The 264,105-nt window shown below is 42.2% G+C and overlaps 18 protein-coding genes, 1 non-coding gene and 2 pseudogenes across 30 annotated transcripts in view; 8 read left to right on the forward strand and 13 right to left on the reverse strand.

Annotated features, from left to right (window-relative positions):
* The window catches only part of LOC139419590 (aristaless-related homeobox protein-like), a 4,831-nt gene extending 1,437 nt beyond the window's left edge, over nt 1-3,394 (reverse strand). The window contains exons 1-4 of the mRNA XM_071169563.1: nt 3,097-3,394; nt 2,256-2,793; nt 1,268-1,313; nt 53-357 (exon numbers count right to left, since the gene is read on the reverse strand). Of these exons, the coding sequence (XP_071025664.1) occupies nt 53-357; nt 1,268-1,313; nt 2,256-2,793; nt 3,097-3,283 (1,076 nt within the window). The 5' untranslated portion in view covers nt 3,284-3,394. The remainder of the gene's footprint in view (nt 1-52; nt 358-1,267; nt 1,314-2,255; nt 2,794-3,096) is intronic.
* An 8,307-nt stretch (nt 3,395-11,701) lies between these two features.
* Nucleotides 11,702-13,423, forward strand: LOC139419250 (sperm-associated antigen 16 protein pseudogene; annotated as a pseudogene).
* Nucleotides 13,424-13,777: 354 nt separating this feature from the next.
* LOC139418599 (coiled-coil domain-containing protein 82-like) lies at nt 13,778-17,039 on the forward strand. The gene is made up of 7 exons (XM_071168195.1): nt 13,778-14,598; nt 14,775-14,985; nt 15,081-15,173; nt 15,270-15,394; nt 15,581-15,751; nt 15,997-16,185; nt 16,358-17,039. Exons 1-7 carry the CDS (start codon nt 14,074-14,076, stop codon nt 16,421-16,423), a joined length of 1,380 nt encoding a protein of 459 aa, XP_071024296.1. The 5' UTR covers nt 13,778-14,073; the 3' UTR covers nt 16,424-17,039.
* An 8,383-nt stretch (nt 17,040-25,422) lies between these two features.
* Nucleotides 25,423-25,494, forward strand: trnac-gca (transfer RNA cysteine (anticodon GCA)). The gene has a single exon. It is a non-coding gene; the product is annotated as a tRNA-Cys (tRNA).
* A 47-nt stretch (nt 25,495-25,541) lies between these two features.
* LOC139419251 (protein O-glucosyltransferase 3-like) lies at nt 25,542-28,458 on the reverse strand (annotated as a pseudogene).
* Nucleotides 28,459-37,062: 8,604 nt separating this feature from the next.
* LOC139419252 (transmembrane serine protease 15) lies at nt 37,063-54,231 on the reverse strand (the record flags this gene model as incomplete). Its single annotated transcript, XM_071169212.1, has 25 exons — nt 54,111-54,231; nt 53,766-53,905; nt 53,605-53,672; nt 53,351-53,487; nt 50,818-50,937; nt 50,369-50,477; nt 49,585-49,694; nt 49,339-49,476; nt 48,898-49,047; nt 48,672-48,777; nt 48,403-48,571; nt 48,150-48,291; nt 47,835-47,924; nt 47,628-47,753; nt 47,349-47,492; nt 47,103-47,213; nt 46,852-46,984; nt 46,624-46,719; nt 46,298-46,347; nt 45,928-46,165; nt 45,483-45,664; nt 44,814-44,909; nt 43,805-43,944; nt 43,381-43,532; nt 37,063-37,087 (listed from the first exon to the last, which is right to left on the reverse strand). Coding segments are annotated over exons 1-25 (3,093 nt in total), but the record flags the coding sequence as incomplete, so codon positions are not given.
* A 3,492-nt stretch (nt 54,232-57,723) lies between these two features.
* Nucleotides 57,724-60,009, reverse strand: LOC139419591 (RNA binding motif protein 11). The gene is made up of 5 exons (XM_071169564.1): nt 59,835-60,009; nt 59,054-59,216; nt 58,729-58,807; nt 58,532-58,628; nt 57,724-58,387 (listed from the first exon to the last, which is right to left on the reverse strand). The coding sequence occupies exons 1-5, from the start codon at nt 59,925-59,927 to the stop codon at nt 58,037-58,039; spliced, it is 783 nt and encodes a 260-aa protein (XP_071025665.1). The 5' UTR covers nt 59,928-60,009; the 3' UTR covers nt 57,724-58,036.
* Nucleotides 60,010-60,506: 497 nt separating this feature from the next.
* LOC139418602 (lipase, member Ia) lies at nt 60,507-72,218 on the forward strand. The gene is made up of 11 exons (XM_071168197.1): nt 60,507-60,624; nt 67,830-67,893; nt 68,181-68,551; nt 68,677-68,785; nt 68,898-68,999; nt 69,104-69,193; nt 69,369-69,536; nt 69,809-69,898; nt 70,116-70,224; nt 70,324-70,497; nt 71,948-72,218. The coding sequence occupies exons 2-11, from the start codon at nt 67,839-67,841 to the stop codon at nt 72,030-72,032; spliced, it is 1,353 nt and encodes a 450-aa protein (XP_071024298.1). The 5' UTR covers nt 60,507-60,624; nt 67,830-67,838; the 3' UTR covers nt 72,033-72,218.
* Nucleotides 72,043-76,904, reverse strand: LOC139418603 (SH3 domain-containing kinase-binding protein 1-like). 3 transcript variants are annotated; one of them, XM_071168200.1, is made up of 7 exons: nt 76,645-76,904; nt 76,168-76,281; nt 75,858-75,958; nt 75,343-75,465; nt 74,951-75,213; nt 74,793-74,856; nt 72,043-72,713 (listed from the first exon to the last, which is right to left on the reverse strand). In XM_071168200.1, exons 2-7 carry the CDS (start codon nt 76,196-76,198, stop codon nt 72,675-72,677), a joined length of 621 nt encoding a protein of 206 aa, XP_071024301.1. In that variant the 5' UTR covers nt 76,199-76,281; nt 76,645-76,904; the 3' UTR covers nt 72,043-72,674. The 3 variants fall into 3 exon arrangements, with proteins under 3 accessions (XP_071024301.1, XP_071024299.1, XP_071024300.1); XM_071168198.1 differs by having other exon boundaries at nt 75,343-75,492; nt 76,645-76,839; XM_071168199.1 differs by lacking the exon at nt 76,645-76,904 and having other exon boundaries at nt 75,343-75,492; nt 76,168-76,316.
* A 259-nt stretch (nt 76,905-77,163) lies between these two features.
* On the reverse strand, nt 77,164-87,889 carry LOC139418600 (serine/arginine repetitive matrix protein 1-like). Its single transcript, XM_071168196.1, has 9 exons — nt 87,333-87,889; nt 86,343-86,404; nt 82,977-83,660; nt 82,033-82,644; nt 79,884-80,014; nt 79,637-79,742; nt 79,331-79,397; nt 79,004-79,105; nt 77,164-78,796 (listed from the first exon to the last, which is right to left on the reverse strand). Exons 2-9 carry the CDS (start codon nt 86,390-86,392, stop codon nt 78,659-78,661), a joined length of 1,890 nt encoding a protein of 629 aa, XP_071024297.1. The 5' UTR covers nt 86,393-86,404; nt 87,333-87,889; the 3' UTR covers nt 77,164-78,658.
* A 3,897-nt stretch (nt 87,890-91,786) lies between these two features.
* Nucleotides 91,787-115,586, reverse strand: LOC139418604 (MAP7 domain-containing protein 2-like). The gene is made up of 19 exons (XM_071168201.1): nt 115,217-115,586; nt 110,811-110,912; nt 110,053-110,163; nt 109,618-109,695; nt 109,222-109,385; nt 107,341-107,440; nt 106,395-106,475; nt 102,351-102,476; nt 101,267-101,388; nt 101,017-101,132; nt 100,496-100,932; nt 100,230-100,380; nt 99,943-100,102; nt 99,693-99,797; nt 99,525-99,584; nt 99,141-99,183; nt 97,884-98,433; nt 94,832-95,084; nt 91,787-93,198 (listed from the first exon to the last, which is right to left on the reverse strand). The coding sequence occupies exons 1-19, from the start codon at nt 115,260-115,262 to the stop codon at nt 93,154-93,156; spliced, it is 2,850 nt and encodes a 949-aa protein (XP_071024302.1). The 5' UTR covers nt 115,263-115,586; the 3' UTR covers nt 91,787-93,153.
* Nucleotides 115,587-118,407: 2,821 nt separating this feature from the next.
* Nucleotides 118,408-124,367, reverse strand: LOC139418605 (eukaryotic translation initiation factor 1A, X-chromosomal-like). The gene is made up of 7 exons (XM_071168202.1): nt 123,854-124,367; nt 123,235-123,318; nt 119,708-119,811; nt 119,376-119,426; nt 119,181-119,262; nt 118,903-118,994; nt 118,408-118,711 (listed from the first exon to the last, which is right to left on the reverse strand). The coding sequence occupies exons 1-7, from the start codon at nt 123,867-123,869 to the stop codon at nt 118,706-118,708; spliced, it is 435 nt and encodes a 144-aa protein (XP_071024303.1). The 5' UTR covers nt 123,870-124,367; the 3' UTR covers nt 118,408-118,705.
* Nucleotides 124,368-124,612: 245 nt separating this feature from the next.
* On the reverse strand, nt 124,613-136,825 carry LOC139418606 (ribosomal protein S6 kinase alpha-3-like). Of its 2 annotated transcripts, XM_071168204.1 has the most exons (22): nt 136,468-136,825; nt 135,222-135,266; nt 134,237-134,353; nt 132,406-132,487; nt 132,140-132,220; nt 131,936-132,015; nt 131,073-131,179; nt 130,800-130,837; nt 130,445-130,587; nt 130,233-130,303; nt 130,029-130,117; nt 129,771-129,835; nt 129,531-129,633; nt 128,746-128,870; nt 128,514-128,639; nt 128,320-128,409; nt 127,862-128,020; nt 126,661-126,822; nt 126,414-126,490; nt 126,168-126,285; nt 125,861-126,001; nt 124,613-125,739 (listed from the first exon to the last, which is right to left on the reverse strand). In XM_071168204.1, the coding sequence occupies exons 1-22, from the start codon at nt 136,531-136,533 to the stop codon at nt 125,617-125,619; spliced, it is 2,208 nt and encodes a 735-aa protein (XP_071024305.1). In that variant the 5' UTR covers nt 136,534-136,825; the 3' UTR covers nt 124,613-125,616. The 2 variants fall into 2 exon arrangements, with proteins under 2 accessions (XP_071024305.1, XP_071024304.1); XM_071168203.1 differs by lacking the exons at nt 135,222-135,266; nt 136,468-136,825 and adding an exon at nt 134,715-134,999.
* A 6,538-nt stretch (nt 136,826-143,363) lies between these two features.
* On the reverse strand, nt 143,364-155,836 carry LOC139418608 (pyruvate dehydrogenase E1 component subunit alpha, mitochondrial-like). 3 transcript variants are annotated; one of them, XM_071168205.1, is made up of 13 exons: nt 155,357-155,836; nt 154,642-154,662; nt 152,966-153,856; nt 152,306-152,374; nt 152,048-152,221; nt 151,803-151,929; nt 148,913-149,004; nt 148,661-148,753; nt 148,400-148,555; nt 148,245-148,316; nt 148,076-148,143; nt 144,781-144,889; nt 143,364-144,600 (listed from the first exon to the last, which is right to left on the reverse strand). In XM_071168205.1, the coding sequence occupies exons 1-13, from the start codon at nt 155,411-155,413 to the stop codon at nt 144,436-144,438; spliced, it is 2,094 nt and encodes a 697-aa protein (XP_071024306.1). In that variant the 5' UTR covers nt 155,414-155,836; the 3' UTR covers nt 143,364-144,435. The 3 variants fall into 3 exon arrangements, with proteins under 3 accessions (XP_071024306.1, XP_071024307.1, XP_071024308.1); XM_071168206.1 differs by lacking the exon at nt 152,966-153,856 and having other exon boundaries at nt 155,357-155,499; XM_071168207.1 differs by lacking the exons at nt 152,966-153,856; nt 154,642-154,662 and having other exon boundaries at nt 143,368-144,600; nt 155,357-155,641.
* Nucleotides 155,837-170,688: 14,852 nt separating this feature from the next.
* On the forward strand, nt 170,689-178,530 carry LOC139418609 (peroxiredoxin 4). 2 transcript variants are annotated; one of them, XM_071168208.1, is made up of 7 exons: nt 170,689-171,010; nt 175,329-175,446; nt 176,938-177,054; nt 177,148-177,270; nt 177,459-177,589; nt 177,743-177,777; nt 178,427-178,530. In XM_071168208.1, the coding sequence occupies exons 1-7, from the start codon at nt 170,797-170,799 to the stop codon at nt 178,475-178,477; spliced, it is 789 nt and encodes a 262-aa protein (XP_071024309.1). In that variant the 5' UTR covers nt 170,689-170,796; the 3' UTR covers nt 178,478-178,530. The 2 variants fall into 2 exon arrangements, with proteins under 2 accessions (XP_071024309.1, XP_071024310.1); XM_071168209.1 differs by having other exon boundaries at nt 170,715-171,032.
* A 10,970-nt stretch (nt 178,531-189,500) lies between these two features.
* On the forward strand, nt 189,501-191,805 carry LOC139418613 (spermidine/spermine N1-acetyltransferase 1a, duplicate 2). The gene is made up of 6 exons (XM_071168213.1): nt 189,501-189,844; nt 190,044-190,095; nt 190,196-190,279; nt 190,707-190,808; nt 191,355-191,395; nt 191,532-191,805. The coding sequence occupies exons 1-6, from the start codon at nt 189,779-189,781 to the stop codon at nt 191,703-191,705; spliced, it is 519 nt and encodes a 172-aa protein (XP_071024314.1). The 5' UTR covers nt 189,501-189,778; the 3' UTR covers nt 191,706-191,805.
* Nucleotides 191,806-192,191: 386 nt separating this feature from the next.
* Nucleotides 192,192-201,560, reverse strand: LOC139418611 (apolipoprotein O, a). 2 transcript variants are annotated; one of them, XM_071168211.1, is made up of 10 exons: nt 201,505-201,560; nt 200,228-200,329; nt 200,000-200,119; nt 199,347-199,379; nt 193,818-193,872; nt 193,594-193,689; nt 193,226-193,317; nt 192,952-193,032; nt 192,725-192,810; nt 192,192-192,446 (listed from the first exon to the last, which is right to left on the reverse strand). In XM_071168211.1, exons 1-9 carry the CDS (start codon nt 201,511-201,513, stop codon nt 192,760-192,762), a joined length of 639 nt encoding a protein of 212 aa, XP_071024312.1. In that variant the 5' UTR covers nt 201,514-201,560; the 3' UTR covers nt 192,192-192,446; nt 192,725-192,759. The 2 variants fall into 2 exon arrangements, with proteins under 2 accessions (XP_071024312.1, XP_071024313.1); XM_071168212.1 differs by lacking the exon at nt 199,347-199,379.
* On the forward strand, nt 201,064-218,976 carry c10hxorf58 (chromosome 10 CXorf58 homolog). The gene is made up of 9 exons (XM_071168210.1): nt 201,064-201,105; nt 201,765-201,837; nt 202,217-202,325; nt 203,941-204,035; nt 204,226-204,331; nt 213,777-213,908; nt 214,061-214,284; nt 215,024-215,183; nt 216,177-218,976. The coding sequence occupies exons 3-9, from the start codon at nt 202,302-202,304 to the stop codon at nt 216,414-216,416; spliced, it is 981 nt and encodes a 326-aa protein (XP_071024311.1). The 5' UTR covers nt 201,064-201,105; nt 201,765-201,837; nt 202,217-202,301; the 3' UTR covers nt 216,417-218,976.
* Nucleotides 218,977-229,556: 10,580 nt separating this feature from the next.
* LOC139418614 (zinc finger Y-chromosomal protein 1-like) lies at nt 229,557-242,037 on the forward strand. Of its 3 annotated transcripts, XM_071168215.1 has the most exons (9): nt 229,605-230,009; nt 231,440-231,536; nt 232,746-232,886; nt 233,465-233,800; nt 233,948-234,094; nt 234,203-234,286; nt 234,367-234,501; nt 236,235-236,381; nt 238,236-242,037. In XM_071168215.1, the coding sequence occupies exons 3-9, from the start codon at nt 232,844-232,846 to the stop codon at nt 239,501-239,503; spliced, it is 2,160 nt and encodes a 719-aa protein (XP_071024316.1). In that variant the 5' UTR covers nt 229,605-230,009; nt 231,440-231,536; nt 232,746-232,843; the 3' UTR covers nt 239,504-242,037. The 3 variants fall into 3 exon arrangements, with proteins under 3 accessions (XP_071024315.1, XP_071024316.1, XP_071024317.1); XM_071168214.1 differs by lacking the exon at nt 232,746-232,886 and having other exon boundaries at nt 229,557-230,009; XM_071168216.1 differs by having other exon boundaries at nt 231,440-232,886.
* Nucleotides 242,038-242,258: 221 nt separating this feature from the next.
* On the reverse strand, nt 242,259-244,443 carry LOC139418616 (lipocalin-like). The gene is made up of 6 exons (XM_071168218.1): nt 244,295-244,443; nt 243,212-243,351; nt 243,069-243,148; nt 242,867-242,974; nt 242,609-242,710; nt 242,259-242,512 (listed from the first exon to the last, which is right to left on the reverse strand). The coding sequence occupies exons 1-6, from the start codon at nt 244,388-244,390 to the stop codon at nt 242,493-242,495; spliced, it is 546 nt and encodes a 181-aa protein (XP_071024319.1). The 5' UTR covers nt 244,391-244,443; the 3' UTR covers nt 242,259-242,492.
* Nucleotides 244,444-258,550: 14,107 nt separating this feature from the next.
* On the reverse strand, nt 258,551-260,104 carry LOC139418617 (lipocalin-like). 3 transcript variants are annotated; one of them, XM_071168220.1, is made up of 5 exons: nt 259,968-260,104; nt 259,343-259,422; nt 259,143-259,250; nt 258,920-259,027; nt 258,551-258,803 (listed from the first exon to the last, which is right to left on the reverse strand). In XM_071168220.1, exons 2-5 carry the CDS (start codon nt 259,398-259,400, stop codon nt 258,685-258,687), a joined length of 393 nt encoding a protein of 130 aa, XP_071024321.1. In that variant the 5' UTR covers nt 259,401-259,422; nt 259,968-260,104; the 3' UTR covers nt 258,551-258,684. The 3 variants fall into 3 exon arrangements, with proteins under 3 accessions (XP_071024321.1, XP_071024320.1, XP_071024322.1); XM_071168219.1 differs by having other exon boundaries at nt 259,343-259,613; XM_071168221.1 differs by having other exon boundaries at nt 258,889-259,027; nt 259,343-259,613.
* Between the last annotated feature and the right edge of the window lie 4,001 nt (nt 260,105-264,105).

Here is a 264,105-nt window from a genome sequence, read left to right on the forward strand (position 1 = left end):
CCGATCCAATCAGATGCAGCCTTACTAATGTAGAGCTGTGGGCAGTGCTCACCTTCCAAAGGAGGGGCTAATAAAGGTGGGGTGTCTAAACATGGCTGCTCCCAGGAAGGGGCCAAATCCCAGGGGGGAGGCAGAGCTGGCAAGGGGCTGGGTCAGACCCTGGAACGAGGTGGCTGCAGCAGTCCAGGCAGACTCCAGGGAGGGGTGAGAGTGGGGCGAGAAAGGACTTCCCTCCAGGTAGTGGCTCAAGTGGTGTGCTGCACCCAGGGGTCCAGAGAAGGGGTGTCCTGGGGGGTGAGTCTGAACCCCGGCTTTCTCCCGCTTCCGCCACTTAGCTCGCCGGTTTTGGAACCACACCTTAGAGAGAAGGAGGAAGTGAAAGACCATTAGGCCTAGGATTGAGGTTAGGTTTCATTGATTTCAAAATGTTGGGGAACAGTTGTCTATTTATTAATTGTTTTACATATTACAATTTGGGCTTATCAATAAAGCACATTATGTGCAAATTGAAAGTAAATCAACTTATGTGGAGACAGTGAAGAGAACAGTGAGGGAGAGAATGTGCAACCAGGTTCCCCTCCCATTCAGACTTGACACTGGCTATAAAATGAAACATATGGAATTTACAAGGTTTTATCACCTCTCCAAAGAGTGATTTGCTCATCTACAGCTCTGAAGCGAGTGACATGTGGGAGGGGTAAATGCGTAGTCTGGTATCTAAGGTTGAGACTCAAGTTTCAAAATGTAAGCAATGTTCTAAATGAGGATGGCAGGGTAGCTAACCTACAATGGCGTTTATCTCACTTAAGGTGTGAGAAATCCGATCAATGCGCGGCTATTATAATAAGAAGATGGGAAATCAAATAGCATTACCCCGCCACCGCTATGCAAGGAGGTCACTTTCGTCAATACTGGCTCTGTTTGCGCTGTTAAGTGCATGATACCGTCATCAACGCCCTGAAGCAAATTCATTTTTCTGGTGTGTTTGAATAATTTCTCCTCTCGCTGCATGTCTAAAGTGAACTGTATTACAAATGTATTACACATGTATTACAAATGTAGTAATAATAATACTCCTAATGTATAATTAGGTCTACAATATACAATGTTATTATAATTAACGTTATCATAGGCTACCCTATAATGTTGTTGCATGTAATTGTTGTTGCACGAAATTAAATACGATAGTGGAATGACTATCACTAATAGGCTATTATAGCCTGGTCACAATAATGTAAAATATGAACTAACAATAATTGACACTCACTTGCACACGAGCCTCAGTGAGATCCAACCGCATCGCTAACTCCTCCCTAAATCGAAAGAAGAAAACAATTGCACATGATATTCAGTTATCATCACAGATTTCGTCGTACAATTCCAAATCAAATGATGACAATAATACAAGCCTAAATGATAACGATACAAATGACATTATATTAAATCATTATCGTCGTTGGATTAGGCTGTGTGCGTAGGCTTCTTTGAAAAATAAATCATATCAATTGTGCCTACATGATCTCTACTAACAGCCACGAATCTTCTTCCAAACGTTCCTTTGTGAATCAAGCAATAAATATCTTATCTCACAAATATGTTTTTGTAAAGATGCAATTATGCCAACAACATTTTTTATCTGTAGCAGCCAACTTTAATTGACATCATGAATTTAAGCGTTTCGTAAAAATCTTTTTGGGTAATCTTTTTTTGGCAACCACAATTAGGCTATCAATAACAAAAATCCACAATAACAATTCATCATAATTCAAATGAGAACGACTATGTGCAGATCAACATTACAATTGGTCTAAACTGTTATTCTATTCCTTGATAGGGATTGTTGCGCGCGCACACATCTTTTAATATTTCGTTTTGTTGTGTGTGATTTATATTATTAGTGTATTACATGTATTATTATTATTATTGCGTGCTTATCATAATTAATGTAATTAATAATATTACTCTTCTGATAATGCTCAAATGTAATAATAAAATATGTTTCATATTCTTACATTTCTAAGCCAAACAATGTCCATGTCATAATATTTTTTTTAATCACCTCAATGCAAGAATTTACTATTAAGAAAGGCTCACTTTCGAATCATATCTCTATACTTCCTATTTGGATTATCAATTATTATTTTGTATTTAAGAGCACAATGTTTATTTTTATGACCATAAGCCTCTAGGCATATATGCAACAGATTTTCAGAGTGTTCTAATAACTGATAAGCGTTGGCAAATGAGAACGCTACCTCGTGAACACATCCGGATAGTGCGTCTTCTGGAAAGCTCTCTCCAACTCCTCAAGCTGATAGCTGGTAAACGTAGTCCTGTATCTCCTCTGTTTTCGCTTTAGCATCCCCTCCTCTGAGTCACTGCCAGCTGAGAGGCACACGCTGTCCTCTCCGTCTTTTACATCTCCATTGATGTACAAACTCTCTCCGTTCTTTGGGGATATTTCTGTGTCTTCGCAGATAAGCTCCTTGCCAGTGTCCTCCTCGAACTTTAGGGCGCCAAGCTCCGCGTGCTCCTCTGTCCGTCGCCCGAGGTTCCTATCTTCATCGCTCTGACTGTGGGACGCGTTTTCCCTGTATGATTTACTGCGGCTGATGCTAACTTGTGGCGCCTGGGTGATTTTCAGATTTTCGTAGACTTTGTCTAGAGGACGCTCCTTCTCTTCTTGCTCCTCATTCTCGTGAATTCCCCGTCTGGAATCCATGAGCTTTCCCCCTGGGCCATACAGACGCTGCAACTTGGGGGGCAGGTGCATGTCCGCATCTTTCTGAGAGGCTGCAAAGAGATATAGTTTATTTTAAGGAATGTATAAATAATAAACAGCGCAACATGCAATATGGTACGTTTCATCACATTATAATAGCCCTTTTTATAAGACAATGTTGTTTATAGGACATGGGCTTCTTTAAAACCCCTTAGGCCTAATGAAATGTACTTTAAATGCAAAGGACACTCGCCTCATTAAATAAAATGCAAGTGTGTTTAGCTGCAAATGCAGTATACATGTGGAGATGTTTTCTATAATTGCATATGGGTTACAGAGAAAGTTAGCAGTCAACCTACAACATATTGTCTTACCTTCCAAAGGCGCATTATGCTCCGCACTCCCAGTCAGTAGCATTGGTAAACTTTGCATTCCTGTGAGTCTGACTTTGAGGGGACTTCGTCGGCCGAGAATGCTTTCGATGCAGTATGATGAAAGCATGGGCGATTTAGGTTTACTTTCGATTGTGCCCGAGGCATCTTTCTCATTTGGATGGCTCATGTCTTGCGCCTAACAGGTGAGCCTCTAGTCTGTACAGAGCTTGAATTCATAAACGCCTATTCTTCGACCGCCCTGCCTCCCCTCTCTCCTCCTCTGTCTACACTGACATCTGAATGCTACTTTACTTACCACAGTTTCCAAATCTGTCGCATCCACGTATCCTTGGCTTCCTATTGGTTGCCAGATGAGAAGAGAAACATCTTAGCCCCGGATTGATTGTCAGTCAAGATCAATTTCAAGAACCAGCCAGATCATAGCCTATCTTTTTTCAAGAGCTGTTTCCATACCTTTCCATGTTTAGATCAGATGGCACTTTGACATATGGATACAATTGTGTTATAGAGCAAGGTGAGGAGGTGCTATCTAGAACCTACAAGGGTTCTAAGGCTGTCCCCATAGGAGAAACATATGAAAAAACAGTTTTGGTTCCAGACAGAACCTTTTTGGGTTCCATGTAGAACCCTCTGTAGTAAGGGCTCTACATGGAACCCAAATGGGTTCTGCCTGGAACCAAAAATGGTTCTCCTATGAGGACAGCCAAATAACCCCATTTTATAAGAGTGTATAGGCTATAGGTTATAGGACAGGTGAAATGGGGGACTGACATTTGAATATGCAGAGATCAGTGCAAAAGTGTGTGTATATGTATGTGTGTGAGGGAGAGAGAGAGGGAGAGAGAGGGAGAAAGAGAGAAGAAGCTGTTAGGCTGTGTGTGTGTCATTGAGCGGTCCTTTACATGTAGCATCAACTACGAATTGAATATGCCACCTGCTGCAATTGTTTTGCCATTGCAGGTTAGGAAATGAACGGTTCTCGTTGTCTCTCTCTCTCTCTCTCTCTTTAATTTATCTCTCTCCATTCAATGTGCTATATTTGCTGTGAAATACACAGACAAATAATTACATTAAAAAATCCCATCAAATACATTCACATAAGTGCCAATGACATTAGATATGGTTTGTTTATATGTCATTTTTTATTCGCCGGCCTCATGTGCGTAATTGTTGTAGTTGAGAAGAAGAGGAGAGTCTACTAGAGTCATCTACATTGATCTCAAAATTGACATTTGAAAATAAAAGAAACCTTAACTTGACAACACATGAGATATTGGCAAAACAAACTAACAGTTAAAACTAAGTAAATATAAATAAACATATCTAGTAATGGCACAATGAGGCCAGGTGTCAAACTCACTTCTCAGAGGTCCCGTGCCTGCGGGTTTTCGATCCATGCTTGTACTTGATGGATTAATTAAGGTCACTCATTAGTAAGGAACTCTCATCACCTGGTGAATGAATGAATGAATGACATTTTATTTTCGCGTCCAATCGCCAATTGGCAACTCATCCCTTATGGGATTAATTGACACATAAACAAACATTACAATAATTCAATGGTAATTCTTCTCCCGGTGTCCTCTGCACTGCGCATCACATAAAGACTGAAAAACACAAGGTAAAAATCAATACATAATAGTAAATAAGGTTATCCAAACAATAATTATATCCATAGAGCAGTAAAATTATATACATACATACATACATACATACATACATACATTTCTTTGTTTTTATTTTCTACATTGTATAATAATAGACATCAAAACTATGAAATAACACATATGGAATCATGTAATAACCAAAAAAATGTTACACAAATCAAGATAAATGTTATATTTGAGATTATTCAAAACAGCCACCCTTTGCCTTGATGACAGCTTTGCACACTCTTGGCATTCTCTAAACCAGCTTCACCTGGAATGCTTTTCCAACAGTCTTGTTAAAAGTTAATTTCTTTCCTTCTTAATGCAATTAAGCCAATCAGTTCTGATGTGACCAGGTAGGGGTGGTATACAGAAGATTGGTAAAATACCAAGTCCCTATTATGGCAAGAACTGTCACGTTCTGACCTTTATTTCCTTTGTTTAGTCTTTATTTAGTATGGTCAGGGTGTGAGTAGGGGTGGGCAGTCTATGTTTGTGTTTATATGTTTTTTCTATTTCTGTGTTTAACCTGATATGGTTCTCAATCAGAGGCAGCTGTTTATCGTTGTCCCTGATTGAGAACCATATTTAGGTAGCCTGGGTTTCACTGTTGGTTTGTGGGTGTTTGTTTCCGTATGTATGTTTGTCGCCACACGGTACTGTTTCGGTTTGGTTATTTCACGAATTCGTTTATTGTTTTTGTATTTCATAGTGTTCTTTTCTTATTAAAATCGTCATGAACACTTACCACGCCACATCTTGATCCGATCCTTACTCCTCTTCGGACGAAGGAAACCTGTGGAAACCTGTCCCTTGGTCTGATGAGTCCAAATTTGAGATTTTTGGTTCCAACCGCCATGTCTTTGTGAGACACAGAACAGGTGAACTGATGAAATCCGCATGTGTGGTTCCCACTGTGAAGCATGAAGGAGGAGGTGTGATGGTGCTTTGCTGGTGGTTTATTTAGAATTCAAGGTACACTGAACCAGCATGGCTACCACAACATTCTGCAGCGATACGCCATCCCATCTGGTTTGCGCTTAGAGGGACTATCATTTGTTTTTCAACAGGACAATGACCCAACACACCTCCAGGATGTGTAAGGGCTATTTGACCAAGAAGGAGAGGGATGGAGTGCTGCATCAGATGACCTGGCCTCCACAATCACCCGACCTCAACCCAATTGAGGTGGTTTGAGATGAGTTGGAGCGCAGCGTGAAGGGAAAGCAGCCAACAAGTGCCCAGCATATGTGGGAACTCCTTCAAGACTGTTGGGAAAGCATTCCTCATGAAGCTGGTTGAGAGAATTCCAAGCATGTGCAAAGCTATCATCAAGGCAAATGGTGGCTATTTGAAGATTCTCAAATATAAAATATATTTTGAATTGCTTAACACTTTTTTGGTTACTACATGATTCTATATGTGTTATGTTAAAGTTTTGATGTGTTCACTATTATTCTACAATGTAGAAAATAGTGAAAAATAAAGAAAATCCCTTGAATAAGTAGGTGTATCCAAACTATTGACTGGTACTATACATACATACATACACTGATAAATAAATACAAAAAAGAAACAGAAAGCATTTGAACCCAGTCGGGCACAAAGAGAAGATTCATATGGGAGACAAGCCTATATACACAATCTATATACCGTTGAGGTCGGAAGTTTACATACACCTTAGCCAAATATATTTAAATTCAGTTTTTCACAATTCCTGACATTTACTCCTAGTAAATATTCCCTGTCTTAGGTCAGTTAGGATCACCACTTTATTTTAAGAATGTGAAATGTCAGAATAATAGTAGAGAGAATGATTTACTTCAGCTTTTATTTCTTTCATCACATTCCCAATGGGTCAGAAGTTTACATACACTCAATTAGTATTTGGTGGCATTGCCTTTAAATTGTTTAACTTATTGTGGGAAGCTTCCAAAAGCTTCCCACAATAAGTTGGGTGAATTTTGTCCCATTCCTCCTGACAGAGCTGGTGTAAGTGAGTCAGGTTTGTAGGCCTCCTTGCTCGCACACACTTTTTCAGTTCTGCCCACACATTTTCTATGGGACTGAGGTCAGGGCTTTGTGATGACCACTCCAATACTTCGACTTTGTAGTTCTTAAGCCATTTTGCCACAACTTTGGAAGTTTGCTTGGGGTCATTGTCCATTTGGAAGACCCATTTGCGACCAAACTTTAACATCCTGACTGATGTCTTGAGTTGTTGCTTCAATATATCAACATAATTTTCCTCCCTCATGATGTAATCTATTTTGTGAAGTGCACCAGTCCCTCCTGCAGCAATGCACCCCCACAACATGATGCTGCCACCTCCGTGCTTCACGGTTGGGATGGTGTTCTTCGGCTTGCACTCCCCCTTTTTCCTCCAAACATAAAAATGGTCATTGTGGCCAAAAAGTTAAATTTTGTTTCATCAGACCAGAGGATATTTCTCCAAAAAGTGTGATCTTTGTCCCCATGTGCAGTTGCCAACCGTAGTCTGGCTTTTTTTAAGACAGTTTTGGAGCAGTGGCTTCTTCCTTGCTGAGCGGCCTTTCAGGTTATGTCGATATAGGACTTGTTTTACTGTGGATATAGATACTTTTGCCCGTTTCCTCCAGCATCTTCACAAGGTGCTTTGCTATTGTTCTGGGATCGATTTGCACTTTTCGCACAGAATTACGTTAATCTCCAGGAGACAGAACACATCTCCTTCCTGGGCGGTATGACGGCTGCCTGATCCCATGGTATTTAAACCTGCGTACTATTGTTTGTACAGATGAACGTGGTACCTTCAGGCGTTTGGAAATTGCTCCCAAGGATGAACCAGACTTGTGGAGGTCTACACATCTTTTCTGAGGTCTTGGCTGATTTCTTTTGATTTTCTCATGATGTCAAGCAACAAGGCACTGAGTTTGAAGGTTGGCCTTGAAATACATTTATTCATTTATTAGGTAGATAGATGGGCTGTTTACAGATAGGTTAAGTACAGGTGCAGTGATCTGGAATCTGCTCTGACAGCTGGTGCTTAAAGTTAGTGAGGGAGATGTGAGTCTCCAGCTTCAGAGATTTTTGCAATTCGTTCTAGTCATGGGCAGCAGAGAACTGGAAGGAAAGACGACCAAAGGAGGAACTGGCTTTGGGGTGACCAGTGAGATATACCTGCTGGAGCGCGTGTTACGAGTGGGTGCTGCTATGGTGACCAGTGAGCTGAGATAAGGCGGGGCTTTACCTAGCAGAGACTTGTAGATAACCTGTAGCCAGTGGGTTTGGCGACGAGTATGAAGCGAGGGCCAGCCAACGAGAGCGTACAGGTCGCAATGGTAGGTAGTGTATGGGGCTTTGGTGATAAAACGGATGGCACTGTGATAGACTGCATCTAGTTGAGTAGAGTGTTGGAGGCTATTTTATAGATGACATCACCGAAGTCGAGGATCGGTAGGATGGTCAGTTTTACGAGGGTATGTTTGGCAGCATGAGTGAAGGATGCTTTGTTGCGATATAGGAAGTCGATTCTAGATTTAATTTTGGATTGGAGATGCTTAATGTGAGTTTGGAAGGAGAGTTTACAGTCTAACCAGACACCCAGGTATTTGTAGTTGTCCACGTATTCTAAGTCAGAGCCGTCCAGAGTAGTGATGCTGGACTGGCGAGCAGGTGCGGGCAGCGATCGATTGAAAAGCATGCATTTAGTTTTACTTGCTTTTAAGAGCAGTTGGAGGCCACGGAAGGAGAGTTGTATGGCATTGAAGCTCGTCTGGAGGGTTGTTAACACAGTGTCCAAGGAGGGGCCAGGAGTATACAGAATGGTGTCGTCTGCGTAGAGGTGGATCAGAGAATCACCAGCAGCAAGAGCAACATCATTGATGTATACAGAAAAGAGAGTCGGCCCGAGAATTGAACCCTGTGGCACACCCATAGAGACTGTCAGAGGTCCAGACAACAGGCCCTCCGATTTGACACACTGAACTCTATCAGAGAAGTAGTTGGTAAACCATGCGAGGCAATCATTTGAGAAACCAAGGCTGTCGAGTCTGCCAATAAGAATGTTGTTATTGACAGAGTCGAAAACCTTGGCCAGGTCGATGAATACGGCTGCACAGTAATGTCTCTTATCGATGGCGGTTATGATGTCTGAGGTGCACCCATGACCAGCTCTGAAACCAGATTGCATAGCGGAGAAGGTATAGTGGGATTTCAAAATGATCCGTAATCTGTTTGTTAACTTGGCTTTTGAAGACCTTAGAAAGACAAGGTAGGATAGATATAGGTCTGTAGCAGTTTGGGTCTAGAGTGTCACCAACTTTGAAGAGGGGGATGACCGCGGCAGCCTTCCAATCTTTGGGAATCTCAGACGATACGAAAGAGATGTTGAACAGGCTAGTAATAGGGGTTGCAACAATTTCTGCAGATAATTTTAGAAAGAGAGGGTCCAGATTGTCTAGCCCGGCTGATTTGTAGGGGTCCAGATTTTGCAGCTCTTTCAGAACATCGGCTATCTGGATTTGGGTAAAGGAGAAATGGTGGGGGCTTTGGCGGGTTGCTGTGAAGGGTGCCGGGCAGTTGACCGGGGTAGGGGTAGCCATGTGGAAAGCATGGCCAGCTGTAGAGAAATGCTTATTGAAATTCTCAATTATAGTGTATTTATTTCCTAGCCTCAGAGCAGTGGGCAGCTGGGAGGAGGTGCTCTTATTCTCCATGGACTTTACAGTGTCCCAGAACTTTTTTGAGTTAGTACTACAGGATGCAAATTTCTGTTTGAAAAAGCTTGCCTTAGCTTTTCTAACTGCCTGTGTATATTTGTTCCTAAATTCCCTGAAAAGTTGCATATCACGGGGGCTATTCGATGCTAATGCAGAACGCCACAGGATGTTTTTGTGCTGGTCAAGGGCAGACAGGTCTGGCGTGAACCAAGGACTATATCTATTCCTAGTTCTACATTTTTTGAGGGTGGCATGCTTATTTAAGATGGTGAGCAAGGCACTTTTAAAGAATAGCCAGGCACCATCTACTGACGGGATGAGATCAATGTCATTCCAGGATACCCCGGCCAGGTCGATTAGAAAGGCCTGCTCGCAGAAGTGTTTCAGGGAGCGTTTGACAGTGATGAGGGGTGGTAGTTTGGTCGCAGACCCATTACGGATGCAGGCAATGAGGCAGTGATTGCTGAGATATTGATTGAAAACAGCAGAGGTGTATTTGGAGGGCGAATTAGTTAGGATGACATCTATGAGGGTGCCCGTGTTTACTGATTTGGGGTTGTACCTGGTAGGTTCATTGATCATTTGTGTGAGATTGAGAGCATCAAGCTTAGTTTGTAGGATGGCCGGGGTGTTAAGCATGTCCCAGTTTAGGTCACCTAGTAGCACGAGCTCAGAAGATAGATGGGGAGCAATCAGTTCACATATAGTATCGAGGGCACAGCTGGGGGCAGAGGGAGGTCTATAGCAAGCGGCAACAGTGAGAGACTTGTTTCTGGAAAGGTACATTTTTAGAAGTAGAAGCTCAAATTGTTTGGGTACAGACTTAGCCTGCAGAGTTCTGTATTACTTTCTATCTTTGCAGTAGATTGCAACACCGCCCCCTTTGGCAGTTCTATCTTGGCGGAAAACGTTATAGGAAAAGTACATTTTTAGAAGTAGAAGCTCAAATTGTTTGGGTACAGACTTAGCCTGCAGAGTTCTGTATTACTTTCTATCTGTGCAGTAGATTGCAACACCGCCCCCTTTGGCAGTTCTATCTTGGCGGAAAACGTTATAGTTAGCAATGGAGATTTCAGGGTTTTTGGTGGTTTTCCTAAGCCAGGATTCAGACACGGCTAAGACATCTGGGTTGGCAGAGTGTGCTAAAGCAGTGAGTAAAACAAACTTAGGGAGTAGGCTTCTAATGTTAACATGAAACCAAGGCTTTTACGTTCACAGAAGTCAACAAATGAGAGTACCTGGGGGGTGGGAGTGGAGCTAGGCACTGCAGGACCTGGATTAACCTCCACATCACCAGAGGAACAGAGGAGAAGTAGGATAAGGGTACGGCTAAAGACTTTACGAACTGGGCGTCTAGCACATTCAGAACAGAGAGTAAAAGCAGGTTTCTGGGCACGATATAATAGATTCAAGGCATAGTGTACAGACAAAGGTAAGGTAGGATGTGAGTACATTGGAGGTAAACCTAGGCATTGAGTAATGAAGAGAGAGATATAGTCTCTAGAGATGTTTAAACCAGGTGATGTCATCGCATATGTAGGAGGTGGTACACAGGTACACCTCCAATTTACTCAAATGATGTCAATTAGCCTATCAGAAGCTTCTAAATCCATGACATCATTTTCTGGAATATTCCAAGCTGTTTAAAGGCACAGTCAACTTAGTGTATGTACACTTCTGACCCACTGGAATTGTGATACAGTGAAATAATTTGTCTGTAAACAATTGTTGGAAAAATTACTTGTGTCATGCACAAAGTAGATGTCCTAACCGACTTGCCAAAACTATAGTTTGTTAACAAGAAATTTGTGGAGTGGTTGAAAAACGAGTTTTAATGACTCCAACCTAAGTGTATGTAAACTTCAACTGTACACACATACCATTTACCACATATAAGATTAATATTTTTACAATTTAACTGGTTGTCTAGGTCTTAATTGAAAGGGAAAAACAAAAACCTGCAGACACTCTGCCCACGGTGAAATGAGTTTGACACCCATGCTGTAGGCCTATCACATTCCATGTACACTGTGCAGACTTAGAGTGTGTTCGTAAATTCAATCTGGAGTGCCAGAGTGGGTGTTCGTAAATTCTGAGTGTTGTCAGATTGTCCGTTCGTAAATTCATCAGTTATTCTGCGTGTCTGGCACACTTAGACGAGAGTCCTCTGAAACCGTAGAAGATAGCCAAAGGGAATTTACAAACGCACCCTTAATGTTGCGTAAATTCGTGACCATGGAGGAGGGTAAACAAACGCAGAAAGGGGTTGTTGGAAGAATGGCTGCGACAAATGAAAGCGCAAGAATCTGTCAATGGGCCATATTACCTCGAAAAGGTGTTGATACCAGATGACTCAAAAGACAATTATCAATGTGAGGAAGTTCTGGCCTATGAAGAAAGGAGCATGGTAGAGGGGGATGAGGATTTGGAGGCCGCGATAAGAGCATTGCACGATGCCTCAGAGGAAACGGGGTCCGTGTTACAGATCAGAGGCTCAGCTAAGCAACCCATCTCCCACATTCCAGAAGTGGTGGATAATTTATCCGCAACTTCCTTGTCAAAATGGGCATGAGCAGAACTTTGGATTGCTTCCAAGCAGAGTGGTACGAAATGGAGCAAAGGGGGTTGTTGAATACCGTGGCGTTTGTGCCTGGCGCATATACGCACAACAAATTTATAGACAATGAGCTGAAGAATATGCAAAGTGAGCGGGACAGCTTAAGTCTGGCAGCTTTCAAAGCTGGTGAAACACTGGTCAAGCTTCAGAAAGAGAGGGATTTCCATCACCTGCAGCATTAGTGTCTTGTCCAAGAGAAGAACAGGCTTGTTTAATACATCAAACAACTGAAGAAGCACTGTGGTTCATATGAGCCTGCACTGAAGCAGCTGAGTGAAAGGTACCAAGTGGCGTTGAAACAGAAAATGCTCATCAGTTTAGAGGGACAGAACATGTGGTCAGCCTGGAAGCCACCCTGCGTAATACACACTGGTCTTCCCCCAGAACAGGAGAAATACCAGAGTCTGGGGAAAGAGTCCGACTACAGAATGATGGATTTGCCCTCTATGACCATGACAAAGACCCAACCAAAAACACAGCTCAGTTTCCTGTCAGCAACTGTGTGAACCCCTACTTAGGCCAAATAAAAGCTCTGCCATCACAGGGCACCAAAGCGTCTGAATTCCGCCTCACCAACTCACTGAAGGTCCATACTCTGCCAATAAGCTGCCTCGCCCTGCACCCCCGCAAGTTTATTGTAGCCTCCTCCAGTGACAACCAGCTCTGGAGGTTGTGGGTTATGTCTGTCGGGGAGATGAACATGACTGGAGAGGGTCATAGTGATTAGCTCTTTGGCTGCAGCTTTCACCCAAATGGTGGAACCCTGGGCCACCACCAGTGGAGACACAACAGTAAGGATCTGGGATTTCTCCCAAGGCCACAGCATCCTGACTCTGGATGGCCACACCCATGCCACGTGATGCTGCTCCTTCCACTCATGTGGTGACTTTGTTGCCTACTGCTCAAAGGACAACACTACAAAGGTGTGGGACCTGCAAAGCTGCTGATAAAACCCTGTCTTTGTGGGAAGCCAGGATTGGACTGTGTGCACAGACCTTTTATCGCCACCAGCATTCCTGCAACCATGCCACCTTTAATGCACTGGGCGACACTGTTGCCTCCTAATAATCATACGGTGTGGTCAAACTATGGGATATGAGGAAAGTAGCAGTCATGATAACCATGGAAACTGTGCCACATCCTAGCAACCAAGTGGCCTTCCACCCATCGGGCCGGACACTGGCTATCACAAGGAATGATTGTTCAGTTAAGCTGATGGAGCTGGCATCAACTCAGGTGTCCAGTTTATTGTCCATAGTGTAATCTTTGATCACAAGGGGGAGTACTAATTATCAGCAGGGTCAGATTCTCACCTGGTCATGAAATTAATAAATGCTTAAAATTCTTTCTTGCTGATTATAAATGTCAAAAAGCCCTCTTATTGCTGACATGTGTTTTTTACATGTGCTATATTGTTTGATTATCTTATTTGTGAAGAACATTTACCACTTTTCCAGAATAAAATAGTTTTAAAAACAGATTACTAATTTATTTCTGAATTGAGGCATGCATAAATAAATAAGCTTTTAACAACATATTTTATATTAATAAACCTTATTTGTCTACATGATGCACATTAGCAAAACATATATATCACTAATGGACTTCAAACAAGTAGCCTAGCAGTGGGCAAAAAAAAAACAACTAGTAATTTATCTAGAATGACCGGGAGAGGCGCTATGATTTTAGAGGCCACTTTGAGTTGAGGGCGGGAGTCGAGAGCGGAAGTGGGAAGAAGCACACGACAACATCAACAAAACAAAACAAAAGGTGCACACGAGATACAATTAGATTTTTTTTAAAGGTTCACCGTGGTTAAAGCTTGGTATAAACCCAGATTAACGTTGTTTACATATAATTGCGCGCATTTTTTTTTAAATGAGCATGTTCATCATCGCACATTAGCTAATTGCTAGCTAGCCTGCCAGTATTGCTAACGTTATTTAACGTTTATTTGGACTGTTAACTTGGCAACACTGCGTAAACAACCATGGAAAGCCTGTACAAGCGTAAAGTGTTCGCAACGTTGCGAAAAAATAAAGCTGAAGCGTCGAAGAAAAGGGCTCAAATCGGTTTGCCGTCGTCTATCCTTGATGACAGTGACGAGGAGTCCTGCGCGAGCACGACCAGCATCAGCGCTTCAGAGAGTGACTATCAGAATTCGGACAGTGGGAGCGAAAGTACACCTGCCAGTGGGGAACAGAGCCCTGCCAGCGATGGTAGCAGCTCCAGCGAAGGTAGGTCCCGTCCTCGTCGGAAGCGCGTCCTCGCAGACAGCTCCAGCGACTCTGACAGCGACGTAGGAACCAAGCCTAAAAGGAAAGTCGTTCCCAAAAAACGCGTAAAACAACAAAGCCACGATTCCGATTCGGAGGACGAGAGTGCTGCAGAAAAGGACAAAAAAGTTGCCGAAGCTAAACAGACCGCAGCTAAACGAAAGCAACGCCAGTCTAAACTCCTGGCATTATCCAAGAAGATGAAGTCCCGCGTTCCCAAACGCAGGGGCACGTTGGAGGTATCTTACCACCATATCATGTAAACGAGCATGACATAAGTGTTGATCCTTTGGGCAGAATCATTGTTGCATATACCCACAATAATCTGTCCATATATGGACTGAGGAAACATTCTTTGTTGTTGAACATTGTTTTACAACCAATGTATTGCTGTGGTTCTCTTGTAAATATCCAGGATTCAAGTGATGAAGACAAGGGTAAAGTAGCTGAAGATGTTAGTGGCGATAATGATGAAGAAGAGGATACCCCCGAACTATTGCTGGGCAGCAGTGAAGAAGAGGCAGCGGATCGCAGCGACAGTCTGAAGGACTTCATAGTTGAGGATAAGACAGGGGACAAGAATGAGGAGGTGTCAGATGAAATAGCTGTTTCTCTTCCACGCCAGTGTGAGTCAGCTGACACACTTTATCATGGGTCAATATTCGCAGGTAAAAGCACACTGTGTTGTATGATTCCTTTGCTTCTTTCCTCCTTTTGCTAGTCATCACTGGGTCTCAGCTCAATCACTTTCAAGTGGTCCTCAAAGCCCTTATGATCAACGTCCTGGATGAAACCTTTCTCAAGTCTCTTTATGGTAAGTGTTTTTAAACAATAGCGGTCTCAAAAACCATCACCAATCAACTGCATGATCCAAGTGTAGGGAATCTATTTGGTTGATAACTGTGAGCAGGCGGTGATCGGACAAAGCGATATGCTCAGGAGATGAAGGCGTCGCTGTTCCACTTTGATGAGCGGACAATCCTCCCTCGCCTGGAGAACCTGAAACAGCGGAGCCGCTGGACCGACCGGTACAAGGTGAAGAACCATTTCACAGAGAACTTAGACAGAAGTTTGTGTGTAGTCAATTCAACGTTGGCTGCATATTCACTGATCTCATTTGTATACAGCTATTCTTGTACTTTGGCTAAGTCGTCCATTCTTATATTATGTTCAAAAACAGTATATGCAAACTGGTATGTGTTTTTGTGTGTCCACGTGCAGGAGCGTGTGGAGTGTTACCCCAAGGTCCGGCTTTTGAAGTTAGGATTGCATCAGAGTGTTTGTGAGGCATGCAAGCTCCAGAGACCATGCAGTTTCAGTGTGCGTCTCTCAGGGCAACTGTACAACCTCAACAGCCTCGAAGAGGACCAATTCATGCCCGATGACACACAGGTACTACATCTGAGAAGAAATCAACACTGTCTTTGTTTTATCCATCTCGGTCCCTAGAAGAAAGCATACAGTACATGTGACATTGGCTTCCCATAAAATCCCACTAACAAAAAGTACATCATCAAATCAAATAATTCTGTATGGGACCATGCACCAATTTATCCTTTTGTGAAATGTCAGGTTTGCTGTTTGTCTGGGTGTTTTCAATGACAGGACACCTTGCATGTGTCTTTCCTAAATGGCAGGCTTTCAGTGTGGGCTCCGTTTGTGCCAGCCGAACAGAGGTGTATCATGCTCTGAAACACTTCAAGTACCACTTGTTTCAACACTGCCGGACAGTGATGGAGGAGGAGGAGAAGAATGGAGAGGAGCCAGTGAAGGAAACAGTGAAAAGGGTTTTCACCAAACTGGAGGAGAGGGGCTGGATCTCAGAGGTATGTACCCCACTTGCCCTCCATAAAATAACAGTACCATCCACATCTGTTTGTTTCAGAAAACCCTCTGATTTGTTCCCCCACGCTGTCATTTTGTGGAATAGAAATCAATACTCTCTGATTTTCCTCACTGACACTCCCTCACCACTTCACTCCCACATCTCTCTTTCAGCAATATGAGAAATTCCAGGACCATCTCAATGATGCAGACTACTTCCAGGAGGAGAAGCTAGACTGAAGGATTACGACAGACAGGATAAAGGATCCATATCTACATCCTATTATAGGCATCCATTTAACAGTTTTATGGTTTATTCTGCACATTGTTAGGGAAGAAGTATTTGATTAATATATATATATATATACTGTTTATTTGACTTCAATTCAATGTTAACGTTTAAGATTAGTGAGAAGCTTTTAAAAACCATTTCCTCCTTTTGTTACCATTTAAGACATCTATTACTTCTGTATTATATCAACCATTTTATATCATGCTCATAACTCTTACAGTATATAACATACGTCTGCACTAAATGTATCTGCAAAGTTTGAGCGATGATGCAGAATACTCTGGTACTGCTGTAAATCAAAGAAATGTTACTCCTGAGTTCTTTAAACTATCCTGGTTACGTTCCCTACTTAGTTGAAGCAGTGTTGTCCATCCAATAGTTAAGATAATGCCAAATGGAGTTTGCAACGACAGATGACCTCAAATGACATGAGTAATGTTCTATATTGCGGATTACACTATCTAGTGTAGAAAGATGGTACGACTCTTCTGAGTTTTGCTTCATTTCTATTAAAAAGCTTGTGTGATGCTTCATAAAATAAATAATAAAAACTCCATTAAACAATATCTTGTCCATCAGCATATAATTGCAGTATGAAATATGATTGTCTTTAAAGACATGCAAGAAGCCAACCAAAAGTATAAAAAAAATACAAATGAAACCACATACATGACAAATGTAACATAGTTAGGAGACATCCTTTTTCAATTCTACCGCATCTGCTGTCTTGACCTCTGAATGCTCGGCTATGAAAAGCCAACTGACATTGACTCCTGAGGTACTGACCGTTTGCCCCCTCTACAACCACTGATTATTATTTGATCCAGTTGGTCATTTATGAAGAACAATCTGGCCTTAATGGCCATGTACTCATAATCTCCACCCGGCACAGCCAGAAGAGGACTGGCCACCCCTCAGAGCCTGGTTCTTCTAGGTTTCTTCCTAGATTCCTGCCTTTCTAAGGAGTTTTTCCTAGCCACCGTGCTTCTGCATTGCTTGCTGTTTGGGGCTTTAGACTGGCCTACACACAATACCCCATAATGTCAAAGTGCAATTATGTACAATTTGTACAAATTAATTAAAAGTGAAAAGCTGAAATGTCTTGAGTCAATAAGTATTCAAACCCTTTGTTATGGCAAGCCTAAATAAGTTCAGGAGTAAAAATGGGCTTAACAAGTCACAATAATTTGCATGGACTCACTATGTGTGCAATAATAATGTTTAACATGATTTTTGAATGACTACCTCATCTCTGTACCCCACAAACACAATTATCTGTAAGGTCCCTCAGTCGAGCAGTGAATTTCAAACAGATTCAACCACAAAGACCCAGGTTTTCCAATGCCTCGCAAAGAAGGGCACCTATTGGTAGGATGGGTACAATTTTTCAAAAGCAGACATTGAAAACAGTGGTGGTCAGTGCCATTTAAGATGAGGGAGAACAATTCATTTTTTCATGAGCATGGCCTTGTTTCTATTACAGCATATTGGATGACTGTCATTCATATTTAATTCACCCAGTTTAATGTAACAGCGATAGGTTTAGGCATGATACTCTAATTTTCCCTATACCCATCATGAGGTTGCTAAAACCTAGCCTAGGAATGACAGTTTACAACGTAGGTGCTCACAGGTTGAGAGAACAATTTGAGGTGACAATCCCACCCTGCACACTCTTGCCTGCATCTGGCAGATTTAGTGTGTAATCATTAGTCCAACAGTTGCAAACAAGAGTTTCTATTGGACTCATTCAGGTATGTTTTATCCTCGTTGTGTTCCGTTTGCTTGCGTTTAAGAAACGTTTTTCAACATAATCGGCGGAATGAATACACCCCTGATCACTCGCAAACGCAGTTCACTTTCATAGCAGCCCGTTGTATTCCTTCTCTCATCTATGTGCTCTCCTCCTCTCACATTGTCTCTTCGTATGTGGACTTCAATGCACAACACATCAGCTGTATGTGACCAACAGCTGTATTTGACCAAAAACCTTTCCAAGCTAAACTGCTACACACAGCCTACATCATTGTCACCCTATATAAGTAACGTCATAGTCAGCATAGCTAATAGAACTAAGCTGTTAGTAAACCCGCTACAATCATGCAGTAACTTTACAGTGTACAGTCAGTAAGCAGTTACACCGCTGGCAGAACATTTGTAAAACCAAAAGCTTACCTTGACTTGGAAGAGTTCCAGTGTTGTGATGGAAAGTCATAGCCAGCATGCTGACGTAACATCCCTCTGTTTGAGCAGCGTGTTTCAGTAGGCTAAACTAGCTAAGTAAAGTGAAACTGAAAGTTAAAAAAATAATGAAATCTCTCTATTTCTCTCTTGCTTCGCCTTCATTTTGGAATAAATTTGTTAAACTGTTCAACTACTGTGTTTCTCTCTCTTTGAGTCAACTACTCACCACATTTCCTGCACTGCAGTGCTAGCTGTAGCTTATGCTCTCAGTACTAAATACATTTTCTGATTGTTTGATTGGGTGGACAACATGACAGTACATTCTGCAAGAGCTCTGGTAGGTTGGAGGGCGTCCTCCGGAAGTTGTCATAATTACTGTGTAAGTCTATGGAAGGGGGTGAGAACCATGAGCCTCTTAGGTTTTGATTTGAAGTCAATGTACCCAGAGGAAAGCTAGCATTCCTCCAGCTACACCATGGTGCTACCCTACAGTGCTGTTGAGGCTACTGTAGACCTTTTCAAAATAGAGTGTTTAATCAATTAGTTGGTGACGTGATTATATTTAGTATAGGTTAATCTAAAAATGATAACTTTAATGTTTTACCATTTTTATGAAATTCCCTGAGGATGATCCTCCCCTTCCTCCTCCGAGGAGCCTCCACTGATTGAATATCCTTTTGAGCAAATTACACTTTGGATGGGTATCAATACATCCAGTCAATACAAAGATACAAGCGTCCTTCCTATCTCAGTTGCCAGAGAGGAAGGAAACCGCTCAGGGATTTCACCATGAAGCCAATGTTGACTTTAAAACGGTTACAGAGTTTAATGGCTGTGACAGGAGAAAACTGAGAATGGATCAACAACATTGTAGTTACTCCACAATACTAACCTAATTGACAGATACAACACATTACGTAGTACCACTGCATATTTTCATACATAGTGGTTGCTGCATCATGTTATGGGTATACTTGCAATAATTAAGGACGGGGGAGTTTTTCTGAAAAAATTAAACGGATTGGAGCTAAGCACGGGCAAACCCCTAGACAAAAACCTGGTTCACTCTGCTTTTCACCAGACACTGGGAGATGAATGAACCTTTCAGCAGGACAATAATCTAAAACACAAGGCCAAATGTACACTGGATTTGGTTACCAAGAAGACAGTGAATGTTCCTGAGTGGCAGAGTTACAGTTTTGACTTATATCTGCATACAAATCTATGGCAAGACCTGAAAATGGTTGTAAAGCAATTTGACAGAGCTTGAAGAATTTTGAAAAGAATAACGGCAAATGTTGCACAATCCAGGTGTGGAAAGCTCTTAGAGATTTACCCAGAAAGACTATAATTCCTGCCAAAGGTGATTCTAACATGTATTGAGTCAGGGGGTTAAATACATATCTAATCAAATCAAAATCAAATCAAACTTTATTTGTCACATGCACCGAGTACAAGTGTAGACTTTACCGTGAAATGCTTACTTTACAAGCCCTTAACCAACAGTGCAGTTCAAGAAGAAGAAAATATTTACCCAGTAGACTAAAATAAAAAGTAATAATAAAAAGTAACACAACAATACATAACAATAACGAAGCTACAGTGGGGCAAAAAAGTATTTAGTCAGCCACCAATTGTGCAAGTTCTCCCACTTAAAAAGATGAGAGAGGCCTGTACTTTTCATCATAGGTACACTTCAACTATGACAGACAAAATGCAAAAAAGAAATCCAGAAAATCACATTGTAGGAATATTAATGAATTTATTTGCAAATTATGGTGGAAAATAAGTATTTGGTCATATACAAACCAGCAAGATTTCTGGCTCTCACAGACCTGTAACTTCTTCTTTAAGAGGCTCCTCTGTCCTCCACTCGTTACCTGTATTAATGGCACCTGTTTGAACTTGTTATCAGTATAAAAGACACCTGTCCACAACCTCAAACAGTCACACTACAAACTCCACTATGGCCAAGACCAAAGAGCTGTCAAAGGACACCAGAAACAAAATTGTAGACCTGCACCAGGCTGGGAAGACTGAATCTGCAATAGGTAAGCAGCTTGGTTTGAAGAAATCAACTGTGGGAGCAATTATTAGGAAATGGATGACATACACTGATAATCTCCCTCGATCTGGGGCTCCACGCAAGATCTCACCCCGTGGGGTCAAAATGATCACAAGAACGGTGAGCAAAAATCCCAGAACCACACGGGGGGACCTAGTGAATGACCTGCAGAGAGCTGGGACCAAAGTAACAAAGCCTACCATCAGTAGGCACTACGCCGCCAGGGACTCAAATCCTGCAGTGCCAGACATGTCCCCCTGCTTAAGCCAGTACATGTCCAGGCCCGTCTGAAGTTTGCTAGAGAGCAATTGGATGATCCAGAAGAAGATTGGGAGAATGTCTTATGGTCAGATGAAACCAAAATATAACTTTTTGGTAAAACCTCAAGTCGTGTTTGGAGGACAAAGAATGCAGAGTTGCATCCAAAGAACACCATACCTACTGTGAAGCATGGGGGTGGAAACATCATGCTTTGGGGATGTTTTTCTGCAAAGGGACCAGGACGACTGATCCGTGTAAAGGAAATAATGAATGGGGCCATGTATCGTGAGATTTTGAGTGAAAACCTCCTTCCATCAGCAAGGGCATTGAAGATGAAACGCGGCTGGGTCTTTCAGCATGACAATGATCCCAAACACACCGCCCGGGCAATGAAGGAGTGGCTTCGTAAGAAGCATTTCAAGGTCCTGGAGTGGCCTAGCCAGTCTTCTGATCTCAACCCCATAGAAAATCTTTGGAGGGAGTTGAAAGTCCGTGTTGCCCAACAGCCCCAAAACATCACTGCTCTAGAGGAGATCTGCATGGAGGAATGGGCCAAATACCAGCAAGTGTGTGAAAAACTTGTGAAGACTTACAGAAAACGTTTGACCTCTGTCATTGCCAACAAAGGGTATATAACAAAGTATTGAGATAAACTTTTGTTATTGACCAAATACTTATTTTCCACCATAATTTGCAAATAAATTCATTAAAAATCCTACAATGTGATTTTCTGGATTTTCTTTTCTCATTTTGTCTGTCATAGTTGAAGTGTACCTATGATGACAATTACAGGCCTCTCTCATCTTTTTAAGTGGGAGAACTTGCACAATTGGTGGCTGACTAAATACTTTTTTACCCCACTGTATATACAGGGGGCACCGGTACCGAGTCCGTGTGCGGGGGTACAGGCGATTTGAGGTCATCTGTACATGTAGGTGGGGGAGAAGTGACTATGCATAGGTAACAAACAAACAGCGAGTAGCAGTAGAGTACAAAGGGGGGGTCAATGTAAATTGTCCAGTGGCGATTTTATGAATTGTTCAGCAGTCTTATGGCTTGGGGGTAGAAGCTGTTGAGGGGCCTTTTGGTCCTAGACTTGGCGCTCTGGTACCGCTTGCCGTGCGTTAGCAGAGAAAACAGTCTATAACTTGGGTGACTGGAGTCTCTGACAATTTTATGGGCTTTCCTCTGACACGCCTATTATATAGGTCCTTGATAGCAGGAAGCTTGGCCCCAGTGATGTACTGGGCCATTCGCACTACCCTCTGTAGCGCCTTACGGTCAGACGCCAAGCAGTTGCCATACCTAGCGGTGATGCAACAGGTCAGGAAGCTCTCAATGGTGCAGCTGTAGAACCTTTTGAGAATCTGGGGACCCATGCCAATGATCCACATCTAATCTAGATATATAAGCATTTAAAAATGTATATTTTTAGTTTCTTCCACTTTTACATTACAGAGTATGTTGTGTGGGTCCTTGACAAAAAAATGACAATTAAATCAATTTTAATCCCACTTTGTAACAACTAAATGTGAAAAAATGCAAGGGGTGTGAATACTTTCTGAAGGCACTGTATGTGTGTTTGTGAGTAGGTAGGGCCAGTGTGGGTAGGGCACCGGCCCATTTTAAACCAGCAAGTCTAATTTTTTTCTCTAAGAGCTCCAGTGGATAACTGGGGAGCTGCTCATTCCTCACGCTGGAAAACCTGTGGGTACAGTAACACAAGACATATCGTGTTTATCACTGGGTGTCAGTAAATGGGCTTTTGGCCAATACTTTTTTAATTGGCATCAGTAAAAAGGTGTCCCCTGAATATGTGTTTTGGCTGACACTCACCTGCTTCGGAGCGTGTCCTGGACACCATAAGGTCCCGCTTGGGGACATAGACCTGTGACTGGAACAATGTCCTTTAGTTGTGCATATAGTTCACGACAATTCTGCAATACAGAGAAGACACCAGGCTGTAGAAAATGTACTTCAATGTAGTTGCCTCTGAGTGCTGATTAGGTTACCTTGCTAGTTAATTAGTTATGGTATAGAAAAATAACCCAAGATCTGTGTTGTGTTTAGAGGCAACCTGCACCTCTCTACTGTACAGGCTCCATTCCTTTCATATGTAGAGAAGGAGCTCAATGAATTTCTCAATTTCTCCATCTTTGGGGAGCAGATAAGGAAAGTCCCGTTACAATCAAATACACTGATAACTAAACTCAGCAAAAAAAGAAATGTCCTCTCACAGTCAACTGCATTTATTTTCAGCAAATTTAACATGTGTAAATATTTGTATGACATAAGATTCAAAAACTGAGACATAAACTGAACAAATTCCACAGACATGTGACTAACAGAAATTGAATAATGTGTCCCTGAACAAAGGGGGGGGGGTCAAAATCAAAAGTAACAGTCAGTATCTGTTATGTACTGCAGTGCATCTTCTCCTCATGGACTGCACCATATTTGCCAATTCTTGCTGTGAGATGTTACCCAACTCTTCCACCAAGACACCTGCAAGTTCCAAGACATTTCTGGGGGGAATGGCCCTAGCCCTCACCCTCCGATCCAACAGGTCCCAGACGTGAGGTCCGGGCTCTTCGCAGGCCATGGCAGAACACTGACATTCCTGTCATACAGGAAATCACACACAGAACGAGCAGTATGGCTGGTGGCATTGTCATGCTGGAGGGTCATGTCAGGATGAGCCTGCAGGAAGGGTACCACATGAGGGAGGAGGATGTCTTCCCTGTAACGCACAACGTTGAGATTGCCTGCAATGACAACAAGCTCAGTCCGATGATGCTGTGACACACCGCCCCAGACCATGACGGACCCTCCACCTCCAAATTGATCCCGCTCCAGAGTACAGGCCTCGGTGGAACGCTCATTCCTTCGACGATTAACGCGAATCCGACCATCACCCCTGGTGAGACAAAACCGTGTCTCGTCAGTGAAGAGCACTTTTTTTTCCTGTCTGGTCCAGCGACGGTGGGTTTGTGCCCATAGGCGACATTGTTGCCGGTGATGTCTGGTGAGGACCTACCTTACAACAGGTCTACAAGCCCTCAGTCCAGCCTCTCTCAGCCTATTGCGGACAGTCTGAGCACTGATGGAGGGATTGTGCATTCCTGGTGTAACTCGAGCCGTTGTTGTTGCCATCCTGTACCTGTCCCGCAGGTGTGATGTTCGGATGTACCGATCCTGTGCAGGTGTTGTTACACGTGGTCTGCCACTGTGAGGACGATCAGCTGTCCATCCTGTCTCCCTGTCTTAGGCATCTCACAGTATGGACATTGCAATTTATTGCCCTGGCCACATCTGCAGTCCTCATGCCTCCTTGCAGCATGCCTAAGGCATGTTCACGCATGATGAGCAGGGACTATGGGCATCTTTCTTTTGGTGTTTTTCAGTCAGTAGAAAGGCCTGTTTAATGTCCTACGTTTTCATAACTGTGACCTTAATTGCCTACCGTCTGTAAGCTGTTTGTGTCTTAACGACCGTTCCATATGTGCATGTTCATGGTTCATTGAACAAGCATGGAAAACAGTGTTTAAACCTTTTACAATGAAGATCTATGAAGTTATTTGGATTTTTACGAATTATCTATGAAAGACAGGGTCCTGAAAAAGGGACGTTTATGTATGTATGTATGGACCTATCCCATTTAAATAGATGGTAACATATAGCTAGCTGGCTGTAAGCCCCCTTGTGTTCTCGAGAGATAGTACGGACCAAACAAAGCGCGCTTGTGTTAGCTGCTAACGTTAGTTGTGGAACATTTAATTAACCTTTATTTAACTAGGCTAGTCAGTTAACAACAAAATCTTATTTACAATGACGGCCTACCCCGGCCAACGCTAGGCCAATTGTGCGACGCCATGGGACTCGCAATCACGGCCGGATGTTATTAACAGTTAACTTACCTAGATAGCTAACTGCAACATTGTCGTTGACCTCTCAAAATGGGGTAAATATGTTACGTTTTTTGTATAGTAATATGCTATATGGCACTGGGTTCGAATAATTGTAAATAACAACGCTAGCAAACTACTTGAAATTACGCACCATGATTACCACTAATTATCACAGTTGCAAAATTGGCCATATTGTAAAAAGGCTGCTGCTATTAATTTAATAGCGCTGGCTGGCTAACGTTACAGTACTTCCGGTCATGGTGCCAAGGCTCTGAGTCGCTAGCTTCAACCAAAATGTCTCTACTATCTGTGCTACTACTAGCTTCCTGCTAGATAGCTACTTGGTTTATGGTTTGTCTCTTAACTGTAGCTATTGACTACAGCTAAAACCAAAGTACGTTGTCTAGGAAATCTAATCACAAGCAGTCGAAAGTGAAGTCAATATTAATATTACAATCAAAAGATTTTCATTGCTGAACTGTGACGCAGATAGCTATATATTCTAAAACTTTCCCTTTAATGAACAGAAGGGGGTATAGCTCAGTGGTAGAGCATTTGACTGCAGATCAAGAGGTCCCCGGTTCAAATCCGGGTGCCCCCTCTTTTTTGTTTTATGGCATGTAATAGACATTTCTGGTCGTCAATCAATGTTTCAATAACATTTTATTTTTTTCACAACAGTACCGTCGAAGAAAATAGGTCGTTTAATTGCACAATCAGAGTGGATTTAGAAGAGTCCAAAAAGAAACCAATCTATATGGCAACAACACATTTATAATATTGTAACCATCCAATATATATTTTTAAAGTTATGGTAGTGAATAACAAACAAAGGACATGATCATCTTGGTCAATAAAAGGTTAACACAACATCAACAGCAATAATTTATACAAATGTAATAATGGTGACCATCAATGATCATACAATTACACAAAATGCAGTATGAAATATCACTCAGGTCAGTGAAAACAGATGCTTCTGCATAATGGTCTTGTCAATAAAACAGTCATATTCCAGGCCCAGTAAAGTGAGCTGTGACAAGGTCTGTCTGGCTCAAACCACATTTTATATTTGATCGCCTATATGAGTGTTGGTACATCCACTAAGCAGTCCTGGTCACACAGTACTTCTTCATTGCATAGAATCTCCATCAACAAGCAAGCAGAAGTCCAAGGCACTTTCTGTATTGAAATAGCTAGTGTCTCTTCCTTTTCTTTTCAGTGTTGATCAGACTTCATCCTTCTGGTTGGTTGGTCTGACGCTCAGAGTACATCTGTTATGGAAAGAGACAACTTTCCTAGCTGGGTTTCTTTTTCTCACACACAGTACAGTATCAGAGTTGACAATGCAGTAAAAGTATCAAGGAGAATGACAGTACCTTAATTTATCTGAACTGCTTTAGCATTGGCATGCATAGCAAATAAAGACAATTACCTGTAGCACACTGTAATAGTAACAGTAGGATCTGTTAGTTGTGCGAGCTGTCGTACAATCGTCTGGCCTGCTTTGCTAACGCTTGTGCTTCATCATCATTCCCCTGTAGGGAAAATAAAGAAATCCATATCTTAATCAAATATCCACAAAAACCTGGCTAGATCCTATTCATTACAACATGCATTTGCATTTCAAGTATCCCAAAATGTACATGGTAGCAAATATATATTGACACAAACATTGGCACTCTTTCTCTTTCATACTATTGCCCACTCAATCTTTTGGATGAGGTCAGAGACTCCTCTTCACAGGGATGTAGTGGGTGCCTGGCTTCTTCAGGTGGGTGTAGAAGTGATTTGGTGAATTCTGCTTCAGCACCAGGCTGTTTCCCAGCATCAGCTAAGGGAACCTGTAAGGAGCCACTGTGCCCTTAACATTCACCTGATACTTATACTGTAAATGGGAAAGGGCCGTCCGTATATTACGCCACGGTGTGAAAGTTTAGAATTCCCTTTTATTTTATATTATTGTGGCTACCAATTTTTTATTTTGGGAACCTGCTGGCTTTGGTTGGAATGTTCAGAATGTTCCCCCACCTTGAATAAGTCAAAGAATCCAGCAAGATTTGTTTTGCCCAGATCCCTCCCCCTTTTCTTGGACAGAGTGACCAGGTGTAGGCACTCTTCACGACTGTCCCGGCAACAGAATAAGGCCTGTTCTGTTTTGTTGGACCAAGAGGCCAAGGAAACAGAGTAATGTGCATATGAGTAATGAGGTGTAAGTAAGCAGAATTAGCTCAAGGGAGAATGTAAGAAGTAATGTGTCTTACCTGTGTTGCCCTGGACTGACAGCAGGTCACTGGAAATGTCACTGGGTCTCCAGGGTGGAGTGAGTGTTGCCATAGGTGGGGAGGATGGTGTCTGTGGAACCGCACCAGGAGATGATTGGAACAGCCCCAGGAATGTAATCTGCTTCCTTGTTTCCATTGGCCAGTCTCCCACATTGATGTAAAATTCCACATCAGGAAGCCTCACCTCATATTGAAAATATATTATTATGTGAATTTCTGGTGAGGGGCAAATAAGTACCATCGGACAGTTAAGAAAGGACCATGATCATACTTATTGATGAAAGGACAGAGACCAGCACACACAAACTCACCTATAAATAATAGTGAACACATACAATGACACAAAAAAGACAAAGCAACGTTTTACCTTCCTACATAGTGAGAGGAACATTTCATCAGAGAACTAATAAAATTAAGGTTACTTTTATTTATTTTTTGAAAACATTATCTTGAAGTCAATGCATTTTCCCAGGAAACAGCGATTACAGCATAGTGAATGAGACCTCCTCTGTTGGAGAACCGACAGGGGACCTCCTGTAGGAGGCGCTGCAGGTCAATGGAGGGGAAGGCACTGAAGTCTGAACAAATATTTATATTGACTATGTCCGTCCTAGCTCGCTCATTAATGTCAATCGAAATTACTGATGGCCTCTTATCTACTCACCCCCCCCACCTATTGCCATAGTTTGTACATCTCAATTGTCAGTAAAAAACACATTTGTTTAAGCAAATCAGCCATATCAGCTATGTTTTTTTTAAAGGCAGTAAATGAGCCTGAATTAGGGTTGCCAACTTTCTCACTACCAAATAAGGGACAAAAGGTGGCGTGCCAGTGCACGGTCACACGGCAGTGTGGGTATGGTGCTATGGGAATGAATGAACAGTGTATATTCATAGTCTTATTCAATTGGAATGGCAAAAGGCATTATGAGTTATGCGAGTTGGGCAATTAGCTTTCAGAATGTGATTGTTGTCACTGCTCAATAACTGGTAAACGGAGTGGTGTATTCCACAGTTGACATTGGCATTATCTGCTGCATAGGCTGTGAAGTGTCTAATATCAAGTTCATGATTTTACAGACAGTTCATCAGAGCTTGATGTATGCCATTTGCAGTTTCATCACTGTCTTCATAAAAGTCAAGTAACTTGAACTGCACTCCATCAGACACAGAGAAATATCTCACGCACGCTGGAAACATTTTTCTATTTCCCTTGTTTGAGGCATCACTGGCAACTGAAAAATACACAGGCTCACCTTCCGTAGGAGGCAGAACATCATTTTCCGCAGTAGACGATATTGCTAGCACCTTTAGCTAGCGTGGCCTTCTTGTGCATTTCTGTGGATGCATGCTGAGTTTGGTCACTCTCCCCGCCATGGCCAATTGAGAATTCCTGACAACATAAAGTACAGAAAGCTTTCGTCGGAGTCACCACTGACAGCCTTAACCCCCACATCTTGTTTGCTTCCCATTGTTTGTTGTAGCTGCAGTCTTTTCTTTTTTGCATGTTTATCCATATTTCCATGATATGCCAAACCGACCGAACTACAACAGAAATTACTTTGCAGGAATTGGCGCGTTTACGCTATACTGTGATTGGATGAATATACAGGACAAGGGAGATCACGTATGGGACAAACCAATTCAGCCCAATTTAAGGGACATCCCGGCTAATACAGGACAGTTGGCAACCCTATTGCTGAATGAACTGTTTCGCTGCCAGACAAGGCTCCGCTGATTGCCAGGTGTAGCAGTGGTAAGATGTTAGGACTGCTGTTGGGACAGCTTTATATAGGCGCTGTATGTCACTGTTATAGTGCAATTAATGTATTGTTTAGTGTCGTGTAGTGGCTTTGCTGGCATACATATAAAACAAATGCGGGGGCACCGAGATTTACATGCTAAAATCACGACTGCGCCCTGAGCAGTCACAGTACTCATGATAGGCTGGGCCTGAGGACATAAAACCAACAGGATGCAGCATCACGTGGAATCAGTGCGAATAAATAACAGATCAACATACTGCCATCTATATTATTCAAACAGGCAGACTTAGATGATGAGTTAACTGATATTTTCTCTCAAGCGATCACACAGATCTGCCAATGCAGACGGTACCTCTTTAGAAAGGAACCATCGCCTCTGTCCAGGGGAAGGTGGGTGTGGATGCGGACATGCTGCTTCTGAACGAGTCTACCTGTATGTAAAAGAGGAGATCAAAAGTAGTTAAATCACCTCGATTATAGGAACAAGAACATAACTGTAGGGACAATTGGAGTAATGTTCAGCCCACAAATATTAGGCTCTATAGGGGAATAAAGGGCTGCCCAATCATGGACATTGTTTAAGACGTTAAGAGTTCGATTTTGTGCATCAATAAAGCATAGGCTACAGTAACAAAAACAAGTAGTTTATCTGATGACAAACTCCCCATTGTATGAGATCTCAATTGATCTTGGGGTGAAATGCCTTCAAAGGGATGGGTTACTAAACAGTTTCCCCAAAGATAACTTTAGTAAGGGACTGACCAGCGGATGAAGAAATGAAATTCATGAAATAATTGACATAGACAAAGAGCCTCATCCTCTCTGCGTTAGACAAATATTAATATTATCACAGACACTTACCTGGAGAGAAGTTTTCCCCAGCTGAGTTGACAGCCTGGATCGAACGGGCAAAACGACTTTAGGGTCTAGCCCTGGACCCCAAACAAGACATTTTCAGGTCTGACTTCACTAGCTTGACAAAACTGAAAGTTACAAGTAAATAATATTACAACTATACAAACTAACGGAAATACGCTCAGTATAGGGTTGAGTAGATTATATTTAAGAGTCATAGTTAGCTCCTTTCTAAAAGTAGAGAGACGAGGTAGCTACCTAACTAATATTTATTCTTAGGGTACCAATTTAGCATGCAGCATCTCATCTTCAGAAGGGGGTGAATTTGTGATTTGGCCCAATGCGATTGCACGATGTATGGACTTGTGTGTATTGAGGAAGTTTGATGAAATACACACAGGAAAAACTGTTTACAGAGACCAAATATTGATGGTATAATACAGGAGAATGCCGGATATTACTCCCTTTTAATTTTACCAGACGTCACTTCTTTTCCTTCTTTCAGGGTCCGTGTTAATCGGAATCCTAGGGATGTCCCCACCCCCATTGAAGTTGAAAGTTAACATTTGTATAAGGGTTACGCAATGACAAACCAAGTTAGACCGCTACATGTCGTTTCCAATGGGAACAAATTAGTCATAGTGGGCAGAGCCAAGCACGAGCTAGCGAGATCCTATTGGAAACGTTCTAGCATTAGCTTGGTAAAGTTACCTAGCTAACACCAATACAACCAGCCTGAAAACAAAGACCAGTAGAAACTGCAGTCATTTTCATCATTCTTAGCAATTATTTAGGAATCCTTGTGAGTAAGTATTAGCTAGCATGTTCTTCGCTTATTTAAATTGAACTTCAGTTAGCTAGCCAACTACTTAACCCTCTAGCGGCTAGAGTCTAGCCCAAAGCTAACGTTATAAGCAGTCAGCTAGCTTCATCTGGCTAGTGAGGCTCGACCTGACCGGTTAATGTGTTGTGAAGCTAGCCACAATAAGGATTAGGCACAATCGTGGAATTTGCTGTTAGTCTTCAAAATAAAAGTACCTATTTGAAAGTGATGCAGAAGGTTACAGTTGGTGGAATCATGCCATATTTAGACTAGATAATGTTAAACAAGGTTGGAATGTGAAATGGGGTATCAGTCTACTCGGTGACACCCACAGAACACAACTGTGAAGAGTTTACGCAAACATTAGGGTTGTAGCTCTTATCGCGGCACTGTGACTGTGTGAAATCACCTCCCCAGTCAGCCTATTGTGTGTATTGACATTCATATTGCACTGTACAGCTTTACCTAAGGATTGGGGATCAATGAAATGGGGTATCAGTCTACTCAATACCCAATATATTTTTCCCAACGCCCTCCTCCGAGTTATCAGACTCCAAAACATCCACTCAGTATTGTTTTCCCTCGGGAATAATGTTCAATACACATAGTAGGTTGACAATAAATGTGGCTCAATTCAGTTGTTTCAGAGTCTCGTGATAAGAGCTACGATGCTACTATTCTCTGGGTGTTACTGAGTAGACTGATACCCCATGTCATTGATCCACAATGCATAGGTAAGGCTGTGCAGTGAAATAAGTAGGCCCCAAATGCAATTCTAAGGTCTAATACATCCAGTGTGATTTCAACATATTTTTGTCAAATTAACTAATTGTTGTATTTTGTTGATTTTATATAACAACATTCCAACCTCGTTTATTATGATCTATTCAATTATGGCATAATTCTATTATTTGTGGTCATTTGCATCACTGTCAATGACATACTTTTATTAACCGCAAAGTCCACTATTGTGACTAATCCTTATTGTGGCTAGCTTCACATAGATGGGTCCGACCACCATTAATCAAATTAGAACTGTTTTATAAATTAAGGTTATTTTAGATGACACCTAACTATTAGCTACTGAAAGAGATTATGTCGTTTTGCACCGTTTTTGGGGAAGAACATTGTTTGCATCCATGAGCTAGCTAGCTTTTTTTTAATGAACAGCACTGTAGATGCGCGAGACAACTTCACCAGCATCATAGCATACGTATCGATGAATCGTTGTGACATATAAAATACTAGTGATAGTGTAATCCATGTGTAATAACTATGTAAAAAATTAATGAACGCGTTAAATTACTATGTGAGGTGCAGCCATATTCAGCTCCTGATTGGTCAACAAGCTTATTTGACGCGTCAAATAGTGTTAGTGTTGTCTTTTTTTGACACGCAAAGACCCAAACGGCGTTCCATATTCGTCTGCATATTTTTGTTAGGGAACGCCTACTCTGTGAAGTGCGAGTGTGCAATAACTCAATTCGCATTTGCACTAAACAACGCGATTTGTTTTACAACTTTGGCAAAGGGTAAAGTCTACAAAACTTAGTCCACTCTGTTCATAAAATAAATGTTTTATCGATTATAACATTTGCAGAATGTCGGCCAAAATCCATCTCCTTCCATCTTCTCCCACTGCCAACCACTGAGCTTCCTCTCACTACCATATATCACCATATCATCAACATGGATTCAATAAATGTACAGATTAATTATTTGTTTTATTAACGTTTTTCAACTATAAATACATAGGCCAATAAGAAATTATTTTCACAAAAACGTTAAATATCTGCACAATGTTACTCAAAACGGTCGCCCTTTGCTAGAGTATTGACTCTTTCTCCCAATCATCACTGCTCAAGTAGTATTCTCCATCTGTAGTTGTATCTGAGTCATACTCCTCAAAGTCTGACAAACTGGAGCTAGTGATGGGCAGTAGTTCCATGGGGCCTTGAATGACTTGCAACTTCTGATCAATGATAAGTGAGTTTAAAATCTCTGTGTGCCAAGTCGATGACTCATTGAACCGTAGAGGCATAGGCAATGTCAGGCTCTTAGGGCTTAAGATGCTGTCTGTTTTTATTAGACTGATATAGGTTTTCTGAGTGCTAGAGAAAGCTCTGGAAAGGGTCCTGGGTGGGCGATCAAGGTCCCCTGGCCCTCTGATATCCTCCAGACTCCTTAGGTACCTTGTGGGGGCCATGTCAGTTCCTGTGGAGATGCGCCTGTTTCTTGATGTTCGGTTTGAGTAAATGTTGGTGACAGAGATGGAGCGGCCATGTTTCAGGCCAAAATCAGTAGTGGTTGGAGAGTTGTTGGAGTATGAGAGCTGTGTGGGTTTAAAACAGGCAGTTCTACTCCTATCTGATCTACTGCCCTTACCCATTGGGCTAGAGAAGGCATCTTCATTCTTTGTGTTGAGGCTAAAATGACTGGTTCTAGAACTTCCAGAGTCCTTATGGGATTGACTACTAAAATAGGGTGAATGTGGATGATTTGTTCTACTTAATTCTTTTTTTGACAGTGATGGGTTTCCATTTTTCTCAGTTGATATTGTGTTCCTCTCTTTGTCATGAATATCTAACTGTGCATTCTTGGATGCTAATTTAACTGTGGAAATTGTCAGCCCATTGCAGCCTCTGTTTTGTTGTCTCAGTTGACCTGCCACATTACGTTGAAGGTCAATGGGTTTCAGCACTTCTTTGACCTCTGGAGACCTCTTCCCTGTCCGTCTATTCTCACTGATGACACTAGCTCCCTCAAGTGTTGATGGCACCGTTTTCCCCTTTCTACCAAACAACACACTCCTTTCCTCAATACGTTTGCTACTGAATATCATTCTGAGGCGATTCAGTACCTGATCTACTTTCCGGTTGCTTCTGTAACCAGTGGGCTCTTTTTCAGTCCTATCAGAGACAAGAGTTGCATCCTGAGCAGGCAGACCCAAGCTATTATTTCTAATCTGAGATGCAAACAGATCCTTATTTGAAGTCTGACATTTAAATTCACTGATATTATGTGTTTCACTATCAATAATCTCTGAACCAGTCACTTTTATTTTTTCCCCTATCATCAACTGTTTTGTGTCTGCTGGGGCACTGTGTGTACCACCATAGGCTCTGGTGAGATCAGTCATATGATCTGGTGAAACTGGGGGGCTGTGAAGATGTGACTGAAGGCCGTGAGAGGCCCTGGAGCTGAGGCTGGAGAGAGAATGAGTCTTAACTGCCAGACTGGGACCTGTGTCATATACACCTGAATAATATGCATGGTGCTTGAACATTCTTTGGTTATTAGATTGAACGGAGGCATTCGTCTGCAGAATCCTCTGTTGGCTGATGGCTTTTGATAAACCAACCTGGGCTGCTAAGTTATGCTGCTTCGCCAACATGTTGATTCTCTCAGAAGATGACATCCATCTTGTGTTGCTGGGTGGTGAGTAGGGGGAGTGATTGTCACCAGCAGTATCCATAGACACAGCCTTGGTTAAATGTCTGTCAAGTGACTTGGACCTGTTAAGGTATTTTGGACTCTCAGTTGCTGTATCTAAAGTGTTCTTAGACATGGGGAGAGAGTTAAATATCAAAGATGAGCTTAATCTGGTCCTATTTTCAAGAGGGTAATGAGACAGTGTAGTATGAGGCAGGATTCTGTTGAGGCTCTGGGGTGGGAAACATTGTAGGTCAGAGGCAGGGAACAAGGTGAGATGACTTCTTGAAATGTGCTGTCTCAAGGTGACTGGACTCTCTCGGTGGTCAGAGGAGGAGGGGAGGCCAGAGGGGAGGTTGGAGGGGAGGTCGGAGGAGAGGTTGGAAGGGAGGACGGAGGTGAAGTTGGAGGAGAGGCCGGAGGCTTCAGCCTGGGTCTCTACATAGTGGGAGGTGGGCAGTGTGGTGGAGCTGCTTGGTCTTAGCAAGGAGAACGTTCCTGGTGACTCCACACTCCATGGCCTGATCAAGGACAAATGGCGAGCTGGTGTTACGGCCCGACCAGAGGCCTTCTGAAGCTGGCTCCTCTTCAAGTTAGAAGACTGAAGTTTTGGTGGTTGATGTGGGCTGTGAAAGGGAATGTTCGTAACCTCAGGGGAAAGACTCTCCACAGTGGCAGTCCTGGGCAGGGACTGCTCTTGAGGTGCAAGGAAGGGGGAGGAAATGTCAGAGTAGTGGAGGCGGATGGGGCAGCTACATATGTTTCGATTTGGGCTAAAGGGAATAGACGTTTTCAATTCAGCTGATGGTTGGATGTGTTCTCCTTTCCGAGGTTTAGATGTAGGATCCTCATGCTTCACTGGTGGGTGGCTGATTGACTGTGGTGCTAACGCTGGTCCAGTCACTCCAGAACTTTCTTGGTCCTCTCTCTGATTCTGACCTATGGCTGGCCAATGAAGAGAACAAGATTGGTACATTGACCTTTGACACAGTTGTTCATATTTTTATTAGCCATTTATTTGCTAGGAAACCAGCCTCTTTGAGAGACAATCTAATTTCTTTACTAAGTATGTGTAAACATTGAGTGTACAAAATATCAAGAACACCCCCCTCAATTTGTCAGGCATGGACTCTACAAGGTGTCGAAAGCGTTCCACAGGGATGTTGGCCTATGTTGACTCCAATGCTTCCCACAGTTGTGTCAAGTTGTCTGGATGTCCTTTGGGTGGTGGACCATTATTGATACACACAGGAAACTGTTGAGCATGAAAAACCCAGCAGCATTGCAGTTCTTGACACAAACTGGTGCGCCTGGCATTTACTACCATACCCCGTTCAAAGGCACTAAAATGTTTTTTTTTTACCCTCTGAATGGCACACATACACAATCCATGTCTCAATTGCCTCAAGGCTTACAAATATTTTAACCTGTCGCCTCCCCTTCATCTACACTGATTGAAGTGGATTTAACAAGTGACATCAATAAGGGATCATAGCTTTCACCTGGTTTCACCTGGTCAGTCAATGTCATGGAAAGAGCAGGTGTTCTTAATGTTTTGTACACTCAGTGCACATCAAATCAAGGATAACAGAAGTAACCACATTTAAACATACAGTGCCTTGCGAAAGTATTCGGCCCCCTTGAACTTTGCGACCTTTTGCCACATTTCAGGCTTCAAACATAAAGATATAAAACTGTATTTTTTTGTGAAGAATCAACAACAAGTGGGACACAATCATGAAGTGGAACGACATTTATTGGATATTTCAAACTTTTTTAACAAATCAAAAACTGAAAAATTGAGCGTGCAAAATTATTCAGCCCCCTTAAGTTAATACTTTGTAGCGCCACCTTTTGCTGCGATTACAGCTGTAAGTCGCTTGGGGTATGTCTCTATCAGTTTTGCACATCGAGAGACTGACATTTTTTCCCATTCTTCCCTGCAAAACAGCTCGAGCTCAGTGAGGTTGGATGGAGAGCATTTGTGAACAGCAGTTTTCAGTTCTTTCCACAGATTCTCGATTGGATTCAGGTCTGGACTTTGACTTGGCCATTCTAACACCTGGATATGTTTATTTTTGAACCATTCCATTGTAGATTTTGCTTTATGTTTTGGATCATTGTCTTGTTGGAAGACAAATCTCCATCCCAGTCTCAGGTCTTTTGCAGACTCCATCAGGTTTTCTTCCAGAATGGTCCTCTATTTGGCTCCATCCATCTTCCCATCAATTTTAACCATCTTCCCTGTCCCTGCTGAAGAAAAGCAGGCCCAAACCATGATGCTGCCACCACCATGTTTGACAGTGGGGATGGTGTGTTCAGGGTTATGAGCTGTGTTGCTTTTACGCCAAACATAACGTTTTGCATTGTTGCCAAAAAGTTCAATTTTGGTTTCATCTGACCAGAGCACCTTCTTCCACATGTTTGGTGTGTCTCCCAGGTGGCTTGTGGCAAACTTTAAATTACACTTTTTATGGATATCTTTAAGAAATGGCTTTCTTCTTGCCACTCTTCCATAAAGGCCAGATTTGTGCAATATACGACTGATTGTTGTCCTATGGACAGAGTCTCCCACCTCAGCTGTAGATCTCTGCAGTTCATCCAGAGTGATCATGGGCCTCTTGGCTGCATCTCTGATCAGTCTTCTCCTTGTATGAGCTGAAATTTTAGAGGGACGGCCAGGTCTTGGTAGATTTGCAGTGGTCTGATACTCCTTTCATTTCAATATTATCGCTTGCACAGTGCTCCTTGGGATGTTTAAAGCTTGGGAAATCCTTTTGTATCCAAATCCGGCTTTAAACTTCTTCACAACAGTATCTCGGACCTGCCTGGTGTGTTCCTTGTTCTTCATGATGCTCTCTGCGCTTTTAACGGACCTCTGAGACTATCACAGTGCAGGTGCATTTATACGGAGACTTGATTACACACAGGTGGATTGTATTTATCATCATTAGTCATTTAGGTCAACATTGGATCATTCAGAGATCCTCACTGAACTTCTGGAGAGAGTTTGCTGCACTGAAAGTAAAGGGGCTGAATAATTTTGCACGCCCAATTTTTCAGTTTTTGATTTGTTAAAAAAGTTTGAAATATCCAATAAATGTCGTTCCACTTCATGATTGTGTCCCACTTGTTGTTGATTCTTCACAAAAAAATACAGTTTTATATCTTTATGTTTGAAGCCTGAAATGTGGCAAAAGGTCGCAAAGTTCAAGGGAGACGAATACTTTCGCAAGGCACTGTATATGGCTCCATTTGTGTGTACATGGGTTACAGAATGCTCAAGTGAACTGTTTAAGTGTCTGTTTCACTCCCCGTCCAAACTAGGAGCCATCATAGCTGCAATCATAACACACAGTTTACTATCTGTCCTTTAGTAAATAACCAGAGGAGGACTGGAGCCATTACACACCTGTGGAGCTCTCCTGCTTTCCCCCTGTTTCCAGTAGATCTGTTCTCCTCTTCCCTGTTTCACCCACAGGGAATGCAGCAGGTCCAATCACCTGCAAATGAGAGAGAGAGAGAAAGAGTTTAAGTATGCAAATCATGTCTATTTTTAGACATCACCTGCTGTGCTTGGCACCAACATACAATAGAGGGATTTGAATCAATATTTGCATTTAACCTTTGATCCATGAGTTCATCAAAAGCTATGGGCCAATCTCATAATAACTCAACAATACGTGCAACTCCCAATTAATCAAAATGTTGGTTAATCAAATAAATGTGGTTGTGAAAGCAAACAAGCTATCAAGCTAAATTACATGACAGAGAGATATAGGAGAATAGGTTAGAATATGTTCTCAAGAACTGCCACAAGCCGCTGAGTTTACCCAAGCATGTGTCATAGGCATGCAAACCTGCTGAGGGTACACCCAAGCTGTTGAAAAGGCTCCCTGAAGGGGGTGTGTGAAATACGACAACTTTGATGCAGTGCGGAAAGCAATACTTTACAAGGAGATTATAGGCCCAAAGGTGAGGGGAACACCCAGGCACTGGTTACACACCTACTGAGGGCCATTATGCACTAGTCTGTACCTTATTAGACTCCACTGAGTGATCCTCAGTGGGCTCCTCCTTTGCAGGACTCTCTGTGAGCTCCTTCTCTCTGTGTGCCGCCTCTGTGTGTGCCTCCTCTGTGTGCACCTCTTTAGTAAGCTTCTCCTCTGTGTGCACCTCCTTGGTGAGCTCCTTCTCTGTATGCACCTCCTTGGTGAGCTGCTCCTCTGTGTGCACCTCCTCGGTGAGCTCCTCCTCTGTGTGCACCTCCTTGTTAGGCTCCTCTGCAAACTCACCTATTTGCTCCTCCACATGCTTTGCCTCAGTACTCTTGCCTTCACAGCTTTGTCCTCCAGAAGAGGAGACGTTGCTAACCCTAGGGGATGGGGATAAGCCTGCATTAGAATATCCCTGTACCCTAATTTCATCCTCTGAAGGCTATTGTAACAGTAATCTGCATGTCTCCACCATGTTTGTAAGTGTACCAGCTACTTATTTGTTACAAAGGCTCACCCATTGTTATGGCTGTTGTTTTTCCCTCCCGGGTCTCTGCTGCCCCTCAGAGGGACCCTGAGGCTGAACATGGAGCTGAGACGGGCTCGCAGAGTTGTATGTCTTCCGCTACCGTCATCCTTCCCTTTTATTGGTTTACTTCTCACAGTTTGCTGCTCTGTAGAATGACAACGTGTTGAAATATCACTCAGGACAAGCAGCAGTGAGTTACTAACTATTATAGCCAAATATAAAGAGTACGACTGTATGGGCTTGACTGACTAACCTCACCCTGCAAACCTCATGAGTAGCAGCAATATCTACAGTTAGGTCACCAGTAGTGACCTAGTCATGCTCTCATTGGAGGAGTAGCAGATCAGATTCCATCTCTTACATCTTATTAGTCATCACTTGTCCTAAGGGCAATTTCAGGCCATTTCTGGGTTAATGGCTAACCTTACATTTGGCATTTTAGTCCTTTAGGAGATGCTCTTATCCAGAGCGACTTACAGTTGGCGCATTCATCTAAAGATAGCTAGGTGAGACAACCACATATCACAGTCGTAGTTTGTCCATTTTAACTCATTAAAGTAGTTATTAGCAAAGTCAGCGCTAGTAATACAAGTGCAGATGAGTTTTTTAATTTTTTTGTGGGATTTATTTAGGATATATTTATTTGAAGAGTTACAGTTCATGCTAACAGTTACATGTAATACACTACCGGTCAAACGTTTTAGAACACCTACTCATTCAAGGGTTTTTCTTTATTTGTACAATTTTCTACATTGTAGAATAATAGTGAAGACATCAAAACTATGAAATAACACATATGGAATCATGTAGTAACCAAAAAAGTTTTAAAAAAAATCAAAATACATTTTATACTTGAGATTCTTCAAATGGCCACCCTTTGCCTTGATGAAAGCTTTACACACTCTTGGCATTCTCTCAGCCAGCTTCACCTGGAATGCTTTTCCAACAGTCTTGAAGGAGTTCCCACATATGCTGAGCACTTGTTGGCTGCTTTTCCTTTACTCTGTGATCCGATTCATCCCAAACCAGGTCGGGGGTTTGCGGAGGCCAGGTCATCTGAAGCAGCACTCCCTTACTTTCCTTCTTGGTAAAATAGCCCTTACACAGTCTGGAGGTGTGTTGGGTCATTGTCCTGTTGAAAAACAAATGACTAAGCCCAAAACCAGATGGGATGGCGTATCGCTGCAGAATGCTGTGGTAGCCATGCTGGTTAAGTGCGCCTTGAATTCTAAATAAATCACAGACAGTGTCACCAGCAAAGCACCCCCACACCATAACACCTCCTCCTCCATGTTTCAAGTGGGAGATACACATGAGGAGATCATCCTTTCACCCACACCACGTCTCACAAAGACACAACGATTAGAACCAAAAATCTCAAATTTGGACTCCAGACCAAAGGACAAATTTCCACCGGTCTAATGTCCATTGCTCGTGTTTCTTGGCCCAAGCAAGTCTTTTCTTATTATTGGTGTCCTTTAGTAGTGGTTTCTTTGCAGCAATTTGACCATGAAGGCCTGGTTCACACAGTCTCCTCTGAACAGTTGATGTATGGTCGTTTACCAAATAGGGCTATCTTCTGAATACCACCCTTACCTTGTCACAACACAACTGATTGGCTCAAACCCATCAAGAAGGAAAGAAATTCCACAAATTAAGTTTTAAGAACCTGTTAATTGAAATGTATTCCAGGTGACTACCTCATGAAGCTGGTTGAGAGAATGCCAAGAGTGTGCAAAGCTATCATCAAGGCAAAGGGTGGCTATTTGAAGAATCTCAAATATAAAATATATTTTGATATGTTTAATACTTTTTTGGGTTAGTACATGATTCTATGGGTGTTATTTCATAGTTTTGATATCTTCACTTTTATTCTACAATGTAGAAAATAGTAAAAATAAAGAAAAACCCGTGAATGAGTAGGTGTTCTAAAACGTTTGACCGGTAGTGTACATAATAGTGATTATTCTCCCTAACACACATCTAGCCAGTCATAGACAGAGCAAGTTAACAATTAACCATAAGTACATATTTACAGATAATTACAGTATATGGAAAGTCATGTTATGAGACATCTGTTAAGTTATGAGGACACTTTTAACCCTGTAGAACCAGAGCAGTTCCTGGCATAAGGGCCAGGAGCTTCATAGTTAGTAATGCAACATATGAAACACAGTGAGCACATTAACATGCACACAAATCATTTATTATGAAACTGATTATGGCAGTAGGCCAGTTAAAGCATTAGTCATGTAAACAATGTTTATTTTGATTGCAATTTTCTGCATTTATCAAAGTCCCATCAGGTAGCCTGATTTCAGATTTGTCCATGTAAACAGGATTATTAAGGATTTGTTCACCTTGCAAAGCATGTAAACGTTGAAATCAAACTATTATACTAATCTGACTATTCCCAATAATAGTGATACTGTACAGGTTTCTGTGCCTCTGGGAATGGAAGTTTTCTCCATCTCAGGTAGGAATATTAGCCTTCTCATTTACTGTGGGGTGTGAGGAAAAACTCTGTGTCCATTCCAACAGGCAAAGCTGAAACTCTATAGCACTGTGTTCTGCTACCCATGTGCATACACAGGGGTGCAATTTTGGTTTTAGAAGTGGGGGGGACATAATTATACATATTTTTTTTTTAAATATCCAGCCGAATAAACACTACAAACAGCCTACCCGACTACTTGGATGCGTCCGCGTGGTCCTAAAGCAAACCGTCGCCCTGTTTTGTATCACATTCTAATGATAAAATTGGGGGGGCAGAAATGCAATTTCAGAATGTGGGGGGGATATACCCATATATTAAATAATCAAACACATGGTTTCCATTGAATTTGCACCATTCCAGTATTATTATGAACCGTTTTCCCTTCAGCAGCCTCCACTGGTGTAGACAGTGTATCTGGTGGTCTGCCCTCACCTATGTTAGTGCTGTGTGGTGCCTGGGATGGGTGGACACTGCTCTTGTTAGTCTGCTGGTTTCTCAGGTTCTCCGGCCATCCTAACACAGACTTTCTGTCCCCCCGCTGCTCAAGCAGACGTCTGGTTACCACACAAGTATAAATGATTAGTCAGACATAAAGTATGTAGCTACACACACACAGAGAGAGAAAAGCAGACAGAAACCCACGATTCAATCAGCTTGCCTTTTCACCTCAAATCCAACTTTAAAAAATCAAATGCTGTCATTGTACACTAAAGTTTAAGATCTCTCACTTACCCAATCCTCTCCTTTTCAATCTCCTTTAGACGCTTGTCTCTCTCTAGAACTTCAACAACAGCATGTGCCTCTTCATTGCTTAGGAAACCTAGATCCAAGTTCAAATTATACACTGTCATAGTTCCTAACTTGGCAGCAATCACTAACTGATTCCACTACAGGTGAGGTGATAAAGGAAATGGAAAGTAAGTTGAAAGGAAACTGAAAATCAGACATTTAGATAACCAAACCACTGATGTTCTACAGTCTGCGTCTTCCCATTGCAGAGTACTGAGTGTTTTAGTCTGTCCCTCCCTTCATGCTCGAAGAACAAACATAACTCTATGCAGGTGGATCCACTTCGCTGGTCAGCTGAGAACAGAGCAGGTTACACCCTCTCACTGCCAGCACTCTATTTGTCTCCTGGGCAGTTTGCTGATGTTATCTACAATCTGCTAGATCCTTGGGCGTGTCGTCTAGCCGTGGTGAGAAGCATAGGACACATAATCCCTGTATTTTGCACCTGGCGTGCAACGCACTCCTCTATCAGAAGAGTCACAACATACACTGAGAATACAAAACATTCAGAACGGCTCTTCCCATGACATAGACTGAACAGGTGAATTCAGCTGAAAGCTATGATCCCTTATTGATGTCTCTTGTTAAATCCACTTCAGTCGGTGTAGATGAAAGGGAGGAGACAGGTTAAAGAAGGATTTTTAAGCCTTGAGACATGGATTGTGTATGTGTGCCATTCAGAGGGTGAATGGGAAAGACAAAAGATTTAAGTGGCTATGAACGGGGTATGGTAGTAGGTGCCAGGCAGATTTGTGTCAAGAACTGCAATGCTGCTGGGTGTTTCATGCTCAACAGTTTCCCGTGTGTATCAAGAATGGTCCACCGCACAAAGGACATCCAGATAACTTGACACAACTGTGGGAAGCATTGGAGTCAACATGGCCCAGCATCCCTGTGGAACACTTTCGACACCTTGTAGAGTCCAAGCCCCAACGAACTGAGGCTGTTCTGAGGGCAAAAGTGTGGGTGCAACTCAATATTAGGTGTTCATAATGTTTGATACACTCAGTGTATATGGTACATGAGCATTCTAACTATTCAGCCCCAACTTTTACCATTCAATGACTTGAAAAGGAATAGGAAATATGTAAACATTTATTGACAGTAAGAAGGTTTGTCTCTAGTGTTAAGATCAAATGCATACAATATCACTGTAATTCACAAGGCATTGTGGTGTGAAAAAAAAACATATCATCTCCAAAGCATAATACGCAAGATACTGCCATCTTGTGTCATAATTTCACAACATTTAATTTCTTCTTCAGGACCAGCCAACGGGAAGTCTCATTTGTGTTGTAGGTACAACAACTGATTTTTATAAGTATAAGATAGCATAGAAATGCAAACAATTATTTGTACATATTTTGAATATCCCTGTAAAGCTGTGTTACACCATTGTACTTATTCAAACGCATTGATTGATTTAGTAACCAAGACTGCATATGATCCTAATTCAGGACTGAATATTCTGTTTCCCTGGAGCCTGTAATCCCAGTGTCCCCAGTGTCAGGAGAGCCGTCTGGTCTGGACGACCCAGTCAGTGAACTGGGAGACCAGGGCGTACACACCAGGGCGCTGGGGGCGGCCACACCCCACACCAAAAGAAATCACGCCAACCTGCACCCAGTGGCCATCCTCCTCACACATGAGAGGACCTCCAGAGTCCCCCTAAAACAACAGGAAGACACAGTCAGTGGACATAATTCTCGCACACTGTACATGGATACTACTAACTGTGGATGGCATTGTGTACAGCTGGCATTGTACTGTACAATACACAAATACCCAAACTTTACTATCCAGTGCTGCCTTGGGGGCAGTATACCATCTTTTGCTGCACTGGGACAGTATACTATCTGAAAGTTTTCCTGGTGCAGTTCTTTCACAGACATGTAGCGTGTTCTGCCCACAGAGGGTTATGACCATTGAAATCCATGTACCTGGCAGGAGTCCACTCCCCCCTCAGAGTAGCCGGCACACACCATCCTTGCTGTAATGTTGTACTCAGGTAGCAGCTTCTGACACTCAGAGCGGCTCACCAGGGGCAGCACTGCCTGCTGCAGCACATTAGCTGATGTGCCTGGAGGGAATATCAACATTTACAGGCACATACATCAATTATAATGATCAATTTCAAGTGTATAGCGCTTTTCATCAACCACATCCTCAGATTAACCTGTTAATGACATTGTGAACTAACTCAGGAGGCTGAAGAAATTTGGCTTGACACCTAAAACCCTCACAAACTTTTACATTTGAGATCATCCTGTTGGGCTGTATCACCGCCTGGTACGGCAACTGCACCACCCGCAACCGCAGGGCTCTCCAGAGGGTGGTTCGGTCTGCCCAACGCATCATCAGGGGCAAACTACCTGCCCCCCAGGACACCTACAGCACCCGATGTCACAGGAAGGCCAAAAAGATCATCAAGGACAACAACCACCCGAGCCACTGCCTGTTCATCCCGCTATCATCCAGAAGGCGAGGTCAGTACAGGTGCATCAAAGCTGGGACCAAGAGACTGAAAAACAGCTTCTATCTCAAGGCCATCATACTGTTAAATAGCCATCCCTAGCATATTAGAGGCTGCTGCCCTATACATAGACTTGAAATCACTGGCCACTTTAATAATTGGAACACTAGTCACTTTAATAATAATGTTCACATATTTTCCATTACATCTCATATGTATATACTGTATTCTGTCCTATTCTACTGTATCTTACTCTATGCCGCTCTGACATTGCTCGTCCAAATATTTATATATTCTTAATTCCATTCCTTTACTTTAGATTGAGTGTATTTTTACACATTACTTGTTAGATATTACTGCACTGTTGGAGCTAGAAACACAAGCATTTCGCTACACCCGCAATAACATCTGCTAAATACGTGTATGTGACAAATACAATTTGATTTGATTTGATTGAGTGACACCAGAGTCCTAACCTTGCTCTACTTCTGCTCCCCAGCCTGTTATGAAACACTTCATCCCAGCCTCAAACTGCTGGCCACTTCCTGGCAGACAGATGGGTTGAATGTTATCTGTAAAAGAAGGACCTGTGTCAATATGATATCCTGTTTGTGTGGATCTGTGTGAAGATTAAATCGTGTGTGTGTGGATCTATGTGAATATTAAATCCTGTGTGTGTGGATCTATGTGAATATTAAATCCTGTGTGTGTGGATCTGTCTGAAGATTAAATCGTGTGTGTGTGGATCTATGTGAATATTAAATCCTGTGTGTGTGGATCTGTGTGTATATTAAATCCTGTGTGTGTGGATCTATGTGAATATTAAATCCTGTGTGTGTGGATCTTTGTGAAGATTAAATCGTGTGTGTGTGGATCTATGTGAATATTAAATCCTGTGTGTGTGGATCTATGTGAATATTAAATCCTGTGTGTGTGGATCTGTGTGTATATTAAATCCTGTGTGTGTGGATCTGTGTGTATATTAAATCCTGTGTGTGTGGATCTGTGTGAATATGTGAGGTACATCTACTTAATAATCCACTTTATATGAACACAACATGACATGGCCCCTTGTGCTCAGTGCCAATCTGACATAAGGTCAAACTCTCAGGCTATGTAGAGCAGAGGGGTGTTTGATTGCACACCTGTGAAGTTGACGTTTGTTTGAAGGTGCATCATTGCGATGTCAGCATCCTTGGTCCTTCTGTTGTAGTGTTTGTTCATGATGATGTGGTCAACCTTTCGGGTCTGTGATGGGAGAACATCTACACTGTCCTGGGAGTGAAGGCCCAAAACTGCCTCCCAGTTGGAAAGGTGAATATTTTTCCTGCAGGATAAAAAGACAGCCGTCAACATAGACATGGGCTGTGAAACTCCAAATGTATGGACCAGAAAAACAATGGTAGAGCTACTCTGTACTCAAATAGGTCAAACTCAGTTGAGGGTAAATGCACAGAAACATGTGACATGTTGTGTGCAGAGAAAGGTGAGGCTCAGGTGTATACACAGTGTATATTTACAGTGTACACAAAGTAAAGGTGAATACGAGAGCATAAACAAACAGTATAAATGCAGAGGAGGATTCCTCACCCATAAACGCAGTGTGCAGCGGTGACCAACCACTCGTTGTCAATCAGAGTAGCTCCACACACATGGCGGCCCCTAAAGTACAGCGACACCATCCATGGCCACGCCCCCTTACGAGAGTCTGTCCCTCCCACCACTCTGACAGTTCCACTCTCCTCCGACTCCTCTCCTTTCTCCTCCCTCCTTAGTTCAGTGGACCCACTTCGATCCATCTTCTGGGAGACCATACGGACGCCACACGCTAAAATGCACAGTATAGTGTTTTTGAGTGTATTTTGTTCAGTTGTCAAAACGTGTCAATGTCTATATGTGAATGAGTACTTACAGTATGTATCATGTTACTATGTTGATGCTTTATGCTTTTCATACTCACGTTGGTTGTCACATTCCAAAGATATAACCTTTTCACCCGTACATTTTTCACTATGGGAAATAGAAACAAACAAGTTGGATGCTGGTATGACTGTTGAATCAAAGTTGAATTATTAGAGGCAGGTAGCCTAGCGGTTAAGAGGGTTGGGTCAGTAACCGAAAGGTTGAATTTCCTCAATTCCCGAGCCGACTACGTGAAAAATCGGTCGATGTGCCCTTGAGCAAGGCACTTAATTGCTCCTGTAAGTAGCTCTGGATAAGAGCGCCTGCTAAATTACTTATTTTTAAAAAAACGTTAATTAAAGCCGTTTGTTGAATGTAGTGTACCTGGGGGTCAGGTCCAGGTTACCGTTGGCTGCCACACTCACGGTGGTGAAGGGAGAGTCTTTCTCTGTGGACGGTATGAGGAGGGCACTTCCTGATCTAGAGTACATGTTAACACAGTGACTTCACTCTGTCAAACATACAAAGAATGACTGTTTCTCACACACACACACACACACACACACACACACACACACTCACACTCACACTCACACACAGCAGAGGTCTCACCTGTAGCCCAGGTAACGACACATGAAGTGGGAGAGCTGAGAGTTCCAGTGTTGACCACAGGTTGTGTACCTAGTGGTCTGGACCTGGAGCTGCAGATGTCTGACACTCGTACTGTCCACTGATACCTGATGCACTAAAACGCATAGAATCACGGAGAACCACTTTACCAGTCTTTTGGCCCACGTGACTTTTACTGGCATGAATTGCTGTATGAGTGTGAACAGGGTCACAGCTTCATTTGTTTTACTCACCACAGTCAGCTTCGTCTGAGGAGTCAGCGCAGTCTGGTTGGCCGTTACACACACTGACATTGGAGATACATTCTCCAGACTGACACCGATATTGCCCAGTGACACAAGGCTCTGGAATTTGAAATGACAAAGGCAGTTTGGTTACTTGGCTATTGAAGAACAAAGAGTACATCAGGTAAGGTTCATTCAGAACTACTCATTTTGGACTTCAGAATGTTGAATTGGTTACTTAATATAAAATCTTACTTGGCATGCCCAGTGCTAATCCAGATGTGAAGTTGGCACGGAACCCTCTGCCGTACCCTGTACTGTCCGTAAAGAATATCACTGTGATCTGATTGGCTGTGGAGATCACATCTGGAAAGGTAGCATCAGTACCAGTGAAGACACCTGACAAAAAAACACTCATCAATTCACCACAGTAAACCTCATCTGCATATTCAATAACAACTAACAGTGTCATGGTAACATGACAGAGGCTCGTGTAGGAAGGACGTCACAGTAAGAGGAGGGTCAGAGACTCACCCAGCAGTTCAGACTGTGGCCCCGCCCCATCCCGCACCTCCACCATGTCATAGGTCGACTCAACGTCAAAATCCAGGAAGTGAAGCAGGATGTTCCATCCTTCCCTGGCATGAAGAGTCCACAAACCTTTCCCAGGATAAACAGATGTATGAACACCACATTTCAACCAATTAGAATTTTTTTTTAAACAAAAAACAAAGTTCGTACAAGAAGCCTTGTTTCCATAGGAGTGTGGGTAGTTTGGGGAGCTGAATGTAGAGTTGGGTTCCCAGAGGTCAAAAGGTCCTCCACAGTCAGCTGAGAAAGAGGAAGGAATACACGCTTTAGATGATACCATGGAAAACAAGGACACATGACATTAACGGACACAGAACAGTGATTGTCAGGTGAGAGAGGGCGAGTTGGTGACTCAGTGGTAGTGGATGAGTGTGCTGGTTAACGATGATGGGGTGTTTCTGTTCAGAATGGACGGCCTGTGTCAAAGTGTTTCATGTGAAGACCATGTGGTTAACAGTAACATACGAGGTATTGGAGGTGGTGTTGTAGGGGTGGGAACCACTGTTGGGTCTGGTGGGTCCGCCCCACAGGGACCATTTGTCAGACTAATGTCATCCAGGGCGATGTCATTCTTCATACCCCCCTTCTTCTGAGCCTCAAAAACCACCTGGAGAAGAACATCGCAGCGAAGAGACAGATCCTTATAGAAAGACGTAACATGCACAGCCAAGTATAACAACGTGGCAATTACACAGTGTGGGATTCAGAGCGCTCTGACCGTTGCATCAGCTGTGCTGTTCAGGGTGACCTGGCCAAAGTTCCAGTTATCTCCATAGTTCCCCTCCTTCTGGAAGACCACAATGACTGAAGCTTCTCTGACCAAAGAAGTTGATCGTCTCTCTACCAACACCCTCAGCCGATGCACATTCTCTCCATACATGTGGTACCTGGAGCAACAAGCAGCATAAATACACATCTGAGAGGCTATGTGTTTAGAGATGGATATCCACAGACAGTACATGAATAGAGGGAGAGAGGGTCACTTACCAGAACTTCAGACACATTGGTTCTTTTGAATGAGCTAATCGGAGGCTGCGGATCTTGAAGTTCTTCTCCCACTGGCCAGGGCTTCCCGGTGTGACAATGTAGTAGCCTGTTTCGTCGGAACACAACAACAGTCACAGAACAGAAACAGACTGCAGCATTGCGACTTCGACATGAAATCATAACGTCTCAGCTAAGTAAAGTAATGTCTTGTCACATAATGACACACCTGATTGGTTACCAAATGTATGGTCAAAGTTTGGGCCTGTGAAAGGGGGGAATGTGGGGGTATTGGTGCGTATCCAGTCCCCTTCATCCTCAGGCTCCTGCCTCCAGAAACACAGGCCCTCCTCAAAGGAGCAGCTCAGCCTCTCCTCATCTGAGAGGACAGAGAGGAACATTGTCACGGCCATTTCACAGAGACCCAAAACCAAATCATATTGCAATCTTCCTTCTAGTTTATTCTGATAACTTCAAAGGAAATCTTTTAGGCAGGGTTTCCCAAACTCGGTCCTCGGGACCCCAAGGGACTACACAGCTGATTCAAATAATAAACTAATTATCAAGCTTTGATCATTTGAATCAGCTGTGTAGTGTTAGTGCAAGAACCAAAACGTGCACCCCTTAGGGTCCCGAGGACCGAGTTTGGGATACGCTGCTTTAAGTTTACTAGAGAGGTTGCTGATGTCTTCTGCTGAGTAGGTGGCATTAAATCCTTGGAAATTGTTGTAATCGTCAGAAGAGAACTCAACAGTGGCCTTGTCAGACAGCAGCCACACAATGCCTGGGGAACGGCCTGACAGCAGGTCTGAAACACAGCCATAGTGGGTGGTAGGTGGGCTATTACTGTAGTTTATATAGATATTTTGCTGAATAGAAATTAGTACATATTTGCTCAGGAGTGTTATATACTTACATGTCAGATTTTTCCCCTGTCCTGTGCCCTCATATAGACTGAGAGTATCAATCTCTTCTTCTGTGTCGAATGAGTGGAAATTCATCTTTATGGCCAGTCCTTTCTGAACTCTAAAAATAACAAATGTACAGTACCAGTCAAAAGTTTGGACACACTTACTCATTCAAGGGATTTTTCTTTATTTTTACTATTGGCTACATTGTAGAATAATAGTGAAGACATCAAAACTATGAAATAACATGTAGTAACCCCACACCATCACACGTCCTCCTCCTCCGTGCATCTCCACACATGCAGAGATCATCCGTTCAGCTACTCTGCGTCTAGGACGTCCTAGGAACAGTGGGTTAACTGCCTGTTCAGGGGCAGAACGACAGATTTGTACCTTGTCAGCTCGGGATTTGAACCTTTCGGTTACTAGTCCAACGCTCTTACCACTAGGCTACCCTGCCACCCATGAAAAAATCAAGAAGGCAAAAGGGTGGCTACTTTGAAGAATCTCAAATATAAAATATATATGTAACACTTTTTGGGTTACGACATGATTCCATATGTGTTATTTCATAGTTTTGATGTCTTCACTATTATTCTACAATGTAGAAAATAGTACAAATAAAGAAAAACCCTTGAATGAGTAGGTGTGTCCAAACTTTTGACTAGTACTGTGTACTAGTACTAGTATTTTAAATTAAGGTAGCACAAAAAGTAGAGAGGTAGCACTGGTATGTCAGGTAAAAGTATATGAAAGTGAGTAGTGTGTAGTTAGTGTGAGAAGCAGGACTACCGTATGACCCAGCGGCAAATCATGCCATTGTTGTAGGGGAGAGGGAAGTTTTCAGAATGGAAGGAGCCCGTAGGACCAAGAAGAAGGAATTGGCCATCGCACTTTGTTGCTATGAAAATATGAGAGATATCCACACAGTTCAAGTCTGTTATGCTACCAATGCACTCATGACCACATTACCAGACCCCACATTATGAGTTGACATGACATTCTTGTTACTCTGTACCATCTATACAGTCAAGAACAATGTTTATCCACTTCGTTATTAATCGTCCACCAGCCGGATCTCACCTAGAGGGTTCAAAATGGAACCCCAAAAAGGGTTCTACCTGGAACCAAAAAGGGTTATCCTAATGGGGACAGCCGAAGAACCCTTTTGGAATTATTTTTCTCTAAGAGTGTAGGGACGAGGTTACATAATCAGCAAACACTGAGTCTCAAACACTCACCACAGAGAGTATGGTTTTCATCTGAGCCATCAGGACAATTGTCTACTCCATCACAAAACTGCATGGTGGCCACACATGTAGTGCCGTCTCCACAGGCCATATGATAAGGTGGGCATTTCCCTGTGGACATTAATCATCATTCGCCATCATCAATGAAATGTACAAAAAAAATAAATAAATGGTACTGGTACAGTACTACAGTACGACTCATCTACTGTAAGTGTTTCCTATCGATTCCGTTCTCACCCGAAGAAGATGTAGTGGAAAGATGAGGTGTAGTGGTCCATTTGGTTGAAGAGGTCGGCTGGTATGTAGTTAGGTCCTCTTTCACTTAACAGAAACATCATATAGGTTCAAATTCTCAATGCTGCATTTCAGACAAGTCTTCTGGATGAGTAACGTGGTAATAGATCTAGATCCCATTTTCTTCCCAATACTATGATCATGCATCGGTATGTATAAGGTGTGTTTTACACCTACAGTGCATACGGAAAGTATTCTGACAATAGCATCCAGGTCACAGGTATACAGTAAATCTGGAAAGTATTTAGACCCCTTTATTTTTTCCCACATTTTGTTACTTTACAGCCTTATTCTAAAATGGATGAAATAAAACATTTCCCTCATCATTCTACACACAATACCCCATAATGACAAAGTGAAAACAGGTTTTTAGAAATGTTCGCAAATGTATTAAAACTAGACGACAGAAATACCTACATTTACATAAGTATTCAGACCCTTTGCTATGAGACTTGAAAAATTGAGCTCAGATGCATCCTGTTTCCATTGATCATCTTTGAGATTATTTGAGGCCACCTGTGGTTAATTCAATTGATTGGGCATGATTTAGATAGTCTATATAAGGTCCCACTGTTGACAGTGCATGTCAGAGCAAAAGCCAAGCCATGAGGTCGAAGGACTTGTCCATAGAGCTCCGAGACAGGATTGTGTCGAGACACAGATCTGGGGAAAGGGACCAAATGAATTCTGCAGCATTGAAGGTCCCCGAGAACACGGTGGCCTCCATAACTCTTAAATGGAAGAAGTTTGGAACCACCAAGACTCTTCATAGATCTGGCCTCCCGGCCAAACTGAGCAATCGAGGGAGAAGGGCCTTGGTCAGGGAGGTGACCAAGAACCCAATGGTCACTTTGACAGAGCTCCAGAGTTCCTCTGTGGAGATGGGAGAACCTTCCAGAAGGACAACCTTCTTCGCAGCACTCCACCAATCAGGCCTTTATGGTAGAGTGGCCATACGGAAGCCACTCCTCAGTAAAAGGTATATGACAGCCCACTTGATGTTTGCCAAAAGGCACCTAAAGACTCTCAGACCATTAGAAACAATATTCTCTGGTCTGATGAAACCAAGTGTTACGCCCTGGCCATAGAGAGGCTTTTATTCTCTATTTTGGGTGTGACTAGGGTGGGCATTCTATGTTCATTTTCTATGTTTTGTATTTCTTTGTTGTTTGGCCTGTGTGGTTCTCAATCAGAGGCAGCTATCTGTCATTGTCTCTGATTGAGAACCATAGCTTTTTCCCACTGGGTTTTTGTGGGTAGTTGTTTTCTGTTTTTGTGTCTGCACCAGACAGAACTGTTTTGGTTATTCTCTTTGTTATTTTTGAATTTAGTGTTCAGTGTCAATAAAATAACATGAACACGTACCACGCTGCGCTTTGGTCCTCACCTTCTTCCACCAACAGCCGTTACACCAAGATTGAACTCTTTGGCCAGAATGCCAAGCGTCACGTCTGGAGGAAATCTGGCACCATCCCTACGGTGAAGCATGGTGGTGGAAGAATCATGCTGTGGGGATGTTAATCAGTGGCAGGCACTGGAAGACTAGCCAGGATCAAGGGAAAGATCAACGGTGCAAAGTACAGAGAGATCCTTCATGAATAACTGCTCCAGAGCGCTGAGGACCTCAAAGTTGGGTGAAAGTTTACCTTCCAACAGGACAACAACCCTAAGCACACAACCAAGACAATGCAGGAGTGGCTTCGGGACAAGTCTCTGAATGTCCTTGAGTGGCCCAGCCAGAGCTCGGACTTGAAACCAATCGAAAATCTCTGGCGAGGACTGAAAATAGCTGTGCAGTGAAACTCCCCATCCAACCTGACAAAGCTTCAGAGGATCTGCAGACAATGGAAGAAACTCCCCAAGTACAAATGTGCCAAGCTTGTAGCGTCATACCCAAGATGACTCGAGGCTGTAATCGCTGCCCAAGGTGCTTCAACAGAGTACTGAGTAAAGTGTGTGAATACTTATGTAAATGGGATATTTCAGTTGTTTTCAATACAGTTGCAATAAACTATAAAAAATAAAGAGTTGCACACTTCATAAACTTCCAGTAATTTATTACATTTGCAAAAAAATCTAAAAACCTATTTTGGCTTTGTCATTATGGGGTATTGTGTGTAGATTGATGTGGGGAAAAAACGATTTAATCCATTTTAGAATAAGGCTGTAACGTAACAAAATGTGGAAAAAAAATAAAGGGGTATAAATACTTTCCATATTTACTGTATACCTCTGACCTGGATGCTATTTTGGTTAACCACCAGGCCCCCAGTGCTCTGAAGCCCAGCCACCAGCTGCTGCTCTGCCTCCTTCACCTCCACACTCTGACGAAACTGCAGGTCAAAGTTCACCACCACACTGCCATTGCTGTCACATGGGGTGATTCATGGTCAGAAAGGGTATAACGACATTGTCACTTTCAGTATATATAACTATGCTATGAGGTTGTCATTTGTAAACATCATTATACACCTGAATTCTCACCTGAATTCTAAAACTTCACAGGCCTTGAAGTCATTATTGAGGGAGCCACGGCCGTAAGCGTCAGATATCTGTGAGAAAATACAGTATTTATAATACAAGGCTAAAGTGTGTAGGAGAGTGGACAGGAGAATGATACATGTGTGTATGGTATCCCGGCATACCAGATGCTCTGTGTCGAAGGCCAGGGACTTGAACTGCAGACTGCTCCTGTTTCTCAGCTTCTCAGTAAACACAGCCCCCCCCGTAATGACCAGCCTCCCACTGAACACAGACTCAGTCCCACCAAGACCACACTGGTCCACTGGGACAAACACACATACTGTCAGTGACTGACACTCCATACAAGACCAACAGATCAAAAACAAAACTATGGCAAATGGATATGTTTTACCCATAAGTTATGCACAGCATAGAGTATTACATTTGATTTCTATACAAACATACTGACCGTTTTAGTGACAGAAATGGGAGGAAAGAAAACAAAAGTCTGGAGTGTTTTTTCTTACGGTCAGTCTGCATGGCGAGCCAGGTGATGATGATGAGACTGACACACACCGCCAGCAGGGTCAGACACAGGACACTCAGCAGCACCTCCGTGGACGACCAACGTCGCTTCCCACGCCACATGGCTCCCTGACGTCCTCACACACTCACACGGTCTTCTTGTCCTTCAGCTGACACCTCACACAGACACCTCACACAGAATTCCCTGGGATTCAATCACTTTCTCTGTCATGAACTACCATAGGATTCTGCACTGCGGAGTGAGTCTCCAACTACGCCCTACGTTTTCTGTTGTATCTACAGCCTGCTTCTTTGACTCTCCGCCGAGGAGAATTGCTCTGAAGGGCTACTTATTCATGAGAGCTTGGCCCTTTATCTCTGTGAGGGGCAGCTGTAAACCTTTTATTGTGCAGTCACTGGAACAACAAAGTGTTAGCCAATCTATGCTGCATCACTGGTGATATCACTAATGAGTGTCCTTAATAACAAGAGCACTGAGAATGACAGAAGAAGTACGTTGGTCTAAAGGATGGAGGTTGGCACAGTCCCTTCACTCTGAACCCATCTCAATCGGACCATTTGGTCAGCATGTGATACAATGAAAGAACAGAATACAACTTCCAAACGGACGATACTCCACACACATGTAGGGTGCACTGCGTATACCAAACATTATGAACCCTTTCCTAATATTGAGTTGCACCCACCCCCCTTTGCCCTCGGAACAGCCTCAATTCGTCGGGGCATGGATTCTACATGGTGTCGGATGCGTTCCACAGGGATGCTGGCCCATGTTGACTCCAATGCAGCCTTGCAGTTCTTGACACAAACCGGTGCGCCTGGCACCTACTACCATACCCCTGTTCAAAGGCACATAAATATTTTGTCTTGCCTGTTCACCCTCTGAATGGCACACATACACAATCCATGTCTCAATTGTCTCAAGGTTTAAAAATCCTTCTTTAACCTGTCTCCTCCCCGTCATCTATACTGACTGAAGTGGATTTAACAAGTGACATCAATAAGGGATCATACTGTAGATGGATTCACCTGGTCAGTCTGTCGTGGACAGAGCAGGTTTTCATAATATTTTGTACACTCAACGTTCACGCACAAACTATCAAACACATACACACTACAAGAAAGGTATAGTTTATATTCTACATAATATCCATCGCTGAAACATAAATCCACTCCTGTCTTTTAAGTAGACTTTGAACACTGATATGTGAGTGAGCTATTAATATTAATGCCACCTTATCACTGAAGGTACCCTCTGATAGTAACCTCACTCTGTCGCCCTCTCTGACATGGAATTCCTTCTGGAACATCAGACAACATGCATCCTCATAGTAAATGACTAAGGCTCAGATATTGCCTAAGTCAGAGTTCGCTACTTATTTAATCTATGCGCTAAATTCAGCTTTCACTAAAGCTGTCAGAGTTCATACAGCATTGTTTATTACCAAAGCAATAAAATGAAGGAGAACTATACCAGAAGTCCTCCGTCATAAACATTACATCAGACCTAAGGTAATTATATCTAAGTAGATCAAAGGTGATTCTAGCTAAATATAATATTTAGATAGAATTAAAGTATAATCGTGTGCAAGTATCAACACCAGATTTGTTTAAGCCCTATTCTAAATTAGCTACATGATGCAGAGTCAGCAAAAGGAATAGTTTCTGCTACTAGAAGTGACCATCATCCTTGAATCTACAGTGGGGCAAAAAAAGTATTTAGTCAGCCACCAATTGTGCAAGTTCTCCCACTTAAAAAGATGAGAGAGGCCTGTCATTTTCATCATAGGTACACTTCAACTATGACAGACAAAATGAGAAAAAAAATCCAGAAAATCACATTGTAGGATTTTTTATGAATTTATTTGCAAAATATGGTGGAAAATAAGTATTTGGTCACCTACAAACAAGCAAGATTTCTGGCTCTCACAGACCTGTAACTTATTATTTAAGAGGCTCCTCTGTCCTCCACTCGTTACCTGTATTAATGGCACCTGTTTGAACTTGTTAAGAAGACTGAATCTGCAATAGGTAAGCAGCTTGGTTTGAAGAAATCAACTGTGGGAGCAATTATTAGGAAATGGAAGACATGCAAGACCACTGATAATCTCCCTCGATCTGGGGCTCCACGCAAGATCTCACCCCGTGGGATCAAAATGATCACAATAACGGTGAGCAAAAATCCCAGAACCACACGGCAGGACCTAGTGAATGACCTGCAGAGAGCTGGGACCAAAGTAACAAAGCCTACCATCAGTAACACACTACAACGCCAGGGACTCAAATCCTGCAGTGCCAGGCGTGTCCCCCTGCTTAAGCCAGTACATGTCCAGGCCCGTCTGAAGTTTGCTAGAGAGCATTTGGATGATCCAGAAGAAGATTGGGAGAATGTCATATGGTCAGATGAAACCAAAATATAACTTTTTGGTAAAAAACTCAACTCGTCGTGTTTGGAGGACAAAGAATGCTGAGTTGCATCCAAAGAACACCATACCTACTGTGAAGCATGGGGGTGGAAACATCATGCTTTGGGGCTGTTTTTCTGCAAAGGGACCAGGACGACTGATCCGTGTAAAGGAAAGAATGAATGGGGCCATGTATCGTGAGATTTTGAGTGAAAACCTTCTTCCATCAGCAAGGGCATTGAAGATGAAACGTGGCTGGGTCTTAGCATGACAATGATCCCAAACACACCGCCCGGGCAACGAAGGAGTGGCTTCGTAAGAAGCATTTCAAGGTCCTGGAGTGGCCTAGCCAGTCTCCAGATCTCAAGCCCATAGACAATCTTTGGAGGGAGTTGAAAGTCTGTGTTGCCCAGCAACAGCCCCAAAACATCACTGCTCTAGAGGAGATCTGCATGGAGGAATGGGCCAAAATACCAGCAACAGTGTGTGAACCTTGTGAAGACTTACAGAAAACGTTTGACCTCTGTCATTGCCAACAAAGGGTATATAACAAAGTATTGAGATAAACTTTTGTTATTGGCCAAATACTTATTTTCCACCCAAATTTGCAAATAAATTCATAAAAAATCCTACAATGTGATTTTCTGGATTTTTTTTCTCATTTTGTCTGTCATAGTTGATGTGTACCTATGATGAAAATTACAGGCCTCTCATCTTTTTATGTGGGAGAACTTGCACAATTGGTGGCTGACTAAATACTTTTTTGCCCCACTGTACCTACACATCCAACTAAAAACAAAGCAACAGTAAACATCGCCCCCACGAATGCAGCCCCCCTTGGCCCAGTTGAGATCACATGTGACTATCACATTTCAGTTAATTACTATAGCTCCTGCCTTGGGCCAATCAGTGTAATTTTGTAAATGCCAGATCTCTATGGCAAGACACATCATTCACCCAAGTTTAGTCACAATCGGGCAAGTGCTGTCTGAGATATTGCGTGTAACCAACGTACTAACGGACGGAGACAGATCCACAGTCCCCTCCCCGATTTCATGGTGGCGACAATGAGAATGATGACAGTTATGCCTAATTCTGTCACACAGTTAGAAGTGCTGCTCACGTTCCAATAATCTGTGGTAAAAATCACTTGAACTCGTGAATCAAAATTGCCAAACATTTAAGTTCCTTTAGGAAATGTGCAATTTATTTGGTGTAAACACACCAGCAGACGATGAAACAGAAAAACAGTCAGAGGCATATGAAACAAAACTGCGTAAACAGATATGTACATATATTTGTACAGGAATATTCAAAGGAATACTGTGGGCTATATTTAAGAGCAGCCGGTCTTTAATGGTTGTACAGTGTTTGTGCATTTGTAAAGCTGAGAAAATGACCATCCACACAACCGCACAGCTTGTGGGCATCTTAGTATATTAGCATATGCTACACGTTTAAACTTGATGACCAATGCTAATAGTTTATTTGAGTGTATGTGTTCACTTTTTGCATCTGTTCCTGTGCCTCTGCAGTCTGCTCTCCCTGCTTCGTCTGTGTTTGCGTAGCTTCGCAGTCTCCACTTCTCCTTGCTGAGCTGTCTGCCTCTTAGGCCCTTCACTTTGGTGAGCTGTCTGCTTGCTGGGCTGGGTAGAGCTGGGAGGCAGGGGGAGCAGGAGGGCCTGACCCTGGCTGGGACAGGGGGGTCGTGTAAGGGCCCATTGGGGATATCCTGGCATTGGCCAGGGCAGCAGGGGGGCAATAGGGGGACACAAGGGTGACGGGGGGACATAGTAGTGAGGCTGGGGAGGGGTGATACTCAGAGGGTACTGCTCAGAAGGGTAGCCACGCACCTACAACACACAACAAAAAACTGCTAGTCAAGCACCTAATTTGTTTTACAAGGAAAGGGGGATATCTAGTCAGTTGCACAACTGAATGCATTCAAAGTACTGAATGTTGAAAATATCGCCCTCTAATTCCCAGGGAGTCCTCACCATGTTGCTCCAGTGTAACTTGTCCTGGCAGGAGACGCTGCCATCAGCACGCCCTGTGAAGTGGAACACAGATGACTCTGGGAGGCCTACGTTCATACTAAGAAGAATAAACAGACGGTCAAGCATTAGATACAATCTGTTCATAACATTAGCCAAAATGAAGATGTTCGGATATGACATGGTCTGGCCCGATTCACCTGGGTGTGTCATGTGAAGGGTCATCACGGTCATCCTCTGTGCCTTGAGGTCCAGATCCCCCATCCTGGTGGGAGCTACCTACAGGGGGGCAAGGGGGAGGGCCTAAAAACCTCCACCCTACCTATCTACAAGGCACTAATATCCCTAAGTAGCTGAAACAACAGTTACTTTAAGAACACAACCTGCTTCATGTACAGAGCAAATTATGAATGAATAGGTTTTGGAAATGTCCTGATGCTAAATTGCTGCTCTGCAAACTTCATAAGTCCAAATGTGTGAGTTGAAAGCTACAATTCTTAATGATGATACAAAACACTGGCCTACCGGTGCCGTACTGCAGCCTGATTTGACGGCCAAAGAGCCAAGTGCCATTCAGCAAGGCAATGGCATAGGGTACAGCTTCAGCATGCTTGTAATACACAAACCCATATGACCTTTGGCGACCCTCGCGGTCTCGGGCGATGGTGACCTTCTTCAGTGGTCCAGCCTGGTGGTATGAAACAAGGCACGATGTAAAAGTGAAACACCAGACACAGATAATGAATTATTTTTTACAGATAAGACATTATATTGCTGTGCAACTTCCTTTTTGTTGCATGTCACCTGTGGCCACCAACATTACTGGATGTGGCCTTATCCTGATTCTCAATCTTATCATCTCTGCATGTTTTTCACATTTAGTGTAAAAAGTGCTTTGGCTTGATAGAAATCAAACCAATGACACTACCGCATGAAACATACGAGAAACGAATTTGGCCAACATGTATTTTAAATTGAAAACACAATTTAACTTCCACCGACAGAGAGAGCCAACTGCAAGACCTGCTTAGTTGGGTTGCAACCACTGTCACCAGGGGGTGTATTCATTATGCCAATTATGTTGCAATCGTTTCTTAAACGGAAGAAAACTGAATGAAACGGTGAATGACTAACCTCAATTTGTCGAATAGAAACTCTCGTTTTAGTTGCAACTGCTTGGACTAATGATTACACCCAGACAGGCAGACAGCTCAGCTGGAGTAAACGCTAGTGGTTTTATTTCACCCACACATCCATTGCCATTTATTTCGTCAAGTTTTTGAGCCTGTGGAAAATAGGAGCCTACCTGCAAAAATAGCTCGAAAATAATTTCCTCATTAGCTGAACTGCCTAAATTAGCCACAAAGACAGTTTTGTCTGCCTCTTTTTGGATCTGCATAATGGTCCTCGGAACCTGTTGAGTTAAATTTCACCAGCTCTGAAGACCCCTAACCTGCTGCTAGATCAAAATTACATTGATCGGCGTTTGCCGTAAAAAGGATGCCAATAACAGTACATTGCGACATCTGAGGTATACAATTTGTAACACTAGGGGACGCTGTTGCTTATCCGAAGGTCCAGGTGACAATCTGCTCATTAGTAGCGAACGTTTTCAGAGCGCAAAAGGTTTATCCTGTGCTAAACATTTAATGATCAAAAGTTAAAGTTGATTGCAAACCAAAATTATAACAGAAAAAACACAGAATTACTCCAGAATAACTCTGTGTTCCTTATGCTCAATGTTCAACTTTTGACAAGAGTTTCAGGATGTGGAAAATAGAACTCAACAACAGCAGTAGAAAGGTAAGTCAAAATGTCAAGAACAGTTCTGATTGTTCTACTACCTGCTTGGAGAATAACTGGCTATCAGCCCAGCCAAAGTAGGAATTTGTCATTTATATTCAAGATGTCCTGGGGCAGGGGGGTGTGGTCAGGCCTGTGGGAGTAGAGAGAGGCAGGGAACAGTGGGAGTTTACTCTGATTTCTCACCTTGTCCACTTCCTGGAATGAGCACCGGCACACAGCTATGCAAACATGAAGAGTCTGGACCTCTTGACACACTGAGTCCGGGGAACTAGCGCTCTCAAGGTAACAAGGTAAGACTTCCACAATGTCAGTTCTTCTCTGCTTGTCTCTCTCCCACTCCCTATATTTCTCCCTTTATAGCTTCTTCTGAAGTATTCTTGTGTAATAGAGAGGATTGTTGGCAGGCTACAGCCTGTAGAGTATGGAGAATTGCATTTTCTCAGTGTTTTTATTCCTTTGTAAACACTTGCAGTCTAATAATAGAAATAAATATGTGTCTGTGAGCAACATGTGACAGGGATTCGTCTTCTGCTTGTGTGAATTATTAACTTTTTGTTTTGGTGATAACTCAGATATAGCTCAGTGCCAGTGGAGGCTGCTGTGGGGGCGGACGGCTCATAATAATGGCTAGAATGGGAGTCAATGGAATGATATTGAACGTGGTTTCCATGTTTGCCGCATATGACAAATACATTTGATTTGATACCATTCCATTGAATCCATTCTAGCCATTACTATGAGCCGTCCTCCCCTCAGCAGCCTCCATGCACATTTCCATGCGAGTTTTGAACACACCCACAAGGATTCACACTGATAACCATGCAATCATTGTCACAGGGTCAATGGTGTCATTGTCGGAAACCTGTTTTTCCTCTCTCGCTCTCTCGCTCTCTCTCTCTCTCTGTACAAAAACATAAATTCTATGGCATTCTCATGCACACACAAAGTGAAACTGTACAGGGAGGGCGAGGCAACTTGGAAGAAACTGAGTTCCAAAGAATGCAATGATAATGCGCATGCATCCATGCTGCTAATTGGGAAGGTGTCTGTGCTGATGTGTATGCCAATTAGTGGTGGGCACCAATATCAATAATTGGATATGATATCGATATCGTTTGAGCATGGCATATCATGATATCGGTTTATCCTTGCTGTTCTCACTCTAGATGTAACGTCACTTCATGCACAGCACACACGCAAGCACCTTCCGACATCCATAGTTATAGATCAGTGGTACAATTTGTAGCCTTCCTAGCGATCAAGCCATATCCCTGTATATACTGTACCTTTATCAGTGGGCCAGCTTAGCAAATCAATCATGCACTTTGTGATAAAAGCACTGAATTTGGCACAAATGTAGATTTATATACCCTGAAAATATTTAGATATTGGAGCTACCCCAGATTTGGCCCCTGGGGGGCGTGGCAACTATCTTTCAAAATAGCTGCCGCAATACCATTATGAGATGATGGCGCCACATTTGGAACAGAGGTAGATTTATGGATTCTTAGAAGATGTAGGTATCGAGAAACACAGATTTGGCCCCTGGGGGTCAGTGGTGGCCATTTTTCAAAATTACAACTCTGTAATGCAATGTTACATTTCTTAAGGCCTTTTTTAGATACATCTACCTCTGTGCCATCTTTGGTGTATTTATGTAGCTTGAAATTTCTGCAATTGGAACAAATTTAAAGGCACAGTTTAGTATGTCTGGGACTTTTGGTGGTGACTGATCTGAGGCAGCATTGAGTAAAGGTGTACTATACACCCTTTCAAAAGAGATGAGTACAACATCAAAAGCCCTGGAATTAACCAGCTAATTTACTAGGGGCTATAAAGCAAAGGTAACTCATGGCTTTGGATCGCATCTGATATCCTGTATTCATGTACATAAACCAATGCTGTACATCAAACAATGGCAGGCGTGTTATAAAATTGTTAGGATATGTACACAAGGGTCTCTAAACTATAACATACATTATAACATCTAGCCTAATTGGGTGTCAATGGCATTTTGTAAGATGGCTGCCATGGTCTCCAGGGGCCAAAGCTAAAAAGTGTCAGGGTACATACTGTACATACACTGAGTGTACAAAACATTAAGGACACCTGCTCTTTCCATGACAGACTGACCAGCTGAATCCAGGTGAAAGCTATGATCCCTTATTGATGTCACTTGTTAAATCCACTTCAATCAATGTAGATGAAGGGGAGGAAACAGAATAAAGAGGGATTGGTACTAGGTGCCAGCGTAGGGCTGTTGCGGTGACCGTATTACCGCCACACTGGTGGTCATGAGTCATGAAGGCAATTCGTGGTGACCATTAAGTCACTGTAATTGCGCTTTTCCAAGCTCTGATGCTGCTGATGGTCATTCGTAGCATACCGAACTTGCTAACTGCCTGGTTCTCAGCACTCTATTGTCCCTCTAATCACTCTGACATCAATGCAAATGTAATCGATGAGCTCATGTTGCACAGCATTTCTATAGGCTATGGAATTGTGTGAGAAAACAAAGTGATGGCCTCTACTAAAAATAGGAGGATCCCATCAGCTTTCTATAGAATAGGCTTACTATATTTATTTCTCAACTTTGCTAATATTAAACACATTGTTTGTCTTTATAACAGGAGTATAGCCTACCTGTCTGGCATGAAAATTAACCACAGGAAAAGCATATTTTTCTAATCATAGTCGCACACCTCATGTAGCCTAGCCCAAAGTGGCCAAATAACTTCTTAAAATGAAGCACATTAACCGCTTACAAGGGGTTTAGAGCCTAACTGGCATACATAAGCAGTATGTGAGTTTCAGGATTGGGAAATATAATTTTCACCCAAAAAATTCCCCTTTATAATAAAAGCATTACATGCATGATCACATTTGCAGTCACTTTTGATGATGGTGTTTTGGGATAATGGAACATTGGCGCTTATAGCCTACTGCCATGTTTGCATTGTTGCGCTTATAATATCAAGAAATAGCTTAATGGTTTATCAACATTTGAAGCTAAATGTTTGTTTCTGTTGCGTCGGCCACCTTGCGTAAAAATGTTTTTTTTATGCTAGTGGTTGTATTAATTTGGGATTTATTGCACCCCACAACTGTCTCAGACTATGTTTGGAATATTTATTTATTGCACAGAATAGAATAGGTCAACTTTTGTACTATGGGGGATAGTAGATTGACATAAACTAGTGCTTTTGCTGTTCGTTAGGCATACTCATCTTGTTGGCTAAGGAAATCTTCAATATGCACCTTGGATTTGGATAAGGACGTGCGCAGTTGCGTCTCCAATGTGTCTGTCTTCACTTGTAGCCTGTGAAAAAGACCCGATCATGTGACAGAACCATGTGCGTGAGAGGCGCTTCGAATTGTGCAGCACTGAGGGAGAAAAGTACAATGCAGCACTCCGGGACGCAAAAGGCATGGATTTTTTTAGGGTGCATTATGGCCACAAAGGGGATGCCGCCGTGAAATTCAAGGCATTATCAAGTGCTTGTCAAATTGTGAATGAGACTATTAGTGTTTACATCCTGCACAAAAAACAAAGCAGAGTTCATGCCTTTCAAGCAACTTTAGAGTCTCACCATGCAGCCTTACAATGTATTAAAAATCAAAACATATAGCCCAACCTTTGTAGAACAACTAAAGTTGCATTAATAATTCTAAATTATGTCACTCCCTGACCTGAGAGAGCCTTTTTATGTCTCTATTTTGGTTTGGTCAAGGTGTGATTTGGGTGGGCATTATATGTTCTATTTTCTATGTTTTTGTATTTCTTTGTTTTGGCCGGGTATGGTTCTCAATCAGGGACAGCTGTCTATCGTTGTCTCTGATTGGGAATCATACTTAGGCTGCCTTTTTTCCCTGTTGTAGTTGTGGGTAGTTATCTTTGTTAGGGGCACTATAGCCCCTGTAAGCTTCACGGTCGTTTCCCTGTTTTGTTGGCGAAATTTTACATAAATTAAAAGAATATGTACGCTCACCATGCTGCACTTTGGTCCACTTCTTACGACACCCGTGACAAATTAAGTATATAGGAGTATCTATTTATTTGTTAACCGCTCAACACAGAATAGCCACATGTGCACACTCCCTCAAATCGTTTGGAGAAAATACACAATTTTATTCAGCTTCGTTCAATTGTGTTCTTCATACTATAATATAAAATAATGCCACGGAATTATAAGCAAATCTTGTCTGCTAAACTAACAAGTGTACCCCACAGCCATAAGGCATAGCCACATAAGGACCTAACATAAGGACAACTCAGAGTATGCTATTCTTTTTCTGGCGTACCAATTTGTGTCAAGAACTGCAACGCTGCTGGGTTTTCACGCTCAACAGTTTCCTGTGTGTATCAAAAATTGTCCACCACCCAAAGGATATCCAGCCAACTTAACACAACTGTAGGAAGCATTTGAGTGAACAGGAGCCAGCAACCCTGTGGAACACGTTTGACGCCTTGTAGAGTACATGAGCTGGCGAATTGAGGATATTCTGAGGGAAAAGGGGGGGAATTCTTAATGTTTTGTACACTCAGTGTATCTGTCTGTGCTAAATTTGGTGTGTTTATCTGAAAATAGGCCTTCTGAACTGAACTGTGGCCATTCTGTAAGATGGCTGCCACGGCCCCTTGGGCCAAATCTGTGGTTGGTCGGGGTACATCAATCTACCTCTGTGCCACATTTAGTGTGTTTATCTCAAACAAGGCCTTCAGAATTGTAACATTGTATTACCAACAGTGGCCATTGTGTAAGGTGCCACAGCCCCCCGGGGCAGAATACGTGGTGGAAACAAATTTAGAGCCTTTATCTTAAAATAATTATAAAATAATGGTACTATTGGCAGCCATTTTCATAGATAGCTGCCACGGCCCCCAGTGGCCATAAATGTGGTATCTACATATTTAAATATTTTCAGGGTACATACATCTATCTACCTCTGTGCCAAATTTGGTTTATATAAAAAAAAAGGTATTCAAAACGGTACCATTATATTACTGACAGTAGCCATTTTGTAAGATGGCTGCCACGGCCTCCGGGGTCCAAATCCGTGGTGGCTCCATATCTAAATATATTTTATTTATTCAGTGGAGCCCAATTGAAACCATGGTCTCATTCACAATGGTGCCCTGTGAACAAACAACTCACAACATGATGAATCAATAAAGCATCAAAAAAGTAACTAAGATAGAGCAGATACAGACACACCACATCTCAACAACACTAATAAACCACCACAATCAACCAAGACACTTGCAGGTCTCAGTGAATTCATCCCTCATCAGCATTCTAAACTGCTCTATTTGCACCAGGGATTCAAGATTTAATGAGGTTTCTAAATTATTCCAAACATGGGGGCGTTAAAACTAAAGGGTACCTAGGTTGGTAGAAATTTAACCTAGGCAAGTCATTTAAGAACAAATTATTATTTACTAGGATGGCCTGCCGGGGAACACTGTCTTGTTCAGGGGCAGAATGACATTTTTATCATGGCAGCTCAGGGATTTGATCCAGCAACCTTTCGGTTACTGGCCCAACACTCTAACCACTAGGCTACCTGCCTCCCCTGTGAATGGGTTTGGTGCCCCGTATTTTTATACTTTGACAGGGAAGTGAGATATGTTGGAAGCTTGTGCAAAAGGGCTTTGTAAACAAAAAGGAAGAAATTGGGTGCTCTACGGGAATTAAGAGAGGTCTAGCTAGCTCTGTGACAAATTTGGTGCCTTCTTCTCAAAACAGCCCTCCTGAATTGTAAAATAATATTATTGCCTGCGGTCTTTTTGAAAAATGTCTTCCATACCCCCAGGGGCCAAATCTTGGGTGGCTCCATATCTAAATCTTTTCAGGGAGCATACATCTGTGCCAAATGTAGTATTTTTATCACAAAATGCACGATTGTTTCAGATTTTTCCGCTTAGCCCCCCCATGATAGGCCACTGTTATCCTTCAAGTGTCTTGCCATCATTGCGTTCTGACCAACTCCAGAGGCAAACACCCAAACCACAGCCACATAGAAGTTGATTGACACTCAAAGCTGTCAATCAAGACATTAACCCATAAGTGCCTACTAAACCCATGTTACATCCTACACTGCGCTGTGCTGTGCTCTGTCCTATGCCGTGTGAATCCTTGTCTTAATTAAACCCAACTCAACGGTAATCCACCTGTCTTTCATCTGTGCCCTGATCAGCACCTGGGAGCAAACCCATTAAGCAATCCCAAACCTAAGAATATACAGTCCACCAAGTCAATTTACATTTACATTTGAGTAATTTAGCAGAAACTCTTATCCAGAGCAACTTACAGTTAGTGCATTCATCTTAAAACAGCTAGGTGGTAACAACCACAAATCTCAGTCATAGTAAGTACATTTTTCAGTCCTCCATTACAGTTGACCTACACTTTTATGTAAAAGAGCATACATGACTGTTCCAGCAGGCACAAATCCTCTCAAAGGCTCTTAATTTAGTATTTTTAACTGCCTGCTGATGGGCCATCAACAGGTTTCCCATTGTATCCAAACTGATTAGGAAGGTTAGGCCTCCAGAACATTTGATACCTGGCCCAAAGGGCAATTAGTAAACAGTTGTCTGAACTTCACAAGCTGTGGATGTGAAGTCTATACAGTTGTAATGTTATTCATTCAAACCGATATGATCAAGAAAATTCAACGGATATATAGATTTTCCTTATCATTGCCCATCACTAACACCTATCACTATTTATAAAAAGGGTTAAATGTGGGATGAGTCTGAAAGAATGCCTTTCTTCTCTTCAGTCATTTTGTTGTAACAACGAGGAAAGCCACACACTGATGGTGATCACACACTACAGAAGACAACCTAGTAAATGACCTAGTGCTAATCTGTAGTCAATTTACATAACCAGAGTACTGATTTGCTAATATCCATTACCTTTTCTGATGACAGGGTGACTTTCCAAATAGAGGATACTTCTCATTTCTCCAGTTCCAATGAAAAACAGCTCACTTGTATTAGAGAATTCCCCCATCTTGAAATCTGATATCCTTTGTATACACTGTTAGGAAAAAAAAATGCTATCTAGAACCTAAAAAGGTTATTCTGCTGTCCCCAGAGGAGAACCCTTTGAATAGCCCTTCTCCCTGGAACCAAAAATAATTAACTTATGGGGACAGCTGAAAAAACATTTTGGAACCATATTTTCTAAGAGCTTACTCTATGAGTTCAGACATGCCCTTATGCACTTAGTACTGCATTGACGCAGTGAAAGGAATGCACCATATCGTGTCCAGTAGTACACAAACACACCATAGTCACCCAATGGGAACACAGAGAGGGACAGAGATATTCAGCTCAGTCAACTGGTCGCCGAGCATAACCCTCATGTCAATGTACAATCAAGTAGTGTTGCTTTAAAATAGTTGGAGAAAGAGATTCACCCTGTTTTTGTAACATTTTGCAACCACTAACCATTGTAACAATAGTCTTATAACTGGCTCGTTGCAGGTCTGAAGGATGTCCTTTTGGTGGTGCCTGGCACTGCTGCTGGGATCTGTTGCAATATACAGCGGTATGGTGAACTTACACACACACACACACTTTAACTGCGTAAAACCTAGGGTGGGGACATCAAATAATACTCCCCCAGCTGTTGGAAGATCTTATGGAAACTTTAAGACATCATTAAAATAGGTTGTTTAGCCAGTGTGGTTTTTGGTGGTGGTCATACGCACAGTGAAAGCAGTCACTGACAGGAAATATTACTTCTGGAACTTCCCATTCAACAATGACCGTGATTTTCCTTTCGGTCTCTTTTTCTCTCTCTCTCTCTTTCCCTTCGACTTACTCCGTCTTCAGCCCATGAATGTGATGTGTTCACTGATCTGGACCTCCATCACTCTATCATCGGGACCAGCCTGTATGTGAAGCTGTTGCTGTACACCAGAGCTAATCTTATCTGTGGTCAGGAGCTGTCCCACCACAACCTGTCAGCCCAGCCCCTGTTCAACGTCACCAAACCCACCACCTTTATCGTTCATGGCTACCGTCCTACGGGCTCTCCGCCCGTCTGGATCCATGACATCACACAGCAGCTGCTGGCTCGCGGAGACATGAACGTCCTGTTGGTGGACTGGAACCGCGGAGCTACCAATGTCAACTACCTGAAAGTTGTGACCTACACACACGATACAGCAGACAACCTCACTGCCTTCATCAAAAAGATGCAGGTAAGAGTGGGTGCCTAGTCTGAATACTGTATCTCACATACTTATTTAGGGCCATACTTAGGGCCACATGTATTACTATGTAATAACAGCTTCATATTTATTTAGCCTATTTTTGTCTGTTTCAGGAGAATGGTGCCTCTCTTAGTTCCATCCATATGATTGGAATCAGTCTTGGAGCTCACATCTCAGGCTTTGTTGGAGCCAAATTCAATGGAACAATTGGGAGGATCACAGGTTAGAATCAGTGGAATAGATTTTCTGCTCATTCCTCCCCGCGTTTATTCTAAATAGTGCAAGCTAACACATTTATCCTACAAATGTACTGATCTGATGTGGACCTGATCAGCTCTAGATCCAGCGGGGCCTATGTTCACTGGGAACCCCCCAGAGGACCGTCTGGACCCCACAGATGCACAGTTTGTGGACGTGGTGCACACAGACATGGACGGTATGGTCTCTGCTTGCATGTTTGGCGTTCACTGAATACCAAGGGAATCGGGTATTATTGGGTTTTCTGTTGTGTATCTTCATGTGTTCATTTTGTATTACCAGCATTTGGGTTCAGGAAGCCTTTGGGCCACATTGATTTCTATCCTAACGGTGGAGCCGACCAGCCTGGCTGTCCAAAGACCATCTTCTCAGGTAAGTCTCTTGGTAAGACAGACGTAACAATCAAACTGGTTAGAGAGATCATTCAAAAATCCCATTTGCACAAGGTGTCGTCCTTCAAAGGAGACGTAGGACATGTGTATCACATAATTAATATGTTTACCGTCACAGGAATGAACTATGTCCTTTCCCCTTCCAACTCTCCAAGGGTCCAGCTATTTTAAGTGTGACCACCAGAGATCAGTGTTCCTCTATCTGGGCTCCATTAACCGGACCTGTAACATCAGGGCCTTCCCATGCTCTTCCTACACCGAATTCCTGGACGGACGCTGCATGGACTGTGATCAATTCAAACCTGCCGGATGCCCAGTCTTTGGTTGTTACTCTCTAACTCCCATTAGATTCATGAGTTTCTCCATTAGATTCATGAGTTTCTCCATTAGATTCATGAGTTTCTCCATTCGATTCAAGCTTTTCTAATCACACGCAATCACAAAAAGTTTGCCACCTCGCCAACATCAGTGCCTTGATTAAGCTAACGTACATTCCTGAATCACACACGGTTCTTTCAGGTGAAGGCCAATCCATCTTTGGAAGACAGTGTCCCTTCACATTGACATAACATGGCTGTTTTATCTGTTGTTCCAGGGTATGATAGCATTGAGTGGAAGGATACTCTTGTGCCTCTGAATCAAACCAGGGTTTTCTTCACCACCAATAAACAGACTCCATTCTGCAGTAAGTGGACAATCATTGGCTTACATACCCATTTGACCTCATTTGACCTCTATAAAGAGAGACTTTCTGGGAATATTGCTTTGGTCTGTCTTTTTTTATCTTCAAACCACTTATTTTCAATGATCAGGCGAAATGTACAAGATTAACTAGATTGGAAACGTAATGAGATCTCTAGTAGGCCATTGGTCGGAGGAAATTACGCTTCTCTTTCTCTAAGGGACGAACTACAGGGTGGACGTTGTAACATGGAACCACGATACTCGCTGGGGCTACATCACCATCAAACTACACAATGGTGCTGAGGTGACAGAGGCAACAATAAACCAGTAAGTTACAATTTTCTCACCGTATCATTCTCAAAACTACACATTTACACACTCTGGAGGGGGGGAGTGATTAACATTTCATTCTCTCTCCATCTTCAGTAAAGTATCCAAGTTTGAGAAGTACTCAGAGACCAGATTATTGGCCCAGTTTGATAAGGACATACAGAAGGTCTACAAGATCTCAATCACATTCTCTACAGGGAATGCATTACAGCCTAAGCTCAAACTACGAGTGCTCCGCATCCGTCTCACACACCTGGAGCGTAAAGACAGGTCAGTGTTAGTTTGTACCCTGTTTCATCTAGGGGTTCTCTCACGTGTCACTTATTTACTGTAAGTACTATACCCCTTGATTTATTCCACATTTTGTGTTACAGCCTGAATTCAAACTGGATTAAATTGTTTTTTTCTCTCTCTCAGTGAAAACATGTTTTTAGAAATGTTTGCAAATGTAATGAAAATGAAGGAATGTCAATTATGTACATAACGATTTAACACTTCTGAGTCATTACTTTGTAGAAGCATCCATTCTGTTGCTTTTTTATCCTGAAAAACTCCTGCGTTCTTAATGCTTACAAGCATGCCCATTGGGTTCCCGAGTGGTGCAGCGGTCTAAGGCACTGCATCTCAGTGCAAGAGGCGTCACTACAGTCCCTGGTTTGAATCCAGGCTGTATCACATCCGGCCATGATTGGGAGTCCCATAGGGCGGCACACAATTGGCCCAGTGTCATCCGGTTTTGGCCAGGGTAGGTCGTCATTGTAAATAAGAATTTGTTCTTAAATGACTTGCCTAGTTAAATAAAGGATATATATACATAATGCAGCCAGCACTATACTTGAAAATATGGAGAGTGGTACTCAGTAATATGTTATATTGGATTTGCCCCAAACATAACACCTTGTATTCCAAAACAAGTGAATTGCTTTGCCACATTTTTTGCAGCATTACTTTAGTGCCTTGTTGCAAACAGGATGCATGTTTTGGGATATTTTTAATTCTGTACAGGCTTCCTTTTCACTTTGTCATTTAGGTTAGTGTTGTAACTACAATGTTGTTGATACATCCTCAATTTTCTCCTATCACAGCCATTAAACTTTAGTCACCATTGGCCCTGAGCTATTTCTTTCCTCTCTGGCTGTCTTTGTAGTGACTGGGTGTATTGATACATTTTGGATGGTGTAATTAACTTCATTCTCAAATGGATATTCAATATCTGCTTTATTTTTACCCATCTAGCAATAGGTTCCCATTCTTTGGAAGGCATTGGAAAACCTCCCTAGTCTTGTGGTTGAATCGGTTTTTAAATGCACTGCTCGACTGAGGGACCTTACAGATAATTGGATGTGTGGGGTATAGAGATGAAGCAGTCCTTCAAAAATCATGTTAAACACCATTATTGCACACAGTGAGTCCAAACTTTTTCCTAAACGTTAGGTTTGCAATAAAAGGGGTTGAATACTTGACATTTCAGCTAAAAAAAGGTTTTAAAAAAAACATTCTACTTTGACATTATGGGGGTACTGTGTGTAGGCCAGTTACAACAAATCAATGTAATCCATTTTAAATTCAGGCTGTAACACGTGGGAAAAGTCAAGGAGTGTATACTTTGAAGGTACTGTACATATGCTATCTCCACTTAGACTTTGTCCTTGTTTCCTTGTGTAATTTTGCATGAATGTCTCACCTCAAACTTCTTACACTTTTACTGTCACACACACAGGCCTCTCTGCCGCTATGACGTCATTCTGGAGGAGAACAAAGAGTTGACCTTCAGACCCATGCCCTGTGAGGAGTCCAACTTCTGAGACAATAGCAGATCTACGATGTACAGAATCAGCAGCGGCCATATGATGGCTCTCTGGATAAATCGTGTGAGGCGGTTGACCCAGATAGCTACTCACTGTCAACTCCTTGTATTCGGTGGCTTAAGTCTAGTAAGAGTCCAGAGCATTTTAAATAAGTGCGAGTGTGATGATTTGTATTTATTACAAGAATATTGAAATGATTGTGTCTGTATCACTGTGTGGAATGATATGTAGAGGAACCATACTCTAAATCACAATATTTTAATGGCAATCAATTCAAAGAAAGGAAAGAGCCACATCAATAGAAATTAAAATGTACCTCTTTTACCACTGTAGACTTACAACATGATTGGTTTTAATTTTATTTAAAAAAGTAAAATAAGCAAATATAAAATGTCTCTGTACAAGATGCTCATGAGCTAACTTCTCAACATTCACTATAGTTTGTTGAGTTTCATAAATCATTGATAATTCATTTTGTGGGCCTTGGGAGGGTGGTGAGGCTTCTTTCCAATCACCTGTCCAACGGATCACAACAAACTGGTCAAACAATTGATAGTCTTTAAACCAAAACAGAGGCTGAGACAGATTACCGCTTGTTCAAACTTTGTTGGGGATGTCATGCTGTTTGAGCCCGACAGCTCACTTGGACTTGTGCTTCTTCATCTGTGCCACCTCCATCTGAAACAAGAACACACACATGAGACCTTGAGGTAACAGCAATTGGACAACAGCAAGCAAGCACAGCACAATGATAAGAAATCATTACAACCATTTACATCAATCTGGACTGTAATAAACAGAGCTCGTCTTAAGTCAGGAAAGGTTGGTCATCAAATGTATCTAGAATACAATGCCTACACATTGTATTAGGTGCTATCTAGAACCTAAAATGGTTATTTGGCTGTCTCCATAGGAGACCCCTTTGAAAAACTAATTTTGGTTCCAGGTAGAATCCTTTTGGGTTCTACAGTGCCTTGCGAAAATATTCAGCCCCCTTGAACTTTGCGACCTTTTGCCACATTTCAGGCTTCAAACATAAAGATATAAAACTGTATTTCTTTGAAGAATCAACAACAAGTGGGACACAATCATGAAGTGGAACGACATTTACTGGATATTTCAAACTTTTTTAACAAATCAAAAACTGAAAAATTGGGCGTGCAAAATTATTCAGCCCCCTTAAGTTAACTTTGTAGCGCCACCTTTTTCTGCGATTACAGCTGTAAGTTGCTTGGGGTATGTCTATCAGTTTTGCACATCGAGAGACTGACATTTTTTCCCATTCCTCCTTGCAAAACAGCTCGAGCTCAGTGAGGTTGGATGGAGAGCATTTGTGAACAGCAGTTTTCAGTTCTTTCCACAGATTCGATTGGATTCAGGTCTGGACTTTGACTTGGCCATTCTAACACCTGGATATGTTTATTTTTGAACCATTCCATTGTAGATTTTGCTTTATGTTTTGGATCATTGTCTTGTTGGAAGACAAATCTCCGTCCCAGTCTCAGGTCTTTTGCAGACTCCATCAGCTTTTCTTCCAGAATGGTCCTGTATTTGGCTCCATCCATCTTCCCATCAATTTTAACCATCTTCCCTGTCCCTGCTGAAGAAAAGCAGGCCCAAACCATGATGCTGCCACCACCATGTTTGACAGTGGGGATGGTGTGTTCAGCTGTGTTGCTTTTACGCCAAACATAACGTTTTGCATTGTTGCCAAAAAGTTCAATTTTGGTTTCATCTGACCAGAGCACCTTCTTCCACATGTTTGGTGTGTCTCCCAGGTGGCTTGTGGCAAACTTTAAACGACACTTTTTATGGATATCTTTAAGAAATGGCTTTCTTGCCACTCTTCCATAAAGGCCAGATTTGTGCAATATACGACTGATTGTTGTCCTATGGACAGAGTCTCCCACCTCAGCTGTAGATCTCTGCAGTTCATCCAGAGTGATCATGGGCCTCTTGGCTACATCTCTGATCAGTCTTCTCCTTGTATGAGCTGAAAGTTTAGAGGGACGGCCAGGTCTTGGTAGATTTGCAGTGGTCTGATACTCCTTCCATTTCAATATTATCGCTTGCACAGTGCTCCTTGGGATGTTTAAAGCTTGGGAAATCTTTTTGTATCCAAATCCGGCTTTAAACTTCTTCACAACAGTATATCGGACCTGCCTGGTGTGTTCCTTGTTCTTCATGATGCTCTCTGCGCTTTTAACGGACCTCAGACTATCACAGTGCAGGTGCATTTATACGGAGACTTGATTACACACAGGTGGATTGTATTTATCATCATTAGTCATTTAGGTCAACATTGGATCATTCAGAGATCCTCACTGAACATCTGGAGAGAGTTTGCTGCACTGAAAGTAAAGGGGCTGAATAATTTTGCACACCCAATTTTTCAGTTTTTGATTTGTTAAAAAAGTTTGAAATATCCAGTAAATGTCGTTCCACTTCATGATTGTGTCCCACTTGTTGTTGATTCTTCACAAAGAAATACAGTTTTATATCTTTATGTTTGAAGCCTGAAATGTGGCAAAAGGTTGCAAAGTTCAAGGGGGCCGAATACTTTCGCAAGGCACTGTTTATAGAACTCTTTCCACAGATTTCTACATGGAACCCAGAAAGAGTTATGGCAACGGACGAAGAACCCTATTTTCCCCTAATAGTGTCGGTAAACATTTAATCTCTGTTAGGTATATCTCCAATAGAGTGATATATTCAGTACTTGGATCATATGTAGATGTCTGCTGACAGACACAGTACCTGTACTGACAAACGAATCCTTTTCTCCTCATCCAACTCATTCATCAGCAGTTGAATCTCTTTGCTATCAGAGAAGAGAAATCCTAAATCAGAGGCACACTTGGAAAACACAATACAAGACATACTGTAGTTACACGCAAAGATAAACAAAGACTTACTTGTGCTGGCTCTTCATCATTTCTACCTCGTCCCTCAGGTCCCGGAGCTCTGTCTGCAGCTGTTCTAGGGTCAGTGGGCCCTGGGCACTTGGCTCCCTCCTGGGCTTGAGGTTAGAGGTGAGGTGAGGGGGCAGGGTCACACGCAGGATAGCAGAGAGAGCCCCAGGGAGGAGGGTGGAGAAGGGGTGGGGAACACTGGCAACAGTAGATGAAGAGGAGAGCCTTGTGTGCCTTGGAGGGCGGTGAGGCTTATTTTCAATCACCTGTCCACCAACGCATCATAACAGCACAAACAATTGATAGTCTTTAAACCAACGCAGAGGCTGAATAAGCAACTCTATATTCCACATCGTCATTGGGCAGCAAGCATAGTAAGGTGAAAATGGACTTACAGGTAAAACAGGGGTGTTTATAGGTGCTGTCTGGGTGCTGATTTGTGATATGACAGAGGAGAGGTCCAGCTCCTCTTTCTCTTGCGCCTCTCCCTCCTGTGTAGGGGCCACCTGTACGTCTTCCTGTAAGTCAGGGTTAGACTGAGCAGCCTGAGAGGACAACAGCAAACAGAGAAAGAAACAAGTACTGAAAGGAGATGAGGACTTCATCATTTTTAAAATGACATATCCTGTTATGCGTACAGGTGGTTATTGTAATTGTGTCCCTACAGAATATTGAACACTTCAGTCCCTTTATGAATAATTACTAGCACATGTCAAATGTACATGTGTGCATGCATACTTGCTTGGGTGGTCTGCCAGCTTAAAATGTTAAATTTAACTCAAGGACAAAACGGGACACAAACAGATGTGAGTAGTTGACAAGTTCCTCGGAGACTCAACAACCCTATCACATGCTGCACTACTCTACAATAATAACCAGATCAGATATCGGTGTTCAGAAATATACTGACCAATGACAGAATCTGTGACTGAAACCTTTCGTCTTCCACGTGTGCTGCCAATTGATTCAGCGTCTCAGTGACCGAAACGACAGCATCAAAATCTTCAATGTCTTAGGGAGAAAAAAACAAACCAAGACGGCATTAGACACAGTTTATTTGATTTAAAGGCTCAATTGGAGGTGGGGGTCATTGAAGTAAAACACGTATCATAAAAACACGTTGTCAGGCATTCTTCAATTCTTGAGCCACTAAATCATTAAAACGAGTTTAAAAAAAAAGGGAACGTAAGAGAAGATTGGAGAATGGTTGATTGGCTTACCCGCGGTGAGGGCAGAGCTATAGTTGCCCATGGTGACACAGAAGAACGCCAAGGTGATATGTAGAGTAACAGAATGAAAGAGAGAAAAGAGCTCCAGAAGCTAAGAATTTCTATCTAAAAATGACAGAGGAGTGAATGAAGTCAGTGGAGTCTGGTATTTCTCTAAGCACATGTGTCAATCAGAACATGCACGCGTTCAAGCCTATTTTGGAAAGCATCACAATGTACACTTGTCAGATACCAAGAGGATAAGTAAATGCATGAATCGTTCTTGCTCAAGAAAATAAACGAGGTAAGGGACAACTGTTGTTTCAAATGTAACAATCGTAGATACTGTGCACACTGAAAAATCTAAATGAAGAATCAGTGCAAAACATTAGCAGTAACCGTTTGCTACAGAAAAGAGACACCAATCCATTGACAATATCATATATCTTAGTAGGTGTTCAAGATAGGATTTATATTGTACATGCTCACCTTGTTCGGCCAGTGTTCCTATCGCAATCCAGCTCCATTGGTGGTAACTCTACACCATTCACCGGTTCCATTGTAACCCAAAAGCACGTTAGTGTGATGAGAGGAGGTATTGCCAGGGCTAAGTTTAGCACAGAATAGTGGAGCACCCAGACATGCTCACTACCAGTAACATTGAGGATGACAGAACTACTGATTGCCGAGCTAAAGATTTGGGAGCATTTAAAGGGACAGACTACAGGGCATTTGACACTCACGCAATTATCCAGTATCTTCAGAGTCAGTTCCACAATTTGAGTTTGAATGGGAAAAGTCAAGAGGAATCGTCATTGTAGTTTGAATCAGGAATAGGAAGCGCTACTAGTTTATCATTACATTTTTTGGGGGAAATTATATTATTCAGAGATTAGAAGATATAAATGGAATTCCTGTCTGCCAAAATGTGTGAAACGTTGATTCAAATAATCAAAGCTTGATGAGTTTGAATCAGATGTGTAGTGCTTTTGACCCTGATCTGTATTATTTTTTAAAAACTTGAACAGTCTCTTTCTATGAGAAGTTGTATTAGTATAAAATACATATACAATATAGCTCAGTATCTGTCTCATTTATTTTATAGTCTTTTTTTTGCTCTTTTATCAAGAATGGCAATAATTATGGACCTGACTGTATAAGCTCATTGTGCACTTTTGTCTCCTTTATATATGGTTCTTTCTCACTGTCTTAATCTTACTTTTCTATAGTTCTACACCGGTTATTCCCCCAAGGGCTTCCTTTAGCTGTCAAGCCTTTGTGACAGTTCTGGAATGCAGCTGGACCCCTGCAATCCCCTCCTTTTAAGGTGACAGCTGTAACCAATCACAGGAAAGGACATGGCTAGCCTACACTGAAGTGGCAACAGCTCGTCTGACTGGTGATCTCCAAGGAATGCAAATGGCACACCCAACAGAACAGTTCTCTCCACCTCTCAAACTAGAGCAAACTTTCGTTCTGACTCCCCCCCCTTCTTTCATTGTGGATTTTTTTTGTCTTTCACATCAATGTTTTAAATGGTGCTTTATTGTCTTCAGATTGTTCCCCTAACTATTTTCTATTCAGTGTTACAGGAGTAGGGTGAAGCTAATTTGGCAGAGATGAAATTATCTACTCAGCCATAACACAAGCTAAAGTATCATCTCATACAAAACTAAATCATACAAGCCCCATATAATTTTCAGCAAGACTCAATTTACATACAAACCAGCTACACTATTACATCCATAAATTAGAATCAGTCTAGACTTTCCCAGCTATAGTCTGTCCACCGCTTATTCATTTGTTTTAAACTCCTTTTGCAGTAAAGGGACCGTGTTGATCAAGCCTCTGTAGTTCACATGAACCTCAATACTATGAATTGGGTCACTTCAGTTCAAAAGGAATTTTAGTCAATGCGAAATGCTAACTAGATCTCCCCAGTCCCATGGAAGGTACATCCCAAAAAGGTCCTTCGGCACAAGAGAAACCTCCACACAAGGCATGTCCAGCCAATTATTTGAAATACCTTAAAACAAAATGTTCAAATGAGCAGGACATGCAAGGGGTATCAGTAGTTTTTAACAGGTTGAGAATTATAAAAACATGACCACACACTTTTGACAGATCATCATATTCAACAGCCCCTGTGGAATAGTCTTTAAGGCCACTTTACAGCAAAAACACAAACAAATCTAAGCATCTGGGAAAAAAGTGATACTGGAAAATATAAAAAGAATCTCCATTACCTCATTTACATGTTATGAGAGCTGTAACACAGTTGTGAAATCACAAAACCATGTCCATAATAACTAGTCAGGAAGAATAGAAACAGATGGGCCTATTCTCTATATTTAAAACACATCTTATGTTATAAAAATATACGTTTTTCTGATGGGCACAGGGACAGTTCCATCTGGGAGCCATCTCCAAGACAACGAGGCAGCCCAAAGCACAAGGCCAGGGCGTGTAACCCCAATCTGTGCAGTCAGTCCCTCTAGTTTGATCACCAGCGGCGGTAATTCGACCCTCTGTTGGGAGGTACACGTTGACGCATCGTCGGCATGTTGCGGTATTTTGACAGGATGCTCTGGCTCTTCCTGAACACTGGCCTCTGAGAGAAGGGACGTGGCACAAAGCCTCCCTATAAAAAAGGAGGAAGAAATTATTTCAGCCAGACTAGTCAGAAATGCAGTCTTTCAGTGACATACAGCTTAATCCACCTGACACCACCACCTATATTTTCAATAAGGTCAGGGAGGCCAACAACAAGGTCAGTGGGCTAAGAGAAGTCACTGACCAAAAGTTATAAGAGCTGTTAAAAAAAAGAAGCAAAAAAGAAGCTTCATACCATGAGTGGCTTCCTAAAGGGACCGGGCAGTTCAGGGCCTGGCTTTCTCTGGGGAGGAGGACCTGGTTTATGATTTGGGCTGCTGGGACGGAAGCTGGGTCTCTGTGGGACATAAGAGTAAAGCATGAGCATATATGGTGGAATGGAGTTGATCAAGAAATGGAATTGCTCGCTGAGGTTTCCAAAACTATGGGAGGCAACATTCAAGGTATTGGCATCCCTTGACAGCTTACGCTCATTACAGTAAGCATGTTAGCACTCCCAACACTAAAGCTATGAACATTCAGTTTTCCAAGAGCCCAGTCAAAACCAGGAAGTGCTCCTCACCTGCGGTGATCTTGGATTCCTGAAGGGTCTTTCAGGTGTGTGGTTCTCCTGTGGCATGTCCGTTTGCCTAAAATGTGAAACAAGACAAAGTGAATTATCTGGCTAAATAATCCTGACTGAAACTAGTTACTGCTGTGTGAAGCCACATCCATTGTTATGCATCATACCATGTAACCCATAACCACAAATACTTTGCACCAACAAAATGGTTCCAGTTATATTCCATTCGTAACAATATATTCACTTTACATCAACTCTTTTACAATAATCCTCACCAAGTTTCTTATATTTAAATTGGCAGATTACCTTTCTGCATATCTCCAGTCTCTTGGAGAAGGGGAAGGACTGGAGTCATGAATTTTAGAGAAGCGTTCATTCAGCGTAAGTTGTTCATCTGAATTGTAATAGGGCTCTGAAAAGTCAGGTGAGAGTGAGTAAGAAGTCGCATTCTCACAATGATTCATGAATTATCTTAAATTCGCCAAGTGACGTCACATTCCTGTTGAGGGGCATCAAACAAACATGACTAAACAAAATGTCACAGTTCCCTTACCGGTTTTGTTCTTTGGTGGTCTACTTCTATCCCTTGGGGGGCTGTCCTTTGAGCTGGAGTTTGTCCCTGGCGCTTGCCACTGGGACACGACGACTAGGTCACGAGCCAACCGTCGGTCTATAGAGGAAGAGCTGGAGAGAGACCAGCCGAGGTAGAGGATGACAAGAGATGAGCATCCTATTCAGTGAAGCCTGAGAGGCAAAGGTTTGGTAGGCAGTCAAGCAGAACATTATTACTAGAAGCCTGCACCGTAAGGGAAAATTCCGCCAGTCTAAGTAATGCCCTGAAAAGTTGAAATGGTGTCGTTCTGTAGAACAAAAAATGTAATACGCTAAAACAGACTAGAACAGATATTGGGGGACATGGAATGACAGGAAGTTACATGGCGGATGAAGGGAGTTAAAGGGCAGGCGGCTAAAGATTCATATATAAAATCACTGAGTGGAATAATGGTCATAATAAAAGCTGATCGTCACTCGGGTACTTACAAAGAGCATGTAATGTCCATGGTTTCCTAACGCTGTTTTTCCAATGAACCCTTCACTGTGTGAAAACTGACGTGTATGAAATGGACAAGTGATGCTGGTGGTTTTGATGACCCGGTCTCTTGGGGTCCACATTTTTAACTTGAAGTGAAGCTCAAAGGCTGTCAATCCTCTCCAGTTCAAACGAGCCATTCGTCTATGATCGGTGATCTTCAGTTGATCCTTACTTCTCTTCGTTAAGTTCAGTCTCACTTCCCAAATCGCAACTCTCCTGCAATCATTGGACATTCAATTTCAAAAGGGTATGTTATTGTGATCTTGCGCTCCTGTCTGGTACAAGCAGTGTGATCAATTCAAATCGAGATTGTCCGTCTTCGGTCAAAATTCACCAGTACGCTTCAATAAACAAGCAATCTACAGAGCACGGTGTGAAGGAGCTTGCACTTTGTAGGAATGGATTCCATTGTTTACACGTAGACATCCAATTGTACTTGTAATCCCACCATTGCTGTGATTCAGTGTACTGTACAAAACAGTGCACATGTTCTGCATAGATGCAGATTTGATGTATTCTTTCATGCAGAGAAAGTCCACTGTTCACCTGCTTAGCCAGATAAGGTTCCGTGTGATGTTAATGTACAGAGGTGTGGTCCATTATCGCTTCATTTGTTTCTTGTAGGTCTATTGGACATTTAATGAGTAATGATTCTAAAATCACTTTTTAAGTAGTGAGTCAACTGCATGGCTGCATTCTGTCTAAGAAATACAAGTAGTATTGTATGCATCCATGTATTACCAGAGCATAAAAGGGGCCAGCAGTTCAGGAACAGCAGCACACGTTGACCTCATCCTTGGACCATTGAGTAAATATTGATATGAAGATTCCTCAGCGGTAGTGTCCTCTCCTCTTGATGCTGTACAGCCTCAGAGCTTCTGCCGCATGTTGTCAGTGGCAGTGTACTATCCCCAAAAGTCCTCTGGATGGCATCTTCAAGGAAGCTGCTGCATATTCCAATGCCATTTGAACGTTATTGCTCAAACTGACTTCCTGCGAGCTAAATATCCCTTTGTCAACTGGCAGATCGTGTTACCCAAATTAGTATGACAGCTGTCCGTTTCAGAGTCTCCTCCTACATAGGTCACTGCTCATCCAGGATAAGAAAAGCATCTCCTTTCCTACGAGTCATGTTGGTGTGCAACTACTGTGGCATTTCAGCGGATTTAAGGGTAATGGTTTTGTCCGCAGTCCTCTTCACAGATGGACTCTTCTGAACTTCTGTTCTGTCTGGGAGGGAGGGGGCTTGCTGCGTGCGTGAGTAAGTTTCTTCAACTCTTCCACTTGGTCAGAGAGGGACAGCACCACTAGCTTCAGACCCCAATAGCATCACAGAGGAACAGGCCTCCCATCAACACGTATGGATATGGCTTTTCTAGCATCTTTCAATCTGACATTAATGAACAGGCTGATATTAATTCAACTTTGAATGTCTGGCACCCAGAAGAAAAAAAAGGGGGAAAAAACACTTGTGAATTATTCTGTTCACTGCCAGAGGACTTTGGACATTTGATTTCAAAGCGTAACGGATTCAGGACATCACCGTAACTCCATTTCCTCCAAACATCATCACGCCCCAGCTCCCAGAGTGAGAAGGAAGATACCGTACCTGTGTGTGCTCAAGGCGCGCTGAGAGTCCACATGTTCCTTGTGTGACTCAGAGTTCCTGGAAGACTTGGCAGGTGACTGATGAGTTATGGGCCTCTTCCTCAGCGGCCCAGCCTTTGCTTGGAAACGCTCCTGCCGAAGAGCGAACTTGGATCGTGCATTTGCTCTGGACGCATGCGGACCTTCCTCTTCCTGGTTCTCGATATCTGCTCCTCTGGGTCGAAGTGGAGGTGCTTTAAGCCGCATCACCGACTCCGCTCTAATTTGACGCCCCTTCATCAAGCGACTCTTGTCCATGAGAGACAAGGGACGGCCACCAAATCCCCTAGAGAAGGTTTGTGAGATCTCTCTCCGAGGGCACTTTGGATGACCATGCTCCAGACCAAGGCCTGGTCCGCACTCCTGGAAATTCCGCTTGTGAGGTTGTCCACTTGGTCTTCCCTGCGGGCTGTTCTGGTAGAAAGAAGATGAAACGCCTTTCCATGCGGGGGATCTGTGGGGAGGGTGGTGAGAGCTGCCTTCCTGTGCCCACTCAGCGCTGCGGCGTCCGCTGCCCTCCCTCTCCCTTCCCACCACTCCATGCTGTTGCCTGGGATCTCGCTCAGCAGACCACCTGCACATCCATCACAAACAATACAACAAATTATTACATTGGAAGATCCATTATCGGAGGACGCAGGAAAAGGAGGTTTAGCGTTTCTTTATGGTGCCCCTTCACTTTAATGCCATGATACAGGTAGGCGTAAAACCTTCAGTGAGCATATACAAAAACTCTTTCCAGTGGCAGGCGACCAGCGCATTAACACCAGATCACCGCATTTTACAGTTTATTAGTATTGTAACACTGAACGATCATTTTGACCTCTGTGGTGTAGAGGACTATGTGAGCTTACACTTTCTCTCCATTTATTTTACCCAGCCCATACTGCCTCTTCACTCCTGTACCTCTCTGGATATGGGCCTCTGCCATGAAACTCCCGTGGCTTTTTCTGGGTGGTGCCAGAAGGTCCACGTTCACTATTGTGTGGGTGGGGAAAGGGCCCTGGCCCATTCCAGCGCTTCCCCCCGCGACCTGGACGCTCAAACAACCTTTTCCCGGGGCTATGGTGTGGCCGGGCACCCCAGCTCCTATCCTCTTCATGGGAAGGACCTGGGTGCTTGTGGGGGCCCATGAAGGAACTGTGGGTGGATGGTGAGGGTGGCAGCCTCCTGTCAGGGTGTTGGCTATGGTAATGGTGTGGTGAGGGGGATCTGTGACCTGGGTGTTGTCCATGGATAGGTGCTCCCCTCTGGCCCTGGTGCCATTGTGCAGGACTGTGTGGGGAGGACCTATGCTGGGCTTGGGGAGGGCAGTTTGGCCTGGATGGGGGTGCCCTCCTGTGGCCATGATGGGGGTCCGATTGAGAGGGGCATGTGTTGAAGGAATCCTGGTTTTGGGACCTCCGCTGATTGAATTGTCGCTCCCGTCGTTCTCCCATCAGTGTGGGACTTTTGGCAAAGTGAGCGTGTCCTCTGCCTCTCCAGCTTGGAGGGGCCTTTCCTGGGTGGCCCCGGAATCCTCTCTGACTCCCGAGATGAGGGCTGTAATGCTCTTCGTGTGGCGTGTTGTTGTAGCCACCCGAGTAGGACCTGATGAATAACAAAACAGTCTTAAGAATCCATCCACACAATTCATATTCTTGTCTACACTTAAAATAGTGCTACTTAACCTTCTCATACATGACTTCCAAATATCTCTAACGGTCACCCCAGCGTGAGTTGTTTTATGCATGTGATGTCAGAATGCACTCACTGTTCCAAAATGTGATTATTACGCAACAGGACAGTTAACACGCGCTGCCTGCAAGTTATCTATAGGCTATTATTTTCAAACAAGTTGTATTTTTTAAGTTTGAATTGAGGCGTGTTCCCGCCTCATTGATTCACATAGAAGTAGCCTATTTCAGCGCTGCGGACAATTTACGTTTGAGGATTGATCGCGCTGGACAAACTTCTCTCTTCGAGGAGAGCCCACGCACTTCAATATGTTTGCGCCGATCAAGTAACGTGAACTCGTACATCGCCTTGGTCCGTATAATTGCCCTTATTTTAGCGCCCCAAAAACGGAATACTTACAGATCAACTGTAATGTCAATACTATTGTAAAGCACAATTTCTCCCCTTTCCAACAGAATCAATTACATGACCTAAACACTGCCCGTTTTTGCATAATTCAAGCAGGCAATGAGCCCCGTCGGGTCTTTTTAAAAATGGCGGGTGGGGAAGTGAAATGCGTGATAGTGAGACGGAGAGATTTTGTGTGGGAAAATTGCTTTTTTCCCCACTCGATCTGTCCAACTTATCACCTCTAAAATGTAAATAAAACACTATAAAAAGTTTATATAATGTGACATTACATACCTATTTGAAGGTTTGTGTCGAATTTGAGTCGGGTTTTTAGGGCGGTGCTAAAGTGATCTTAGAAGTAAACAGCGGCTTTGAAAATGATGATCGCTTGCAGTGACGCAAAAAATGACTAGGTATCCCCCCCTTACCCCCGTCACTGTCCATTTCTTGTTTTTAAAGTATGAGGGAAATGCTACACCTGGTGGAGAGAGATTGTAAGACAGAATTAGTTGCTTTATGTGTGCTGTACGTTACGACATGACACGTCCCGATGTAACGGAGGGTCCATTTTTTCAACTTTTCTCCAATACTATAGAGCCATTAGCATGTCGATCAACGCTTGAATAGAAAATGAGTTCACACCCCCGATTTTGAAGTCAACACAGTCGCTACAGTCCCATTCGTTTTCTTTGTAGCCTCGTTTGAATGTTGTGGTTGCACACATTGGTACGGAATGGGGTGAGTTTACGTTATGGAGATACTTGCACAAAATGGAACATTTTCTGGCTGATGCTCACATTGCCTTGTTTTCCATACAAAGAAAAGTTCCTTATTTTCTGTATATTGTGTTGTCGTTTCTACTGTAAGCGCATACATTGTGCACCAAACATGCATAGTGTATTTACAGTTTTATTCACGTTTTCAAGTACTGGTGAAAACCTGAGAAAAACCCATCCAGGAAGTGGCATTTTTTTATGTTTGTAGTTTTCTATTGAATGCCATTGCAGTATGCATTGACTTAGGACTCAAATTGCACTTCCTATGGCTTCCACTAGATGTCAACAGTCTTTAGAATTTGTGTCAGGCTTGTATTCTGAAAAATGAGGGAGTATGACCTCTCTGAATGGGTGGACACTATAGTGTCCCAGAGCTTTTTCATGCGCCCGACCGAGAGCGCGCCTTTCTTGTTTACCTTTTATATTGACGACGATATTGGCCGGCTGAAATATTGATTATTATGACTAAAAACAACCTAAGGCTTGATTATAAACATCGTTTGACATGTTTCTACAAACTTTACGGGTACTATTTGGATTCTTCGTCTGCATTTGAGCCTGTGGATTACTGAACAAAACGGAGGTTTTTGGATATAAACATGGACTTTATCGAACAAAACTAACATTTATTGAGTAAATGGGAGTCTTGTGAGTGCAACCATATGAAGATCAAAGGTAAGTGATTCATTTTATCACTATTTCTGACTTGTGTAACTCCCCACTTGGCCGGTTACTGTTTGAAATTATTTGTCTGCTGGGCACTGTTCTCAAATAATTGCATGGTATGCTTTCGCTGTAAAGCCTTTTTGAAATCTGACACCGTGGTTGGATTAACAAGAAGTTAATCTTTAAACCCATGTATAACACTTGTAGGTTTTATTAATTTTTATCATGAGTATTTCTGTTTTTGAATTTGGCGCTCTGCAATTTCAGTGGATGTTGGCCAGGTGGGACACTAGCATCCCACGTACCCTAGTGAGGTTAACTGACTTGCCTAGTTAAATACAGATACAATAAAAAAAATATTAAAAAAGTTTGTCAGCCGATAGTTATAAAAATTTGACCGCTTGTGTTATGTCAATCTTTCCTCAGTTAGCACTAGGACAAATGCAGCCTACATTTTCTGGTTTGGATGATTGTGTTATGCTGCAGCTACTTCTGTGAATGTCTGAACATTGCAACCAAAAATAAACTGGTCACATTCTGGACATAACTTTGTAGGGACTGTGGTTGTGAAAAATGTCTATGAAAAAACAGTGTGGCCAGCTCAAATGCCGATTGATGCGTCAATCGAAACTGGACGTTCTAAATAAGTGTTCTAGCCCTAACGGTTTGAGCGTAAGCTGCAGGGACCAATGTAGAATGATCACACCCGTTTGTTGTTGTTACGTAACCTTGTTTGTTGCAATAACTAATATTCTGCAAATACCTGGGCTTGAACCGAGGAGGTCCGGAGTGATGTCTGACCATCTTTGGCATATACGGAATAATCTGTAGAAAAGAAACATACTTGCATTGACAGAAGTGACAGCGAGTTTTAAACAATAAAGCCTAGCTAGCGGACCTGGTGAAACTACAGGTAGCTAACGTTAACCAATGTACAGATTTAGTTACTACCAACACAGTTTTTAACCCCAGAGACGTAACATGGCAAGACTTCCAGGAACCCTTGCGAAGAAGACCAGGGTTTGATTTTGACGGCCTGCACATGCGCAGTTCGGCGTGAGACGACCTTTAGACCAAATACTTTTATTGGAGAAGCAGTTTCTGCCCATCTTCATACTCTACTGTCTTTGCTACGAACTACACCATCGAAGAAATAAGTAGCTCGCTAAATTAACAAGCTAAAGCACATCGACATATGCAGCCATTTTAAAAAGGCAAACATGTTAGGAAGTAGTTGCTTGTTAGGTACATGGGTTTGTCAGAAAAATGCGACTAACTTAGTTGTAACAGTTACTATAAAAAGTAATTAGTTACTAGCAGTGCAGCCTAACTGTGGGGAAATGTGGGATAACGTTGACTAAACGCAGCGTGCCAAACAACCTCGACTAGCTAGCTAAAAAGTTGTTCGCTTGTTAGCATTGGCAAGATATCACTAACGGGTTACCTATAAATATTTTAAACGATATAACTAGACAAGTCTCGCCAACCGGAAGTCGATCGCGCTTGTTAGCATTTAGCTAAATAACCATCATGGTGCAGTTGAAATGATTTGGTTATTTGTACAATAAACTGGCTAGTCTAACGTAACGGTGTAGCTATTGTTGGCTAGCTAACGCGTTAAGCTCCCCAAATCTGTGCTGATGTTAGCTATGCCGCTTAGAAAGGTGAACTATACTTAGATACATCCACATACGACGAGTTGTTTTTAAATGGGACATTACAAATTACCAAATTAATAATAGCAATAACTTACCTTTCAGTTTGTGTTGAAATAGCGTTACTTTCAATCGCCTTCGTTCTGCAGTCCGGTACAGAGAGGGCTAAGATTTTCTAAACCAAAGATAGACTAACTAAAGTAAATATAGACCACAGCCTTTCGTTTCAAAGGGAACAAATGACCCAAAGTGGGCAGAACAAGCATCTAGCGTCATTGGCATATTTCCGTTAAGGAACGCCTACTTTGTGAAGTACGCGTGTGCAAAACCTCCAAACAAAGCGATTTTTAAACAACTTTTGCAAAGGGTAAAATCTACAAACCGTAGTCCACTCTGTTCATAATATACTCGTTTTGGGAACAGAAAACTGTATTGAGATCAAATGTTTCAGCAATGAGAGCATTTACAGAATCTCTATCTTCTCGTACTGCCCGCCCGTGGGGCTTCCTCTCACTACCATATTTGGTAGTGAGTGGAAACGCCTAGCGGATGCTTCACATTTTAACATCAGTGAAATATCTGTCTCATTGTTCTATCTATGGGGAGGGTGTGCTGCTGCAAACACTTGAGCTGTCGCTCGGAGCCGTCTTCTTCTATGGTATTATGGCGGTCCCGTGCCACCACCCACTTCTTTTTGGGATTTAGTTGGGGGATCGCGTCCAACTTTTAGGTGCATACACCACCACCTACTGTACTGGTGTGTGAGACCATTCAAATTATATTATTAGATACAACAATACAAAATTGGAGTTAAGGAAAATTACCCTACCACCTATTAGCCCTCTCTAAAAACTCACCACCCATTCCACTACCACTCAACACCCCCTGCAGCTGTTCTACTTCTCTGGCGATGCCACCACAACCTCTATTTTCTGTGACTTTCAATTAATTTCTGCAATACAATTAACAACCATGGCTATACACGCTAAAAAGCACACCTTTTTATTTTTTATTATTTCACCTTTATTTAACCAGGTAGGCAAGTTGAGAACAAGTTCTCATTTACAATTGCGACCTGGCCAAGATAAAGCAAAGCAGTTCGACACATACAACGACACAGAGTTACACATGGAGTAAAACAAACATACAGTCAATAATACAGTATAAACAAGTCTATATACGATGTGAGCAAATGAGGTGAGATAAGGGAGGTAAAGGCAAAAAAAGGCCATAGTGGCAAAGTAAATACAATATAGCAAGTAAAACACTGGAATGGATTTGCACCTTACTGAAGCACATATTCTTCCCATCACTCTCTTGCTGGTTACAGGGATCCCTCACCTTGTACTCATCTTCCTCTACCACTCTCATTGTAGGAAACTGGGCTAAACCGACATCATACAAAAGAGAAAAATACACACACACACACAAAAATAAACATCCCATTCCTTCAGTCACATTCCAATTCAAGTCACATCCCTACAAGGCTCAGGAGCCTGTGTGTGCTTGTATTTCCTTTGACAGGATTTTTTGCAATCCTTCAGCTGTAGCCCAAGATGTACTCTTAAGGAGCCTGCCAATACTCATTAAGGTCCAAGGATCCAATATACAGTGCATTCGGAAAGTATTCAGACCCCTTGACTTTTTCCACTTTGTTACGTTACAGCCTTATTCTAAAATTGATACAATTATTTATTTAAATTGTAATTATTATATTTTTTTTTTACAGACTAGTTAAACAAATGTGTGAAAATTGACAAATTATCCAATATATTATGAGAATTTTCTGGTAAGAAAAGTGGATGTGGCTTCCTGAGTGGCGCAGCAGTCTAAGGCACCGCATTACCGTGCTTGAGAAATCACTACAGATCTGGGTTCGATCCCAGGCTGTGTCACAGTTGACCCATAAGGTGGCGCACAATTGGTTCAGCGTTGTCCGGGTTAGGGGAGGGTTTGACCAGCCGAGATTTCCTTGTCCCATCTCACTCTAGCGACTACTTGTGGTTGACTTAAATCGTTATGCAAGATTATGGGTAAGCTCTGACCATCGTCTTTCAGCTCGAAAGAGTGTATTTTTACTGGTGTGGACGTTTAAGATCCAGGACTGTGTCTTTAAGACATTGGCATTTAGTATTATTTTGGACATTTCATCTTCAGATTTCTATCAGATGTTTTTAAACCTCGCTGGACACACCAGTGCGTCAATCTAAGTTACATAACAACACATCTGCATCAAAAAACTCAAATTTTCCGATTTTTTGCATTGGATGCTTCTCAATCCACCACACTTCCGCATCTGCGACATCCCAAAAATCTGTCCTCCCACAAAAATGTCTGAACAGTTTGACCTAGAAACTATTACCAGTGTTACCAACTCCTCAGTAAGGAAAGTAGCTATTGGCTGTCCTAAAAGTCGCTAAATGACGTCATCACCTAATTTGCATAATTGGCCATGTGCATGTAATTGTGATGGACGCTGTAGGAGAGAGGAATAACGTTGTGGGGGAACAGTGGCTTCTTCTTTGCTGAGCGTCTTCACAAGGTCCTTTGCTGTGGTTCTGGGATTGATTTGCACTTTTCGCACCAAAGTACGTTCATCTCTAGTAGACAGAATGAGTCTCCTTCCTGAGCGGTATGACGGCTGCGTGTTCCGATGGTGTTTATGCTTGTGTACTATTGTTTGTACAGATGAACATGGTACCTTCAGGCGTTTGGAAATTGCTCCCAAGGATGAACCAGACTTGTCGAGGTCTACAATTTATTTTTCTGAGTCTTGGCTTATTTCTTTTGAATTTTCCCATGATGTCAACCAAAGAGGCAATGAGTATGACGGTAGGCCTTGAAAAACATCCACAGGTACAAATCCAATTGACTTAAATGATGTAAATTAGCTTATCAGAAGCTTCTAAAGCCATGACATTTTCTGGAATTTTCCAAGCTGTTGAAAGGCACAGTCAACTTAGTGTATGTATATACATTTCTGACCCACTGGAATTGTGATACAGTGAATTATAAGTGAAATAATCTGTCTAAACTATTGTTGGAAAATGATGACAGCTTTGCACACTCTTGGCATTCTCTCAACCAGCTTTACCTGGAATGCTTTTCCAACAGTCTTGAAGGACTTCCCACATATGCTGAGCACTTGTTGCCTGCTTTTCCTTCACTCTGCGGTCCAACTCATCCCAAACCATCTGAATTGGGTTGAGATCGGGTGATTGTGGAGGCCAGCTCATCTGATGTAGCCCTCCATCACTCTCCATCTTGGTCAAATAGCCCTTACACAGCCTGGAAGTGTGTTGGGTCATTGTCCTGTTGAAAAACAAATTATAGTCCCACTAAGCGCAAAGCAGATGGTTTGCAGAATGTTGTGGTAGACATGCTGATCAAGTGTGCCTTGAATTCTAAATTAATCACAGACAGTGTCACCAGAAAGGCAACCCCACACCATCACACATCCTCCTCCATGCTTTATGGTGGGAACCACATGCAGAGATCATCCATTCACCTACTCTGCATCTCACAGACACGGCAGCTGGAACCAAAAATCAAACATTGGTACTCATCAGACCAAAGGACACATTTCCCCCTGTCTAATGTCCATTGGCCGTATTTCTTGGCCCAAGCAAGGCTCATCTTCTTATTGGTGTCCTTTAGTAGTGGTTTCTTTGCAGCAATTCGACCCTGAAGGCCTGATTCACAGTCTCCTCTGAACAGTTGATGTTGAGATGTGTCTGTTTACTTGAACTCTGTGAAGCATTTTATTGGGCTGCAATCTAAGGTTGGTAACTCTAATGAACTTATCCTCTGCAGCAAAGGTAACTCTGGGTCTTCCTTTCCTGTGGCGGTCCTCATGAGAGCCAGTTTCATCATAGCTCTTGATGGTTTTTGTTACAGCACTTGGAGAAACTTTAAAAGTTCTTGACATTTTCCGGATTCACTGACCTTCATGTCTTAACGTAACAATGGACTGTCGTTTCTCTTTGCTAATTTGACCTGTTCTTGCCATAATGTGGACTTGGTCTTTTACCAAATATCTGTATACCACCCCCTACCTTGTCACAACACAACTGATGGGCTCAAACTCATTAAGAAATTCAACAACCTGTTAATTGCACACCTGTTAATTGAAATTAATTCCAGGTGACTACCTCATGAAGCTGGTTGAGAGAATGCCAAGTGTGTACAAAGCTGTCATCAAGGAAAAGGGTGGCTTACTTTGAAGAAGCTCAAATATAAAACATATTTAGATTTCTTTAACACGTGTTTGGTTACTACATGATTCTATGTGTGTTATTTCACAGTGCTGACGTCTTCACTATTGTTCTACAATGTAGAAAATAGTAAAAATAAAGAAAAACCCTTGAATGAGTTGGTGTGTCCAAACTTTTGACAGGTACTAGGACCCCCTACAGGGGTCCTAAAATTCAAAATCAAATAGCTAAATGATCCATAGTATGACCATCTTAAAACAATTCCATATGTCAGTTTTGCACCCCCCCCCCCCCCATAGTGGCCTTCAGATGCAACAACATACAAATCACACCATACATTATTGTTTGAAGGTTTATTAAATGGTACATCTTATGCTAATGACCCATGCACAATGTTTACAATAGTTCAATTCTTTTAATTAACTGCTATGCTGCTTTAGTTAGAAATAAGACACACTACAGTAGGTTTGAACTGTTCAAATGTGTTCTCTTTTAACCTGATTTTCTAAATCCCTGGTTGCTTAGTCTTCCAAGTAAAAATCTTGCCTTCTTTTGGTGCATTATTTATCAAAACACAATACAGTCCAAGTGGAACCAATGACTGACCACTCACATCTGTGCATATACACACCGAAATAAACTTAATTTGGACAACACAGCATCCTGCAAGTCACGATAGGTTTTGTCCTTGACTTGTAGCAATCAAAGTCACCAATCTAAGACACAAATGATACCAGCTCAGAGGTTTCAGACTTTTGAGGGATCATGCATAGCTCATTACTTTGTAGATCAAGGAAGAAAATATACCACAAAACTTGCAATGCATGGGTTGATAGCAATCTGGATTATAATGAGGAACGTTATTGTACAGATTCCTTATGTTGACTTTTGAGTTGCAGTACTATTTGACCTGGGTTCAAGTATTATGGCACACATGCCACAAACCCAATCACACAGCATGTTGGAAACATACACTATGACAACAAGCTCGAGACTCTTGGGAGTTAATCATGTCCAGGGAGATACGAGCTAGCCTGAGACATCCACAGCCAGAATTGAAAACTGTGGACTTTTCAGTGGAACAATCTAATTGAATTATCAGTGCATACTAAACTACATTAGGTGGATTCAGAGCAATATGAAACTTTCAATCCTAAGAGGAACAATACTGCAATAGCAAAGGCAACTTACTGATATGATATTCTACATCTGTATATGTGGGGTCTTTCACTATAAAACAAATGTTTAAGGAGAGGACATCACCAGTCTGTGCTTCTATCCAACTACAGAATAAAAGCTTTTGTTTTCAAATAGCTAGCTTAGCTAACTGCTTCAGATCATAACAGGCAGTCAAGAGTCAATTACTTCATGCGCACTTCCTTTCATTGAAGACACACACACATCCACGTTTCAGACACCACACTAACAACTGCTCTAAGCAATACATGGCATGACACAGATATCTATGACTATCATTACGATATTATTTGACAAGTATAGTAAATCTATTAATATTACTGTCACTTAAGTTCCATTGTCCAAGGCTATGAGGACAGATGTATTATAGGAGAAGGTTGAAGGTTAATGGACATTCAAGGTTGGAGACCAACAAAGGAGGGTCAAAACTACATTCAGAGTGCCTTCTCTCTCTCTCATCTCAAGAGGTGCAGAGACTTCCATCATCAATAACATCAGATAACGCAGATCATTTCCCTCTGCTCCTTCCATCATGGCTTGCCAGTCCAGGGTTCTGAAATTTAAAAAGTCATCATAAGATTCTGTGTGTTTGAGAGAAGCTACCCACTGGGCACAAACTGGTTGAATAAACATTGTTTGAACAAAATTTGTCAATGTATTGTGACTCGGACCACATGGAAAATACATTGGATTGGAAAAAAGTCCTCAACTTGTTGTTTTGAGGGTGAAATTTCAACCACATGATATCACCATGGTAACCAAATTTCAATGTAGACAAACCATGTATAAAATATGATGAATTTGTACCGTTAAAACAATGTCAGATCTCCAACGTTATATCCACTATCAGAATATAAACTATAGGCTGGGCAGCACCTCCTACTGGAGAATTGATCTACCTACAGCTACCCTTTAGTCTAGCCACCCAGGGCCTATATAGCATTTGCAAAGTCATCAAAAGTTATGGTCTCAATTCAACCCAGAATTCAACTAAAAATCGACAATATAATAGGCCCAGGATTTCAAGCTCTGGTTGATTTCAAATGTCATGATTTTGAATTGTGTTTGGTTGACAACACAACAAAATATCAACTTTTAAGGAGAAGTACAGTATATTCTGCTTGAATAATTCCATCTGCCACTGACTTAGTCTGGCTTCAGTTCAATTTTGTCTCCATCACAACCAAAAATAAAAGTTAAAGAATATGTTTTTTTCTATAATTTGTAGACAAATTGGAATTAAAGCAAGACTAAGTGAGTGGCAGATGGAAGTATCCAAGCAGAAGAAAAATCTCCTTCAAATGTCGATATTTGGTTGCATTGACAACCAAACACAATATAACTTTTGAAATACAATAAATAGCCTATTAGCTTGTCTACAAGTTAGCAAATGATATGTTGGATTCACACCTCTAAAGTTAGAGAATGGGATTAAGCCAGCAGCTCAGATGTACCTATGGCTAGTCCTATATCCTTTAAAATGTTCATATTTGGTTGCATTGTCAAGCAAACACAATTCACTATTACTTTTATAATACAGTAAGTAGTTTAGAGTAAATGCTCTTTTACAAACTAATGTAAAATTCAACCATTAAACAAGTAACAGATCCATGGCCACATTGAGTTTACTGTAACTATAGATATCTTCGTATGTATTCATATAAAGTGTGCTAGTTCAATATAGCAAGTATAGGTCATAGCAGGTCTGTGGATATGTTCACAATTGCTGTAACAATCTGCGCAGAATCTCAAACGCCATTGATCACTTGCACGATGTACTTCTGATGTATTCTCAACTGCAATCCAGGTAATTTGGTTCTGCTATTAGATGAAGCACAGTGATAACACAATCTGTTGCATAAATAAACAAAATATCTGACATTTTATTCCCAGTAGAACTTTGCTGTGCTTTTAGATGGTTGAAAGCTTAGTGGTGACACATTGGAAATTCAACTAACTTTTGGCAGTCTTTTTGAGCGGGTGAAAATAGGTTGTAATCTCATTTGAGCAACGTCTCAACCAAATATTACCCAATTATCCACCTTGAAATGACGTGATGTGCCCAGCGTGCAGTGCAAGCACTTGAGATGCCAGCGTGAGAGAGGTATTGTGGCAACCTGAGCGGTGTGTATTTTAACATGTGAGCGTAAGATATTATTCTCATTCTCACATGCATTTTTATGTACCTGGCAACTGGATGTTGTGCTTGTATGAGGGTGGAGGATGAGCTTGGAATCGGCGCCGGGACTACAGAGCCTGTCGATCAGGTTCTTGTTGCAGTCTCCTAGGCTGTCCACGTGGGAGAGTTTGGGGTAGGCCACATGACCCGTCAGGTCCAGCAAATCTTCCAGGGCTCGGGTATTACTCATGGCGTTTTCCTGGACCTCATTGACTGGGGAGAACTCTGGGATGGAGATAAGCTCCTCCTTGGAAACTGGGCTGAGAGGGGAAGAGGGAGCAACATTTGTGAATATCATAATGGTTATTCCACCGATCGAATACTACTATGACCATATCTGTACATCTATGGGGCATGCGGTCCTTGGGTAATCAAGGGCGGATATGAGGAGAGTCATTTATTATGCAAATTGTTAAATGCGAAGCCATTTTTACTATCAATATTCCTCAGGGTATGAGAAAAGGCTGTGGTAAAGCTAAGGGTCCAAATAGGACTCTCAAATAGGACTCTGATGAGACAATATCACTAATACTCTAAGAATAACAAACATAGATGCGGTAAAGAGGTCATTGGAACTCGACCAAAGCAATGGAAATGCCATGGAAACACGTGGGGGAAAGATCCCGAATGTCCTCATTGCCCCCCAGCTATTGTTTATGTGTATTTCACACTAAGTTGAGGTAAAAATATGAGTATAATTATTGTATGGATGTCAACCCCAATACATGTTCATGTCACCATCACCATTACGCATAAAAAAAACAGTGATCTGGGTCAACAGCATCAATGCAACAGTATAACTTTACGTCCGTCCCCTCGCCCATACCCGGGCTTGAACCAGGGACCCTCTGCACACAGACAACAGTCACCCACGAAGCATCGTTACCCATCGCTCCACAAAAGCCGCAGCCCTTGCAGAGCAAGGGGAACCACTACTCCAAGGTCTCAGAGCAAGTGACGTCACCGATTGAAATGCTATTAGCGCGCACCACCGCTAACTAGCTAGCCATTTCACATCCGTTACACTAGCACTCCTGGCAGCTGGTACGAACAGGTGTTTGCATTTATCAATCACTTCTTCTAAACCTGAAAAGGGACAACTTACAAATGTTATGCAGCAAAAACAAACGTGTATCCAAATCTGACTTTAGTAACCCCATCGTGGGCCTGTTACAATACATCAATCATGCCGGATTTGTACAAATATCCACTTTGTTAGATCAGTTTTGTTGACTGTGTGCCAATCCGGCATCCTTCTATCACCCACGGTGTGCTTCCCATATACAGTGCCTTGCGAAAGTATTCGGCCCCCTTGAACTTTGCGACCTTTTGCCACATTTCAGGCTTCAAACATAAAGATATAAAACTGTATTTTTTTGTGAAGAATCAACAACAAGTGGGACACAATCATGAAGTGGAACGACATTTATTGGATATTTCAAACTTTTTTAACAAATCAAAAACTGAAAAATTGGGCGTGCAAAATTATTCAGCCCCCTTAAGTTAATACTTTGTAGCACCACCTTTTGCTGCGATTACAGCTGTAAGTCGCTTGGGGTATGTCTCTATCAGTTTTGCACATCGAGAGACTGAAATTTTTTCCCATTCCTCCTTGCAAAACAGCTCAAGCTCAGTGAGGTTGGATGGAGAGCATTTGTGAACAGCAGTTTTCAGTTCTTTCCACAGATTCTCGATTGGATTCAGGTCTGGACTTTGACTTGGCCATTCTAACACCTGGATATGTTTATTTTTGAACCATTCCACTGTAGATTTTGCTTTATGTTTTGGATCATTGTCTTGTTGGAAGACAAATCTCCGTCCCAGTCTCAGGTCTTTTGCAGACTCCATCAGGTTTTTTTCCAGAATGGTCCTGTATTTATCTCCATCCATCTTCCCATCAATTTTAACCATCTTCCCTGTCCCTGCTGAAGAAAAGCAGGCCCAAACCAAGATGCTGCCACCACCATGTTTGACAGTGGGGATGGTGTGTTCAGGGTGATGAGCTGTGTTGCTTTTACGCCAAACATAACGTCTTGCATTGTTGCCAAAAAGTTCAATTTTGGTTTCATCTGACCAGAGCACCTTCTTCCACATGTTTGGTGTGTCTCCCAGGTGGCTTGTGGCAAACTTTAAACAACACTTTTTATGGATATCTTTAAGAAATGGCTTTCTTCTTGCCACTCTTCCATAAAGGCCAGATTTGTGCAATATACGACTGATTGTTGTCCTATGGACAGAGTCTCCCACCTCAGCTGTAGATCTCTGCAGTTCATCCAGAGTGATCATGGGCCTCTTGGCTACATCTCTGATCAGTCTTCTCCTTGTATGAGCTGAAAGTTTAGAGGGACGGCCAGGTCTTGGTAGATTTGCAGTGGTCTGATACTCCTTCCATTTCAATATTATCGCTTGCACAGTGCTCCTTGGGATGTTTAAAGCTTGGGAAATCTTTTTGTATCCAACTCCGGCTTTAAACTTCTTCACAACAGTATCTCGGACCTGCCTGGTGTGTTCCTTGTTCTTCATGATGCTCTCTGCGCTTTTAACGGACCTCTGAGACTATCACAGTGCAGGTGCATTTATACGGAGACTTGATTACACACAGGTGGATTGTATTTATCATCATTAGTCATTTAGGTCAACATTGGATCATTCAGAGATCCTCACTGATCTTCTGGAGAGAGTTTGCTGCACTGAAAGTAAAGGGGCTGAATAATTTTGCACGCCCAATTTTTCAGTTTTTGATTTGTTAAAAACGTTTGAAATATCCAATAAATGTCGTTCCACTTCATGATTGTGTCCCACTTGTTGTTGATTCTTCACAAAAAAATACAGTTTTATATCTTTATGTTTGAAGCCTGAAATGTGGCAAAAGGTCGCAAAGTTCAAGGGGGCCGAATACTTTCGCAAGGCACTGTACCTCTCTCTCACATTTATAGCTAGGTTCCTGGCATGGTGGGCAATGTGTTTGTAACTGTTCATACTAACCAGTACCCCTAGAATGTATTGGTTCCACATCACGCATTCCTGTAGATAGAAATGGCCTTGCTCTGATGGCTTACCTGACCTCCATGGACTGCACCTCATCATACGCCCCACGGCTCTTCACATCCAGAAGCTCCAGGTTGATGAGTGGAGGTGGGGGTAGGCCCACTGGTAGGAGTGCCAGGGACAGTTTGTTGGTCTGCACCCCTTGTCCGATAGTCTGTGTGGTCAACGTCACGTTTACTTGAGTACTCTCCTCGGTTTTGAGCTGAGCAGTGGCTTGGCTGCTCACCTTGGTACCTTCCTGTCTCTTCACCTGTACATTCGCTTGTGCATTCTCCTGCTTGATCACGTGGGAAGGGACCTTTCTCTTCACTAAGACACTCTCTTGCTTGAGAGCCTGGGCTGCACCCTGTCCATTTACTTGTTGAGCGTTCTGTCCCTTTTCCAGAATATTCTTCAGTGGGGTCACCTGATCAGTGGCTTGCCCCTTCACCAGGGCACTGTCCTGCTTGTTGACGCAGGCAGCGGCCTGCCCATTAACCTGAGACTCAACTTTTGGGTTTTCATGCACATTCACCTGAGCATTCGTTTCAACGTTCATCTTTGAGTTCATCTGCATATCCCCTGTAGAGAACAGAAATATCACATTGCACAGGACTATTCCCCGAGAAAGAGCACCACATGACCTGGCCAAGGATGGCTGAAATTAAAGAGATGCTAATTACACACAAATCCCATGCCTCCTCTAAAATCATGTCAGGCTATTTAAGCGCCCTACTGTATCTTACTGCGACAAAAGCATTGTCACATTAGTTAAGTCCATGGCCCTAACCCTAACCTATATGCACCACTTTGGGAAACATTTCATGAGCTACCTTTGCGAGCCAGAGTGGCTTCCAATTTCAAGTAGACAGGCATATTTGCTAATGTCCTCTGTTCTACATGAGCAAACAAAATAAAGAAATACATATGGGTCCTTCTCTTTAATTGCATTACATTTTCTAAATATATAAAGTTACATGCTGAGGGCTGCATTGTGGCAGGGACAGAGGAGTTATAAAATAGTCAAAGACCTTGAATGGATGGCCTTGAATACAATCTAGGATGCTGAGTGAATCTGATCCTCTCCTGAGGACAGGTATTGGAAAAACACTGCTACATCACAGCCATGCAGGAGACCCCTATATTGGTGGAAAAGTACTGGGATCGCTCACCCCCTAGACTACCCACTGCTGCCACTGGGTGGGACTCCTACATTTATACATTCATAGTGTCTTTCCTGCTGGGGTGAGCAGGCAGGCAGAGTATCAGTGGGTGAATGGGTCACCTACCTGGTGGTGAGACCGGTTGAGTCTCCACCTGCCCCTCCTCCTGCTTCAATATGGAACACAGATGGAGTCAACATCTATTATTCCACAGCAAATAAGAGGACAATTATGTATAGTATTGTGCGATTAAGACCTGCGGTAATCAGGACGCATAAACCAATGTATCAACAATGATACAATTTAATCATGATAATGATCACAACATAGATATGAAAACAAAAGCTCTTCGGGGAGGGGGGAGGGGGGGTACAAGCCGCAAAGTGTATCCTGTATTGGTATGCAATACCTGACAAGATCACACAACATCACGTGGGTAATATAGGAGTCAGCAGGTCTCTTTGCTTGAGGCGTGCAGAGCTATGAGAACGGCAGGCATCTCTACAGTACCTTCATCTCTTCCTGGTTCTCATCGCTCTTCCTGGTTCTCTTCATTATCTCCTCAATTCTCTGTGGAGACGTAGCAACATACAGACTTTGATATATACTGAGAGCTGCAGGCTGGGTATCAGATATACTGATTCATTCAATAATAATTGAATTTGGAGTCATAAAAACCTTCTTCCTCAGCTGTCTCTCCTCCTCCTCCTGCAGCTTCAGCATCTCTCTCTCCTGACGCTGACTCTCTGCATCCTTCTGAGCCTGAAACTCGCCCTCTTCCTTCTGTATTGATAAAGACGCAGGATTTATGCTTGGAATAATGTAAGACATGTACTGTGCATATACACAATGTTACACACAAACATGCACATGCACCAGAGAAACATATCACCATACATAAAGTGACCCCCCCACTGTGACCCCTGACCTCTCTGTCCATCTGGACCTGTAGCTCCTTCTCCCGGACCTCCCTCTGTCGCTTCTCCTCTTCCGCTCTCCTCCTGCGGAGGTCCTCCTGTCTCCTCTTCTCCTCCTCCTGCCGTGCCCGCTCCTCTGCCTTTCTCCTCCTCAGCTGCTCCGCCTTCAGACTGAGTGACACAGACAGACATGATGACTTACAGTATACCCTCTTAGTCACAGACACGGACAAGCAGACATCATTGATGCATCATGTACAGGCACACAGAGAGACACGGTGACACACAGTTTCCTTACCGTTCCTTCTCCTCCCGCTCACCATGTTGTTTCTCCTCCAACTCCTTCTGCACCCTGGCCAGACGCCTACGCTCCGCTAGCAGTCTGGATGCTTCCTCTGCGTTTGTCGTCCCGGCAACTCCTTTCCCTGTTGTTGTCACTGGCGATGGCTCTGTCACAAGGACAACGGCAGACATCAGTGTGCATTGAAACAGGTGCCCAATGCACTGATAAGTGTACTTAATGATTGACATACACAAAAAGATTGGTAAACAGTAGAGTTTCACCTGTGCTCTTATCTGCATTCAGTTCACTGCTGGTGGACTTTGGCATCTTCTTATCTGGGGTGTCTATTTTGGAGGCTTTTTTATCAGATGTGTCAGTCATAGAGTTCTTTCTTTCAGAAATCTCACCTTTTAAGTTCATACCGGGGGTCTCAGTTTTGGGGAATCTCTTTTCTGGGGTCTCAGTTTTGGCCAGTTTTTTTTCAGGGTTGTCTGCTTGGGAAGACTTCTCAGGGCTCTGGATATCAGACATACTTTTCACAGTGGTTTCTGGCTTGGAGACATTTCTGTCATTGATGTTGTTGTGACTTTTGGCTTCTTCAACATGTCCATCCTCCTTGTTGCCGTCGGGAACTGGGGTGGTGGGTCTGTGCCTGATGGGAGAGGGGTGGTACTGGCGCACAGTGCAGGGAGACTGAGTACGGCTCTTAGGCAGCAACCTACAACCAGAAGGACATTATTATCCTCTGTCATAGTAACTAGGACATACCACACGGATACAGCAGCAGGACAGCGAGTCTTACTTGGGGGTGGCGGGGGAGGCTGAGCGTCTGGTGTACATGGCTGGGGATTCTGCTCTTCTCACAGAGGAGCCTGTCGCTGGGGAGCCAGTCCTTCTCTCTCTGCGTAACCTCTCTTTCTGAAAGCACACACAAGATAATGTGTGTGTTTCCGGATGTAATCATGCCAACATGGCCCTACCAACTGCTAGCAGGGTTCTGCACTGGTTTCGCTCTATTCTTTAACCAAGTGTGTACGTAAGACAAGTCTGACCTTGGGGGTTTGAGGGGTTGAGCGAGATCCTGCTGGTGACTCCTCTGGAGAGCCCTGGAGCCTCCGTCGATCAACCCGGCTTGGCGAGCCCCGATAGGGTGACCTGTGGGGGCTGCAGGGAGCTGCACAACGACAGGCATCAGAGGTCAGAGGTCAAAATAATAATAATCAAGTGAAGTAGTATTGTAGTCAAAGGAGATACAAAGTAGTAATTCTATGTTTTTAGATCAATACCCACAGTATAGGTATGGAGGACATTAACAATACTATAAATTGTTTAAATCAAATCATACAAACTATTTTGTCTTTCACATGTTTATTCGTGGCAAGTTGGAGTGATGTGCGGCATGCACACACATTTTAATTAACTAGGCAAGTCAGTGAAGAACAAATTCTTATTTTACAATGACGGCCTACCCCGGCCAAACCCTCCCCTAACCCGGACCACGCTGGGCATTGTGCGCCGCCCTATGGGACTCCCGATCACAACCGGTTGTGATACAGCCCGGGATCAAACCAGGGTCTGTAGTGATGCCTCTAGCACTGAGACGCAGTGCCTTAGACCGCTGCGCCACTCGGGAGCCTAAAATAAATCACAAATAGTAAATAAAATTGCATGTAGACGTTGTTGCTTTACCTTTTATTTTACTCAGGCATTTACCCACCGGAAAAAGGGATTGAAAGTATAGGGAGCGTTACTTTACTTCTTGCGGACGGCAATCTGTGTTTATCCACCTATTTTTGTTTTACCACTACATATAAGGCATGCCCAACTAAGCAACACTTTTGCAAGTATCTTAGCATGTAGGCATTTCTTCTCCTTGGCACACCAAAACATTATAGACAGCAGTCCCGCCAGGAAACACCTCACATCTACACCCTCAGACACACGTTCACAAAAGCCAGACCTTGACATAAAGTGGATAGACAAGTGTCTATCTGCAGAACTACAAACGCTGCCATGCATTCCCTAGTCTCTGCATCACCAATGATAAAAGTTTCTAGGGGCTATTACCTGTCTGGAAATATTTACTGCCAATGTGCAAAAAAAATTGTCAGTCCAGATGTATTCTCTAGGTGTTACCTGTGCATCGGTGGCAGGGCAGATGGAGGTCTGCTGCACTGTGGCACCTGGCCATAGAGGAGTGAGTGTGGGTAAGGAGGCGGTGGACCATCAGGTTCTCCACAGAGTTCAGGTGACAGCGCTGGGCTGATGGAGGGGTCAGGGGTCAATGGAGGTGTTGGGAAGAGGGGACGGAGATGAGGATGACAAACAAAACAATGTATGACCATGAGGGACATGAGACAGATAAATGAAGGTGCAAGAATCACACGGGAAGGAGGAGCGGGCTAAGAATACTAGTTCTAGACTAGTGAGTACAACCGGAGAATGGAAAGGATGTAGGGTGGGTCTGCCTCAAAAAATATTTTGACACTGACAATGATAGCTATTAGCAGTGGTGGTGGTGAGTAGCAGATGCAGAAGTCGTAGTGTATAGGGTAGTAGTAGTAGTACTAGTGGTGATACAACGAGGAGTAGTAGTACTAGTGGTGAAACTACCGAGGAGTAGTAGTAGTACTAGTGGTGATACTAACGAGGAGTAGTAGTACTAGTGGTGATACTACCGAGGAGTAGTAGTAGTACTAGTGGTGATACAACGAGGAGGAGTAGAACTACTGGTGATACAACCGAGGAGTAGTAATAGTACTAGTGGCGATACTAACGAGGAGTAGTTGTATTAGTACTAGTGGTGATACTACATGGAGTAGGAGTAGTACTAGTGGTGATACTACCGAGGAGGAGTAGTAGTAGTGCTAGTGGTGATACTACATGGAGTAGGAGTAGTACTAGTGGTGATACTACCGAGGAGGAGTAGTAGTAGTGCTAGTGGTGATACTACATGTAGTAGTAGTACTAGTGGTGATACTAACGAGAAGTAGTAGTACTAGTGGTGATACTATGAGGAGTAGTAGTAGTAGTACTAGTGGTGATACTACGATGAGTAGTAGTAGTACTAGTGGTGATACAACCGAGGAGGAGTAGTAGTAGTGCTAGTGGTGATACTACATGTAGTAGTAGTACTAGTGGTGGTACTAACAAGGAGTAGTAGTAGTAGTAGTACTAGTGGTGATACTAACGGGGAGGAGTAGTAGTACTAGTGGGGATACTAACAAGGAGGAGTAGTAGTAGTACTAGTGGTGATACTAATGGGGAGGAGTAGGAGTAGTACTAGTGGTGATACTAATGGGGAGGAGTAGTAGTAGTACTAGTGGTGTTACTAACGAGGAGTAGCAGTACCAGTGGTGATACTAGCGAGGAGTAGTAGTAGTAGTACTAGTGGTGATACTAACGAGGACGAGTAGCAGTAGTACTAGTGGTGATACTAACGAGGAGTAGTAGTAGTACTAGTGGTGATACTAACGGGGAGTAGTAGTAGTAGTGGTGATACTAACGAGGAGTAGTAGTAGTACTAGTGGTGTTACTAACGAGGAGTATTAGTACTAGTGGTGATACTAGCGAGGAGTAGTAGTAGTAGTACAAGTGGTGATACTAACGAGGAGGAGTAGTAGTAGTACTAGTGGTGATACTAACGGGGAGTAGTAGTAGTAGTAGTAGTAGTGGTGATACTAACGAGGAGTAGTAGTAATACTAGTGATACTAACGAAAAGTAGTAGTAGTACTAGTGGTGATACTAACAAGTAGTAGTAGTAGTAGTACTAGTGGTGATACTAATGGGGAGGAGTAGTAGTAGTACTAGTGCTGATACTAATGGGGAGGAGTAGTAGTAGTACTAGTGGTGATATTAACAAGGGGGGTAGTAGTAGTAGTGGTGATACTAACAAGTAGTAGTAGTACTAGTGGTGATACTAACGGGGAGGAGTAGTAGTAGTACTAGTGGTGATACTAACGGGAAGGAGTAGTAGTAGTAGTACTAGTGGTGATACTAACGGGGAGTAGTAGTAGTAGTAGTACTAGTGGTGATACTAACAAGGAGTAGTAGTAGTAGTACTAGTGGTGATACTAACGGGGAGGAGTAGTAGTAGTACTAGTGGTGTTACTAACGAGGAGTAGTAGTACTAGTGGTGATACTAGCGAGGAGTAGTAGTAGTACTAGTGGTGATACTAATGAGGAGGAGTATTAATAGTGGTGATACTAACGGGGAGGAGTAGTAGTAGTACTAGTGGTAATACTAACGAGGAGTAGTAGTAGTAGTAGTAGTAGTAGTGGTGATACTAACGAGGAGTAGTAGTAATACTAGTGATACTAACGAGGAGTAGTAGTAGTACTAGTGGTGATACTAACAAGTAGTAGTAGTAGTAGTAGTACTAGTGGTGATACTAAAGGGGAGTAGTAGTAGTAGCACTAGTGGTGATACTAACAGGGAAGAGTAGTAGTAGTAGTACTAGTGGTGATACTAACAAGGAGTAGTAGTACTAGTGGTGATACTAACGGGGAGGAGTAGTACTAGTGGTGATACTAACGAGGAGGAGTAATAGTACTAGTGGTGATACTAACGAGGAGTAGTTGTAGTAGTACTAGTGGTGATACTACAGAGGAGTAGTAGTACTAGTGGTGATACTAACGGGGAGTAGTAGTAGTACTAGTGGTGATACTACAGCGGAGTAGTAGTAGTAGTAGTGGTGATACTAACGAGGAGTAGTAGTAGTAGTACTAGTGGTAATACTATGAGGAGGAGTAGTAGTACTAGTGGTGACACTAACGAGGAGTAGTAGTAGTAGTATTGGTGGTGATACTACGAGGACTAGTAGTAGTACTAGCGGTGATACTAACGAGTAGTAGTAGTACTAGGGGTGATACTAACGAGGAGGAGTAGTAGTACTAGTGGTGATACTACGAGGAGTAGTAGTAGTACTAGCGGTGATACTAACGAGTAGTAGTAGTACTAGGGGTGATACTAACGAGGAGGAGTAGTAGTACTAGTGGTGATACTACGAGGAGTAGTAGTAGCAGTAGTATTTGTGGTCATACTACGAGGAAGAGGAGTAGTAGTAGTACTAGTGGTGATACTACGAGTAGTAGTAGTACTAGTGGTGATACTACGAGGAGTAGTAGTAGTACGTACTTGTGGTGATACTGAGGAGTAGTAGTAGTACTTGTGGTGATACTAACGAGTAGTAGTAGTACTAGGGGTGATACTAATGAGGAGGAGTAGTAGTACTAGTGGTGATACTACGAGGAGTAGTAGTAGTACTTGTGGTGATACTACGAGGAGGAGGAGTAGTAGTACTAGTGGTGATACTAACGAGGAGGAGGAGTAGTAGTACTAGTGGTGATACTAACGAGAAGGAGGAGTAGTAGTAGTAGTACTAGTGGTGATACTAGTAGAAGGAGTAGTAGTACTTTATCAAATTGGAGGGCTACCTGTTCCTGTGCATGTTGAACGCAAATACTGCTCATCACTTCATTATTATTGGGTTGTTTTCACTCATGGGGATGGGATGGGCTCTCTGAAACAAAAAAAATAACACTAAGTATTTGAATGGGTGAGATAGAGATTGGTAAGATGCATAAAAGCACTGAGAATGTCCAACCTCAACCAGAGTGTTTTGACTGAGTGACATATGCCTTCAACAAGGAGGGAGAGGAGGTTTCAAACAATGAAAAGGAGGAAGTGAAGTGGTGTACATGTCCCCTGTTCCTTGGCTCTGTGTACTGTACATTCCCTAGTGCCTGTCATTTTCTAATGGATATCTTCTTCGCTCTGTATCCCAAAACCCTACTCCTCTATTTTCATCCCAATGCTTGCTCTTTTTTTCGACCCGGGATCGACTTGGAAGTACCAAAATACAACTAAGACATCAAGATACCCAAGCTGAGCATACGCACACACGTCAAAAATGTATAAAAAGCAGCAATTACACAATGTCAATGTGCACTTTGTACAATAGTACTTGTACAAGGTACACATTGACTTTTCACACATATCCTCATGCTTTCTGATTCAGTTGTTGCACATGCATTCTGGGAAATGTACATAAAATCTTTGAGTTGGCATGACATTTCCCCTCAAGCCAAACTGCCATGAGAGCAGTGGTCATTGTAGGGTGGAGAGAAGGAGGGGGCAGGGGATTGGTGGCCCGAACGGGAGGGGTTCATAACATTACCGGATTCGCTGGCAGCAGGAAGGGGGGCGGCGAGTTCATGGGGAAAGGTGGAGGCAAGGAGAGGGGCATTCTCACAGTCACCTATAGGCAGCAGGCGGAGCAGAGCAGAGAGAGCATAGCGTTATGATCAGAGCAGCCACTTGTGTCTTTACCTGATGACCCCCTGATACACCTCTGCACCCAGCAGGGCGCTCCTGTAGACAACTGGGGAGGTAAACCCATGCAGCAAGGCTGGAGGCAATGAGCAGGCCAGGGAGAAAGGCTCTCTCTCTCTCTCACATACACACCTTTGTCCTCCATATATCCCTCTATGACCCCATCCAAATCACACATACAGTACATAAGTCATAAACAAATTCAGAAAACTGCATGAAAATCTGCGTTCTAGGTTTTGAACATGTTTTTGTATCTCAGTCCTCCACCCCCCCACCTCCATCATAATCCTGAAAATGCAACAACCCTGAGGAGTGCCCCAGGATAGAAGCCATCAATAATGCCCTGAAGCAGTAACCAGTATGTTGTCAATTTTAAAACTGTCTGTTTTGCTCCCCTCGGGGTTGACTGGACTGATGACTAGTTCCATGGTTTACGACAGGTCTGGGACAGGCTGACAGAGACATCACTGTCTGACCTTGAGTCTCGATTCGAAGGGCAGAGGAGCCATCAGCTAGCAGCAGCTTCCCCCAAAAATACCTATCATGTGTTAGTATATCTGATGGACTACTTGTGTGATTTGTATCTGACAGAGAGCAACACCAAATGTGTATCCTATCACTTTAGAAGCCAGAAGGGACATGCCAAATTGAATTAGCCTAGAACATGCATTGCTGTCCCTTCCAAAAGTCCCTCCCTCCCTCCATGCCTCGCACCATTCCTCCTTCCAGTCACAGCTTCATCATTCACATCTCATTGCACCCTCATCTCCAGCTCCCCGTTGTGGACTCACCCTGTGCTCCTCCAGGTCCGCTCCATGTCCAGCGTTTGGGCCTCTGCTCCAGCTGCAGGCTGCGTTCCAGGGAGCGTTTCATCAGAGCCTCCAGCCGCTCCTGGTTGTGCCGTTCCAGGACCGGGAATACAAGGGACTCTGTCACTGAGCTGCTCCCCTGGCCACACAAGGACCAGGCTAGTCGCTCCATGACCACAACCTCTCCTCTGACACAGCACGGTACAGTCTTAACAAAGCAGGCAGATACAGACCACAGCTGCTTGGGACTCCACCCCTCCGATCATACACCCAAGCAGACACAAAGAGACACTGACACATTCAGTTTCGCAGCAGCAACAGTATTGACAGGTTGGAGAATAGCTCCCCTTTCCTTTATCTGATACCCCCCCCCCCCTTTTTATTTTTCTGGATGCCTGTTCTACTCAGACTTCCCCGAGTAAAATATCTTCCTTCCAAGCTAGTTAACCCTTCCCCACCCACAGTTTTGCCATGGTACACAGCCCAACAGAGCAGGAGACAAAGCCATCTGGTGGGTGATCAACCATTGCCAACATCTCTCCATTTAAATGTGCTCCATCTTTTCCTCCTATCTATATCCCTGCTCTTCCTTTTTATTTCTTCCTATCGAAACTCATAAAAGATGTGGACATGTATCGGCAAATGGAACTACACACAGATGGAGCCAGCACAATAACAAAATTATTATTATATTATTATTATTATATTATTATACAGAATGACCAAGCACGGGTGAAAAAGTTTTAAAAAATACATCTTAAATAAGTACCACAGAAAATAAATTATGACATTAGCCACACCCCATAGGCTCCTCCGGAATTTCTATTGGTCTAAAATGACATCACCCAGAGGATATAATCCATTTAATGGGAACGCACACACGCATAGATCATCAATCTGTGTGAGATGGATGGCCAAGGGAAATGCTGTGTCATCCAAAACATGTCACAAAAATCCTCATTGTGCATACATTTACGAGAGCAGACAAAAATGATAAATCAAGTTATTTCACGTAACCTTATTAGACCAAATTAAGTCTTTCTTGAAAGGTTAAACGGTGAGATCAATGTAGGCTACAAATCCTAACAATAAATGGCCTTAGAAAGTGGCAATGTGTGACATGGTTTAAAAAGACATATCTGTGGATAACTTTGTGCTCAGCAGGTAGCTTGGGACCCATTGAGGAATTGAGGGCAATGAGAAAACGGGATTAGGATCTGATTAAGCAAATGGAATGACATAGATATTCATTAAAGAGTCTGATGAGGTTCCTAAAATTTACATATAGACTAACACCAGCATTCCCAGAAGCCAGTGTTGACTGGTGTGCAGGGTGGGAAGGACTAATCTAGAAGGGGAGGGTGGGGTTGCAAATCCTATCTAATATCTGATTGGGAGGCAACGTTAAGTACAGAGCATAGTGTAATTAATGAACCACAGGATTTTAGTAAATTCAAGAGCATATGTCCCTGCTTATATTTTAGAATAGGCTGTTGCTGTACTTGCCCACACATACAATCAAAAACAGTACATCCAAACGGTACAATAAACATACAAACTTTTTACTGAAACTGAACTGAAGGTGAAAAAGCTGTCTGAGTGTGAGGACAGAGGGAGACTACATCATGCACTGGAGACGAAGGAATCTGAATATAGATGTAGTGCAGGGTTCCCCAACTGGCGGCATGCGGGCCGAATTTGGCCCACGGGTGATCTTATTTGGCTCCCAAATTTTATAGAGGGAAAACAATATATAATATTAATAATAATAATAATAAATATATATATATATATTAGAATAATTGTTCCGCGTATGACTCTAGTTGATGATCCCTAATGTAGTGACTAAGTGATGAGTCTGACCTTCTCCTCCTCCAGCCTCTGCCTCCTCTTTTCCTCCACAGCAGCTCTGCGGACCTCCTCTCTCTGTCTCTGCTCCTCCAGCTTCCTCCAGCGCTCCTCCACCGTACGCTCATACTGCAGCTGAGCCCGCCGCTCTTTCTCCCTGATTGCCTGCTCTCGCACAGCTGGAAACACCAACCAACACATTGAGATCACGACCCTCTAAAACACCACTATAACAACCCACAACAATTCCAGAGCTTTGCTTCCTTAAACTGCACATTTACTGGCTGCCGGTTCTATAGGGCAAAATTAGAGCATTTTTGCTAACCTGCTACAATACAAATACTGGTTTCAATAAGAAGTGATTTCCATCAGTCTCAATACTTGAAAGAAAATGTCAGGAACATCACTTACCTAGACCTTTATCTCTCTCCTCACGTCTCTCTTTGGCTAAACGCATCCGGTCATCTGTCCTCAGATACCCTTCCACGTCTGAGAGAATGGGATATAAAGATCAACACAGAGAAACAGACAAGCTAGACAGAAACAGAGCAAAGAGAGACATTCCAAAGAGATAGTGAGGGAGAGATGTGTTTATAGAGAGGACCCAGTGAGGGAGAGATGTGTTTATAGAGAAGACCCAGTTAGGGAGTGATGTGTTTATAGAGAGGACCCAGTGAGGGAGAGATGTGTTTATAGAGAAGACCCAGTGAGGGAGAGATGTGTTTATAGAGAGCCCAGGACCCAGTGAGCCCAGGACCCAGAGAAGGGGAGATATGTTTATAGAGAGGACCAAGTGAGGGAGAGATGTGCAGGGGAGCTAACAACCACAGTGGGGGTGGGACTTACACTGTTTACCTGCATGATTGTTAGTGTTGTTGCCTGGCAGAAGGAAAGTGGAGGGGAGCCCATTGAGCTGGGGCCTCTTCTCTGTGACCGAGGGTGGGCTCAGCACCTCATCTGATATAGGAGAGACAACAGTCCCCACATTTTATCAGCAGAGGAAGGCAGTGCTGTACATAGCACTGAACTGCAGTACTACTTTGAGACTGCAGAGGGAGACAGTGCCATGCTCTTTGTTCAGTGAGAGTAAAGTTCTGAGGGTAAAATGATCGCAGCCAGGGCAGTAGATAACGTAAAAGGTTGGATTGCCAAGCAATCCAAGGATGGACTGTGTATGTGCTATGTTTTAAGGTGTCCCAGCAAAAAATCTATTTAAAATGTAATCAGTTGTTAATCAGTTGTATGATAATTACTAAAGCACAAGGATCTTGCCTTTGCCAGAAATTGCACTCTAAAATATGATTTTAGGCCAGTTCATATTATAAACATCTAATTGTGCTTTTATTGTAGTCACTGTAGGAATCTTTAAAGATATCTTCTTGGGAAAAAAAAAGTGTCTTATAGTAATCCTTAAAATGACTCAACAATGACTCCCCTTGACACGCAAGTACCAAATAATTCAAATCTACCCAATTCTGCCATGGTAAATTGTGATTGTTGTAATTATGGAAAGTCATTCTGTGAAGTACCTTTCCAATTCAGATAAGCGCCAAAGAAAATCATTTTAAAATGTTAAGAGTGTGGGTGAGCCATCGGCATCTTACTGTGTTTCGCAGCTAGGCTCCCTGGATAGAGTGCCACACGGGCTGGGGAGCCATGGCCGTTGCTTTGGGATCTCTTCTCTGCAACTGATGGTTGAGTCAATCCTTTGGCGGGAGAAAGAGGCAAACACATGAAGAAGAAAACATTAGAAGACAGGTAAATACAGTGGGGCAAAAAAGTATTTAGTCAGCCACCAATTGTGCAAGTTCTCCCACTTAAAAAGATGAGAGAGGCCTGTAATTTTCATCATATGTACACTTCAACAATGACAGACAAAATGAGAAAAAAAATCCAGAAAATCACATTGTAGGATTTTTAATGAATTTATTTGCAAATTATGGTGGAAAATAAGTATTTGGTCAATAACAAAAGTTTCTCAATACTTTGTTATATACCCTTTGTTGGCAATGACAGAGGTCAAACGTTTTCTGTAAGTCTTCACAAGGTTTTCACACACTGTTGCTGGTATTTTGGCCCATTCCTCCATGCAGATCTCCTCTAGAGCAGGGATGTTTTGGGGCTGTTGCTGGGCAACACGGACTTTCAACTCGCTCCAAAGATTTTCTATGGGGTTGAGATCTGGAGACTGGCTAGGCCACTCCAGGAATTTGAAATGCTTCTTACGAAGCCACTCCTTCGTTGCCCGGGCGGTGTGTTTGGGATCATTGTCATGCTGAAAGATCCAGCCACGTTTCATCTTCAATGCCCTTGCTGATGGAACGAGGTTTTCACTCAAAATCTCACGATACATGGCCCCATTCATTCTTTCCTTTACATGGATCAGTCGTCCTGGTCCCTTTGCAGAAAAACAGCCCCAAAGCATGATGTTTCCACCCCCATGCTTCACAGTAGGTATGGTGTTCTTTGGATGCAACTCAGCATTCTTTATCCTCCAAACATGACGAGTTGAGTTTTTACCAAAAGGTTATATTTTGGTTTCATCTGACCACATGACATTCTCCCAATCTTCTTCTGGATCATCCGAATGCTCTCTAGCAAACTTCAGACGGGCCTGGACATGTACTGGCTTAAGCAGGGGGACACGTCTGGCACTGCAGGATTTGAGTCCCTGGCGGCGTAGTGTGTTACTGATGGTAGGCTTTGTTACTTTGGTCCCAGCTCTCTGCAGGTCATTCACTAGGTCCCCCCGTGTGGTTCTGGGATTTTTGCTCACCGTTCTTGTGATCCTTTTGACCCCACGGGGTGAGATCTTGCGTGGAGCCCCAGATTGGAGGGAGATTATCAGTGGTCTTGTATGTCTTCCATTTCCTAATAATTGCTCCCACAGTTGATTTCTTCAAACCAAGCTGCTTACCTATTGCAGATTCAGTCTTCCCAGCCTGGTGCAGGTCTACAATTTTGTTTCTGGTGTCCTTTGACAGCTCTTTGGTCTCGTCCATAGTGGAGTTTGGAGTGTGACTGTTTGAGGTTGTGGACAGGTGTCTTTTATACTGATAACAAGTTCAAACAGGTGCCATTAATACAGGTAACGAGTGGAGGACAGAGGAGCCTCTTAAAGAAGTTGTTACAGCTCTGTGAGAGCCAGAAATCTTGCTTGTTTGTAGGTGACCAAATACTTATTTTCCACCGTAATATGCAAATAAATTCATTAAAAATCCTACAATGTGATTTTCTGGAATTTTTTTATCTCATTTTGTTTGTCATAGTTGAAGTGCACCTATGATGAAAATTACAGGCCTATCTCATCTTTTTAAGTGGGAGAACTTGCACAATTGGTGGCTGACTAAATACTTTTTTGCCCCACTGTAAATCTAGGATAGATGGCAGCCAGGCCATTGATTTATTCTGGACTAGATTAAACACAGCAGCCATAATCTGGCCTGTTACTTCTGCATCACTCACCAAAATCTAATACAGCTCCCAGTCAAGGAGCGACCCATCAAATCACAACATTGGGTTGTACTAGGAAACTAGGAACTAACCTAGGAAGTGAGGGGTCCTTTCCCAGACCCAGAGTAAGCCTATTAATTAAAAAGCACTTTTGATTGGGACTCTCCATATCCTGTTTTTAGAGTAGGCTATAGACTTATACGGCCAGGACCGGCCGTACAGGTAGGCTGCTAACACCTGTCACATGTCTTTAACCATTGATGAAAGGCCTGTGACGTTGTGTGCTGGTGAGAATCCATGTTTAATGCCCCTCTTTAAATATGTGTCCACTCCATAACGTGTAGCACACGCTCCAGCAGGTATATCTCTCTAGTCACCCCCAAAACCAATTCTTTCTTTGGCCGCCTCTCTTTCCAGTTCTCTGCTGCCAATGACTGGAACGAACTACAAAAATCTCTGAAACTGGAAACACTTATCTCCCTCACTAGCTTTAAGCACCAACTGTCAGAGCAGCTCACAGATTACTGCACCTGTACATAGCCCACCTATGATTTAGCCCTATCAACTACCTCTTTCCCAACTGTATTTAATTTATTTATTTATTTTGCTCCTTTGCACCCCATTATTTTTATTTCTACTTTGCACATTCTTCCATTGCAAAACTACCATTCCAGTGTTTTACTTGCTATATTGTATTTACCTTGCCACCAAGGCCTTTTTTGCCTTTACCTCCCTTCTCACCTCATTTGCTCACATTGTATATAGACTTGTTTATACTTTATTATTGACTGTATGTTTGTTTTACTCCATGTGTAACTCTGTGTTGTTGTATCTGTCGAACTGCTTTGCTTTATCTTGGCCAGGTCGCAATTGTAAATGAGAACTTGTTCTCAACTTGCCTACCTGGTTAAATAAAGGTAAATAAATAAATAAATAAATAAATAAAATAACAATAAGGCCTCAAAACCCAGATGCAGCTATATGCTTTTGATCATCCCTAAATTCAAGGCTACATTCTGGGCTTTTGAGTACAAATCACACTTTTTTGCTCACATTGGTACCAACCAAGTTTATTACAGTTGTGGTCTTATTTCTATTCGTTTTTTTCATTTTTTATTTTAAATTCAGTTTAGTTTCAGACCTGATTTGCTATTTTTTTAAATATAGTTTTAGTTTTTTGGGGATGTCACTTCTTGCAACTGTGGAGCAGTAATAGTTAAGCGATTAATAAGGTGATGGGTCAGGTCATAGGTCAGGTTTAAATGATAAAGTAAATCTCAATGTGACTTGGATTTAAAGGGAATAGCGTCGAGACTGGTGCCCCAAAAAATTGTGTGGAAACTCTCTCACCCATGTTAACATCGATCTACTGCTTTTTAACTTTAATAGTACATGTAAGAAGAATCAAATCAAATAAGATTCTACTTACATGTACTACTAAACGATTTACCTAGACGATTTACTGTAAAAAAACATGTTTTTACTGTAATCGTAATGAATGCATAAACGAATGTATGAATAAAATTCATTGAGGGGAGATGGGATTTGTATTTCACAGTATATTACTGCAATGACATGGGATTGGTGCAAGCAGGTTGGCTAGTATAGGTAATGTGTTTACCTATAACAGAATATCAATGAATATTGTGTTTTATATCACGTACACTTCCAGAGGTCTTAACAAAGGCTTCCAAACTGGCAGCACCGGAAGGGCAAAATAATGGGGCACCACTTTATTTTATCTTCATTTAACTAGGCAAGTCAGGTAAGAACAAATTCTTATTTACAATAACGGCCTACTCCGGCCAAACTGTAAATGTACCATCATTTACAGTATGCTGCGATAAAACTTTTCACAGTATTTTACTGTTGATAATACTCCAAATTACAATATGAATTACAGTTGTTACAGTTTAGTTATAGTGACGCACATGTCAGATCTGTTTGAAACATCGCCATCTCCTGGCCGCATTTACCCACCAGATTCAGTAGCTTGAACCCCCCCATCCCCCAAAATAAATATAAAAATTAAAAATTAAAACCAAAACATTTTCATTATGGTTTTTATTTTAGTTCGTTTTGGAGTTAAAGATTTTTCAAACGGGTTTATTAATTATTTTCTTTCAGTTTACTAAATCGTTTTTTCATGATTGGTTTTCGTTTCCATTTTAGTTTACTATAATAACTTTGTTACCAGCGACAGAAAAACATCCTTGGACACCGACATCTAGGTTATGCGGGTTAAAAATAGATCAAAACATATAAATACGCGTAATGTAGCCTGTGACAGAGCCAATCAATTTGGCAATTAAAAAGGTGCGTGTTGTCCTTCTGCATCTTGATGATTTAACAACTAGGCTATTCAGCTTTTATTTAGACAGCTGGCCATAAAAGCAAACAATACAAATGGCCTCGGCTAGGCTTGATCATAGCCTATGCTAGAGGATGAGGTGAAATGCACAATTTGAGGTAACAGAAATGTCATAGCAAAAAAAAAATATGAAGAGAAACATTGGATATTGTTAACAATAGACCGTTCGTCTTTTACCCAGTTTACCTGTCAAGGCACCACTGGATGCTGCATTGACTGCCGTCTCCGCCATCTTCGTAGTCACCGGCGGATGCCACCAAACGTATGTATGAAATGTCGTAAACACCCCGCAGCGAAAGGCTCCAAATCAAGTCTAGGGAAACAGCATCGCCAGCTTCTACCTTCAGGCGCAGGAGGAGAACATAGGCTACTATATCAGGGGATGTAGGCCTACCCGTTTTCCACTGCCTCAGCAATCAATATGTATGCTCGCCCGGAATGCTAACGGTGCACAGGCGGTCAGGAGAGCAGGAGGGTATTCGGATGAATGCGGTTACTGAATGAGACCATAGGCTACTATTAAGTTAGCTATTTTGAAGGTAACGTGTGATCGTAGCTGGTATCCTTGGTTAACTGTTGGCAGGCGGAGAGAAAATTATGCGCTCCAGTTCAGGGCGTACTGGATGAAAATTATGAATATTCGACAGCGCAGCAGCGCTTCGCCCGCCGGTGTGCCGAAAATCTCTTCCCTGCCAGAATCCCCCCCCTTTCTAATTTCCTTAATTTTGTAGCAAACATCAGATTCAAGTACTTTCTATAGAACACACTTCGTCAGGATAGGCAACCGAAATTAATAAAGAATGTATGTGTGTTATATTAAACAGAGGGAATAAAATGTTGGCAAGCAATAAACATTTCAGAACAACTATGGCTGAATTATTATCCTTACACTTTCAAAAATACTAGTCGAATAAGACATGGGAGAGATGACGAATTTTGGCAAAGATATTTATTTATAGACTAATACAAATCAGTAGCGGATTTAGGTACGGGCGACATGGGCAGCATCTTGCGGGCGCTGGGGGAGGGGGGAGTCGCCCGCCCTGGGGAGGGGGGAGTCGCCCGCCAAGCTACAACTGCCACATCCACTTGACACAAATAGCCAAACCGAAAACTGCATCATTGATGGAAGAACCAACTGTAGCCTAATTAAATGCATGAAGTCAAAACTAAGTATTGAATTGCGTTCAATAGCTTTAAACGTTGCCATTAAATAACTATACTGAACAAAAATAAACATGTAAAGTGTTGGTCCCATGTTTCATGAGCTGAAATAAAATATCCCAGAAATGTTCCATATGCACAAAAAGCTTATTTCTCTAGAATGTTGTGTGCAAATTTTTTTACAACCCTGTTAATGAACATTTCTCCTTTGCCAATATAAACCATCCACCTGACAGGTGTGGCATATCAAGAAACTGATTAAACGTAATGATTATACTACAGGTGCACCTTGTGCTGTGGACCATAAAAGGCCACTCTAAAATGTGCAGTTGTCACACAACACAATGCCACAGATGTCTCAAGTTTTGAGGGAGCGTACAGTTGGCAAGCTGACTGCAGGAATGTCCACAAGAGTTGTTGCCAGAGAATTTAATGTTAATTTCTCTACCATAAGCTGCTGCCACCGTTGTTTTAGAGAATTTGGCAGTACGTCTCACAACCGCAGACCATGTACATGCATGGCACGTACATATGTGGGTGAGCAGTTTGCTGACGTCAACGTTGTGAACAGAGCGCCCCATGGTAGCGGTGGGGTTATGGTATGGGCAGGCATAAGTTTCTGACAACGAACACTATTGCATTTTATCTATGGCAATTTGAATGCAGAGATACCATGACAAGACCTGAAGCCCATTGTTGTGCCATTTATCCGCCACCATCACATGTTTCAGCATGACAATCTAAGGCCCAGTGTTGCAAGGATCTGTACACAATTCCTGAAAGCTGAAAATGTCCCAGTTTTTCCATGGCCTGCATGCTCACCAGACATGTCACCCGTTGAGTATGTTTGGTATGCTCTGGATTGACGTGTACCATTGTGTGTTCCATTGGGACAATCTAACTGCACTGTCCAATTTACAGTAGCTATTACAGTGAAATAATACCATGCTATTGTTAGGAGTGCACAGTTATGAACTTAAATGTATCAATTGGGTGGCAGGTAACCTAGTGGTTAGAGCGTTGGACTAGTAACCGAAAGGTTGCAAGTTCCAATCCCGAGCTGACAAGGTAAAAAAAAATCTGTCGTTGTGCTTCTGAACAAGGCAGTTAACCCACTGTTCCTAGGTCGTCATTGAAAATCAGAATTTGTTCTTAACTGACATGCCTAGTTAAAGGTAAAATAAAAAAATCAATTAGGTACATTTGGACAGACTAGATACATTTTGAACAGAAACGCAATGGATCAGTCTAAAACTTTGCACATACCCTGCTGCCATCTAGAGGCCAAAATCTAAATTGCACTTAACCTGGAATAATACACAGACCTTTCTCTTGCATTTCAAAGATGGGGGAAGAAAAAGTTTTTGTATTTGTACTTTTACCAGATCTAATGCGTTATATTCTCCTACATTAATTTCAAATTTACAAAGTGTTTCCTTTCAAATTGTATCAAGAATATGCATATCCTTGCTTCAGGTCCTGAGCTACAGGCAGTTAGATTTGAGTATGTCATTTTAGGCTAATATTGAAAAAAAAGGGTCCAATCCTTAACACAATTAAGACTCAACTAGAAGGGAAGAACAGAATACAGCATCAAGCTTTATAGTAGACGCGCCTTTCAACCCCTTTGCCCAGAAATGAAATGTAAGCGTGGATAACGTGGTGACAGCATCCGAGCGACACTGGGTATTCTGCGGAGGTCGCTTTATGGTAGGTAGGCTTACCTACTGTCAGTCTGACTTCATAGCAAAGCCAGCCAAGTTCTGGGCTTCCGCAAAAAAAACAAAAGCTTAGAGAATGGCAGTGTTCAACAGGATCTAAACCGCAATGTATCACGGGTAAATTGACTGATCCACAAATAATCATGTAGTTATTTATGATGCAAGGTTCTTTGTAGATCTGGCAGTTGCCTGCACTGTCGGCTGAAATGTCAAAGCAGCCCAATATTTATCCAGCATTGCGCAAATCCTGACTAGGCTAAAAGGTTTACCAACATGTCAGGAACATGAGTTATACCTGCTTTCACCATTTTTGCAAAGTGAGAGACTTGTTGCCAGACCCAATGTTCTTTGATTGAAAAAAAAGCATAGAAATTATCACAAATAAGATACTTATTTTATTGATAATCAAAATCAAGAAAACAAACATTGGTAAAAATAAAATAAAAAAAGGGGGAGGGATCCTTAGTTTTTGACAAATCTCCAGACCAAACATAAAATGATTCAAGTTTTTATTGTAAACTCTGTTGTTCTGTAGTTTGAGGGTATATTCCACATGATGGAATAAAATTACATTACAACTAACAAAAATATGAAGTGTGTGAACTAAAGTAGGTGTGCTGATGTTCTCATTGACAGATTCCAGGCTTAAAGCAGTCTCAAAAGAAGGGAAATGAGCTGCCTCAACTGACTTGAGGAAGCAGGGAGTTGTTGGCAAGGTTGCACTGCCTCTGCCAGTATAGAACTGTCCACTTTCCTCTGCATAAACGACTTGGCACACAATAGTTCTGATTCAGATCTGAGTGGAAGGGGAGAGACATATGTTACCAAGTTACCTGACCCAAAAGCAGACAAAGAATTCAAGCACAATGGACAGAGCAAAAAGCATTTCACTCAATTGTATGTGATTTCAGTTGATTGACTGCATCACACCAATTATTACATATGGATGGCTTCCCTTGTAACTAGCAAGAGGAATCCTCTACTTACATCATCAATGTCCTCGTCGTCATCTCCAATGTCATCAAACTGAATATCCTCATCGTCGCCAGGTCCAAATGTGTCAGTCTCATTGATTTTAGCTAGGGTGTTAGAAGATAGTCACAATTAATAAACTAGCCTACTTAAAAAAAAATAAAGAGTGAACATGTGCCTATAATTTGAAGCAAGACAATTCTCCATTCCTGGCTTTATTTCATTTTAGTCTTAGGTTAGATGCTATTAACCTCCCTGATTCCCTCTCTTTTTTAGTGGCCCAAGATACTTACCATGTTCAGGAAGCTCCCCATAGGCCTTCAAACTCCTGGCCTCGTCTGCATTGTACTTCAGGATAACATCGGCTTTTTGGTCCTTCAGGGAAGAATGTAACCATTAGGACATATTCTTCGAACTTTGGGCCTCCTAGTGCCTTGGGTTGTATTATCATTAAAAAAAAATACACTGCACATTTTTATTAATATTACCTGGTAATCTCGAAGTCCCACAAGGATGATGTCTGAAGTATTGATCCAAACCTGCCCAGGAGCGAAGAACAAGATGTCAGCAAGGACAGCTTGGAGTATGGAAACTAATATTTCCAGCATAGAGACAAACTAATCAGGTAGAAGAGTCTGTCAACCCTCATGTCAAACCCAAAGCATTGTGGAAATGGAGTGTAAAGGATAATGGCATTGGATTGCATTTATACAGTACACGTAAGATCTCAATTAGCTTCAGTCTACAGCTATTTGCCAAAACACGTGGTGGATATTGTGACTAATGGCACTACTATATAGGCTACTGTGTACACCATTACCTTTTTACGTAGCTTTCCTCGGATGTGGCATAGTCGCTTGACTCCATCAAAACACATAGCTTCCAGTCGTCCATTACCCAACATCTTAATCACCTGTGCATATTCTAGATTAGAACAGAAGTTCAGCCAGTTAGTCAATTCATATAGAGGGGGTCACAAGGTGGCTCAAATGTAAAAGCTGAACTGTTAACCGCCCTACTCCCTGGTTACGGTGACCGTATTACCGCCAGTCACCAGTCATGACCGAAGTCAAATTCCACATGACCGTTGAGTCACTGTAACTAGGCTACTCCAAAACTGCACTCTGATGCCGCTGATGGTCATTAGTAGCCTTTATTTATTTCACCTTATTAAACCAGGTAGGCCAGTTGAGAACAAGTTCTCATTTACAACTGCGACCTGGTTAAGATAAAGCAAAGCAGTGTGATAAAAACAACACAGAGTTACACATGGGATAAACAAACACAGTCAATAACACAATAGAACATCTGTATACAGTGTGTGCAAATTAAGTAAGGAGGTAAGGCAATAACATAGTGGTGAAGTAATTAAAATGTATCGATTAACACTGGAGTGATAGATGTGCAGATGAGGTTGTGCAAGTAGAAATACTGGTGTGCAAAAGAGCAGAAAAACAAATATGGGGATGAGGTAGGTAGTAGGTTGGATGGGCTATTTACAGATGGGCTGTGTACAGCTGCAGCGATCGTTAAGCTGCTCGGACAGCCGATGCTTGTTGGAGATAAGTCTCCAACTTCAGTGATTTTTGCAATTCGTTCCAGTCATTGTCAGCAGAGAACTGGAAGGAAAGGCGGCCAAAGGAGGTGTTGGCTTTGGGGATGACCAGTGAAATATACCTGCTGGAGCACGGGCTACGGGTGGGTGTTGCTATGGTGACCAGTGAGCTGAGATAAGGCAGAGCTTTACTGAGCAAAGACTTCTAGATGACCTGGAGTCAGTGGGTTTGGCGGCGAATATGTAGCAAGGACCAGCCAAAGAGAGCAGACAGGTCGCAATGGTGGGTAGACTGCATCCACTGTGATAGACTGCATCCAGTTTGCTGAGTAGAGTGTTGGAGGCCATTTTGTAAATGACGTCGCTGAAGTCAAGGGTCGGTAGGATAGTCAGTTCTACGAGGGTATATTTAGCAGCATGAGTGAAGGTTTTGTTGTGAAATAGGAAGCATATTCTAGATTTAATTTTGGATTCGAGATCCTTAAAGAGTCTGGAAGGATAGTTCACAGTCTAGCCAGACATCTAGGTATTTATAGTTGTCCACATATTCTAAGTGAGAACCATCCAGAGTAGTGATGCTAGGCGGGCGGGTGCGGGCACCTATCGGTTGAAGAGCATGCATTTAGTTTTACTAGCATTTAAGAGCGGGCCACGGAGGCAGTGTTGTATAGCATTGAAGCTTGTTTGAAGGTTTGTTAACACAGAAGGGCCAGATGTATACAGAATAGTGTCTGCGTAGAAGTGGATCAAAGAATCACCCGCAGCAAGAGCGACATCATTGATATATACAGAGAAAAAAAGAGTCGGCCCGAGAATTGAACCCTGTGGCCCCCCCATAGAGACTGCCAGAAGTCCGGACAACAGGTCCTCCGATTTGACACACTGAACTCTATCTGAGAAGCTGTTGGTGAACCAGGCGAGGCAGTCATTACAGAAACCAAGGCTGTTGAGTCTGCCGTTAAGAATACGGTGATTGACAGAGTCGAAAGCCTTGGCCAGATCGATGAAGACGGCTACACAGTACTGTTTAAAAAAAAAATCTAATGGTGGTTATGATCTCGTTTAGGACTTTGAGCATGGCTGAGGTGCACCCGTGACCATCTCGGAAACCGGATTGCATAGCGGAGAAGGTACGGTGGGATTCGAGATGGCCGGTGATCTGTTTGTTCACTTGGCTTTCGAAGACTTTAGAAAAGGCAGGGCAGGATGGATATAGGTCTGTAACAGTTTGGGTTAGATTGTCCCCCATTGAAGAGGCGAATGACCACGGCTGCTTTCCAATCTTTAGGAATCTCAGACAATATGAAAGAGGTTGAACAGACTAGTAATAGGAGTTGCGACAATGGCGGCAGATAATTTTAGGAAGAGAGGGTCCAGATTGTCTAGCCCAGCTGATTTATAGGGATCCAGATTCTGCAGGACATCAGCTGTCTGGATTTGGGTGAAGGAGAAGCAGGGGGGAGGGGGGCTTGGGCCAGTTGCTGCGGGGGGTGCTGAGATGTAGGCCGGGGTAGGGGTAGCCAGGTGGAAAGCAACAACCAGGCATCCTCTGACGGGGTGAGGTCAATATCCTCCCAGGCTTCTACTATTAAGGGGGAGCGAATAAGAGCTGTTTGAATCAGAGGCCTGGCTGAAGGCCATTAGCTAAGTCTCGCGCATGGCCGCGAGCTCCGTTCCCTTTAATTTCTAAAGACAAAGGAATTGTCCGGTTGGAATATTATTGATGATTTATGATAAAAACATCCTAAAGATTGATTCTATACATCATTTGACATGTTCCTACTAACGTTAATGGAACTTTGACTTTGTCTGGACTTAGTGCCCGCGCATTGTGCATTTGGATTACTGGACTAAACGCAAACAAAAAGGAGGTATTTGGACATAAATGATGAACTTTATCAAACAAAACAAATTCCTGGGAGTGCATTCCAATGAAGATCAAAGGTAAGTGAATATTTGTAACGCTATTTGTGAGCTTTGTGACACCTCTCCTTGGTTGGAAAATGGCTGTATGGTTTTCTGTGGCTAGGCACTGACCTAACATAATTGCATCGTGTGCTTTTACCGTAAAACTTTAAAATCTGACACAGAGGTTGCATTAAGGAGGTTTCTTTAATTGTATGTTTAACATTTGTAACTTTCATCAATGTTTATGAGATCTGACAGGCCACCATTTAAAAGAGGGTCCCAGCTTTCGCTCTGCTATATTTATGGCTAAATTCGTAAAAGTATGCACAGTAATTCACTTTACAACCAGTATAGCCTACCTGGCATATTAAAAAAGTTTTACGTTTTTTTTGTGGGGGGTAAACTAGTGCGAGTTTGGCAGCATAATTTCTGCCTGGCTTGACAACGACCTTAGTGGTTTAATTTCTGATATCCATCGTGGCAGTGGCAGATTAGCTAGTTAGAGCTAACTCTGTATTGGTGGGGCAGAGTTGAGGGAAGCAGCTTTAACTGTAAACTTGACCGCGTCCTTATGAATTAAAATATTACAGGTGGAGGCGTATCTCGTTATTCACATAGCCTACCACAGATGAGCAGCATTTCCCCACACTTTTTTTCTGTCCATGGTGCTGATACAGATTTACAGACAACCTGTCACTCACTCATTTTAACTTTGGTATTTTTTATATAGGGACATAAAACTAAAACTGTGTGGGCACACGTTTCAATTGAGTGGGTTAAGCCCCCTTTGCCCCCTCACGGAGCAGGCCAGATTAACAGCAATGTCAAAACCTGCTTGCTAAATGTACAGGTCAAATAAGGTTGAAGAGGGTCCATGCACTCACCTTGGCCATCCTCTTTAAATACCAGCTCTCTCTTTTCTGATTCATTCTCGTTCTTACCACGTCGCCGATTCTTTCCTCCCTTACCTGTAATGAGAAGATGATGGATAGTAAACATGTGGCACTGGTAACTGTAATTCCAATTCCACCTTTCATTGGCATCATAAAACAAATTAACACAGATAAATAAACCAACCACATGCCTGTTATCTAGCTACAAAGATTTTAACTAACCCATTTTACATGTGGTAGTTAACTAAATGTGACCGCGATTAAGGCAGAGGCTCAAGATGATGGAAACCGCTGGGCAGGGATATTGTTGGCCTACCACTAGTTGATGGTAGTCATTCTGCGGCGCAACAGAATGTGACAAAAGCAAGCAAGGCAGTTCACTTAGCTGGATAATCGCCATTTGAATTCCTTATTTTTTCAATAGTCTAATTACGCTTAAATAAACAACGACGATGGTTGTAACTAAGGTTAACGTTTCCACGCTTTCAATACCATACCGTACCTTCCTCCGGTTACGTTGCTAAGCATGGGCCGGGAAGCTAGTTAGCTAGCTAGCATAAACCCCCCCTGAAATGGAATAACAACCAAAGACAACATATTTGATGCGTACCTTTATTCTTCGGCATATTCCCAAACGAACAGACTTTTTTAAACGAGTCCTGTTTTTTCCGTAACAAATTAACTAGCTAGTTTTATTCAAATGGAATGGAAACCAATCGTTGACGATGTCACACACTCTTTACAAAGTTAGCTAGCTAAACCAGAGATATTAGAGAAAGGAGATGGGAATCTCCTTGATCAATGAATAGAGGACCGTATAACGCCCCAACCAGCAGACTGTCGACCAATCGTGTTCACGTTGTACTGCGACGTCACGAGGTTGCTAAAGTCATCCTCACTTAATCCCTTCTAAAAGTTAGGTTAAATCAAGAAATCTGCCTTTTTTCCTCAAAAGTACGTAATGTCACGATTCCAAATCTATATGATATTACAGAAAACAAGTTAGCTATCTCGGGAAAATATTTAATGTTGTACTTCTTTTTCACGAAATTCATGCTAATGTTGTTTTTTTGGAGCTAGCGCCCAATTGACTCCCATTCTCTCCTTGAAGGAGATCTCTCCCTATAGCCCAGAATGCATTGCTCGTCCTATTGACGACGTATGAGCAAACTACACACTGGGCGTTAATACCAATCCAATTGAGTTTCCCATCTCCTTAACTAAGTTTAGCCAGATATACTTTTTTCTTGCGAAACCTCTTCCTCTTGTGACACCATACTGCCCTTGCGTGAAGCAGCATTATTTTCTAAAAAAGTGGTTCTGGTCTCCTACATTATGGCTTTCAGTAGAGGAAATAATAAAATACTGATACATTTGATTGTATATTTATTTATTCGTGATAATTTGAAAAAAAATTAAAGTTACAAAATAAGCTGCAGACACTTGCCTGGACCACACCTGAGAATGTTTTTTTCATCTGTTAAACATGGATAGACAGATGCCAAAGCAGAGGGGAAATACAGTGTCTATTCTCACCTCCATCTAGCATGTTACATTTCACAGCAGCTTCTTGGAAAGCCCTTCCCTTTAAAACAAAGCTGTCCTGTGGCCTCAATCATGCACACCAAGTAGAAAATGTTTCATTCATCCACATACAAAAATACATTCTTAATAGGCTCTTAAAATTAGACTGTAAAAGTAATCCTAATTGCTATAAGTATATCCCTTGTTCACGTGTTTCCCTTTATAAATCATGAGAAGGACAAAAAAAATGTAAAGACTGAATAAAGCAAAAAAAAACTTTTGACCCCTGCCCGAACACAAAGGTCTGAGAGAAAGTGCAGCAGCAGAGGTGAGCACATTTTCTCCCCCCAGGTTTGAAAGGGTCTTGGTAAACTGATTGTTGTAGAATTGAGGAGTTTGCCCAATAGATGGGTATAAGCAATAGCCCATATTGAGTACCTATCGTATCTTCTCAGATTTACACAAGTGCATAGGTAGTGGGGAGGGAGGGAGGGGGGGGGGGGGGGGGGGGGGGGGGGGGGGTGTGAGACTGGCTTTTGCCATCTTGTAATCCTCTCTAAACCCCTTCATCCCGCAGTGCTTAACTCAATCTCTGTTTAAACAGACCTATAGGAATCCGTACAGTTAATTCTATTTTTTTCTGGTAAATATATCTAATTTTCATAAAATAATATATACAGTCTTGTAACTCTTGATCTGTGGGCAGTGAAGATTGTACACACAAATACATTGTCAAGTTCCTTTTTGGTCTTACACACTTGTTCTTCTAACACAGCTGGAGTCAAAACTCACGAATGCACTGGTGCAGTATCATTAAACAGGTGAGATTGATAGTAGTGGCAGATGGATTCACAGGGCTGTGGAAGTCAACTTCTTCACCCCTCTTCGTTGAGCTAATGAGGAGTGTCCTACAGGGTCCAGCACAGGGGGAACATGCATGTTCAGAGCAGAGTAAGTGGCTGCCATCGCACCCTGTAGGAGGAAAAAGAGAAAAGTCTTGGAGTCTTAAAATGTATCAATACCCAGCAGAGACTTTCTTTCAGAGTGGCAGAGAAGAGAGACTTTAGTGCATTGAATAAAGTTTTATTGTTACCTTGACCAAATGAGGGGTATCATGTCTATTGAGCTGGTACTTGGGCAACCGGTCCTTGTGTACTATCCAGGAGTGTCGCAGCACCTGAGCAGCAGTTAGCCTCTGGTGGGGGTCCACATGCAGCATCTTTGACACTAGGTCCTAAAGAAATCAATTCCAAAGTTCAGTTTGTGCATTAACTGCCATTACTACAACATCAAGTGCATTGTGCTAGGAACAAAGTATTTACTTTGGAAACTATTATCATAGAGTAATTGGATACTATGGAATGCACAGTGCTGTCGTCCAACCGATGTTCCAGACATACCTTGGCCTCTGCTGAGACGGAGTTCCAGTAGCCGCCTGTCAGAGAGAACTTTCCACTGCCAATCCGAGCTAAGACCTCTTCAGGAGTATCTTCTGGTCCATTGGCAAAAGGAGTGAACCTGAAACATCAAGAAAAACACATACTTCAAAAGGACCTCTAACATATGAAAGTACTTAATTTGTCCTCTTAAATTGTATTGCACATCATTGACTATTGCCTGCATTAAAGTTGATAGAGCACACATACCCAGTAAGCATTGTGTAGAGCAGTACTCCCAGACTCCAGATATCACACGCTGCATCATAGCCCTGTTTCTTCAGCACCTAACAACAACATTAAGTATTGCACACTGCATTAGAATACAGAAAGCAAAGAACATTGTGTCACATACTAAACAAACATATTGAAAATTGAAAACACAGACTAGTTATACAGCAGACAAACATTAGCTGAGGATGCAGGTACTAGTCACAGAAACATGTAGAAGAGACACCTCGGGGGCGACAAAGTTGGCCGTGTAACACGGAGTCATCAGGAGCCCGTTTTCAGCTCTCAGCTGTTTGGCAAAGCCAAAGTCACAGATCCGGATGGACTCTGGGTTTCCAGACTCATCCACATACAAGATGTTACTGGGCTTCAGGTCTCTGTGGACAACCTGAGCAGGGGGACAGATATTTCATCAGTGACATCCTAAATCAGTGAGTCAAATTACATAGATGGCCAACTCATATTTCTTATATAGGACTTATATAGGATTTTAATAGCGATGAAATGAATGGATTTTTCTTGCCCAGAGTGAGGCTTTTTACTTGCAAGTGAAGATAATAATTGCCAGCAAAATGTAAAGTATTTACAAAAATAATAAACTGGATCAAATAGAGCTCCTCAAACAAAACCAAGCAGCATGCCAAACTGTTCCCTGTCCTGTCCCTCAATGAGGACAGGCTTCTTATAGCAATACCAATGGAAACCCTTACACATACTATATCTGGTCAATTAACATTTAAAGCACATGATATACCATACAGAAATGTTCAGCTAAATATATGTACCTATACCAGCACACATCTCAATAAAGGTGCTAGCATTCTTTAAGCGTCAATAACCTGGGATATAAACATGTACGTCCCCTGGAATAAGCTACTACCACATTACTCGTACCCTAAATAACCATGCGCTCAAACACGCCCCCATTTGCCCATTAATTCTCTGAACATAAATGAACAGAACTCTTCAACGACGAGAAAAACAGGTACTTTTTGCAAACAATTCTTTACCTTCAATCTAGCCATTACATTACCATAGCATGTGCCCTCAAATGTTCATTTAGCTCAGAAAAAGCATACCCAGCACTACAAACAAATGGTTGGCACTCCCATAACCAAAATGACTGTCGGCGTAAACTCTAAGATGCATTTCTCTCGTCACAGGCGAACGGTCGGCCGCACCGAAGGACATAGGTAAACACATTCAATTCAATAAATATATGTGCATTCTTAAACCCATAAAGCGTTATTGATATAAGGTATGTCTTTAAAATTATGTGACAAGATCATAAGTGGATCGTCACATACAGGAAAAGGTGCATATGTTGCTTTGAAAGTACCGAAGTGCTCTAGGTAAAAACAATATAATACACTAATATACTATGCTTTCCATGTATGTAATGTATCATAGTGATGGTGATTGCTTACCCCCTGTACATGCAGGTACTCCACAGTTTTGGTGATGGTGTGGAGAACCGCACTGGCCTCCCTCTCAGAGAAGAACTTCTGTCGGAGGATCTTATCCAGCAGCTCCCCTCCTTTCATCAGCTCTGTCACCAGGTACACGGAGCGCCCATCGTCATACACCTACAGTCAACAGAGCACAACCTCACACTGTTACCTAGAGAGATACTCACAAATAACTTGAGTCGTTAGAAGAGTATTCAGCGCAATCACCCCCCAAAAAAACAGAGACAGGTGGTGTAATTAGTCCGAGAAAATATGCCCATAACTCACTCAGAACATAGACATACTAGCCAAACAATGAAATAACAAAACACGTGAATCTAGAATAATAGCACCATCTTGCTGTAACTTTCAACTGTGGCTCAAAAGCAAAACAGTGTCGCTTGCTTCATGAGCATACTGCAGATGTAATGACTCACATCTTTGAGAGTGATGATGTTGGGGTGCTGTCCGTAACGCAGAATAATCTCCACCTCTTCTGTGGGGTCCCTCTTGGCCTTACTGATGATCTAAGATATTAAACATCAGTAATGACCATTAATCATACCATTTTAAACATGGGCAGCCCCAGAGGGAGAAACTGACAATGTTTAAGGACAGTGTTACAACTCACCTTTACAGCATACTCCATACTGTTGCTCTTCTGAACGCAGCGTTTGCATATGGAGTAAGAGCCCACGCCGATGTCCTCCTTCACATCGTATACATCACTGAACGGTGCTGCGTTTCTGTGGAGTTGCTGAAAAGACAAAGATTCAGATACAGAGACCAGTTCTGTTATTTTCACACACAACCATATAATAACAGCAGATCATACCCCATAATGTATGTGTATGTGTTGGTACCTGTATTGAGGTCATGTTCATGCTGGTGGTCTGTGGTGGTTGACTCTCCTCCTTCGAGATGGCCACGAAGCTGAAGCCTCTGAAAAGCTGGTGGGCGTTGGCACTCGGGGGACAGCCAGGAGAGTCTGTAGGGACAATCCTCACGTCAATCCGCTACCTACTTTTCATTCACACAATTAATAATTATAATGATAGTGGGTGTTTATTCTTCTGGCTATTGTTAAGTTCCAATTCGCCACTTGATGCAAGAGTGATATACCGTTGGGCAATGTTCCCATTTAATTCAGAAAATAACACGATGACAGATTAAACTTGATGGCGATGGTTTGTGGTCGAGTAATCCGGGTAAAAACCATGTGAATCTCCCAATTCACCCATGCAGCCCTACTATCTGTTTGCCTATGACCCTATATGCCTGACCCACCACCTGACCCATAACCCAAGTGAGACTGCTCTCTAGTGGTGAGAAGACCAAACAGCCACAACACACATCAAAATGGTTCTTACACTTTTATTTGTCCTATTTCACATGTGAATTGGAAATGAGTTTTTTGCATATCCCAATTCCTGGGAGAGTGGGGTCACAGGTAGGGTCAGCCACCATCAACGGCAACTCTGTGAGCAATGGGCACAGACGGATTTTTCATCTTGTCGGCTCTGGGATTCAAACTAGCAACCTTTCGGTTACTGGCCCAACACGCTACTAGGCTACCTGCCGCCAATAACACTGTTCAGATTATGAAACTGTGTATTGTAAAAGCGCCAAACAAGAACCTTTTATTTACCTCGTGGAGTTTTTGCAGTGAATTCAGAGTCAAAGTAGACAGTGTCATCAGGTCTGCCACTCGCAGGTTTAAAGGGGGGATGGATTTCTCTCCTGAATAATTTCTACAGGCATACCAAGAAAAAGGGATGCTAAATGGAATAAACCTAAACATGTATGTTAAAAACACAAAAATACATGTATAATACATAAGGACAACGTAGTAGGCAGATGGTACACATCTGAATAGCCAAAAACTTACATTCCAGTCAATAGTGGAAAAGAAGAAATGTCTCTTGATCTCTTCCACTCCGTCTGGACCAGCACCTGTGAACAACAAAAACCACACACATCACATCAGGACAGCTGGGGTAATAGGATTGCAGTTGTTCAAACATTCGGTGATGTTTCAGTAAAGTCGGACTAGCGTTTTTCCGTTTGAGTGTGTTTTATTTGAGCCACCCATTAGTTAGTTACAAGACACAGCAGAAAATACAATTTTAGTGATGAGATTGATTACCTAGTCTGTTGCCTGGGTTGCGTTTGAACAGGTTACGTAGGAGAGACTGGGCCTCTTGACTCAAGGACTGTGGCATTCCCAGCTTGGCCCTGCAGTGCAAACAAAAGAAGTACTATGGTAAATGAAGAACAAATTATGGCTAACTATTTTAACAGCCTGGTAAAACTGGTACGAGAGAATGGGACATGTTGAGGGAGGACGCACTTCAGTATCATGGTCATGGTTTCCTTCCGATCCTTCCCTTGGAAAGGCAGTGTTCCCGTCAACATCTCAAACTGGGGAAGACGAAAACAGTTGTCCTGTCAGCCATTGGACACATTGGCCCATACAGGCAGATATGAAGGCACACTTGATACCAGTCAGATATTTGAACACATCCCAGAGTAATAAAAGGTAAAAGAGCAACAAGCATTCACCATGAGCACGCCGTAGGACCACCAGTCGGCGCTAAGGGTGTGTCCTCGGCGGTTCACGACCTCTGGTGCCATGTACTCCACTGTTCCGCAGAAAGAGTAGGCCTTGTTTTCATGATCAATGGACTCTTTACTCAGGCCGAAGTCTGGAACAAACAAAGGGCAGCAAAATGAGCCTGTGCTTAAATTCTATTCATAATCAAGCAGAAAACTGTACATAGGCAAACTGAGGGCTCCTAAAATGACATGCAAAGGTATTAATATGACTAGCAGTGCTTTCCTATTGTGCTTGGTGAATGAGTCAGGCTAAGTGTGAATATGAAGCATGAATATTTAATAGAAGCAGAGCATTACTCACCAGTGAGTTTGATATGTCCCTGCTCATCTAACAAGATGCTGAAAGGACAGAGTGATCTCAGTCAGAGAGGAAAACAACATCCACCAGCAGAAACTCACACAGTAAATAGACAGTATATAACATTGTCCCTTCTACGCTCCAAATTGATTTGACTCAAAATAACGTTTGGCTTAAATATGAATAATACACATGTATTTTCCAGGTTGCTGATTGGAAGAGAAACAAGTACATAATGTGCATAAGCAATGTTTATAGCATTAGTGTGATAGGTACTTCTCAGGTTTAAGGTCTCTGTAGATGATTCCCAGGCCATGCAGATGGTCCAGTGCCAGAGCCAGCTCTGCCAGGTAGAACTTCACATCCTCCTCTGTGAACATCACCTGGGAGTATGGAGACAGGCTGATTTAAAATAACGTACCTACTGATACACAAAATACACAGAAATTATTCAAAATGTGTCCTTTTTCTAAATATACTGAACAAAAATAACAATTTAAAAGATTTTACTGAGCTACAGTTCATATAAGAAAATCAGGCAATTTCAATAAATTCATTAGGCCCTAATCTATGAATTTCACATGACTGAGCAAGGGCACAGTCATGAGTGGGCCCTGGAGGGCATAGGCCCACTCTCTGGGGAGCCAGGCCCAGTCAATCAGAATGAGATTTTTTACCACAAAAGGGCCTTATTACAGACAGAAATACTCCTCAGCACCCCCCTCAAACATCCAGCAGGTGCAGAAGCCGGATGTGGAGGTCCTGGGTTGGCATGGTTACACGTGGTCTGCGGTTGTGAGGCCGGTTGGACGTACTGCCAAATTCTCTAAAATGACGTTGGAGGCGGCTTATGGTAGAGAAATTAATATTAAATTCTCTGGCAACAACTCTGTTGGACATTCCTGCAGTCAGCATGCCAGTTGCACGCTCCCTTAAAACTTGAGACATCTCTGGCATTGTGTTTTGTGAATTTTTTTGGGAGAAATAAGCTATTTGTGCTTATGAACATCATCTGGGGTCTTATATTTCAGCTCATGAAACATAGGACCAACACTTTACATGTTGCGTTTATATTTGTGTTTAGTGTAAAACAATTATAAATCGTAGAAAACCCCCCTCAGGATTAGAATTTGGTTTACCTCTTTGGACAGCCGTGTGAATAAATCTCCACCCCTGAGGAAGTCCAGAATCAGGTACAGCTTCCCTTCTGTCTGGAATGCTGTGAGGAATCATGGGTACATGTTCAACTCAAAACACATCTGTAAATTTTGATAATCTCTCTTTACATCAGACGTTAAAAAAAATAAAAATATGGCAGGTCAGTGAGATGTCTGATAACTCACCGTAATGTAGTCGGACGATAAAAGGATGGTTCACCTCCACCAAAATATCTCGCTCCATCTTAGTCCGGACCCTATCTCGCACTGGTTATACGTGATAAGAATAATAAGTGAAACACAGCTATATAGAATTCAACAAGAAAGATTGATAATGTAGTTGTAAAGTAGTTCTAAACCCAGAAAGATAGACACTGTAGTTGTAAAGTAGTCCTCTATATTCAATATAAACAAATTCACAAAAAAAAAAAATCATCTGTGCACTAGTGTACCTTTCAATGTGGCCTTTTTCAGCACCTTCATAGCATAGAGCTGTCCAGCATCAGGCCCTGTTATTTTCTTCACAAGGAACACCTGAATATCAATAGACAGAGACACAAATCAGTTCATTGTTAATCATAACATCTTCCATCAATTTGTCAGTCTCATTTACACAAATGTTTAGAGATATGATCATACTTCCAACCATAATTCATACAGTTGAAGTCAGAAGTTTACATACACCTTAGCCAAATACATTTAAACTCATTTTTTCACAATTCCTGACATTTAATCCTAGTAAAAAGTCCCTGTCATAGGTCAGTTAGGATCACCACTTTATATTAAGAATGTGAAATGTAAGAATAATAGAGAATTATTTATTTCAGCTTTTATTTCTTTCATCACATTCCTAGTGGGTCAGAAGTTTACATGCTCAATTAGTATATGGTAGTATTGCCTTTAAATTGTTGAACTTAAGTCAAGCGTTTCGGGTAGCCTTCCACAAGCTTCCCACAATAAGTTGTGTGAATTTTGGCACATTCCTCCTGACAGAGCTGGTGTAACTCAGGTTTGTAGGCCTCCTTGCTCGCACACGCTTTTTCAGTTCTGCCCACAAATGTTCTATAGGATTGAGGTCAGGGCTTTGTGATGGACACTCCAATACCTTGACTTTGTTGTCCTTAAGCCATTTTGGAAGTATGCTTGGGGTCATTATCCATGGAAGACCCATTTGCGACCAAGCTTCAACTTCCTGACTGATGTATTGAGATGTTGCTTCAATATATCCACATAATTTCCCTACCTCATGATGCCATCTATTTTGTGAAGTGCTCCAGTCCCTCCTGCAGCAAAGCACCCCCACAACATGATGCTGCTCCCCTGTACTTCACGGTTGGGATGGTGTTCTTCGGCTTGCAAGCCTCCCCTTTTTCCTCCAAACATGACAATGATCAATATGGCCAAACAGCTCTATTTTTGTTTTATCAGACCAGAGGACATTTCTCCAAAAAGTATGATCTTTGTCCCCATGTGCAGTTACAAACCGTAGTCTGGCTTTTTTTTTATGCCGGTTTGGACCAGTGGCTTCTTCCTTGCTGAGCGGCCTTTCAGGTTATCTAGATATAGGACTCGTTTTACTGTGGATATAGATACTTTTGTACCTGTTTCCTCCAGCATCTTCACAAGGTCCTTTGCTGTTGTTCTGGGATTGATTTGCACTTTTCGCACCAAAGTACGTTCGTCTCTAGGAGACAGAACACGTCTCCTTCCTGAGCGGTATGACGGCTACGTGGTCCCATGGTGTTTATTGTTGCGTACTATTGTTTGTACAGATGAACGTGGTACCTTCAGGCGTTTTCTGAGGTCTTGGCTGATTTTTATTTTCCCATGATGTCACGCAACGAGGCACTGAGTTTGAAGGTAGGCCTTGCAATACATCCAATGGCACACCTCCAATTGACTCAAATGATGTCAATTAGCCTATCAGAAGCTTCTAAAGCCATGACATCATTTTCTGAAATTTTCCAAGCTGTTTAAAGGCACAGTCAATTTAGTGTATGTAAACCTCTGACCCACTGGAATTGTGATACAGTGAATTATAATTGAAATAATCTATCTGTAAACAATTGTTGGAAAAATTACTTGTGTCATGCACAAAGTAGATGTCTTAACCAACTTACCAAACTATAGTTTGTTAATGTGGAGTGGTTGAAAAACAAGTTAATGATTCCAACCTAAGTGTATGTAAACCTCCGACTTCAACTGTATATGAATAATATTATCATTAAGAAAAATAAACATTACAACCAGGTCTACAAATGTCAACCTCACACAATAATTTACCTTCCCAAAGGATCCCTGTCCCAGGACCTTGCGCAGCTCAAACTGCCGCGGATCAGCCTTTTCAGAGCCCTCTTTAACATGGTGTGTGATACTGATCTCATTCACAAAGCCCTCATCCTGTGAAAGAAAAGAGACGCAGTCAAACCAAAGCCAGGCGCGACCCAAATACACAGCACAGCAGTATGGAAAAAGACAACAATACACAGCAATTCTATAAACAAAAGCAGATGTGAGTACGAAAACAAACACACAAAACATGCAAAGAATAAGCAAATATACAAAGCAATAGAATGAATCAAATCAAATATATTCACAACCTTTGATTTAAAACCACACTAATAAAGAGACTGCATACTCAGCGCCTTTTCTCTGCACTAAAGCAGAGAGTCATACTGTGAGAGGATGGAGAAATAAACTCCCATGCTTTCCCACCAAAACACAACACCAAACCAGACCCACGTACAGCACACCAGCTTACAGTGAGGTCCTTCTTTGGCCCGTGTTCTGCCCAAGCAGAGGCCAAATCCCCCATGCCGGTGCTGGGCCAGCAGAGCCCCTCTCCCTGTGTCAGTGTTGCCGACAGGCTGCTGTGGGGGAGACTGCGCTGCACTCGGATCAGCCGGGACTGGCAGCTTGCAACTGGTTGCCATGCCACCAACACCCCCTCCCATTGCATCAGAGGTGGTGTGGAGGAGGATGACTAAAGACACAGTATGCTCCCTCTCTCTTTCACAGTCACTCTCAGGCTCTTTCTTTACCCCCTCATCTTCGCTAACCATTTTCTTCTCTTTTTACTCAGACGACCCCACCACTACGCCACTTTAATACATAGTACTCAGCATTATTGTGGAGTGCCTGAATGTAGGTGTTTGAGCAAGTGAGTAAGAGAGAAGAAGAAAACACAACATAAACACACCAACTGTGGAAATTAGACAGTCAGGGAGAAGACAGAAGTTGAGATTATATTTATATTATTTTAACTTACACTGCATGCAGTATCATCATCATCCCCCATGGAGTCATCCATGACCTGTACAACACATAAAACATATCATCTCTCTCTATCCCTTAAGGTCCTTGTGTAATTGTACCCCTTAGCCACGCCCCTAGCCCTACTGTCATTTGTATACTATTTATGTGTACTTGTGTTCCCCATCTACCTTCGTATTGATTTATTATTGTTAATAATAAAAAAATTCAAAAACTCACAATTGCGGTATTTTTTGACACTGTCTAAATATGCTTCAGGGCCAATTGTTCAGTTGATTATAAAACATATATAAATAAAACTGTATTTATTAATAAGCCTAGTTTACACATTAGAACTTGTCCAATAAACATTGCATGTTCCCTGTAGTGAGTTAATTACCCAAAGGTCAGCCAGCCCAGCAGCTAGTTAGTGAGTAGCTATGATACACTGAGTGAAACAAAACATTAGGAACAAGAACACCTTCCTGATTGCGCTGCACCCCCTTTCCCCTCAGAACAGCCTCAATTCATCGGGCATGGACCACATGGTGTCGAAAGCGTTCCACAGGGATGCTGGCCCATGTTGACTCCAATGCTTCCCACAGTTGTGTCAAGTTTAGCTGGATGTCCTTTGGGTGGTGGACCATTCTTGATAGACACGAGAAACTGTTGAGCGTGAAAAACCCAGCAGCGTTGCAGTTCTTGACACACTCAAACCGGTGTGCCTGGCATCTACTACCATAACCCCATTCAAAGGCACTTAAATATTTTGTCTTGCATTCACCCTCTGAATGGCACACATACACAATTCATGTATCAATTGTCTCAAGGCTTAAAACTCCTTATTTAACCCGTCGCCTTCCGTTCACCTACACTGGTTGAAGTCGATTTAACATCAGTGACATCAATAAGGGGTCGTAGCATTCACCTTGTCAGTCTCATAGAAAGAGCAGGTGTTCCTAATGTTTTGTGCACTCAGTGTATATTGCGATTAGTTTAACCCCACCACAGCTTCCTTCCGGCCACAAATGTCTGTTGTTACAATGTAGCAACCTGCACTTGAGAAAATTAGATAACTTAAGATCACAATGCTGTCCTTTTGTTAATCGTTTACGTTTTAAAATCCGTTTGTGCGAAACCAAAACGAGGTTGCTGTCCCACAAACTCTAGGGAGGACGTCAACTCACAAGAGACTGCGGCAATCATTGACGACAAATGACAGCTACGGTGGCCATAGGTCATTCATTTCCATGCCTATTTACCTCTGATTCAGAATTGCCCAATGCCATTTTCTGCCAAGGGTCTGCTCCAAACTGTGCCAAGGGCATCTTCGACAAGAGTTCAGTCGCGAGCTTCCAGTGACTTGAAGCTTTCAAGGGTTGAGATAAGTACAAATATTTCTTGAGGTGGGGGGGGGGGGGTCTCGAGAAAAACAAAATCGTAAGAGAGTTTCAATGTAAACGCGACTGTAAGTATACACTACTTTTATCACTACTCCTAATGTTTTCTTGAAACTACATAGTTTACACTTTTTTCCACAACAAAATCTCTCACTTCCGTTCTCAATATGGCGCCGTGGCTGGGTGTACCTGTCTGTCAGAACAGGCTGAGGAATGCGTCACCCTTATGCCATTGGTTGGCAGAAACAGGATACCGTCCTCGAGACAGGTAATGAATGATAAGCAATAAACTAAAATGTATCAAATATGCCTTGAGATGACAAATGTCACCTAGGACTTATATTACAGTGGGGTCCTATTAGTCAAATAGCCAGGTCATTGTGTAACATTTATTTTTATTTAACTAGGCAAGTCAGCTAAGAACAAATTCTTATTTACAATGATGGCCTACCAAAAGGCCTCCTGCAGGGAAGGAGGCTGGGATTAAAAATACAGGACAAAACACACATCACGACAAGAGATAACATTACATAAAGAGAGACCTAAGACAACAACATAGCATGGTAGCAACACAACATGGCAGCAGCACAAAACAGGGTACAAACATTATTGGGCAACATTGAGCCTCCCATCCATGCCATTTAAGAGCAAGGGATAAAACAAAGTGTGTGTGAATGTGTATATATATATATATATATATATATATATATATATATATATATATTTATTTATTTATTTATTTAAAGTTTGGACACACCTACTCACTCATTCAAGGGTTTTTCTATTTTCTGTAGAATAGTAGTGAAGACATATAAACTATGAAATAACACATAAGGAATCATGTAGTAACCAAAAAAGTGTAAACAAATTATATTTTAGATTATTCAAAGTAGCCACCCTTTACCTTGATGACAACTTTGCACACTCTTGGCATTCTCTCAACCAGCTTCACCTGGAATGCTTTTCCAACAGTTTTGCAGGAGTTCCCACATATGCTGAGCACTTGTTGGCTGCTTTTCCTTCACTCTGCGTTCCAACTCATACCAAACCATTTCAATTGGGTTGAGGTCAGGTGATTGTGGAGGCCAGGTCATCTGATGTAGCACTCCATCACTCTCCTTCTGGGTCAAATAGCCCTTACACAGCCTGGAGGTGGGTTGGGTCATTGTCCTGTTGAAAAACAAATGATAGTCCCACTAAGCGCAAACCAGATGGGATGGTGAATAGCTGCAGAATACTGTGGTAGCCATGCTGGTTAAGTGTGCCTTGAATTCTAAATAAATCACTGACAGTCTCACCAGCAAAGCAACCCCACACCATCACACCTCCTCCTCCATGCTTCACGGTGGGAATCACACATGCGAAGATCATCCGTTCACCTACTCTGCGTCTCACAAGGACAGCAGTTGGACTCATCAGACCAATTTGGACTTATCAGACCAAAGGACAGATTGCCACCGGTCTAATGTCCATTGCTCGTGTTTCTTGGCCTAAGAAAGTATCTTCTTCTTCTTGGTGTCCTTTTAATAGTGGTTTCTTTGCAACAATTTGACCATAAAGGCCCGACTCACACAGTCTCCCCTGAACAGTTGATGTTGAGATGTGTCTGTTACTTGAACTCTGTGAAGCATTCATTTGGGCTGCAATTTCTGAGGCACTCTAATGAACTTATCCTCTGCAGCAGAGGTAACTCTGGGTCTTCCTTTGCTGTGGCGGTCCTCATGAGAGCCAGTTTCGCCATAGTGCTTGATGGTTTTTGCGACTGCACTTGAAGAAACTTTCAAAGTTCTTAATTTTCCCAATTGACTGACCTTCATGTCTTAAAGTATTGCTGGACTGTCATTTCTCTTTGCTTATTTTAGCTGTTCTTGCCAAAATAATTGCTTCCTGTAGCACTAATTCCAAAAGGTTTCGGGACACTAAAGTCATGGAGAATAAGAGCACCTCCTCCCAGCTGCCCACTGCACAGAGGATAGGAAACACTGTCACCTCCGATAAATCTACGATAATCAATCATTTCAATAAGCATTTTTCTACGGCTGGCCATGCTTTCCACCTGGCTACCCCTACCCCGGCCAACATCTCAGCACCCCCTGCAGCAACTTGCCCAAACCCGCTTCTCCATCACCCAAATCCAGACAGCTGATGTTTTGAAAGAGCTGCAAAATCTGGGTCCCTACAAATCAGCAGGGCTAGACAATCTGGACCCTCTCCATTGTTGCAACCCCTATTACTAGCGTATTCAACCTCTCTTTCGTATCGTAACTGGAGCAGCAGCACGGCCAGGTGGACTGGGGACAGCAAGGAGTCATCATGCCAGGTAGTCCTGAGGCATGGTCCTAGGGCTCAGGACCTCCGAGAGAGAGAGAGAGAGAAAGAGAGAATTAGAGAGAGCATACTTAAATTCACACAGGACACCGGATAAGACAGAAGAAGTACTCCAGATATAACAAACTGACCCTAGCCCCCCGACACATAAACTACTGCAGCATAAATACTGGAGGCTGAGACAGGAGGGGTCAGGAGACACTGTGGCCCCATCCGATGATACCCCCGGACAGGGCCAAACAGGAAGGATATAACCCCACCCACTTTGCCAAAGCACAGCCCCCACACCACTAGAGGGATATTTTCTACCAACTTACCATCCTGAGATAAGGCAGAGTATAGCCCACAAAGATCTCTGCCACGGCACAACCAAAGGGGGGGGGGCGCCAACCCAGACAGGAAGATCACATCAGTGACTCAACCCACTCAAGTGATGCACCCCTCCTAGGGACGGCATGGAAGAGCACCAGTAAGCCAGTGTCTCAGCCCCTGTAACAGGGTTAGAGGCAGAGAATCCCAGTGGAAAGAGGGGAACCGGCCAGGCAGACAGCAAGGGCGGTTCGTTGCTCCAGAGCCTTTCCGTTCACCTTCACACTCCTGGGCCAGACTACACTCAATCATATGACCCACTGAAGAGATGAGTCTTCAGTAAAGACTTAAAGGTTGAGACCGAGTTTGCGTCTCTCACATGGGTAGGCAGACCATTCCATAAAAATGGAGCTCTATAGGAGAAAGCCCTGCCTCCAGCTGTTTGCTTAGAAATTCTAGGGACAATTAGGAGGCCTGCGTCTTGTGACCGTAGTGTACGTGTAGGTATGTACAACATTCTTATCGGCAGACTCAATAGCCTTGGCGTCTCTAATGACTGCCTCGCCTGGGTCACCAACTACTTCTCAGATCGAGTTCAGTTTGTCAAATCTTAGGGCCTGTTGTCTGGACCTCTGGCAGTCTCTATGGGGGTGCCACAGGGTTCAATTTTCGGGCCGACTTTTTGACGTCGCTCTTGCTGCTGGTGATTCTCTGATCCACCTCTACGCAGATGGAACCATTCTGTATACATCTGGCCCTTCTTTGGACACTGCGCTAACAAACCTCCAAATGAGCTTCAACGCCATACAACACTCCTTCCGTGGCCTCCAACTGCTTTTAAATGCTAGTAAAACTAAGTGCATGCTCTTCAACCGATTGCTGCCCGCACCCTCCCGCTCGAATAGCATCACTACTCTGGACGGTTCTGACCTAGAATATGTGAAACTACAAATACCTAGGTGTCTGGTTAGACTGTAAACTCTCCTTCCAGACTCACATTAAGCATCTCCAATCCAAAATTAAATCTAGAATCAGCTTCCTATTTCGCAGCAAAGCCTCTTTCCCTCATGCTGCCGAACATACCCTCGTAAAACTGACTATCCTATCGATCCTTGACTTCGGCGATGTCATTTACAAAATAGCCTCCAACACTCTACTCAGCAAACTGGATGTAGTCTATCACAGTGCCATCCGTTTTGTCACCAAAGCCCCATATTCTACCCACCACTGCGACCTCTATGCTCTCGTTGGCTGGCCCTCACTACATATTTGTCGCCAAACCCACTGGCTCCGGGTCATCTAGAAGTCTTTGCTAGGTAAAGCCCCACCTTATCTCAGCTCACTGGTCCCCATAGCAACACCCACCCATAGCACGCGCTCCAGCAGGTACAGTGCCTTGCGAAAGTATTCGGCCCCCTTGAACTTTGCGACCTTTTGCCACATTTCAGGCTTCAAACATAAAGATATAAAACTGTATTTTTTTGTGAAGAATAAACAACAAGTGGGACACAATCATGAAGTGGAACGACATTTATTGGATATTTCAAACTTTTTTAACAAATCAAAAACTGAAAAATTGGGCGTGCAAAATTATTCAGCCCCCTTAAGTTAATACTTTGTAGCGCCACCTTTTGCTGCGATTACAGCTGTAAGTCGCTTGGGGTATGTCTCTATCAGTTTTGCACATCGAGAGACTGAAATGTTTTCCCATTCCTCCTTGCAAAACAGCTCGAGCTCAGTGAGGTTAGATGGAGAGCATTTGTGAACAGCAGTTTTCAGTTCTTTCCACAGACTCCATCAGGTTTTCTTCCAGAATGGTCCTGTATTTGGCTCCATCCATCTTCCCATCAATTTTAACCATCTTCCCTGTCCCTGCTGAAGAAAAGCAGGCCCAAACCATGATGCTGCCACCACCATGTTTGACAGTGGGGATGGTGTGTTCAGGGTGATGAGCTGTGTTGCTTTTACGCCAAACATAACGTTTTGCATTGTTGCCAAAAAGTTCAATTTTGGTTTCATCAGACCAGAGCACCTTCTTCCACATGTTTGGTGTGTCTCCCAGGTGGCTTGTGGCAAACTTTAAACAACACTTTTTATGGATATCTTTAAGAAATGGCTTTCTTCTTGCCACTCTTCCATAAAGGCCAGATTTGTGCAATATATGACTGATTGTTGTCCTATGGACAGAGTCTCCCACCTCAGCTGTAGATCTCTGCAGTTCATCCAGAGTGATCATGGGCCTCTTGGCTGCATCTCTGATCAGTCTTCTCCTTGTATGAGCTGAAAGTTTAGAGGGACGGCCAGGTCTTGGTAGATTTGCAGTGGTCTGATACTCCTTCCATTTCAATATTATCGCTTGCACAGTGCTCCTTGGGATGTTTAAAGCTTGGAAAATCTTTTTGTATCCAAATCCGGCTTTAAACTTCTTCACAACAGTATCTCGGACCTGCCTGGTGTGTTCCTTGTTCTTCATGATGCTCTCTGCGCTTTTAACAGACCTCTGAGACTATCACAGTGCAGGTGCATTTATACGGAGACTTGATTACACACAGGTGGATTGTATTTATCATTATTAGTCATTTAGGTCAACATTGGATCATTCAGAGATCCTCACTGAACTTCTGTAGAGAGTTTGCTGCACTGAAAGTAATTTTTCAGTTTTTGATTTGTTAAAAAAGTTTGAAATATCCAATAAATGTCGTTCCACTTCATGATTGTGTCCCATTTGTTGTTGATTCTTCACAAAAAAATACAGTTTTATATCTTCATGTTTGAAGCCTGAAATGTGGCAAAAGGTCGCAAAGTTCAAGGGGGCCGAATACTTTCGCAAGGCACTGTATATTTCACTGGTCATCCCCAAAGCCAACACTTCCTTTGGCCGCTTTTCCTTCCAGTTCTCTGCTGCCAATGACTGGAACGGATTGCAAAAATCACTGAAGCTGGAGTCTTATTTCTTCCTAACTTTAAGCATCAGCTGTCAGAGCAGCTTATCGAACACTGTACACAGCCAATCTGTAAATAGCACACCCAACTACCTCATCCCCATATTATTACTTACCCTCTTGCACCCCAGTATCTCTACTTGCACATCTGTCACTCCAGTGTTAATGCTAAATTGTAATTATTTCACCTCTATGGCCTATTTATTGCCCACCATCCTACTCTTCTACATTTGCACACAGATTTTTCTATTGTGTTATTGACTGTACGTTTGTGTGTAACTGTGTTTTTGTCACAGTGCTTTGCTTTATATTGGCCAGGTTGAAGTTGAAAATGAGAACTTGTTTTCATCTGGCCTACCTGGTTAAATAAAAGTGAAAGGACATTTTTTTTTTAAATGGACTTGGTATTTTACCAAATAGGGCTCTTTTGTATACCACCCCTACCTTATCACAAACACATCAAGGAAAGATATTCCACACATTTTCTTAAGGCACACCTGTTAATTGAAATGCATTCCAGTTGACTACCTCATGAAGCTGACTGGGGCAGCAGGTAGTCTAGTGGTTAGAGCGTTGGACTAGTAACCGTAATGTTGCAAGATCGAATCCCAGAGCTGTCGTTCTGCCCCTGAACAAGGCAGTTAACCCACTGTGCCTAAGCCATCATTGAAAATAAGAATTTGTTCTTAACCGACTTGACTTTAGTTAAATAAAGGTAAAATTTTTAAAATGGAGAGAATACCAAGAGTGTATAATGCTGTCAAGGCAAAGGGTGGCTACTCAAATATATTTTGGATTTAACACTTTTTTTGATTAGTACATGATTCCATGTTTGTTATTTCAGTTGACGTCGTCACTATTATTCTACAATGCAAAAAAAATAGAAACCCTTGTATAGGTAGGTGTCAACTTTTGACTGGTACAAATATATATATATATATATATATATATACACACATACACACACTTATTAAATTGAACTATATACACATACATAATTGATCCCTTGCTCTTAAAGAAAAAAGGCATATGCCATTTAGCAGACTTATCAACAGCAACATTTATGCATGCATTTTTGTATGGGTGGTCCCAGCGGGAATCAAACCCACAATCACGCCATTGTAAGCGCTGTACTCTACCAACTGAGCCAGGGGACCACATATTCACACAAAGCCCAAAACAAGTTAATTAGTTTCTTTAAGTTTATTTGTGTTGATAGACTATACAAAGACATTGACAGCGCACATACACATCCTGATTTCGTCACCTCTGGGGGGGGGGGGGAGACCAGGACAGATCCATGTGTATAGTCTGACCATTATTCACTGTAACAGTTGACCACCAAGACTCCCAAAAGAGGCATTTCCTATTCTTGCTTGAAGCAGTTATAGTTTGAGTACTGGTACGTTAGGTACAAAACACAGTCGGCAATAAATATGAGGCTGATTAGAAGAAAACAAATATTTTAGGGAACTAGAGAGCATTATGATTTAGAAGAAGAGTGTCTACAAAAATGGTGTATGACTGACACAGTGAAGGCATGAAGTCAGCAGTATTCAATCATCTCTCTGAAGCATCACAGCACAATGTACAGACTCAGCCTCTGTTCATGTGGATCGGCGGTGTTTGTGCTCGGCTACGAGTGTGACACAGCCTAGAGACATCTTCCAAACAAGCTCCCACAGGCACAGGTTTGATTTGGCAAGATAAATAAACGTTATCATCCCAACATAAAGCTCTTTATTTAATCTTATATATTTGGATAGGGAAGAAAACACTAATCAAATAGGAATACTTATGCCAGTAATGTTAAGGACAATTGGTCCATGTGACCAGTCTCAGAACAACATTTGGAGTAGGATAATGAAAGGCTCTTCTTACTTATCTGCTGTGTTTGAAGTGGCCTTTCAACAGAAAAGACAAGAGCCAATCGTGTGGCATGAGTACTGCAAGTAGCAATGACTCCGAGTTAGTCAATGAGGTATGACACCAGTCAGGCACTCTTTTTGGGTGTGGAGTGTTTGGATTAGGGCTCTGGCAGAGGGTCAATGGAAAATAAATGGGTGGCATAAGTTGTTCTTGGCACGGGATGAGGATGTGTGTGTGTGGTGGTGGGAGGGGGTAGGCAAAGAAGATTAGAGTCCATGAAGGCCATTGGCTGAGATGAGGAATGTGATGTGTGAAAAGATAAGTGCATTGATGGAGCATAGGGGAAGGGCATAAGAGACAAAGGGGTGGGGCACAAGAGCCTTTAACTGGTCGACGTCAGCTTGGTCCATGGGGTGGCGCCACGCACTTCAAAGGGCTGATCATTGGCGAAGATGTGGCTACACAAGTCATCCAGAGGGGGCTCGGGGTCTGTGGTGGCAAATTGTGCAGCATCTTCAATCTCCTTCCTCACCGCAATATCAATCTCCTGCACACATACGGGACAAGTGAAGTTTGGTCATTACATCCAAGACATGCCTTTATCAGCTGTAACTATTTACAATGCGTTCCAATCAGCCATTTTTCAAACTTAGTCAAAGATCTGAATCTTTGACTATTTATATACTGTGTCGAATGGCCAGTATATCAGTGAATATTTGAGAATCACCTTGAGCTCCTCTATGCTAGCCATGTTGTTGCTGAGCATACGGTCCTTCAGCATGGAGATGGGGTCGCTCTTACTACGGACCTCCTGGATCTCCTCACGTGTGCGGTAGCTGAGGAAAGAGCGGGGTAGGGGTGTGCAGTGTCACTATGGCAGCTAAGATAATGCAGGGAGGAGGCTACTGGAGGGACAGAGTGCAGGGGTAGCAATATATTAGAGCACTGAAAGACTAGCTGTTAAATCCCTGGTAGGTCAGCACTAGGTTTCCATCGAATTGGTTCCAGATTTTTATGGAGAGAGAAACAATATATACAGTGCCTTGCGAAAGTATTCGGCCCCCTTGAACTTTGCGACCTTTTGCCACATTTCAGGCTTCAAACATAAAGATATAAAACTGTATTTTTTTGTGAAGAATCAACAACAAGTGGGACACAATCATGAAGTGGAACGACATTCATTGGATATTTCAATTTTTTTATTTTTATCAAAAACTGAAAAACTGGGCGTGCAAAATTATTCAGCCCCCTTAAGTTAATACTTTGTAGCGCCACCTTTTGCTGCGATTACAGCTGTAAGTCGCTTGGGGTATGTCTATCAGTTTTGCACATCGAGAGACTGACATTTTTTCCCATTCCTCCTTGCAAAACAGCTCGAGCTCAGTGAGGTTGGATGGACAGCATTTGTGAACAGCCGTTTTCAGTTCTTTCCACAGATTCCACAGACTCCATCAGGTTCTTCCAGAATGGTCCTGTATTTGGCTCCATCCATCTTCCCATCAATTTTAACCATCTTCCCTGTCCCTGTTGAAGAAAAGCAGGCCCAAACCATGATGCTGCCACCACCATGTTTGACAGTGGGGATGGTGTGTTCAGCTGTGTTGCTTTTACGCCAAACATAACGTTTTGCATTGTTGCCAAAAAGTTCAATTTTGGTTTCATCTGACCAGAGCACCTTCTTCCACATGTTTGGTGTGTCTCCCAGGTGGCTTGTGGCAAACTTTAAACAACACTTTTTATGGATATCTTTAGGAAATGGCTTACTTCTTGCCACTCTTCCATAAAGGCCAGATTTGTGCAATATACGACTGATTGTTGTCCTATGGACAGAGTCTCTCACCTCAGCTGTAGATCTCTGCAGTTCATCCAGAGTGATCATGGGCCTCTTGGCTGCATCTCTGATCAGTCTTCTCCTTGTATGAGCTGAAAGTTTAGAGGGACGGCCAGGTCTTGGTAGATTTGCAGTGGTCTGATACTCCTTCCATTTCAATATTATCGCTTGCACAGTGCTCCTTGGGATGTTTAAAGCTTGGGAAATCTTTTTGTATCCAAATCCGGCTTTAAACTTCTTCACAACAGTATCTCGGACCTGCCTGGTGTGTTCCTTGTTCTTCATGATGCTCTCTGCGCTTTTAACGGACCTCTGAGACTATCACAGTGCAGGTGCATTTATACGGAGACTTGATTACACACAGGTGGATTGTATTTATCATCATTAGTCATTTAGGTCAACATTGGATCATTCAGAGATCCTCACTGAACTTCTGGAGAGAGTTTGCTGCACTGAAAGTAAAGGGGCTGAATAATTTTGCACGCCCAATTTTTCAGTTTTTGATTTGTTAAAAAAGTTTGAAATATCCAATAAATGTCGTTCCACTTCATGATTGTGTCCCACTTGTTGTTGATTCTTCACAAAAAAACACAGTTTTATATCTTTGTTTGAAGCCTGAAATGTGGCAAAACGTCGCAAAGTTCAAGGGGGCCGAATACTTTCGCAAGGCACTGTATATATGGCTTAATCAATATGCACATTTTCCCACGAGGTGTTTCCATCAAACTGATTTGTTGTGAAGAAAAGGCTGTGTGATGACGTGCACATAAAAATGATTTTTGGGGCTATGTTCCCAAAAAAGGCCATGGCTGCGGCTCTGTATGTAACCCCCCCAGTTCTACCTCCCTCACAGTAACATATCACTGAAATCACTGAGCCTCATCTCCCTCACTAACTTTAAGCATCAGCTGTCAGAGCAGCTTACCGATCATTGCACCTGTACACAGCCCAACTACCTCATCCCATGTTATTTATTTATTTGCTCCTTAGCACCCCAGTATCTCTACTTGCACATTCATCTTCTGCACATCACTCGTGTTTAATTGCTAAATTGTAATTATTTCGCCACTATGGCCTATTTGCTTTACCTCCCTAATCTTAATACAGTTGCACACACCGTATACAGATTTTTATATTGTGTTATTGACTACGTTTATGTGTAACTGTTGTTGTTTTTGTCACACTGCTTTGTTTTCTTGGCCAGGTCGCCGTTGTAAATGAGAACTTGTTCTCAACTGGCCTACCTGGTTACATAAAGGTTAAATAAATAAAAAATACTATGCCAGACACTCAAATGTCCAGATGATCAAATACTTGCCCATGTTTGTTAGATAGCTGGTCAGTCTAATTTATCATGGCCAGATTACGTGGCCAGTGGGTTTGATCCCCAGTTTATTTTGTTGAGTCACTCCGGCATCACATGAACACACATAAGACATGGCAAAATGTGTAGAATTGCAGTAAGTTAGCTTTAAAATGGCAAATATCTCTCCACCAACAAGAGGGGTCTGAACAGATCCCACCATGTCGAACAAACAAATTGTCGACATTTATGAATTTTAACCGACATTTCCTGTTTCCATTAGCCCTGTCGTGGCTGTTTTTATGCGCCAGGTAAATCATCCGCATTAAATGGTTGGATGGAAACCTGTTTACTGATGGGAGTTCACTTCACTGATGGGAGTTCAAACTTTTCCAGAGAAAATAACAGACAGGTAGGTAATCTACAATAGTAATCTACTAATCCAACAAGAATAGAATATACAAAACATTAAGAACACCTGCTGTTCCCATTACAGACTGACCAGGTGAAAGAAATGATCCCTTATTGATGTCACCTGATAAATCCACTTCAGTCAGTGGAAATACACTTCATGTCAAACCTGAAGGGGAGGAGACCGGTTAAAGAAGGATTTTTAAGCCTCAAGACAACTGGGACATGGATTGTGTATGTGTGCCATTCAGAGGGTGAACGGGCAAGTCTAAATATAAGTGCCTTTGAACGGGGTATGGTAGCAAGTGCCAGGCGCACCAGTTTGTGTCAAGAACTGCAATGCTGCTACGTTTTTCACACTCAACAGTTTCTCGTGTGTATACAGAATGGTCCACCACCCAAAGGACATCCAGCCAACTTGGCACTGTGGGAAGCACTTGAGTCATTGGTATACTCAGTGTAGCTGTGAACTTTTACCTGACGCCAGGATCGCTCATGCTGTGTCCATGGTAACGGTAGGTCTGGAGCTCCATGAGGATAGGGCCCTGAACACAGGTGGAGCAGAGAAACAGACTTAAAACACACAAACCTGTACACAGTACACACAGACAAAATTAACAACCCTGTTCGTAAGTTTGATGCTCACCTTTCCAGATCGGCAGTGATCAGCTGCAAACTTGGTGGCCTCTCTAACACACAGGACATCCATCCCATCCACCTGGATACAGATACATTGCGTGAGTTTAAGAATGAAATGTTTTATGTTGTACAGAAGCGTGAATGTATTAGTTAGCGGTCTACCCTGAGGCCAGGAATGTAGTCTCCTCTCTTGTAGTATTCGGTGCTGGCAGAAGAGCGCTCTACTGATGTGCCCATGCCATATTGGTTGTTCTCACAGATGAAAATGATGGGCAACTTCCAAAGAGACGACATGTTATAGGTCTCAAATATCTGACCCTGTGGATTAATACAAATTCAGTCAACAATTGGGCTCAAATCTAAACTTGAAGTGATTGTCCTTCATATGTTCCATGCATGCAGGTTTCAAGAAGCATGTCAAACCTGGTTGGCTGCTCCATCACCATAGAGACTGACACACAGCTGGTCATTGCCCAGGTACTTACAGGCCAGGGCTACACCGGCTCCCAGCGGTACCTGAGGGGAGATTAGGCAGGTGCTATATTTGAGAAGGAGAACCCACCATCTTTGAATGGGATATATAGCTTATACAAATTATGAGGTTTAAAAATGAAATCAAAAAGGGATTATTTCAAATCTAAGATAAATGAATAACGCTAGGCCTTTGTGAATTACCTGAGCTCCCACAATGCCATTGCCTCCATAGAAGTTTTTAGTGTACATGTGCATAGAGCCTCCTTTTCCCTTAGCAATGCCTCCTCTACGACCTTAGTGAGACAGCAAGGGAAGAAAATAGGAAATGAGGGAAGAAAACAATGAGTGAAAGAGGTGTTTGAATGGTTTGGAAGACAAAATCAGAGGTGCAAAGTACAATGATTAGCTCTTGGTGCTAAGCGATTATTTATTTAACTAGGCAAGTCAGTTAAGAACAAATTCTTATTTACAATGACAGCCTACCAACGGCCAAACCCAGATAACGCTTGGTCAATTGTGCGCCGCACTATGGGACTCCCAAGCATGGGCGGATGTGATACAGCCTGTAATCGAACCAGGGACTGTAGTCACATCTCTTGCACTGAGATGCAGTGCCTTAGACCGATGCACCACTCTGGAGCCCAAATGTTCGTTTTTTTGGGGGGGGTTATTAAACAAATAATTGACCGACAGTTTCAATTACTTTAATTCCATTTAGTTATTGGGGGTGAGCCCAATGTTCTGTTTCTCTAGAGAGAAATCAAATCAGTCACAAGAGAAATTAAGTAAAGAACTAAATGGGACGCTGGGCTGAAGGGAGTTGTAGTTTTTATGAAGCAAATATTAAACCTAGTTCAGCACAGAACCGTGGTAATTAACGACACGGACCATAATCCATTGAGCCTGTTCTTTTCCGACTCGGACACAGATTGATACACTTTTAGCCTCCTATGTTAGATTAGATACACACAGAGAGCATACGCCACTGCATGAGAGAGTAATGTACACAACGAGAGAGGGATAGAAAGTTTTAAAGTATGCCTTATCTACTTTGAAGAACTAGTAAAATTATTTAATCAGAAAACATACTTAGGGAAGGCTAGCCTAGCTAAATAGGATGACTTAAGACAGCACAGTATGGGGAAAACACGGAATGTTAAATGGTTGTCTGGCTGGCTGCTACTGTCTGAGCAGATGAGAGGACTAAGGAATTAAAAATTATGAAGTCAAAACTAAGTAATATACACAACTGAAATATTTTATTATTTAATAGTAATTTCCTCCTCCCCCTATGGACCTGACAAAGATAATGGAATGTTTTTGCAATTGAATGTTCATCATTTCTAGCTTTGGCATTTCCATTAAAAATCGCTAATCCTTGTTTAATAATGCATTTAATGTAAATGTTTGAAAAATATACACTGCTCAAAAATAAAGGGAACACTTAAACAACACAATGTAACTCCAAGTCAATCACACTTCTGTGAAATCAAACTGTCCACTTAGGAAGCAACACTGATTGACAATAAATTTCACATGCTGTTGTGCAAAAGGAATAGACAACAGGTGGAAATTATAGGCAATTAGCAAGACACCCTAAATAAAGGAGTTGTTCTGCAGGTGGTGATCAGTTCCTATGTTTCCTGGCTGATGTTTTGGTCACTTTTGAATGCTGGCGGTGCTTTCTCTCTAGTGGTAGCATGAGACGGAGTCTACAACCCACACAAGTGGCTCAGGTAGTGCAGCTCATCCAGGACGGCACATCAATGCGAGCTGTGTCAAGATGGTTTGCTGTGTCTGTCAGCGTAGTGTCCAGAGCATGGAGGCGCTACCAGACAGGCCAGTACATCAGGATACGTGGAGGAGGCCGTAGGAGGCCAACAACCCAGCAGCAGGACCGCTACCTCCGCCTTTGTGCAAGGAGGAGCACTGCCAGAGCCCTGCAAAATGACCTCTAGCAGGCCACAAATGTGCATGTGTCTGCTCAAACGGTCAGAAACAGCCTCCATGAGGGTGGTATGAGGGCCCGACGTCCACAGGTGGGGGTTGTGCTTACAACCCAACACCGTGCAGGACTTTTGGCATTTGCCAGAGAACACCAAGATTGGCAAATTCGCCACTGGCGCCCTGTGCTCTTCACAGATGAAAGCAGGTTCACACTGAGCACGTGACAGTCTGGAGACGCCGTGGAGAACGTTCCGCTGCCTGTAACAGCCTCCAGCATGACCGGTTTGGTGGTGGGGCAGTCATGGTGTGGGGTGGCATTTCTTTGGGGGGCCGCACAGCCCTCCATGTGCTCGCCAGAGGTAGCCTGACTGCCATTAGGTACCGAGATGAGATCCTCAGACCCCTTGTGAGACCATATGCTGGTGCGGTTGGCCCTGGGTTCCTCCTACTACAAGACAATGCTAGACCTCATGTGGCTGGAGTGTGTCAGCAGTTCCTGCAAGAAGGCATTGATGCTATGGACTGGCCCGCCCGTTCCCCAGACCTGAATCCAATTGAGCACATCTGGGACATCGTGTCTCGCTCCATCCACCAACGCCACGTTGCACCACAGGCTGTCCAGGAGTTGGCGGATGCTTTAGTCCAGGTCTGGGAGGAGATCCCTCAAGAGACCATCCGCCACCTCATCAGGAGCATGCCCAGGCGTTGTAGGGAGGTCATACAGGCACGTGGAGGCCACACACACTACTGAGCCTCATTTTGACTTGTTTTAAGGACATTACATCAAAGTTGGATCAGCCTGTAGTGTGGTTTTCCACTTTAATTTTGAGTGTGACTCCAAATCTAGACCTCCATGGGTTGATAAATTTGATTTCCATTTATAATTTGTGTGATTTTGTTGTCAGCACATTCAACTATGTAAAGAAATAAGTATTTAATAAGAATATTTCATTCCTTCAGATCTAGGATGTTTTATTGTTATTTTTTGTTATTGTTTATTTAGTGTTCCCTTTATTTTTTTGGAGCAGTATATATATATATATATATATACATATATATAATGAAATACAGTTACTCCCTAATAATCGAACAGACCTCAAAAAGCAGTAATTGTTCAGCACTATTAGTTATCAAGTCCACTCACCAGTGAGCTCAGCCATGATCTCCCTGACGGTCCCGCCCCTGGTGAGGGTGTAGCCATGGGCGCGATATGCAGTAATCAGGTGATCTGACAGGGTGATACCCCCCTCAATGCCAACCGCACAGGCTTCCTATCATAGAATAACAAACAGAATCTGAGCGTTTATATTTGAAAGAAGTGCGTCTGTGTGTTCATGCGAGACTGTACATTTGCTTATACAATACATGAGTGATTGTGTGCACTCTGACCTGGCCATCATACAGGTGACAAAAGCCTCTGATGATCTTCTGCTTGTACAGCTGATCTGCCTTCAGCTCCATGCGTCGTATTGTCTGCATGGTGCGGTAGTACTTCAGCCCCTCCTCCCGGGTCAGATTGGCCGTCAGGGGTGGGCCTTCCTCCAGACGATGAAGGTCAACTTTCTATAGGAGGGAGCACACAATGAGATCGAGGCGAAAAGTGAGTACCAATCAGCTAAAAAAATATATACTTTTTATTTGTCTTACCTTTATGTCAAAGGTGGCCTCAGGGGTGAAATCAGCATATGAACGTGACGACGCCACCATGCTGGCAGCCTAAAATAAAAACAGAGGACATTGAGAGGTTTCACTCCATGTGTACCTTCCACCAGACATCACAAATATACTTCGCAAGACCTGCAGTTGGGCAAGTCAGTAGGACAGACCCAAACAGTGAGAAAGGGTAGAGTGAACAACCTTGAGACAAAACAGCTAACTTCCAGCGGTTGATCCACACACCACAACTAGTGTGGATAAACACTCCATTGTCACCGAGATCGCCAGTGAAAAGTCATTGTCTCAAACACTGAACCAATCAACTAACAAGAATGCCTCGTTGGCTGAAAACAGACATATCCAGAACACTGGAAAAATCTAATGTGTGTTCAAATGCGAATGTTTAATGGAGAAAGAGAACAGTGTTGTAGACCAAATATGAATAGAGTTCATTTTGGGGTGAGCAGGTTCGCACAGCCAGTCAATTCAAGCACTCTAGGGAAACAGTGATCACCACACCATGTGCTTAGCCTTAGTGTGAGAAAACGGGTGGATCACTGCACCTGTGCATAAGGGCATGCAGTGTACTGTAAAAGCATGAGTAGTGGTGAGGGGAGGAGTGTAAGAGACAGGGGGGCTGCCAGTACTCACAGCAAGCTGTGGCTCTGGTAAAGGAGCGTCTTCAGTCAAGCTGAGGGCGATCTCAGGGCGTGAAAGCAACATTATGTCTGTATTCTGTCTCCTCTCTGCCAGCTGAGGCTCAGATATGGAAGTGTTGCTGTTTGTACTGATGTCAGGTTCGGGTGGGTTTAATTCCTGAGTCGGTTGGTTTGTGTTTAGAGGTTGTTCTGGTGATGATAGTTCTAGCGTTAGTTGGTCAAAGTTCATTTCTGCTTGTGTTAAAGAGTGGGCTATGATAGGTGCATCAGAGGTTATTGGAGGCTCTGGTAAAGTCGATTCTGATACTTGAGAGGCCATCACAGCTGACAGTTCAGATGAGTTTGATTCTGGAATAAATGGGTTCGTACTCACGAAGGATTCGGATAAAGTTAATTCAGAAACAGTCAAGGCGGTATCTGCCAAGGGTTCTGCTTCTGAAACAGTCAGGCCAGTTGCTAAGAGTTCTGGTGAGTTTAGATTTGGTTGCTCTGATACGGATAACTCTGAGACTGACGGGTCCGTATTGATCACATGGTGAAGTGATAGATCTGCAAATGGTTTGTCAGTGTCAAATAACTCCTCTTCAGGTTTACTGTTGTAGACAGGGAACGGATCGACTAGAGTGACTTCTAGGGGTTCTTCTTTAGGTATTAGTCTGCTGGCAATTGTACGTTCTGTGGTCAGTACAGCACTGGGGTCTATTTCAGTAAATGTTTGATCAGTCTTTGGTCTTTTGAAATTGTCTGCTAGAGGACTGTGTGAGATGGAGTATAAATCTGTGTCTGGCTTGTAGGGTCGTAGTGCTGGATCTGGTGGAGAGGTTGTGTCAGCATACTGCCCCTGGACTGCCAGCAGCTGCAAAACAGCCTTGCGCATGGAGGACTGGGGAGAGAAGAGCCAGGCAGATAAGTCACTGCAGAGTCAACACCCACTGAGAGGTTTGAAAGCAGCAGCAGTTAACTCCTCCATCTCAAACATCTAAAAGGTATTTTGGTTGGTCTGAAGGTGTTGATCAAGTTCAATACAAAAAAAAAAAAAGCTATTCTCAACACAAAGTGCATCATCTGAGTTCTTTGTTTAATCAGGAATATGATAGTGTTATTCCACATAACTACTGCACCAATTAAAGCCCTTTAAAAATAAATAGGCTAGTTCTACACCACATTCTCTGCACTAAACTTACAAACCAAACAACTTTCCACTCACAACATAAAATAAAACAGTGCTTACCAATCAGACCACATTTGGCTTAGCCAAAGCAGAGCCAGTTGGCTCTGACACCACTATCCAATGTGAAATAAGTAGGTCTAGCTAGAAGCTATATGAGATAGGTCTGTGTGCATGTGAGAATGAATAGCTCAGAATTTTCAAAAATCAACAAGGTGAGGGATAAGAAGATAGTAAAGCATGATTTCTTAAAGATAATTAAATAAACTGTTTTTCTAGTGGCGGGTTGGGTGTTGTAGTGGCGGGTACAATGTTGAAGGATGCTGGAAAGGGACAAAAGTATTCACCAGTGGTCACAAACTAAAATCATTGAGTTTAAGTATGGCACATACCATGTGAAAGGGAAATAAATCATTTAGATTAAAGCTGGAGTGCAAAACAGGCAGAGTCAGGCATCACAGGGATTGTATCACCCTTACACAAGTTAAATCACATCTTACCTCTGACACAACCTGGGCTCCCTATAAGGCAGCCATTAGGAGAGAGAACAAAAGGAGAAAAAGTGAGATAAGGGAAAGAGATCAATTAGAGAATCACGAGATTGTCAGACATGAAAAGACTACATTTCCAACAATTATGTGCCACATCAAATGTTTGACTTGTGTTATCCATGGTGGCCAAGCCAGCCAATCACACATGTTTAGTTCCCTATGATTACCTTCACAACACTGATCCTCTCTCGTCATACTGACACTTCCGTCAGAAGCTTTTTCACATCATTAAGACCTTACCATTGGGTATCTTGATTAATAGCTGACATTGTGGCACAGAAAGAAAACAAATATGAGACGCTCTCGCATCTAACGTTATTAGACTGTCTTTGATGAGGATGCTGCTGGAGGGAAGGCTTGTTAATTAAGGTAAAATATTTTGACACGTTAACAGCTAGGTAAACGATTGGCTAGTTAGCTAACTAGAAAAAGTACCGGTAACTTAGGCCTTTAATATGATTCCCTAGGATGGATCTTAGCTAGCAGGTTAACTTTACTACAGCTAGGCAACAGTCCTATGTGTATCTAAAGCCAGGCAACCTAACGTTACCCCGGTATGCGTACGAATTGGGGCCTTGCTGTCTAGCAAGGTCAGGGCGGCAGCTGGTCTTGCTTAAGAAAAAGGCATGCGGCACTTTATATCCTATACAGAAACAATACTTACATGTCTGCTTGCACTACCCCTCAGTACGTTGGAGATTATTGTCAGCATCTTTTGCATACTATCGTGCTGCTACCGACCTGCGGTCTCAGGACGTTTATCCCCTCCTTTCTGCTGCCTGTCTTCTTCGATGAGGTTAAACGGCGATGGCATCTAATAAAATGTTGCATTACCGCCACCTACTAGACTGGAGTATTAACTCCCTTATACTTTGCTGGGAAAAAATCTTCAAACTTTTATCATTTGAATATGCTGTGTAGTGTTAGGGCGAAACCCAAAACGTGCACCAGTTGGGGTCCCGAGGAACGCTGGGTTACATGCTGACCAAACCGGACACCGTACGCGAGCGTCGCCAAATAAATTTAGAAACCCATGTTATTCAATTATTGCACCCACACTGCTCGCGCACGCCAACGAGCATCTGCGACGCCAATGGATAAAATAGAACTCATTCCTATTTCTGACGCTGTTCGCGCTGCAAGTCCTGCCTCTCCCATCTCCTCATTGGTTTATAGAAGCAGGTACCCGTGTGCCATCTCCTCATTGATTATACCCACGTGGGTGATTTGAAAGACGAGCTGTTTTGCGGGTAGTCGTGGTAATACAATGAAAGTTTAGATGCGATCCCCATATAAATTAAACGATGAAAAAGGCTGGAAGGAGGAGGGATGAATAGAAATGATTCGGTAGGCCGTTTTATGTGTGGATTCATTGTCGGAGTAGAGGTCCTTGTGCATTTCAGGTAAAATAACAACTCAATGTTTATATGCCAGGACAAATTAGCTAGCAACAGCAAGCTAGCTAAATGGGACAAATTAACGTTAGCTAGCAAGTGCAAGCTAACTAGCTAAATTACCATACATGTTTAATGCTTTTCGACCTGTTCCCAAATTAATGTCAATGGTTCATAGCTTGTTTTGATATTTTTACCTGCGTGTCGTGATCGCGTTTGGTGTGTGGGGGTTGCAGAAGGAATTACTGCATACGAAGCAAGTTCTTATAAATAGTCATGAAAAAGGACGATACATAAACTGGTTTAGACTGTTTAAACAAGGACCTTCAGAGGATACTGACAATACATCCTTCACATCCCTCTTAAGCATGAGTAACACAATATACATTTTATTGTAGGGACCCTTTAGAATTATAATAATATATCCCATTTAACAGACACTTTTTCCCAAATGCAACTTTTTACATGTTTTTATATATATATATATATATATATATATATATATATATATATATATATATATATATATATTTTTTTTTTACACATATGGGTGGCCCCAGCGGGAATCAAACCCACATCCCTTGGCTTTGTAAGCGACATGCTCTACCGACTGAGCCACAACAAAATAGGAGTTATTTTAATGCTTTCATCACATTGTTTTTACATTAGTTTTATATAGCCAAATCAATTCTTATCACACACTAGAGAAAGGGCAAGTACCCCTGGAAAGGGTTCAATCGAGGTCAAAACTACGTGTGCACATGAAATAAGAGCACCCCCTGCATGCATTTGTAGTTCTTGGAGAGAAAGATGGCGGAAACAGATGTTTTGTTTGAAACCAACAGCGCATCGGGTGAAGATGAGAGAGCACATAGAGTCCGAATGAGTGTGTTACAGTGGCAAAAAAAGAAAGAAAACAAGAGAAGTAAAGTTGTGGGGAAATCCAAGCCTACTCTAGACTCGTTTTTTGTCAAAGTTTTGGATCAATGCTACCTGTGGTATCCATTTGACGTCTCAAGGAAAATCTGGGATGCGTTGGAGTATAATGTGTTGTGGATGAGAGTCACAACAAGTGGTCTTAAAGTTTTTGTGTGTCTGCGGAGCAGAAAAAGCATGCTTTGTACCTCAAAAACACATCAGGGGTGGAATGTTTCATGTATGGAATTTTTAATCAGGGTGTCTATCCAGGGGGTTATCTCTGGGGTGGCGCATGAAGTGAATGCAGATTATATACCTGAGGAAGTAGGTGAAGTGATTGGTTCACGTTTATTGACCAGTACGGTAGATAGAGTAAAGAAATTCCCTTCATTCATGTTATTGTTCTTTGATGAAGAGTCTCTCCCTTCTCATGTAAAGTTAGGATTTATGAGATATTCTGTAAGAGTTTTTGTACACAAGCCCCCTTCAGTGTCATTAATGCAAAAGATTTGGGCATGTGTCAAGTGTATGCAGATGGGAAGAATATCGTATGCCAGCTGAGGTTATATGCTGCAATTTTGGTGGCAAACATGTGCCCAGATCGCTCTGTTAGGGTGAATGAGACAGAGATGGCAAGAATAAGGGCGGTCCAGCATGGCTAGCAGGAGGCACTGAGAAGAGCAGAAGGAGTGAGTGAATGTTCTCTTTCAATTATTAATTTTGACATCTCACTAGAATCTTCTAAGTAGCTCGAAGAACCAATCATCACAGGAGCCTGCCTGTTGGAGAATGATTCATAAGAAATGGACAGAGCAATGGACAGCGCAAATGGAATGGCATCAAACACCTGGAAACCGTGTGGTGTATTTGATACCATTCCACTTACTCTGCTCCAGTCATTTCCCCAATTAAGGTGCTACCACCCTCCTGTTCCAATCATACACATCTGTCGGAGCAGACAGGTCGAGTGGCGAATGAGGGAGTCCCTCCCCTCATACTAAAGAGACGCCCGCCTGCCCTCTGATCATTCTCGCCTCTGTTCCTTCCAGAAGCGTTTTACTTAGCTCTTCTCAGCACGACTTGATCTGTTTTCCTGTTTAACTGTTTACAGGTGTGCCGTCAAGGTTATGCTGCAGAGCGCAGGGTTATCACCTCTCGTCTTTTGAGTTGGGTGACTTTAGTGAAAGGAAAGTTTTTTTGCTTCGGGTAAGAATTTGTTTCACCACTTTTTTTTTCCTTTGTATCCTTTTGTAGCTAGCGTCACACGGCTAGCTGAGGAGACTTGGCTAGCCTAGCTGCAAGGCTTAGCTAACCTGGCTGGCTCGCCGCAAGGCTAGCTATCCTACTGACTAGCTTTTCTACCTGGAAGAGTAAAATTACTAGTTCACGCTCTCGATAAGTTCAACCCACTACCGGCATTGACTAGACCGACCATCCCAGCGTCATTGCTTATCGGTTAAGAGCCACACTTCTGTTAGTCGCAAGACCAACATAGCGCTAGCTTTCTTTCTCTAACTTTGTGCTACCTAGCTAGGCTACTAGCCCACGTGGCGAACAGTAGCTACGTTCACATTGTTAAAGGATTAGCTTCTCCGGCTAGCACTGTGCTAACTAGTTAGGCTACTAGCCCAAGTGGCGAACTCTAGTGACATTTCACTTTGTTCGCGGAATAGATGTTTTTTGGAGCCATGGAACCTGCTAGCCCGGCCCAGGGCTACCAAGCAAGGCCCCGGCCCATTCCCCAGCAGACCCATGCCTATGCAGGGCAACCATTTTGGGCAAGGACACGCACTCCCTCTGTGTCATCTGCCTGGGTGTCGAACAAGCGGAAGCAGCATTCGACCGACCCCCAGTCATGCATCCTGAGCAGGGTTTTTACTACTGAACAAGTCTGCTAAATTAACATATTCTTTCTACCATTTATCAGCATACACCCAATATGTTCCCTTTGTTGATGATGCTTATTATGCATTATAATTGAACCAAAATATTACATTTAAGGCACAGATCTGGGGAAGAGTACCGAAACATTTATGCAGAATTGAAGGTCCCAAAGAACACAGTGGCCTCCATCATTCTTAAATGGAAGAAGTTTGGAACCACCAAGGTGACCAAGAACCTGATTGTCTCTCTGACAGGACAACCATCTCTGCAGTACTCCACCAATCAGGCTTTTATGGTAGAATGACCAGACAGAAGCCACTCCTCACTAATAGGCACATGACAGCCCACTTGGAGTTTGCCAAAAGGCACATAAAGACTATGAGAAACAAGATTCTCTGGTCTGATGAAACCAGGATTTCATTATTTGGCCTGAATGCCAAGCATCATGTCTTGAGGACACCTGACACCATCCCTACGGTGAAGCATGTTGGTGGCAGCATTATGCTGCAGGAATGTTTTTCAGCGGCAGGCCACACAGCCAAGACAACGCAGGAGTGGCTTCGTGACAAGTCTCTGGATGTCCTCGAGTGGCCTAGCCAGAGCCCGGACTTGAACCCGATCTAATATCTCTGGAGAGACCTGAAAATAGCTGTGCAGGAATACTCCCCATCCAACCTGACAGAGCTTGAAAGGATCTGCAGAGAAGAATGATGTAGCGTCATACCCAAGAAGACTCGAGGCTGTAATTGTTGCCAAAGGTGCTTCAACAAAGTACTGAGTAAAGGGTCTGAATACTTATGTAATATTTCATTTTTATGAATCAGCAAACATTTCTAAACTGTTTTTGCTTTGTCATAATGGGGTATTGTGTATAGATTGACAAGGGGGAAAAAACAATTTCATCAATTTTAGAATATGGCTGTAACGTAACAAAATGTGGAAAAAGTCAAGGGGTCTGAATACTTTCCGAATGCACTGTATATGACTAACAGGGGTGGTGAGGGTTTTGCTTTATGCAGGTTTGTCTTGTAGGCCTATGCAACTTTAATAAAAAATGTAACTCAGTCTGTCATCATTATTGTGTTGTTTGATTACATTCAGGTAGGCTAATAATTTGTGATTGAAAAGGCCAAAGTAGCCTAGCCAGCCCAAGTTTAAATATAAACTAAATGTGGTCACATTCACATTTTCAGAAAATATATTGGATGTATTTATAGCCCATTTAGATAAATAAATGGGCTATAAATACATGACATTACCACTTCGTTTACGCTGCCCTGGGTGACGGGGCGCATTGGCTGTAATGCACCTGCTGTTGTAATCCGTAGCCTACACTTGATCACACTGAAAAATCGTCTAGTTTTCATCCCAAACAGCATGGCAAATAGATAATGTTTAGGTGTAGGCTGTTGCAACATTTCTGTTAAGAATTTTAGCTTGTGTTTGTCGGGGTTGAGCTATTATCACACTTGCTAAATATCTGAGAAACGTGGAGAGAGAGCTTTGCTAGATGTGTCTTATGCTGTCTCGCACGACCTGTGATTTCCATGACTCTGCTTGGTCAAGACACGCAGTACTCCAATATGAAGGACACAGAACTTGTGCACGAGTTGTCAAATCATTAAGCAAATACGTTAAACAAACGGTACTTTCCTCCAATTTGTAACGCTTTTCCATTATTTTCATTAAACTCCACCTTAGTTCTGTAAAGTACTTAGGTAAAAGTACTTTTGAAGTACTACTTATGTCGTTTTGGGGGGGGGATCTATACTTTACTATTTATAATTGACAACTTTTAATTTTACTTCACGACATCCCTAAAGAAAATAAATGTACTTTTTACTCCATACATTTTCCCTGAGAGCCAAATGTACTCTTTACATTTTGAATGCTTAGCAGGACAGGACAATGGTCCAATTCATGTACTTATCAAGACAACATCACTGGTCAACCCTATTGCCTCTGATCTGGCAGACTTGTAGCCCACATGCTTTGTTTGTTAATTATGTCTGAGTGTTGGAGTGTGCCCCTGGCTATCCATACATTAAAAAAACAAGAACATTTCAGTTTTTTTTATGATTCATACTTTTAATACTTAATTATATTTTTTACATTTACTATTGATACTTAAGTATATTTAAAATTAAATACTTTAAGACTTTTACTCAAGTAGCATTTTACTGGGTTACTTTCAACTTTTACTTGAGACATTTTCTATTAAGGTATCTTTACTTCTACTCAAGTATGACGATTGGGTACTTTTTCCACCACTGCTCAATCAAAGCGGTGGGGGCGCTGCAGGCAGTGGGTTTAACAAAAATGCATATGTCCTGGGGTAAATACAGGCGACTATATTACTTAGTAGTCACCTTGTCCTAGAGAGATTTACACAGTTATTAAAACGTAATGCCATGGCACAGCCCTTTAAGTGTTTCTATAATCCCCTATGGTGCATTTTCTGTTAAACGCTCTACAACAAAGCTTTCTTAGTGTCCAACAAGCTTTCTCTGCCCTTAACCTAGTTCTGAACACCTCCAAAACAAAGGTCGTGTGGTTTGGTAAGAATGCCCCTCTCTCCACAGGTGTGACTACTACCACCTGAGGGTTTAGAGCTTGAGGTAGTCACCTCATACAAGTACTTGGGAGTATGGCTAGACGGTGCACTGTCCTTTTCTCAGCACATCAAAGCTGCAGGCTAAAGTTAAATCTAAATCTAGACTTGGTTTCCTCTAATGTAATCGCTCCTCTTTCACCCCAGCTGCTAGCGACTGGAACGAGCTGCAACAAACAAACTGGACAGTTTTATCTCAATCTCTTCATTCAGACTCAATCATGAACACTTGTACTGACAGTTGTGGATGCTTTGCATAATGTATTGTTGTCTCTACCTTCTTGCCCTTTGTGCTGTTGTCTGTGTCCAATATTTTTAACCTGTGCTGCTGCCATCTTGTGTTGCTACCAAGTCATGCTGTGTTGTCTTAGGCCCCTCTTTATGTAGTGTTCTCTCTTTTCGTGATGTGTGTGTTTTGTTCTATATTTTTAATCCCCCGTCTCCGCAGGATACCTTTTGGTAGGCAGTCATTGTAAATAAGAATATGTTCATAACTGACTTGCCTGGTTAAATGTAAAAATGTATTATAAAATGGATTGGAACCATTTCCCAGTTTGACCGCTAGGTTTTATGGGTATTATGACTCATACTGTGGTACTCTGTGTAGAATTTATTGGAGGCTCGATCTAATTCTCAAGCCTTAAATATGCCGCATAACTACTTCTCGTCTTTGCCTGCCCTTATACAGTCTAAATATTTAGAAAAGTTTATTGTTGGCTTTCCTGTATACTTTCAACTTGCCGGAGACCAGTTGTGAAGACAATCCTGCCAAAGGGAGCCTATGGCGATATCTACACCTACTTCGTGTAATCTCCAGGTTTACACAGGCAATACATATAGCTAGTTAGATACAAACAAGTGTTAGCTAGCGATTTACTGTGAATGAAGTGCTTCGAACACACAAATGTATCGAGTAACAGATTTCCATTATCTTTGCAGGGTATAGCCTGAAACCATGAGTTTCGTCTAACCTGGACCTTGGGAAGTTGATGAAACTTAATTTAGCGGTCTTTTCTTTGACTATTATTCAAACAAAATGGTACACAACAGCTTTTCAGCATCTTAGCTATAAAAGGGTTATCTAACGTTAGCTAGCTGAAGAAAGTCCATTGGAACCGGTAATTTGGCTGATGGTGACATACATTCCATGTTGCAGTCTGTTCATGATAACATTTTTACTTTTAGAATCAGTGTTTTTAGATATGATGTAGTTTGATTAAGATGACATGGAAGTATGTTAAACAACCAACCAAGCATATTCAAAATGTTTTATAGAATGATAGAAGAAAAAATAATACAGCCATTGTCGGGTTATGAGTAGGCAAAATAAAGTTGGCAATTTAACATGTGAGTCCAGGGAATACCCCACTCGGGAGCATGATCATGTTTAGCCACACCTCACCATGTGTATCTATGGCATCAAACCATGTGTTTGATACCATTCCACTCCAGCCATTACCAGGAGCCAGTCCTCCCCAATTAAGGTGCCACTAACCTTCTCTCAGCCTCATGGCAAAATGTGTAGAATAGACTGAGATTAGCTATAAAACAACAAAAGATTATCTTTGCCCCATGGCAAAATGTGTACAATTGTAACAAGTTAGCTGTTTTGAGGAAGGGTTAAAGTGCCTTGATCGACCTATTTTTCACCTAGTCAACTCGGATTCAAACCAGCGACATTTCAGTTACTGGACCAATGCTCTTAACCACTAGGATACACGCCGCCCTTCTACACGCTTACTGTATGGAAATAAGTGGTGTAATTTTGAGGTGTGGTGCAACCAAAAACAGATCCTCTGGATCTGAGGTGTTATGCTTCTTGCAGGACCTTTTGGACAGAGGGAAGGTTAAGGTCTATCTCTATGTTAAATAGGCTTCCACAAGAACAAGGTGGGAAATCACCCCCTGTTATGTTGTTTCATGAAGGGGGCATGTCCAATGATGTGTAGGAACCGAGGATGACTGACAGGGGTCGCTGTATTGAAGTCACCACACAGCCTTCTTGGTAGGTTTTGGAAGATATAGAAATGCATTTATTCATGTCTATATTCGCTTTTGACACATTTATTATATTACAGACACATTAATGCACACTTTTAAATTATATTAAACATACAAATAATAAATGAAAAAATATATAAAATAATTTTCCTTAAAGTAACAAAAAAATACTTAAATACATGGAATTAATTCCTATGGAGGACTGCTCCTACTGGGGAGTGCCAATATGGCCGACCAGTGGCTTCAAAGCCTCTCGATGGCCAATACATAGCGCAAGCAATCCAGGGTTTATATACATAATTCGGCACATCCCATACGTCCAGTTCCCAAGCCCTTAGCCCCATCATGGGATTAGTCTATTGTGCTTGAGGCTATTTCACAGCAGCCTTTTGAGCCGCTGGAACTATGGAGATGAAATATCTCTCCTTTAAGACAACTTTACTACAAAAAGAGTGAATGAGCTGCATGTACTGTCAATCATCATTCGTGCCTGCAGTTTGACCATGGCTTTTCCAAGTTCACCTTGTTGCCCATGTAACAAGTTTGCTTCCTTCCCTCTCTTCGTCCCTACCTGGGCTCGAACCAGGGACCCTCTTCACACATTGAGAACAGTCACCCTCAAAGCAGCGTAACCTATCGCTCCACAAAAGCCATGGCCATTGCAGAGCCACAACTACTTCAAGATCTCAGAGCGAGTGACATCACCGATTGAAACGCTATTAGCGCACACCCCGGTTACACTCACCCCACTTTTGACACAGCAACCAGTGATCCGGGTCAGCAGCATCAATGTAACAGATTTGCTTCCGTCCCTCTCCCCTACCTGGGCTCAAATCAGGGACCCTCTGCACTACATCAACAACAGTCACCCTCGAAGCATTGTTACCTACGGCCCTTGCAGTGCAAGGGAAACAACTACTTCAAGGTCTCAGAGCGAGTGACATCACCGATTGAAATGCTATTAGCGCGCACCCTGCTAACTAGCTATCCATTTCACACCGGTTACACCCAATTAGCCCATGAGTTGGTCATTGTCACATGATGAGGAAGCCATGCGAACTTCAAACCCAGTGTCTGCCCGCAGCCTAAGGGGTGAATATCCTCTTGGTCTAACGGTCTAAGACGTTGGTTGCTCTGGGTTCATGCCCCGTGTCATACAATGCTGCCCAACGTGGGGTGGTCTCTCATGAGTGAAGAGGTCAAAGGGGGGTGAATGTAGTGGTTATGGTCACGTGATGAGGTAGCCCTGCCTGTGAACTTCAAAACAAGTGTCTACCCAAGGGGGGAATTTCCTCTTGGTCTAAAGGTCCAAGACATTGGTTGCTCCTGTGGAAGCTCTGAGTCCCGTATGTTACGCCCAATCCCGCCTTTATGCCCGAGGTTAGCGCAATTACAATTGTCTGGCCTTGGAGCTTGTGGCTTTCCACCCGCCACCTTTCTTTTCGATTGAAGAGGAGCGGCTACACCGTTTTGTCCCATATGTGTGTTGCGCGTATACTTGGATAGGAAGAGAGTTTTGCACAAGAGTGACCAACTCTTTGTGTCCTTGGTGCCTCCCTGCAAGGGGAGTCCCCTCTCTTGTTAACTGTTGTCCCATTGGATTGTGGAAGCAATTGTATTGGCCTATAATAACGAGGGATTACAGCCTCCGGAGGTCCTAAAGGCTCACTCCACCAGAGGTATGGCTACCTCTTGGGCTCTGTTCAAGGGACTCTCCTTGCAGGTGATTTGCAGTGCAGCTTGTTGGGCATCCCTCATACCTTTATGAGGTTCTTCTGACTAAACGCCACTGCTCCGTTATTGGCACATAATGTCCTCAGTGTCAGGGCCTCTGTGGGTTGACATTGAGACTGCCTGGCTTCAGAGAGCATCTGGGATACGGGAGTTGGTCATATCCCGCTAGTGATATGTCGAAACAAATAATTGAAAGATAATTTAAGGTTACTTGTGTAACCCCTCTTCCCTGAGATTATGAGTGAGACATCTCATCACGTTCCCCTATTCACAAGAGTGTGAGGAAGTTTGGCACGCTCCAAAATTATCAGAGGGCAGGCGGGTGGCTCTTTATTTTGAGGGGAGGGGCTCACTCATTCGCCACCCAACCTGTCTGTCTCTGAGAGACGTGTATGATTGGTTCTTCGAGCTACTTAGAAGATTATGGTGAATTCCACTAGTATAGTGAAATGTTTCACCCATAATATCAGAAAACCGGGGTTACGCAAGTAACCTGAAGTTTCTCGGCAACAGAGGTATCCTGATATATTGCATGTGAAAAAGGTGTCATTTATTACAATGGTCATAAACTGCACAGCACAAACAAAGAAGAAATCAGAGAAAAGTGGCATCATTGTGAGGGCAGGATGAAGACCTACCTGTGGGGTTAGAGATTTCCAACATTTTCCCAGAGAAGTTTTTGGAAAAAGGGGGTCCCTGCTTTTTGGCTGACCCATATATTGTTTCAAGCTTAGTAAAGGATGAACTGGTAACTGTTACATCTGTCAATGTTTTGAGAAGAGGAATTGTTTAGATTTTTGTTGTGTATCTTCCACCCCAGAAGCAGCAGGCGCTATGCATCAAGCTTCTCGGGGGTTGGCCTGTGTTGGTCTTTGCTCTCCAGAGCAGGGTGCCGCTGAAAGAAGTGATCAGTGATGAGAAAGACTATTCCTGGTGTTTGACTCCTGCCGTTTGGTAAGATGCAAACCCGGTGGAAATGGTTAGACGGAGGATACCCTGTTTGTCTTGGAGTTTCTACCTGATAAGATCAGGCTAGGGTACATTAACTATTCGTTGAGGGCAATTGTTCCGAACCTGCTACAGTGCTTCAGGTGCCAAGGATTCAGACAGTAGCAATATGTAGAAGGTATATCCCCCAATGTGGAAAGTGTGCAGGAGGGCATAGTTAGAGGTGTGTGAAACATACAGGAACTCAAATCCTTCTGTTCACCTGATTTTAGAATTCCTCACAATCAAATGTCGACCGCATTATCTACTAAGAGAATTCTCTTCGATTATAATCACAGCCGTATATATTCCCCCCCAAGCAGACACATCGATGGCTCTGAACTAACTTTATTTTACTCTTTGCAAACTGGAATCCATACATCCTGAGGCTGCATTCATTGTAGCTGGGGATTTTAACAAAGCTAATCTGAAAACAAGACTCCCTAAATTTGTATCAACATATCGATTGCACAACCAGGGCTGGAAAAACCTTGGATCATTGTTATTCTAACTTCCGCAACGCATATAAGGCCCTGCCCCGCCCTCCTTTCGGAAAAGCTGACCACGACTCCATTTTGTTGATCCCTGCCTACAGACAGAAACTAAAACAAGAAGCTCCCACGCTGAGGTCTGTCCAACGCTGGTCCGACCAAGCTGATTCCACACTCCAAGACTGCTTCCATCACGTGGACTGGGATATGTTTCGTATTGCGTCAGATAACAACATTGACGAATACGCTGATTCGGTGTGCGAGTTCATTAGAACGTGCGTTGAAGATGTCGTTCCCATAGCAACGATTAAAACATTCCCTAACCAGAAACCGTGGATTGATGGCAGCATTCGCGTGAAACTGAAAGCGCGAACCACTGCTTTTAATCAGGGCAAGGTGACTGGTAACATGACCGAATACAAACAGTGCAGCTACTCCCTCCGCAAGGCTATCAAACAAGCTAAGCGGCAGTATAGAGACAAAGTAGAATCTCAATTCAACGGGTCAGACACAAGAGGTATGTGGCAGGGTCTACAGTCAATCCCGGACTACAAGAAGAAAACCAGCCCGTCACGGACCAGGATGTCTTGCTCCCAGGCAGACTAAATAACTTTTTTGCCCGCTTTGAGGACAATACAGTGCCACTGACACGGCCTGCAACGAAAACATGCGGACTCACCTTCACTGCAGCCGAGGTGAGTAAAACATTTAAACGTGTTAACCCTCGCAAGGCTGCAGGCCCAGACGGCATCCCCAGCCACGCCCTCAGAGCATGCGCAGACCAGCTGGCCGGTGTGTTTACGGTAATATTCTTTTTTTTTTTATTTTACCCCTTTTTCTCCCCAATTTCGTAGTATCCAATTGTTGTAGTAGCTACTACTATCTTGTCTCATCGCTACAACTCCCGTACGGGCTCGGGAGAGACGAAGGTTGAAAGTCATGCGTCCTCCGATACACAACCAACCAAGCCGCTGCTTCTTTAACACAGCGCACATCCAACCCGGAAGCCAGCCGCACCAATGCGCCGGAGGAAACACCGTGCACCTGGCCACCTTGGCTAGCGTACACTGCGCCCAGCCCGCCACAGGAGTCGCTGGTGCGCGATGAGACAAGGACACCCCTACCGACCAAGCCCTCCCTAACCCGGGCGACGCTAGGCCAATTGTGCGTCGCCCCACGGACCTCCCGGTCGCGGCCGGTTACGACAGAGCAGAGGGAACACCCCCCTATCCACATCGATGGAACAGTAGTGGAGAGGGTAGTAAGTTTTAAGTTCCTCGGCATACACATCACAGACAAACTGAATTGGTCCACTCACACAGACAGCATCGTGAAGAAGGCGCAGCAGCGCCTCTTCAACCTCAGGAGGCTGAAGAAATTCGGCTTGTCACCAAAAGCACTCAAACTTCTACAGATGCACAATCGAGAGCATCCTGGCGGGCTGTATCACCGCCTGGTACGGCAACTGCTCCGCCCACAACCGTAAGGCTCTCCAGAGGGTAGTGAGGTCTGCACAACGCATCACCGGGGGCAAACTACCTGCCCTCCAGGACACCTACACCACCCGATGTTACAGGAAGGCCATAAAGATCATCAAAGACAACAACCACCCGAGCCACTGCCTGTTCACCCCGCTATCATCCAGAAGGCGAGGTCAGTACAGGTGCATCAAAGCTGGGTCCGAGAGACTGAAAAACAGCTTCTATCTCAAGGCCATCAGACTGTTAAACAGCCACCATTAACATTGAGTGGCTGCTGCCAACACACTGACTCAACTCCAGCCACTTTAATAATGGGAATTGATGGGAAATGATGTAAAATATATCACTAGCCACTTTAAACAATGCTACCTAATATAATGTTTACATACCCTACATTATTCATCTCATATGTATACGTATATACTGTACTCTATATCATCTACTGCATCCTTATGTAATACATGTATCACTAGCCACTTTAACTATGCCACTTTGTTTACATACTCATCTCATATGTATATACTGTACTCGATACCATCTACTGTATCTTGCCTATGCTTCTCTGTACCATCACTCATCCATATATCTTTATGTACATATTCTTTATCCCCTTACACTGTGTATAAGACAGTAGTTTTGGAATTGTTAGTTAGATTACTTGTTGGTTATTACTGCATTGTCGGAACTAGAAGCACAAGCATTTCGCTACACTCGCATTAACATCTGCTAACCATGTGTATGTGACAAATACAATTTGATTTGATTTGAAGTGGGGGTTGAGAAACCACTGTGTATAGTTGAGATTGCCAAATTTGAGTCGGGAAGACGATTTGAGGGATTAGTGTTCCGACTGAGTTTGGTAAGTTTGGATTTCTTGTCTTTATAGCCATCGTGATCAACTGCACTGCACTGATGGAGCGGTTATCACAGAAAATAGATGTGGTAGTTGCAGCAGTTGAGAAATATTTGGGTTTGAGAGATTTCAGTGCAGAAGATCTACAGGGAGTTTTGAGAAAAGGGGTTCCTGCCAGGCCAATGGCCTGGTGTAGGATTGTTTAGGGCCAAAGTGGTGGGATGGGGTGCCAAGGGAAGCCAGGCTTCCCCCAAAAAATGACTAACAAAAAAAGAGAAAAACATAAAAAATTTATATTTCGTCTCTCTCACTTTCATAATTTAGGCCATCTATCTGATGCTGTCAGGTCAAAAAGAGTATGACATTGTTGCTGCCCATAGCATTGAATGCAAGGGAAGGAAGCCAGCGAGCATTTGGCCTCCGTTGATAAAAAAAATAAGTAGAAAATAATAGCCAATCAGCGTTGAGCTAAATTGAGTGAGCGCAACTGTGAATAGTCCTGGCGCACCCCACCATTTTTTTCAAGGGAAGTCGATTTGGCTTCTCCAATCACATCACAGGGAGAGCAATATGTCATTGACAGAAACAACTTGAACTGTTGCATCTAGTTGTGTTGTTGTCCAGTGGCTGGCTAGCTAAAATGGACCCTTTCCTAAATTAGCCATGGATGGAGACAGGGATTTGGACTTGTGGTTTTACTTAATTCTCTATAATGGCCAATAATTATAACGGTGATTCTAATCCAAACATAAATTAATATATTGTTCCCCTGGCCTGAGAGGATGGAAGTTCAGTATGTAGCTAGATGTAGGCTAACGTTGGCCATAAAAAGGAAGTTAGGCTAGGCAGAACATTTTAGCCAGGTAGCCTAGGACAAAAAATTTAATTGTTTACTGTATGACAGAGTCATAGACCGTTTCGTCAGTATGAAAGAGAGGAGGATGGCATTGGTGTCTCTCTACAAGTAGGGTGAGTCAACAAGTTTTTTTTACTTGCACGAACTCGCACACATACACAGAAATCAGAACCCTGGACAGCCACATCATATTTAGCTTACGTTGATTGGACTAAATCGTTTTTGGTATCTATTAGTTGTCACTATTAGACTAAGCATATGTGATTTGATGATTTTGAAATGTTGAAGTTGAAATGGTGCTAGGGTAGTGTTTCCTGTTTTCTTTGCAACTTGCGGTAACTCTCCAAGTGATTCTTAATAAATAGTTGTTTAGTAGTCCGAAAAAGTCAGAAACATTAACTTGCTTGACAATGCTGTTTGTTACATGCAATATGCTTTGTGGACTTAATCGGACAGAGGTTGCTCTCCGGTTTTGTGATGAAACAAAGGTGTGGTTGAATTTATTTGCCACTGTGTCTTCTTATTGTCTCTGCCTTAGGCGAATATATCACGGTCCCAAGGCATATTAACTAACAGGCTGGAGCAAACAATTAAATTATCACAACTCATAGGTTGTAATATGGCTTTTTTTCTGGCTTGGCTTCCCCAGTGATTTTACCCTCGCTCCCCTACTGTGTATAGTTGCAGGGTTAGAAGGTGGTGCAATTTAAAATGTCCACATGCCCCCTTTTTTTGTGACCAAAAATGTGCACTCCGCATTCTGACCTGCGAAAGGCAGCAATATGCATCACAGCGTCTAGTCTGCCGAAAATTCACACGAAGAAGGGGGTTTGTAGTTCTTCCTGTACATTACTTTCTTAGCAGCTAGCTACGTGGTTTTAGCAAGACAGTGGAATGCACGTCATGCTTCATATGAAAATGTTAAAGGACATTTTAAGTGTGTTTTGCACAATTTGTCTTGTCACCAAGTTTACCACTGCAGCCCAAGACGGCTCTAATGGGAAAAAGGACCAAGAGTGTTACAACTACGCTGGAGGACACGTCTACCCCGGAGAGGCTTTCCGTGTGCCCGTCTCTGATCATTCCTTGCACCTCAGCAAGGCAAAAAGTGGGTATTGTCCCCCTGCACGGTACTGTATTTGTACTTGGCAATCATATTGACTTAAATTATTTTAATAACGGGAGGATGTCTTACCCAACAATACAATGGTAACTACAAAGTTAGCTAACTAGTTTGCCTGCAGCCAATTAGATAGCTAACTTAGTAGTGTTGATTAATGTTAGCTAGACACCGTTCCAGTTATACTGCACATTTTCACAACTGAAGTTTGAATCAAATCGGTATTCGCGTTATTGTAATCTGCCAGATTTGACTTGTCGACCCAAATTCATAAATTGTAGCTAGTAGTACATTTGGACACGTCATGCCAAAAAACTTGGCTCCAACTGTAGCCTGCAGTTTTCTCGACCCTACGATTACGCTTGTTTACACTAAGCTGCACTGGGGTCAGAACGCCCGTCATGATTAGATTAAAGGCCCTGCTACACTATAGCCATTGGTGTGGCATTGCCATCAGTCGTTGAAGAAATGCTTCCTTTGAAATCAATGAAAGTTGCTTCTGCCAATGTTGAATTTGTGTTGTGTCATGTCCAATGGCAGCGCCCAAACTCAAGAATCAAGGTCCAATTCTCGATTGCTGACAAGTTCATTCTATCTTGTGAATTTAAATTATGAGAAGTACATTTGATTTTGTTTGCATATGGCCTTGGCTATACACCACTGATTATTTTACTAAGATCAGGGTGTCTGCTAGGTCTTTAAAGTCTTACATTCATGTATCTGATTTCAAGGCCTTAAGTATTAAAATGTCTTTAAATTTCAAAGTCTTAAAAAAAAGTGACGGAGATGACTACAGTGTTTCCGTTATATTGTGCCGCTGCTTAATTGTTTCCACCACGGAAAAAGATTGAACATCAAATAATGCTTCAGGTGCACTTTTAAGATGTTAGAGAGCAATCCACATGTATGCCTCCGTGTGTGCACGTCAAGTAAGTGTGAGAGTCGGCCGTTGCCAGAGGAGAGAGCAAGGAAGCCTATACAATTTGATAGACAACAATACTAGCTAGAGCTGGGACGATACACCGAAAGTTACCGACACTGACATTGCCCTCCTCTGACTGAATCATTTTGCTTATGTCGGTAAGTTCAGTGATTAGGCTACACAACGTTGCTGCTGGTTTCTTTTTGGTTCTAAAACCATTATTTGGTCAACACTAATATGCATTAACCTGCTTCCTGCAATGAAAACATCTGCCCTGTCCCTGTTTTGCTGGCTCTAATTACTCCTAGTCCCCCCTTTGCACACGGAGTGAAGCGCAAGCATACTGACAGTTGAGTAACATTTCAGAATTTTAATTGCGCGTCTCAGCTTTATGAGTATAACAATTTATTTCTGAACTTTCAATATAGAGGGAAAAAAATCACTTTACAAACACAGTATGTAGTTGAGATGATGCGTCAACGGAGCAGAATGCGCCATTTGCAGTGGTAACCTACGGTGCATTCAGAAAGTATTCATGCTCCGCTTTGTCAAGTTTTTTTTTTTTTGATTATTGCTAGATCAAGTCTTGCCATAGATTTTCAAGCAGATTTAAGTCAAAACTGTAACTCGGCCACTCCAGAACATTCTGTCTTGGTAAGCAACTCCAGTGTAGATTTGGCCTTGTGTTTTAGGTTATTGCCCTGCCGAAAGGCGAATTAATCTCCCAGTGGTGGAATGCAGACTGAACCAAGTTTTCCTCTAGGATTTTGCCTGTGCTTAGGTTTTTTTAACCTGAAACTCCACAGTCCATGACAAGTACAAACATACCCATAACATGATGCAGCCACCACTATGCTTGAAAATATGAAGATTGGTACTCAGTAATGTGTTGTATTGGATTTTCCCCAAATATAAAACTTTGTATTCAGGACAAAAATGTCATTGCTTTGACACATTTTCTTGCAGTATTACTTTAGTGCCTTGTTGCAAACAGCATGCATGTTTTGGAATATTTTGTACAGACTTCCTTTTCACTCTGTCAATTAAGTTAGTATTGTGGAGTAACTACAATGTTGTTGATCCATCCTTAGTTTTCTCCTATCACAGCCATTAAACTCTGTAACTGCCTCATGGTGAAATCCCTGAGCAGTTTCCTTCTTCTCCGGCAACTGATTTAGGAAGGATGCCTGTGTCTTTGTAGTGACTGGGTGTATTGATACACCATCCAAAGTGCAATGAATAACTTCACCATGCTCAAAGGAATATTCAATGTCTGCTTTATTTTATCTACCAATAGGTAGATTGAGTTAATTACCTGTATATGTGGGATACAGAGATGAGAGAGTCATTCAGAAAATCATTTTAAACACTATTGCACACAGTGTGTCCATGCAACTTATTATGTGACTGGTTAAGCATATTTTTACTCCTGAAGTTATTTAGGCTTTCCATGAAATAATTAATGTCTTACTTGTAAGTCTAGAGCCCTACTCAACCGCTCAGCTACCTTGCTTTGAAGTATAGCCATTTGATACCTTTTTTGGTTTTAGGCTAATGTTCAAATGGTACAGCATAATAGGTTAAGGAGAGCTGGGGGGGGGGGTACACTTTTTGTGTTCGAGCCCCAATCTTAACACACCAGATTTGACAAATCAACTACTTAACAGGACCTTGTTAAGCTGAGTCCGGTGTGTTTGAGCAGTGCTGGATCAAAAGCCTGCACACCCATTGGCCTAGCAGTCCAGATGGCGAGTTGACCATGTGTTTCATACAATAACAGTGCTGTATATTTGACTTTATTAAGTTATTTTTTCAGGGGTATCGCTATGGTGTTGATTATCATTATACTAAGCTGGTATTGATATCGAAGCCTAAATTCTGAAAACGTAGTTTGTGATCTGGCGCTGCAGTGTCTTAATCTAACCATGATTGTGTTACGACCCCAGTGCAGCTCAGTATAAACAAGCGGAATGGTAGGGTCAGAATATGCTGGCTACTCAACTACTGTCTCAAGGACCCAGACAGGAGGGCCCTAGCAATAACAGCTGCTGCACCATACAATCCCAATGGATGCATCTCAGTCAGTGTTATGTTAAGTGGCTTTCTTTATCTGCATTCATTTAAAATGGCAGGTGAAATTAAATTCTAGGCTGGTACCTTCCCTATCGCTTTCACATTTGTTGCATTTTCCAATCTGCAGAGGAGAGAAGATAAGGAGGCCACTTCCAGGATGCACCCCATGAGGTAGCCAGGTGTGCTCTATCCCAAGATGTACTGTTAAGGAGTGTAGGTGTAACAGTATTGCTTCCGTCCCTCTATGTTCGAACCAGACCCTCTGAACACATCAACAACTGTCACCCACGAAGCATCGTTACCTACAAAAGCCGCACCCCTTGCAGAGCAAGGGAAACAACTACTTCAAGGTTTCAGAGTGTATGACGTCACAAAATAAACTACTAGCGCTTACCACTAACTAGCTAGCCATTTCACATTGGTTACATGGGCAAGCCTACTCCATTAACATCCAAGGACCAAAAATGTTCTGAGGTAAACTCAAATCAAATGTATTTATATAGCCCTTCGTACATCAGCTGATATCTCAAAGTGCTGTACAGAAACCCAGCCTAAAACCCCAAACAGCAAGCAATGCAGGTGTAGAAGCACGGTGGCTAGGAAAAACTCCCTAGAAAGGCCAAAACCTAGGAAGAAACCTAGAGAGGAACCAGGCTATGTGGGGTGGCCAGTCCTCTTCTGGCTGTGCCGGGTGGACTGACTCTGGCAGCCAAACCAGCCAAATACGATACGGTTATAGAAACATAAAAAGCCCTCTACTTTCACATCACATTAAAATAATTTTACTAATGCAAAATATACACTTACTGTTTTAACAGTGCAGCCGACAGTACTTCTCAGTTACAACACTTTTCTGGCGTTTGGGGACGCTAACGTTAGATGGCTAGGCTAATTAGAACAAGTGGTCGCCTCTCTTCCGTAAACAGTATAACAGTAAATATGGCGGTGTGGGGGTTGTAATTTTACCTTTTTTTGTTTTATGAAAAATCTTTCTCGATTTAGCCGCAATGGAAGTAAACTTCCAAAGGTTTCCAAAACCGTATTGCAAGCAAGGATTATTGACGTAGAGGGAGCCCTCTTTGGTGAACGAAAGCTGTGTGTGCCCCAAGCCTGCCCTGAGCCATAGGCCTACCTGCACACTGCTCACCAACTATGAACAAATACTATTCATTGTTGACCAAGCACACTAAATAATGGTGTGTTGGTATGAGCAATATTTGGGATACACAGCAGGAAGTCTGTTCTGATTGGGTTTTCCCTAAAATGTGATCAGCAAATAACTTGTGTTTTTGTTATTTCTTCTTTTTGCAGTTTCAAAGCCTGCACCTTACTTTGAGGGATCAGCTGTCATCGATGGTAAGTTTAAGGAGCTCAAACTGTCGGACTACAAAGGGAAATACCTAGTCTTCTTCTTCTACCCCCTGGACTTGTGAGTACTATCTCTTACTGACCTTCATCCTAAAACAATCCCTTTTTTATAGTGTTCTTTGCTACTGGCATACAATGTTTGTTTGTTTATTTGACTTTGTTATACGTATTTCGGACATCATTTATTATTTTTAAAGGGCAATGTTTTATATGATCCCCCCTTTCAAACAGTCCCATTTTTACCACTTGTATGCACATTTTACAGGCTACATCCCGTTGCGCAGCCGGCGGATGTCTATTTGAATAAATCCATTGACTATATACCATCACAAAGAAATCCATTATTATTATTATTATTATAAGTTTCGGCAGATCTTAAGAAACATTAAGATACTAAGAAAATGTATTTTAATAGAATAGCATATTTTGAGTTTTATGTTACTCGTCTGTGCAGCCTAGGCTATAGGCTATGGCTGCACCATGCAAATTAAATCAATAGTTCATTAAACAAACAAGACACAATTACATTCCCCTGCCCAGATCAGTCAACACAACATTTTATAGTAAGAATAAAATATAAATAATATTTTTTCCCAAACAACTTGAGTGTTGCGGGAACATGTGGACCCGCTGTTAATCAATTTAAGAAAGTGATCTTCTGAAACCGAGCCCATGCCCTCATCGCTTTTAAGTGCTTTAGAAACCCTAGAATTTGCTCTTTCCGATCGTGTATTAAAATCAAATGTCTGACCTAGATGAACGTGATTTAAAAAATGTATTTTAATGGCATTTTTGCTTAAAGATTGCAGATCCACATGTAATATTTTTTTTCCTACCCTCTCCATATTATGCACATTGATAGCTTGCTAGCAAATGTACTTGAACTGATAAAAAAAAAAAAAAAAGATTTATATTAGCACTAGGCAATTATCTAAATAATTGGAGCTAAACATGCAAGGAGAAATGACTGGTGAAATTAATCAAGCAACAGAAATGTAAATTATTTATTAGAATCCCCATTAGATGTTGCTCACACAGCAGCTACTCTTCCTTGGGTCCACACACATGATAGACTGAACATTAATGTACAAGAACAGCTTAAGGACCGAACTACATGCATTTAAATGGAAAGAACACATGCAATTAAAGCATTGTCCCAATGCCTGGAAAAAATGTTACTGCTGGGTTTTCAGAGCTGTTGGCAAACTGGGTTTGTTATTGGTTTCCCCTTTCAGATATAAAGAAAAGGCAGTATAACGACGGTATGGTAAAGATTGCAGGATTTTGTCTGGGTATTAAAGTGATTTTAGTAATGTACCAGGATGAATAAATATAAAATAGCAATCCAAATCATCGGATTTTAATTGGGAGATTCAGGGAAAGAGAGAAATTATTAGTAGTGTATTGTAAAATCTAAACTGTAGTAACTGTTATACAGATTTTTGCTGTATTTTAGAACCAGTGACTTAATGAAAATCCAGTATGCTTTGGTAAAGTAATAATGTTGTTGGCTGTGTGTTATTCTGATGACACTAACTCTGTGTACCTGCAGCACGTTTGTCTGCCCGACTGAGATTATTGCGTTCAGTGATCGTGTGCACGAGTTCCGTGCCATCAATGCTGAGGTTGTTGCCTGCTCTGTCGACTCACAATTCACACATCTGGCATGGTAAGATTACAAGCATCACACCCCTCTTCAGAGGTGCTTGGACTTTAATTTCAGAGTTGTTTTTTTTTCTCCCTCCGGCTTTGTTGTTAACAGGATCAACACACCCAGGAAGCAGGGGGGACTCGGACCAATGAAAATCCCTCTGCTGTCTGACCTCACACACCAGATTTCCAAAGACTATGGAGTCTTCCTGGAGGATGCAGGACACACACTCAGGTACAGTATACACTTGCTCACGGGGGTAGAAGCCACTTCAAAAGAAGATTACTAGTACTACTACCATTTTTTTGTTTTTAAATGGTACAACAAAACACCTTAACTCTTATAAGTTCATGAGGTTTAAAGTAATGCGGTTTGAAACTGAACCGAACCGAACTTCTCATTGTTTTAATTGTCTCCCTCAGGGGCCTGTTCATCATCGATGACAAGGGCGTCCTGAGGCAGATCACCATGAATGACCTCCCTGTGGGGCGCTCTGTAGACGAGACCCTGCGGCTTGTCCAAGCCTTCCAGTATACTGACAAACACGGCGAAGGTACGGTTCACGCCTCCAAATTCAGTCTCACCACATAACATTCTCAGATAATACAGCTAAACACGTAATTATCTGTGGTTGCTATGGATGGTCTTTTTACATTATTTATTTTTTTACAGTTTGTGTGAATTAAAAAATATTATTTTTTTGCAGTGTGCCCAGCAGGATGGAAGCCAGGCAGTGACACAGTAAGTTTCATACTGTGTGTGGTTAAAGGGGCAATCAGCAGTTGCTACATCAATTTGTACCCATTTGATTCTTGAAGAATAACTTCTAAATGCCTCATGAGCTTAGTCCAACTGTCATACCCTATCAGAACCTGAAAATAGGAGCTTGTTTTATTCCAATGTTTGTAAACCAACACTATATAGCCTCAACATGGTTAAAACTATAACCATGGATGGTCAATCCTTGCATCACCTTGGCTCTGTCGATGAGTTTGAGTAGTTACATTTCTCCAGCCGCGTCCCTCCATCTTTTTACCGAAACAGGGTCGGGGGAATACGCTTTATTATTGTTTCAACTGCTGACTGCCGCTTTAAGTGAGTGCATGCATGAGATTATATTTATCTCCACCCGGCACAGCCAGAAGAAGACTGGCCACCCCTCAGAGCCTGGTTCCTCTCTAGGTTTCTTCCTAGGTTCCTGCCTTTCGAATGAGTTTTTCCTAGCCACCGTGCTTCTGCATTGCTTGCTGTTTGGGGTTATAGGCCGGGTTTCTGTATAAACACTTTATGACATCTGCTGACGTAAAAAGGGCTTTAAAAAGACCTTTGATTTGATAGGATTTTCTTAGACAATTGCTTGTGCACTAATTCAATGTATTGCTCTTCACAGATAATCCCAGACCCAGCGGGCAAACTAAAGTACTTTGACAAGCTGAACTGACCCTCCCCTCTAATAAACACTTTGGTTTAAGCTCAGAATAAAAACAGTTTTGATAATCTGGTGTCTGTTTTTGTTTTTAGCAATGTTTAGCCATATTTGGCTAATCTAATTCAATCTCATCTAGCGATCTGAGTAAACTAGTGACCTTTTGAGATGAGAAACAGGACAGGAACTACGACAACCGTATAATGTCTCTTAGAAATGTCTGACATTCTGACACACCAGAACAGAGAAGTCTATAAACTTGTTGCTTGAGAGTTTACGCACATAGGGGAAACATATAACATAAAAGGTGCAGGCATGAAAAAGTACAGTACCTTCAGAAAGTGTCCACCCAGTCACTACAAAGATACAGGTGTCCTTCCTAACTCTGTTGCTGGAGAGGAAGAACACCACTCAGGTATTCACCATGAGGCCAATTGTGAGTTTAAGACTGTTACAGAGTTGAATGGCTGTGATAGAAAACTGAGGCTGGATCAACAACATAAGTTACGTCAAAAACGTTACAAAAACAACCTAATTGACAGTGGAAAGAAGGAAGCCTGTACAGAACACAAAATATTCCAAAACAAGCATGCTGTTTGCAACAAGGTAATACTGCAAAAATGTGGCAAAGCAATTCACTTTTAGTCCTGAATGCAAAGTGTTATGTTTAAGGCAAATCCAATACAACACATTACTGAGTACCACTGTCCATATTGTCAAGCATATTGGTGTCTGCATCATGTTATGGGTATGCTTGTAATTGTTAAGAACTGGGGAGTTTTCAGGATTAAAAAAAAGAAATGAATGGAGCACAGTCAAAATCCTGTAGGAAAACCTGGTTCAGTCTGCTTTCCACCAGACACTGGGGATGAATTCACCTTTCAACAGGACAATAACCTAAAACACAAGGCCAACTCTACACTGAAGTTGCTTACCAAGAAGACAGTGAATGGCCAAATTACAGTTTTGACTTAAATCTACTTGAAAATCTATGGCAAGATCTGAAAATTATTCTAGCAAGGATCAACAACCAATTTGACAGAGCTTGAAGCATTTTTTAAAAGAATAATGGGAAAATGTTGCACAATCCAGGTGTGGAAAGCTCTTAGAGACTTACCCAGAAAGACTGTAGTCGCTGCCAAAGGTGCTTCAACAAACTATTGACTCGGGTGTGAATACTTATGTACACTGAACAAAAATATCAACGCAACAAGTAAAGTGCTAGTCCCATATTTCATGAGTTTAAATAAAATGTTTCTCTCAAATGCATTTGTGCACAAATTTGTTTACGTCCCTGTTAGTGACCATTTTATCCTTTGTCAAGATAATCCATCCACCTGACAAGTGTGGAATATCAAGAAGCTGATTAAACAGCATGATCATTACACAGGTGCACTTTGTGCTGGGGACAATAAAAGGCCACTAAAATGTGCAGTTTTGTCACAACACAATGCCACAGATGTCTCAAGTATTGAGGGAGTGTGCAATTGGTATGCTGACTGCAGGAATGTCTACCAGAGCGGTTGCTAGAGAATTGAATGTTCATTTCTCTATCAAATGCCGCCTCCGTCATTTTAGATAATTTGGCAGTCCATGGTGGAGAGTTTGGAATCTGATTGATTGATTGCTTGTGTGGACAGGTGTCTTTTATACAGGTAACAAACGGAGATTAGGAGCACTTCCTTTAAGAGTGTGCTCCTAATCTCAGCTCGTTACCTGTATAAAAGACACCTGGGAGCCAGAAATCTTTCTGATTGAGAGGAGGTCAAATACTTATTTCCCTCATTAAAATGCAAATCAATTTATAACATTTTTGACATGCGTTTTTCTGGATTTTTGTGTTATTCTGTCTCTCACTGTTCAAATAAACCTACCATTAAAATTATAGACGGATCATTTCTTTGTCAGTAGGCAAACATACAAAATCAGCAGGGGATCAAATACTTTTTTCCCTCACTGTATCTTTGAAATTGTTGCATGTTGCGTTTGTTTTTGTTCAGAATAAATTAGATATTTCTTTATTTAATTTTCAATACATTTGCTAAAATGTTTTCACTTTGTCATGATGGGGAATTTCTTTCTAGATAGGTGAGAAAAAAATGTTACTTATCCATTTTTAATTCAGGCTGTAACAACAATATGTGGAATGAGTCAAGGGTATGAATACTTTCTGAAAGCTCTGTAGGGAATATTCAATTCAAATTTATTTATATAGCCCTTCGTACATCAGCTGATATCTCAAAGTGCTGTACAGAAAACCAGCCTAAAACCCCAAACAGCAAGCAATGCAGGTGTAGAAGCACGGTGGCTAGGAAAAACTCCCTAGAAAGGCCAAAACCTAGGAAGAAACCTAGAGAGGAACCAGGCTATGTGGGGTGGCCAATCCTCTTCTGGCTGTGCCGGGTAGAGATTATAATAGAACATGGCCAAGATGTTCAAATGTTCATGAATGTCCAGCATGGTCCAAAAATAATAAGGCAGAACAGTTGAAACTGGAGCAGCAGCACGGCCAGGTGGACTGGGGACAGCAAGGAGTCATCATGTCAGGTAGTCCTGAGGCATGGCCATAGGGCTCAGGTCTTCCGAGAGAGAGAAAGAAAGAGAGAATTAGAGAGAGCACACTTAAATCCACACAGGACACCGAATAGGACAGGAGAAGTACTCCAGATATAACAAACTGACCCTAGCCCCCCGACACATAAACTACTGCAGCATGAATACTGGAGGCTGAGACAGGAGGGGTCAGGAGACACTGTGGCCCCATCCGAGGACACCCCCGGACAGGGCCAAACAGGAAGGATATAACCCCACCCACTTTGCCAAAGCACAGCCCCCACACCACTAGAGGGATATCTTCAACCACCAACTTACCATCCTGAGACAAGGCCGAGTATAGCCCACAAAGATCTCCGCCACGGCACAACCCAAGGGGGGGGCGCCAACCCAGACAGGAAGATCACATCAGTGACTCAACCCACTCAAGTGACGCACCCCTCCTAGGGACGGTATGAAAGAGCCCCAGTAAGCCAGTGACTCAGCCCCTGTAATAGGGTTAGAGGCAGAGAATCCCAGTGGAAAGAGGGGAACCGGCCAGGCAGAGACAGTAAGGGCGGTTCGTTGCTCCAGAGCCTTTCCGTTCACCTTCCCACTCCTGGGCCAGACTACACTCAATCATATGACCCACTGAAGAGATGAGTCTTCAGTAAAGACTTAAAGGTTGAGACCGAGTTTGCGTCTCTTACATGGGTAGGCAGACCATTCCAGAAAAATGGAGCTCTATAGGAGAAAGCCCTGCCTCCAGCTGTTTGCTTAGAAATTCTAGGGACAATTAGGAGGCCTGCGTCTTGTGACGTACGTGTAGGTATGTACGGCAGGACCAAATCGGAAAGATAGGTAGGAGCAAGCCCATGTAATGCTTTGTAGGTTAGCAGTAAAACCTTGAAATCAGCCCTTGCCTTGACAGGAAGCCAATGTAGGGAGACTAGCACTGGAGTAGTAATATGATCACATTTTTTTGGTTCTAGTCAGGATTCTAGCAGCCGTATTTAGCACTAACTGAAGTTTATTTAGTGCTTTATCCGGGTAGCTGGAAAGTAGAGCATTGCAGTAGTCTAACCTAGAAGTGACAAAAGCATGGATGAATTTTTCTGCATAATTTTTGGACAGAAAGTTTCTGATTTTTGCAATGTTACGTAGATGGAAAAAAGCTGTCCTTGAAATGGTCTTGATATGTTCTTCAAAAGAGAGATCAGGGTCCAGAGTAACGCCGAGGTCCTTCACAGTTTTATTTGAAACGACTGTACAACAATTAAGATTAATTGTCAGATTCAACAGAAGATCTCTTTGTTTCTTGGGACCTAGAACAAGCATCTCTCTTTTGTCCGAGTTTAAAAGTAGAAAAATATGGGTTTAACACTAAACTGAGGAGACTGCCAACACATAACTAGAGCAAGGAGCCATAGCATTTGGCATTATCATTAGCAAACTGAGGTCATGGATATACAAAGTGATATAATGTAGGGCAACAAGGATATAATATTTAGAACATTCTCTATACAGCAAAATAACACACCCACAGTGGTAGGGGGAAGGCTAGGGCCACACGTGGAATCACCAAGCGTGAATTGAACTGGGAGGTAGGAAGGGGCATGCAGCTTACATGGGGAAACAGGTGGGAGAAAGTCAGTGGAGAGGTGATAAAGGGAGTGGGAACAGGTGTGGAGGTAAGGGGCGTGGCCTAGGTCCTAGGGTCATTGAGAGTTTTTTGGGGGTGCCATGACCCTTCACAACATGCACACTTTAAATAATTTGTGTAACTTTTCCATGTAAATGTAACTACAGTGCATCTTGGCACACACAATACAACCTTCCCATTTACGAAACATGTAAGTCTGCATGATCACATGTATTCTGTTGATGTTTCATTATAGCACTAGCACTAACCGAAAGAGAAACCAAACAGGAAGAGAGTTCAGTGGCAGTTCGTGGGGTCACAGGTTCATGGATCATCCCTGTTTAAGTGGAGTTAGTGTCTGCCTCCCTGAAGATTGGATAGTACATCTGGGTGTAAGGGATTTCCTCCTCTTCTTCCGAAGAGGAGAAGCGAGAAGGATTGGAGGACCAATATGCGGCGTGGTAAGTGCCCATGGTTCTTTTAATAAGAAATACTACACATGAACTGATGACTGCCTTGCCTGGTTCACCAACTACTTTGCAGACAGAGTTCAGTGTGTCAAATCGGAGGGCATGCTGTCCGGTCCTCTGGCAGTCTCTATGGGGGTGCCACAAGGTTAAATTCTCGGGCCGACTCTTTTCTCTGTATATATCAATGATGTTGCTCTTGCTGCGGGCGATTCCCTGATCCACCTCTACGCAGACGACACCATTCTGTATACTTCCGGCCCGTCCTTGGACACTGTGCTATCTAACCTCCAAACGAGCTTTAATGCCATACAACACTCCTTCTGTGGCCTCCAACTGCTCTTAAACGCTAGTAAAATCAAATGCATGCTTTTCAACCGTTCGCTGCCTGCACCCGCAAGCCCGACTAGCATCACCACCCTGGATGGTTCCGACCTAGAATATGTGGACATCTATAAGTACCTAGGTGTCTGGCTAGACTGTAAACTCTCCTTCCAGACTCATATCAAACATCTCCAATCTAAAATAAAATCTGGCGTCGGCTTTCTATTCCGCAACAAAGCCTCCTTCACTCACGCCGCCAAACTTACCCTAGTAAAACTGACTATGCTACCGATCCTCGACTTCGGCGATGTCATCTACAAAATAGCTTCCAACACTCTACTCAGCAAACTGGATGCAGTTTATCACAGTGCCATCCGTTTTGTTACTAAAGCACCTTATACCACCCACCACTACGACCTGTATGCTCTAGTCGGCTGGCCCTCGCTACATATTCGTCGCCAGACCCACTGGCTCCAGGTCATCTACAAGTCCATGCTAATTAATGCTCCGCCTTATCTCGGTTCACTGGTCACGATGGCAACACCCACCCGTAGCACGCGCTCCAGCAGGTGTATCTCACTGATCATCCCTAAAGCCAACATCTCATTTGGCCGCCTTTCGTTCCAGTTCTCTGCTGCCTGTGACTGGAACGAATTGCAAAAATCGCTGAAGTTGGAGACTTTTATCTCCCTCACCAATTTCAAACACCTGCTATCTGAGCAGCTAACCGATCACTGCAGCTGTGCATAGTCTATCGGTAAATAGCCCACCCAATTTTACCTCCCTCATCCTCGTACTGTTTTTATTTATTTACTTTTCTGCTCTTTTGCACACCAATATCTCTACCTGTACATGACCATCTGATCATTTATCACTCCAGTGTTAATCTGCAAAATTGTAATTATTCACCTACCTCCTCATGCCTTTTGCACACAATGTATATAGACTTTTTTTCTACTGTGTTATTGACTTGTTAATTGTTTACTCCATGTGTAACTCTGTGTTGTCTGTTCACACTGCTATGCTTTATCTTGGCCAGGTCGCAGTTGCAAATTAGAACTTGTTCTCAACTAGCCTACCTGGTTAAATAAAGGTGAAATAAAAAAATAAAAATAAAAACACCACTGAAATACAAAAACAATAAATGTGGCACGAACGAAACCCAAAACAGTACCGTGTGGTGAAAAACACAGACACGGAAACAAACACCCACAAACAAACAGTGAAACCCAGGCTACCTAAGTATGATTCTCAATCAGAGACAACTAATGACACCTGCCTCTGATTGAGAACCATACTAGGCCGAAATATAGAAATCCCCAAATCATAGAAAAACAAACATAGACTGCCCACCCCAACTCACGCCCTGACCATACTAAATAATGACAAAACAAAGGAAATAAAGGTCAGAACGTGACACTGGGTCACTACTGTGAAGCTTTGCAGAGCAAACGGGCTGAGTCGTCAAAAGATAAATACTGTCTTTTTTATCAAGTTTAAATCACATAAGGGCTTTTATAACTGACACTTCCAATAAATCCTGGGATTTAAAATAACTCATAGACCGGCAGTAGAATACTGCTGTCAAGGGCCAATGGGTTTGGACAAGACTGCAGGATTAATCGACAATAATAGGGGATGCTCTTAATGAATATGCATATTGGATATGTTTTTGTTGACATGAAGGAAAAGAAAAGATGAAAGGGCCCACAACGCCAGTGATTTCCAAGTAGCCTAAAGCCTATGTATTTACAATGTAGTTACATAGGCAGCAGGTACTGTGTAATTACATTGTAGGTATAGTTATGGTACTTACGACTGTGATGTATTTGTGGTTTGTGCAATTCGGTGCAATTTACATTGCCATTTCATGCATAGGATTTTGTAACAAACACAAATTATTGTGGCTAAACCTCTCACCCTGTTTTAGATCACCTGGTTGTATCGTTAGTTTATTTGCTTTACATTTAAATTGTGCTAGCCAAAAACAGGTGTAGGCTAGTAGTTATTGCGACGTCAAGTCCGGGCTCTGGCTGGGCCTCTCAAGGACATTCAGAGGCTTGTCCCAAAGCCACTCCTGCGTCATCTTGTCTGTGTGCTTTGGGTCGTTGTCTTGTTGGAAGGTGAACCGTCTTGAGCACCCTGGAGCAGGTTTTCATCAAGGATCTCTCTGTACTTTCCTCCCTTCATCTTTCCCTCGATTCTGATTAGTCTCCCAGTGTCTGCCGCTCAAAAATATCCCCACAGCATGATGCTCCCACCCCCATGCTTCACCGTAAGGATGGTGCCAGGTTTCCTCCAGATGTGAAGCTTGGTACTCAGGCCAAAGACTTCAATCTTGGTTTCATCAGAACAGAGAATATTGTTTCTCATGGTCTGAGAATCTTTAGGTAGCTTTTGGCAAATCCAGGCGGACTGTCATATGCCTTTTACTGAGGAGTTGCTTCCATCTGGCCACTCTACCATAAAGACCTGATTGGTAGAGTGCTGCAGAGATGGAGCTCTGTCAGATTGACCATTGGGTTCTTGGTCACCTCCCTGACCAAGGCCCTTCTCCCCTGATTGCTCAGTTTGGCCAGGCGGCCAGCTCTAGGAAGAGTCTTGGTTGTTCCAAACTTCTTCCATTTAAGAATGATGGAGGCCACTGTGTTCTTGGGAATCTTCAACACTGCAGAAATTTTTTGGTACCCTTCCCCGGATCTGTGCCTCGACACAATCCTGTCTCGGAGCTCTACGGATAATTCCTTCGACCTCATGGCTTGGTTTTTGCTCTGACATGCACTGTCAACTGTGGGACCTTATATAGACAGATGTGTGCCTTTCAAAATCATGTCCAATCAATTGAATTTACCACAGGTGGACTCCAAGTTGTAGAAACATTCCAATGGAAACAGGATGCACCTGAGCTCAATTTCGAGTCTCATAGCAAAGGGTCTGAATACTTATGTAAATAAGGTATCTGTTTTTTTATTTTGAATACATTTACACAAAAAAAATGTTAATCCTTCTTTTGCTTTGTCATTATCGGGTATTGTGTGTAGATTGATGAGGGAAAAAAATATGTTATCAATTTTAGAATAAGGCTGTAAGTAACAAAATGTTTTAGGTCATTTGATTGACCATCCCTTCTCAGCCTTCTCTTGTGACACATCCTAAACACGTCACATGTGTTTCTGATGGTACAGTGAAACAGATGTGTATGCATATAGGATAACAGCTTCAAGGCATTGTAAGACCGTGGGTGTATTCACTAGGAACCAAACACCTCACAGCTAACCCACTCGACATGCACTGAGAAAGGACAAATATAAGCACCCCCCATTTTTAATTTGTGCAATATAAACTTGTTTTATTGCTTAACGTTTTCTGTTTGGAGTAAACTGTTTCTGTTGCAAAACGAATACACCTCATTTTACAGTGGAGGTGTCACGCAAATACTGTAGCCTACACCATGTGACAAGGACAGGTTACATAAATGCATGACATGGCCATCACATAGCCTACTTTGTGTGTGTGTGAGTGACAGAGAGGTAATTTTGTCATTGTGTAGTGATTTAATAACTTTAAAAAAATGGAACCATCATATAAAGTCAAGTACATTATCTAGGGCTTGGCAAACAGGACTTCATTAAAGTTACTCAACAGTTCACTGTTTCCCAAACAGAGGTACTTGTCCTATCTACAGGGGGTACTTGAGGAGACTCATGAGACCATAGGCTTACTGGTCAAATTTGCATGAGGGGGTACTTCAGACAGAGCAAAATATACTTATATATACACAAAGTATATATAGATTGGGAACCACTGCCCTATTTAAACCCATTTTAGAGACTATTTAGAATGCATGTAGGCCTAAATGCATTGTCATCAAGAGCAGCCTTGTCAAAGTCCGACATACAGGAAACGATGCTGCATTCAAAACAACCGGGAACTGGGAAATCTCTGACTTCCAACTTCAGTGTGTTCAAGACAACTGGGAACTCAGGAAAAAAAAACGAACTTCTATTGGGTAAAATCGTTTTGAATCATCAAACTCGGAATTCTTAGTTGGAAACTGGCATATTTTTAGAGCTCTTACTTTTCCTGATCTTTCAGCTTTCCCAGTTGTAAAGTACCATAAACCCTAACCCCTACCCTAACCTTAACCATTGGAAATGTCAACGTCAATAGGGTAGGGAGGGATGTCCTAAGGATGCCGGACAGCATGTATCATTTATATATATATATATATATATTTTTGTATTTTTTTTATTTTTATTTTTTTATTTTTTGTTTGTATTTTTTATTTTTCAAATCAATACAGGAAGTACATGTGGGAACACAAGTATATATAAATTATATACAAAGAACAATTGGGCTAGGGGGTACAACATCACATTACACAAGGACCTTAAGAGACATACATACACTTAGAATTCTAACAGCTTTTTTGTTAGTAGAGTATTTAATTGTCTTAAAATATAGTTCCATTTATTTTTGTAAGGTAAGTAAATGTGGTGTTTTGTTTGTAAATTTACATTTGTGAATATGAAATCTGTCCAAAAGAATAATGAAAGTAATTCTATAAAATTGTTTCAACTTATTTCTATCGTAGGTAAAGAATTCAGTAGATAAAGAATCCAAGCAGTACATCTCTCCACAATAGTGTCAAATATTCTTAAATGTATACATTTATAAATCTACTGATGTCTTGCCACAGTTGCCTTATATGAATACAATGCCAAAAAAGATGCATCGCCGTTTCTGGGTGGTCATTACAAAAGGTACAATTTAAGTTAATGTTTTCCTTAAAGTTCTCCATATAGTGGTTGGCAGGATAATATGTATGAATTATTTTAAAGGAAACTTCCTTAATTTGGTTAACAAGTAGGTATGTGGCTAAATCCAAACTTTTTCCCAACAGATATGATCAATAAAACCGTTTTAATAAGGCAGGACTTAAGGTATAGTAGATACAACATCCTGCTGAAACAAGATTTTCATGCGATACGCATTGTTGTTGAAAAGACCGAAAGAGAAACAAATCTTTCCTACTGATGAGTCAACAGGGTTAATAGAAGGTAGCTTCTGAGGGTCAGGTCTTGACACGTTCCTGAATAATAAAGTAATACCTTAGGGAATGGCGTCTAAAACAATCGCAAAATCTTTTAGCGTTACAGGAATCTTGTAAAGTGATAAGAATTCCTTATAACTAAGTAAAAACCCTCTGCATTTACAAGGTGGCTCACCAATAGGATATTATTTCGGAACCAATATTCTAAAAACAAATGAGTATTTTTATACAATATATCCCGATTGTTCTATATATAATATCTGTGTGGGGGGAAATTATGCTTATAAATGAAGGACCATGACAAGAAAAACAGCCGATGAAAAGCAGTTTCACTGGAACTTTGTCAATATTATAATTGCAAACCAACATGAATTTAAGGCCACCAAAAGTAGAGAAGACCGACATGATGAGGAATACAATTCCACATAGAAGTTGGTCTTCTTAGGAATTGTTGATCCAATATCTTAAAAGTATTATTTAAGGTATTAAAGTCCCGAAAATTCAGCCCACCATACTCATGTGTTCAGTACAAGTTTTCCTAATGTAATGGTTACGGTTTGTCCACAGAAAGTTGAAAAACATCAGGTCTTTCTCCTTGCTTATTTAACTGTCAAAAAATAAAATGAGCGCCATATGTTAGCCTAGAGATACCCTCAGCCTTGGTTATTATAACTATTCTTTTAAAAGATAAGTTCCTCTGTAGCCATTGATTTAGCTTCTTTGTTTTTTTTTAATAAGAGGGTTAAAATTTAGTAAGCCTCTAGACTTCGGATCCTTAGTAATGGTTATGCCTAAATAAGTAAGTTCTTCTTTCACCGGAATACCATAATATGAAAGTGTCGCACAATCTTTGACAGCCATGAGTTCACATTGATTAATGTTAAGATATAGACCCGATGCTTTGGAAAAGGACTGTATCACATTGATCAATATGTGCATTTGGTTCGCGTCTTTCAGAAAGTGTAGTATCGTCAGCCAGCTGGCTTATAATTAGCACCGCTCATGAGTCATGGGAAGTAGAGACCCGATGACGTCAACAGTTATTTGTTAAGCTATTTTCCCGTTTAGTCTTCCGGGATGTGATTGTGACGCGTTTACAGAATGCGTTTAAAAGAGGGTGAAGCGCTCAGTAAAGTCATTAGCTGCCAGCGACCAAAGCGAATGTAATTCCGCTCGTACTGGAATCCTAAACGTATTGCAGGGGGGTCAACTCCTAAGAAGCGGATGAAGAAACAGGTTTTGCTTATTTTCACATTCAGAGGACTTGTTAGAAAAGGGAAAAAGAGTAAAAAAAGAAAATGTCAAATTTCATATTACGGAAAGCCGAGCCCAAGGACGTGTCAGACATATTGCGACTCATAAAGGTAAAATGATGCGTGTATTCAACGATGTATGTATGTATGTATGTATGTATGTATGTATGTATGTATGTATGTATGTATGTATGTATGTGTATAACTTAAGCTACGGATATTTGACATCACAGTCATAGCCTAAGCATATTTTTCAATATTATGACATTTGACTAACAACAATACTTAAAGAAATTCCTTATTATTTCAGGAACTTGCGAAATTTGAAAAAATGGAAGAGCAGGTCATCTTGACGGAGAAAGGTAACGTTAAGTCTACTGTGTGTGATTGCTGATTTATTGTAAACATATCAAATGTTTCCCCAACAAATCAGAAGTCCCTGACTTTACAATTTACTTTCAGAACTACTAGAGGACGGCTTTGGGGATCATCCCTTCTACCATTGCGTCGTTGCAGAAGTTCCTGAGGATAAGCAGAGCTCAGACGGTAAATCATGTTGTAATCCTGTTTCACAGAATGTCAGTTCGTAAGGAAATAGTGCAAAGGTTTGACAATCAAGATTCCAAACATTTATGGCTAGTAAAAAAAAGAACGGAAGCGCTGCTAAGGTACACAAGAGTACGTGTAGACACAACACAATGTCTGGGTAGTGTTGGTGGGCATTAACTCAAAGTGAATCGTGATCTGGAGTTTGGAATTTAATGTTCTCAATTCTCGGAGAAACTCCTTTTTAAATCCTCAGTGATATCATAACTAGGGCCCAAGTTTTTCCCTGTCAATGAAAATCCCCTTCATCATAACACAAAAATATCATACTCAATAAGCCAAGTGGGATTTTGTCAGATCCTAGTAGTTTTACACAAACACTTACCTGTCGGTGTGGATTTTGATGTGGATGTTTTCACTGTTTTAGGATACACTGTCGTTGGGTTTGCCATGTACTACTTCACTTATGACCCCTGGATTGGGAAGCTTCTCTACTTAGAGGACTTCTATGTGATGAAGGAGTTCAGGGGTAAGTCTATGATGGTGTGTTACATTAAAGAAATAGGGTTGATTATATTTGTCCTGTTTCACACATGTCTAAGTGTGTGGTGTGTAATGGAACAGTGTTTTTTTGCATATCCCACACCCCCTGAGACGCCCTTGGAAAGGGAACGTCACAGCCAAGGATCAGGCATTATTGACACCCTCGGAAAGGGAACGTCACAGCCAAGGATCAGCCATTATTTACAGCGACCTTGGCAGAATTAGGGCAGTGTTTCCCAAACTCGGTCCTCGGGACCCCAAGGGGTGCACGTTTTGGTTTTTGCCCTAGCTGAATCAGCTGTGTAGTTAGGTCAATCAAAAACGTGCACCCCTTGGGGTCCCGAGGACCGAGTTTGGGAAACACTGGGTTAAGATTAAGTGCCTTGCTCAAGGGCAGATCGTTTGGTTTTTCACCTAGTCGGCTTGGGGATTTGAACTAGCAACCTTTCGGTTACTGGCCCAACGCTGGCAACTGAATCAGGGTCCTTGGATCCAGGGCTTAACTGCCAATCTTTTGATTCTGTTTTCTCAGGTTATGGTATCGGGTCAGATATCCTGAAGGTTCTGAGTGAGGTAAGTCTATAGGACTTTTTTTGCAATCAATTTACTGAACGCATAGATCAGTCCAGCCTATGGAAAACTCCCATCCTATAGCCAAGGTTATATGATGACCCTGTCTAACTTTGTTTTAATGTCCTCCCTTTCTAAGACGGCAGTTAAGACTCGCTGCAGTAGCATGCACTTCATCGTAGCAGAGTGGAACAAGTCGTCCATAGAGTTCTACAAGCGGCGTGGAGCCTCAGACCTGTCCGATGAGGAGGGGTGGCGACTCTATGCGATTGATAAGGATGACCTGCTGAAGATTTCTGCAAAGAAACGATAAATTCAGCAAATGACCACTATCGGCAATGCCTTCCCCTTTGTTTGTTGATGTCAATGTTCTTTAAAAGAAATATGTATTTCAATAAATAAATACTAAAAAAGTTTGTTCAACTTCTTCCTGCAAGACCTGTTATACATCTGGGTGGTTTTTGAAACTCGAAGTCAGTACGTTTAATTTACTCATGTCTTATAATGGTTGATTGACCTTCCATAAACAAAAAGGAGAACTATCCTAGTCATGTGACCTTGTACTGGAACATAGATTTCAACATGACTCAGCATGTATAGATCGTTTATAACTGGCTCGACGATAACGTCTGGCTCAGAAGGAGAAGTGGGTGCTTGTTTATGGAAGGACAGACTTAACTGTCTTGTCAAACAATGTTTTTTTCTTCACGTAGTAGTTCTCACACACGCTTAGGGTGCCTACGTACAATACCTCTACAGTTTTCGGTGGCCTTTTATTTTTAAATCAATGCTGTCAATATAGATCGTACAATATAGATTTTATTCCGGTCTACATAAATACATTCAAATCACAAAGCTGAACCTTCAATACATAAAGTTTAAAACTTTTGTGATAGGTCCTGCCCCCTCCTGGGTAAATGCCAGAGAGAAAGGCTAGTGCAAAAGCTGGTCATTAGTCGCAAATGGGAGCGAGCCTAACCATGACTTATGGTAGCATACATTGGGAGGACCTGGGAAGACTGCTAATCTTGTTTTGTTGTCACGATCCTAGTATCTGAAAAGAGAGAACTCATTGTTAGCCTTTTATCGACAAGACTTTGCTAGCATTAGCACCTGATATGAAAAGTACACTAGTTTGTTCTCTGCTTTCCCCCAAAAATATCTTAAAGTTGGCATAAATGTTACTATAAAAGGATTTATAATGAATTGACAACATTTTGTGCCAAGTTATTGGGGTGTTACATAAGCCTGCAGGTTGACCACTAGGGCAATGATTAAAGTGTTGGGTGCTGGCAGGCTGTTATTGTGCGAAAATGTTCAGGTTTGTTGTACCTGCTGCGATCATGGTTTGGCCTCTGCAGCTCTTCTCATCTGGTTTCTTCTGGTTTATTTTCCTCTGGTTTCTCTTTTTTCATTGGCTGTGGAAGGATTCATGGTAGGATGTGAAAATTCAGACTGGTCAACCCATTCCAAATAATCTGCATTGATCTGCACAGTAACTCTGTACCATCTCCATCCTCAGGATCAAACTAGTTTTTGACCTTACAAGATGAGCTCACCTTCCCCTCCACTGACTTGAACACCTTCTCTACGTTAACGTAGCCCTGCAGGGCAAAATCGTACAACGAGTCTCCTGTGTTCTGTGGGAAGGAGGGGAACCGATACATCGGTTTAAGCAAAATAGTATACATTAAGAATCAAACATCACAGGATTAAGAATGACCCTACAACACCGTCTTATGTCTTGGTATGGAACAATATGCATTATCTCCCACACGAGTAGGTAAAAAAAAAACACAACACCTGACATACAGTATTGACACGCTAACTCACCTTGGCGATTGATGCGGCTTGCTGGGGGTAGTACATAGTGTAGCCCACAGCCATCAGTCCTGTAGGATAGATCAGCTTCTTCACCCTGGAGCCTAGAAGACAGAGAGGGTCACATAGACCATATTCAAGGAGATTAAAAACAAGAAAAGGAAGCCTGGAGAGGGCAACAGGAAGCAGCAGTAGGTTTGAGATTTGTACCCCAGCCTTGTATGGTCTGGAGACTACAGCTCTACCTCTAGATCAGCCTCTGGCACAGAGACTCAGAGTGCTTGCTTAGCACAAGGACAAGTGGATAAAACCCCTAAAACAATTGAGATCAAAAACAGGGTACTCTTCATCCAAACCCAAAACTTACACCCAGTATTTACCTCTTGCAAGAAAGAGTCCAAGGATACCAGCAAATCCAATGACCCCAGCTCGGGGGTAGAATTCAGCAGGAGGGTTTTGCAGGAAAGTGAAAGTCTCTGAAACAACAGAAAGTAACTCTGTTACCAAACTGAAACGGACATTCTATTTGTACAAATGGGTGTACATTACAGTGTATGAGTAATGAGTCCACTTTATGTGTATCATGGGGTGTGTGTTCTCTTACCATTTCCTAATTGGATGGCACTTTCAACCTTGGGCTTCACTTGTCCAATGGCACCCTGAATCCCACAGGAGAAGAGGACAGTACAGTGAACACGTAACGTACATCAGCTCATGTCACCCAATCTCTGCACCTTCAGAGCCATTCAATAATGGATCAATGCTTATTTTTCATTGTTACAGAACAAGTTGACATTTAATAACATGATAATATGGTATTTCACAGTAAATATGCTCTTGCTCAGTAATCTTCAATTCAAGTTTACTGTGTACTTGTGATTGCTTTATATTGTTTGTACTGTGATTGTTATAGTGGTAGTATAACTAGTGGTAGTGTAACAGGTGTAAAATATACTTTATGTATTTGACTGAAAATCTCTCATATTTATTTTCATTTATTATTTTATGGTTATTTTGATATGTATTACACTACTTTCAAGGATTATTTATTTTATTTATTTTCTAAATTGTGTTGATGTTGTCGTCATCAACGGGAGCCATGTTTTTACTCCTCAGTTTGCTCAAAGCGAGATGAGAGGCAAACGTACTTGTGCATGTTAGTCCAGACGACAGCATTAAAGTTTGCCTTGCATTTGTATCCATTCCATGCAGCCATTAAAAGAGAGACAACCGGCAGAATTGTGTCCAGCGCCTTCTCTTCCCTTCCACCTACACCTCACCAGAACACAACACAGAAAGGTACTGGTACAGAACCGGTTACAGTAGGACTGCCACGCCCTTAGAACCCTCATACAGTTCTGTTTGCCTACGAAGAGACCTGTCTTTGTTTACCCTGCAATAGAGTCAGAATTACCTACAATACAAAGGTTTATTTGACTGTTTACAATCGCGATTTGTAAATTGGGTTTTACAGCCTAAAGCACAGGTCAATTTGTCACCCAGTAGGGAGCTCTAGTTGAAACATCAACCAACAGCACTTTGTGTACCCTTGAAACGTTGCAAAGACATTCTGCACTGTAAAAGAGCAACTACCAATAGTTCCAACCACTGCACTTTACTGACAAACATGTGATGTATGTTAATGAGCTGCTTATCTCCTAACTGAGGGAGCCAATGGGGCATAAGGTCAGATGGGTGACTTAGAAGCAGTGATCACAGCCACAAACAGAAGCTTCTAGAGCAAAAATGGAACAGCCTGGCCGAGCAAAAATGGAGAGGCTGAATGGGTTTGAAAAAAAAAAATTACAGAGTACTTTACCAGTCTTTTAGACATAACAACTAACCAGCTGAATCTCAATCCCTCTCTGTGAGTTTATGATGATTGTGTGTGTGTCATCAAAGCGCACAACAGAACGGTGTACGGTCTATACTCAATTTGTTATTTTTATGAAAAAGTTTTCAAATCAGAGGTAAAGTTTGTATTGCTACAGATTCCGCGACCCGGTCACCCGCAAGTTTGTGTTCCGGATTCCTGTTAAGTAGCAGTTAGATGCAAGCCATCGTGAAAACAGAGCAGGCTAACGGCTAACGCTAACAGAGATAGCCCACCAGTGTTTTTAACCAACCCTGGGCACAAATCAAATCAAAGAGCAGCAGTAAAATAACAATAGCGTGGCCATATACCTGGGGCACCGGTACAGAGCCAATGTGCGGAGGCACCGGTTAGTCGAGGTAATTGAGGTAATATGTACATGTAGGTAGAGTTATTAAAGTGACTATGCATATAAAATAACAGAGAGTAGCAACAGCATAAAAGGGGGGTGGGGTGGGGGGAATGCAAATAGTCTGGGTAGCCATTTGATTAGATGTTCAGGAGTCTTATGGCTTGGTGGTAGAAGCTGTTTAGAAGTCCCTTGAACCTAGAATTGGCACTCCGGTACCGCTTGCCGTGCATTAGCAGAGAGAATAGTATGACTAAGGTGGCTGGAGTCTTTGACAATTTTTAGGGCCTTCCTTCCCCCAACAGACAGATGTTAAGCTCAACTCTGCGGCCCATGGGAGACGACACTCGCAAGGCGTAGGAGATCGGGGAAGAAGTCTGGCCACCCTTCATCTATTCGAGAAGATGTGATCCAGCTATCAAACAGCTTTTCCTCGCTTGAGACGGACCTACCAGCCCCGGGAATCAGCACGGAGCCTGGGTGTATAGCAACAGCCAGCGGCCGCCCAGTGATCCCCCCCCGCTAGATCTGTGGACCGACCAAGGTCCACTTTCACCCAGGAGTTCGTGTCCATGACATCATCTCCCTCCTGCCCACGGTTCTGGCCAACTACTCCAATATTGACACCATCATCACATGTAGGTTTTAATGACCTTCGTTTTAGGCGATTTGAGGAACTGAGGGAGAACTACAAAAAAATTTTAAACACCCTCGCTAGCACAGGGAAGATAATTATTATCTCTGGCCACCTCCCTGCTACCGAAGGGGTTTGGAACGTTTCTGCCGACTCTTTGCCCTGAACGAGTACCTGCAGACTATTTTTTACATTTGTTGTGGGAGCAACCATCACTTTTTAAAAGAGACAGGATTCACCCTAACTGCAGGTTTTTTTTTTTTACTAATGCTTTCAGCTGTAAGGACATTTCGTTTGGCGACTTTGGATCTTTTGAGCATCGTGCTATACTGTTTAAATGGCAGCCACCAGTGCTGGCCATTACGCTATATTGGCCACCAAATCACTGCCCCACTTTCTTTACTGATTTATCTGAACTATTGTCTATTGTCCTTGAGAACTGTGACAAAATCATTGTGTTGGGCGATTTGAATATTCATGTTGACAAAGAGACTATGGACTTTTTCAAACATGTTACTGGGCCCACCTATAACCATGTCCATATTCTGGCCCTGGTTATTACCAAGGGGCTTTCTGTTGACATACAGTGGGGCAAAAAAGTATTTAGTCAGCCACCAATTGTGCAAGTTCTCCCACTTAAAAAGATGAGAGAGGCCTGTAATTTTCATCATAGGTACCCTTCAACTATGACAGACAAAATGAGAAAAAAATTCCAGAAAACCACATTGTAGGATTTTTAATGAATTTATTTGCAAATTATGGTGGAAAATAAGTATTTGGTCAATAACAAAAGTTTCTCAATACTTTGTTATATACCCTTTGTTGGCAATGACAGAGGTCAAATGTTTTCTGTAAGTCCTCACAAGGTTTTCACACACTGTTGCTGGTATTTTGGCCCATTCCTCCATGCAGATCTCCTCTAGAACAGGGATGTTTTGGGGCTGTTGCTGGGCAACACGGACTTTCAACTCCCTCCAAAGATTTTCTATGGGGTTGAGATCTGGAGACTGGTTAGGCCACTCCAGGACCTTGAAATGCTTCTTACAAAACCACTCCTTCGTTGCCCGGGCGGTGTGTTTGGGATCATTGTCATGCTGAAAGATCCAGCCACGTTTCATCTTCAATGCCCTTGCTGATGGAAGGAGGTTTTCACTCAAAATCTCACGATACATGGCCCCATTCATTCTTTCCTTTACACGGATCAGTCGTCCTGGTCCCTTTGCAGAAAAACAGCCCCAAAGCATGATGTTTCCACCCCCATGCTTCACAGTAGGCATGGTGTTCTTTGGATGCAACTCAGCATTCTTTGTCCTCCAAACACGACGAGTTGAGTTTTTACCAAAAAGTTATATTTTGGTTTCATCTGACCACATGACATTCTCCCAATCTTCTTCTGGATCATCCAAATGCTCTCTAGCAAACTTCAGACAGGCCTGGACATGTACTGGCTTAAGCAGGGGGACACGTCTGGCACTGCAGGATTTGAGTCCCTGGCGGCGTAGTGTGTTACTGATGGTAGGCTTTGTTACTTTGGTCCCAGCTCTCTGCAGGTCATTCACTAGGAGCCCCCGTGTGGTTCTGGGATTTTTGCTCACCGTTCTTGTGATCATTTTGACCCCACGGGGTGAGATCTTGCGTGGAGCCCCAGATCGAGGGAGATTATCAGTGGTCTTGTATGTCTTCCATTTCCTAATAATTGCTCCCACAGTTGATTTCTTCAAACCAAGCTGCTTACCTATTGCAGATTCAGTCTTCCCAGCCTGGTGCAGGTCTACAATTTTGTTTCTGGTGTCCTTTGACAGCTCTTTGGTCTTGGCCATAGTGGAGTTTGGAGTGTGACTGTTTGAGGTTGTGGACAGGTGTCTTTTATACTGATAACAATTTCAAACAGGTGCCATTAATACAGGTAACGAGTGGAGGACAGAGGAGCCTCTTAAAGAAAAAGTTATAGGTCTGTGAGAGCCAGAAATCTTGCTTGTTTGTAGGTGACCAAATACTTATTTTCCACCATAATTTGCAAATAAATTCATAAAAAATCCTACAATGTGATTTTCTGGATTTGTTTCCCTCATTTTGTCTGTCATAGTTGAAGTGTACCTATGATGAAAATTACAGGCCTCATCTTTTTAAGTGGGAGAACTTGCACAATTGGTGCCTGACTAAATACTTTTTTGCCCCACTGTATCCTCTATTGTTGATGTTGCTTTATCTGATCACCACTGTGGATTTTTCACTACCTTGTTGCCCATAGCAAAGGGCATTATTAAGAAACGCTATCTTACCTCTGAAGTTGCTACAGATTTTATTGAGTGTATGAACAATACTCCACCACCTATTCTGTCTTTCTCTTGTGATGATTAAGTTGAAAACCTTAATAGCAAATTAAGGACAACCATTGATGCCATAGCTCCAGTAAAGTTGAAAAATGCCACATCCAAACGGAGATTCCCTTGGATGAGTGAGAAAACTAATCAATTAAGCAGTAATTGCAGAGCGGATGTGGAGAAAGTCAAAGTTGCACGTCCATTATGATATTCTGAGAGAGCAACTTGGCATTTATCACAAGGCAATTAGAAATGCCAGACAGGCTCATTTGTATAACTTGATCACTATTAAATCAGAATAATTTGAGTGCTCTTCTTGACCATTAATGGCCTGATAAATCCTACCCCCGCAAACCTATGTGAACTTTCCTCATCTAAATGTGATGAGTTTGCAGCATATTTCAAAGATAAGATAATCAATATTAGGCTGGGTATCAGTCAAGCAAGACCTGATGAGAAGTTTGATACAAAACTGTGGACATATTTTTTATTTAACTAGGCAAGTCATTTAAGAACAAATTCTTGTTTACAAAGACTGCCTACCCCAGTCAAACCCGGATGACGCTGGGCCAATTGTGCGCCGCCCTATGGGACTCCCAATCACGGTCGGTTGTGATACAGCCTTGAATCAAACCAGGGTCTGTAGTGACGCCTATAGCACTGAGATGCAGGGCCTTAGACCAAAGCGCCACTCAGGAGCCCAAAAGAGATATCAATTTTTTTAAGCGTTGCTTTTCCTTAGGGTCTTTTTTAATTGTTCAGTTTGTCATTCATTTTTTTTAATCTTATATTTGTTGTGCAGTAAATATTTCAGCTTTTATTTTCATTGTATTTTATTCGTTTTTTCCCCCTGCAAAGCACATTATGTTGCATTCCATGTCTGAAATGCATTGTATAAATAAAGCTTGATTTGTTTTGATTTTAATCATGTGTGAGTGACTATGGGGGAGTACCTGAACATTTTCCACTGCTGAATGGCTTGTTTGCTGAAAGGGGAGCAGATCATTGGCGTGATCACAGGGGCAGAAGCAGAGCAGCACAATAATGACTAACACTTCATTGGAGATAGACAAAATAATTTCAACACGTGCAATGATTATTGATTGCAGCATGGAATCAACAGTAAATGTTTACTGGCCATGATGAAACACAGTACAGATTTACTGGCCATTGTGAAACAGGATGTATAATAGCTCTAGACACAAAGGAATACCAGTAAATATTAACTGGTCTCTGGGAAAATAAGTACTGTTCATACTCAAAGAGAAAAAAAAGACGAATTGATATTAGTGAGACCTACTGTGGTTAATATTTACCAGTCACAACTAATCACAGTACATCTTTGCAGGGGTGCATTGTAAAATACGCAAAAGCAGCTGGGATGATAATGTAAAGCAGGGCAAAAACATTTCACATTACAGTGGCCATGTGAAGGTATTTTGGAGTGAGGATGGGGTATCAGACATTATGAATCTTGCCTGGAGTTGCATATCTAAACAAACACCCAACAACTGTCCTTATTTTTCGGATAGAAAAGACTGTTCCTAACAGAGGAAATAATTACTATCACCCAGTAGCTCACAGGTGAGTAGGGTTATCAATGTACCTGACACCAAGTAGTGTAGGGCTCTGCCAGTTTCCTTAGAGTGGTAACACCTTGCTCCAAGTGCCCTATCTCCGGCTCCACATAGCGGAACTTCTGCTGCGGTATAGTGTAGAGGGAGAGCTGTAACAAACAAAATGGGTCAGTTACCTCATCCCAATGTGGGCTTGCCTCAGATTGGATGTATGCTGAAAGACTTCAGAAAGTGTGATTGTGCGCACAATGCGGTACCTCATCTGTATTTAAGGTGACATTTGGATTATCCTTGGTGGCAGCAAACACAGTCCCTGAAATCAGGCATAGGGTTCCAGGCACAGCAGCCACACCTGCTACCTGGGAAGACACAGGATGACTGGGACATCAATGGGGCATTTCCATCTGAGACTTAACCCACACCCGTGTTGTGGCCAGCGTTTACGTTAACGTAAGCTCAAGTGTTATTTTTCGGGAACTGTGTTTGACACAAGACTTGGGGTGAGTGGAATCAACAACCTCTGCATCATCAAGACAGTTGCTTTGTGAGAAGGTGTTAACCGTGGAACGTGTAAACCCATGTTCACAGTTAGCCATTGTTATTTAAAATGCCAGCTGAAAAGTACCAAGCACAGTCAAAGCAGTTCCACTGAGCCTTTTTGGTAAAACACTGGGGTAAGTCTCAGGTGTAAATTTGCAGTTTGGTCTACAACTTTTCACGCGAAGATGGTAGGTCTCGCTGTGAGTAACGTGAATCGAGTCCGCCAGGCTATTACCTAGTGAGGCCATCACAATGTTGGAAATTTCACCTGTCAAGCAGTACATTCACACCTGGAAACACCAAAAGAGTAGAAGCTAGAAGTTGTAATGGAATTGAGAATTGTGGCCCTTAAGTCTTACAGAAGATCAATGTCGCCATCTAGTGTAAAAAAAAAAAGAGTATATTCTTCATCCCATTAAGTAGGCATGTGACAATACCGGTATATCGAGTGTCTGTCTAGTTCATGAACTTCTAGCCTAAAGCAGTGGTTCCCAAACGTTTTCGGTTACTGTACCACCAACTGAATTTTGTTCTGCCCAGAGTACCCCTTCATATGCTCTCATGAGTCTCCTCAAGTACCCCGTGGATTGACCAAGTAAGGACCTACAGAGTGTGGTAAACTCAGCCCGAACGCGTGTGAAAAACTAGCGGAGTTTTCTTACTTTCGACTTTAGTTGGCTATGCATGAGTGACAAGAGACAGAGCGCCAGAAACTCTAAGTATCAGTATGAATGACTCCGACACAATGAAGAAAAATATATACTGTGTTATGCATTTAATGCAATGCCCTTGATAATCATGGTGTCTTGCTCGCTGTCCTTACGCCCTCTGTGCTTCACCGGGGGATCGATTCCCCTTAATTTTATTGAAACAGATCGCTATTCAACTAAAACAGTAAATTAATAAAACACATAACTCAGTGTGAACTGAATCGGAAATAAATAAATTTCCTAACATTAAGTTATTACGTAGTACATAAAGTTTCTATTCTCACCTTGTACATGATCCTTTTTTTTTACCGTGCCAAGCTTCGAGTACGTACGGTGTCCGAAAGGGAACATGCTGCGCCTCAGGTCGCATTCCAATCCGAAACTCGCTATCTTCCCTCAGCTCATCATCTCATAGGCCGGTGTTCTCAAAATAAGGCCAATGACTAACCAGATAATTACTTGATAATAAGCTATTTGTTAATAAACACGTTATTAACACATAAGAATGCAAATGTCGACAATCAGTTTGTACATTTTTTTGCACGCTTTTTCCAATGCTATCTGGGATCCTTGGGACATCCCTATCCTCATTGAAGTTGACATTGAAAATGATTAAGGTAAGGAAGGGTCCCTAACCGATTTAAAATGGTTAGGGTTAGGAAAGGATTAAGGTTAAAGTTAGGCTAAGGGTAGGAGTTAGGGTATGGGCGTCGCAACGATTCCGTATAGCACCAACACTCTGATTAGCTCAGGAAATGTGTCTTTACTGGCTGGTGAGGTTAGTATTCTAATCGTCCCTTAGCAACTCGTCTCTAACAAGATACAACACAGGCAGAGAAAACAGCATTGCTGGAGTGGAAAATGGAATATGGGTATGGGACCGGTTCGTAGATTAATTGTACAAGACGAGGCCTCGCACATGATAGTCTGCTTCTGTTGTTAAATGTCTGACCTTGATATATTCTGAGTCTCTGATTGTGAATTTACATCATTCAGATTCAATCAAGAGGAGCGTGTATTTTCCGCGAAGAAGATCCAGAAATACTGGAGGTCTCACCAAGACAGAAGACTTTTCCAGCTGATGTCGCTCACTGTTCGTGCTGCTGTGAGTGCTTGAGTTGAAGCCTGGCAGCCTTACTCATCAACACAACATTGCAATTCAGATTTAAATTGATCATAGGATAAATAGCCTTAATATGAACTCAATTATAGGGGAGCTGTGTGAAAATCTGATATAATCATTATATCAGATGTTCACTTATGTACAGTGGCTTGCGAAAGTATTCACCCCCCTTGGAATGTTTCCTGTTTTGTTGCCTTACAACCTAGAAGTAAAATATATTTTTTTGGGGGGTTGTATAATTTTATTTACTCAACATACTCAACACTTTGAAGATGCAAATATATATATTTTTTGTGTGAAACAAACAAGACATAAGACTAAAAAACTGAAAACTTGAGCCCCCCAATGTTAATACGTAATTACAGCTGCAAGTCTCTTGGGGTATGTCTCTATAAACTTGGCACATCTAGCCATTGGGATTTTTGCCCATTCTTCATGGCAAAACTGCTCCAGCTCCTCAAGTTGAATGGTTCCACTGGTGTACAGCAATCTTTAAAGTTATACCACAGATTCTAAATTGGATTGAGGTCTGGGCTTTGACAAGGCCAATCAAAGACATTTAAATGTGACGAAGGTGAACCTCCGTCCCAGTCTCAAATCTCTGGAAGACTGAAACAGGTTTCCCACAAGAATTTCCCTGTATTTAGCTCCATCCATCATTCCTTCAACTCTGACCAGTTTCCCAGTCTCTGATGATTAAAAACACCGCCACAGCGTGATGCTGCTACCACCATGCTTCACTGTGGGGATGATGTTCTCAGGGTGATGAGAGGTGTTGGGTTTGTGCCAGAGCGTTTTCCTTGATGGCCAAAAAGCTCAATTTTAGTCTCATCTGACCAGAGAACCTTCTCCCATATGTTTGGGGAGTCTCCCACATGCCTTTTAGCAAACACCAAACGTGTTTGCTATTTTTTTTCTTTAAGCAATGGCTTTTTTTCTGGCCACTCTTCCATAAAGCCCAGCTCTATGGAGCGTACGGCTTAAAGTGGTTGTATGGACAGATACTCCAATCTCCACTGGGGATCTTTGCAGCTCCTTCAGGGTTAGCTTTGGTCTCTTTTTTGCCTCTGATTAATGCCCTCCTTGCCTGGTCTGTGAGATTTGGTGGGCGGCCCTCTCTTGGCAGGTTTGTTGTGGTGCCATATTCTTTCAATTTTTAACAATGGATTTAACTGTGCTCCGTGGGATGTTCAAAGTTTCTGTTATTTTTTTATAACCCAACCCAGATCTGTACTTCTCCACAACTTCGTCCCTGACCTGTTTTGAGAGCTCCTTGGTCTTCATGGTGCCGCTTGCTTATATACTGAGATCATGTGACAGATCATGTGACACGTAGATTGCGCACAGGTGGACTTTATGTGACTTCTGAAGGTAATTGATTGCACCAGATCTTATTTAGGGGTTTTATAGCAAAGGGGGTGAATACATATACACCCACCGCTTTTCAGTTTTTAATTTTTTTGATTTTTTTTAAACAAGTTATTTTTTACATTTCACTTCACCAATTTGTGAAACGCCAAGGGGGATGAATACTTTTGCAAGGCACTATAAGTGGGCTAGAAAGTGAGTCATTTGTTTTTGTCATGGTACTGTTCAGGAGCACTGTCTTGCACCTGCTATTCTCCGCCAACTCAGCCCCAGAGAAGCTGATCTGGTCAGAGATCCAAGCATGCACTGCAAGGTCAGATTCAGGTACCCCATCTGTAGACCTAATACCCATTTTGCTGCTATGGTCTCAACAAGTGTAAAGATTGTCTGGTAAATTCAAATTAAAATGCTGACAGTAAAAAGCATGTGGATGTAGTTCTATTCAAAAATACCAAATTGCATGCTAAACCTCACTAACACAGTAATGGGCCTGTTTTTGTTCTTTGGCTGATAGATTTTCAGGTTCCCAGTTTCCTCCAGTGATTGTCTTCAAGATCTTCCACCTTGGAGGAGGAAGACAATATATTTCTGGGAAAAGAGTGTTCCGACCATCTAATCAGGTAAGCCTGAGAGAGACATTTCACCTTTCATAATATACTGTATGGGTCATTCTACATAAGAGGTATAAATTGGGGGTTGAAATATATATTTTTTGTAACCTATTCCTCCTAAATGTCCAGCACAAGTCTTCCAACATACATCATATAATACACACACACATATTTTGTGTTGCATATTTGACATTTTACCTGAATTGCTTACCACCCCACTAAATGTGTGAAACTGAAACTGTGAAACTACTGAAACTGTGACAAAGTTGCAATAAAGAGAGAATAATGCACAGTAGTTATCGTTTTGATGAACCTATTACAGATTAATTTAATACATTGTATTTGCATACCAAATTAACAAAATAGTAAAAACATTACTTTTAACCTGATTTTCTAAACCTTTAAATAAGCCATTGAAGGCTTCCACTATTTTAAAATAGTCAACTGGGTGGGGATTCCTATGGGTTGGGAGTGATCAGCTAATGATCAAAGAGCTTTGTCTTCTTCAAATTGGGTTGCCTATGATTTGGAGCCAAGACCAAGATTAATACCAGGACATTGGTCCCAAGATCCAGACCCAGTGAGTTGAGACCATGACAAGTTAAAAAACAAATTGATGTGATCTTGAGTGGTCTCAAGACCAAGACCACTAGATCAAGAGTCCATGGGTCCTACAATTTGTAAGGGTAAAGTACAGTAGGGTAAAGTACAGTACACTAGAGCACAGTACAGAACAGTAAATTAGGGTACAGTAGAGCACAGTACATTAGAACACAATACAGTACAGTACAAATCAAATCAAATTTGATTTGTAACATGCACCGAATAGAACAGGTGTAGAGCTTACAGTGAAATGCTTACTTACAAGCCCTTAACCAACAATGCAGTTTTAAGAAAATACCACAAAAAAAAGTAAGATATAAGAATAACAAATAACTAAAGAGCAGCAGTAAATAACAATAGCGGGGCTATATACAGGGGGTAGCGGTACAGAGTCAATGTGTCAATGTGCGGGGGCACCGGTGTCGAGGTAATTGTGTACATGTAGGAAGAGTTTAGAATAGGTTTTGTCGTGCCCTCTTCACGACTGTCTTGGTGTGCTTGGACCATGTTAGTTTGTTGGTGATGTGGACGCCAAGGAACTTGAAGCTCTCAACCTGCTCGACTACAGCCCCGTCGATGAGAATCGGGGCGTGCTCGGTCCTCCTTTTCCTGTCGTCCACAATGTACAACAAAGTACATTATTGACATCTATGGTGTTGTCAAACAGATGTCAATGTTTGTGCTCTTGGGGGGTTGAAGCCCCCCTGCTGTCTATGAATCTCAATACTTTACACTTTTTCCTGAAGTGTGCACTTGTCCACTACCCACATATGGGTCCTCTGTAGCTCAGTTGGTAGAGCATGGCGCATTACACTTTAGATTAAAGATAGCCTCAATGGCGCTGCCCGTGCTGTCACAAACTATATACAGTTGAAATCTGAACTTTACATACACTTAGGTTGTCATTAAAACTTGTTTTTCAACCACTCCACAAATGTCTTGTTAATTAACAAACTATAGTTTTGGCAAGTCGGTTAGGACATCTATTTTGCATGACACAAGTAATTTTTCCAACAATTGTTAACAGACAGATTATTTCACTTATAATTCACTGTATCACAATTCAAGTGGGTCAGAAGTTTACATACTGTTGACTGTGCCTTTTAAACAGCTTGGAAAATTCCAGAAAGCCTTCAGAGGCTTCAGAAAGGCTAATTGACATAAATTGAGTCAATTGGAAGTGTACCTGTGGATGTATTTCAAGGCCTACCTTCAAACCCAGTGCCTCTTTGCTTGACATCATGGGGAAATCTAAAGAAATCAGCCAAGACCTCAGAAAAACAATTGTAGACTTCCACAAGTCTGGTTCATCCTTGGGAGCAATTTGCAAATGCCTGACGGTACCATGTTTATCTGTACAAACAATAGTATGCAAGTATAAACACCATGGGACCACATAGCCGTCATACTGCTCAGGAAGGACACGCATTCTGTCTCCTAGAGATGAACATACTTTGGTGCGAAAAGTACAAATCAATCCCAGAACAACAGCAAAGGACCTTGTGAAGATGCTGGAGGAAACGGGTTCAAAAGTATCTATATCCACAGCAAAACAAGTCCTATATCGACATAACCTGAAAGGCCACTCAGCAAGGAAGAAGCCACTGCTCCAAAACTGCCATAAAAAAGCCAGACTACAGTTTGCAACTGCAGATGGGGACAAAGACCCTACTTTTTGGAGAAATGTCCTCTGGTCTGATGAAACAAAAATAGAACTGTTTGGCCATAATGACTATCCTTATGTTTGGAAGAAAAGGGGGAGGCTTGCAAGCCGTAGAACACCTTCCCAACCGTGAAGCACGGGGGTGGCAGCATCATGTTGTGGGGGTGCTTTGCTGCAGGAGGGACTGGTGCACTTCACAAAATAGATGGCATCACGAGGAAGGAAAATGATGTGGATATATAGAAGCAATATCTAAAGACATCAGTCATGAAGCTAATTATTGGTCGCAAATGGGTTTTCCAAATGTTTTATTTAACTAGGCAAGTCAGTTAAGAACAAATTCTTATTTTCAATGACAGTAGGTTAACTGCCTGTTCAGGGGCAGAACGACAGATTTGTACCTTGTCAGCTCAGGGGTTTGAACTTGCAACCTTCCGGTTACTAGTCCAACGCTCTAACCACTAGGCTACGCTGCCGCCCCGGACAATGGACCCCAAGCATACTTCCAAAATTGTGGCAAAATGGCTTAAGCACAACAAAGTCAAGGTATTGGAGTGGCCATCACAAAGCAGTGACCTCAATCCTATAGAAAATGTGTGGGCAGAACTGAAAAAGCGTGTGCTAGCAAGGAGGCCTACAAACCTGACTCAGTTACGCCAGTACTGTCAGGAGGAATGGGCCAAAATTCACCCAACTTATTGTGGGAAGCTTGTGGAAGGCTACCCGAAATGTTTGACCCAAGTTAATCAATTTAAAGACAATGCTACCAAATACTAATTGAGTGTATGTAAACTTCTGACCCACTGGGAATGTGATGAAAGAAATAAAAGCTGAAATAAATCATTCTCTCTACTATTATTCTAACATTTCACATTCTTAAAATAAACTGACCTAAGACAGGGAATTTTTACTAGGAATAAATGTCAGGAATTGTGAAAAAAATGATTTTTAATGTATTTGGCTAAGGTGTATGTAAACTTCCGACTTCAACTGTAATGTAGCATATAGTATAATTGTATTTATTTATTAGTATCCCCAATTAGCTTCTTCCTCGGCAGCGGCTACTCTTCCTGGGGTCCAAACAGGAAACAACACAACAAATAAAATACATAATATACATAAATATACAAACATACATATCACTACATTTACATTACAATTTAGCCATTCAGAAGACGCTCCCATCCAGAGCGACCCACAGCTTGGGTGTTCATCTTAAGATAGCCAGGCGAGACAACCACATATCACAGTCGTATCCCAACCACGTATCACTTACTTACAGTGCATTCAGAAATTGTTCAGACCACTTGACTTTTTCCACACTTTGTTACATTACAGCCTTATTCTAAAATATATATATATTTTTTTATTCACCCTCATCAATCTACACACAATACCCCACAATGACAATGCAAAAACAGGTTTTTATACATTTTTGCTAATAAAAACCTGAAATATCACATTTACATACAGTGGGGCAAAAAAGTATTTAGTCAACCACCAATTGTGCAAGTTCTCCCACTTAAAAAGACGAGAGAGGCCTGTAAGTGTCATCATAGGTACACTTCAACCATGACAGACAAAATGAGGAAAAAAAATCCAGAAAATCACATTGTAGGATTTTTTATGAATTTATTTGCAAATTATGGTGGAAAATAAGTATTTGGTCACCTACAAACAAGCAAGATTTCTGGCTCTCACAGACCTGTAACTTCTTCTTTAAGAGGCTCCTCTGTCCTCCACTCGTTACCTGTATTAATGGCACCTGTTTGAACTTGTTATCAGTATAAAAGACACCTGTCCACAACCTCAAACAGTCACACTCCAAACTCCACTATGGCCAAGACAAAAGAGCTGTCAAAGGACACCAGAAACAAAATTGTAGACCTGCACCAGTCTGGGAAGACTGAATCTGCAATAGGTAAGCAGCTTGGTTTGAAGAAATCAACTGTGGGAGCAATTATTAGGAAATGGAAGACATACAAGACCACTGATAATCTCCCTCGATCTGGGGCTCCACGCAAGATCTCACCCCGTGGGGTCAAAACGATCACAAGAACGGTGAACAAAAATCCCAGAACCACACGGGGGGACCTAGTGAATGACCTGCAGAGAACTGGGACCAAAGTAACAAAGCCTACCATCAGCAAGGGCATTGAAGATGAAATGTGGCTGGGTCTTTCAGCATGACAATAATCCCAAACACACCGCCCGGGCAACGAAGGAGTGGCTTCGTAAGAAGCATTTCAAGGTCCTGGAGTGGCCTAGCCAGTCTCCAGATCTCAACCCCAAAACATCACTGCTCTAGAGGAGATCTGCATGGAGGAATGGGCCAAAATACCAGCAACAGTGTGTGAAAACCTTGTGAAGACTTACAGAAAACGTGTGACCTCTGTCATTGCCATCAAAGGGTATATAACAAAGTATTGAGATAAACTTTTGTTATTGACCAAAAACGTATTTTCCACCATAATTTGCAAATAAATTCATTAAAAATCCTACAATGTGATTTTCTGGATTTTTTTTCTCATTTTGTCTGTTATGGTTGAAGTGTACCTATGATGACAATTACAGGCCTCTCTCATCTTTTTAAGTGTGAGAACTTGCACAATTGGTGGCTGACTAAATACTTTTTTGCCCCTCTGTAAGTATTCAGACCCTGCACTCAGTACTTTGTTGAAGCACCTTTGGCAGTGATTACAGCATCGAGTCTTCTTGGGTATGACGCTACAAGCTTGGCACACCTGTATTTGGGGAGTTTCTCCCATTCTTCTCTGCAGATCCTCTCAAACTCTGTCAGGTGGCGTCGCTGCACAGCTATTTTCAGATCTCTCCAGAGATGTCTCATTGGGTTCAAGTCTGGGCTCTGGCTGGGCCACTCAAGGACATTCAGAGACGTGTCTCGAAGCCACTCCTGCATTGTCTTGGCTGTGTGCTTAGGGTCGTTGTCCTGTTGGAAGGTGAACCTCTCTGGAGCAGGTTTTCATCAAGGATCTCTCTGTACTTTGTTATTTTCATCTTTCCCTCGATCCTGACCAGTCTCCCAGTCCGTGCCGCTGAAAAATATCCCCACAGCATGATGCTGCCACCATCATGCTTCACCGTAGGGATGGTGCCAGGTTTCCTCCAGGCCAAATAGTTCAATCTTGGTTTCTTCAGACCAGAAAATCTTGTTTCTCATGGTCTGAGTGTCCTTTAGACACTTCCAAGCGGGCTGTCATGTGGCCATTCTACCAAAAAGGCCTGATTGGGGGAGTGCTGCAAAGATGGTTGTCATTCTGAAAGGTTTACCCATCTCCACAGAGGAACTCTGGAGCTCTGTCACAGTGACCATCGTGTTCTTGGTCATCTCCCTGACCAAGGCCCTTCTCCCCCAATTGTTCAGTTTGGATAGTCTTGGTGGTTCCAAACTTCTTCCATTTAAGAATGATGGAGGCCACTGTGTTCTTGGGGACCTTCAATGCTTCAGAAATTTGTTGGTACCTTTCCCCAGATCTGTGCCTCGACACAATCCTGTCTAGGAGCTCTACGGACAATTATTTCAACCTCATTGCTTGGTTTTTACTCTGACTTGCACTGTCAACTGTGGGACCTTATATAGGCAGGTGTGTGCCTTTTCAAATAATGTCCAATTGTCACGATTGTCTAAATAACATTCGGACCAAGGCGCAGCGTGATATGGGTTCCACATCTTTTTATTTGTGAAACGCACAAAACAATAAAAAGCAAACGATACGTGAAGCTATGGAATGCTCACAGGCAACTACACATAAACAAGATCCCACAAAACACAGTGGGGAAATGGCTGCCTAAATATGATCCCCAATCAGAGACAACGATAAACAGCTGCCTCTGATTGGGAACCATACCAGGCCAACATAGAAAAAAACAACCTAGATTACCCACCCTAGTCACACCCCGACCTAACCAACATAGAGAATAAAAAGGCTCTCTATGGTCAGGGCGTGACACCAATAAATTAAATTAACCACATGTGGACTCCAATCAAGTTGTAGAAACATCAAGGATGATCAATGGAAATAGGATGCATCTGAGTTCAATTTCGAGTCACATAGCAAAGGGTCTGAATACTTACAGTATGTAAATATGTTGTTATTTTTTAAATACATTTTTTATATATTAGACAAAAAATTGTTTTTACTTTGTCATTATGAGGTATTGTGTGTAGATTGATGAGGATTTTCTTTTTATTTATTCCATTTTAGAATAAGGCTGTAACGTTACAAAATGTGGAAAAAGTCAAGGGGTCTGAATCCTTCCCGAATGCACTGTAATACAATACATAATACAATGCAAGATGCATAAAAATGCCTGTGTGTCTCTTCACAGTCCCTGTCGTGCTGTAAGGTGTTCTTTTATCTGTTTTTTTTATTCTGGTTTTATTGCTAGCTTGAGAAACCTGCGGTGACAAAGAGTTCCATTTAGTCATGGATCTATTTAATACCATGTGTTTTCCAGCCTCTGTTCTGGACCTGGGGACTGTGAAGAGACCTCTGGTTGCATGTCTTGTGTGATACAGATGAGTGTCTGAACTGTGTGCCAACAGCTTGAACAGAGAGTTTGGTACCTTCAACACATCACCACCTCAAACAAAGACCAATAGTGATGCAGTCAATCTCTCCTCAACTTTGAGCCAGGAGAGATCCATGTCATTGACATTCTCCCTTTGTGTACATCTAAGTAGAATAGAACTGGACAGTAGTCCAGGTGCCACAAAACTAAGGCATGTAGGACCTGTCTGGTTGACTGAGATATCAAGAAAGCAGAGCGACACCTTATCATGGACAGACCTCTTTCCATTTTAGTAACCATTGACTCTATATGTTTTGATAGATTGATAGATTGATAGATTCCATGATAGATTCCTAGCTACGGTGCCACCCAGCAGTCAGGTCTCTTCAACTTACTCAATAGCCGCATTATTCAAAAATAGATCCAGATGAAGTTTGTTTTTGAGATATTTAGCTCCAGCCTATTTCTTGCTACCCATTCTAAAACTGACTAGATCTCTATGTTTAGGAGGTTAGTCATTTATTTCACTGTTGCAGCCGACGTATATACTATTGAGTTGTCAGCGTACATGGACACACAGGCTTGACTCAAGGTCAGTGGAAGGTCATTAATAAACAAAAAAAACAATAATGGTACAAGCCGGCTGCCCTGTGGTACACCACACTCAACTAAATTTGCATTAGAGAGGCTTCCATTAAATAAAACCCTCTGTTCTATTCGATAGGTACAGTAACTGTCCTTCCATGACATAGGCAGAGGAAGTTAATCCATAACACCTACGTTTCAGCAATATGTTATGATCAATGATGTCAAAGGCTGCACTGAAGTCTAACAAAACAGCATCCACAATCTTATTATTATCAATTTATTTGAGTGCCCTTCCCTATAAGCATGCTGAAAGTTGTTAATTTGTTTTCTGTAAAAGAACATTGTATTTTTTCCAAAAGTTTGCTAATCATCGTTAACAGGCTGATTGGTCTGCTGTTTGAACCATTAAAGGGTGCTTTGCTAATTTTGGGCAGCGGAATGACCTTTGCCTCCCTCCGGGCACACTCCGCCTTCTAGGCTTAGATTGAAGATGTGGCAAATTGGAGTCGTAATGTATTCCGCTACCAACCTCGGTAATTTACCATCCTGGTTGTCGGTTCCATATGGTTTGTCCTTATTTATTAGATAGCAATACTTTTTTCACCTCTTCCACACTAACTAACTTTGCGGAATTCAAAGCTACAGGGCTCGTCTTTCATTATTTGGTCCGTTATGCATGAATATGAAGGCTCAGCATTTGTTGTTTGCATGTCATCCCCAAGCTGACTAATCTTGTCAACAAAAAAAGTTATTAAAGTGGTTGGCAATTTCAAAGGGTTATGTTATGAATGATCCATCAGCCTGGAGCTGAGTTAGCTTTTCTGCCTAGAATTTAATGTACTCCAGAGCTTTTTAGAATTGGAATTTGCTCAAGAGCTTTTTGCTATCATTTATCTTTGTTCTATAGTATGCTGTAAAACTTCAATTAAACACTGAGTCTCAAATAGCCGCCTGTCCCTTTTGATAGCCGGGCAATGGCACACAATTCAGCAAATAAACGCCTGTTTCAAATAAGCGCTTGGTATAAATGAATTGTTTACGAGGTTACCATGAATTACCATGATTTTTTTGCAAGGTTAAAATGTTTGATTTGTTATATTAAATAATTCAGTAATAACAAACAAAAAATTATGGCAATCATCCGTTTTTATCGGCAATAAGAAACTGCTAGCCGTTGGCTGCTAACAGCTGAGAACTACTAGCTAACTGTGAAGCACAAAAAGTCAACTTTAGGAGTAGACCCCCAGAAATCAGCCTAGTGGCGAAAGTAAGAACTGACGAAAATGCACAGTCAAAGCAAGAATCAATATTCTTATTTTTTTTGTCAAAGTAAGACAAAAGAAATGTGACACAGTGTGTAAATGATAACACGTTAGTGCAATAAATTAAGAAATGCATTAAATTGCTGGAAGTGAATGCTGGAACTAAACAATGAACTATGCAAATGAGCAAAAGCTATGTGCATTAAAGAAATAGACACCTGGCTCAAATAGAAGCCAGCCTCTAATAAGCACCTGTTTTGTTCTGTGATTTAAGAAAATAAACGACTGGGCTATTAATTGAAGTTTTACGGTAGTTTCTTCTTCTTTTTGTTTAGTTTAGTTACGTGATTACTCAATTTATTGTATTTTTGCCAATCTGCTGTATTGCTAGACTTATTTGCCATTCTCTTAACCACAGTTTTTCAATCATCTTCTATCCATGGGGATTTGGAAGTTTTATCAGTCAGTTTCTTTATGGGTGCATGCCTGTCAGTAACCAGAAGAAGCAATTTCATAAATGTTTCAAGTGCAGCGTCAGGATGTTCCTCATTACACACATCAGACCAACAAATATTTTTAATATCTTCAACATAGGAATCATTGCAAATCCTGATCACTTATGCCCTATTTTAGGTCCAGTCTTTGGAACTGGTTTTCCTAGATATGATCACTACATCTGATGGGTATGGATACTGCTTTTGAGTAGATTTCTGCAGCATTAGCAAAGATGTGGTCAATACAAGTGGATGATTTAGTTGGTTCGACATGTCTCATATCATCTAAACCTATTTGTACTTCCATGTAGGCCACAACAGACACCTGCAGGATGATGGGAAATAGGACATTCATCAATCACATTATTGCTGATGAGATCCAGAGGCAAGGGAGAATGATTTCTGACACGTCTTATATCACCTCTATGAGGGACTTTATGCAGGTGAGATTGAGAACATTTTTGATAAGAGTAGTCTTCACATTCAGAGCATTTTAGAGCAATACTTTTACATCATACATGAAACAATTGTACCATATGCAATGGACATGATTTCCAGACAAATCTGACAGCACTAGTATGTACCATAATTTTAGTACTCAAGTCACCTTGACGAGCTACCTGCATACCTTGGAGGGCGAGAGAACACTTGGAGGTCTCTCTCTCTTCAAGGACTGTCACGAAACATCCTACAGTGGGATAGCTTGGAGGTGGGCGGGAAGGGCACTGTGGCAGACAGGCTAAGGCAAGAGCTGCTGCTGTTAGCGCCTCAAATTCCTTGCCCTCTGATTGGAGGAGCAATCCCACCTCGGATGCTCAGGTAAGCATAAAGACAAGCTCAGGAGGGCACTATGAGTGAGATTCCCTACTGTATTAGGTCATTATTGTGGTTTCTTGCATTTACAATAGGAAGATATACTGTATACACTGAGTGTAAAAAACATTAAGAACACCTTAATATTGAGTTACATCGCCTTTTACCCTCAGAACAGCCTCCATTCGTCAGGGCATGGATTCTACAAGGTGTCAAAAGCGCTCCACATGGATGCTGGCCCATGTCGACTCCAATGCTTCCCACAGTGTCAAGCTGGCTGGTTGTCCTTTGGGTGGTGGACCATTCTTGATGCACACAGGAAATGGTTGAGCATGAAAAACCTAGTTCTTGACACAAATCGGTGCACCTGGCACCTACTATCATACCCCATTCAAAAACACTTAAATCTTTTGACTTGCCGATTCACTATCTGAATGACACACATACACAATCCATTTCTCAACTGGTCTCAAGGCTTAAAAATATTTGTTTTACCTGTCTCCTCCCCTTCATCTACACTGATTGAAGTGGATTTAAGGCAAGTCAGTTAATAAGGACAAATTCTTATTTACAATGACGGCCTCAATATGGGATCATAGCTTTCACCTGGTCAGTCTGTCATGGAAAGAGCAGGTGTTCATAATGTTTTCTACACTCAGTGTATATACACATTACTTGAGTAACTGTGGGTTTCCTACTCATGACAAATGGCATCATGATGGCAATAGTCTTCACTTGATCCTAGGTCTCCTGCTGCTCCCCCCTCTTCTGTGGTTTCTACAGCACGCCATGCCTCACAACCTGCCACTAGCTCCACCCCCCTCCCCTCAACTCGCCGCTCTGCCCGTGCATGCACCTCAGCTGCCCGCATGAGACATCTGTATATCCTTGGGGGTACAACAAAGGTGAGTTTATATCAAACATATACTGAACAAAAATATAAATGCAATATTAAACAATTTCAAAGATTTCACTGAGTTACAGTTCATATGAGAAAATCTGTCAATTGAAATAAATTCATTAGGCCCTAATCTATGGATTTCACATGACTGGGAATACAGATATGCATCTGTTGGTCACAGATATCTTTAAAGAAAATGGGCCTCACAAGGGCTTCAGGATCAAGTCACAGTTTTCAAATTGCCAATCGATAAAATGCAATTGTGTTCGTTGTCCGTAGCTTATGCCTGCCCATTCCATAACCTTACTGCCACCATGGGGCACTCAGTTCACAATGTTGACATCAGAAAACCACTCACACACACGACTCTATACACGTGGTCTGCGGTTGTGGGGCCTGTTGGATGTACTGCCAAATTCTCTAAAATGACATTGGAGGTGGTTTATGGTAGAGAACTGAACATCCAGTTCTCTGGCAACAGCTCTGTTGGACATTCCTTCAGTCAGCATGCCAATTGCACTCCACCCCTAAAAACTTGAGACATCTGTGGCACTGTGTTGTGTGACAAAGCTGCACATTTTAGAGATGCCTTTTATTGTCCCCAGCACAAGGAGTACCTGTGTAATGATCATGCTGTTTAATCAGCTTCATGATATGCCACACCTGTCAGGTGGATGAATTTTCTTGGCAAAGGACAAGTGCTCACTAACAGCGATGTAAACAAATTTGTGCACAAAATGAGAGAAATTCTGTTTTTTTTTCCTCCTGTGGGAAAATTTCTGGGATCTTTTGTTTAAGCTCTTGAAACATGGGACCAACACTTTACATGTTGCGTCAATTTTTTTGTTCAGTTTATATACACACCATAAATTGTACTTGCTCAGATGTTTTTTTTTGGGGGGGGGGGGGGGGATCAATCAGCGCTGTGCAGTAGATAACAGGACATAGCAGAGATAGCCTCGATTCCTGATCAGTTTATTTCTACATCGTTCTACAGGATGAGAATAATGAAACAACAGAGAAAAACCACAACCCAGAGAGAGGAGAGCAAGAGAAAGACATGGAAGGAAGTGTTGTAAAGCCTGAAGCACCCCAGATAGTTCGGCCATTGGGATTGGAGGAAGACTCCAGTGAGAATTCCCTCTCGGATTCTGAGTGGGAAGAGGAAGCAGAGAAACTCTGCTTGTGGACAAGACAGCTTGCTCTGGATGATATGGACAATGTGCCATCCACCTGAACTAGAACTTCAACTTGAGCAAGACTAACCCTAACCCAAAAACCATTTCCCACTCCTATATGGCTGTTCATTTTCTCTTCTCTTGCTTTGCACACAAATCTAATAAAAATGCTTGTGTAAATTACAGTGTATTAGCCTACAGCTGTGACTGGCTATTCTACAATCCTCAACCTAAGGCCTGGGCTTTCGTGTTACAGGTGGTAGAGCAGTAGCCTCGATAAGACTGGAAGACTGTGCCATAAAACTAAGATCAAGCCTGTCAGCTGTTCTCTCTCCCGCTACATTTGTGGCAGTGGTTGGATTATTATGGTGGCGTCACAGGTGCTGGAGAAGTACGTGTCACCTGCTAGCAGTGGGGCTTTGTGCATGTGTAACCGGTTCTGTACCAGTACCTTTCTGCGTTGTGTTCTGGTGAGGTGTAGGTGGAAGGGAAGAGAAGGCTCTGGACATAATTCTGCCGGTTGTCTCTCTTTTAATGACTGCATGGAATGGATACAAATAGAAGGCAAACGTTTATGTTGCCGTCTGGACTTAGGCTGGACAATAGAAAGAGTCAAAATTCACCCAATGCTGACAAATGGCAAAATAACGTTGGCTAAACTGGAACACTAGCGCGAGCCCATAGCAAATAAATGGAATTGAAGTTCGCAGAGCCTCTGACTGGAGTGACGCTTAGAATTCCATTTCGCCTAAATGGAACCAAAAAATGTAGCCCTTTTTATTTTACCACTACAATCTGTTCTTAGGACGAAACTGAAAAATAACTAATGTAGAAAGTAAACATCCGCACCTCGATGGTGCCAAGACAGGGATGCAAACTGGTGAGGGCCCAAAAAGGTGACACTTGTAAAAAAAAAATCCCTGCTAGGGGGAAATGCAGGTTTTAACTAATTATACAACAAAGAATATGATCTACATGATCAGTCTGTTGTGTAAATTAAAAAGTGGTTAATGTGAACCTAACTCACAGCTAAAAAATGTAAAGAAAGCAACCCGGTGTTATTTGTTTCCTAGACTTACCTGCAAATGACACTCAAGTCTTGAGAAAAAAACAATACACTAATATTGTAGTTACCCATGACAGCCTTTATAATAGGACGCTTGTGACCATACACATCTAAATATTGCACTTGGGGGAAAAAAACACATTTTAAAGTAGAAATAGCATGAAACAAACAGGCTGTCACGCCCCAACCTTAGTATTCTTTGTTTTCTTTAGGTCAGGGTGTGACATGGGTGATATGTGTGTTTTTGTCTCATTCTAGGGTGTTTGTTACTGTCTAGGTTTTTTTTTGTAGATTTATGGGGTTGTTTTCATCTAGGTGTTTATGTTGGTCTATGGTTGCCTAGATTGGTTCTCAATTAGAGGCAGGTGTTTATCGTCGTCTCTGATTAGGAACCATATTTAGGCAGCCATCCTCTTTGGGTATTTCGTGGGTTATTGTCTGTGTAGTTGCCTGTGTCAGCACACGGTATCATAGCGTCACGTTCGTGTTGTTTAAGTGTTCTTCATTCAATAAAGAAGAATGTATTCTAACCACGCTGCGCTTTGGTTCCCTCCATACGACGATCGTGACACAGGCATTCTATTTTTGCTTTATTATAGTGGCCACTATAGTAGACATCGAGTAAGTGCTCAAGGCCACATGTGTGTGACAAAGTAAAAATGTAGTTTCCATCAACCTCGCGCGCCATGTAGATATCAAAGAACGCGCAGTTCGCGGGTAGAGTAGTGGGTGAAACCATTCATTTCAGGAAAATGTGTGAAATAAATAAAGTTTCCTTTCATTGTGTGTTGTTGAATTCATAATATTTGCTGTCATTGTAGTAAGGTTGGCAATACGATAGGTCTTCTGACTTACCATTTTGTGTTATTTTCTTTGAAAGAACAACTAGTGGGTTTTGAGTGCTTCTCCCCTATTTGGGAAATTGGTCTGCCTGCAGATATTCTGAGTGCAGGGTCGTGTCTCCTGTCTCTGTATATAAAAAACGGTTTAAAACTGTACAACACAATAGTGTCTTTGGAAAACGGGTTCATATATCAACAGCGAATGTGACTGTATATATTTATCTTTCCGTTAATGTATTTAAGACCTATTTCGGCAAGTTAACCAAGTTGATGCTGGCTTAGCTAGCCATGTTAATAACGAGCTAACTAGCACCGTCGGTCACTGCACTGCAATGTGTGAGGTTCTGTGTTATACACTATAGCCCGTTACCATATCATATGTGATGGAATATTATTTGCTGTTGTCTTGTTTGGGCGTATGTGTTATGCAACATAGCTGACTTGAGACATTGTTAACAGTTTCAGGGCCATGGGCCTTTCTCATGATGGAAAAATACAGAATAACATGAAGACAGGAACTGTGCATTGAGTTGTGAGGGCACATTCAGAACGTAGTGTTGCGAGAACAAACTGTATTTTGTTAGATAACAGGAGCCAGGTGTGATAACTGTATCGAGCATGGGCGCATAGATATTCTACACAACTACAACGACTGACCGCTGAAGCGCCTAGGGGACTGGGACCAGCACGGGGGCCAACAATCAACGATAGGCTGAGTGAGTTTAAACAACGCCCAGTCTCTACTCTGACAGGCCGGCTCGGAAGCAGGAACTACTTCTGTCAGAGTATATTATAATAACTTTGTCAGGAACAAGTCAGTTCTCTGTTTGCCCTGCGAGGTGGGACAGAAAGCCCGTATACACGGAAATTGCATTTACCACTTATTGCTTAGCTAATAAAAAATACATAGTATACAATTCAGTGACTCAGTGTCATACTTATCCTGGTACCAGATTCGATTGACGCAACCCTTAACAAATGTCACACTAGCTATTGCTAGCAGGTGATTTATTGAAACATTAAGTTAATGTTTATTTTCTTACAAACTTAAAAGGTTTATATAAAAAGGGTTGTACTTGTGCTCTGTATTTATGGATTAATATCACTTCACATTGAGGGCATGTATCATTACACTTGCTCCTATCTAAAATATATCTTGTGTCCTACCTAACCAGTGAACATGTGGCTGTGACGGTCCTGTCATCACTGTTTGATATCTTTTACTGCAGGTATACTTTTCTGTATTTTTGTTATTTTCTAAACACAACGCATGTATACTATATGATCACTTTGTGGAATGAGTCTGAGAGATATTCTGAAGGCAGTGAACGTGGCTGTGACCATCCTGTCAATGCCCGTCATCACTGTTTGACATCTTTTACTGCAGATAAAAACCGAGTCAACCTGAAGTGTGGGTGCCCATGTACCTTTCCTCTGGGGGGTTATGTGAAGTTGGTTACATGTGCAAAAATAACATTCATGGAGCAAAACATTTAATAATCCCCCCTCACTCACACACAAGTGTTACTGTCAATATCTATGGGCTACACTGCACATTATTACATTGTACACTTTCTGCCTGTGGACATCTGTTCTACAATGTGCCAGCAGAGCATGATACCCTTTGTTGGCATAATTGATCTCTTTCAGGCATGCCCCTTTTTATCCACTGTATTGGAAAAGTGAGAGAGGGAAAGAGTGTGGCGTTCCATAAGCTAGGCACAGCTACACTTGATCCCACACAGATTGCCAGGGTCCGGTAAGCAACTAACGCGTTATAACTTGAGGAAAGGCAAGGACTCGTATACCAGTTAATACTATTGCGGATTGGTTAGGTTACTAACGTTAACTCATCTAAGTTAGCTGTCTGACTTTATTAGCCAGCTAATTTTCACACCATAAACTCAATTATTTGATCAGTTGAATTGGCTAATGTTGCTCAACATTTCTCTGGCTAGCTAACTGTTAGGTGGAGCGACACAGGGGAACCCAAGAGCAGACTCAGACCAAGAAACAGGGATGAAAGAACCAAGGTATTTATTTTAACACAGGGAGATATGGAGTGCAGATCCAGGGAAGCTTGGATGAGTATTAGGAAATTAGATGTGGAAGCTGAGGTTGGAGTTAGCTGGGTTGGAACAGGGTAAACAGGTCTGGAGAGGAAGCCAATGGAGTGGTGGTGTGGTGAATCCAGAACAGGGTAGCGAGATGTGGAACAGGAGCCAGAGTCAGAGCGGCAAAATGAGCAGAGATTACGATCTGGCCGAGTGGAAGTGGCAGGACTGAATATTTGTAGAGTTCTTAATTATGTAACGGGTTGCAGCTGGTGGGGAACTGCTCTGACTCAAGCACACCTGTCTCCAACCACACACACACACATACACAGAGAGAAAGGGAGAGGCAACGGTTGCAGGTCAATGAGACACCGGATGTCCACTAGGGGGTGTGGCAGGAGCAGATGTGACACAGAGAATTCGATGCAGCTTGCAAGATATTTAACAGTGCTAACAATACTTGTTCCACCACACTTTATCCCTCAACTCAAACTTCCCAAATGCCAGTTGTTTTTCGGTTACAGCTCATGAAGTAGGCTTCATCACCTCACCCAGGTCTCCGTGGTCAAGCTTCTCACCTACTTTACACCTCTTTACAGAGCGCACGCGCTGATGCTGTAACTAGGAAATTGGTTGTCTAGTCTCTCCTCAGTCACTTGCTTCATTCAGTTGTTATGTGAACGATTGGCTGAGTTTTGGATACAGCCAGTATTGATCCAAATGCGCATTACTCGTTCGCTGACAGCCAGTAGTGATCCAAAGTCCCCCCCACCCAAACTTTTCTCATTGGATCTACACGAATCATGTAGGTCACCTATTTTGGATTCAAAACATCGAATTTCGCCGAAAGGTGACTAGTTTGCATCCCTGCAAGTGTGCTTATGTCTACATAATGAGGAATTTGGAAAGAAATTGCAACATTTGACTATTTCTGGTCTAACTATCGATGACACCAGAGTACGCTGCCCAACTTTATGTAATTGGAAAGAGAAGATTATTCTGATTAGAATGGTGTCCGACAACGGAGTATGCTGCCCAGCCTTACATAATTAGAAAGAGGAGATTCTCATTATTAAAATGGTGTCCAATTTGAAAGAAAAAAAATAAAAAATTCTAAATATACACATTGCGAGATATTTGGCAAAATAGACAGACATACAGTTGAAGTTGGAAGTTTACATACACCTTAGCCAAATACATTTAAACTCAGTTTTTCACAATTCCTGACATTTAATCCTAGTAAGAATTCCCTGTTTTAGGTCAGTTAGGATCACCACTTTATTTTAAGAATGTGAAAAGTCAGAATAATAGTAGAGAGAGTGATTTATTTCAGCTTTCATTTCTTTCATCACATTCCCAGTGGGTCAGAAGTTTACATACACTCAATTAGCATTTGGTAGCATTGACTTTAAATTGTTTAACATGGGTCAAATGTTTCGGGTAGCCTTTCACAAGCTTCCCACAATAAGCTGGGTGAATTTTGGCCCATTCCTCCTGACAGAGTTGGTGTAACTGAGTCAGGTTTGTAAGGCCTCCTTGCTCGCACACGCTTTTCGTTCTGTCCACAAATGTTCTATATGATTGAGGTCAGGGCTTTGTGATGGCCACTCCAATACCTTGACTTTGTTGTCCTTAAGTTTTGCCACAACTTTGGAAGTATGCTTGGGGTCATTGTCCATTTGAAAGAACCATTTGCGACCAAGCTTTCAATTCCTGACTGATGTCTTGAGATGTTGCTTCAATATATCCACATCATTTTCCTCCCTCATGATGCCATCTATTTTGTGAAGTGCACCAGTCCCTCCAGCAGCAAAGCACCACCACAACATAATGCTACCACCCCCGTGCTTCCCGGGAGGTCCGTGGGGCGACGCACAATTGGCCTAGCGTCGCCCGGGTTAGGGAGGGCTTGGTCGGTAGGGGTGTCCTTGTCTCATCGCGCACCAGCGACTCCTGTGGCGGGCTGGGCGCAGTGTGCGCTAACCAAGGTGGCCAGGTGCACAGTGTTTCCTCTGGCGCATTGGTGCGGCTGGCTTCCGGGTTGGATGCACGCTGTGTTAAGAAGCAGTGCGGCAGTGTGTATCGGAGGACGCCCGTACGGGAGTTGTAGCGATGAGACAATATTCAGACTTGGCCTTCCCGAGAAGAAAAGAACACTTGTTTCGTAACTGCCTAAAAATAAGCAAATCAGCATCAGAACATGATTTCCTTGCTTTAGCCCAGGCTAGATTATGGTAGTTAATAATACAAACTCAGAAGAAAACCTGGAAATCAGCATTTGTCCTACCACTTTTAAAAGGGGGAGATCCAACTCTTTTAAATAATTATAGGCCAATCTCAAAGCTGTCACCACGGGTGAAAATACTTGAAACCCTTGTAAGTGAACAGCTAAAATAGTAAATAAAAACTAACTATATTTTATCAATGTACCAATCGGGCTTCAGGAAGAAGCATAGCACAATTACAGCAGCCATGGTTTTAAATGATATCACTGAAGCCATTGACAAAAAACAGCACTGTGTCTCACTTTTTATTGATCTCTCTAAGGCTTTTGATACAGTTGATCATGCTATACTAAGGCAGAGATTATCGAGTGTAGGCCTTTCGGAGCACGCTGTTGCATGGTTTGCTAACTATCTGTCTGATAGAACTCAGTACACTCAATTTGATGGGCTTATGTCTGTTAAATTGTCTGTCTTGAATGGTGTGCCCCAAGGCTCTGTACTTGGTCCTTTCTTATTCACTATTTATATAAATGATTTAGACAAAAATGTCAAATGCGCAACTTCATTTTTATGCTGATTATACTGTTATTTACTGTTGTGCCTCGCCTCTCACAAAAGCTTTCCAGAACATGCAAACTGCTTTTTATACTGTTCAACATACCTTGTGTCAATTGAAGCTTATCCTCAATACTGACAAAACTAAACTAATGGTGTTTTCTAATGCAAGAAATAGACCTCTGAACCTTTCACCTATTACTACCTGTCAGGGCAAGGAGATTGAGGTTGTAACCTCATATAAATATCTTGGAATTTTAATTGATGACGGCCTCTCTTTTAAATTGCATATTTAATAATTTACAAAAAATTGAAGCTGAAATTGGGATTTTATTTTAGGAATAAGGCCTGTTTTTCTTTTGAAGCCAGGAGGCTAGTATCAGCTACATTTATGCCTTTACTAGACTATGGGGATATTTTATATATGAATGCTTCCGCTCAGTGTTTGAGATCAATTGACACCCTTTACCATGGCACTTTGAGATGTATTTTAAACTGCAAAACCCTCACGCACCACTGCACTTTGTATACCAGGGTTGGCTGGCCTTCTCTAGTCACTCGTAGGCTCAGTCACTGGAATACTTTTATTTACAAAGCCATTTTGGGTTTACTACCTTTTTTTATTTGTGCATTTTTATTGTTCAGAAATGTGGTGGGTACTCTCTTCGTTTGCTGGACTTTATCCTGCTAACTGTTCCAAATGTCCAAACTGAATTTGGTAAAAGGGCTTTTATGTACTCTGCGCCATCGTCTTTGAACACCTTACAATACATTTTAAACTGGAAGAACCTGTCCCGATTGGTGTTTTTAAATCACTGATGAAGGATTTTGAGGCTGATTCCCTGACCTGTCAATGTTTTTAATTTGCTGTTTTATACTCTTGTGAATTCAATGGTTTTCACTAGATTACTTGTAGTTTTTCATGTTGTCTGTCTGTATTTTTTTTGTAATGACTTGGTGCTGCCTAACTTGGCCAGGGCGCTCTTGAAAAATATATTTTAATCTCAATGAGCCCTTCCTGGTTAAATAAAGGTTAAAAAATAATAATAATAATAAAATAAAAAAATCAGAAGCTTCTAAAGCCATGACATTTTCTGGAATTTTCCAAGCTGTTTAAAGACACAGTCAACTTAGTGTATGTAAACTTATGACCCACTGGAATTGTGATATAGTGAATTATAAGTGAAATAATCTGTCTGTAAACAATTGTTGGAAAAATTACTTGTATCGTGCACAAAGTAGATGTCCTAACCGAACTATAGTTTAACAAGAAATTTGTGGAGGGGTTGAAAAACAACTTTTAATGACTCCAACCTAAGTGTATGTAAACTTCCGACTTCAACTGTACCTATATTTCCCTATAGGAAACAATAGGACAACCTCAGAGTCCCATGAGTAATTTTTTGTTGTTGTTTTCTACCAGCAACGTGGGCAGTTCTCATTGCCAACAATAGCAAACGCATGCATTGTGACGTAGAACAATAGGCTGAGAGTAGATCGTTCAGAAGTCGAGTTGGTGCTCAATAGAACTAATAGAACTTTGAGTAAATTTGAATCAACAAAAAATGCATTGTACATGTTAATATTTTCAAAAGACTCACATTTCATTTTATAAACGTTGTACACCAATACACTACTCATTTGCTAATAAGTGCAAAATATTTATTTAGTGTACTATTTTACGGGCCAACAACGCCATTTCTGACATGACCAGACAGATAACAAAAGGAACAACAGCTAATTAGGCACATAAAACACAAAAACGTCACATTTCACAAAATGTCTTCATGGAATGGATACGAAGGCAAGGCAAGCATTAATTCTAACGTCTGGACTCTCATACACAAGTATATTTGCCTGATAAAAGACGAAAGACAGTGCAGAATGCCCGTGAGAAAATCGTCAGAAAACTCACTGTCTAACGTTACCTGAAAGAGACCATCAAAGCTAACGGTAGCTGGGCTAGCCATGCAAAGTTGAACTCAAAAATGATTCCCATTCAAGTTAACATATATTCCTACCAACAGTTGTACTGCTTAAGTATTTTTTTGTAGTATCTGTACTTTACTATTTATATTTTTGACAACTTTTACTTCACCACATTCCTAAAGAAAATAATGTACTTTTTACTCCATATATTTTACCTGACACCCAAAAGTACTTGTTACATTTTGAATGCTTAGCGGGACAGGAAAATGGTCCAAAATCACGCACTTATCTAGACACCATATGGTCATCCCTTCTGCCTCTGGTCTGGCGGACTCACTAAACATGCATCTTTTGTAAAGTATGTCTGAGTGTTGGAGTGTGCTCCTGGCTATCCATCAATTTTAAAAACAAGAAAATAGTGCCATCTGCTTTGCTTACATTTTTTTACTTCTAGTTTTGATACTAAGTATATTTTAGCAATTACATTTGTATTTATTAATTTCACCTTTATTTAAATAGGCCATGGTGGCGAAGTAATTACAATATAGCAATTAGACACTGGAATGGTAGATGTGCAGAAGATGAATGTGCAAGTAGAGATACTGGGGTGCAAAGGAGCAAGATAAATAAATAAATACAGTATGGGGATGAGGTAGTTGAATGGGCTGTTTACAGATGAGCTATGTACAGGCGCAGTGATCTGAGCTGCTCTGGCAGCTGGTGCTTAAAGCTAGTGAGGGAGATATGAGTCTCCAGCTTCAGTGATTTTTGCAGTTCGTTCCAGTCATTGACAGCAGAGAACTGGAAGGAAGCGGCCAAAGGAGGAATTGGCTTTGGGAGTGACCAGTGAGATATACCTGCTGGAGCGCGTGCTACAGGTGGTTGCTGCTATGATGACCAGTGAGCTGAGATAAGGCGGTGCTTTACCTAGCAGAGACTTGTAGATGACCTGGAGCCAGTGGATTTGGCGATGAGTATGAAGCGATGGCCAACCAACAAGAGCGTACAGGTCGCTGTGGTGGGTAATATATGGGGCTTTGTTTGACAACACAGATGGCACTGTGATAGACTGCATCCAATTTGTTGAGTAGAGTGTTGGAGGATATTAAATAGATGACATCCCCGAAGTCAAGGTTCGGTAGAATGGTCAGTTTTACGAGAGTATGTTTGGCATCATGAGTGAAGGATGCTTTGTTGCGAAATAGGAAGCCAATTCTTGATTTAATTTAGGATCGGAGATGCTTAATGTGAGTCTGGAAGGAGAGTTTACAGTCTAGCCAGACACCTAGGTAGTTGTCCACATATTCTAAGTCAGAACCATCCAGAGTAGTGATGCTGGGCGTGCAGGTGCGTGCGGGCAGTGATCGGTTGAAGAGCATGCATTTAGTTGTACTTGCATTTAAGAGCAGTTGGAGGCCACGGAAGGAGAGTTGTATGGCATTGAAGCTCGTCTGGAGGTTAGTTAAAACAGTGTCCAAAGAAGGGCCAGAAGTATACAGAATGGTGTCGTCTGCGTAGAGGTGGATCAGAGAATCACCAGCAGCGAGAGTGACATCATTGATGTATACAGAGAAGAGAGTCAGCCCAAGAATTGAACCCTGTGGCACCCCCATAGAGACCGCAAGAGGTCCGGACAACAGGCCCTCCGATTTGACACACTGAACTCTATCAGAGAAGTAGTTGGTAAACCAGGCGAGGCAATCATTTGAGAAACCAAGGCTGTCGAGTCTGCCAATAAGAATGTGGTGATTGACAGAGTCGAAAGCCATGGCCAGGTCGATGAATACTGCTGCACAGTAATGTCTCTTATCGATGGCGGTTATGATATCGTTTAGGACCTTGAGCGTGGCTTAGGTGCACCCATGACCAGCTCTGAAACCAGATTGCATAGCAGAGAAGGTACGGTGGGATTCAAAATGGTCGGTAATATGTTTGTTGACTTTGCTTTTAGAAAGGCAGGGTAGGATAGATATAGGTCTGTAGCAATATGGGTCCAAAGTGTCTCCTCCTTTGAAGAGGGGGATGACCGCAGCAACTTTCCAATCTTTGGGAATCTCAGATGATACGAAAGAGAGGTTGAAAAGGCTAGTAATAGGAATTGCAAAAAAATTTGGCAGATAATTTAAAAAAGAGAGGGTCCAGATTGTCTCGTCTGGCTGATTTGTAGGGGTCCAGGTTTTGCAGTTCTTCAAGAACATCAGCTATCTGGATTTGGGTGAAGGGGAAATGGGGGAGACTTTGGCGAGTTGCTGTGGGGAGTACAGGGCGGTTGACCGGGGTAGGAAAGCATGGCCAGCCCTAGAAAAATGCTTATTGAAATTCTCAATTATAGTGGATTTATCGGTGGTGACACTGTTTCCTAGCCTCAGTGCAGTGGGCAGCTGGGAGGAGGTGCTCTTATTCTCCATGGACTTTACAGTGTCCCAGAACCTTTTTTGAGTTTGTGCTACAGGATGCAAATTTCTGCTTTAAAAAGCTAGCCTTAGCTTTCCTAACTGCCTGTGTATATTTGTTCCTAACTTCCCTGAAAAGTTGCATATCATGGGGGCTATTCGATGCTAATGCAGAACGCCACAGGATGTTTTTGTGCTGGTCAAGGGCAGTCAGGTCTGGAGAGAAACACGGGCTATATCTGTTCCTGGTTCTAAATTTTTTAAATGGGGCATGCTTATTTAAGATGGTGAGGAAGGCACTTTTAAAGAATAACCAGGCATCTTCTACTGACAGGATGAGGTGAATATCCTTCCAGGATACCTGGGCCAGGTCGATTAGGAAGGCCTGCACGCTGAAGTGTTTTAGGGAGGGTTTGATAGGGATGAGGGGTGGTTGTTTGACCGCAGACACGTTACGGATGCAGGCAATGAGGCAGTGATCGCTGAGATCTTTGTTGAAAACAGCAGAGGTATATTTGGAGGGCAAATTGGTTAGGATGATATCTGAGGGTGCCCGTGTTAACGGATTTGGGGTTGTACCTGGTGGGTTCATTGATCATTTGTGAGAGATTGAGGGCATCAAGCTTAGATTGTAGGAGGGCCGGGGTGTTAAGCATGTCCCAGTTTAGGTTAATACTTTTGATACTTAAGTATATTTAGAACCAAATACTTCTAGACTTTTACTCAAGTAGTATTTTACTGGTTGACTTTTACTTGAGTAACTTTCTATTAAGGTATCTATACTTTTACTAAAGTATGACAATTGGGTACTTTTTCCTTTTTGCACGCCACCCTGTCTGTGTCACACCAAACGACAAGCATCACACCGGGAATCTTCCCCTTCCGTTGGTCAGCTTTTACATTTACCGCTACCCCAGTAATCACTTTGCCCTTTTCTTGAGAGCAAAACAATTCACCTGTCTTGCCCCCATTCATTTAACACGGAGCGCCTGCTCCCTCTGACCAGCAGAAACACAAACAATTATCACAAGACCACTACTGGTTACCCTCACAGATTTCACAGCACCCAACTCTGTTTTCACCCACTCTGTAACCACAAATGGATCAGCCAAAAGGCAAGGGTCCACTTTTTCCAAAAAGCTTCAGTCCTACTGTCACAGACTCATCTTTATCCTGACTCTCGGTGCAAGCCTCAGGCTCCGAGAACTTCACCACACCTTCCACACTTTGCCCTCAATTCACTTCCATTTCTCCTGTCTTCAACTCACTCTTACACTTTCTACCATTCTTCTTTTACAAACCATCTCCATTTTTCCACCATTTTAACCTACTCAAGCTCAAGCTTTTCCCTCCTCTGCCTCTCTTTTCCCCTCCATTATACTCCTCCGTATTCCAAGTGTCTCCTTATGATAATACTGCACTTCTCTTGACATCTTGTTCTTGCCTTGTCAAGGGACACCATTTAACCAGCTGTCACAATCTCCATACAATCAGCTCAAACCCCTCGTGCTTTCTGGTGTTGGTAACTGGTTCGCCATGTTTAGAACATGAGGGCACAGAGCTCTCATCACGCTTTGAGCAAACAGGAGTAAAAGCATGGCTCCCACTGATGACATCACAACATCAATGCAATTTAGAAAATACAATAAAATAGTTCCCTCTTGAAAGTAGTGTAATACATATCAAAATAACCTTAAAATAATACATGAAAATAAATCAGAGATTTTCAGTAAAATACAAAGTATATTTTACACCTGTTACAGATGGGGACACTTATTGGAGAATAGGCTACCGTTTGTTTGTAAGTGTTGCTTCTACCTGAGGCCTGGGCAAAAACGGTGGTAGAGCATTTACTTCTGCAGCAGAATACACTAAGATCGAGCACCCTGGCAGCTGGTCTCTCTCCTGCTACATTAAAACGATGTGCTGATATAGATCATCTTTGAAGGTATAATCAAATTGCAGGCATGAGAGAAGCTCATCAAGGGATATCAACTTTAAGAATAAAGAAAACGCCATGTGTCAAATGATTTGGATCAAGAAGTAGAAGTGGTCAATCACTGGCAAATCTGTAGCTGTCAAATTAACCTGTAAAGCGGGTAGTAACATGATTAACCAATAGGATTAGATAATTGCATCTGGCTAATGGTAGGAGTAAATGTCGAACATCATCGCAGTTTGTTCATGATTTTTAGCGACATACATGAATAAACTAAGCACACTATTCCAGGCTTTCAAATGGTATGCAAAGAAAACAGCCGCGATGTAAAATATCCATAATGGAGCGCAATTGCTGTGCTCCTGATCGTGGCCTGTCTATAACTACCAGCAGTTGGGTGTCCAGACTTCTTCCGCATTTTCCTACGACTTTCGGGCTGTGACGTGAGTGCTGACGGCGGCCTTGGTGCTGGCGGAGCTGGGGGCTGTAGCGATTATCAGTGGAGCTTCGAAAGTCTCGGCCCCTCCCTCCCTCCCTGCGCCTCAGCGGCCCGCCCAGCTAGCACAAACTCCCGATTGAATCCTGCCCGAGTCTGGGGAAACCGGACGGCCTGGAAATCGTGAGAGGCCAACCTGTACTACACAATCTGGTAAGCAGGTCTTGCGCTTTTTTTTTTTTTATGTGCACGGAGCATTGGTAATGCTTTACATTTGTGATTGCATGTGCATTATTCTATGTTTCTATCTGAAAAGTGGAGAAGCGTACGAGGGGTTGTGCCTTTCTTGCTTATTTGGTCCCCGGCCTCAATAGGCCATAATTACGGCCTAGAAAATCAGCGAGGGGATTTTTCGAAACATCGGTAACATTATAGTCTGCTATTAGCCAGATACCCCCCCATAAAGTTGAACAGTATAGTTACCATGTTCAAATATGATATTGTACAGAGGTTATTTTTGCTCTGCATTAACAGCGCCAGTGGTTAAAATGTTTGTCCGGGGATCTCCATCAAAATGGCGCACATCTGTTTTTGAAAACGCTGAATGAAATATGCTTTAGCTAGGCAGGCTAGCCGCCATACTTAGCAATAAACCTTTCGGGTGGCTCGCGAACTTGCTAACATTAGCTATGCACTTATGTTTACTATCGCACGGATGTGTGGGTTGGGTCAGATGTCATGTTTCCCTTGACGCTAGCTAGCTCAAAGCTGCCTTTCACTTCTTTTTTTTTTTTAAGAACTTGAACGACTACATTTAGCTAGAGTCTAATCTTTGATGTTATGTAACCATTTTACTGCGACCGCCAGATACTTTTGAAATTCCATTTTTTGACCTTTTGTCTTAAATGTTGTCTTTTTGTGTAAATATCTAAGTAAATTACAGCAAGCGCCATTTTTGTACTGAATTTGTTCCCATTTAGACTATAGTTAAAGGTTTGAGTTTGTTGATCTAATTGTGCGTGTCCTCATGAAGCATCACTGCTTGTCTCGCTCTCCCACGCTGTTGTGTGCCAGACCACTGCTGTCAGATTTGACCGTGGGGGAATTGGGATGAAAAATGTGCTGCGTCGCTCAAAACCTCTTGTTTATCTCTTGGTGCATTTCGGCGAGTAAACCGCATATATTTTTTCACTTTGCATGACTATGAGGATTAAGATCGATAGATAGTATTTGCATGGCTGAAAACATCTCTTGTGACGTCAAAGCACATTACAACAAAATAAGGATTTTATCTTTATTATCACAGCTTAAAAAACCTAATCACACAGCTGCCTATACCCTTCCTATTTTTTGGTTTAGACAGTGTGCCATGTAATATAGCTAAAATAGTTTAGAAGTTTACCACCAAATAAAATACAGACCAATATAATTTATATCCAGAAAGATTAGGACATGACTACATTTTCACAGGAGGGGAAACACATGGGGATAATGATACCTGTTACATTGTAACAATATGTATTTCTCTTTAAGGAGAATAATACTTTGAGTGAGATTTAGGATTTGAATATGGTAGACTAATATTTTGGGTTAACCATTAGGCCTATGTGACTGTGATTTGACTGGTCAATTCTTGCCTCCAGTGCTGCAGTGACAAATGAGGTGTAAGGACAATGGATGAGGATGAGACAAGGCTTGCACTCCATTCCCAGGATCCTAAAATCATTCTCCATGGATCAGGTAATAGCTACGTTTCACTGAGCATTCAAGTATTTCCCTGTACTGTTTGTTATGCACAAAAAATAAAACTTTTCTTAAAAGCTTTTTTTTTATATAGCTATTTTCTTTGTAAGAGTGCATTCATACAGTGGCTTATGAAAGTATTCATACCTCTTGACTTATTCCACATTTTGTTGTTACAGCCTGAATTCAAAATGGATGAAAAATATATTTTTCTCCCATCTACACACAATACCCCATAATGACACAGTGAAACATGTTTTTAGAAATTTCTGCACATTTCTTGAAAAGGAAATACAGAAATAATATAATTTACATAAGTATTCACACCCTTGAGTCAAAACATGATCGAACCACCTTTGGTGGTGATTACAGCTGTGGGTCTATCTGGTTAAGTCTCAAAGAGATTTGCACACCTGGATTGTACAATATTTGCCCATTATTCCACTCAAAATTCTTCCAGCTCTGTCAAATTGGTGGATGATCATTGCTAGACAACCATTTTCAAGTCTTGCCATAGATTTTCAAGCAGATTTAAGTCAAAACTGTAATTCGGCCACTCCGGAACATTCACTGTCTTCTTGGCAAGCAACTCCAGTGTAGATTTGACCTTGTGATTTAGGTTATTGTCCTGCTGAGAGGTAAATTAGTCTCCCAGTGCCTGGTGGAAAGCAGACTGAACCAAGTTTTCCTCTAGGATTTTGCCTGTGCTTAGCTCCATTCAGCAATTTTTTTTATCCTGGAATAACTCCCCAGTCCTTAACGACTACAAGCATACCCATAACATAATGCAGCCACCACTGTGCTTGAAGATTGGTACTCAGTACTGTATTGTATTTTCCCCAAACACAAACTTTGTATTCAGGACAGAAATTTTGCTTTGCCACTTTTTTGCAGTATTAATATTTTCCTTCTTTTCACTGTGTCAGTTAGGGTAGTATTGTGGAGTAACTGCAATGTTGTTGATCCAGCCTCAGTTTTCTCCTATCATAGCCATTCAACTCTGTAACTGTTTTAAAAGTCACCGTTGCCTCATAGTGAAATCCCTGAGCGGTTTCCTTCCTCTCTGGCAACTGATTTAGGAAGGATGCCTGTGTCTTTGTAGTAACTGGGTGTATTGATACCCCATCCAAAGTGTAATTAATAACTTCACCATGCTCAAAGGGATATTCAATGTCTGCTTTTATTTTTTTACCCATCTACCAATAGGTGCCCTTTGTGAGGCATTGGAAAAGCTCCCTGGTCTTTGTGGTTGAATCTGTGTTTGAAATTCACTGCTCGACCAAAGACTGTAAAAATGCGACCTGATGCGTCTCTGCTTGACACTCAGCATTAAGGAGATAGATTGGGGTAAGGTCCTGCAATAGACTCACGTCCAGTCCAGGGGGTACATCAAGCTACATAAACCTGCCCTATGAGCTGTTCCAGCTTGCACAAGCCATGGCTCGTGCAGGGCTACTTACTGTGTTTGAAATGCATTGCTCGACTGGGGGACCTTACACATCATTTTATGTGTGGGGTAAAGAGATGAGGTAGTCATTAAAAAATCATGTTGAACACCTATTATTGTGCACATTGAGTCCATGCAACTTATTATGTGAATTGTTAAGCAAATTTGTACTCCTCAACTTATTTAGGCTTGCCATAACAAAAGGGGTTGAATACTTATTGACTCAGGACATTTCAGCTTTTAATTTTTAATTAATTTGTACAACTTTAGAAAAGCATAATTACACTTTGACATTATGGGGTGTGTAGGCCAGTGACAAAAAAATCTAAATTGAATCCATTTTAAATTTGAGCTGGTGCACTTGTTGAACAAGTCAAGGGGTGTGAATATTTTCTGAAGGCATTGTATGTCTGCAGCGATATGTTTATGTAGGCCAACACGGAAGATATCCACCTGTTCCTGTGTTGGTGTGTTCCAGATGAGGGTGGTGCTGGAGGGGAGGAGTTTGTGGTGGAGCTGCAGGAGACGGTGCTGGTGTTGGAGGGGGAGGGGGAGGGAATGGCGGTGCATGGGTTCGCTCCAGAGGAGCTGGTGATCCAGGATGCGGTTGAGGACGTGGTGTCTGAGTATGTGCACTGCGACGAGGACGAGGAGGTTGCTGTGGAGACATGTGTGATGTCGCTGGAGGGGGAGGACGAAGGCGTTGCCATGGGGGACATGGCTGAGGATGAGATGGTGGCAGACGGGCATGCCCAGGATGAACTGGACCCAGAGCAAGACACAGACGGCTGTGGGGACTACCTCATGATCTCCTGTGAGCACCATCCTGCTTCACTTTTCCAGTTCTGCATCAATAGCCCTCACTCAGTCACCTGGCCTCTTATAATGAAAACATTGCAGTCAGACTAATGATCAGTAGTGAATGGATCTCTTAACTCGCTCTCTTTTCATCTCCCTCCAGTGGATGAGGCAGGCAAGATGGTGTCAGACGACGGCACAGAGGTGACTGTGGAGGGAGCCGTGGAGGACCAGGTGGAGAAGGACGAGGATGGCCAGGAGGTGATCAAGGTGTACATCTTCAAGGCAGACTCTGGGGAGGATGACCTGGGTAAGGAGACATTTGAATCATGTTTAATGCACTTAGAAAGAGGGATAATATAACCCACGGTAGTTGATCACTAAGGGTTATTAAGACATTGTGTGGATGTCTGCGTAGGAGAAACGGAGGACGCGGCACTGACGGACTCTACAGGCCGAACTCTCCGAGAGAAGATGGTGTACATGTCTCAGGGGGACCATGGTAAGAAATAAAAATCGGTGTGTGTGTGAGAGAGTGTGTGTGTTTTACGATTGTGTTACAACTAGTGTGTTTTCCTGCAGGTGCATCAAAGATATCTGATGAGGTTTACATGGAGGTGGTGGTGGGGGGTGAGGAGCCAGTGACCCATGAGCGGTCTTACGATGGCACGGCTCTCAGTAAGGACTTCATGCCTGTGGCTTGGGCAGCCGCTTATGGTCAGTGACACACACTATTATATACAAATGTATCGTTTAACAGGGCAGATAAAGTCTTGTTGCTCTTCTGTACTCTGTAGTGATAAGTACAGTGCATTTGGAAAGTATTCAGACCACTTTCCTTTTTCCACGTTTTGTTACATTGCAGCCTTATTGTAAAATGGATTACATGTATGTTTTAATTCTCTTCAATCTACACACAATACCCCATAATGACAAAGTGAAAATGGGTTTTTAGAACATTTTCCAAATGTATATAATAAAATAAAAAATGAAATACCTTATTTACATAAGTATTCAGGCCCTTTTCTATGAGACACGAAATTGAGCTCATGTATCCTGTTTACATTGATCATCCTTGATTGGATTCCACCTGTGGTAAATTCATTTGATTGGACATGATTTGGAAATGCACACTCCTGCCTATGTAAGGTCCCACAGTTGATAGTGCATGTCAGAGCAAAAACCAAGCCATGATATCAAAGGAATTGTGTGTAGAGCTCCAAGACAGGATTGGGTCGAGGCACAGATCTGGGGAAGGGTACCAAAACATTTCTGCAGCATTGAAGATCCCCAAGAACACAGTGGCCTCCATCATTCTTAAATGGAAGAAGTTTCGAACCACCACTCTTTCTAGAGCTGGTTGCCCAGCCAAACTGCACAATCAGGGGAGAAGGGCCTTGGTCAGGGAGATGACCAAGAACCCAATGGTCACTCTGACAGAGCTCTAGAGTTCCTCTGTGGTGATGGAAGAACTTTCCAGAAGGACCAACCATCTCTGCTGCACTCTACCAATCAGGCCTTTATGGTAGAGTGGCCAGATGGAAACCACTCCTCAGTAAAATGCACATGACAGCCTGCTTGGAATTTGCCAAAAGGCACCTAAAGGACTATGTCCATGAGACACATGGACATAGTCTGATGGTCTGATGAAACCAAGATTGAACTCTATAACCTGAATGCCAAGCGTCAAATCGGGAGGAAACCTGGCACCATTCTTACGGTGAAGCATAGTGGTGGCAGCATCACGCTGTGGGGATGTTTTTCAGAGGCAGGGACTGGGAGACTAGTCAGGATCGAGGGAAAGATGAACGGAGCGAAGTACAGCGAGATATTTAACGAAACCTGTTCCAGGGTGCTCAGGACCGCAGACTGGGGTGAAGTTTCACCTTCCAACAGGACAACAACCCTAAGTACACAGCCAAGACAATGCAGGAGTGGCTTCGGGACAAGTCTCTGAATGTCCTTGTGTCCCAGCCAGAGCCCAGACTTGAACCCAATGAAACATCTCTGGAGAGACCTAAAAATAGCTGTGCAGCGACGCTCCCCATCCACCTAGCAGAGCTTGAGAGGATCTGCAGAGAAGAGTGGGAGAAACTCCCTAAATACAGGTGTGCCAAGCTTATAGCATCATACCCAAGAAGACTCAAGGCTGTAATTGCTACCAAAGGTGCTTCAACAAAGTACTGAGTAAAGAGCCTGAATACGAATGTAAATGTGATATTTCAGTGTTTTATTTTTAAAACATTTGCAAAAAATTCTAACCATGTTTTTGCTTTGGTATTGTGTGTAGATTGATGAGGGTGGGGACAATTTAATCAATTTTAGAACAAGGATATAACATATCAAAATGTGGGAAAAGTTTGAATACTTTCCGAATGCACTGCATCTCTGCTCTAGCAGTGTTGAGAGAAGGTGTGCATTTGCATTCAACGTTTACGATGTGATTCCAGGTTCTGAGGACAGTGAAAGCTGTGAGAACCGGAACGGTGCCGCCAGTGCTCTGCTGCACATTGACGAGTCAGACGGAGTGGACAAGGTCAGCAGGCAACGGAACAAGAATAAGAGAACAAGGGCTGAGCCTCGCCAGGTCCAGACAGGTACGTAGCTGTCAGATGGTACTGAACTACAGTCAGGTCCCAAATTTATTGGCACCCTTGACAAAGATGAGCAAATAACACTGTAAAATAATTCATACAAATAGTGAGCGACACTACAATTCCAAAAGTATGTGGACAACCCTTCAAATTAGTGGATTTGGCTATTTCAGCCACACCCGTTGCTGACAGGTGTATAAAATCAAGCACACAGCCATGCCATCTCCATAGTCTTCACATTGGCAGTAGAATGGCCTTACTGAAGAGCTCAGTGACTTTCAATGTGGCACCGTCATAGGATGCCACCTTTCCAACAAGTCAGTTTGTCAAATTACTGCCCTGCTAGAGCTGCCCTGGTCAACTGTAAGTTCTGTTATTGTGAAGTGGGAATATCTAGGAACAACAACGGCTCAGCCGCGAAGTGATGGGCCACACAAGTTAACAGAACGGGACTACTGAGTGCCGAAGTGCGTAAAAATCTTCTGTCCTCGGTTGCAACACTTACCACCGAGATCCAAACTGCCTCTGGAAGAAATGTCAGCACAATACCTGTTCATTGGGAGCTTCATGAAATGGGTTTCCATGGCCTAGCAGCCACACACAAGCCCAAGATCACCGTGCGCAATGCCAAGCGTCAGCTGGAGTGGTGTAAAGCTTGCCGAGCAGTGGAAACGCGTTGTCTGGAGTGATGAATCACGCTTCACCATGCCCGAATGCATAGTGCCAACTGTAAAGGTTGGTGGAGGAGGAATAATGGTCTGAGGCTGTTTTTCATGGTTCAGGCTAGGCCCCTTAGCTCCAGTGAAGGGAAATCTTAACGCTACAACATACAATGACATTCTAGACGATTCTGTGCTTCCAACTTTGTGGCAACAGTTTGGGGAAGGCCCTTTCCTGTGTCAGCATGACAACTCCCCTGTGCACAAAGCGGAAATGGTTTGTGTTGAAGACCTTGACTGGCTTGCATAGAGCCCTAACCTCAGCCCCATCGAACACCTTTGGGATGAATTGGAATGCTGACTGCGAGCCAGGCCTAATTGCCCAAGATCCGTGCCCGACCTCACTAATACTCTTGTGGCTGAATGGAAGCAAGTCTCCGCAGCAATGTTCCAACATCTAGTGGAAAGCCTTCCCAGAAGAGTGGAGGCTGTTATAGCAGCAGGGGGTGGGGACCAACTCCATATTAATGCCTATGATATTGGAATTAGATGTTCGACGAGTAGGAGTCAACATACTTTTTGTAATGTAGTGTATGTGCAGATACAAAAGTAATGTATATTGTGTGCATTTTTATTTTATTTTTTTAATTGCTCAGAGAAATACATTTTGCTTAAAAAACAAAATGCATCTAAAAGATAGGGGAGGGGTCAAAAATATTGCCACCCCTGAATTCAATATACCTGCCCCCTTCCCTTGCGAGCATAATGTCACTGAGCCTTTTTCTAAAAGGTTTTATGAGATAGGTGAACACATTGGAATGGGTTTTAGACAATTCCTCCATACAGAATCTCTCCAGATTCTCAAATGGGAGTTTTGAGATTTATTTGTTAAACAAATTCTTTCTCTAAGAAATTGTATTAGTATAAAATAATTTTCCAAATTTTTGAGCATACAATATAGCTCAGTATTTGTGTTGTTATTTTATACAGTCGTCTTTGCTCATCTTTATCAAGGGTGTCAATCATTTTGCACCTGACTGTATATGTTACTGATTCTATGGGCTGGGCAACTGCGGGTCATTTATAAAGTCAGCTGATTGCCAAACTCACTCTGCACAGGTTTTCACACGTTTCATTTCTGAATACAGATCATGTGATATCTGGGAGTCATTAATTTTGTATCTGTCTCCCATTCCAGCCATCATTATTGGTCCGTATGGCCAGCCTCTGACCGTGTACCCCTGCATGCTCTGTGGCAAGAAGTTCAAGTCGCGAGGCTTCCTGAAGCGCCACACCAAAAACCACCACCAGGATGTCCTGACCAGGAAAAAGTACCAGTGCACAGACTGTGACTTCACCACCAACAAGAAGGCCAGCCTTCATAACCACATGGAGGGGCACACGCTGAGCAGCAAGGGTCTGTTTGAGTGTGAGGTGTGTGGCAAGGAGTTCCACCAGCAGGCGGTGCTCTTCTCGCATCGATTGCAGCACCACCACCGTGAGCCCAAGAGTCCGGTGCCTTCACAGGCCAACAAGATGCACAAGTGTAAGTTCTGTGACTACGAGACGGCTGAACAAGGTCTGCTCAACCGCCACTTGTTGGCTGTCCATAGTAAGAGCTTCCCCCACATCTGTGTGGAATGTGGCAAGGGCTTCCGGCACCCCTCCGAGCTGAAGAAACACATGCGCACGCACACTGGCGAGAAGCCTTACTCTTGCCTCTACTGCGACTACAAGTCGGCTGATTCCTCCAACCTGAAGACTCATGTCAAGACCAAGCACAGCAAAGAGATGCCCTTCAAGTGTGAGCGCTGCTTCCAAACGTTTGCTGAGGAGGAGGAGTTGCTGCAGCACGGGCTGACGCACGAGGAGGCCAAAACCCACCTGTGTGCCCACTGTGAACACAAGAGCTCCAACTCCAGTGACCTGAAGCGCCACATCATATCGGTGCACACCAAGGACTACCCCCACAAATGTGCCGTCTGCGATAAAGGCTTCCACCGGCCGTCTGAACTGAAGAAGCACTCTGCGTCGCACCGTGCCAAGAAACTGCACCAGTGCCGACACTGCAACTTCAAGATCGCGGACCCCTTTGTGCTCAGTCGCCATATCCTGTCGGTCCACACCAAGGAGCAACAGGCCTCTCCTGAAAAGAACGGGGCCAAAAGGACCTTATTGGGGCCTTCCCCTGCCAGTCCACCGGTGGCAAGGAAGCAGGTGTTGGTACCTGGTGCTAGTTCTAGTGCTGCGGGCATGGCCAAGGGGCCCAGGGAGAGGAGGGTGTACCAGTGTCAGTACTGTGACTACAGCTCTGGGGATGCCTCGGGCTTCAAGCGCCATGTGATCTCCATCCACACAAAAGACTACCCCCACCGCTGTGAGATCTGCTCTAAAGGCTTCCGCAGGCCCTCTGAGAAGAGCCAGCATATCGCACGCCACCACAAGGACTTAGTGCAGGCAGAGTGACCCATACCATAACAAAAACACAGATGGAACCACTACCACACCGTAATCAATTGTATGTATGTGTGTATACTGAACAAAAATATAAATGCAACAATTTCAAAAATTTTACTGAGTTACAGTTCATATAAGGAAATCAGTCACTTGAAATAAATTCATTAGGCCCTAATCTATGGATTTCACATGACTGGGAATACAAATATGCATCTGTTGGTCACAGATGCCTTAAGAGTAGGGGCATGGATCAGAAAACCAGTCAGTGTCTGGTGTGAGACCACCATTTGTCTCATGCAGCGCGACACATCTCCTTCGGATCTCGCAATGGTATCGCTGCATTCAAATTGAAATCGATAAAATGCAATTTGGTGTTCGTTGTCTGTAGCTTATGTCTGCCCATACCATTACCATGGGGCACTGTTCACAATGTTGACATCTGCAAACCACCCGCCCACACGACGCCATTCACAAGGTCTACGGTTGTGAGGCCAGTTGGACATCCTGCCAAATAATTGAAAAGAAAGTTGGGACACTTTATGGTAGAGAATTGAACATTAAATTTTCTGGCAACAGCTCTGGTGGACATTCCTGCAGTCAGCATGCCAATTACACGCTCCCTCGAAACTTGAGACATCTGTTGTGTGACAAAACGTCCCATTTTAGAGTGGCCTTTTATTGTCCCCAGCACAAGGGGCACCTGTGTAATGATCATGCTGTTTAATCAGCTTCTTGATATGCCACACCTCGCAGGTGGATGGATTATCTTTGCAAATGAGAAATGCTCACTAACAAGGATGTTGACAAATTTGTGCACAAAATTTGAGAGAAATAAGCTTTTTGTGTGAATGGAACATTTCTTTGGACTTTTAGTTCATGAAACATGGGACCAACACTTTTCATGTTGTTTATATTTTTGTTCAGGGTGTGTCTGTCTGTTAGCTGCATTAACATGGAACATCTTCTGTTATTATTACCCCAGAGACTCTCAAGCTAACTTTTCTGCAACTGAAAATGATTATAAGTGTACATATACCTGGGTAAGGCCTATGGAATCAGGTGACAAAGCCCTGTACATACTTGCACTTTGTCTGCATGTCCCCCTGCTGGTGAAAGTGTGCATTGTAGGATGTGCAAGATTCTGAGGTCTTTGTAGCTTCATACATTCGTTTTTACTCCACAGCCAACAGTCCAGTTATTAAAGTAGCAACTTTTAATCCTACTTTTACTTGTTGACACACAACTAAGACTAAATGTAATCTACAAGCTGTATTCACACAATGAAATGGACATTCACCTGCTGTGAAAAAGCAGGTCCACTGTGCAGAGTGGTCGAGATGAACTCTTATTCGAATAGCACTTGCCAATATATTTAATGAACTATGAATGCAGTAATCATGAACTTGTGAATTACACCTGATGCTTTGAATGCTGAGACACTGAGAGAATGTGTTTTTTATGTGGTTGAGTGCCAGTTGTGAGGGATGTGTCAGTTAAGACACATTGCTGTAGTGTCTCAATACCCTATGCAAGTCCAGTCTACTTCCTGGTTCAAGTCCCGTACTGTTTTTTAAATGGGCGTCAAGCTTATGTCATCAAATTCATGAAAATGTGTTAATTTAAATTTTAAATTGTCACATTTGTATCCGTGGATTAATTCACCTTTATCCAATGGATTTTATGATTTTTTTTATTACGGAATATTGAAATGCTATTGGAAACCCTATTAAAGGCATCAGGTATAAGTAAATTAATCCACGAGTACAAATATAATTTGACATGTCTTAAATAACCACATTTTCATGAATTTGATCATGTAAGCTTGATCCCCATTCAAAAAACAGGACTTGAACTAGGTAATAGGCGGGACTTTCATAGCGTGTTGTGCTTCGTGGTGCTCTGACCCCACATCTCCATGTCATCATATCTTTGTTGCTTTGAGAACTGTCTGTCTGGTCATGGACAATGCCTGAAGAAGGAGTTGACTGCATCATGGCAAATAGGCATGTCCATTGTAAAAGCTGTAGTTTCTTTCAGTTGATTCACTTCTTTACACAAAATGAGATACTAGATGTGGTTGTTTTTCCCCATGGGGGGGATCTAACAGGTAAGCAGTATCATTTAGAACCAACCCCTAAACCCATCTTCATACAGATTATTTAACCCCTAATAAGCATTATTATCAGGCCCCTGAAATAGGATGTAGCGCCAGCAAGGCCTTCAGAGTTAGATTGCACTAGATCTGTTACCACAGACTCATGACCACAACATACTTCCTTTACCCAAACACACATCGACTTATGCCAGTGGCCAGGGAGAGGCATTAGTCCCCTGAGGAGAAATACAACTTGTAAAGACTGGTGGTATATTTGTACTCACTTCGACAGTTCCTTCCCCTGTGGTCATTTTTGTTTTTATATTTATTTCATCATCATGAACTTTGTTGTATAATTCAGTGTAACTAGAATTCTATAGGAGGTAAATTATTGTTTTGTACACATTTGTAAATAAAGTGTGTAGATGTAAACCCTTAACAAACAAAAGGAGGAATCAGAGCTGTGTTATGGATGTACTGGCAAGAAGTAGGATAACATTTTCAATAGAATGATGGTACACCAAGGTTACTTTTAGAGCTGGGTTTACATTACATTTGATCAACACAGACTTCTAAAGCAGCTAACGTTACATCTTAGGATCAGAGGTATTAAATACCCAACATATTCTAGTCATCCGACGAGTAGAACGACTGACAAACAGAAAGAAGCACAGGACAGTATTTTATTGGAACCAATCAGGGAAGTGAAAAACTAAGGTTACAAGATGCCTAACCAGCTACGCTGGGCTTCAGTAGGTAATGCAGATGCATGTTACGGTGTGGTCTGATGGATCACTGCAGCTGAAGATGATTCATGGTTGCCACAGTGGCCATGGGTCGACCCATCAAGTAGCAATGCCATGCAGAAGGATCAAGGGAGCAAAGTGAAGAAGATGGATGAAATTACGCAGCGGGACACTCATCTGCCGAAAAGAAAAGGCAGTTGATAATAAGTCTGAGACGTTCCACACTTCTATCCAGAAATATTGTCCAACTTCACAAACAGAGATGGGATGTACCGTTTTTGGGGAAGATAGCGATGTTTTCGGGCAGAATGCCAGTGTCCAGGGAGAACTGCCTAAACTTCTGCAGCAGGTCAGGGCCCAGGTCTGTCCCACGGGCTGTAGACACAACACATGTAGTGCATGGCACACTAAATATACTGTGAAGGATGCAATATTTTGTCATATAAGATTTCTAACAAATGATGGGGAAAGGAATAGTGAAACAATGAGACTGAGTCATGGGATTTTGCAGAGGAGTGGAAAGGATCGTACCATACAGGTTGGTGAGCACAGCTGAAACACCCTTGGTCTTGGTGTGAATAAAAGCATACTCGTCATACTTAACGTCAACGATACGCATGTCATTTTCATTACTCCAGCCTGGAGGGGAGGAGAGGGAAAAGAATTGACAATAAGGCACATATGCCCATTAGTGCACTGTGTGTGTGTATGTGTTTATAGGTTGTAGACTTACGCTCGCTCTTGTAGATGAATTTCCCCGCAAGTTTTGTCTTCTTGGCCAGGTGGTTCATTCTCCAGCAGGAGCCATCAGCGCTACAGAGACAATACAGTTAATACAGAATCAGCACAATGTCTCTCTCTTTCTCTCTTACTTACTTCCGGCTAGAATATGCAATATCCAGGTCTCCGTCAGCAGTTGGTGTCAGCATGGTGGTGCCCATCTTCATGTCGGCCCTGTGTTTGACGAACCACTGGGCATTAGTGGCAAATCCAATCACATACCACTTTCCTGCCACCTGCAAAAACCAGCCCCGATTAGATTACATCACCTCCTCATTCCTGTCTGCAGGGGTCACAGAATGTATCAACCTTAAAGAACGGCTTCCTTTGAAAAGCAACAGATCCCTATCAAAACAGCATCTCTGGCATCAATATGAGTCAGAAAGTTATTCTAGAATCAAAATTGACTTCGAAGTGTAAATAGGATAATTATAGAGTTTGGAACATCCATGCGTCACAATGGGTAAAGGAAGGTTGGGTTTTGATTTGAGGATGTCAATTTGCCCACTAACATGGGGTGAACAGCTGCGGTGATTGCGCTCTATCTAATAGCATAGACAGTGAGACAGACCTGCTCAGCAGCTCCAACTGTTCACATAAGACAACAACTCAAGCATTTATTTGCTTGAGAAATACTGCACTAAACACCTTAGATGTAAAGCTGCACAACTAAAACATCCTTGGCAAAAACGTCAAAATGAATTACAGATTTCTATTTCTATTTAGTTCACTCTGGGGATTTTGAGGAATTGAAATAGGCTACAGTGTCTCATGGGGGACAAACATCAATACCAAATGTGGAATCGGCCAGGAAACACACCTCCAAGACTGAAAATTAATTTTTCTAATGAGCAACAGAAAAACCCACATGCCAATCGGCGTGTTCAGTGGTTCTTTAAATCTATGAGGGCTGATACTGAAATAGCCCTGAATCATTCATGAATGAACATCTCAATAGCTATTGTCTCAATATGAACACACACCCAACAATGTGTCACTAGAATTCCCACATTTGTCTTCATCCCTTCCATTTGAATCTGGTTTTCATCACAGGTTCCTTTCTGTATTCTTTCTCCTAACGTTTCTTTTTTTCTCCATAATAATCCCTAGTTTGTTCCTCGTCATTTGATTTTCAATGTAACGCTGATTTCTGATCCCTCTCTTCATTCTCTCTCTTACCCCCTGTAGATTGAAGTCTCCTTGGGGCATGACCTCAGCGGTGATAACCAAGGAGCAGAGCAGTGCTCCTAGTGCGCTCAGCAGCATGGTCGTCATGGCTACAGCAGAGCAGGGTCAGTATCAAGAATTATAAAGGACAAAACAGGAGATCTGCTTTTCTTAGCTACCTCTCACTCCTATATATACTGTAGAGCATGGGTTTACTGTAGAGCATACCCCCCCCCCTCCATACACACACACAAGCTGCTACCTGCTACCATCTCTATCCCCCGCCTCTTAGACACACACACACAATACCCATGGGTGGAGATGGGGCTTGTTGGGGGTGTGGCTGTGACCTCCCACTCCTAACCTCTATAGAACCCCGGAGGTGGTGAGATCACCAGGTTCAAACAGGAGCAGCATCATGTAATATGTGTAGGCGTGTGTGCATGTGAGTGCATGTGAAATGGGCTGAAAGCTCTTGTATGCAACAGCCCATCAATTTAGAAAATAAAATACCAGCAGCCAAAATAGACGGACAGTGATAAACAAAGCAGTATCTGCCCCTCCAGTGCTTTCTGTGGGCAGGAACTAGTGAATCAAATCTAACTGTCAGCACTTTAGATGGTAAACAGAGCTCCCCCTATCACACAATCCCTGTATCTTTCTTTGTGTGTGTGTGTGTGTGTGTGTGTGTGTGTGTGTGTGTGTGTGTGTGTGTGTGTGTGTGTGTGTGTGTGTGTGTGTGTGTGTGTGTGTGTGTGTGTGTGTGGTTTAATGTGAACTTTAACTATCGGTGTAAAACCTTGCTTGAGGGTAAAGAGCAAGACCACATGTAATGTTAGTTTCATATAATCTCAGTCAACACAATTTTAAAGGTATAGTCAATTCAAAATACAACTTAACATGATTTTCCACATATATTTTGAGCGGTTTATCCCTTTAAATAAAACTGCTTCGGGCAAGTAATCCTTACATAAGTTCTAAAAATCTATTTGCCTGTTGTTAATTTTCTGCTCTTGTTGGAGGCGGTAGACATACTGTGATGGAACAGACACACCTACAGCTCACATATTGTACCTTGCCAGTTGGTACAGGGGTCTTGAAACATATCATTATTCAATCCAATATTGAAATTAATGTATTTAAAAAGATTTGAAAAAACACAAGGGATTTTAGTCTACTGACTGAACAACCATGCATGCAAGTTTTGTTATTACTGTGCTATGTTCTATGGTATAGATCAGGGGTCTGCTACATTTTCTAGCATGAGAGCTACATTTGGGGTGGCAGGTAGCCTAGTGGTTAGAGTGTTGGACTAGTAACCGAAAGGTTGCAAGATCCAATCCCCGAGCTGACATGGTAAAAATCTGTCTTTCTGCCTCTGAACAAGGCAGTTAACCCACTGTTCCTGTTCCTAGGCCGTCATTGAAAATAAGAATTTGTTCTAAACTGACTAGTTAAATGAAGGTAAAAAGGAAACAAGCTACTCATTTTTTTTCTAGCTTTACAAATAGGCACATTCTCCTCTCCCCTGCAACTTTCCCAGGTCCTTAGTGTAAGAGAATGTAGTTTGTTAATGTTTTGTCAATATACCTGGTAAAATAATGGTTAATAAAACAACTCCAAGAGAGCCCTATAAAATCTGTGATTATGTTTTCTTAGTTGTATTTTTCCTGGTTTTAGATTTTGGGGGGTTTTCACTCTCAAAATTACAGTTGTTCATAGAGAAAACAACAAAATCTGATATTCTGAGTCTGTCAGTGCTTCAATCACATTAGAAGACAATTATTTTTTAGGTCTGGAAGAAAAGTAACATTTTTATTTAATTGAGCATCTGGCCCTTTAATTGTGCAGTGTTCTGCCTTATGTGCTGGTCTAGGGATGGTTCTGTACTGCTGCTGCTCATTTCATGGCAAAGTTTGCAAATAACAAATAATCGATAAAAATGTACTTACTCATGACATACTTTTGCCAGGTAGGCTAAGCCTACTTTGCAGTTAACATTTAATTGCAAAGTTTTGGGGGAAAGTATATCTGTCAACCCACAGGATTGTAATCACATCAACCGGCTATTATCAAATCAAACTGTATCGGTCACATACACATATCTAGCAGATGTTATTGCGGGTGTAGTGAAATGCTTTTGTTCCTAGCTCCAACAGTGCAGTAGTATCTTAACAATTCACAACAATACAAAAATCTAAAAGTAAAAGAATGGAATTAAGAAATATATAAATATTAGGACGAGAAATGTCGGAGTAGCATTGACTAAAACACAGTTCAATAGAATACAGTATATACATTTGAAGTCTGAAGTTTACATACACTTAGGTTGGCGTCAATTAAAACTTTTAAAACGTTTTTCAACCACTCCACAAATTTCAAGTCGGTTAGGACATCTACTTTGTACATGACACAAGTAATTATTCCAACAATTGTTTACAGACAGATTAATTCACTGTATCACAATTCCAGTGGCTCAGAAGTTTACATACACTAAGTTGACTGTGCCTTTTAAACAGTTTGGAAATTTCCAGAAAATAATGTCATGGCTTTAGAAGCTTCTGATTGACTCAAATGATGTCATTTAGCCTATGTGAGGTGTCAATGCAGATGTATTTCAAGGCCTACCTTCAAACTCAATGCCTCTTTGCTTGACATCATGGGAAAATCAAAATAAATCAGCCAATACCTCCTTGGGAGCAATTTCTGAATGTCTGAAGGTACCATGTTCATCTGTACAAACAATAGTACGCAAGTATAAACACCATGGGACCACGCAGCCATCATACCGCTCATGATGGAGATGTGTTCTGTCTCCTAGAGAAGAATGTACTATGGTGCGAAAAGTGCAAATCAATCCCAGAACAACAGCAAAGGACCTTGTGAAGATGCTGGAGGAAACAGGTACAAAAGTATCTATATCCACAGTAAAACGAGTCCTATATCGACATAACCTGAAAGGCCGCTCAGCAAGGAAGAAGCCACTGCTCCAAAACTGCCATAAAAAAGCCAGACTAGGGTTTGCAACTGCACAAGGGGATGAAGATCGTACTTTTGGAGAAATATCCTCTGGTCTGATGAAACAAAAACAGAACTGTTTGGCCATAATGACCATCGTTATGTTTGGAAGAAAAGTGGGGAGACTTGCAAGCCGAAGAACACCATCCAAACCGTGAAGCACGGGGGTGGCAGCATCATGTTGTGGTGGTGCTTTGCTGCAGGAGGGAATGGTGCACTTCACAAAATAGATGGCATCACGAGGGAGGAAAATTATGTGGATATATTGAAGCAACATCTCAAGACATCAGTCAGGAAGTGGAAGCTTGGTCGCAAATGGGTCTTCCAAATGGACAATGACCCCAAGCATACTTCCAAAGTTGTGGCAAAATGGCTTAAGGACAACAAAGTCAAGGTATTGGAGTGGCCATCACAAAGCCCTGACGTCAATCCCATAGAAAATGTGTGGGCAGAACTGAAAAAGCGTTTGCGAGCAAGGAGGCCTACAAACCTGACTCAGTTACACCAGCGCTGTCAGGAGGAATGTGCAAAAATTCACCCAACTTATTGTAGGAAGCTTGTGGAAGGCTACTCGAAACGTTTTACCCAAGTTAAACAATTTAAAGGTAATGCTACCAAATAATGCTACTAAAATAAAGTGGTGATCCTGACAGACCTAAGTAAGAGGATCAGATGTCAGGAATTGTGAAAAACTGAGTTTAAATGTATTTGGCTAAGGTGTATGTAAACTTCCGACTTCAACTGTACATATGAGATGAGTAAAGCACTATGTAAACACTATTAAAGTGGCTAGCGTTCCAATATTAAAGTGGCTAGTGATTCCATGTCTATGTATTTAGGGCGGCAGCCTCTAACGTACAGGGTTGAGTAACCGGGGGGGGGGGTAGCCGGCTAGTGATGGCTATTTAACAGTCTGATGGCCTTGAGAAGCTGTTTTTCAGTCTCTCGGTCCCAGCTTTGATGCACCTGTACTGACCTCTCCTTCTGGATGATAGCGGGGTGAACAGGCCGTGGCTCGGGTGGTTGATGTCCTTGATGATCTTTTTGGCCTTCCTTTGACATCAGGTGCTGTAGGTGTCCTGGAGGGCAGGCACTGTGCCCCAGGTGATGCGTTTGGCAGACTGCACCACCCTCTGTAGAGCCCTGCAGTACCAGGCAGTGATACAGTTGGATGGGGAGCGTCGCTGCACAGCTATTTTCAGGTCTCTCCAGAGATGTTCAATCGGATTCAAGTCCAGGCTCTGGCTGTGCCACTCAGGGTCATTCAGAGACTTGTCCCGAAGCCACTCCTGCGTTGTCTTGGCTGTGTGCTTAGAGTCGTTGTCGTGTTGGAAGGTGAACTTCGCCCCAGTTTGAGGTCCTGAGCGCTCTGGAGCAGATTTTCATCAAGAATCCCTGTACTTTGCTCCGTTCATCTTTCCTTTGATCCTCTTTGTCTCCCAGTCCTTGCCGCTGAAAAACATCCCCACAGCATGATGCTGCCACCACCGTGCTTCACCGTAGGGATGGTGCCAGGTTTCCTCCAGACGTGACTCTTAACATTCAGGCCAAAGTGTTCAATCTTCGTTTCATCAGACCAGAGAATCTTGTTTCTCAACGTCTGCATCTTTTGGCAAACTCCAAGCAGGCTGTCATGTGCCTTTTCCTGAGGAGTGGCTTCCGTCTGGCCACCCTACCATATAGGCCTGATTGGTGGAGTGATGCAGAGATGGTTGTCCTTCTGGAAGGTTCTCCCATCATCACAGAGGAACACTGAAACTCCGTCAGAGTGACCATCGGGTTCTTGGTCACCTTCCTGACCAAGGACCTTCTCCCCCGATTTCTCAGTTTGGCTGGGCAGCCAGCTCTAAATCAAATCAAAAAGAAATTGTCACATACACGTGTTTATCAGATGTTATTACGGGTATAGCGAAGTGCTTGTGTTTCTAGCTCCAACAGTGTAGTAATATCTAACAAGTAATATCTAACAATACACACAATCTAAAGAAAAGGAACAGAATTAAGAATATATAAATAAATATTTGGATGGTGTTTCCAAACTTCTTCCATTTAAGAATGATGGAGGCCACTGTGTTCTTGGGGACCTTCAATGGTGCAGACATTTTTGGTACCCTTCCCCAGATCTGTGCCTCATTTTCGTCGATATCATGGCTTGGTTTTTGCTCTGACATGCACTGTCCATTGTGGGCCCTTATATATACAAATCATGTCCGATCAATTGAATTTACCACAGGTGGACTCCAATCAAGTTGTGGAAACATCTCAAGGATGATCAATGGAAACAGGATGCATCTGAACTCAATGTCGAGTCTCATAGAAAAGTGTCTGAATACTTGCAGTACCAGTCAAATGTTTAGTTACACCTACTGATTCCAGGGTTTGTCTTTATTTTATTTTTTACAATTTTTACAATTGTAGAATAATAGTGAAGACATCAAAATTATGAAAAAACACATGGAATCATGTTGTAATCAAAAAAGTGTTCAAAATCTACATATATTCTATATTTTTAGCATTATTCTAAGGAGCCACCCTTTGCCTTGATGAAAGCTTTGCACACTCTGTTGCTTTCATACAGTTATTCTTAGCTGTACCATGCTCACCTGTCTTGCAGACACCGTATATTTTCCTAAATTGACTAATCATAAATGATTGTGTGAATCACTACTAGAAGCTAGTCAGCCAGCCAGCCAGTCAGCCAGCCAGCCAGCCAACCAGCCAGCCAGCTAGCTAGCTAGCTATTGCTCACCAACGTCAACCACTTTATGAAACCAGTTCATCACTGAGGGGAAGGAAATGACAACACAGTAACTACACAGTCAACCATGTGAACACCTGAGCAATGGCATCATCACTTCCATGATCACAACTCACCTTGGGTCGTCACTAGAACAAACACAAAATAAATACCATCAGTTTTGTCCAAAATATCTGAATAAATATTGTATTCATAATGCAGAGTAATCATTATATGCACGCAACAATATTATTTTTTACTTACATCTCAAATGTTCATTTACAATGGCGTCCTCTGTTACTTTAGCTAAATAAGAAATAGTAAAAAATGTTTGTTTAATCCTAGAATTGAAGTGGCCTAGAAGCTGGAATAGTACAGACTAAATATGAATGAGTGTGTAATAGATGTGTGGAGTCTTTAATGAGTCTTTAATGATTGGTTAGGGCAATATGAACTCATCCTGTTGATCACTGTTTTGGGCACGGAAGCAAATATTACGTGTTGTACTTACCCAGATCTTTGGATCCAGTTTTCCATTTCAAAGTATTTACAATTCGATTAGGGTCTGCAACAGACACAGCCAACCACCTCGTGAACGAATGGCCACAACACTTACAGTATTAAACACTTAAAGTTACAATCGCCACACAGTGTCACATGCAAGGAATCAACCAGAAAAGACATTGGTGGAGAGGAGAGAAACAGAGAGGAAGAGAACAAGTAAAATTATAACATATGACTCACCCAGGGCCTCTTGAATCTTCTTCACTCCTCTGGGTAATGAGATCCTATTTTTCTTGGTTTTGCGTTTTCCATCTAAAAATATAAAACAGGGAGGTCCGGTCAACTGAGTCAGTCACTCAAGGTTCTCCTGTAGCCTACCCTGTAACACTGTTATCATAATCACAACACTATGTCCTGTGTGTCGAGTTATGTCATACTCACCAGATTCAGTCAGCAATAGACACACCACCACAAGCACCACGATCAGCAATGACTTCATCCTAGTGCTGTGATACTTTGCATACAAAAAATTTAAGTAGAGGTTGTTCGGAGAAGAAAAGGAACCAAACTTATTCTGGTGACTTTATGCCAGTTCGGTTCCTTTTCTTCTCCGAACAACCTCTACTTAAATGTTTTGTTTGTTTGTATTTCACCTTTATTTAACTAGGCAAATCAAAACCAATTTTTATTTACAATGACAGCATATCCCGGTCAAACCCGGATGACGATGGGGCGATTGTGCGCTGCCCTATGGGACTCCCAATCAAGGCCTGATGTGATACAGCCTGGAATCGAACCAGGGACTGTAGTGACGCCTCTCACACTGAGATGCAGAGCCTTAGACTGCTGTGCCACTCGGGGGCCCCTCATCAATTCCCCTCATCAAACCCCCCAAGACAGAAGGATAATTTCAGCTTTGTGTGTGTTTTGGTGAAATATGGTAATCACAGGTAAAAGCAGCCATCAGCCAATCATATGCTGTCATTACAGGTTGTAATCACCTCTTACAATGGGTGGGGCCCTCCTTTGGGTTGCATACAGCAGACACCCAATTGAGGGAAAATGTTTTCTGCAAACCGCAATTGACTCTCCCCTTTCCTGTTGCCAGAATTATATTTTGATGTCCAGAACCAACTCAAAGTCTGTTTCGATCTTAAATGCAGAAAATGTTTCAAACAGTAGACCTATAGGAGGTACAACCTGAGGCTTCTTCGATGAAGGAAAACTTTACCACTATAGTGTCAGAAATCAAGCCTCTTCCCCCAGATGTGCCGGTTTTAAAAGGAGACTATCCCGATTTGAGGCCTCGATTGGAAGACTGCACTGTACTCAACTGACAGAATCTCTACCTGATATGTGGTACCATAAAATCATAAGAAATGTCAGTCACTACTAGGGATTACGCAATAGGTGTACAGTAATTGATGTGATAGAGATGGGGGAAATGTCATCACCTACAAATATGCAAATCGAAATTGTATAACAAGCACCCACATACGCACTTCACAGATTTTTTGTAATAGATTCTTTAAAAGTTTTACAAAAAGTAAATTCAGCTGTCAAATGTTTATTTACATTGTATTGTACCAAAAGACATTTAGTCAAAGGTGAAAACGGATTTTAGTACAAAGACAGATATTTACCAATGGAAGTATAAAATACAGTATAGTACAATACAGTACAGGTGAGCATAAAATGGGTACACATGATCCAGAGCAGGCATGGAGGCTGTTGGCTGGATTATGGGGGTGGCATCATCTGCAGGGAGTTACAGGTATTCAGAAGAAACCAATAGGGTCATTGTGAGTTTTTGGAGCCTGTACTCTATGCAGCTCCAGTTTCCCGCCAGCGTGGGGTAGTGTTTTATGGACGCGCAGGTGCATAAATTCATCTCCACCAACATGGACCTATGAGAGAGGGAAGGATTAGGGCCCGATGAGTGACGCATAGGTGATAGAGAGACGGGACTCTCAAGGCTCTTACAGTGCCTTGCGAAAGTATTCGGCCCCCTTGAACTTTGCGACCTTTTGCCACATTTCAGGCTTCAAACATAAAGATATAAAACTGTATTTTTTTGTGAAGAATCAACAACAAGTGGGACACAATCATGAAGTGGAACGACATTTATTGGATATTTCAAACTTTTTTAACAAATCAAAAACTGAAAAATTGGGCGTGCAAAATTATTCAGCCCCCTTAAGTTAATACTTTGTAGCACCACCTTTTGCTGCGATTACAGCTGTAAGTCACTTGGGGTATGTCTCTATCAGTTTTGCACATCGAGAGACTGACATTTTTTCCCATTCCTCCTTGCAAAACAGCTCGAGCTCAGTGAGGTTGGATGGAGAGCATTTGTGAACAGCAGTTTTCAGTTCTTTCCACATATTCTCAATTGGATTCAGGTCTGGACTTTGACTTGGCCATTCTTATTTTTGAACCATTCCATTGTAGATTTTGCTTTATGTTTTGGATCAATCTCCGTCCCAGTCTCAGGTCTTTTGCAGACTCCATCAGGTTTTCTTCCAGAATGGTCCTGTATTTGGCTCCATCCATCTTCCCATCAATTTTAACCATCTTCCCTGTCCCTGCTGAAGAAAAGCAGGCCCAAACCATGATGCTGCCACCACCATGTTTGACAGTGGGGATGGTGTGTTCAGCTGTGTTGCTTTTACGCCAAACATAACGTTTTGCATTGTTGCCAAAAAGTTCAATTTTGGTTTCATCTGACCAGAGCACCTTCTTCCACATGTTTGGTGTGTCTCCCAGGTGGCTTGTGGCAAACTTTAAACAACACTTTTTATGGATATCTTTAAGAAATGGCTTTCTTCTTGCCACTCTTCCATAAAGGCCAGATTTGTGCAATATACGACTGATTGTTGTCCTATGGACAGAGTCTCCCACCTCAGCTGTAGATCTCTGCAGTTCATCCAGAGTGATCATGGGCCTCTTGGCTGCATCTCTGATCAGTCTTCTCCTTGTATGAGCTGAAAGTTTAGAGGGACGGCCAGGTCTTGGTAGATTTGCAGTGGTCTGATACTCCTTCCATTTCAATATTATCGCTTGCACAGTGCTCCTTGGGATGTTTAAAGCTTGGGAAATCTTTTTGTATCCAAATCTGGCTTTAAACTTCTTCACAACAGTATCTCGGACCTGCCTGGTGTGTTCCTTGTTCTTCATGATGCTCTCTGCGCTTTTAACGGACCTCTGAGACTATCACAGTGCAGGTGCATTTATACGGAGACTTGATTACACACAGGTGGATTGTATTTATCATCATTAGTCATTTAGGTCAACATTGGATCATTCAGAGATCCTCACTGAACTTCTGGAGAGAGTTTGCTGCACTGAAAGTAAAGGGGCTGAATAATTTTGCACGCCCAATTTTTCAGTTTTTGATTTGTTAAAAAAGTTTGAAATATCCAATAAATGTCGTTCCACTTCATGATTGTGTCCCACTTGTTGTTGATTCTTCACAAAAAAATACAGTTTTATATCTTTATGTTTGAAGCCTGAAATATGGCAAAAGGTCGCAAAGTTCAACGGGGCCGAATACTTTCGCAAGGCACTGTATGTACTGAGTAAAGATCCGGCTGCAGATGGCTATATCGGTCCGCTAATACAGGACTATTAAAGCCCCAATGCACTACTTTTGTGAAAAATTATAATTTTTTCAAAATATATTTGTATTCTTTTACTTTATATGGGATCATCAGATCAGGATACTTTGCTCTGTCATACCGAGGCTTGGTGAAGATCAAGGCCGGGAGTGTTGGAAATATAAAAAATGTAAATATTTTAAAAAAAGATTTTGTTGACTTGTTTGAGATTAAGAACAATTGACTGAGAAGCTCAGCTTATTAGTGGTGTACGTGATGATTTAAGACAATCAGACAATTCCAAATGGGAAAGTCATGCTCCCGGTTCAAGTATTTTGAATGATTTTATTTAGACGGGAGTTATTATATAATAATAAATAAATTACTTTAGGGCAATCCAGCATCCTAACAGTGCACTGTGCACCCGCCAACCCTTTCCAGTTCGCAAGAGGCTGAAACCAGATATCTGTATATAATGACGAGATGCTCATGTCTCTGCCCTAACAATGGTACTCTTTGTCCCAAAGGCAGGAAGGCAGGCGACAAGCTTAAGTCTGTATATTATTCCCATAGAAAGGCATTGGGCTTACTCTGTACAGATTTTGGTGAGTGAGCCCTCTCGCTTCGCCTCTTCCTCTCTGCTGAAATTAGGCTATATCACTGGAGAAAGGGACATAAATGTGTATATATAAAAAAAAAAAATGTATCCAGTCGGATAAACACTCCAAACAGCCGACCCGACTGCTCGGAGGCGTCCGCATGGTCCTAAAGCACACCGTTGCCTCGTTTTGTATCACATTCCAATGATAAAATTGGGGGGGACAAACATGCTATTTCAATATGTCCCCCCCCCTGTCTCTGGTGAAAGTTACACCCCTGCATGCCATAATCTTTAGTCTTTCTGTCTGAACGCATCACTGTCAAATAAATGATCAATATTTAAATAATTTATTTGGACAGGCAAGGAGGTATGGTAGGGTGGGCCTGGACCCCTAAGGCCAGCCCATAGTGCTGACCCTGGTTCCACCGTAAACTGTCATGATCAAATCTCTCAAGTATCAGACACTGCAAGCTTCCAGCTCTAACCAAATTAAGAAATATTGATATTATCCCACCCCTGGTTAGCCACTATTGGCTTAAAAATCCAAACCTAACACAATATGTGCCAATTAATTTCCAACAATATTGCCCATTTCTGTCTGTGTGTTGCGGCCATTTGTCTATTACTCAGTGCATAGCCAGTGTACTGATGGGTCATTCGCGAATGAACGGCTCTTTTTGAATGGCTTTTTTTGGTGAACGTCGGGAACCAAATCGCATATGTGAAAGAGTCGTTAATTTGGTTGCCTGATTTGCATACAATACTTATTTTCCACCATAATTTGCAAATAAATTCATAAAAAATCCTACAATGTGATTTTCTGGATTTTTTCCTCATTTTGTCTGTCATAGTTGAAGTGTACCTATGATGAAAATTACAGGCCTCTCTCATCTTTTTAAGTGGGAGAACTTGCACAATTGGTGGCTGACTATAATACTTTTTTGCCCCACTGTATATCATGAGTAAGTATATCATTTGTTTTGATTATTTGTTAATTGGAAACCTTGCCATTAAATTAGCATCAGCAGTACAGAACCATTGCTAGACCTGCATATGAGACAGCTTACTGGATAAGCAAATAAATGGCAAGATGCACAATTAAAAGGGAACTACACTCAAAAAATAAGATGTTTTCGTTTTCTTCCAGACCTAAAAAATTTGTCTTCTGATGTGATTTAATCATTGACATCAACTCAGAACATTCAATTTAGTTGTTTCTCTGTGAACAAATATAATTTTGAGAGTGAAAACCCTCAACAAATCTGAAACCAGGAAGAATAAAACTGAAGTAAAAAAATCACAGATTTTATAGGGCCCACAGATTTTATAGGGTTTTTTATTAACCATTATTTTACCAGGTCAGTAAACATAGTGTACTACTTTATCTTGTACACTTAAGGACCCAGGGGAGAGGAGAAGAATGTGCATATTTGAAAGCTAAAAAAATGCTAGAAAAGGTTGGAACCCCGAGACATTTATTTTTGCAAAACATAGGCTAGAAATAATACAATCATTTTTTATACAAGAAGAGTGAAGAAGTTGGTCTCCACCACAACTTGTGTTTTGAATGTTTTGACAGTGAAAACATCAAACTTCTTTCCAGAATGTGGCTTCATCTGGAAACACTTAAAAGACAATCAGGCAATGACTTAGTTGTTCCAGCAGCATTCCAAATTTACTCCATATAGCCTATGCACATGCACACGTATAGGTTTGACATTTGTTATTTACCCACAAATGGAATAACATGGTTGAGGTAATTATTGTGTGTCATCTTTGTTGAAAGAATACATTTGTTATTTACCCACAAATTGAATAACATGGTTGAGGTAATTATTGTGTCATCTTTGTTGAAAGATGAGCATATTCAGTTGGACAGCTAGACTAAGCAGGCGAAATTAAGGAATTATGCTCACTTTATAGCAGATTTGGTGCACTTCGGGAGTGGCATCCTTCACGTTCGTGGCTAGAATGGATCCAGTTTATGTCAACAGTTGATTTTTGTTGTATTTTAGCTAAGCCTAACGCTTTTCCTAACCTTAACCTAATTATTCTAACCTGCTACGTGAATTATCCTAACCTGCTGTTTAAATTTTCCTAACCGGCTACTAAACGTCAAACCTGAATTTAAATGGACAAAAGCTGGATCCCGTCTAGCCATGGCCTTCACCTCGGAGGCACCGCTACACATCATCATCATGATTAGTTGAAGTAGTTAGTTACAGCTGAAAAACCTACAAAAGATTTGACCAATGAATTTTTATTTTGTTGTTTATATTGTCACGATCACATGACTTGAGTCATGCTTTTTGAAAGGTACCATTCTATTTATGAAGTGGATAAACTTCCGCTGTATAAATATACAAGCTTTTGTATTCACACAATGCAATGGACATTCAACTGCTGAGAAAACGCAGGTCCTCTGAGCAGAGTGGTCGTCCATTCTAACTAAGCAATAAGGCCGGAGGAGGTGTGGTATATGCCCGATAGAGCTGTTCTTACGCAAGACGCAACGCAGAGTGCCTGGACACAGCCTTTATCCGTGGAATATTGGCCAAATATTACAAACCCCCGAAGAACCCTATTGCTATTATAAACTGGTTACCAACGTAATTAGAGCAGTAAAACTAAATGTTTTGTCATACCCGGTGGTATACGTTCTGATATGCCAGAATTCAGGGCTCAAACCACCCAGTTCATAATAGCACTTATAAGATAAATCTTGTATTCGTGGATTCATTTACCCAATATATTTTTGAAGGTTTTTGATTACGGAAAATACAAATAAAATGGTACATATTCATGAAAGACACGAGGTAGAAAGAAGCAAATTAATCTACAAATACGAATATAATTTTACATATATCGTTAATGGCCACGTTTTCATGAAGCCCACTCAAAAACAATAGAGGGTTTGAACAAGGAAGTAGGCGGGACTTTCATAGCATCTTGCGCTTACTGGTGTCTGACCCCACATCTTTATATCTTTGTTGTTTTGAGGAGAATTGTCTGTCTGGCCATGGACAATGCCTGGAGAAGGAGTTGACTGCATCATAGCAAATAGCCATGTCCATTGTAAAAGCTGCGGCTTCAGAGAGGTTTCTTTTAGTTGATTCACTTCTATACACAAAATGAGATACTAGAAGTGGTTGTTTTTCCCCATGGGGGTGGGGGGGATCTAACAGGTAAGCAGTATAATTTAGAACTCCAACCCATAAACCCATCTTCATACAGTTTATTTAACCCCTAATAAGCTTGATTATCAGACACCTGAAATAGGATCTAGCGCCAGCAAGGCCTTCAGAGTTAGATTGCACTAGATCTGGTACCACAGACTCATGACCACAACATACTTCCTTTACCCAAACACACATCGACTTATGCCAGTGGCCAGGGAGAGGCATTAGTCCCCTGAGGAGAAATACAACTTGTAAAGACTGGTGGTATATTTGTACTCACTTCGACAGTTCCTTCCCCTGTGGTCATTTTTGTTTTTATATTTATTTCATCATCATGAACTTTGTTGTATAATTCAGTGTAACTAGAATTCTATAGGAGGTAAATTATTGTTTTGTACACATTTGTAAATAAAGTGTGTAGATGTAAACCCTTAACAAACAAAAGGAGGAATCAGAGCTGTGTTATGGATGTACTGGCAAGAAGTAGGATAACATTTTCAATAGAATGATGGTACACCAAGGTTACTTTTAGAGCTGGGTTTACATTACATTTGATTAACACAGACTTCTAAAGCAGCTAACGTTATATCTTAGGATCAGACATATTCTAGTCATCCGACAAACAGAAAAAACAACGAGACAGTATTTTATTGGAGCCAGTCAGAGAAGTGAAAAACTAACAGAGTTTACAGCTACGCTGGGATGAACTTGCATCTGAGTTGCCTAGTGAAGGCAGAGTCTGATGGGCCAACGGAGCTAAAGGTGGTTCATGGTTGCCACAGTTGCCATGGGTCTACCGGCCGAGTAGCAATGCCATGCAGACTGATCAAGGGAGCACGTTTAGAAAGTAAAAAACATGGATGAAATTTCACAGCAGGACACTCATCTGCAGAAAGAGAGAAATAAGGTTGATAACTATGTCTAAAACATTCCACACTTCTATCAAGAAATATTGTGCAACATAAACATACTTCACAAATGGGTTGTACAGATGAGCTGTACCATTTTTGGGGGGAGGATAGCCAGTGTCCAGGGAGAACTGCCTAAACTTCTGCAGCAGGCTAGGGCTCAGGTCTGTCCCACGGTACAATACATGGCACACTAAATATACTGTGAAGGATACACAATTTTGTAATATAAGATTTCTAACAAATGATGGGGAAAGGAATAGTGAAACAATGAGACTTAGTCATGGGATTTTGCAGAGGAGTGGAAAGGATCGTACCATACAGGTTGGTGAGCACAGCTGAAACACCCTTGGTCTTGGTGTGAATAAAAGCATACTCGTCATACTTAACGTCAACGACACGCATGTCATTTTCATTACTCCAGCCTGGAGGGGACGAGAGGGAGTTGAATTGACAATATCACACATATGTCCATTAGTGCACTGTGTGTGTATGTGTTAATAGGTTGTAGACTTACGCTCGCTCTTGTAGATTAATTTCCCCAGAAGGTTTGTCTTCTTGGCCAGGTGGTTCATTCTCCAGCAGGAGCCATCAGCGCTACAGAGACAATACAGTTAATACAGAATCAGCACAATGTCTCACGCTCTCTCTCTTACTTCCGGCTAGGATATGTCATTTCCTGGTCTCCGTCAGCAGTTGGTGTCAGCACGGCGTTGCCCATCTTCATGCTGGCCTTGTGGTTGATGGGCATTAGTGGCAAATCCAATCACATACCACTTTCCTGCCACCTGCAGAAAACAGCCCTGATTAAATTGCATCACCTCCTTATTCCTGTCTGCAGGAGTCACAGAAAGTTGAAACCTTAAATCTGTGAGAGCTGATACTGAAATATTCCTGAATCATTCATGAAGGAACATCTGAATAACTATTGTCTCAATATGAACACCCAATAATGTGTCCCTAGAATTCCCACATTTGTCTTCATCCCTTCCATTTGAATCTGGTTTTCATCAGAGGTTCCTTTCTGTATTCTTTCTCCTAACGTTTCTTTTTTTCTCCATAATAATCCCTAGTTTGTTCCTCGTCATTTGATTTTCAATGTAACGCTGATTTCTGATCCCTCTCTTCATTCTCTCTCTTACCCCCTGTAGATTGAAGTCTCCTTGGGGCATGACCTCAGCGGTGACAACCAAGGAGCAGAGCAGTGCTCCTAGTGCGCTCAGCAGCATGGTCGTCATGGTTACAGCAGAGCAGGGTCAGTATCAAGAATTATAAAGGACAAAACAGGAGATCTGCTTTTCTTAGCTACCTCTCACTCCTATATATACTGTAGAGCATGAGTTTACATAAACACCCCCCCCCCCCCCCCATACACACAAGCTGCTACTTGCTACCATATCTATCCCCCGCCCCTTAGACACACACACACACACACACACACACACACACACACTAGTTATACAGTACCTATGGAGATGGGGCTTATGGGGTCACTCCTCCCTCTGTAGAACACTGGAAGTGAACTTATCCACAAAAAGGGACATCATGAACTGAATTTTGAGATGATGAGAGCATTCTTCAAAATGCAAGTGCATAATACACATTTAATCTCAAATAAATTGAGATAACATTAGAAAACATACAATGAATTGTCTTGGTGATTGTCTGCATGCTATGAGTGTGTACAGTACCAGTCAAAAGTTTGGACACATCTACTCATTCAAGGGTTTTTCTTTATTTTTACTATTTTCTACATTGTAGAACAATAGTGAAGACATCAAAACAATGAAATAACACATATAGAAAGAATCATGTAGTAACCAAACAAGTGTTAAACAAATCAAGATATATGTTATATTTTAGATTCTTCAAAGTAGCCACCGTTTGCCTTGATGAAAGCTTTGCACACTCTTGACATTCTTTCAACTAGCTTTACCTGGAATGCTTTTCCAACCGTTTTGAAGGAGTTCCCACATATGCTGAGCATTTATTGGCTGCTTTTCCTTCAATCTGTGGTCCAACTCATCCCAAACCATCTCAATTGGGTTGAGGTTGGGTGATTGTGGAGGCCAGGTCATCTGATGCAGCACTCCATCACTCTCCTTCTTGGTCAAATTGCCCTTACACAGCCTGGAGGTGTGTTTTGGGTCATTGACCTGTTGAAAAACAAATGATCGTTTCACTAAGCACAAACCAGATTGGATGGTGTATCCATACAGAATGGTGGTAGCCATGCTGATTAAGTGTGCCTTGAATTCTAAGTAAATCATTGGCAGTGTCACTAGCTGGATGAGAGAATGCCAAGAGTGTGCAAAGCTGTCATCAAGGCAAAGGGTGGCTACTTTGAAGACTCTCAAACAAAACAAAAATATTTGGACACTTTTTTGGTTACTACATGATTCCATATGTGTTATTTAATAGTTTTGATGTCTTCACTATTATTCTACACTGTAGAAAATAGTACAAATAATGAAAAACACTGGAATGAGCAGGTGTGTCCAAATGTTTGACTGGTACTATATGTAATATGTTTGTGCATGTGAAGTGGGCTGAAAGCTCTTGTAAGGATCAGCCCATCAATTTAGAAAATATAATAACAGGAGCATAAAAAGACAGACAGTGGGCAGGAACTAGTGAATCAAATCTAACTGTCAGCACTTTAGATAGTAAACAGAGCTCCACCTAACACACGATCCCTGCATCTCGCTTTGTGTGTTTGTGTGTGTGGGTGGGGGGCTGGTTAATGTAAAATATAACTATCCGTGTAAACCCTTGCTTGTAATCATATCATATCAGGTCAACACTTCATGTCATCTCAGTTCAACACAATTTTAAAGGTATAGTCAACTAAAAATATAACCTACCATGATTTTCCACATACCTTTTGAGTGGTATATCCCTTTAAATATTATACTGTTTCATGCAAGTAATCCTTACATAAGTCCTAAGAAACTGTTTGCCAGTTGGTAATTTTCCACTCTTTTGGCAGTTGGAGGCGATAGGCATACTGTTATGCAACACCTGAAACAAGTGTGGGCAAGTCTTTATGTCACAGACACACCTACAGCTCACATACTGTATCTTACCAGTTGAAACAGTGGTCTTGAAACATATTCAATTCAATACTAAGAAATCAAACCAAGAAATGTTCTCAGCATGTCGCGACAATATTTGTGTGCTTACTTCAGGTGTGTAAATTACAATCAAACCATGATTGAGCGGCTAAAATAGTTTATCGGAACATTATTTCATTGAACAAAAAATGTAATTCACTTCATTCCAAAAAATAAAACCACAAACGATTGTAGTCTACTGGCTGAACAACCATGCATGCAAGTTTAGGTATTACTGTGTTATGGTATAGATTAACTGGTATGTACTATGAGCAAGAAAACAGTTATCAAGATGTCTCTATGTTCATTCTGACAGATGGCAGATTCAGCTTGTGGATTGAACTGGGGAAGTTTCAAGACGTGTTGCGGCAAGTCTATTCACACAAGCTTTGCTCCTCAGCTGTCCCGTAGAAGATTTCATGAGGAAGGTGACCTCTGCTGTCCATCCACAGTATTGACACTGTGTTCTTGAAGTGGAGAGAGGACAGACGAGAGAGTACAAGTCTATGTATGATTGGATTAGATGATAGAAGGTAGAACATCGATTACACAAGTTGCACTAAATAGGAGGCTACTCACTCATATAGTCTTTGGTACTCACCATTACTGTCAAGTCTAGCTTCAAGTCCCTCATACATAGCTGACTGTGAGGGTAAAGGACAGGAGGGAAGCAGAATGAGGGAAACAGACAATCCCCCACTCTAAGGTGTTCATATAGAATGGACAAGATGTGTAGTTGACAGTAGGTTTATTTTGTTTTCATACAGTTCTTCTTAATTGTACCACGCTCACCTGTCTTGCAGACACCGTTAGCAATGCCTTTTCCTAAATTGAGAAGTCAAATCAGAAATCATTGTGTTAATCACGGATAGATGCCGGACAGCCAGCCAGCCAGCCAGCCAGCCAGACAGACAGACAGACAGACAGACAGACAGCTATTGCTCACCAACGTCAACCACTTTATGAAGCCAGTTCATCACTGAGGGGAAGGAAATGACAACACAGTAACTACACAGTCAACCATGTGAACACCTGAGCAATGGCATCATCACTTCCATGATCACAACTCACCTTGGGTCGTCACTAGAACAAACACAAAATAAATACCATCAGTTTTGTCCAAAATATCTGAATAAATATTGTATTCATAATGCAGAGTAATCATTATATGCACGCAACAATATTATTTTTTACTTACATCTCAAATGTTCATTTACAATGGCATCCTCTGTTACTTTAGCTAAATAAGAAATAGTACAAAAAATGTGTTTAATCCTAGAATTGAAGTGGCCTAGAAGCTGGAATAGTACAGACTAAATATGAATGAGTGTGTAATAGATGTGTGGAGTCTTTAATGAGTCTTTAATGATTGGTTAGGGAAATATGAACTCATCCTGTTGATCGCTGGTTTGGGCACAGAAACAAATATTATGTGTTGTACTTACCCAGATCTTTGGATCTAGTTTTCCATTTCAAAGTATTTACAATTCGATTAGGGTCTGCAACAGACACAGCCAACCACCTCGTGAACGAATGGCCACAACACTTACAGTATTAAACACTTAAAGTTACAATCGCCACACAGTGTCACATGCAAGGAATCAACCAGAAAAGACATTGGTGGAGAGGAGAGAAACAGAGAGGAAGAGGACAAGTAAAATTATAACATATGACTCACCCAGGGCCTCTTGAATCTTCTTCACTCCTCTGGGTAATGAGATCCTATTTTTCTTGGTTTTACGTTTTCCATCTAAAAATATAAAACAGGGAGGTCCGGTCAACTGAGTCAGTCACTCAAGGTTCTCCTGTAGCCTACCCTGTAACACTGTTATCATAATCACAAGACTATGTCCTGTGTGTCGAGTTATGTCATACTCACCAGATTCAGTCAGCAACAGACACACCACCACAAGCACCACGATCAGCAATGACTTCATCCTAGTGCTGTGATACTTTGCATACCTCCCGTCTTATTCTGGTGACTTATATTGCAGTTCTGTTCCTTTTTTCCTCCCCTCCACCTCCACTTTTTATTCCCCTCATCAAACCTCCAAAGACAGAGGGATAACTATCAGTTTTCAGCTTTGTGTGTTTTGGTGAAATATGGTAATCACAGGTTAAAGCAGCCATCAGCCAATCATATGCTGTCATTACAGGTTGTAATCAC

This window comes from Oncorhynchus clarkii, chromosome 10 (assembly GCF_045791955.1).
Source record: "Oncorhynchus clarkii lewisi isolate Uvic-CL-2024 chromosome 10, UVic_Ocla_1.0, whole genome shotgun sequence".
Lineage (NCBI taxonomy): Eukaryota > Metazoa > Chordata > Actinopteri > Salmoniformes > Salmonidae > Oncorhynchus > Oncorhynchus clarkii.

Coding starts and splice junctions, on each gene's coding strand:
- LOC139418616 (XM_071168218.1), bottom strand. CDS start 244,390: ATGACGACCATGCTGCTGAGCGCACTAGGAGCACTGCTCTGCTCCTTG. Junction 243,149..243,211: donor ATTGCATATTCTAGCCGGAA/GTAAGTAAGAGA, acceptor TTGTCTCTGTAG/CGCTGATGGCTCCTGCTGGA. Junction 242,975..243,068: donor ATTCATCTACAAGAGCGAGC/GTAAGTCTACAA, acceptor CCTCCCCTCCAG/GCTGGAGTAATGAAAATGAC.
- LOC139419591 (XM_071169564.1), bottom strand. CDS start 59,927: ATGCAGATCCAAAAAGAGGCAGACAAAACTGTCTTTGTGGCTAATTTA. Junction 59,217..59,834: donor TTTTCGAGCTATTTTTGCAG/GTAGGCTCCTAT, acceptor TCATACCACCAG/GCTGGACCACTGAAGAAGGT. Junction 58,808..59,053: donor CAGGCTGCAGTACGGCACCG/GTAGGCCAGTGT, acceptor GCCCCCCTGTAG/GTAGCTCCCACCAGGATGGG.
- LOC139418613 (XM_071168213.1), top strand. CDS start 189,779: ATGTCAAATTTCATATTACGGAAAGCCGAGCCCAAGGACGTGTCAGAC. Junction 189,845..190,043: donor ACATATTGCGACTCATAAAG/GTAAAATGATGC, acceptor TTATTATTTCAG/GAACTTGCGAAATTTGAAAA. Junction 190,280..190,706: donor GGATAAGCAGAGCTCAGACG/GTAAATCATGTT, acceptor TCACTGTTTTAG/GATACACTGTCGTTGGGTTT.
- LOC139418609 (XM_071168208.1), top strand. CDS start 170,797: ATGCACGTCATGCTTCATATGAAAATGTTAAAGGACATTTTAAGTGTG. Junction 171,011..175,328: donor GCACCTCAGCAAGGCAAAAA/GTGGGTATTGTC, acceptor TTCTTTTTGCAG/TTTCAAAGCCTGCACCTTAC. Junction 177,271..177,458: donor GATGCAGGACACACACTCAG/GTACAGTATACA, acceptor TGTCTCCCTCAG/GGGCCTGTTCATCATCGATG.
- LOC139418606 (XM_071168203.1), bottom strand. CDS start 134,912: ATGCAATGGGAGGGGGTGTTGGTGGCATGGCAACCAGTTGCAAGCTGC. Junction 134,354..134,714: donor GGCCAAAGAAGGACCTCACT/GTAAGCTGGTGT, acceptor TTTCTTTCACAG/GATGAGGGCTTTGTGAATGA. Junction 128,410..128,513: donor GTATGGAGTATGCTGTAAAG/GTGAGTTGTAAC, acceptor TTAATATCTTAG/ATCATCAGTAAGGCCAAGAG.
- LOC139418602 (XM_071168197.1), top strand. CDS start 67,839: ATGTCCTTTTGGTGGTGCCTGGCACTGCTGCTGGGATCTGTTGCAATA. Junction 69,537..69,808: donor TGCCGGATGCCCAGTCTTTG/GTTGTTACTCTC, acceptor CTGTTGTTCCAG/GGTATGATAGCATTGAGTGG. Junction 69,899..70,115: donor TAAACAGACTCCATTCTGCA/GTAAGTGGACAA, acceptor TCTTTCTCTAAG/GGACGAACTACAGGGTGGAC.
- LOC139418617 (XM_071168220.1), bottom strand. CDS start 259,400: ATGAACCACCTGGCCAAGAAGACAAACCTTCTGGGGAAATTAATCTAC. Junction 259,251..259,342: donor ATTAATCTACAAGAGCGAGC/GTAAGTCTACAA, acceptor CGTCCCCTCCAG/GCTGGAGTAATGAAAATGAC. Junction 259,028..259,142: donor TGTGCTCACCAACCTGTATG/GTACGATCCTTT, acceptor TATCCTTCACAG/TATATTTAGTGTGCCATGTA.
- LOC139418599 (XM_071168195.1), top strand. CDS start 14,074: ATGGAAAGCCTGTACAAGCGTAAAGTGTTCGCAACGTTGCGAAAAAAT. Junction 14,986..15,080: donor TGTTTCTCTTCCACGCCAGT/GTGAGTCAGCTG, acceptor TCCTTTTGCTAG/TCATCACTGGGTCTCAGCTC. Junction 15,752..15,996: donor TCATGCCCGATGACACACAG/GTACTACATCTG, acceptor CCTAAATGGCAG/GCTTTCAGTGTGGGCTCCGT.
- c10hxorf58 (XM_071168210.1), top strand. CDS start 202,302: ATGTCGCTCACTGTTCGTGCTGCT. Junction 202,326..203,940: donor CGCTCACTGTTCGTGCTGCT/GTGAGTGCTTGA, acceptor GGTACTGTTCAG/GAGCACTGTCTTGCACCTGC. Junction 204,036..204,225: donor CACTGCAAGGTCAGATTCAG/GTACCCCATCTG, acceptor TTTGGCTGATAG/ATTTTCAGGTTCCCAGTTTC.
- LOC139418600 (XM_071168196.1), bottom strand. CDS start 86,392: ATGCCAAAGATGGTCAGACATCACTCCGGACCTCCTCGGTTCAAGCCC. Junction 79,398..79,636: donor GACTGGAGATATGCAGAAAG/GTAATCTGCCAA, acceptor TTCACATTTTAG/GCAAACGGACATGCCACAGG. Junction 79,106..79,330: donor GGAATCCAAGATCACCGCAG/GTGAGGAGCACT, acceptor TATGTCCCACAG/AGACCCAGCTTCCGTCCCAG.
- LOC139418611 (XM_071168211.1), bottom strand. Junction 193,690..193,817: donor TGCCATCCAATTAGGAAATG/GTAAGAGAACAC, acceptor CTGTTGTTTCAG/AGACTTTCACTTTCCTGCAA. Junction 192,811..192,951: donor TCAAGTCAGTGGAGGGGAAG/GTGAGCTCATCT, acceptor ATCCTTCCACAG/CCAATGAAAAAAGAGAAACC.
- LOC139418608 (XM_071168205.1), bottom strand. CDS start 155,413: ATGCAAAAGATGCTGACAATAATCTCCAACGTACTGAGGGGTAGTGCA. Junction 154,663..155,356: donor GGGGTAGTGCAAGCAGACAT/GTAAGTATTGTT, acceptor GCTGCCTTATAG/GGAGCCCAGGTTGTGTCAGA. Junction 151,930..152,047: donor GTCACCTGTATGATGGCCAG/GTCAGAGTGCAC, acceptor ATTCTATGATAG/GAAGCCTGTGCGGTTGGCAT.
- LOC139418605 (XM_071168202.1), bottom strand. Junction 119,812..123,234: donor ATTTAAAGAGGATGGCCAAG/GTGAGTGCATGG, acceptor GTTCTAATCTAG/AATATGCACAGGTGATTAAG. Junction 119,427..119,707: donor GAGGAAAGCTACGTAAAAAG/GTAATGGTGTAC, acceptor GCTCCTGGGCAG/GTTTGGATCAATACTTCAGA.
- LOC139418603 (XM_071168198.1), bottom strand. CDS start 76,198: ATGGGCAACTATAGCTCTGCCCTCACCGCGG. Junction 75,493..75,857: donor AGTCACAGATTCTGTCATTG/GTCAGTATATTT, acceptor TTGTCCTCTCAG/GCTGCTCAGTCTAACCCTGA. Junction 75,214..75,342: donor TAAACACCCCTGTTTTACCT/GTAAGTCCATTT, acceptor GTTGGTGGACAG/GTGATTGAAAATAAGCCTCA.
- LOC139418604 (XM_071168201.1), bottom strand. CDS start 115,262: ATGGCGGAGACGGCAGTCAATGCAGCATCCAGTGGTGCCTTGACAG. Junction 100,381..100,495: donor GAATGCAGATAAGAGCACAG/GTGAAACTCTAC, acceptor TCCTTGTGACAG/AGCCATCGCCAGTGACAACA. Junction 99,585..99,692: donor AGAGACAGCTGAGGAAGAAG/GTTTTTATGACT, acceptor ACGTCTCCACAG/AGAATTGAGGAGATAATGAA.
- LOC139418614 (XM_071168214.1), top strand. CDS start 231,470: ATGGATGAGGATGAGACAAGGCTTGCACTCCATTCCCAGGATCCTAAA. Junction 234,095..234,202: donor CTCTGGGGAGGATGACCTGG/GTAAGGAGACAT, acceptor ATGTCTGCGTAG/GAGAAACGGAGGACGCGGCA. Junction 234,502..236,234: donor GGCTTGGGCAGCCGCTTATG/GTCAGTGACACA, acceptor ATGTGATTCCAG/GTTCTGAGGACAGTGAAAGC.